General features: G+C 45.0%; 1 protein-coding gene and 2 pseudogenes across 1 annotated transcript; all 3 read left to right on the top strand.

Moving 5' to 3' along the window:
- LOC102176484 lies at positions 917-4267 on the top strand (annotated as a pseudogene).
- On the top strand, positions 22355-235754 carry CDH20 (cadherin 20). The gene is made up of 12 exons (XM_018039785.1): positions 22355-22486; positions 181626-182020; positions 192591-192885; positions 193618-193737; positions 196813-196980; positions 200276-200463; positions 209309-209562; positions 216998-217134; positions 219391-219512; positions 224634-224751; positions 229315-229566; positions 234167-235754. Exons 2-12 carry the CDS (start codon positions 181775-181777, stop codon positions 234670-234672), a joined length of 2406 nt encoding a protein of 801 aa, XP_017895274.1. The 5' UTR covers positions 22355-22486; positions 181626-181774; the 3' UTR covers positions 234673-235754.
- Positions 141141-141922, top strand: LOC108633808 (annotated as a pseudogene).

Here is a 288358-nt window from a genome sequence, read left to right on the forward strand (position 1 = left end):
TGGAAAAGACCTTGATGCTCGGAAAGATTGAAGGCAAAAGGAGAAGAGGGCAGCAAAGGATAAAATGGTTGGATGGCATCATCAATTCAATGGACATGAACTTGGGCAAACTCCAGGAGATAGTGAGGGACAGGGAGGCCTGGCGTGCTGCAGTCCATGGGGTCGCAAAGAGTCGGACATGACTTAGAGGCTGAATAATAACAACAACAGGAAGAGGGAAAGTCATCCATGGTCCTTTTATCCCATTTTGGCAAAACGTTTCCTGTTACTTGGGGTCTGTAGTAATGTGATGAGAATATCTAGCTGGTTGACTACCATCTCTTCAATTGCCCACTATTTCCGTTTTACTCCCAGAACCCCGCCGTCAAGGGAACCCAGAATGGTAGATAAATATGCAGTTACAGGCCTTTCCTCTTTGCTTGCAGTCCCAGGCGCTGACAGGGAGCCTGGCGTCAGGATGGAATGCACGCCCTGGGCTCTTGACAATTGCTGGATCCATGCTCTGTCTCTCTCTTTCACATGCTTCATTCTTTGCTTTCTGTTAAGGATATGTATTGACTTTGCGGAACACTGCAGTGAGCTGTAAATGATGCATTTAATGAAAAATCCTTGCCCAGCACTTTGAAAGAGAACACAACAATGTCGGGCGATCATTGCTGGGCAGTGATGGGTGTTGTAATATCACATTCATCTGTTTCAGCGGCGAGAGAGACACGCTGCTGATTGGCAATATTTCAAGGGTATGTAGTAAGAAAACATCAACTGATATTTTAATCATCTTCATTATTTGCTGTTTCTCCTCTCCCTAGCATGGTAATCTTTGATTCTTTAAAAGATCAGGGACTTTTATTTCCGTCTTAGCTGTGCCAAAGTTGTGTGGGCAGTCTGATTTGACACCAGCATCCACTAACAGACGATGATGCTGGGCACCGAAGGCGGGGAGGGGTTCGTGCCGAAGGTCTGGGACTTGCCTTGGTCTTGCTTGGCAGACGAAATGCAGCAGTTATTTTTCAGACTGCAAAATTCAAAATGGGGCTCAGCGTATTCGTTTCATCTACACCAGAGAAGGCAGACCGAGTGGCAAGGCCTTTGTTGAACTCGAATCAGAAGATGAAGTCAAACTGGCCCTGAAAAAAGACAGAGAAACTATGGGACACAGATATATTGAAGTATTCAAGTCAAACAACGTTGACATGGATTGGGTGTTAAAGCATGCTGGTCCAAATACTCCTGACACGGCCAGTGATGGCTTTGTACGGCTTAGCGGACTCCCCTTTGGATGCAGCAAGGAAGAAATGATTCAGTTCTTCGCAGGGTTGGAAATCGTGCCAACTGGGATAACATTGCCGGTGGACTTCCAGGGGAGGAGTACCGGGGAGGCCTTCGTGTGGTCTGCTTCACGAGAAATAGCTGAAAAGGCTCTAAAGAAACACAAGAACAGGGCGCAGGCACATCGGAATCTTTAAGAGCAGTCGAGCTGAAGTTAGAAGTCACTGTAACCCACCATGAAAACCTACGGCCGTGCTGTGGCCAGGTCCCTGTGACAGACCTGGGGCTGGAGGAGGGCATCACGGCACGGAAGGGAAGCTGGCCTTGGAAGGACGAGGCACGGTGCTTATGGTGGAGGTTATGGAGACTATGATCATTCAGTCAGTTCAGTTCAGCCGCTCGATCGTGTCCGACTCTTTGCGACCCCATGAATCGCAGCACGCCAGGCCTCTTTGTCCATCACCAACTCCCAGAGGTCACTCATACTCACGTCCATCAAGTCAGTGATGCCATCCAGCCATCTCACCCTCTGTCATCCCCTTCTCCTCTGTCCCCAATCCCTCCCAGCATCAGAGTCTTTTCCAATGAGTCAACTCTTCGCATGAGGTGGCCAAAGTACTGGAGTTTCAGCTTTAGCATCACTTCTTCCAAGGAAATCCCAGGGCTGATCTCCTTCAGAATGGACTGGTTGGATCTCCTTGCAGTCCAAGGGACTCTCAAGAGTCTTCTCCAACACCACAGTTCAAAAGCATCAATTCGTCACAGTCCAACTCTCACATTCATACATGACCACTGAAAAACCATCTAGTGCCTTGACTAGATGGACCTTTGTTGGCAAAGTATAATGGCTATGATGATGGCTATAGATTTGGGTCAGATAGATTTGGAAGAGACCTCAATTACTGTTTTTCAGGAACGCCAGATCACAGATACGGGGATGGGACACTCTGCACACATGCGGGGACTACCTCACAGAGCTCCCAAGAATGGCACTTAGAATTCTTCTTCACCACTCAACCCTGTGAGAGTACATACTGAAACTGGTCCTGATGGCAGAGAAACCTGAGAAGCAGATGTCGAGTTTGCAATGCATGAAGATGCTGTGGCAGCTATGTCAAAAGACAAAGCAAATATGCAACACAGATATGCAGCACTCTTCTTGACTTCTAGAGCAGGAGCAAGCGGTGGTGCTTATGCACACCAGTCCAGTTATGGTGGCCCGGCCAGCCAGCAGCTGGGCGGGGGTTATAGAGGCAGCTGTGGTGGCCAGAGCAGCATGAGTGGATATGACCAAGTTTTACAGGAAAATCCAGTGATTTTCAATCAAACATTGGATAGGCACCTACTGCAGTAGTAGAAGCCGAGTATCTGGGGGAGTGAACGGAATGGGAGGGATGTCCGGCACGTCCAGTATGAGTGGTGGATGGGGAACGTAACTGATCCTGATCACTGACCTTGGTCAACATTTTTAAAAGAAAAGCTGAAGTTTTAGCTGTTTTGGAATACAAGCTTGTGATTTATGCTTACTCTAAGTGGAAATCAGGAATGTTTTAAAGACTTAGTTCAGTTCAGTTCAGTCGCTCAGTCGTGTCCGACTCTTTGTGACCCCATGAATCGCAGCACGCCAGGCCTCCCTGTCCATCACCATCTCCCGGAGTTCACTCAGACTCACAAGGTTTGGTATTTTTTAACACATTCATCTAGGATGTAACAACCAGGTTGAGTAAACTATTACTGTTTAACAATTTTCAGCTTTTCTCAAATTAGTTCTATTGTAGGATGTACTTGAGCAGTAAGTGTATTTGGGTTAAAGCTGTTGGATTATGTTAAATGTTGCTCTTACATCATATTACACTGAAGCCTGTCTGGATGCATGTAGAAAGACACGCTTTTCTGTAAAACTCAACATAGGAGTTGTGTCTATAAAAAGTGAAACATTTGGCATGTTTGTTAATTCTAGTTTCATTTAATAACCTCTATAGCACGTAAGCTTAAGCTTTTTTTTAAGTTATTGGGGGAAATTTGACATGCAATACCAATACCTTATCATTTTGGTTTTGGTGTTTGTGTGAAATTCTGAGGCCTTGATTTAAATTTTTCATTGTACTGTGATTTTTCTTTTAGGTGTATTGTACTAAGTAAAACTTGTCAAATAAATCTTCCTTTAAAAAAAAAAAAGATCAGTGACTTTTGTCTGAAAGTCCCAAATCCCATACTTTGAAAAGACGCACTAAAGGATTTTCAGTGACTAACTCTTTTGGAGGAATTATATTAAAATTTTGATTTCCACGGAGCTCTGTCGTTATTGCTACCATCCTTGCATTTCAAAATCAAACTTCAGGTTATTGAAAAGACTTATGTTTCTTCCAGTTTCTCTTTTCTTCTTTCTTTCTATTTCTCTCCTAAAACAGAAACAAAATAAACAGGACTTGCTTCAACAATTCTAGAAAGAACCTTGTGAGTGACAAAGTCCAATTGAAATAGCCACCTGACGGCGCGGGAGAATCTGCCCGGCAGAGCCAGCGCCGAAGGAGCCTGGAGAGGGCCGGCTCCGGCCCGCCCTGCCCCCGGGCCCGGCGCTCACGGCCTTCACCCCGGTGCTGCTGCTGGGCTTCCTATCGAGCGCGATGAGCACACAGTGCCCGGCACACTGGGCACGCTCTTCCCGCGGCAGCCCGACCGGCAGCCACCAGCTGGTGTGTTAAGAGAGGCCTCCCTTCCTGAGCAGGCCTGGGACCAGAGCAACAGGCCGCGCCCCGGGCCTCGGGCGGCGACTCTCCGACCGCATCCTGGAGAGCCGAGCTGCGGCCTTGGGGAGAAGCGCTGGTTCCCGCCGGAGCAGGCGGCCCCCGCGCTCCCCGGAGGGCACCTCGTGCTCGTCCAGCCTGAGGCTCACCGTCCTGGAGGCGGCATCGTCCTGTGCTGTTCCGCTTCCAGCCGCTTCCTCTTCTCATCAACAGTCCGTCCAAACTGCAGCCCATTATCTGTTCTTAATTGATGTTACCGTTCACTCTATTAATTAAGGAACAGGCTTTCTCGTGGGCTTTTTTTTTTTTTTTACATAATCCAACCACTAGAGCACGTTTCCAAGCGAAGACAAAAATATTTTCTACATGGTACATAAAAATTTGGCCAATTTTGAAAGGGGAAGAAAAGTCAGTCAGCTGTGGCCTGGGTGTCGCAGACATGAAATAGCTGCTTGACAGGATTTTGTTGCTGTTTGTTTCCTTGGCTTGACATAGATGGAGTATGAGCTACAGAAACGGTCACTCATTTTTTTCCATTTACGTCTAACTTTGACAGGTTTCCTAGAGTCTCCTGAGTGGTACGCTGCATCTCCAGCCAACCTAGAGCATGGCTGGGTCTTCAGAGAAACCTAATTAAATTTGTGGTTAAAAATATCTTCGTTTTAAGTGTATATAACTGTAGGAATGTTATCATGTAGAGATCCATACAGGATGACTAGGATCCTATTACATTCAAATATTAGAGATTTCCTCATGTTTATAAGGTTTTTTTAAATTTAAATGATTCCCTTTATTTCCTATCACTGGATAAATTATAGAATAATTCATATATAACTTACGCATTTATATTTTTCCAAGAACTGTAGGCTGCATCCGACTCTCACAAACTCAGTAGGCTTATGTTCCATTTTATTGAAGTCATCACTTGTTCTATCTATATTTTTCTATTTGTTTTATCCATCTTACTTTTATCCATTTATTAGAGTACTTTCGGACTCTAATAAATCACACATGGATACTCGTTCAGTCATGTCCAACTTTTTGTGACACTATGAACTGTAGCCCACCAGGCTCCTCTGTCCATGGAATTCTCTAGGCAAGAATCCTGCAGTGGGTAGCCATTTCCTCCTCCAAAATCACACATAGTCTTCCACATTCAAGCTGCACTGGGCTAAAGAGGCCACCTCAGATCTTGTTTTCATGGACTTTCTCTTGAAAGAGAGCCTTCTTTTGCTCACTTCTGCTTGCCTCCTCTTTCCCTGACAGTCCTTCCTGCTTGACTTGAAAAATATGTTGGTGTCTAACGCTGGGGAGATGGGATGTTGTCACTTCCTCCTGACACTTTTCCTGGGTGGATGGGATCTCCTCAGGAGCATGAGGTTGGCTTCCGGTAGAACCTGCTGTATGAAACACTGCCTGCGACTCCGACGCTTTGACCTCGCTTTTCTATTTCCTCAAGCTTTTGAAGGATGATTTGAATGTTCTAACTCTAAATCCCTCAATTTCTATTTTGTAAGTTCAAACATTCTTTGACACGTCTTTATGAAACGTCCCTAGCTTTCCCGGTAAGATGTTCAGCCTTTATCTCCCCGCTCCATTGTCTCCCTCGCCAAGTCCCTCAGGTTGCCCATCTCTTCCAGCTTTCCAGAACATCTATTCTTTTGCAGACATTCCCTTTTTGCGGACAAGTAAAACAAAAAGCGCGTCCCACAGTTATCACATTCCACTGCCTGAACAGAGAATTGTACAGAATCCAGTAACATCTCACCACTAGTTAGAGCCTGCAGCAAAACCTGTCATTAAATTTGCCCAGAGTTCCCACAGAGCTCAACAGAAAATTTTCAACTAATAAAACTAAATATGTGTTTTCTAATAATTGCTTATCAGTGTCCAATATTTATTTTTTTCTACATCTTTATTTTCATTTCTGTTTGGCCTCTTGTATCACTCTAAACTGCATGTCCAAACTCTTACTATCCTTGATCTTGTTGAATGAATTTTCAATACTTTCCATTTTCTTACAATTTTAGGATGTTTGCCTTTGTTTAAGGATCACATTGTCAGCATTTTGGGCATAATTCTTACATTTCATGTATTGACTCTCTTTTTCTTATTATTGCCAGTGGGACGTTGTCTGCATATGTTAATGTGGCATTTAAGCTACCCAATATTTCTTTTCTACCTTAAACGAGATAACTGGTTATCTCCCTGCTTTTTGCCTCTGAAAAAATATCTAAAATCCACATTATGGCAAGGGCTGAGACACACTTCTTACTCCTGTCATTTTTTTTCTCTCTCCACCATTGAGAGTAAAGATGGATGTCTTTCATTTCTGTGTAGACTCTTCATACATTACAGCAACTTGGCTGGCACACAGCTTTGAATCATCTTAAAGAAAAACTGTGTTTGCTAGATCCAAAAGTTGTTCTCAGTCTAAACCTAACAAAATCCCCTCCTTTGGCACCTGCCTTTGTTTTTTTCCCCCCCGCTAAGACCAGCATCAGTCATCTGACTGCCACCACGTAAACAAGATCTGGAGAAGTGCTTAGAAACCTGCTTAAAACTCACTGGTACTGCCAAGCTTTCCAGCAGGCAGAATTCTCCTATAAATTCCATGTAATCAGCATTAGAAATATCAATGAAATCGCATTTTCCTACCTGCCTGCTCCTTCTCCCTACAGATCATCTCACTTTCTTCATTACATGCCATGAAGAGCGTTGAATATTTTGTTCACCTCAGCTTCCAAAATGCAGAAAGAAACCATCTAAGTTAGAAATGCTTGCCTTGCCTAAGAATCTGATCACATTGCTAACTTGGAGCTGAAAGTAACTGATATTTCAAACGATGATATCAATGTTCTTTGCAGAACTATCTCAGTGACAGGAAACTAACTGGCTTCCTTTAAAACACACACACACACACACACACACTTCACGCATCCCGACCCTCTTAGTTCATTCTCCCTCGGTGATTATGCCTATCCTCTCAGCCTGGAGTATCTGAGTTTAACTTTATAAAGTGAGCTGGGTTTACCCAGTGAAAACAGTCAGATGATCATGGAAATCCCCAAGAGCAGGGCCTCTCAAGGAACCTGAGTTGGGACAACGAGGCCCAGTGGACCCTCCCCTCATGGAGACCCTACTTTGTCTCTACTCTCGGAGACCCAACATTTCTTTGCCATGAACTGCTTTACTTCCTTAGTCTTTCTTCCGTCGTTTCCCCACAAGCTTTCATCTCAAAGCGTAGCTCTTCCTGCTCTAAAAACAGTTCTTAAAAGCACTCCATTGTTCACATTACTAACTCTTTCAGCCCCATTTAATCTATTTGTTTTCCTCTCCAGTCGAGCACCCCTTCTCTGCTTACAAATCAGATGGAGTTGCCATTGCTCAACTTCTTTTCTGTATCAGCTTCATCCTATATATAAATCTTCCTTTATTGCTCTTTGATTTCTGTTATTCATGCTCTAATTTCCTCATTGTTTTCCTATACAAATAAATTTCTTCTTTGAAAGCCTTTAATCTCATCCCCCATCTTGCAAACATTCTCTCTCTTGCTGAATGGAGACATTCCCACCCTTCCATGATTTTTTAAATAGAGTTTCAGCTTTTACATATTCTGAGGTGAGCTTATTCCTCCACCACAGATGTTAATTAAATTGTCCTGATTCTTCTAATTAACTTGACTTTTATCTTTAGAAGGACAATGCATTATTCATTCAGAGGTTAGGAAACTTTTTTTCAAAAAACATTTATTTACTATCTCTGTCTAGTAAACACTGTACTAGATATTTGAGCTAGACAGATGATGGAGAGACCTGCCACATTTACTGTGGAGCTAGATGAGCCAAGAAACAGCTGAATCCAATAAAACATGTACCTCTCGGGAGGCTGGCCCAAGAGGTATCCATTGATAAGGAGTGATCAAAGAGTTCCCCAAATAAAAGGAAGTGAGATGTTGAAAACGGAGCTGAACTCTGCCCATTAGCAAACCGCAGAGAGAGCGGTAAAGGGGACAGGAGAGGGCAATCGTTGGCTTTTTAACTCGATTTCCAAATGTAATTCCAAATTCCAGCCCATTCCTGGCCAGACACGTAATCCTCTTGACAAGTGTTTTCAAACCACACGTCTGGTTTCTTACTCTGCAAGAACACGCGCGGTGAACCTGCCCCATTCCACACCTCACCTGGCTCTCCTCCAGCAGACAGCTTCCCGGACTTCCCACCTTGCCGAGTTATTCCTCTTTCAGAAGCCACGAAGGCACGGGTGACTTTTCTTAGTTCCCAGCTTCCTCCCCGCTCCTCCGGCTTCTCTCCTTTATGCTTACCTCAGGGATTGGGGCCCACGCTCTGCCGATTAATCACCGTCACTGCCTTGGGTCTCCCTGTGGGTGACAGCCACAGGTCTCGCCTCTCCTTTCCCCCTCTGCAGACCCATGGTTTCTAGAGCAGTGGATTCTCAGCTGTTTTGTTCAGCAGGAATTCTCCTAGCGGCACTGCCCTGGACAGCTCTTCTGGCTCCTCTCTGTAGTCCTCGCTGCCCTCCCCATGTCTGGCTGCCCTCCCCATGTCTGGCTTCCCTCCCCGTCAACGCCTTGTTCGTTTCCCGTCTTTTCTGTGGCCCCTCATCCTGTCTCGCCTTCCACCTCTAGGTGGCGCAGCTGCATCGGGAAGCGCAGGGGGCAGGAGCTTTAGCCCTTTAAGGTCTCACTCCAGAGGGTCCTCCCAGACGGTCCTCCCAAACAGTCCTCCCAAATGGCCACAGACTCGCCCTTCTTCCTCACACAGACTCTAAGCCTTCCACATAAAGAATCATCACTGGGTCCTTGTTCTCCACACCTGAAAGACTTCTGCTAACAGCATATTTACTGGAATAATTTCTTAAACTGTGCCCATAATCCATTTGTCTTTGGGCTCTGGTAAAATTAGTTAAGCTCGGTAAATCTCACTGTCCTTGTCTATGGGGATAAGAATAGTAGCTACCTTAAACTGTGATGATGCAAGTTAAATATGTATACAAATGTTAGGTACCGTCTCAGTCCCGTAGTAAACAAGCGAAAAATACCACATCGAGATATTATTAGATGGGGAAACAATAGAAACAGTGAGAGACTTCATTTTCTTGGGCTCCAAAATCACTGCAGATGGTGACTGCAGCCATGAAATTAAAAGACACTTGCTCCTTGGAAGAAAAGCTATGACCAACCTAGACAGCATATTAAAAAGCAGAGACAGTACTTTGCCAACAAAGGACCATCTAGTCAAGGCTATGGTTTTTCCAGTGGTCATGTATGGATGTGAAAGTTGGGCCATAAAGAAAGCTGAGCATCGAAGAGTTGATGCTTCTGAACTGTGGTGTTGGAGAAGACTCTTGAGAGTCCCTTGGACTGCAAGGAGATCCAACCCGTCTATCCTAACAAAAATCAGTCCTGAATATTCATCGGAAGGACTAATGTTGAGGCTGAAACTCCAATACTTTGGCCACCTGATGTGAAGAGCTGACTCATTGGAAAAGACCCTGACGCTGGGAAAGATTGAAGGTGGGAGGAGAAGGGGATGACAGAGGATGAGATGGTTGGATGGCATCACCCACTCGATGGACATGAGTTTGAGTAAACTCTGGGAGTTGGTGATGGACAGGGAGGCCTGGCGTGCTGCAGTCCATGGAGCTGCAAAGAGTCAGACGCGACTGAGCGACTGAACTGAACTGAACTGAACTGAGATGTTACTACCATTGACACCATCATCAGTTCTGCCGTGTACCAACTGCAGTCCTTCTTTGTTAAGTGAAAATTCCTGGGATGCCATTCTAACCCCATCTTCCCTGCGTTTTGGTTCCCTGTCCCCAGATACTCTTTTTCTTTTCCAAAAATATCTCCATCCCCAAAGAAGCCCCAATTGCTCCTACTGTTTTATTTCTGGAAAGAATGGTGAGAATTTTTAGTCCTAAACATGCTAAGTAAAATCACAACAAATTTCTCCTGAGTCCTGTCCCTTTTTCTCCTATAAGATCTCCAAAATAAATCTATTTTCTTTATTTATCTAAAGTTCACATTGAATTTCTTATGGGGAAAAATTTGGTTTATTGAAAAATATTTCCCTTGGATCCATCCTAATTGAGCTCATCGGGTACCTAGCCATATAACCTTTCTTTGGACAGCTGTTCCTGCCCCTTGTTAAAAGAATTCTTGCAACAAATGTGCCTTTGATGCCATGTTTATGGTGCTCGCTTCCTCTTTCACAAACTTCCCAGATATTCCTTAGTTGTCTATTCTATTCCTTTCTATCTATATGAGAAGCAAAATAGACAGAGTAACTATTGGGACTACAATCATTCCCTTTTCCTCCTCACCCTTCTTCACCCTCACCCAGCTTTTCAACTTTCTGCTGTCTCCTTCTCGTCAAGCTCCCACTGTAACCGACTCTAACCTGGCTAAAATGTCATACCCAGAAGTGTCTGTTCCAAAATAGGGCATTCACGCACATAACTGACCCCAGGAAGTTGTAAGAATCGGACCCACCCCGAGCTGTAACAGACTATATCTACTTCTTGGGCCTCTTTTTCAATTTTAGTAATGTCTACAACCTCTTTACGGGAGATCTCTCAGCTGAAACTGTTCTGAGCTCCTGACCACACTGGGAGATAGTTTTATCAGATGTTAGACTCATAGATCAGAGGAGGCAATGGCACCCCACTCCAGTACTCTTGCCTGGAAAATCCCACGGATGGAGGAGCCTGGTGGGCTGTAGTCTATGGAGTCGCTAAGAGTCGGACACGACTGAGCGACTTCACTTTCACTTTTCACTTTCACGCATTGGAGAAGGAAATGGCAACCCACTCCAGTGTTCTTGCCTGGAGAATGCCAGGGACGGGGGAGCCTGGTGGGCTGCCATCTATGGGGTCGCACAGAGTCAGACACAACTGAAGCGACTCAGCAGCAGCAGCAGCAGCAAACTCATAGATGAGAAAGTGCAATCAAAAGAAATGAAGACTGTGCCTAAGGTCCACTGAATGATAGAAAAAGCAATAAATTCATGATCCCCCAACTTTTCCTATGAGAAAAAGGGAGCATTTTTCGAGTATTTTCAACAGGACGCCTCAGTGCACATCGGCCTCGTGTGAAAAACCAATTCCATTCTTTTGTCTTTATCTCCTCTGTTATTTCACAATGGCAAAGCTTGCTCCTCCTTCCAAGAGCAAGAATCAGACTGATTGGTTCCATAAAGTTGATTTGGTTCATGAATCCACATGAAAAGGAGAAATACCCGCTATGCACATCGAGAGGAAAGATGGTGTGACTTAGAGCAGGTTCTTTAGATCCTTTGTGTGCATCTGTGCTGAGTCCAGTTATCTGTGACCCCATGGACTGTAGCCCGCCAGGCTCCTCTGTCCATTGGATTCTCCAGGCAAGAAGACTGGAGTGGGTTGCCATTTCTTCCTCCAGGGATTTGACCCTCTACATCTGAGTTTTCTCAATAACAAAATAAGAGTGCTGAGTTTGACTGTTTCTAAGACCCCTCATGTTGAAACATTCTGTGATATTATTCTTTTAGTAATGATTCAAATAATACTGAAGACAATATTTCAGCCTCATTTCTTGACAAACATGATATTTAAAACACAGAGAAACACATGTATAACTCGTTTATTAATAATAATGGATCATCTTTAACATATGCTTATCATGTGCCAATGCTAAATAATTTTTATGGATTATCTCATTTAACCCTTGCTTGCAACATGTTTCAAGCAAGCAAGGGTTTCAAGCTTCTTGATTTATAAGAACGCTATGTAGCTCTATTTATACCCATTTTACAGATGAGGAAATAAAGGCACAAGATTAAATAACTTGCTCAAGCTCACAGGCAAGTAGCTGAGCCAAGATTTAAACTCAGACAGTGAGACTTCAGGGGCAGCCGCCACCACATTCCACTGCCTTCACTTTCTTAATGTTCTTCAGTGAAAGAAAAATAATAATTAGCAGCTATTAATTTTTCGGATACAGCATTAATCCGCTAAATCACTTATAACTTTACCTTTAATAGGTTATCAATAAGCACTTCTAGAGCTGTTTCTGGCCATTATTTGTTGCATAAGGATTTCAGAATAATGTCAAGAATAACAAATAGTTTTTTACTTACAAAAGGGCTGGCAAATTGAGTTTCCTTCATCTGTAAAGCCTCTTCACATAAAATCAGTCATCCTATTCTATACCTTATTTTTAGGCTGCTTTATGTTCTCTTAACATTTGTGCAGTTGAATATCAAAAATCACAGCAGTTTTATCTCTGAGGAGTTACTTACCAGAAGCTCATGTTCAAATATTAATTGACAGTCCATGCTAATTTTAGGAATTAGTGCTTTTATAAATAACATGTACCTTGCCCAGCTTTTAAAGGATTTGTTATGAACAAAGAGTGATCATTCCACATGTGTATTACCCTGAGTGTCCATGTATATCATCCTGAGTGTGCATGTGAGTTGAACAGTTAATGTATTTTCAACATTTTTTCTGCCATTTACTCTCTTCTTTGAAAAAACATCAAAACTAGATGATACGCCAAACCCATATGTTGTTAAAACACAGAAATTCCCACTCAGTTACTGACAACTTACATTTTTTCTATGAAGATACAACATTTAATATTATTACTACTCTCATTTTTGAATTTTAAGTCATTTCACATGACACTTGCAATATGAATAACAATAATGAAAGTAAAAAAAGAAATTAAAGTGCACTTCCCGACGCTATAACACTTGGAAGTGAACTATAAAAATGAAAATTCTTAAATGACTGCTTTGTTTCAGCAAAGCACAATTTGGGTGTCTCAAACAAGGTTATAAACACACATTGTGATCTTTGTGCATTCATGCTGTGTTTCACAAGTGCTCCTTACAGGAGGACTATCCGAGGGACTGAATAGGAAGCTTAATTTAAAACCATCAGCCTCTTCACTGTACATGGAATGACATAATTAGAGGACATACACTCTGCCTTCATACCACTAAAGCTGTCACAGTTTTTATAGCCAGGCCAAGATTGGGATTTGATAGCAAAACAGACTTCTGTGGTTGAATCTAGGACATTATACAAACGATAACTCATGTAGTCTGGGGTACCATGTAGCCTAATATTTAAAAATAAACTATAATTATCACAAAATAATAATAAACAATAATCCATTTACTATTAAAATATTTAAGAATTAAAGATTTTAAAATTAAAAAAATAAAAAACTAAAAAAAAGAAAGTGAAAAAATAATATTTTATAATAATTAATAATATTTAATGAATCATTAAATAATAATGTTTTATTATAATAATAAGTATAATACATAATAATATATTTGACAATAATATATTAATATAAATAATAATAAATTAAAACACATTTACAAGTAGTAAGCATGCTGGTTATCCTTCTGCATTGGTGTTTTATCACCGTTATAACAAATAACACAAGTCTAGTGGTTTAAAACAGCACCAGTTCATTAGCTTGTGGCTCTGGAGATCAGAAGTCTCGCACGTCACTGGGTAAGAATCCAGGTGTCAGAAGAGCGCTGTTCTCCCTGAAGGAGCTCCGGGACAGCGTCTCCTTGTGTCTTTCCGTTTCCTACGTTCGCTCGCATTCCTTGGCCCAGGGCCCCCTCCACCATCTTCAAAGCCAGCATCGGCCAGTGGAGTCAGTGCCGCACGGCACTCTGCCGCCGCCTCTTCCGTCTCCCGTTAAGGACACGTGGCAGCACTGAGCCATCAGGATAGCACGGATAATCCCCCTTCTAGAATGTCGGCAGACAGCACCCTGCGTTCCCCTAGCCGTGCAACCTAACATAGCCACAGTGTCTGGGGAGCAGCACTGAGACAGCTTGGAGGGACCCAGATGATTATTCTGACCACCACACCTTCTAAGGAATTAAAAGGCAACCTTGATAGACTGTCCTGAGTTCACATGAGAAGGTATTTTTCAGACCTCAGAGATGAGATCTATTCTAGCCATGGGGTTTTCCAGCTGAGCCCATCATGAGCTCCAATGGATGCTTGCATCTGCTCAGAATCAGAAGTCATCTTCAGGCCCAGACATGCTCTTTTTTCCAATGGCAACTAATAAGGGACATGGGAGAATTTTTGTAGCTTGCCTACCCAAACCCAGCACTAGCCAGGATCAATATTTTGCAATTCCTCATTTTCTCTGATCCCCCACATCAATTGTTTTTTTTTTTATTCCATTCAGTAAACAGTTATCTAGTGCCAACAAAATGCCTGACACCATGCTAGGTGCTGAAATACAAAGAGAAAAAAACGCAAACCATATTCTTGAGGCACTCACTGTGTGTATGTTACATACGTGCATGTGGGGCCATGTGTGTTGCTGTTTAGTTGCTAAGTGCTAAGTTGTGTCTCACTCTTTGCAACTCCACGGACTGTAACTCACCAGGTTCCTCTGTCCATGGGATTTCCCAGGCAAGAATACTGGAGTAGCTTGCCATTTTGTTTTCCAGGGGATCTTCCTGACCCAGGGATTGAACCTGTGTCTCCTGCATTGACAGGCAGATTCTTTACCACTGAGCGGCCAGGGAAGCCCATGCACACGTGTATGTGTACATGTGTGTGCGTATTTGTATCATGCATACATGTGTGTGCGTATTTGTATCATGTGTACATGTGTGTGCGTATTTGTATCATGTGTACATGTGTGTGCGTATTTGTATCATGCGTACATGTGTTGCGTATTTGTATCATGTACGTGTGTGCATATTTGTATCATGTGTACATGTGTGTGTGCGTATTTGTATCATGTGTACGTGTGTGTGCATATTTGTATCATGTGTACGTGTGTGTGCATATTTGTATCATGTATGTGTGCATATTTGTATCATGCGTGCATGTGTGTGTGCATATTTGTATCATGTACGTGTGTGTGCATATTTGTATCATGTGTACATGTGTGTGTGCGTATTTGTATCATGTGTACATGTGTGTGTGCGTATTTGTATCATGTGTACGTGTGTGTGTGCGTATTTGTATCGTGTACGTGTGTGTGTGCGTATTTGTATCATGTGTACGTGTGTGTGTGCGTGTTTGTATCATGTGTACATGTGTGTGCATGTTTGTATCATGTGTACATGTGTGTGTGCATGTTTGTATCATGTGTACATGTGTGTGCGTATTTGTATCATGTGTACATGTGTGTGCATATTTGTATCATGTGTACGTGTGTGTATATTTGTGTCATGTGTACGTGTGTGTGCATATTTGTATCATGTGTACGTGTGTGTGCATATTTGTATCATGTGTACGTGTGTGTATTTGTATCATGTGTACGTGTGTGTGCATGTTTGTATCATGTGTACGTGTGTGTGCATATTTGTATCATGTGTACATGTGTGTGCGTATTTGTATCATGTGTGCATGTGTGTGCGTATTTGTATCATGTGTATATGTGGTGTGTGCTAGGGTGTGTGGGTATGAGAGAGAGCGGTGTTCAGACAGAGTCTCAGGGACAGACAGAGACACTATTTCTGTGTACTCTTGACACACATGCTATGCCCCTTTTCTCTGTGTTCCCCTTTCCCGGGCCTGCAGCCACATGCCTGGCCCAGACCACTATCACATTTTGCTTCGGCTACTGGGAGTCTCACAGCTGGTCCCCTTTCTCTCAGTCTCCCACGTCTGAAACGTTCCACGCTCAAAATACAAACACAGCTGTAGCTGCATCGCTCCCTGCCTCAGAAGCGACACCTTCTCCACGGCCTATGGAAAAGTAGAGACTACGCCACACGCCCTCCAAAGCCCTCTGGGGCCCTCCTGCCTTTCTCATTTCATGCCCTTTTAATATCACACGTATTTGCGCTGACCACAATCACAGAAATCCCGCAAAATTGCCCTGTGCTTTCCCAGGCCACTCGATCCTTTCGCCAATATCCAAGTAATATCCATTCTTCAGAACACGGCAGGCTACAACCCATGGGGTCACAAACAGCTGGACATGACAGAGTGACTAAGCATGCGTGCATTCATAGCACAGACCAACCATCACTGCTTCCACGGAACAGTCTCTTGTCCCTTCTCCAGTGAAAATAAGCTGTCTCGCCTGGGGTCATACAGCGCGCCATATTTTATTCTTTAATAAAGACTACCCCTTCCTGCCTTAGATCTTTTACTTTGCTAAATATCAAGGCCCCTCTCTCAGATTATAACCTCCTTGAGAGCAGTCACTGGTTTTCTTTCTCTTTGAAACATCTCCAGTAACTAGTCCAGCACCTTGCCTGGTAGCAAGGACACGGTGGTCAAGTTTGTCAGATTCCACTGAGTGGATCAGCACCGGCATCTTCTAGAACATTGTCACAAGCACTGAGTGTTTCTCTGACTAGTTCTTCTTGGAGGTGATGGTCGGTGGGCACAATTTTCTCCATGATATTCACAAACTCAGTGAAACAGACAGGAACTGACAGACATCAACAGTGAGAGAACCAATTTCTTCTGAGAATGAAAGTCACTGATTAACCCACATTCAAGGACCAGAATGAATGTGCACGCTACATAAAAGCAAAAGTGAGGTAACACAGAGCCTCACATGGGCTCAGCACGTCATCAGTCCAGAAGCACCATCTAATTTCTGTATCGGTGCTACAGAAAAATAAGGAGCACATGTATTAACGGGGATTCTCAATGTTGTGAACGTGCATGTGTGTCCAAAACAACTGTTTTATAATGAATATTTATGGTAAGATGTGCTACAAAGCTGCAAAAGTGCTTTTAGTTGTCATTGCCATCAGTTCTACCAAATAATTATCATCTCAACTCCAAAAATATCCTGAATGGGTAATACTGAATAATCTAGATCATGAAATTGCATTAGAAGGGTATTAGCTGACTCAGGAGACTAATTATAACGAGGTATTGAGCTGCTTATCGCTCATCTCAATTGTAAAACCATAAACCACACCGTGCGGGCAGCGGCTGCCAGTCAGGATCAGTGTGGAAGAGTGAAACAGCACTCTTCCTATCGAACAAGGATGGGGAGTTCCAGCTCTGTCAGTAATGCGGCGACCTTGGGAGCTCTTCATAAAGATCATCCCACAGGAGGAAAGCGGATTCCGGCCTTACAGAAATATGGCTATACTAGCAGCTGACGCTGCTCATGCACAGAAAACACTCTTAACGCTGCAGAAAGGTTGCACACTCACTCACCTTTCCCAGGCTAATATCGTCTTGCTTAATGGGCCAGTTTAGTACTACTATTAACCAGATGATTATAATATGAGCAAGTGTTATCCATCCATGTCCTAAATAACAGTAGCTGACAAAATTATCAAACTGTTTTCTCACCCATGGTGTTTATCAGCCAGAGGTTGAGGCTACAATTATTTATATTTATTCCTGAATCTACTTTTTAAGAATAGTAAAAATAATGTCATTCCAGAGTGTTTTTACTGATAAATTTCCAAAGCACCTGCCAGTTATCCATTTAATCCTATTAGCCCAGTAAAGTCAATGGGACGCATTTTGGAAAGCACGCAAAGCTGGTGTTGGAGTGCTTTCTGAGCACCTGCAACTCAGCTGAATTTGAGGATAGGAAAATGATTAAGACAAGGTTCCTGGCTTCAGGTTGCTTTTGGTTAGCGGTGGAGACAAGACATTGTGTTCCAATTACTCCTTATGCATCTTGAAGTCCTAAGGGAACACAAAGGAGGAGATTGTATTTCTACTGGGAAAAAAGTGTGTGTGTGTGTGTGTGTGTGTGTGTGTGTGTGCGCAGCAGCAGCACAGTGAGGAGAGTGTTGGACAGCGGGAGACAGCTTCCCCAAGAAGACGACTTTGTCACCGGATTAAAGTCCCTGTTCTATTTGTTCCTAGGAGAAGCTCTGAGTGTTACTGAATCTCTGTGTGCTTGAGACTCTTCACTGATTAAATATAGATAACATGCTGAATTCACAGGGTTACTAGGAGGATGGAAACACTGAGCATGGTTGTGGTGGTGGTTTAGTCACTAAGTCATGTTTGACTCTTGGGACCCCACAGACTGTATCCCACCAGCTTCCTCTGTCTGTGGGATTTTCCCAGTAAGAATACTGGAGTGGCTTGCCACTTCCTTCTCCAGGGATCTTCTTTAACCAGGGACCGGCTCACATCTCTGGTGTCTCCTGCATTGCAGGCAGACTCCGTACCATTGAGCCGCCAGGGAAGCCCATGATATAGCATATGGGAGAGCAGTTTGTGCGTATCAAAGCACCCAGTCTATATGATATTATTACTTCCACCTTGCAGAGGCACCAGCTAGGTCCACTCCAAAACTGAACTGCTGGGCCAAGATTGCCCCACCCCCTGTGGTGTGCTCAGGCGCTCAGTTGTGCCCAGTGCTTGTGACCCCGTGGACCAGAGCCCACCAGGCTCCTCTGTCCCTGGGATTCTCCAGGCAGGAACACTGGAGTGGGGGCCACGCCCTCCACGTCCCACCCCCTTCCCTGACACCAACATCCCACCGAGGCCTCTGGCGGTCCTTCCACGACAGTGTCCACTTCAAGTTCGGGGCACATGTTGAAAGCACACATCCTCATGCCATTTGATGGGCCCTAAAATCACATTCAAATATTCATATCAGTAAACATTCCAACATCTGAAGACTCCTCTGTGAAATGTTGCCTCCAGCTCCTGAGAGGATACTCTCCGTAAAAGAAGGCTCCAACAGAGATCCTCATAAGGGAGGAATTGCAATGCAGAAAATTCAAATATTTAATACAGGGATAAAGCTGTATATGCTTTTTTTTTAAGACAAAGGGTTTCAAACTACCCAGAGTTTCAGAGAATAAAATATAGCAGATCCTCAACTGTTTTAAGTGATTCAACTGTGAACTTCAATAGAAAATATTTGAATAGAAATGTGACTTGCATTTAATAGATACTCAATGGCTGTTGAATTCAGAGATCTAATCTGATCATTTTTACCCCTAAAATTGGAATAATAAAAATTTCCCCTCAGATAACATCTATCAATCTTGTTTTGAGTCAGTCCATTATGGTCCATTACTTAGTTCCTCAAAGATAAAATTTTATTTAAATCTAATAAAAAGGCTGCAATTCGGAAAAGGAGTACATGAAGGCTGTATATTGCCGCCCTGGTTATTGAACTTATATGCAGAGTACATCATGAGAAATGCTGAACAGGATGAATCACAAGCTGGAATCAAGACTGCCAGGAGAAATATCAACAACCTCAGATATGCAGATGACACCACTCTAATGGCAGAAGAGGAACTAAAAAGCCTCTTGATGAAAGTGAAAGAGGAGAGTGGAATAGCTGGCTTAAAACTCAACATTCAAAAAACAAAGATCATGGCATCGGGTCCCACCATTTCAGGGCAAATAGATGGGGAAACAATGGAAACAGTGACAGACTTTATTTTCTTGAGCTCCAAAATCACTTCAGATGGTGACTCTAGTCATGAAACTAAATTACTCTTGCTCCTTGGAAGCAAAGCTACAACAAACCTAGACAGCATATTAAAAAGCAGAGACATCACTTTACCAACCAACATCCATATAGTCAAAGCTATGGTTTTTCCAGTAGTACAGATGTGAGAGTTAGACGATAAAGAAGGCTGAGCTCCAAAGAACTGATGCTTTCAAATTGTGGTGCTGGAGAAGACTCTTGAGAGTCCCTTGGACTGCATGGAGATCAAACCAGTCAACTGTAAAAGAAGTCAGTCCTGAATATTCATTGGAAGGACTGAGGCTGAAGTTGAAGCTCCAATACTCGGCCATCATATCAATGAAGAGCTGACTCAATGGAAAAGACCCTGATGCTGGACAAGATTGAGGCAGGAGAAGAAGGGGATGACAGAGGATGAGTTGGTTGGATGGCATCACCAACTTGATGGACATGAGTTTGATCAAACTCTGGGAGATGGTGAAGGACAGGGAAGCCTGGTGTGCTGCAGTCCATGGGGTTGCAAAGAGTCGGCTACAACTGAGCAACTGAACAACAACAAATAAATCTCACCCATATATATAATCGTTCCTCCCTTGTTAATAAGCAATCTGGAAAATCTTAAGTAAAAAATGTTTATTTACTGTATACTATGTATCGTATCAGGCAATGTGTTGAGAGATGGAAATATTTAGACATTCATGGGAATTTCGCAAATAATTGTATTTGCTGAATATTATCCATCTGTATTAGTCAGGATTCCCCAGAGACACAGACCAGCAAGCAATAGATAATAAGTAAATGACTCATGCAATTATGGAGGCTGGCAAGGCTAAAATATGCAGAGACGATGTCCCAGCTACAAGCTCATCAAGTGGAAGAATTCTCTCTTACCCAGGTGAAGGTCAGGCATTTTGCTCTATTAAGGCCTTCAACTGATTGAATGAGGCCCACCCCCACTGAGGACGGGAGTCTGCTTTACTTAATCTAAATGTTACTCTCATCCAAGAACATCCTCACAGAAACACCTAGTACATTTGACCAGATCATCAAGCACCCTGTGGCCCAATCAAATTGACACATAAAAATAGCCATACCAAAAAAAACAAAACCCTCTTTTTCCCTCCCCTCGCCTTTAAATTTAAGTAGGAAATTAATCACCAAGGACAAGTCACCTCAACAAAACATCAAGAAACTGGCTGTATTTTTAGATAAGGGGGCAATATGTTCTGCCAATGAACTGAGGGCTCAAACATATTAGACTGCTTGGGATCAGGGTTTGTTTCCACCACTTAAGACCTATGTGATGTGGACGCATGATTTTGCTATCCGAGCCTCACCTTCCTCATCTATTAAAGTAGGAAAATAATAGTGTATATTGAATAGAGTAGCTGGAAATTTTAAATGAGAGGACTTGTCTAATGCACATCACATACTAAGTTCTTCAGAAACATTAGCTGCTCTAACATTAACAATTCCTCCTCTTTTAGTGAGCTCCAACTCCAGGCCTTACTAAACCTATTAAAATGCACACAACCGCCTTAGCCAGGTATTCTTCTCTATTCGCACACACGAGGATGGTATCAGTTACTTACACACATAGTGTTATCCGTTGTTGATACACATAGATCATTGACTAACAATTCAATCAAAATAGCTTTCTGTATTCAAAAACTCTGTGATGCGGGAGGAAACCCTAAAATACCCGAAGATTATAAGGAGAGATTCGGATAAAGTACTGGGCAAAGATACCTTCTCACCCACTGGCTAAACCCAAACTGTCATCAGTAAAGGTGAAGGGCCTGGCATTCCGGGGTAGGAGGCAGGAAGAGAGAGATTGTCCCTCCTGCCCACCTTGTCTGTTTGGCCACCAGATGGAGAAGCTTGGATCATGATTGGGAATTACCTTCTAGAATGGCCCTGCCATAGTCACTGTGTGAGTTGAGAAGCTCTCTTCATCCCAAGGCGGTCTCAGCTTCCTCCTCTGAAACTTGAGACCTTTAGACCCCTCTGTTCCATCTCTCCTTCCCCTAGATGCTTAAAACCCAATGGTTTTGCTATGAAGACAAAGACGATCTGAACGCTTGGAGAAACTCTAAAGTAGATGACTGAGCTCTTCCTCTCCGTCTGCCAAGCCTCCTCACTCCTCCTCCTGAAAACGATTAGCGTCCTCAGCATCCTCAAGGTCAACGTTGAATCCAGGCTGAGACTCATCTCCTTTCCCATCCTGTCTGCCCGTCTTGCTTTTCTCACCAACTGCCTCTTCCAGAATTCACAATGCGGGCAGAGTAAGTGGCTTCAAGTTCAGGGGGAGTCTAGGGCAGAAGCGCCCCCTGCGCCTGTTTACCGGGCCTCTTTCCTCTGCCTCTAACATTTCCTTACTCCGTCAGCCAGTGGAGGAGCAGGAGCATTTAAATGCGGCTCTAAACTGCGTTTAAAGAATTAACCCATTTTGCCCCTCACTGGTCTGAACCACAGGGTGCCAGCCGGACGCTAATTGCTTTCTTCTGGTGGCGTTCCAGACGGCTCCCAAGAAGGCAGGAGCGCATATTCCTGGCACCAATTGGCTCATTCAATTTGCTCGCACTGCATTAGCCTCTGCCGGAATATTCATGAGCAGGGGAATGAGGGCCGGCAGAGGCAGGCGACAGCCACTCGGGCTGGGGAAGGCGCGAGGGAGGGGACGCGGGCCGCGCGCCGCGCTCGGGGGCCGGTGACCGCGCCGGGGGCCTCTGCTCGCGGCCGGGCGCAGCGCCGGGCACCGCGGCGGGCGGGGCGGGGCCTCGGCGGGCTGGGCGCGCCGGGCATCGAGCGCAACTCCTGGCGCCCGCGCGGAGACTTTGCCAAAGAGCCGAAGGGCGAGACGCTGTGCCACTTCTGACGGAGGGGGCCGGGGGGTGGGGGGCCGGGGGCAGCGCCTCCAGCCGGGGCGAAGGGACCAGCGGGACAGCGGCCGCCCGGGGCGCGGGGCCACCATGTGAGCCGGACGCCGGCCCCGAGGAGTCTGGACCGAGCGGCCCCAGAGAGGCGCCGGCCGTGCCAGGTAAGCGGGGAGCTCCTGGGTGGGGGTGCCGCGCGTTTGTCCCGGGCTCGGGGTGCGGGGCTGCTCGGGGCGCCGGGGTCCGCGCTCCCGGGAGCCCCCTCGGGCGCTGCGCGCGCTCCGGCCCCGCGCCGCGCTCTCCCCGCAACTCCCCGCCACCGCGGCCGGCCTGCCAGCCGGTCGGAGTTGCACTTGCTCGGACTTTGGGGGCAGGGGACGCTAGGGCGCTCCCTTCGCGCTGAGGAGCCGCTTTCTGCAAGCGGGAGGGCGGTGGGGCGGGCCGGGGGCTGCGCGCCCGGCCGTGGGGACCCGAGACCCTCGGGGGCGCCGACCCTGGCCGCACCCTAGTTGCCCCCGGGCGGCGGCGCCTCTCCCCGGCAGCCGCTGGCTGGAGAGGGCCGGCCGCGTCCCCGGCTCGAAGACGCGCGCCGGCGGGGGACCCGAGACCTGAGCTCCAGCGAGGCTTGGGCGCCGCGCGGTCGGCCCCCGTCCGCGCCTGGCGCGGCACCCACGCCCGAGTCCGGCCGTGGGAGGCGACCGTGGCGGCAACTCGCTTCCCCGCCACCTGCCGGACACCGCCAGCTCCCCGGGCCCGATGCCCCCGGGGACGCTCTGGATGGCGCGCGGGTTGTTTGGGCTTTGCTCCCTCTAGTTGCTGTGGATGGAAACCGGGGGTGGGGCGGCGGAGGACCAGATGGGGTGAAAGTTGCCGATGTGCAGAGGAAACGCTCTCGCGGAGTTCCAGCGTGCCCTTAGCAACACGGAGAGACTTAGGCTGGACCTGCGACGGAGCATGACTCTGCCTGGCTATCCCCCTCGGGTTGGGCTGGAGGATGGAACCCAGAGGGCAGCTGGGAGGCAGCGCCGAGCTGTTTTTTACGCCCCCCTCCCAAGACAGGCTGAGAGTAACAGGGCTGGCATCAGACCACTGGGGGGTTTCCTATGCCATCATTAGTACTGCTATTAATGCTGTTGTTATTGGCACGGATGCCAGAAAGGATTTTGTCTTCCGATTGTTATCAGTCGCTTGGAAACTGAGCCTGCCCCTCCCCGCTCCCAAATGTCCCTTGATCCCTTGATGCTCCTCCCAATCAAAGAAAATTATCCCTCAGATCTGTGGGGGTGTCAGGGACAACCCCTCCTCCCTGCAAAGGAACTGGAGCTACGTAAGAACACCAGAAACAGCAAAAAGTCGCAACTCCACAACGCGCTGGCACCAGCGCTCTAGGTGAGGGTTATATTTCTATCCGCTCTAGCGTCCTTTGGCTCCAGAACGGTGGAGGCATTGCCAGTCTCTAACCCATACTGGACTCAGCTGTCTCTTTTGGTGTATTCCTACAATTTGGAAATAAATGTTTCTCTTGTTGTGACCCTCGCCGTCCCACTGGGCACGTCACCTGGCCGCGGCAGGCTCCAGCTCCCAACACCAGAGGCTACCCAAGGGCACCTGCGATGGCCTCCCTGGGGCTTGGCCCCTGGTCCGAGCTGCTCCTGGGTGCAGAGCTGGCCAGCTGATGACGCAGAAGGCAGGCCAGGAGGGTGGGAGAACAGCGTGTGAGTCAAGCCAAGAACAGGAGATGAGGTCAAGCCTCCTCGCTGGCCACACCCCTTCCTGCCAGAGAAAAGAGAGAGACAGATGGAGAGCAAAGGGAAAGTCTTAGAAATTGGACCCAAGCTCCAGAGTCTATTTAGGCTGTTGCCATTGACTTTGCTATGACCTTCCCTTGCCAGTGCTTCCGATTTCCCCTGTTTGCCAATGCATGGGTAGCCGTGCCTTTCTAATAGGACAGTCACGGTGAGATGATCTAATTTTGTATCCCCAAAATGCTGCAAGCACCCTGGGAAAAGACAGTCTATGAAATACGCAGTTTTAACGTTTTGTGGGAAAAGTTTGCTACACTGCAGGTTACGGAGCTACATTTTCAGCATGTGTGCCATGTGGCAGTGTGAAATTAAAATGGGAAGGGAAAGTGCAAACATAAAAATGACTTAGCATTCTTGACATTCTTGTAGAAAAATTATCTTTCATTTGGGGAGAGTTGCCCGGGAGTTTAATCAGTGTTTATACTACTGAAACGCCCCCTTCTACCTTTCTCCCCAGTAAAATTTTATGACCCAGTTCTCCCAGGAAAGGCAGTGGGAATGCAGAAAGTGAGCATGGAAGGGTTGCTGGGCAGCCATCGCATAGACTCTGGAGACTGGAACAGGAAGAAAGTTGCCATCCTCCTTGCGGAACAGGGAAATGTTCTTCTGGAAAAAAACAGTTTAACAGTGTAGGGCAGTCGACCCAGTCCTGGCTGTTGTCTATTCACACATTCAGGACCAGAACTCGATGCTCCAAAGAGGGCTAAGCAGGGGGACTTGCTCACCTCCCTTTGGTAAAGACACTGCCCAGCTCCGCTCTTGGGATTGCTGTTAACTTCTCTCTCCCTGCCTGCTCACTGCACTCGTTTCCCTGGCCTCTGCAAAGCGATTGAGATGTACTGTGTCAGTCCCTTATGTATTTGTAAATATCTCCCAAGTTCTGAAGCTTCTCAGAGACGTGCAGCTGTTGGCAAATTCAAGGAAATAGTTGGAAATAATGAAGAGAGTCACTGAAAAGTGGGTATGTTTTTCCCTGGTAGAGAAGTTTTTGAATGCCTTTTGAGCTAGAAAATTAGCAGTTTAGAAAAGCAGAAGGGATTTCCTTGACTTCCCTCTACTCAGAAGCCAGGAGCTGTGTTTTTCTTTCCCTCATAGTAGTGAGCACTGTTTGGTTAAGCATTTTTTTTACAATTTTGGACTTAAAATGGGCTTCGGCCTGATGGTGTTCTATGAAGAGAGGAAAAATGTAAAGAGATACGGAAGGAAGAGCTGCGGTAGCTGGGACATAAATCAGCCAGAATATATGGGGGAGTGATGAGAATAGGTCTTTTCACCCTAAAAAAAGAGTGTCCACTCTGGAAGAAAAAGAAGTCTGATTATTGGCATCCAAGGCTGAAACCAAGGCAGCTGATGCTGAGAGGAGCCAAAGGGCAGTTCTTCTTAGTTTAGAAACAGCAAGACAGTCTCTGCCAAAGGTTGCTGTAAACACGGAATAAAGATTTCATTGTGGGCTGGTGTGACTAGAATAATTAGGCAGCTAATTGTTCATTCTGATCTGGTGGTGGTGTGATCAGCAGTGCAGGGCAGTGAGAATGAGGGTGAGGGAGAAACAGAGCAGTGGCACATCACCTTTATCTCGCTTGCTTTACTCTGAGGGTAACAGGAAAGTCCTGGCTAGCTTTTCTTTCTCTTTTCAAAGTGTGTTCATCTCCCCAGAACCCCGGGAGCGCTGGCAGCCTGAGATCCTCTGCTGCCATTTTCCCCCTTCCAGGTTCCACTCTGGTTATGGACAAAATTTCTCATCCTCTAAAATCAGCACGGGAAGCTACAGTAGGAATGAATGGACTAGGCAGCTCCAGCTTTAATTAATAGGCTTGCTCTATGCAGACCTTAGTATCAGCCCGATCAAAATGTCCACAAACAGCACCACTTTTTTGTGCTTCTCCAACAAATATTTCACAGATATATAAGGTTTAAGAAGTAAATATTCCATTTTTGACATTTAATTATATTTTCTGTTGTGAACCAAATTGCCTAGTGATTAATCTTTCACATTTAATTGAAGAAATGGCCTCTTCAGTATTTTCATACTAATTTAGGATGGGAAAAAAGCAAACGTAAGCAATAAAGGTGATTTTTAAGTGACTGAGCAGCTACAGTTCTTATAGGCAGTGGACTGTGACTTATTGTTATTTACTAAAAGATGGCACTGTCGTAAATCCCTTCTGAAATGACTTCTGCAGTGAAGAAATGAGTAAAGGAATGGAGAGCATTACGTACTTGGCGTCTGGGGTGCAGGAAAGGAAGAACCATGTACTCGTTAGTTCAAACCCTCCCTGAATCTCAATGTTGACCTAGAATATGGAGCAAATTCTCATTATTTGAATTTTAAAAAGGAACATTTTTAAGTGTCAGTGTTAAGTATAATTGTTCTGGGAATAAATACACTATGCTATAAAGAAAGCATAATAAATCACATAAGGTCATAAAGTCTCATAAAGAGAAATACTTGGTTTCTCCAAGATACTCATTCTGTCTCAATTTGTTTAAGAGGTACAGAACTGTCCTTCCTAACCTTCAGTTTCTTTTATCCATCCTGAATCAAAAAGGACTGCAAAGGAAGAATACTTACTGAAGTGTTAAGAAAGCAAAAGTGGTACAAAACTATTGAGCTCTCAGAAGGCAGAATTCTACTTTACAAAACGCACTGTCTACAGCAGTTAAAAATAGAAAATCATATTTCCACATTGAATTATAGAAGCAACCCATTTTAAAGAGAAATTTAGCCTTTTCTCATTGAATTGCTATTCATGGTTTGCTAAATAGTTTTTCAGAGTAATCTGCCAATCTGCTAACCAGGACTGTCTAGTTAAGAATATTCCTAATTACATATGGATTAACTTAATTTTAGAACCCTAAGAATATTCAACTCAAAGCATTACTCAAGTGCAATGCAAAACAGAAATGGTCCAATTTGCCTAAAGGTATATGTAATATTTTTAAGTTTAAAGACTCATAAAAGAGTGAACATTTGGTATGGGAGTACATCAATGAATAACTACAATAAAAGAGTAAGGAAAGCTATAAACTGTTGGATCTTTTAAATATATGCAAAGGAAGGTTATAGCAATACAGCTCATTTCTCCTTCCAAAACAGGAAGGGCCAGCCATGCAAAATACAGCTGTCAAAGACTTGTACAACACTGCCCGAAATGGAAGTATTTTTGCTATTTATAAGAATGCTTGACAATCTAATCAAAAGTTACAAATGTATTCCAACAAATGCCATTATCATGTTAAGAGTAAAGAGGTATCTTGTATGGAAGAGATATTTCTTTATAGTTCTGTGCTCCTAACTGGAATCTTATACATAGTAGATTCTCAATAGCTAGGTATTTATTTCATTTTTATAAGGAAAATAAAATCGAATTAATGGAATTTCCAAGATAGATGAGTTTATAGTAAGTCAAAAACCTGAATGTTCTTTGTTACTTCAAATTCTTTCTCTAAACTGGCAAGATATGCTTGTGACCAATAGTCATAATTATAGGCAATATTCTGGTCTGGGTATGAGGGAAGTTAAAAAAAAAGTAAAGAGGAAAAATGTAAAGACTTTCCTTTTACTTTAGATCTACCTGAGTATTAGGTGTGTTTCCGTATACCCAAGTTGCCAAAATGCACAGCGTCTCTGCATAATAAAGCCGCATGTCTGTGCTCAGCCGCTCCATAATAAAGATGACACTTTACCAAATGGTTATTATTCACAAGAAGTCCTCACACAGAGTCTGTCTTTGAAGTACTGACGTACTGACTGATTATGACTCAAAGGCTGCTATGGCAGCTAATAAAGGGTAATTCATACAATAACTTCATTCCACGGCAGTGGCCCCCTTGGGTGTCACAGACGTTTGTTTGACACACAGCCTGATGGTCAGACCCAACCATGCAGCTGCAGCCAGGTTCAGCACCAGACGGGAGGGCCGAAGCCTGCAGGAGGTCCCCCTGCGCAGCCCACTCCAGCCACCTGTCCTTCCCCGCCGATGACGCAATGAGCTCCGTTGACTGTCCCCAAAATGAAACGCAGGGGCCCTAACGGGCTTCAGTGTCCATACGCGTAGCATCACACTGTTCTTTGTTTGTTTTCCTTTGAGGTCTGACTTTCGTTCAGTGAACAAGATGGTCTCAGAGTTTTCCTGGAGAACAGTACATAGTATAATACGTTGGCATGCTGCTGCTGCTGCTGCTAAGTCGCATCAGTCATGTCCGACTCTGTGCGACCCCATAGACGGCCGCCCACCAGGCTCCCCCGTCCCTGGGATTCTCCAGGCAAGAACACTGGAGTGGGTTGCCATTTCCTTCTCCAATGCATAAACGTGAAAGTGAAGTCGCTCAGTCGTGTCCGACTCTTAGCGACCCCATGGACTGCAGCCTACCAGGCTCCTCCGTCCATGGGATTTCCCAGGCAAGAGTCCTGGAGTGGGGTGCCATTGCCTTCTCTGATACGTTGGCATAATTGGGAGCTAATAGTCAAGAGAAAACCAGGCTAGAATTAACAAGAAGATTCAATTACCTCTGTTCCCAGAGGCAGCCGCTTACCAAGACTGGTGCTAAATTTGTGGCCGAAACAGGACGGGGAGATGGGCAGTGCAGCTTATTTGCTCTCCAGCTGATATCTTTGGATGGAACCAAGCCTTGGTTTCCACTTTTCACCAGTAAACCAAAGCAGAGTTTATTAGATAGCAGCTGATAGAAATTGTTGAATGCACGCTTTAAGAGTACAGCTGGGCATAAGTCTTTTAGATGCGTCTATAAAAATGTGTGGTTAAAGACCTTGTAACTATTTTCCTCTGATGGAATGATGTGCACTTCATACCATATCCATTATCCCTTTTTTTCGGTTTATAAAGCTAGTGACTTGGAACCCCTATCGATTCCTAATGTGGGGTTAATGTACACATATTATGAATAATCAATGAACTTACCATAATCTGTTTGTAAAAACCAACAAGAAGTAATTTTATGTAGCACGTTTAATTAGAAGTTAGCTGAAGGAGTTTCATTTAGATGTAATCTCTGAAGGAAACCAAATATGTGTTTTTGTTTTTAAAATTTGAAAGATCCTCAGCACTCTGATAAGAAAGATTATTATCAATAGCACCCAAAACAGATGGACGTGAACACTCAGTTTTTGCATCTAAGATCCTTTTCCATTCAGATGTTTTGAGTAGACACGTAGAATGCACAGTATCACCTACTTAGTACCTTTTAACTCTGGCGGGGGCGGGGTGTTGGGAGGAAGCCAGCTGAACATGCCAGCCATTTCTGTGCCCACCCTCACACAGACCCAAAGGTTTCCTTCATTTTGCTTGTATTGTTAAGAAACAAGGCAAGTTTCAATATCTCGTTTTCAAATTCCTTGATCCCTTACACCCAAGGCCTCATCGGAAGTATGAATTGCAAAGGCATCATCATTACATCATTGAGAGAAGAAGCCACACTGGAGAGCATGTGTCTTGTAAGCTTTTTTTGGATATTGAATAAGACTCTAAATCTGTGCCATACTTTTTGCACAAACTGGCAAGAACTCCCAAGGATGCTCGTCTTATAAATAAATACGAAATAAGATTTATGCTATCATTAATCTCACTGCTTGGCTTCCCAGGTGGTGCTGTGATAAAGAATGCAGGAGCTACAAGAAACACGGGTTCAATCCCTGCAACCCCTAGAGCAGGAAATGACAACTCGCCCCAGTATTCTTGTCTGGAAAATTCCATGGACAGAGGAGCCTGGTGGGCTACAGTCCATGGGGTTGCAAAACAGTCAGACTCAGCTGAGTGACTGAGCACAATCTCACTACAAATTGTATTTAAAGCAAATGGTATCTAGCAAAGTACTTCTTCGTTAATATTATAGTTTTGAAGTATTATAATGGTATCTACCTTTATCCATAGCCTATGTTCTCCTCTCAATAATATTGGGAACATTTATTCAGTCTAAAAATATGAGGCATACTCGTATTTGGAAATAAAATCCTTGAGTAGTCATTAAAAAAGTAATCCATTTGGCAGCTCAGCACCTTGGTGGAATACTTCAGGCAGCTAAGCACAGAGGTGATCATCGGATTCATGGGGCTGGTGAGTATTTGAGGTCAAACTGCAGAGGCTTCTTTCTTTGAATAAGAAAAACAACAGACTTCTTCATGATATAGAAGTCCTGTCCATTTCTGTAGATACATCTATGCAGAGTGCCTATGTCGACTGAAATGCATTCAGAGAGAACGTAGAAAGGGCCGTGCAAACAGCCACCACTGAGTTAGTCCTTGCCTCTGCGCCAGACACTGTGCTAAGTGTGTGGCTCAGACGGTAAAGAATCTGCCTGCAGTGCAGGAGACCTGGGGTTCAATCCCCGGGTCAGGAAGGTCCCCTGGAGAAGGGAATGGCAACCCACTCCAGTCTTCTTGCCTGGAAAATCCCAGGGACAGAGGAGCCTGGCGGGCTACAGCCCATGGGGTTGCCAAGGGTTGGACACGACTGAGCGACTGACACTCTCACATAGTGCGCTTGTGTCAATTAAAATGCACGGCATTCAGAGAGAACGTAGAAAGGGCCGTGCAAACAGCCACCATTGAGTTAGTCCTTGCCTCTGCGCCAGACACTGTGCTGAGTGCTTCAGATGCGTGACCTCATTAATCCTCTTTGTGAAACCAGTATAGTTAACCATCTTCCTTTTACAGATGCAGAATCCGAGGCACAGGATTATGTGGTCTCCTAGGCAGATTTCAAACCCAGGAGTCTCCAGCTCCCAAGGTTGGGGTTCTAATCATGCAGCTATACTCTCTCCCCTAATGCAGGGTTCTTATCCTTGGTACTAAGGACATGTTGAGCCAGATAATTCTTAATTCTTTATTTGTTGTTCAGCCGCTCAGTCGTATCTGACTCTCTGTGAGAGTCGGAAAAAGCACGCCATGGACTGCAGCATGCCGACCTTCCCTGTCCTCCACTATCTCCAAGAACTTGCTCAGATTCACGTCCATCAAGTCAGTGATGCCATCCAACCTTCTCATCCTCTGTTGTCCCCTTCTCCTCCGGCCTTCCGTCTTTCCCAGCATTAGAGTCTTTTCCAATGAGTCAGTTCTTCGCATCAGTATTGGAGTTTCAGCTTCAGCATCAGTCCTTCCAATGAACACCCACGACTGATCTCCTTTAGGACGGATTGTTTGGATCTCCTTGCAGTCCAAGGGACTCTCAAGAGTCTTTTCCGACACCACAGTTCAAAAGTAATTCTTTATTAGAGGAGTGTAAAGGAGCTGTTTTGTGATTTTTAGGACATTTAGCAACATCTCTGGTCTCTACTTGGGTTGGGAAGATCCCCTGGGGGAGGTCCTCTTGCCTGGAGAATCCCGTGGACAGAGGAGCCTGCTGGGCTGCCGTCCACAGGGTCGCAAAGAGTGGACACGACTGAGCCACTTGGCATGCAGGCAGGTTGTATTTTCTCCAGTTCACATATTCAGAGTCACTGGAGTAAACGGAATGGAACAAGCCAGAGAATTTCACCACATGCCACACAGAGTAAGCATGTCTTCCTGTGTGCCAATCCTATGTTAAGCATATCCCCAGCATTATCCCACTGCTTTCTGACTTGAGCTTCATGAAGCAGGAACTGGTATCATCACCACTTTGTAACTGAGGAAACTGAATCTCAGCGAAGGGCCATAACTTCTCCAGGCTCACACAGCTAGGAATCCCAGCCTTACTACTTTGAACCTGAGTCAGCGCAAACTTACAAAATCTGTCACGCTCCTCACCCTGTCAGCATATGGGAGGACACTATTATGTTTGAAATGATTTTTTTCTAGAATTTAAGTCGTGTGGTTATTTAAATGCAAATACATAAAACACCTTTCAAGAACTAAAATACATCATTTTAAAAATTATTTGTTTTTTCTATTATCTATGATGTTGCTTCCTTCAAAGAGCGTAAATTGCTGTGAGTCAACTTTAAGTAAATAGGGAAAACAGGGTTTTTAGGGTTTTTTAAAATGTCTTTAGAAGAAAGATTGGTATTGAAATTTCAGACACTATTCTCTACGTTAGAGAATTAAAACCTAGGCCTCCAGGCTGAAAGTACTAGTGTGAAAACAGGACTGTGGATTTCCACAAATTTAGGAAATTCTAATGGTCAAGTTATTTTAGCCGATTATATCATTGAAGACTGTGCCTTCTTCTGATCACAAGTATCTTGTTGGGTGATCTTCTGTCTTAATGATTATCTTGTTAGACATTTCATAAAACCAAAACTGATTTTCAGACGACTTTCTCTGCCTTTATTATCTCAATGCCAAAATGACGCCGAAAAGCTTTAAACCACTCTGCCTGAGGGCACTGGACTCAGCCCATCTGTGACTCAGATTTAGTGGAAGATAACTTCCACTTTGCAACTCAAGTCTGGTGACTTCCTATTCTTAGGCAGTACTTCTTCGTGCCCACCTTTCCAGACAACAATCAGCTAAAGACTTGAAACACTCTTTAGCATCTGCTTTCTAAATGTATTGCTACCCTGGTGCTTGCAAGACTTCAGCACTTACTGAAGTCCATACTTCTCTATTTATCATTCTTGCAAAACATCAAGGCAGGTGTCAGAGGTGGTTCAGGCACATATCATTGAACTTAAAGTGGTGTCCTAGGCAGCTGTCTTTGGGGCAACTGTTTTGTCAAAAGGAAGGAAGCTTCACTGGACCCTGAACGTGCCGTTCAGAAGAGGACGTCGGACGTCATCTGCTGATAACGAAATAGTCTGTGTGCAGCGTGCTCACAGCCCACCGAGGCTCGTGTCTAAAATACCAGCCTTGCTGAGTCTCTTGCTGTAACGTATTCTCACCAGGGTTTCATTCTCCCTTGTCAAATTGTGGCTTGCGGAACCTTTGTATGACTTTGTGAAGTAGAGTGGAGATTATCCCACTGATGTTTTATTCACAAGTACACGCCCCTGGGTTTTTACTTTATTCCATAGGGGGAAACTGATACAAAGAGTGCTCTCAATATCCTTCATGGTGGGAAGTACTGTCAGTCAAGAAGCAAGACGTTTCCTCAATGACCACGAGTCATTGGAAGCATCTCTACAGCCTGAAGCAGTGTGGAACCATGAGACTGTGCTTCCCATCATGTGTGGGCCACTCAGAGTGTAGGATCGGACAGGCTATTCAGGGGGTTGGACAGACTGAGTTAGGAACGAACCTGGGAAAGAGGCCTCCTGCAAGCACTGAAGAATGTGCCAAGCAAATGCTACCAGTACCTGCCCCCGGACTTCAGGCTTCTTGGGTCAAAGTGTGTCAAAAGCATTATGGCTTCGATCTCTACCCTCATTCATAGTTCTGAGAAGGGTAGATGGCCTTAAGTCCTGGTACCTTTAGAAGTCACTGGCTAAGGGATATGAATAGCTGGGTTAGGATTAAATGATGTACAGAGGAGAAAACCTTGACCACTAGGCATGGTCTTATAGTGTCACAGACTAGAGAGGAAATGGCATTAGGGGCGTGTTCCATCATAAAATGCGGCCTTCAAGTTAGAGATGTTACCTTCCCTTTCCCATCCCAACCTCACCTCTACTAATGTCCTACAGGAGATACCAAAGACAGTTCTTGCATCTTTAAGATAAAAGGAAAACTTTCCTACATTTGGTGCTAGGTAAAAGAAATACTTAAGCCAAATTGAAGACATCAACAATAAGCAACTGCATTGAAAAGTCACAGCCATATTGAACAATAAACAATTTATGGAAGGAGCCCAGAAAAACTGTTTTTTAAAAAAACTGAAAAGCATAGCTTCTGACAAGTATTCCTTATTTATGAGTATAAGTAGAGTTTTTTAAGAAACACAAAAATGCTAAAATAAAATGCAAGTTGGACAAGTACATTCCCCTCTGAGGCTTGGCATAAGAGGGAAATCTAAGCACATATGAGGTTAATTGCAGAGTGTAATTCAATGATCATTATCTACACTAATTGAGAGAACAGAAGGTCAGGATTACGTGAAATTGTAAATGATTCCAAATCATTTATGGTTGACTGGGGAAGAGCTTTTGGCCTTTGACTTGAGTATTGGTAAGCCTGGGGATCTAGCAACTCAGCTTTTAAAACGAAGGGACTCTCATAAGTGAAGTCTAGATGCCCAGGCGTAGGTACTGCCCTCGTTTAACCCTTGCTTAGTCAGCTGTGTTGGGACTTGTGCACGCGGGGCCTGGTGTGCGAGGCGGCCTCTTCTGTCGTGGGCGCGGACCCTCTGGCTGTGGTCCCAGGGTTTCAGCAGCTGCCGCCCGCGGGCTTAGGTGCTCGGAGGCTTGTGGGACCTCAATTCCCTGACCAGGGATCGGAGCCCTGTTCCCTGGGTTGCAAGGCGGGTTCTTAACCAGTGGGCCCCCAGGGAAGCCCCTAGACACCTCTCGTGTTCCCCCTCCCTTCTTAGCTCAGCTCGCCTCTACTTGTCCTGGGGAGCTCGTGGGCCGCACTCAACAGACCAGCACTGGGCGTACTTTCTGCTGAGAAAGCCAGATAACTGGATGGTTCAGTGGCTGTATTCCTGCTCTGGCTTCCTAGTCCCTTCGAGGACCCGTGATCTTAGAAATGTGTGGCTTGGAGGGCAAGAAATCACAGGAAGTGCTGAGAGTGTTCACCCAGGAAGAGTGTTCCCCAGTGACACCACCCGGGGCTGACAGACCCCAGGCTGTTTACCGCTACCAAAAACACCGACTCTCTCAAATATTTCTCTGCTTCCAAGGCAAGCTGGAATACAAATTGTTTCGAAAGGATCCCGTGCATGCAAAGTGACTAGCTGTCAACAAAGCTATAATTAAGGAGATGAGATGCTGTCAATAAACTTGAAATAATGCTCTTCCTTGGAGCAGTCGCTTTATGCCTTCTCTCTTCTCTACCCTTTCTTCACACAGCCTCCCTCCAGGATAATCTGGAGTTTTCTCAACATCATTTAGGAGGGAAAACTCCCTGCGGAGCTTTTTAGAGACTTGGAGAAATAACACAGACCGTGTTTTTTCTTCCCTTTCAGATGCTTGATGTTGTTGTTTAGACCCTAAGTTGTGCCTGACTCTTTGCGACCCCCTGGACTGTAGCCCACCAGGCTCCTCTGTCCATGGGATTCTCCAGGTGAGAATACCGGCATGGGGTGCCATTTCCTTCTCCAGGGAACCTTCCCCACCCAGAGGCTGAACCAAGTCTCGTGCACTGGCAGACTCTTCACCACTGAGCTACCAGGGGCGCCTCTCGGAGATGGACATGTTGCTAACGTTTCCTTCAAATTCATGGTGTCTTCCTTTTTTAGCCAATTATTAGTACTTATCCTCCTTCCAGCGCATAGTGTCATTAGTTGATGACTAGAGCAATAAGTTACCCTCCTTGGTAAAGAGAGTTTTGTCTGTGAATTAATTTCACATGCGCTAATTCATGTTTTCTGCACCATCTGCCAACAACCCTTCTCTTGGCTACAACTGATTTCATATTCTTTGTTTCGTCCACTGGAACATTTTAGGTCTCAGCAAATGCGTTCAAATGAAAGTCCAGGCTTTCCAAGCCAAAAAAAGTCACTTTCCTTCCTCTTCCACTCTTAGGAACTGTTTCTGCTACAGCCTTGCTCATCACCCTCTCTTCTTGAAGAAACCACAATTCTTTGGACCGAAGATGACTCAAAACTTACCTTCCTGAAAGAGACCACAATTTGCCATAGATTTTCTGCCTCCCAGCAAGATTCTGTCATTGTCCCCTATGCTAAATTTCATTTCTGCAGCATATTTGATGCTGTTTTTGCCAACAATGGTGGCTGTCTCAGGTGGATATTTTCCCTCCCCCAAATGAGTCATAGCTCCCTCAAAGGACAGAAATGGTGTGTTTTCCTTTTCTGCAGCACAGGGTTCCCTGCTCCGAATGGTGGTGGCTCATCAGTACCAATGCTGGCTGCTTTATGATAGCCCTAAAGCATTTTTTTTGTTGTTCTTTCCTACCTTGAAACACTGTGGTGCCAGCTTGATGCTGTGAATGTTCTAAGTCCACACGCCCCTCAGCTCATTGGCTGGCATGGCCACAGAAAGACAGGAACCCCAGATGGTCATTGCTGTTTCAGGAAACGAGGAGCTGCAAAGGTCAATGGTGAGAGGCACAAGAGAACCACCAGCGCTAGAGAAAGGGAAATTATGAAGGGCATTGGAAAGGAGCTGTAAAGCAGAACTGCATGGGGAAAGGAAATTTCTCAGCCTTTAAAAAATGCATATGAATAATTACATTTATGTTTACACCTTGGAATCTAGGTATAGCTTTATGATGTGCTGGTGCAAGTGAATTTTCTCTTTAAACTGCACGGGGGCTGTGCCTTGAAGGCTGAAGACTGCAGAGACTGAAACGTGTGCTCTTTAGAAGTGGCTGTGAGAAGCATTGGAATTACCCAACAGCTAGCCATGGTCTCCATTCCTAAATTCCAGGCACCAGAGGGCATTTTGGCAAATCTGTTCTCTGTGCCCTACCAGCTAAAAAATCTTCTGTTTGACTTCCACCATCTGCCTCCTCCTAGAAAACCCAACCCGAATCCAAAATAAGCAGGTGGATTTAAGTCCTGGAGATAGGCACTTTCAGGGGAAAACTGGAGAAATTTATTAACCATTAGCAGTTTGAAATACTCATTTACAAGTTCAACCTAAAGCATAGTCATTCTCTGAATCTGTCTTCCCAGGATGAGATGCTTGAATCTGAGACATCCAGGAAACAGGCTAATTTAGAAGAAATTTGAGTTCTTAATGAGCATTTCCTACAGATTCTATAATAAATCCATTCTGTTTTTGCCGTGTAAAGAAGTATGCCCTTTTCACGGTTGTTAGCATGTGCTTTTAGAGATCCACTCCTGTACAGTACAGTGACAATTAGTTTTACATGGTTATCTAGAGATTCAGTACCTACAGGTTCTGTATCGAGAATTAGAATCTGTTCATTCAAGCCATCGCTCTCCAAACTAAGACTAAAAACCAAATGTGGCAACGTCCCAAATAAGACCAGAGTGCTAAGCTCCTAAATAGCCATGTGTGTGTGATAAAAGAAAATATCAAAATTGGATGTTTTCATCACTCTCACATTGTAGCTTGTGACGCTGTAGTTTGGTTTATATCTTCACAAACAAATTGGAGTTGATGATTTAAATGGATTCCTGGAGAATAAGGGCCAAGGTCATGTACGAGAGAGCTCGGGCTGCCATATCAAAATAGCACAGGCTGGGCGGCAAAAATGTGAGTCCCAGCTCAGCAGAGTTGGAGTCTAATGAGGGCTTGCCTCCTTGGAGATCTCTTTGTGCATGTATGTAAGGAGAGAGAGAAATAAGGAGAGGTGGGGAGGGAAGGAGAGGAGCGATCTAAGTCTGTTCTTATAAGGACACTAATCCTGTGGGATTGGGGCCCCATCCCTGCGATTTCATGTAACCTAATTACTTCTTTATTCCAAATATAGCCACACTGGGCAGTTAGGGTTTCAACGTATGAATCTGAAGCAGACATATACATTCTATCCATAAAAACAACATTTTAACTTATAAAGTTTATTCATGTTTTGTCCCATTTAGATTGACTCAAGCATTAAGAAATCCCTGAACGTTGTTTGAACTCAGTGAGTTTAAGCGGCTTTCCCAGTGGTCACACAGTAGCTGACTAACCTGAGGCTGGGTTCCGGGAACCCGTGCCATTGTTCCTGCTAGTGGAGGAGCCATGCAGTGCTCCACCACCCCCCTCCCCAACCTCCCACCGCCCCAGCCAATGGGTCTCTGTACTGCTTATGTGGCCTTTGAGTTTTAAGTTACTTAGTAATGTCTGCTGCTGCTGCTGCTGCTAAGTCACTTCAGTCGTGTCCGACTCTGTGTGACCCCATGGACTGCAGCCTACCAGGCTCCTCTGTCCATGGGATTTTCCAGGCAAGAGCACTGGAGTGGGTTGCCATTGCTTTCTCCTAGTAATGTCTATTGCTATCAAGTCTTACAAAGTATCTAAAGAATCTAGATTTTTCTCTCCGTTCTACTGCTTTATGTTGCCTCCCTTGTCATTTTCGTCTAAATTTCTAGCTTAAAATTGTTCTCCATGGTGTTGGTGTTCTCCATGCCTCCATTATCTTTGTAGCAGACCATTGAACTTTCTATCAAGACTGTACTCCCTTCAATAATCCCCTTGGTTATGGACCTGGACTCCTGGGGTCTCAAGTTGACATGTCAAGGTAGCTATGGAGATGATAAGTGAATGACTGGAGCTTGCTGTGCTTTGGGAAAAGAAAGGGTGCACTGTGAGGGCTCAAGACCATTGCTATAAGCAGTATTTAGGGTAATATCTGCTAGCTGCTGTAACAAAAATGCCAGATGTCAGTGGTTTAACACGGTGATTGTCTATCTATTCCTCACATCACAGTTCAATGTCAAGTCAGGTGGACCTTCTGAGTGCTTTTTCTCTAAGCAGTGATTCAGAAATTAAGGCTGCTTCCAGCTTGTGGCCCCACCTTACTTAGGGAACAGAAATTTTTGCACAAAGTCAGTAGAGAAGCAAAGACAGAAAGTGTGAGGGATCTTTCAGAATGTTTTATAGTGAGTAATGAAAACTGCGAGGCCACTTCCAGCTGCCCCTTTGGCCAGAACTCTGCCACATGACCCAAAGCTAACAGCAAGGGAGACTGGGAAATGCACTCTTTTTGAGGATAGTAGGAGGAGACGGGACTCATTGGCCTCTGGTCGGTCTCCTCCACAGCTCACAGCCCTCTCTTTGGTGCTTAGGTGAACCCTCCATCAGCCTCTGGTCGATCTCCGTCACAGCTCACAGCCCTCTCTTTGGTGCTTACGCGAATCCTCGATTCAGCGGCATTTGTTGCTGTCCAGTCGCTCATTCATGTCCGACTCTTTGCAACCTCGTGGGCTACAGCATGCCTGGCTCCTCTGTCCTTCACTCTCTCTCGGAGTTTGCTCAAATTCATGTCCATTGAGTCAGTGATGCTGTCTAACCATCTCATCCTCTGCTGCACCTTTTTCCTCCCGCCTTCAATCTTTCCCAGCACCAGGGTCTTTTTCAATGAGTCAGCTCCTTGCATCAAGTGGCCAAAGTATTGGAGCTTCAGTTTTAGCATCAGTCCTTCCAATGAGTATTCAGGACTGATTTCCTTTAGGATTTGACTGGTTTGATCTCCTTGCTGTCCAAGGGACTCCCAAGAGTCTTCTCCAACACCGCAGTTTAAAAGCATCAATTCTTCAGTGGCATGGGGAATGGGGAATGAGGGTGGGAGAGCAGGAAATGATTGTCAATAATTCTGCATTAGCTGCAACTTGAAATGCAAACTCCTTGGTGAACCTCAGAAGACAGAACGTAACAGTGCTGTGTGATCGTTAAGTGCACTGTCTCAGGACTCACACAATTTAGGGACAACTGACACTGCTGGCTCCAGGATCATATGCCGAGAACCACAGAGCAGAGCCCATCCCACACGCTGGACGTGAGTGTCCCTCTCCCCACCACACAGTAAGCTCTGCAGCATCAGCTGGGAGAGTAGCCAGTGGACGTTGAAATCTGGTTGCTTTAGCTCACTGCTCCTGACCCTCCCTGTAGGCACCCTTCTTAAATTCCTGGACAAGTTATTTCATCTCTCTGAGCAAGTTCACTCATTTGAAAACTGGGAGTGATAATGCCAATCTCAAAGCAATAATATTCAATTATAAAGTGTTTGCACCTTCCCTAATAACAGAGGAAACAATATTAAATACTAACTGCAAATATTATCAGAAGGTAGGGAAATGGAGAGTCCTCTCTCTCTCTCTCTCTCTCTCTCTATATATATATATATATACATATATATATATATCTTTAGGATTTTCTGTGTGTAGTATCATGTCATCTGCAAACACTGAGAGTTTTACTTATTTTCCCGTTTGGATTCTTTCCGTTTCCTTTTCTTCTCCTCTGCCACGGCTAGGACTTCCAACACTGTTGAACCAAAGTGGAGAGAGTGGACACTGCTTGTCCTGTTCCTGGTATCAGAGGAAATGCTTTCAGCTTTTCACCACTGAGCACAATGTCACCTATAGGCTTATCATATATGGCCCTTTTTATCTTGAGGTAGGTTTCCTCTATGCCCACCTTCTGGAGAGTTTTGTCATAGATGAGTGTTGAATTTTGTCAAAAGCTTTTTCTGCATCTGTTGAGATAATCATATGGTTTCTATTCTCCAGTTTGTTGACATAGTGTATCACACTGATTGATTTGCAGATATTGAAAAATTCTTGCATTCCTTGGATAAATCCTGCTTGATCATGGTATAGGATACACTGTTGGATTTGGTTTGCTAGTATTTTGTTGAAAATTTTTGTGTCTATGTTCACTGGTGATATTGGCCTATGATTTTCTTTTCTTGTAGTGTCTTTTTTCTTTTTCTGTTGCCACACCACACAGTATGTAAGATCTTAGTTCCCTGACCAGGGATAGAACCCACACCTCCTGAAATGGAAGCTGGTAGTCCTAACCACCTGCCTCCTGAGAAATGTGTATGCAGGTCAGGAAGCAACAGTTAGAACTGGACATGGAACAACAGACTGGTTCCAAATTCAGAAAGGAGTACGTCAAGGCTGAATATTGTCACCCTGCTTATTTAACTTATATGCAGAGTCCATCATGCAAAATGCCACACTGGATGAAGCACAAGCTGGAATCAAGATTGCCGGGAGAAATATCAGCAACGTCAGATATGCAGATGACACCACCCTTATGGCAGAAAGTGAAGAAGAACTGAAGAGCCTCTTGATGAAAGGGAAAGAGGAGAGTGAAAAAGTTGGCTTAAAACTCAACATTCAGAAAACAAAGATCATGGCATCCGGTTCCATCACTTCATGGCAAATAGATGCAGAAACAGTGGAAACAGTGACAGACTATTTTTTGGGGCTCCAAAATTACTGCAGATGGTGACTGCAGGCATGAAATTAAAAGACACTTGCTCCTTGGAAGGAAAGTTATGCCAACCTAGACAGCATATTGAAAAGCAGAGACATTACCTTGCCAACAAAGGTCCATCTAGTCAAAGCTATGGTTTTTTCCGGTAGTCATGTACGGATATGAGAGTTGGACTATAAAGAAAGCTGAGCCCTGAAGAATTGATGCTTTTGAACTGTGGTGTTGGAGAAGACTCTTGAGAGTCCCTTGGACTGCAAGGAGATCCAACCAGTCCATCCTAACGAAAATCAGTCCTGAGTGTTCTTTGGAAGGACTGATGTAGAGGCTGAAACTCCAATACTTTGGCTACTTGATGCAAAGAACTGACTGATTGGAAAAGACCCTGATGCTGGGCAAGACTGAAGGCAGGAGGAGAAGGGGACGAGGATGAGACGGTTGGATGGCATCACTGACTCAAAGGACATGAGTTTGAGTAAGCTCAGGGAGTTGGTGATGGACACGGAGGCCTGGTGTGCTGCAGTCCACGGGATCACAAAGAGTCGGACACGACTGAACAACTGAACTGAACTGAGTCCTAACCACTGGACTGCCAGGGAAGTCCCTTTTCTCTGGTTTTGAAGGAGCAATATGGTCAAAATGACTCTACTGCCTGAGGCAATCTACAGGTTTAATGCAATTCCTGCAAAATTACTAATGGCATTTTTCACAGAACTAGAACCAAAAAAAATCTTAAAATTTGAATGGAGACACAAAAGACCCCAAAGAGCCATAACGATCTTGAGAAAGAAAATCGAGGCTGGAGGAATCAGGCTCCCTGACTTAATACTTGACTCCAAAGCTGTAGTCATCAAAACAGTGTGGTGTTGGCTCAGAAACGGAACTAGAGATCAGTGGAAGAGGATAGAAAACCTAGGAATAAACCCATGCACCTATGATCAGTAGTCTATGATGAAGGAGGCAAGGCTATAACGGAAGGAAAGGCAGTCTCTTCAGTTAACGGTGCTGGCCTCGATTTATGTCCCTGGATACGCTCCAGTGTCTCCTGGTGTCCAGTCTGTGGGAACCTGAATAGTACTTTTATCCTGCTGTTGTGTGAAAATTATATAAATCTTAATTACATTGAATTGGCTGATACTGATTTTCAGGTCTGCTATATCCTACTATTTTTCTGTCTATTCATTCTATTAATTTTTAAGAGTTTGATATTGAAACAGCAATTAAAAATCTTAATTTATCTATTTAAAAAAATAACTGTACTATACAGTGGAACTATATGTGACTTTGTTCTGTATTTTCCAAGTCTCCTGTAAATGTGTTACCATACTTTCATAATTAAAATAAATAAAACATAAAAGATTAAAAGATAAATGGTGCTGGGAAAACTGGACAGCTACATGTTAAAAAAATGAAATTAGAGCATTCTTTGACCTCATACACAAAAATAAAATCAAAATGGACAAAAATCTAAATGTAAGACTGGACAATATAAAGCAGAGGAAAACAAAGGCGGGACACTCTTTGACATAAATCACAGCAGGATCTTTTCTGAGCCATCTCCTAGAGTAACGGAAATAAAAACAAAAATAAACAAATGGGACCTAATTAAACTTAAAAGCTTTTGCACAGCAAAGAAAACTATAAACAAAAAAGCAACCCACAGGAGGGAAGAAAATATTTGCAAATGATGCAACTGACAGGGGATAGATCTCCAAAGTTTACAAACAGTTCATGAAGCTCAGCACCAAAGAGCAAGCAACCCAGTCAGAAAAATGGGCAGAAGACGTAAATAGATATTTCCCCAAAGACATGCAGATGGCCAAGAGACACGCAGAAAGAGATTCAGTATTGCTGACTGAGATACCACCTCAAAAACTACAATGAGATATCACTTCATACCAATTAGAATGGCCATCATTAAAAAATTCTACAAACAATAAATTTTGGAAACGGTGTGGAGAAAAGGAAACCCTCCTACACGGTTGGTGGGAATGTAATTAGTGCAGCCACTGTGGAGAACAGCGTGGAGGTTCCTTGTTCTTCAGTGAAGTCACTCAGTCGTGTCCGACTCTTTGCGACCCCATGGACTGTAGCCTCCCAGGCTCCTCCATCCATGGTGTCTTCCAGGCAATAGTACTGAAGTGGGTTGCCATTTCCTTCTCCAGGGGATCTTCCCGACCCAGGGATCGAACCCAGGTCTCCCTCGTTGTAGATAGACGCTTTACCATCTGAGCCACCAGGGAAGTCCCAGGAGGTTCCTTAAGGAACTAGAAATAGAGCTACCAGATGACCCAGCAGCCCCGCTCCTGGGCAAATATCCATGAAAAACACAGTTCAAAAGGAGACGTGCACCCAGTGTTCACTGCAGGGCTGTCTACCACAGGCCAGACACGGAAGCCGCCGAAACACCCCTCGGCAGGTGCAGGGTAGCGAAGACGCGGCGCGTATACACAGTGGAGCGTGACTTGGCCGTTAAAAAGACAAGTGGAAATAACGCCACCCGAAGCAACACAGCGGGACCCGGAGACTATCAGACTCAGCGAAGTCAGGCAGGCAGAGAAAGACAAATTTTATATGATATTGCTTATATGCACAATCTAAAAAATGATACAAATGAACTTATTTACACAACATAAATGGACTCACAGACTTAAAAGAATGAACTTGTGGTCACCACAGGGCAAGGGTTGGGGGTGTAGATCGGAGTTTTAGGATTGACATGTACACATTTCCATATTTAAAATAATTACCAACAAGGACCTGCTATATAGCACAGGAACACTGCTCAATATTCTGTAATAACCTAAGTGGGAAAAGAATTTCCAAAATAATAGATACATGTATCTGCATAATGGAATGACTTTGTTGTACGCCTGAAACTAACACAACATTGTTAATTAACTATGCTCCAGATAAAACAATTTTTGAAAGAAACTGCAGATTGAAAGGAGAAGGCAATGGCACCCCACTCCAGTACTCTTGCCTGGAAAATCCCATGGATGGAGGAGCCTGGTGGGCTGCCGTCTATGAGGTCGCACAGAGTTGGACACGACTGAGCGACTTCACTTTCACTTTTCACTTTCATGCACTGGAGAAGGAAATGGCAACCCACTCCAGTGTTCTTGCCTGGAGAATCCCAGGGACAGCAGAGGCTGGTGGGCTGCCATCTATGGGGTCGCACAGAGTTGGACACGACTAAAGCGACTTAGCAGCAGCAGCAGCAGCAAATTGAAATTTTTAAAAATTATTTTTTAGGTGGTATGGGGTAATTTGAAAAAGCAGCAGTTCTGCAATGCCTAAATCTGTGCACAAGTTGTGTGACTTTGGCCAAGTGACTCGCCGTCTTTCTTTACATTTCCTATCACCCATGCCACTAGTTTGAGGTAATAACCTCCTATGTCGTGAGATAGCAAGCAGGAGCTTCTAGCATAGTTCCTGTGACATGGTTTGTGTTCAGTGTAGTTACCAAGTTTCTCTCAAAATGGTTCTACAAGGGAAAGTAATGATTCAAACTATGAGCGTGAGAAAAAGTCATCTTAGGAAGACATATTTTGAGAGAATTAAGTGATTATAGTTTCAACCAGATGCTTATTAGGGTGATTTTTCTGGCTTTGACCTTCATCACATCCCCCCAGTCCCATCTGACAACAGCTTCTCAATGCTTTTATTCAAATGATAATCACTGTGCAAAACATCAACGTCTCCTCATTCAGGAGCTTACAGTACCCATCTTAATAAACCACAATGAACTGCAGACGTGAAGAATAACTGGATAAACCGGCCTCTCTCTCCAGCTGTCAAGTCTGTTTGTGACAGCAACTGGTATTTCATTGTAAAAGATGCTAATTTCGGTCCGAGCTGTGGCAGTGTTGAGAGGAGCATAAAAGGAATTCTTGATTATCTGTATCAAGAACTGCGGTCCCTAGGGATACACGTGTAACCCTCAGACCACAGATGGCAAGAGTGCTGTGATCAAATATGCATCAATGAAGCGTCACGATTTATGATAACTAAGAAATGGATAGTTTTGCCCTCTATTATAACTAATTGTGGCTGGCATGTCTCTCTTTTTACTATTTTGGAGGCTTTATAAGTGATACTTGTTGTACTAATTATGACATCATTCTGTACGTGGACCACCATTTCATTTCTGTAACTGTTCTGTCAAATTCCTGGGGGCCTCATATAAGACTGTTTCAATAATAACGATTTTCCCAATCTAAATTTAAGAAATAGTGATTACCTTAGCTGCTGGACCACATTAGCTGCCTCTCAGAGTTAAACAAACACTAATTACTATTTCAACTTGAATATCATTGCCTACTAGCATTAGCCAGGCTAGAGGAGCAGAGGGAGGCAGACGTTCTCAGAGACACATAGCACCGTGCGAGGAGATGGGTAGGGGGTGAAATCAGGCTGAACGCTGTCTTTTCTTGAGAATGAGACATTGTTTACTTTAAAATTATGTCCTTCCTCTTTGGGGGGGTGTGCAGGAAGTGTTACGATGCCCTTTCTTGCCTTAAATAGTGACAACACTAGATGGTTGGGTCAAGGAAAATGTTTAATATTCTTATTTGGCAAAATTAACACTTAGCAGCTCTAACTCTTCCCTTGATCAGTTTAGACCAGCCCTTGAGACTGCAAAATCTGGAAGCCAACTGAACTCTTCCCTGTAACATCCCAGCACACAATCTTTGTTGGCCAAAGGCTTACTCACCATTTTACCAGTTATCTGTGACAGTCACAAAAAGCTCTCCTTATTAGAAATTTACTCATTTTATTGATCCAAAATCTGCCTTCATACACTGCAACCCTGGTTCAACCCTCTGACACTACCCAGAGTAATTCTCACCACCTGTGTTACAACAGCTCCATAAATATATAAAGAGAGGTCTTCTCCCAGTTGGCCTCCGCTAAGGTAACCCTCATGTGTGCCCATGGTCTTCACTCCACGGCTTTCTCACTTCCAGTCACCTCCACGACGGGTGCCTCAGACAAAGAACGGTCTGATACATCCAACATTCAGTTGTCTAGAGAACAAAGCCCAGCGTGTTCAGAGCAGCTCCAGCTTCTCTGCCATCTGCTTCCAAACCAGCTTTCCCTCCCAGAGCACTCTCTCGTGTGCAGCACACACTGGTACACGCCCTCTCTCCACTCTCACACTGCCCTGACCTGGCCTTTTCCCACCCAAATGCTGAGCTCTGTCTCTCCGGCTCTTTTCAAAGCCCTTCTCTTCCACAAAGCCCCCTCAGATCCGTAGGTTGGCATTCACTGCTCCATCCCTTGGACTCCCTTGAAATGGACTTTGTACTGCAGCACCATCACGAGTGAGTTCTTTCCTTGTGTTCCCGTTGGTTTCAGTAGGACATTACAAGATCTGTAATGGCACAGACAGCCTGACTTGCTTTTCAGTGGGCACACAAACTCTCAAAACCTCTTTGGCCACTAGTTCCCGGTTTTCCATCCCATTGAGATGTCTCTTGATCTTGCTCTATCCTGACCAGTGCAGAAGCCACCGGCCACGCGTAGCTATTCAATTTTAAACTCAGATCAATGAAAGTTAGATAAAATTAAATCTTCAGTTCCTCCGTCTCACTAGCCACAGTTCCAGCGCTCAGGAGCCACACGTGGCTAGAAACTCCCGTGCTGGCCAGCACAGATTTGGAACGCCAGTGCAGACAGCTCGGCTAGGGGATGCAGGTCTGGGCACCTCCCCTGCTGTGTGATCGGCCCCACCACAGCGCTGGCAAGCAGCATGCCAGCCTCTAAGGAAAACCCCAGATCCTTTTCTTTTAATGAACAGCTTTTAAGTTACGATTCCTTCATATTGTACTTAGACAATTACTTTTATGGACCTCAAGGCAATCCCCTTCCCCTCCTTGAGCTCTAATACATTTTATCTCTTCTGTTTTTATCCCATCCATCTAGCTTATCAAGATACTCAGTTTTTTAATTCTGACATCTTTTGAGGTATCCTATCCTAGGTTTGAGTCACCTGCACATTTTAAAAGTACTTCCTGTTTCTTATTAATTGTTGGTTAAAATGTTGTCTATAAATAGAGTGACTATATAATTTGTCCTCTAAACTGGGACACTTTTCAGAGTGAATGGAATGCTGTAAAAATTATGCTAGGGCACCAGCATTAACTGGGACTCAAGTCTCACTCCGGAAGGAGAGAACTCTGCCCGAGAGAGATCACATCCCGGACCCTTGCCCTGTCACTAGAGAACATCCCTCAGATTGACTGGGCTGTTTTCAAAAATCTGTTAATATGTTGACTCAATTTTATGTCATTTCAGACTACATCATTCCACTGAATTCATGAGGCTGTCATGAAAGAAAGTGAAAGTGAAATCACTCAGTCATGTCCGACCCTTTGCAACTCCATGGACTATACAGTCCATGGAATCTTCCAGGCCGGAATACTGGAGTGGGTAGCCATTCCCTTCTCCAGGGGATCTGCCCAACCTAGGGATTGAACCCAGGTCTCCCATATTGCAGGTGGATTCTTTACAAGCTGAGCCACAGGGGAAGCCCAAGAATACTGGAGTGGGTAGCCTTTCCCTTCTCCATAGAATCTTCCCAACCCAGGGATTGAACCAGGGTCTCCTGCATTGCAGGTGGATTCTTTACCAACTGAGCCACAGGGAAGCCCAAATGAGAAACAACCACTTATCTTACTTAAGTTTATCTTACTGCTGTTAGCAGTTCGTTCGCTTGTTTGTTTCAGAAAAAGAAGAAAACACAATACAAATGGAAATAAAATTCGTGGAAACACTGGAAGAATATGAGCAGAATAAACGAGGTTACAAAATTCAGATACAGTATCTTCCTTATTGTTGTAGGGCTCCAGTTGTTCACAAAAGTCTGCCTTGTACAGGAAAGGCTCACCGTGGCCTGAAGCCCCATTTGAAGATTCCAACAAGAGGAAAGACAGTGTGCAGCAATTTTACCTGGGAACGTGTTTCAACACATGTCACTGTCTTTGTGAAAGTGCCAATTCGGAGAAAACCTACAGCTCTAGTGGTCATGCACTATGACCTGCCATCCACCCACGGCAACTGAGCCAACAAAATCCTTGTAACGTGCTAAACCGCAGAACACCAACGCTTATTTTTTAAGAAAGGAAAGACAAAAACAAGTTCAGGAGCTTAAAAAAAAAATGAAGATGACGTAGCACTGCCAAACTCACGTAAATGTAAAATAAAGCAAATAATTATTTGGAAGTCTGTTTCCATGGATTTTTATCTACAGAAATATGAATCAATCTGGACAGAAATTAGACCGAAAGTCCCAAAAGTTAATGTAACTAAAGATCAGATAAGGCTCGTGATATGAGACCGAAAGAAAGAGATGAAGGGACACTGCCAGACTGGAGCCTGGAGAGCGGGGCCGCGTCCACCTCCGCCTCGAAGCGTCCCTGGAGCCTGGGCCCGGGGCTGCCTGGCCGCTGCCCTCGCTCTTCATCCACTCACAAAGTGCTGTTTGCCCCCAGGGGTGACCGGCAGGAATGAGGAGTGAGCTGACCCCTCAGGGTCTACGCAGACTTAGACCCAAGAGTTCTCCAGCGTTAAGATTTCGTGATGCTGGACATCGTTTAGGAGGAAATAGTTAAAGCTTCTCGTATTCCCTGAAAATGTCATAACTATGATTAAAATAAATTCTTTTTGGAATTGTCATCTATTTCTTATGATCTCTACAATGTTCAGCAAGTGTATACCATCTACTTTCCACTTTTTTAAGACATTTTAAACACTATAGAGTACTGTTCTACTTATATCTTCACATTTTTTTTTTCACATTTTTCTCATGTAGGTTATTTTTTCTGAACCTTGAAATCAGATATTTGTAGTTAGGTATTTATAAGTGAAATGTTATTTCAACAAATCTTCTTCTATTGACCTTTGATAATAATATTAAAATGAAGAATATATTACTCTTCAGAAAATACTTATTTTCCTCTTCAGCCTATGAAAAACTTTCTAATCCATAATTTGTGGCATTAATATATGTAATCATTTTATTTTGGTCCTTATATTCATTCCTAAGCAGTTCACAGGCAATTAAGAAACCGGATTTGATCAATTTTCTAAGTTCCTTGTTTTTCATTAGGGTGAACCTGAAGGCGGGTGGCCTTGCATTAGTTTGGCTGACAGCTCTAGCTAATGTTTTAATGATCCCTAGCAAAGGAAACCAAAAAAGAGAGAGAGCGAAAAGGAGGTTTACAATGGTGGGGATAAGCTAGATCAGGCAAGGAGACAGAGTACATAACCACTAATTAATTCTCGTCATTTAAACATCTGCGAGCTGAACAGACGCAAGTGTCCCGGCTCTGCTGACAAGTCCTTGAAGCACGTGCTACAGAGAGGAGCCTGCAGTCCTATATTCCCAGACGCGTAGGAGGCTGTCAAACGGCCCTGCTAATACTACTATTACAGCAACTAACTTGGGGAGGTGGAACTATAGCAAAATACTTGTCATAAAACAAATGGAAGAGGCAACCTCATCTCTTACTATAGCCTTCATTTAAAAAAAAAGAAGTATTTATTTATTCTTGGTTGCACCGGGTCTCCTCTGCATGCGGGATTTCTCAAGTCACAGCAGGTGGGGGCAGCTCACTGCTGCTGTGCGGGGGCTTTAACGCAGTGGCTTCTCTCCCTGCAGAGCACGGGCTCTGGAGCACATGAGCTCCAGCAGCTTCAGCAGCTGTGGCACACAGCTTTAGCTGCCCCGCAGCCTGTGGAAACTTCCTGGACCAGCGATGGAGCCCATGGCCCCTGCACTGGCTGTGTCACCAGGGACAGCCTGCTAACTGCGCCCTCTGCTTCCGTCTTGCCTTGCTGCTGTCTCATTTATACACAGCAGATAAAATATTCTCCAGGAATAAACTAGATTATATGACTCTTTCTCAGTCCTATCTGACTCTTTGTGACCCCATGGATTGCAGCACACCAGGCCTCCCTGTCCATCATCAACTCACCGAGTTCACTCAAACTCATGTCCATTGAGTCAGTGATGCCATCCAATCATCTCATCCTCTGTCGTCCCCTTCTCCCCCTGCCTTCAGTCTTTGCCAGAATCAGGGTCTTTTCCAATGAGTCAGTTCTTCCATCAGGTGGCCAAAGTATTGGAGTTTCATCTTCAGCATCAGTCCTTCCAGTGAATATTCAGGACTGATTTCCTTTAGGATGGACTGGTTGCATCTCCTTGCAGTCCAAGGGACTCTCCAGAGTCTTCTCCAACACCACAGTTCAAAAGCATCAATTCTTCAGTGCTCAGCTTTCTTTATAGTCTAACTCTCACATCCATACATGACCACTGGAAAAACCATAGCTTTGACTAGAAGGACCTTTGTTGGCAAAGAAATGTCTCTGCTTTTCAAGATGCTGTCTAGGTTGGTCATAACTTTTTCTTCCAAGAAGCTAGCATCTTTTAATTTCATGGCTGCAGTCACCATCTGCAGTGATTTTGGAGCCCCCCCAAAATAAAGTCTGTCACTGTTTCCATTGTTTCCCCATCTATTGCCCATGAAGTGATGGGACCAAATGCCATGATCTTAGTTTTCTGAATGTTGAGCTTTAAGCCAACTTTTTCACTCTCACTTTCATCAAGAGGCTCTTTAGTTCCTCTTCACTTTCTGCCATAAGGGTGGTGTCATCTGCATATCTGAGGTTATTGATATTTCTCCCATCAGTCTTGATTCCAGCTTGTGCTTCATCCAGCCCAGCGTTTCTCATGATGTACTCTGCATAGAAGTTAAATAAGCAGGGTGACAATATACAGCCTTGACGTACTCCCTTCCTGATTTGGAACCAGTCTGTTGTTCCATGTCCAGTTCTAACTGTCACTTCCTGACCTGCATACAGGTTTCTCAAGGGGCAAATCAGGTGGTCTGCTATTCCCATCTCTTTCAGAGTTTTCCAGTTTACTGTGATCCACACAGTCAAAGGCTTTGGCATAGTCAATAAAGCAGAAATAGATGTTTTTCTGGAATCTCCTGCTTTTTCCATGATCCAGCAGATGTTAGCAATTTGATCTCTGGCTCCTCTGCCTTCTCTAAAATCAGCTTGAACATCTGGAAGTTCATGGTTCACATATTGCTGAAGCCTGGCTTGGAGAATTTTGAGCATTACTTTACTAGCCTGTGAGATGAGTGCAATTGTGCAGAGGTTTGAGCATTCTTTGGCATTGCCTTTCTTTGAGATTGGAATGAAAACTGACCTTTTCCAGTCCTGTGGCCACTGCTGAGTTTTCCAAATTTGCTGGCATATTGAGTGCAGCACTTTCAAAGCATCATCCTTCAGCATTTGAAATAGCTCCACTGGAATTCCATCACCTCCACTAGGTTGTTCATAGTGATGCTTTCTAGATTATATCACTCTTTTTCTTAAAGCCTTCTAGAAGCTCCCTGGTGCAATGACTATAAAATGCAGAAATATTTACTGTGGCAAATAAACCGAACATGCTCTGGCTCTGACCACTTACACTTTTAGCTGCATGAATTAGAATCCCAAGTAGAATGACTTATGCACTGTGACACTTAAATCAGCAAGAGTTGTAATAAGCAGCTTAACCACGTAAGAGGTGTATTTTTTTTTTTTTTCTGATGTAACAAAAAGTCTAGAGGTTGGCAGTGCCGGGCGATAGAGTGGCTCAACACAGTCCTTAAGGAACCTGCTCTGCCATCTGGCTTCTCCCTCCACCCTCCTTAACATGCGAGTTTGTCCTCATTGTTACAAAACAGCTGCTCCACCTCCAGGCATCGTGTCTGTATTCCAAGCAAGAAGGAAGAGAAACTGCAGAGAATGAAAGTACTGCATGCCAATGGAGTCAGTCACTTTTAATGAGGAAAAGAGTCATTTTTCCAGAACCCCTACCAGTAGGTATCATCTTGTTTAGGACAGTTTCACAAGGCTCCTGCAATACAAGAGAATCAAATGTTTTAGGACTCTTTTCTTCATTTCCTAATCTCTTCACTCCAGTCTCCATGCTCCAGCCATCCTAGCCTCTGTTCCTAAAACTCCTCATTCTTCGCATACAGATGGCTAATAAACACATGAAAAAAATGTTCAACATCACTCATTCTTAGCGAAATGCAAACCAAAACTACAATGAGATATACCTCACACCAGTCAGAATGGCCAAAAAAATCTACAAACAATAAATGCTCGAGAGGGTGTGGAGAAAAGGGAATCCTCTTGCACTGCTGGTGCGAATGTAAATTGATACAGCCACTATGGAAGATGGTATGGAGAGTCCTTAAAAAGCTAGGAATAAAGCCACCATATGACCCAGCCATCCCGTTACTAGGCATATACCCTGAGGAAACCAAAACTGAAAAAACAAACACATGTACCCCAGTGTGCATCGCAGCACTAGTTACCGTAGTCAGAACACGGAAGACACGGAGATGTCCATCAGCAGATGAATGGGTAAAGACGCGGTGGTACATACATACAGTGGGGTATTACTCAGCCATGAAAAGGAGGGCATTTGAGCCAGCTCTAACAAGGTGGGTGAACCTAGAGCTTACTGTACAGAGTGAAGTAAGTCAGAAAAACAAACATCATATATACGGAATCTAGAAAGACGGTGCTGATGAGCCTATCTGCAGGGCAGCAGTGGACACACAGGCATAGAAAACAAACTTAGACACCAGGACGGGGAGGGAGGAGAGGATGGGATGTATGGAGGGAGTAACGTGGAAACGTGCATTACCATATGTGGAACAGAAAGCCAATGAGAATTTGCTGTCTGACTCTGGGAACTCAAACCTGGGCTCTGTAACAGCCTAGAGGGGCAGGATGGGGAGGGAAGTGGGGGAGGTTCAAGGCGGAGGGGACATAGGTACCCCTGTGGCTGACTCATGCTGATGTTTGGCAGAAGCCAACACAATATCGTAAAGCAATTATTCTTCAACTAAAGCAAATAGATTTAATTATAAATAAATCAATCGAATACCCCTTCCTCACGCCTGTCTCTGGATCCTAACACTTGAGGTTCCCTTTGCCCGAACTTCTCTCCAGATGACGGCACGGGTCACACCTTCACGTCATTCAGACCTCGGCACTGAAGTCAACCCCTTCGGGCAGCTTTATCCGATCCCTCTAGCCAACAGTTTTTACCCCATCTGCGATGCTCTCGTTCTCTTTAGTTTTGTTTCTGTTGTTGGTATGATTTTCTTCACAGCGTTTTCGTTATTTGAAATATTTTGTTGTGTTTGTGCTAGTTGTCAACCCCCATTAGCACGTACCCTTATGAGGCTGAGGTTTTGTCCCTGTTTTTCCTGCCTTCTCCCTGCTACACCCAGTGCCTGGAACATTGTCTTGAGCAGGGTAGACGCTGAGTTAATAGTCTGATTCTGATTTAATGAATGGAACAATGGTTCTCCTATCTTGAATTTTCAACCCTTCTTTTCACTGCATTCCTAGACATCCATCTGTAACTCTGAAATGAGTAATAGCATAATGCTGTTTGGTTCTATTCGAATTTTTAAATTACATTTTGTGTTTTCTTAAATTACTGTGTTGTTTAGTCAGCTTGGCTTTTGTAAGCATGATTTTCTTGGTCATAAAATGTATTTGAGAAAATTCTTTCCAATTGTTTTTTATGTGCATTGGAACTTTTTTTTATTTTCCCATCTTTTATAAGTCTGTGCTCTAAATTATTCTAAGTATCTGTGCCATGAGCAATTCTTTCGCATTTTCTGAGTGACTCTGTGTTGTAGGGACTATTATTCAGAACTGATCTCTTTTCTGTTTCAAAGTGCAAGAAAACACATTAAATAATATTTCACAAATATTTCTACATCTCTTACGAAGTAAACAATTAAAGCACATCACTAACCCTTGGAATATAAATATTTTTGACTGATTTTTCTCTCTGATTCAAATTTGGTAGATAGAGTAAATGACTTTAATGTGAATTTTCTATTCTCCTTTTTGCATCCCCGTAATACATTTTGCAGAGCATTATAGAAGGACTCTCTTTTCCTTATCCCAAAGGTTTAACATTTATTATGCTCAAAGCTTCTAAAGATTTGTGTGTGTGTAGATTTTTCATTTATATTCACTTGTCCCACTGCAGGGACAAAAAACTAGGAGAGAGGAAGAAAAGAAAAAGAAAAAACTTGCACCAAGCCTAGAAATCTTTCTCCCTTTCCCTCATAGGCATAAGTGAGAACCTTTTGTAACCAGTCTTCTAAGAACTCATGTTCCTTTTCACTCTGACGTCACTGATTAAGGCTGGGGAGCGTGGGTCCTCAGTAACGTAGAAGTGAAACCAGCGCTAAGCTGACACAGTTGCTTCTTGCCAATGCCGAGGCACGTCCTTTTCCATTTTTTCAATCTTGAATTGTCCTAACCCTGGGGTTTCTTTCTAAAGAGACAAGAGTATTTGGATATACTGAGAAGGGGAATTAAATACGTGTGAAGACAAAGCTGTTCCTTATAAGTGAAGTGAAATTCGCTCAGTCATGTCCGACTCTTTGCGATCCCATGGACTATACAGTCCCTGGCAGTCTCCAGGCCAGAACACTGGAGTGAGTATCGTTCCCTGCTCCAGGGGATCTTCCCAACCCAGGGATCGAACCCAGGTCTCCCGCATTGCAGGCGGATTCTTTACCAGCAGAGCCACAGGCGAAGCCCAAGAATACTGGAGTGGATAGCCTTTCCCTTCTCCAGCTGATCTTCCTGACCCAGGAATCGAATCAGGGTCTCCCGCATTGCGGGTAGATTCTTTACCAGCTGAGCCACAAGGGAAGCCCTTATAGGTGAACCAGAATTGACCTTTCTGGCCGTGGGTTCCAGGCACGGGTCATTAGGCTGCCCGGTTGATGCTCTGAGTTTAGCATCAGGCCTTGGCTCCATTGCTATGCATGGAGGCCACAGACACAGGCAGCTGTCCTCTGAGCAAGGCCCACGCTACCAGGGACCACGGGTCAACGCTTATTAACAATATCCCAAAGAAAGGGGTGCCCGTCAAAGTTTCTGGTGTGCAAGAACCCCTGAAGAGCTCATCGACGATGCAATCATTTGTCTTTCCACCCTCTCACTGAATAAGGTGAGAGGCACAGAAGGGGAAGTGAAGATAATGCTGAAGTAAGATCGGATGTGGGCTTCCCAGGTGGCGCAACGGTCAGGAACCTGCCTGCCGACGCAGGAGACGCAGGTTCAGTCCCTTGATCAGGAAGATCCGCTGGAGTAGGAAATGGCGACCCACTGCCGTATTCTTGCCTGGAAGATTCCATGAACAGGGAAGCTGGTGGGCTGCAGTCCGTGGAGTTGCAAAGAGTCAGACGTGGCTAAGAATAGTGCAGCACGAGGTTGGAATTCGACAGGCCGGGTGAGGAACCTGGGCACTTGGGTTCAACAAGCATGCCAGGCAGTTTTGCTGTAGATGGTCTGTAACTAACACTTTGAGAAAAAGTGCCCCAGACTATTCAAATGGGGGGAAAGGGTGACATGGCTCATGCACGGAAAATCAAACCTGTTCTCCAGTTTGTATATGAGCTTGCTGAACGGGGAGTATGAATAAAAGAATGATGAAATGTTTCATTCAGGAACAGCTATGCAGGGAGTACACAATGGAAGAAACAACCCTCGCCACAGAAGCTCTCGGTCTCTTGAAAGATGCATGAGCAGCCCCCACTCGCTCGGTGAGTGTACGATAGAGACATGCAGAGCAGGGGCCATAGGGAGGGGAGGCTGAGGTCTATTGAGCTGCTAGGCATCGTGGAGACGGGTGCCCTCCATGCTCCGCCTGGTGGAATGGAGCCAGGCCTTGGAAGAGAGATGACATTTGAGGAATGAATAAGGATTTCCCTGGTGGTTAAGGTGAGAACATTCCAGGGAGAAGGATCAAAGAGTACCAATGGACAGCCAGGCAAAAAAAAAAAAAAAAATCCAACATATTTCCAACTCTGCTTGCCCCAGGGCTGGGCACAGGCAGAGAAATGGTGGGAGACTATTTCCTTAAGCTCCCATCAAAACCATGAATGCGTTAATACACCAAAACTCTCCCTTACCTGTCACAGGGTTGACACTGTTACAGTCTGCAGAGTCACTCCATGTTTGCCACCCTCCTGTCTGCAGTGAAGAAGCTGCCACGATTCGTGTCTGTTTCGAGTGTACATGAGCCTCAGTCTGGGTGCTTGGCACTAGGTCATTAAGGTGGACACGCCAGCTGATTTGCCATCCAGACCCTTCCTCAGAACGTCTCTAACAAGCCCTGCAGAGAGGCTGCCAGCGTTTCCATTTGCTTGCTAAAGCCAGTTCCACTCACTTTTCCCCACCGATTCATCGTCACCTTTCTCCTTGGCTGGAAGGAAGCGCAAGAGTAACAGAAGCCTAGAGAAGAGAGTAAACGTGTGTGCGTACGGCACTCCCCAACCATAAGCAACAGAACCCTGCACTGTCGGCGCTGCGCACACGAACGGAAATGTAACCCGAGGAGTAAATTTCCTTTTGAGATTTTACACGTTTGCTTTGTTTTGTTTTCCAATCCATACAGTTTTTCCTTTTTTCTGTTGTTCAATTTACTTGACCTTTGGCTTCCCTGGTGGCTCAAAAGCGTCTGCCTGCAATGCGGGAGACCTGGGTTCGATTCCTGGGTCGGGAAGATCCACTGGAGAAGGAAATGGCAATCCACTCCAGCACTCTTGCCTGGAGAATCCCATGGACAGAGGAGCCTGATAGGCTGCAGTCCATGGGGTCGCAAAGAGTCGGACACGACTGAGCGACTTCGCGTTCACTTCACTTTTTTTAAAATGAATTTTATCATCAAAATAATTAGCCTCTTGAATATATATATATATGCATAAAGGAAAATCTAACAACCATTGAACCAGGAACAGAACACATTATTATATGAAACACACTTCTCTGCTCACATTCATTGGTCACAGTAATAAAACTGAAGACTCCTTAAAGGCCACCTACTTAGCCACCAGCAATGGCCCATGACCAGCTATGCATAGACACTAGGAGTGTTTATACACATTTATAGCAGTTTGAGAAATATTTTCTCTTTTAGTTCTAAAAGCAATTTTAAATTGGGACTTGTATTGTTTTTAAATTTTCCACTGAGTTTTTCTAGCCAAGTCTCTTTGTATTGTATAAAAACATCAGAACGTAATAGATTAGAAAATAAAAGTGGCTGATCCATCACAGATAATTTGAGATGCCCTGATCTAAGATAACTCTCAGACCTATGGCAATAGTAATTACAACATTTTCACAGCTGACAAAGCTTCGTGTTTTGCAGATATTTTCTTGGTCTTGAGTGCAACCTTTCTAATTGTGAGTCTCCATTTTACAGAAGAAGAATCCATCTCCAGAGAGGTCAAGTGAATCAGCCAAAGGTCAGATAGCAGTTTTGAGGCAGACCTAGTATCAAGACCTACAGCCCCTGACTCTGCGAAAGGGTTTCTTCTCTCCTACCAAAACTCAGAACCATCTCTTTAAAAAAAAAAAAAATGAAATTTCAGAAAACTTAAGAAAATACCAACACGAAGAAGGAATGTTTTCTAAAAAAGCTTCAGAGTGTGATTGAGTTGTCGTGTTTAAAAATACTTTTCTGTTTCTACCTGACTTTCATGCCAGCAGAGATATCAGGGATCCATAATGCACATACCTCTCTTCCCACCCATTATACAGATGGGAAAAACAGAGACCTAAAACAGGTATCCCCGGCTTCTTGAAAGTTCTCTTTTAAGCCATTTCACGTTTATGAAAGACCAACATTAGTATCTGTTTGCACTAACCCCAAAAGAATCTAAAGAGGAGTTTCGGTTTTAGGAAAAGAGGTGAAACTCAAAAACAGCAGCCCACATGCGTTCACAGCCAGCCCTTGGAGGCATCTTGCAGCCTCGGCCGTGAGAACGGCGCCACCAGGCCCCTCACCCGGAACTACACTCAGCTGCTCAGCAACTGGCTCTGTAGCTTTGTACCGAGAGAGCCTCTGTGCTTCGTCCCTCTTAAGCATCGGTTGGCAAGATGAGTCTTAAAGTAATTGTTCCTCTGCTTTACTGCCCCTTCAGCTTCAGGAAGTTTTAACAGGCGTACTCTCCTTTGGGATAGTGAGGTGGGAAGAAATCTCTATAAGTATTGCATATCCACAAAGCCGACGTTAGATAAACGCTTTGTCTCCTGAGCCTGTCTCCTTTCCACCACTTGTAAACGCAGCTTCTTTCATTATTTACAGCACATATTTATTATTGATAGTACCAAGGGCTATCCTAGGTTTTAAGGATACAAAAAAACCCAACCCTCCTCTAGTAGCTTACTTTCTCATGGGGAGGGACAAATAATAAATACAAGTGGGGTAAACATATCAGGCAGGATGAAATGCTTGCAGATTAAAAGAGAGGAAAGGGGGGGTGAGGGAGTGAGAGTCACTTGGTCGTGTCCGAGTCCATGGGATTCTCCAGGCCAGAACACTGGAGTGGGTAGCCGTTCCCTTCTCCACGGGATCTTCCCAACCCAGGGATCTAACCGGGGTCTCCTGCATTGCAGGTGGATTATTTACCAGCTGAGCCACGAGGGAAGCCCAGTGAGAGGGAGGGCAACAGCAATTTTAAGGAGTCACCGTGGTAGACATCATTATCTCTGCTCACATAGACGTATTTGCATGATGTGTAAAGTGAAGTCGCTCAGTCGTGTCCGACTCTGCAACCCCATGGACTGTAGCCTACCAGGCTCCTCCATCCATGGGATTTTCCAGGCAAGAATACTGGACTGAGGTGCCATTTCCTTCTCCAGAGGATCTTCCTGACCCAGGGATTGAACCCGGGTCTCCCACATTGTAGGCAGACGCTTTACCATCTGAGCCACCAGAGAAGACCTGCATAATGTGTACATGTGTATATAATTTATTTCTTCAGAGTTTCTCAAAATGTCATCACTCTTGACCAATGAGGGCAGTGCATTAGGTTAACAAAATCCCAGTGTACTATTAATACCTTCACAGAAGACAGGAGACTTGGACGATTTAAGTGCCCTGGAGAAGCTGTGTGCCGTTCTTGCCATCTTCATGCTCCAAGGGGCAGAAATGAAAGAAGACAGAGGCACCTTTTATGATTAGTCAATCCTGCTCCCCTAACATGCCCAGATCTGTCGTGGAATTGTGGCGAAAACGAAAAGAAGATGGTTGGCCCTGTCTTTGGGGAGTTTATAGTCCAGCTGGGGTGATCATAAAGAATGTACTTAAAACAGTCCCAGAGTCCTCTGGGATGAAGGTAAAGCAGTAGTGGCTGAATGACACAGCAGGGCTGCCAGGCACGTCGGAAGGTTTTTACCTGAGCCCGAGGTGGGAATCGCCTTATTAAGTGGAGTGCTTTCCACGGGCTTCCCAGGTGGAGCTAATGGTAACGAACCCGCCTGCCAATACAAAAGACATAACAGGCCTGGGTTCAATCCCTGGGTCGGGAAGACCCCCTGGAGGAGGGCATGGTAGTCCACTCCAGTACTTTGCCTGGAGAATCCCATGGTCAGAGGAGGCTGGCGGGCTACGGTCCACAGCATTGCAAGGAGTCGGACATGACTGAAGTGGCTTATCATACACATGCACGTACTTTCTATGAGATCCCCAAATCCTCCAACTAAGGAATTCTACCCTCCATCAAATAACAGTGTAACAAGGAGGCTGTGGTATCATTCTTTCCACTGTAGCTAATAAATAGGGGGCAGAACATTTTTCAAGGTTAAGAATTTAGATTAGGAAACAATGAGTCATCAGTAAAATAAAAACATAGCATCCCTTTAATATACTGGGTTTCCCTTGGAAACGAACAGAGATCAATCTGTCGTTTTTGAGATTGCATCCAAGTACTGCATTTCAGACTCTTTTGTTGACCATGATGGCTACTCCATTTCTTCTAAGGGATTCCTGCCCACAGTAGTAGATATAATGGTCATCTGAGTTAAATTCACCCATTCCAGTCCATTTTAGTTCGCTGATTCCTAGAATGTCGACGTTCACCCTTGCCATCTCCTGTTTGACCACTTCCAATTTGCCTTGATTCATGGACCTAACATTCCAGGTTCCTATGCAATATTGCTCTTTATAGCATCGGACCTTGCTTCCACCACCAGTCACATCCACAGCTGGATGTGGATGAATTAAAAATGACAGAATGATCTCTATTCGTTTCCCAGGCAAACTATTCAATATCACGGTAATCCAAGTCTATGCCCCAACCAGTAATGCTGAAGGAGCTGAAGAAGCTGAACAATTCTGTGAAGACCTACAAGACCTTTTAGAACCAACACCCAAAAAAGATGTCCTTTTCATTATAAGGGACTGGAATACAAAAGTAGGAAGTCAAGAAACACCTGGGGTAACAGGCAAATTAAGCCTTGGAATACGGAATGAAGCAGGGCAAAGACTAATAGAGCTTTGCCAAGAGAACACACTGGTCATAGCAAACACCCTCTTCCAACAACACAAGAGAAGACTCTACACATGGACATCACCAGATGGTCAACACCAAAATCAGACTGATTATATTCTTTGCAACCAAAGATGGAAAAGCTCTATACAGTCAGCAAAAACAAGACCAGGAGGTGACTGTGGCTCAGATCATGAACTCCTATTGCCAAATTCAGACTTAAAGAAAGTAGGGAAAACCACTAGACCATTCAGATATGACCTAAATCAAGTCCCTTATGATTATACAGTGGAAGTGAGAAATAGATTTAAGGGACTAGATCTGATAGATAGAGTGCCTGATGAACTATGTATGGAGGTTCATGACATTGTACAGGAGACAGGGATGAAGACCATCCCCATGGAAAAGAAATGCAAAAAAGCAAAATAGCTGTGTAAGGAGGCCTTACAAATAGCTGTGAAAAGATGAGAAGCAAAAAGCAAAGGAAAAAAAGAAAGATATTTCCATTTGAATGCAGAGTTCCAAAGAATAGCAAGGAGAGATAAGAAAGCCATCCTCAGAGATCAATGCAAAGAAATAGAGGAAAACAACAGAATGGGGAAGACTAGAGATCTCTTCAAGAAAATTAGAGATACCAAGGGAACATTTCATGCAAAGATGGGCTCGATAAAGGACAGAAATGGTATGGACCTAACAGAAGCAGAAGATATTAAGAAGAGGTGGCAAGAATACACAGAACTGTGCAAAAAAAGATCTTCATGACCCAGATAATCACAATGGTGTGATCACTCACCTAGAGCCAGACACCCTGGAATGTGAAGTCAAGTGGGCCTTAGCAAGCATCACTATGAAGAAAGCTAGTGGAGGTGATGGAATTCCAGTTGAGCTATTTCAAGTCCTGAAAGATGATGCTGTGAAAGTGCTGCACTCAATATGCCAGCAAGTTTGAAAAACTCAGCAGCGGCCACAGGACTGGGAGAGGTCAGTTTTCATTCCAATTTCATTCCTTTCTTTCATTCCAAAGAAAGGCAATGCCAAAGAATGCTCAAACTACCGCACAATTGCACTCATCTCACATGCTAGTAAAGTAATGCTCAAAATTCTCCAAGTCAGGCTTCAGCAATACGTGAACCGTGAACTTCCAGATGTTTAGGCTGGTTTTAAGAAAGGCAGAGGAACCAGAGGTCAAATTGCCAACATCCACTGGATCATGGAAAAAGGAAGAGAGTTCCAGAAAAACATTATTTCTGCTTTATTGACTATGCCAAAGCCTTTGACTATGTGGATCACAATAAACTGTGGAAATTCTGAAAGAGATGTGAATACCAGACCACCTGACCTGCCTTTTGAGAAATCTGTATGCAGGTCAGGAAGCAACAGTTAGAACTGGACATGGAACAACAGACTGGTTCCAAATAGGAAAAGGAGTACGTCAAGGCTGTATATTGTCACCCTGTTTATTTAACTTATATGCAGGAAATGGCAACCCACTCCAGTATTCTTGCCTGGAGAATCCCAGGGACGGGGGAGCCTGGTGGGCTGCCATCTATGGGGTCGCACAGAGTCAGACATGACTGAAGCGACTTAGCAGCAGCAACAGCAGAGTACATCATGAGAAACGCTGGGCTGGAAGAAGCACAAGCTGGAATCAAGATTGCCAGGAGAAATATCAATAACCTCAGATAAACAGACGACACCACCCTTATGTCTGAAAGTGAAGAGGAACTAAAAAGCCTCTTGATGAAAGTGAAAGAGGAGAGTGAAAAAGTTGGCTTAAAGCTCAACATTCAGAAAACTAAGATCGTGGCATCTGGTCCCATCACTTCATGGGCAATAGATGGGGAAACAGTGGAAACTGTGTCAGACTTTATTTTTTAGGGCTCCAAAATCACTGCAGATGGTGATTGCAGCCATAAAATTAAAAGACACTCCTTGGAAGGAAAATTATGACCAACCTAGACAGTATATTCAAAAGCAGAGACATTACTTTGCCGACTAAGTTCCGTCTAGTCAAGGTTATGGTTTTTCCTGTGGTCATGTATGGACGTGAGAGTTGAACTGTGAAGAAAGCTGAGTGCCGAAGAATTGATGCTTTTGAACTGTGGTATTGGAGAAGACTCTTGAGAGTCCCTTGGACTACAAGGAAATCCAACCAGTCCATCCTAAATGAGGCCAGTCCTGGGTGTTCATTGGAAGAACTGATGCTGAGGCTGAAACTCCAATACTTTGGCCACCTGATGCGATGAGTTGACTCATTGGAAAAGACTCTGATGCTGGGAGGGATTGGGGGCAGGAGGAGAAGGGGACAACAGAAGATGAGATGGCTGGATGGCATCACCAACTCGATGCACATGAGTCTGAGTGAACTCCAGGAGTTGGTGATGGACAGGGAGGCCTGGCGTGCTGTGATTCATGGGGTCGCAAAGAGTCAGACACGACTGAGCAACTGAACTGAACTGAACTAAATGTACTGGGTATTATTTTAATTAACAAATGAAAAGGCATGCTTCGATACCTTTCAACTGCTTTTGTTCTTTCAGCTGAAAGGGTGTAAATATTGAATATTCGTGTGACTCAAGGTGATGCTTATTTTCTGGGCTTTCGCTACATGTCGGAGAGAATAATGACTTATTGTGGATTTATGAAGAATGTCTATAAAATTTTATTTTATCTTACTTAAATCAAGAGTCAGGGAATTTGTCCCACTGGATGGTGGTAACAGCCTTTTATCACATCAGAGTTGGTGGTAGAGGAGAAATTGGCCTTCAGTGGTGTGTGACTTCATGACCTAAATAAAGTGAGATGGATATCCCTCCTCTGGGTGATCCTTTATGTTTTTTCTTTTTGTTTAAGACAAGATAGAAAGAAGGAAAAGAAAGTACCAGTGAAACTCATCTTTATTCAGTGCAGTGTTACTGAGATTATTCAGTGCAGTGCCGAAGTGGGATTACATTAGAACCGCTAAGAACTGCACCTGAGTCCAACTCCCAAGGGCTATCTCTATAATCACCTTAAATTAATGAAAATTCTGTATATTGGTAACTTAAATATTAGGCAGAAAACGAAAAAACATGATAAAGCCAGGACTACAGGAATGTTTTGGGAATGAGTCATTCTGAATAGCTAAAGCAGAGCTGAGATTTTTACATCTTTAAGCATCTAATCTATCTTTATTATTTTAAAGAAAGAAAAAAGAGAAAGTGAAGTCCTTCAGTCATGTCCAACTCTTCGGGACCCCATGGACTGTGGCCTAGCAGGCTCCTCCAACCATGGAATATTCCAGGCAAGAGTACTGCAGTGGGTTGCCATCTCCTTCTCCAGGGGATCTTCCCGACCCAGGGATCAAACCTGGGTCTCCCGCTTTGTAGGCAGACAGTTTGCCATCTGAGCCACCAGTGATTTGGACAGAAATCCCATTTTCTTACTAGGAGAAGCCTGTGCCTCCAGGTTTTGTCTCCTCCCTTAGGGCATATAACCTCCTATCTAGAAATTTCCACATCTGCCTGCCTCCCGAGGACGTTGTCCCTACGTCAGCTCCTCGGGTGCAGCCAACGTTGTCTCATCCAGCTTTGCGTCTCCCGCAGGAGGTGATCGGTAAGCTTTGTGGGATGAACCCGCGCTGCCCTTACCGTGACGGCTCGGGCGCCTTCCCGGAGGTTCTCTCACCGAGGAGTCAGACGCCGTTGTGAGCGCCCATTGTTGCAGCGGACTCTGCACGACGGAGATTCCCGCGGCCCCTGCTCAGGGTTGCAGGACTTCGGCCCCTATGAGCTGGTCCCAGATGCTGTGGGTTTTTAGATTCCTCTATCAGGCATTGGAGTTGTTGTTACTTTTAATGTGCTGATAAACGAGACCACTGCACTTTTCAGCTGCTCTGGCACGCTGGGAGATGTCCAGTGATAAGTCCCTTGATTAGAAAGGGCCCAGTGAGTAAAACCGTGAACCTTAATAAAGGAATTTTGTAAACTCTCCTGTCAACTCAGAGTCACACACCTCCACCTCTTGTTTAAGCTTTTTTTTTTTCATTCTCAAATATGCATCACAGAAAGGAGATTATTGATTACATAGTTGGGAGGTCACATTTTCCAAACCTAAAGGCTTTTGTAGTTATAGTCCAGTTTACAGGTTCCTAGAAATCGAGTCTCTTAGTGACAATGTTTTCTTGGAACTCATGGATTCTAGAAACCTGTAAGCTACGAACGTAGTAAAAGTCATACTTCAACCTTTAATATCACGAAGCTTTTTGAAATTAATTATTTTAATTGGAGGAAAATTACAACATCTTGGTGGTTTCTGCCATACATCAACATGGATCGACCACAGGCAGACCTGTGTCCCCGCCATTCTGAGCCCCTCTCCAGCCTCCCTCCCCACCAACACATTTTCAACTCCCTACAAAACGGAGTTGACCTTGGAGGATTTATGTGTTTAGTATTTATAAAGTATTTTAAACTCCTTAGGTAAAACTTTTTGCTAGAGATACTGGAGTTTCACTTTCACATTTATAACTTTTAGGAAGACAACACTACTCAGAACACGGCACACTTTAAACCTCTGGCAGCTTTCATGCCCGTGGTCTAATCTGATCACCATGATGGTCATTCATAAATACAAATGATTGTGAGATCTGTATCCATGAATCTGTAATACTAAATTCTCAAACCTCACTTGGTTCTAAAACTGGCCTCCTGAATTTTCCTGTCCGAGATATTATTCATTTCTTGTGTAAATGCCAGACGCCAGAGAAAAACAAACTCCCATCCTGCCACTTGGTGTGAAGCAAGGACTCTAAACCAATATCATTAGTGTGCTCGGTGCTGGTGGGAAGCACTTCAAATACTGAGCATCTTTTTTAAAGCTAGAAGGAAAGGGCTTCTGCTTCTTTTATGGCCTTCTTTTGACCATTTTAAGTTTCCTTGGACTTTATAAAAAGTACATCAGCTATGTCATTAAGAACATTTAAATTAATGTTCTATATATGAATGTGCATACATTATTTCTCTAAGATATATGTGCAAGAACTGGACATGCCTATAAATTCTCATGCTTTTTAATAACAAATATTTTATATTTTTAAAGAATAGCAAACGTCACTGCTGGGGGCCTAGGTTCGATCACTGGTTGGAGAACTAAGATCCCATAAGCCACACGATATAGCCAAAAAAAATTTTTTTTAAATAGCAACTGCTATAGGTTACAAAAATAATGGGAGTTGTATTTCTTCATTTTTAATGTGAAATTAGTCTATAATGAGTAGTTAGCATCTCTGATTTAGGCATGCCTTAATTATAATTTTAAAGCTTTTGTTATACAGCTTTGTCTAGAAAAATCTGAATACTATTTAGAAATTTATAATGCTGCTGCACACACACACACACACACACACAACTTTCCATAATTTGTTTCTAATTTCATTTCCAGTAGTGAAACAAAGCAGGAAAAGTACAAAAAAAAAAAAAAATCTTTTGTTGCCTGGTTGCATTTTACCTGAAGATTATCTAGTAACTGTTACTTTCAGTTCAGTTCAGTTCAATTCAGTCGCTCAGCGTGTCTGACTCTTTGCAACCCCATGAATCGCAGCACGCCAGGCCTCCCTGTCCATCACCAACTCCCGGAGTTCACTCAGACTCACGTCCATCGAGTCAGTGATGCCATCCAGCCATCTCATCCTCTGTCGTCCCCTTCTCTTCCTGCCCCCAATCCCTCCCAGCATCAGAGTCTTTTCCAATGAGTCAACTCTTTACATGAGGTGGCCAAAGTACTGGAGTTTCAGCTTTAGCATCATTCCTTCCAAAGAAATCCCAGGGCTGATCTCCTTCAGAATGGACTGGTTGGATGTCCTTGCAGTCCAAGGGACTCTCAAGAGTCTTCTCCAACACCACAGTTCAAAAGCATCAATTCTTCGGCGCTCAGCCTTCTTCACAAGATGCTAAACTACTGTGAAGAAACTGGAATTACTGAAGATGCTTGTGAGAAAACAGGATGAATCTATTCCGATTCAAAAAGGCAAAAATCAGTTCCTAATTCTTTGTATACTAAGGGCCGTCTGGGGTGTAATGTAAGAGGTAACTCCCTTCAGGATTGTAAAGTAATTTCAGAGAAAAAGAGGGGAATAAGAAAATGGGTCTATTGTGTGTCTTAGTATAAAGGGCTTCTCTAGCCTTTCTAGAAAAGGTGCGCATTTTAAACGCTTTCCCGTCATGTAGAGCAAGGGAGCACCCTAAAGGAGTTTGCAGTCCGTGAGAAAGTGAGAAGAGGCCTGATGGGTGCCTTTAACAGTGTTTCACCTTCTCTCAAACAGCAGAGCGGGAAGAATGAGCAAGTGCTCCGAAGCTCTGAGCCCAGGGGACAAAGCCAGGACAAGAGGAGGCCAAGCAGGATCCTATGGGAATCAGATTTTACATGTACAGGAAATTACACCTACCTGCTGTATAAGGTTTCTATGGCTGCTGTAACAAATTGCTACTCAGTAGCTTAAAAGAGCGCACATTTATTATCTCACAGGTCTGTAGTTCAGACGTCTGCTGCTGCTCCTGCTGATAAATCGCTTCAGTCGTGTCCGACTCTGTGCGACCCCATAGACAGCAGCCCACCAGGCTCCCCCGTCCCTGGGATTCTCCAGGCAAGAACACTGGGGTGGGTTGCCATTTCCTCCTCCAATGCATGAAAGTGAAAAGTGAAAGGGAAGTCGCTCAGTCGTGTCCAAACGCACCCAAAATAAAGGTGCCAGCAGAGCGGCCTTTTTGGTCTTTCTCTGGTGGCCCAGACGGTAGAGAATCTGTCCACGACACAGGATAATCCAGGATGGCAGCCTTATTTTAAGGCCAGTGGATAAACCACCTTAACTGCATCTGCTTCCTCAACTCCTCCTTTGCTGTGTAACATGACATGTTCTGGGGATGAGGATGTGGACATTTTTGTCTGGGGGGTCAGCAGGGAATTAGTCCATCGATCACACTCACACTTATTTAATAACATGTTTATTAGGAAATCCGATCTATTTTCTATATGTTGATAGTGCAGGTATTTTAGATAACTGACCAATGATGACTAATAGGACTGCTATTGAAGTAAGGAGTGAAGCAACTAGTAACTATAAATAGAGCCAACATATATTTTTAGGGTTAAATAAGTAATTCTAGAAATTATAAAGACAGAGGCAATAGATAATATTTTTAAAACAAATTTTAAATATATGTGGATATAAAAAAAGTCTTAGATGACTACTCTGTTGGGTTAATACCATCACATCTAAAAACCAGATGATGTTAAGAAAAATTATTAGGCTAATATTACATATCACATCTCTTAATAACACATTAGTAACCAATTACATTTAAAGTATAAGTACACTATTTAATAAACTTCCAAAAACCTTCTTGTGGGGAAGAAGGCAAACATTTTTTAAATGTCAACGAGGACGCAAAATTTATAACCAAGACACAGAGTTCACACAAAGCCATCCTGAAAAAGTGTAACAGGGACTAGTGCTTTTCCAGAAGACAAACAAGCTCCAGATTAGCTAAGAATCCTGTATGTTTTCACATTCTATTAGCTCCATGGAAAAGCTGCCCCTAGCATTTAATAATTTATAAGCCTAATTTATAATAAGTAATAATTTTACTGAAAACAAGTTCTAAAATACAGATGGTTCTTAGGACCTGAAAATGTTCTATAGAAACTATAATTTGTGGGTTGAATTCAAAACAAAGAAGCGAGAGGAAAAAGTCAAGCAGCACCGCTTGCTGTGGAGGCCTGCCGCGCGTGAGACCGTGCCTGTATGTCACACAGCAGTGCCACAGGCGCAGGTAGCATCTAAATTCCACAGTTGAAAGTGTGGAAACTGAGGCTCAAAGGAGTTGTACGATTTATCTAAGTTCCAGTAACCTGCAGGGACAGAACTAGAATCTGAACGCAGATTTGCTGACTGCAAAGTCCACGCTCAACTCCAGGCTGCTTCCCTGAATCACAAGAAAATATACTCTACGGATCTCTAATCTCTTTAGTTATATATATCTCTTTAGTTATAATAAACTTCTAATATGAGTACATGACTCTTTGCATAATATATAGTCAAATTAAGTATTCTCTTTCAAATGTACAGCTTAGATATTAGTGGTTATAAGCTAAGTCTAGTAGTTTTAGGTAATATATTTTAAAATGGATATATGTCCTATGTTTAAATTTTCATTTACAAGAATTGTCTCTTAATTGTGAATTTGTGCAACTAAGAATCTCTTACCAACTGTGGTGCTGGAGAGGACTCTTGAGAGTCCCTTGGACAGCAAGGAGATCAAACTAGTCAATCTGAAAGGATATCAGTCTTAAATATTCATTGAAAGGACTGATGCTGAAGCTGAAGCTCCCACACTTTGGCCACCTAAGGGAAAGAGCCGACTCCTTGGGAAAAAATCCTGATGCTGGGAGAAACTGAGGGCAGGAGGAGAAGGGGGCGATAGAGAATGAGATGGTTGGATGGCATCACCGTCTCAGTGGACATGAGTTTAAGCAAACTCTAGGAGACAGTGAAAGACAAGGAAGCTTGGCATGCTACAGTCCATGGGGTCACAAAGAGTCAGACATGACCTAGCGGCTGAACAACAATAACACAGAATGTCTGCTCTCGTCAGGACAGTTAAAACTGAGCAAAGTGCTTGTTCTGTTGTTTTGATATATGAAATCCTTTGTGCTAGAGAAATAAAACGCAACGTTTCTCATCTTGGGTGTAGCGCTTCTTCTCTAAGGACGCCCTAAGATTGATGGGAGGCTTGCTTCCTGGCATGTCTTTCTCCACAAGGCATTTGGAGTGTTATTGATTTAGTAATTTAGGTTGTTTTAAAGTGAACTTGTTTATACTTGAGGCCCAGTTAAGTCTAATACCCTCTGAGTGTAGGACAGTTTTTATAACTGATATTACATGATCACCATATTAATTTTTATTCACAGAATTATCTGGCCCAATAGTTCATCACCATCAAAAGTGTCTTCTTTAAAAAGTACGACTATTCAGTGACAGATCAGTTTTTACCTTGAAAACCATCATCAGGACATTTTTTTAAAATAACAGTGGCATCTTCTCCAATTAGAGAAGTATTAGACGAGGCAGGTAGCTCAGCAGTAATTACTGATGGGTGAAAAAAATCTACTGAACAACAAAGGGGCCCTTTTTAATAAATTCTTTATTGATAGGACTATAATTTCATATCAAATCTCCTGGATTAAGAATGAATTTTAAGAACAAGAAATATTCTTGTTCTCAAGCTTCCCTTGAGTTTGTATTTCCTGGGTTTGGGGGGAAATGGGGATCAGCCACCTGCAGCTAACCTGCCAGGTTTGTGCCCTTGTTGTCAGCCAGCACGACTTCTGTTGCAACGGAAGGGACAGAGCGGCGGGCCAGCATTTCTCCGTTAGTGCTGGCCGGCTTGCTTCGGGTTTTTGTTTCCTACTGGAAAAAAATTAACTGGTGACAATGTGGTTTCTGTCTTGTTATAGGTGTTGTATGGTGACTCACTACAACCTTCTTCGGGATTGCCATCCATATTATTGGAGCATGGCATTTACTGAACCGAGGAGCCTAGACTCAAGGAAATGAGGTCACACAGATTTTGTAATCCATTTGTATGCATGGATATAAAATATACATTTCCTTGCATACAAGGAGGAAAAAAAAAATCTTTCTAATAGAACTAAAAAGAAAAATGAGGTATTTTCTATCCCGAAATACCCATGCCCTGTGTCATTACACAGAAATGACTGACAGCTGCCCAGAGGGCTTAGTTTCAAGAAAGACTAATAATGGTCAAATGCAAAGAGCTCATTAGGCGCTAGAAAGCAATGACTTTCTATGTAACCTACAGATAACCTAGTGACAAATAAGATTACTGGCCTTACGTTTTCCAAATGGTCTCCCTTCCTTCATTACAGGATAGGAATACACACTGCTACAAGTCAGCATGTCTAATAGAGGATTCCAGCAGAGAAATGCCACCTGTAAACAGCTGGGTTATTCAGAAATGCACTGACTTCAAGAACAATATTTCAGTTGCAGTCATTCGCTCCTGATGCTTGAAGGTCGTGTACTTAAAATTCCCTGTGGAAATAAAATTGCAAGTTGAGAAACTATCTCTGTGGAAAACAGGAGTTGCAGGTCAGAGTCAGGAACAAACCTGTAGGAGTCCTTGTGCTTCTCAGTCACTAGCTATTTGTGCATGTGTGACCGTGTGTGTGTGTGTGAGCAGTGCACGCTAGACGTAGTTAACAAAGAAGTTCCATTTGTTTTACAGTTTGAAACAATGAGCTTTATACTATTAATTTTCACTTGTCCTTCCTAGTTCTCTTTTCCCCATAATTTCAAAGTCCTAGATTTTGTTTTACTTAGCTATACACAATATCCATGCTAAAACATTGTGTCCTCTGATCCATTAAAATGTTCAACTCATTTCTAATTTGATAATCCCTTATTAGTAAAAAGGAAAATACTTTTATAATAGAATGTATTTCAATGTGTAAATGTTCAGGGAAGACTTCACTAGAAGACCAAAAATGTCTCCTAAAATTTCCCCAATGGAATGGGTACCCCCAGCAGGTCCCCCTGATTTAGATCTGAGGCCCGCTGCTTGTTGTCATATGCCCAAAATTGATTTTTGCATTGGGGTAGTAACCACTACCCCACCACATTAAAAACTGTATGAAACCCAAATGTCAGTGTCCATAAATAAAGTTTTATTGGAACACAGCTACACTCCCGTGGAGTAGGACATGGCAACCCACTCCAATATTCTCGCCTGAGAATCCCATGGACAGAGGAGCCTGGCGGGCTACAGTCCATGGGGTCACAAAGAGTTGGACATCACTGAGCTACTAACACAGAAACATTAGGTTAGTTGAGAGTGACTGAACCCGTAGTGTGGAATAAATATCGTATAAGTTACTAACAAATATTTATGTGCGTGCATGCATCTAAGTCGCATCTGACTATTTGTGACCCCATGGACCGTAGCCTATGGACTGTGACCCTATGGGCCCCTCTGTCCCTGGGATTCTCCAGGCAAAAATATCAGAGTGGGTGGCCATGCTCTCCTCCAGGGGATCTTCCCGACTCAAAGGCCAAACCCATGTCTCTTATATCTCCTGCATTGGCAGCCAGGTTCTTCACCACTAATGCCACCCAGGAAGCCCATAAATATTTATATATATAAATTGGTCATTAACTAACGAATACTTTCTCTAACTCTATAGTCCCTTTTTTCAAGGGGAAGCAGTCTGGCCTCAAATCACACCCAGAGGAAGTGAAAAGGAGTTACCTATTGACTTAAGCAAAGTATCTGCTGAAAATATGAGGCATTTGATAATAAGGAGTCATATAATCCTTATAAACATATTTTATTTGTTGGCCTGATTACCATGTCACCATTTTAGAATGTTCTTAATATAATAAACTTCTAGGATGCAGCTCTAACTTGCAAATGTTTTAAAAAGAAGCTTCAGAACACAGCACATTGGTGTGTGCCCTCCATCCCTAAAGTACGGCAGGGCCACCAAGCTTGTAGGCCAGTCATGGGGTGTGAAACCGACTCACCTCCGAGTCTATTCCAGCAGATCCTGTCCACACGTCAGCTGAACACATCGATCTGTGCATAGCAGTTTGTTCCTTATCCTGATTTGACTATCAAATGTATAAAAGATATTAATTCGAGACAGCACTACTCAACTCTCTAAAGGCAGCATTTTTAGAAACCAACCAGTCCCTTTCTAAAGAAAAAGAATCAAGGTTATATAGCCATGATGAATTTCCGCATATACACTTTCATGAGTTTTAGTTTACATTTGAATATAAAATATTGTCATCTATCTATTATTTTTTCCCTCAGAAAGTTCCTTTCTTCAAACTGCCAGGAGTATTTTTGGTAATATCTAAGAGATAGTTTTCTAGTATTAAATATGATACACAAATGGATAGCTTCTTAGGTGTTGATTCTCTTGAAAACTGAAGATTTCTAATCTGATCTTTCCCTTAAGAAGAGTTGTCTCTTATTGGATGTGTTATTAGCAGTTCTAATTAATCCTTTATTATTAAAATACATACTCTGTGTGTGTGTTTGAGAGAGAGAGGGAGAAAGGCAGATATAGAAACAAAATGGGAGACAGAGAAAAAGAAGAATAAAAATAATGCTAAAAGCTTTGAACTTTACTGGTAAGAAAAGTTATTCTGCTGACAGCTTCTCTATGGCAAAAAAAAAAAAAATACAAATCTCACATATCTCTTTGGAGGTTTAACTTTAACTTATTCACATGTTTCTTTAAATTACATGTGAGTTATTTCAGGATGTACCATCCCTCAGTCAGAAAGATAATGGTTAGGAATAGGTGTGTGTATGCATAGAGCTGCTTATTTATAGAGAAGCAGCATCAGAGGGGACAATGGCATAAACTAAGAGATTCTGCTAGGGCACCATTAAAAAGGACTCTTAGTTGTATAAGCTGCTCTGGATAAAGACTAAGCTGATACAACAACAATAAAAACACAGAATAGAAGTTTATTTCTCTTTTATAACAATTATAAAGTGAATCAGGACTGCTCTGTGGAGTCATTCAGAGATATGCTTGTTCTTTGCAGCTTGGAACCCTTAGAATATATACGAGGCTGAGTTCACCTCCTCATCTTCTTACCAGTCGACAGTTGTCATCAGCCAAGTAGGAAAAGGAAGTCTGCAAGCAGCAGTTTCACTCTAGGCAATTACTTGTAGAAGTCACACTTGGTCCTTGATTTATGTTTCACTGCAGAGAACTGAGTCTCAGGACCACATCTAGCTGCAAAGGAGTCTGGGAAACGTGGTACCGGGGCAGTCACGTACCCGGATGAAAGCTAGTACAAGGCAACAGGGGAAACGATGCTGGGAGAAACCAGCAGGTGCTTATTGAGCACCTCCTTATGGGTTCCCTGGTAATGCCGTTTGTCTGTGCTTTTGTTTAACTGAAGTGTAGCTGACTTCCATCATTACGTCAGTTTCAGGTGTACAACATAGTGATTTGATCTGTTTATAGATGATACTCCTGGAGGAGGGCATGGCAACCCACTCCAGGATTCTTGCCTGGAGAATTCCAAGGACAGAGGAGCCTGGCAGATTGCAGTCCATGAGATCTCAAAGAGTTGGACGCAACTGCGCGGCTAACACTGCTACGCTGCTGCTAGGTATTATGCTCCACTGAAGGTTACTGTGAGCTGTTAGCTGCGCTCACTGTGCTGGGCCTCATATCCCTGTGTCTTACTTTATACCTAGGGGTTCGTACCCCTTCATTCCCTTCCCCTATCGCGCCCTTCCCCCTGCCTTCCTTGAGGGAAGGAATTGTGCTCTGGCCCTATGTTACTCTTCACCCCAGAGACCTGCACATATTAGGCTACTAACTATCTTTGGATTAGATTGAGTCGAAATCCCAACAAACAATTGGTTATTTAGTTCACAGTTTTTGAGATGTGAGGTATCCCTTTAAGGCAAGTTCTGCCCGGGAAGGAGAAATGTGTACCTTTGTCCAACAGGACACGTCTGTGGGGAGCCTAGTCATCCATTCCACTGATGCCCTTGCCTTCATTGTAGGTGATCACGTCAGTAGAGCTCTGTTCTCTTCAGGAATGACCAAAATGCTAAGTGGAAGATTGCTCACCACAGGTTCATTCTACCAGGGTCAGATTCAATACTATCATAAGCGTTCAAAATGAAAACTTAATGCAGTAGAACTATGGCATAACTTCACTGTCAAAGTTATGTTGACTTTGGTTAGCTGATGTATTAGTCAGGGTTCTCCAGAGAAACAAAACAAATAAGTGTGTGTGTGTGTGTGTGTACATATACAGGCAGGCAAAGACCAATGTCCCAGCTCAAAGACCAATGTCGAAGCTCAGAGGCAGAAAGGAAGCTGCCTCTCACTCAGCCTTCTGTTCTACTCAGGCCTTCAAAAGAGTGGCTGCCGATGCACACTTGGGGGGTGATCTACTTTATGCAGTCCACTGATTCAAATGTTAGTTCATCCAGACACATCCCCATAGGCCCACCCAGAATAATGTCTAACCCATATGCAGGCACCTTTTTAAGTTAGCACATAAAATTAACCAGCACTGCTGATGGCTATCTGCATTCTCTTTACTAAAAGCTCTGAATTAGATCAAATATGACAAAACTTCCAGGGAGACAATGAGGAAAACAGCTGTGCTTTTCTTTCTTTCTTTTTTAATTTCTAAAGGGCTGGCATTTGGCACATCAGCTTAGGTGTGACTTGGAATATATTTTAAGGAAACAACCACACTCCAAGCACAGTTAATGGGAGACACTCAGGGCTGCTTACCAGGAATAGCATATACACCTCACATAGCCAGTCTGAGAGACCGCGTAGCAATTGCAGACAGTCTTGTGATGAATTTGGATGGTGACCTTTTTCTCTCCCTTTCAGCAGTTTTCTCATAATATGAAAGACTTTCTGAAACACCTAGATAAATACGATATAAAATAAAAATTCAAGAGTAACATCCACAGTTAGGTTTTTCTCCCTTATGAGAATCTAATTTGAGAGCTTTTAGGCTGTCTGTATCTCTTGAAATGATGTATAAAAATGATAATGACACAGACTAACACAGACAATCATTTCGGGTAATTATGGCACAAGAGTGGATTTCTTTTATTCCAATTGGCTATTTTAATTGATCAGATAAGCCTAATAACCAAGCAGTTTTTACTTAATTTGTATTAGGCACATATAATTTCAGCAGCCTAGAAGCATCATTATGCTCCTTTAAAAAAAATTGTTAAGGCTCTTAGGGAAACTGTAATATCAAAATTTTAATGACTTTATTGAAGGCACCAAATCTTCAAGTATTAATAGAAAAATCCCTTTATAGTATTGCATTGGTTTCCTTGGTCTGAAGACATAGAACAAACTTAGCAACCTTTTCTTTCTATTCTTTAGGCTCATAGTATAGCTTAATAAGAGTAAGGAAAAAACTACATAGGTATACCTATGGCTGAATCATGTTGAGGTTTGACAGAAAACAGCAAAATTCTGTAAAGCAATTATCCTTCAATAAAAAAATGAATTAATTTTTAAAAACTACCAAATATCTTTTAGGACCAAAGAGAAAGAATGTCTATTATTGGCTAATAGTTTTTGGTACTGTAAGAGAGTTCCCAGTATGAATCCCAAAGCTATCAAAGTTTTCGTGTTCATTAAGTAGCTAAGAAAACATGAGAGGGGAAACTAGCCTGCAAAACTGTGGCCTTGAGATTAATAGTCGTCTCTGTTCCATCACCCAGTCTTTGGACATAAAATGGTTTTTGGGGGGATGTTCTAATGTGAGTGATCAAGTGTTTTGCTTAAAAGAGATGACTGCTACTAGGAAGAAGGTTGCCATGATGGAGAAAGCGGGTAGCTTTACTTTTGCTGATTTCATTTAAATTTCAGTTTCATGTGAACGTCATGAACCAGTTGCAGTCAGACCCCAGGCTTTGCATGTGCTCTCCACCTGCTGCTGGACCCAGGCAATGAACAAAGAACTTCCAAGGACTATTGGCTCACAGTTGTTACAAGCAAAGCATCCTTTTCAGGATCAGTAATGCGGGAAGACAAGTGGATGTTTATTTTAGGTCATTCGTTCTGACAAGACTGTCGATTTGAGGTTGCTGCAACTCTTGGTAGGGGAAGCATTGAAAGTGGCTGCGGGCAGGAACATCCCCTTAAGGGGGCTTCTGGAGAGGAGGGTCAATATCCTGATGAAAAGTCTTCTTAGATTTATCCACAGTTAGCTTTGAGTTTGCAAAATCTAAAGTGAAATCAAAGTGTATTTCCAGGACCTGATGCAATAAAGAAGTAACCATGGCAATTGGCTGAGCTGCGTGGAGACTCAAGAAGGAAGTGCGCTCTCAGACTTTATGTACATAAGAAATACCACCGAAAATTAAGTGGGAAAAGCCTTGGAAAACTTGAAGTATGTGAAGAAGAGATGACAAGATATTTTTAGCTGCTTTTTTTTTTTTTTTTTTTTTTTGGTTCACACAAGTAGAAACTAAAGTTAATTCATTTTTCACTGTTTGGATTTCTGTAATTTCTGTTGTAAGAATTAACAAGAAAAAAGTCAGCACCGAAGTATTTCTTGGTCAGTTAGGGGCACGCATTGCTGAAGTAAGATAAATGGATCCTGATTGTGAAAACCAATTATTCTGCAGAAAGGATACAGCCGTCCCTCCCCTTAGTGTGATGAACAATGTGTTTACTATAAAATGCTAATTAGCCCTTAAAGTTATTAATGTAATTATTGTTCATCTAAGGACATGAATCTGGCAGCCCCTGAGGACAGGGGCATTGCTCATTTTGAAGAAGCTGGCTTAAAGCAGTTTTTGCTTACCTATTTGCTTATTTCAAACTAAATCGCTCTTCAAAATGAGATGAAAATAAAATATCATCAAATTGCCAGTCATTCGAAGAGGACAAAGCTGGTTGGAGCTGAAATTAGAGGTTATGAGACACACTGACATTTGTGTTCACAAGTAAGGCATTATTTTTTAGGTCTAATAAAAACAGATCATGGATTTAAAAGTATGTGCCATGAATGCCTCATTTAATCGCTGATGGGGCACCTTACTTTGAGTGTGGTCTAGAAGAATCATTTGGGCAGGGAAGAAAATGAAAAACAGTACTGCTCTATCCACTCATATAAAAGGTTTTGAAGACAGTCTGTTTATTTATTTTTCCTACAGAACTTCAAAGCTACGTGTCTCCAGGGCAGTATTGTCAGCTTGTCCTCATTGCCTTCTTCAAATAGAGAGGTGTCACTCTAGTTGCCTGGAGTAAATAAAATTTCCTTGCCACAAAGCTAAAAAAGCATATCAGAAATTCACCAATCGTGTTTAATGCTCTTTAGCTGAAAATGAGGTTTGGCCTCCTCATTAGGATGGAAAGGAGTGGGCAGCCTCATTCCCAAATTCCCAGCCCTTTTATTGTAAAAATTCTTCATATTGCATGTAACATCCAGTCTAAAATGGCTTAAGCAAAACAGAACATCCAGTCTAAAATGACTAAAGCAAAGATAGATAATGACTTTTCTTTTATAACTGGACACACTGAGATTAACTGGCTTTGGGGACAGTTTGATCGAGCAGTTAACTGTGTCACGTCTCCTGCCGTTTCTCACTGTTCTCACGGTGGTGCCTGCTCTCTGTGCTGTCTTTGTCCTCAGGGCACTCCCCTCAGCAGCAATGCTGGCTGGGGCAGTTTCAGAAATCAGAGCCACATGTTCAGTTCAGTTCAGTTCAGTCGTTCAGTTCAGCCACCCCATGGACCGCAGCACGCCAGGCCTCACTGTCTGTCACCAACTCCCGGAGTTCACTCAAACTCATGTCCGTAGAGTCGGTGATGCCGTCCAGTCATCTCATCCTCTGTCGTCCCCTTCTCCTCCTGCCCCCAATCCCTCCCAGCATCAGAGTCTTTTCCAATGAGTCAACTCTTTGCATGAGGTAGCCAAACTATTGGAATTTCAGCTTTAGCATCAGTCCTTCCAAAGAACACCCAGGATTGACCTCCTTTAGAATGGACTGGTTGCATCTCCTTGCAGTCCAAGGGACTCTCAAGAGTCTTCGTCAACACCACAGTTCAAAAGCATCAATTCTTTGACACTCAGCTTTCTTCACGGTCCAACTCTCACATCCATACATGACCATAGGAAAAACCACAGCCTTTGTTGGCAAAGTAATGTCTCTGATTTTTTTTTTTATAGTTTTATTATTATTTATTTATTTATTTTTTAAGATTTAAAATGATTTATTTTTTATTTTATTTTTTTTTAAATTTTAAAATCTTTAATTCTTACATGCGTTCCCAAACATGAACCCCCCTCCCACCTCCCTCCCCATAACATCTCTCTGTCTCTGATTTTGAACATGCTATCTAGGTTGGTCATAACTTTCCTTCCAAGGGGTAAGCATCTTTTAATTTCATGGCTGCAATCACCATCTGCAGTGATTTGGGAGCCCCCCCAAAATAAAGTCTGACACTGTTTCCACTGTTTCCCATCTATTTCCCATGAAGTGATGGGACCAGATGTCATGACCTTAGTTTTCTGAATATTGAGGTTTAAGCCAACTTTTTCACTCTCCTCTTTCACTTTCATCAAGAGGCTTTTTAGTTCCTCTTCACTTTCTGCCATAAGGGTGGTGTCATCTGCATATCTGAGGTTATTGATAGTTCTCCTGGCAATCTTGATTCCAGCTTGTGCTTCTTCCAGCCCAGCTTTTCTCACGATGTACTCTGCATCTAGGTTAAATAAGCAGGGTGACAATATACAGCCTTGATGTACTCCTTTTCCTATTTGGAACCAGTCTATTGTTCCATGTCCAGTTCTAAATGTTGCTTCTTGACCTGCATATAGGTTTCTCAAGAGGCAGGTCAGGTGGTCTGATATTCCCATCTCTTTCAGAATTTTCCATAGTTTATTGTGATCCACACAGTCAAAGGCTTTGGCATGGTCAATAAAGCAGAAATAGATGTTTTTCTGGAACTCTCTTCCTTTTTCCATAATCCAGTGGATGTTGGCAATTTAATCTCTGGTTCCTCTGCCTTTCTTAAAACCAGCTTCAAAATCTGCAAGTTCACAGTTCACATACTATTGAAGCCTGGCTTGGAGAATTTTGAGCATTACTTTACTAGACTGTGAGATGAGTGCAATTGTGCAGTAGTTTGAGCATTCTTTGGCATTGCTTTTCTTGGGGGTTGGAATGAAAACTGACCTTTTCCAGTCCTGTGGCCACTGCTGAATTTTCCAAAGTTGCTGGCATATTGAGTGCAGCACTTTCACAGCATCATCTTTCAGGATTTGAAATAGCTCAGCTGGAATTCCATCACCTCCACTAGCTTTGTTCGTACTGATGCTTTCTAAGGCCCACTTGACTTCACATTCCAGGATGTCTGGCTCTAGGTGAGTGATCACACTATCGTGATCATCTGGGTCGTGAAGATCTTTTTTGTACAGTTCTTCTGTATATTCTTGCCACCTCTTCTTAATATCTTCTGCTTCTGTTAGGTCCAGACCATTTCTGTCCTTTATCGAGCCCATTTTTGCATGAAATGTTCCCTTGGTATCTCTAATTTTCTTGAAGAGATCTCTAGTCTTTCCCATTCTGTTGTTTTCCTCTATTTCTTTGCATTGATCACTGAGGAAGGCCTTCTTATCTCTTCTTGCTATTTTTTCGAACTCTGCATTCAGATGCTTATATCTTTCCTTTTCTCCTTTGCTTTTTGCTTCTCTTCTTTTCACAGCTATTTGTAAGGCCTTCTCAGACAGCCATTTTGCTTTTTTGCATTTCTTTTCCATGGGGATGGTCTTAATCCCTGTCTCCTGTACAATGTCATGAAACTCCGTCCACAGTTCATCAGGCACTCTGTCTATCAGATCTAGTCCCTTAAATCTATTTCTCACTTCCACTGTGTAATCGTAAGGGATTTGACCACGTGTTAGGTGTTCCAAAGAAAAAGAATGCTTCTAGGTCCCCTGGAAGAGCAAGGAGGCAACGTGTAAGGAGGAATCCCCTGCAAAGGTCGACTTCTCTTGTTCAGTCGCATGCCCAGTGCAACAGGCGACGCGGCCTACCCAGTGGCTATTAACCACCTTCCCCCTTGGCAGCAGAACCTCAACTTTGTTTAAGAATGGAACAGCAGTGTGCTCGGGAAAGCGGGCCACTTCTTCAGTCCTAAGAGACACACCATAACTGGATGAAGTCAATCACTGATCTAAGAAGTAATGCCGTTACTTTTTCCAGGGACTAGCTTAGGGCGGGAATAGTTCTGGCCAACAGAACTTTTAGAGAAGCCTACTGGAAACCTCTGGAAAAGGTCTTCCTCTCTAATAATAGAGACGTATTAAGGGGGACATCTCTAATCTCTCTACCCTTGTTTGTATGTTATTATGGAAAGAAGTAATAGCTGGAGCTGTGGCAGTCAACTTGCGACTATGAAGATTCTTACTAGAGGCTTACTAACTTTGTTAAGTCACGGAAAAAAGCTTGGAGTCACCTTCTTCTGGAAATCTTTCTGTGGTGAGGGAAGATAACCTCCTTCTTCTTATGATTTTAATTAGATACTCTGTTACTTGCTATCCACAGCATCCTAACTGATAAAATCAACCCTGAGAAGTCAGGAGACAGATGTGATGATGAGCTTAAGTCCTCATGGTTTACCAACCAAGCCCTACTTCCTGACTCTGTGAAGATGAGGAATACAGTTCCCACTTTAGGAGCTGGTGGGGGTTTGAAATGAAGTAACAGAGGTTAATACTTAATGCAGACTGACAGTAGATACTCAGCAAACAACTGTAATTGTTGTTCTTACTACTAAGTAAGCACTTACGAAATATTGGATTTTCTTCCTTATCCAGAACCAAGGCTATTATAGACATTTTTTTTAATCCACAGATACACATACATAAACAAGCATTCTAGATTCCTACTCAGTGACAATGAACAATTCTAATAAGCAATTTTCATTCCAATTTTCCCAAATCTGATGAACAGAAAGGCAGACAGAGTGAAAATGGAGAGACTCGGTAGACGACAGCAGGGGAGTCTGAGAAAATGCCTTGACACACAGACGCAAGGGCTTAACGTGTGCGCCAGCAGGGCAAAGCGGCTTCGCAAGGCTGGAGGGCACCACCACCAGAGGAGTAGAGCTAGAGCATTATGGTCCCCGGTGGCTGAGGCCAGACTCGGGACTCTGCTGCTTTGGTCTGAACCCCAGCTCTAATGTGAGCTAGCTTATGAACTCGAGTTTATCAACCTGTCTGTGAAATGGAGATAATCCTTGCACCTATGCCAGAGGGTTGTGTGTAAGTAAATGCAGAAGTAACTTACTGCTCCCGGTGCTTACCCGTGACAGACCCGTGACAAGTGGCCACAGAACATTCGCTGTTCTCACTATAATGCGATACCATCAGCAGCGCTGATTTGAAAGACTGAACCATCACTTATTACTCCTGTACCTTCCCTTTAAAAAACAAGTGGCGACACCCTTGAGAATTCATGCAATCAAAAATGTTACATTCTTAAAGAGACACAGTGGGAAATGTAGGTATCTGAAATACTTATGCTATCTGCAATTCCACTAAGAGTAACAGAAAAATGAGATGCTACATTTAGATTTAGAATTTTGAAGTGAAGGTTATTTTCAGTATATTAAAAGAAGCCTTTTCTTCCCCTGTGCCTTCAGAATTGAAAACAGAGACAGGGAGAGAGACAGGGTCTTCGGAAGGGAGTTCTGGGCATGGCCGGGGAACAGCTCAGCCTCAGTGGCAGTTCCGGTTTGGGGCAGACTGGGACTCAGTCAGATGTCTCTCAGGGGAAAGACCCAGCCTATAGCCTGTGGGACCACCAGACCGCCTTCCCTACCTTGCACAGAAACCCATCACAGATGTATTTCTTCTCTTTTCTGAAAAGAAACCACGAAACAAATCTACTCATTCCTATGCCTTTCATTGAAACAGGCGGACAGAGATTCTTGAATTTTTATAAAGAATGAGTTAAAAAGTGCTTACGGAAATTTTGTCAGTATATTGTCTCAGGCTAGTAAGTACCTCTGCTTTAGAGACCGTTTTAAATAGTAAATCACTCAGAAAATCCTGTGCTCAATTTTCAGTCTAAAAGAAGAGATGAAAACCATTTATCATCATCATTCATAACTTTTTCATTGTACCTCGTCAGGAGAAAGAAAATAAGAGTTGTACTGATTAATGGTCCTAATTCAGTCTAATTGTGACAATAAGTTAATACAGTTTTCAACATTTCAATCTTTGTGATCCATCTTCTGAAGGCGGAAAGGATGCCAGCCTGTGCCAAGGAGACTTCCGTGCCCTCTCACAGTGCAGCCCCTTCTCTCACTTAATCACTCCCCACGACTCTTAGAGCGTCTAAACAAAAGGACTGCTGAGACTTTGTGGTGAAGAAGATTGCCTGGCATGAACCTTCAACCACAGTTGTGAGCGCTGAAGAAATATCTGGTAGATAAACCAATGAGTTATTTGCTTTCTTACAGGATTCTCTTAGCATTTAGGGCTTAACTCCAAATAATAACCCACTGTTTATTGGTAGCTTCCAGCTGAAGGATGATTAAAAACTCCATGTCAATATTTGCTCTTGAAAAAATAATGAGAAGCAAATCAAATTTTAGAACATATAAAAACAATGTCCTACTGCAGTCAAGTACTTTATCTCATCAATATAAGAATCTATTAGTAGGTGAGATAAATCCAATACGGTTTGTTCAATAGATACTAAAAAGAAATTTCATAAAATTTCTACCTTTCCTAAAAATGGTAAATATGGATTGAACACCTCTTATGTTCCAGCCCGTCTGCTAGAATCATAATTTCTTTTAACCATCTCATCAACCCCATCCAGAAGATATCATCACAAGGCTTAGAGACACGGAATAATTTGTTTAACACCTTATTTCCAAACCTAGGCTTTAATTTATTATAATATAATACTTATACTCTTTGTTTAAAAAGATTATAAAGCAATTGTCTTAATCTGATAAACTCTATTTGCTCTAAACCAACAATCAATAACATATTAATGGCAAACAAGAATTCAGTGCTCAAGAACATTGACTGCATATGAAAACCTAAGTAGATAAATAGAGATATATGTAGAAAAATGATCAGCCTTACTAGCACTTGAAAGAGTATAATTTTTGAAAGTGAGATACCCTTATATTTAAATTTATTTACAAAATTTAATGCTCAAAATAGCAAACATTTCAAATATAATTTTTTAAGGCTACACTGGAATAATTACTTGTAGAAGGGCAAATGTCTCAACTTCTCTAGACAGAAATTTACAATAAATACAGACTCTTAGACATTTCAAAACCTTTGTTAAAAAACATTGGTCAAATTATTATATATTTACCCTAAGGAAATAATTAGAAATTTGAATAGTTTATATAAAAAGCTGGGGCCTCCCAGGTGGTGCAGTGGTAAAGAATCCACCTGCCAATGCAGGAGACGTGGGTTTGATCCCTGGATCAGGAAGATCCCCTGGAGAAGGAAATGGCAACCCGCTCCAGCATTCTTGCCTCAGAAACTCCATGGACAGAGGGGCCTGGTGGGCTACAGTTCACGGGGTCACAAAGAGTCGGCACAACTCAGCAACTGGACAGCTGCTGCTGCTGCTGAGTCGCTTCAGTCGTGTCCGACTCTGCGACCCCGTAGGCGGCAGCCCGCCAGGCTCCCGCGCCCCTGGGATTCTCCAGGCAAGAACACTGGAGGGGGCTGCCATTTCCGTCTCCAGTGCATGCAAGTGAAAAGTGAAGGTGAAGTCGCTCAGTCGTGTCTGACTCTTAGCGACCCCATGGACTGCAGCCCACCAGGCTCCTCTGTCAAACAGCAGCAGCATATAAAAGCTATCCTTTGAAATGTTATATCCAACTTTGAAACATTGGAACCAGACTATTGAACAAGAGGAGTAATGATTATATTTAGTTCATCTTTATGACAGAAACTAAGCTAGTTTCTAAAATGTTTGAATAGTCACACAGCTTAAAAATGATTTCTATCAAAATATAAGTAGCTAAATCTAAATTTAAAAATTTAGAAAAAAGAAAAGCCTTTTAGAAAAAAGGCTAGCATAGTTATATATATTTATATATAATACAATCTCAATCACTTATGTCTACATTAATAGAAAATGACTCAATGCAATTACATCAAAATACTGATACTGGTTATCAACGCGTGATAGGTATATGATTGCTTTTGATCTACACCTTCATATGTTTCTGCATTGTCCAAAGTCCCAACTGGAAACTCATATAAGCATTACAGTCAAAAAATATTATAAAGACAAAGTCATCTCCAATAATGATATCCTACAAGTAAAACGTTCAAGACTGTCTCAGTGTTTATCCGTAAGGAGCTCGCCATTGGTGCCCTGTTTTGCTCCTTGCACTTATTCGACTTCCGCAGACAAAACAGCTCCTATCGCGTGGCTGACGTGCATTCACTAGCGCAAACAAATGCAAGACCATCAGTGTGGCCCCACAGCAAGCGCCCCTCTGCTGCTGTCCTGGTCTGACCTTCCCGACCGCGGCACAAACTGTCGGTCCTGCCAAGGGAAGTAGGGAACAGGGCAGCGGGAAGCCCGAGCCTGCGCTCAAAGTGTAAGCTGCCCTTTCTTCTGTGTAACAGCGACCCTGTCACTGAGCCCCGGTTCCCAGCCCCGGTCACCCTCAGGCCACTAACCGTGAGAACCCACAGGGGCAGACTCCTCCTCACTAGGAGACGTGTCCATTTATTCAAGGCAAAGAAGAAGCAATTCTCACTTGACAAAGAAGTTGGAATTCAGTTCAGTTCAGTCAGTTCAGTCGCTCAGTCGTGTCCGACTCTTTGCGACCCCATGAATCACAGCATGCCAGGCCTCCCTGTCCATCACCAACTCCCAGAGTTCACTCAGACTCACGCCCATCGAGTCCTTGATGCCATCCAGCCATCTCATCCTCTGTCGTCCCCTTCTCCTCCTGTCCCCAATCCCTCCCAGCATCAGAGTCTTTTCCAAAGAGTCAGCTCGTCGCATGAGGTGGCCAAAGTACTGGAGTTTCAGCTTTAGCATCATTCCTTCCAAAGAAATCCCAGGGCTGATCTCCTTCAGGATGGACTAGTTGGATGTCCTTGCAGTCCAAGGGACTCTCAAGAGTCTTCTCCAACACCACAGTTCAAAAGCATCAATTCTTCAGCACTCAGCCTTCTTCACAGTCCAACTCTCACATCCACACATGACCACTGGAAAAAGCATAGCCTTGACTAGACGGACCTTTGTTGGCAAAGTAATGTCTCTGCTTTTCCATATGCTGTCTAGGTTTTCGTAGACTCTGCTAAATTTCTTGATGCGATTTCCAGAGTCGAGTAACTTTATGCAATACTTTCTAGGCAAGCTTGTCCATACTTTGAGCAAACCCCCTCTTTGTTCTAAATTTCCCCAGAATAATATATGTATGTGTAGACATAGACATAAATATATGTGTACCAGCTGCTGTACTGGACATTGTCAGACACGACAGAAACAGACTTATAGTCTTGTCTCAGCTTCCAGCATCTAAAATGCCTACCCAACTAAATTCAACATTTATGTGTCCAGGGGAGGGGGAACACTGGAATGAATTAGTTCAGATTCTAAACACTGATAATACGTCTCAGGGCAAGGGATTGATGAAATGATTCTTTTTCATTAACTTTTGGCAACTTTTCCAAATTTTCTCTCGTGGAGTATATATTACTTTTACTGATATAATAGAGGGAAAAAAACTTTAAAGTGTTTAATATTCTCTGTTCTTGGGGAAATTAAAATCTGGCAAGGAGGACAGAGAGTTTTCAGACTAGGTATGTGACAATATAAAGAGTACCTTCCTCAGAGTACAAACTTTGATAGAGCCTCAAGGAGAGAAAAGATAGATTCTGCCTAAGGAAGGAAAGGAGCCACGAGGTTGAGGGAACTTCACAGGGGAAGCAGCTTCTGAAACAGGGCTTGAAGGGTGAGCAATATTTGTATCTGATGGAGACAAACATTTCAAGGGAGAAGGCAGAACAGAAGACTCAGACCTGAAAGTCCACAGCACGCGAGGGGAAGGGCAGGGAGCTGGGGTCACAGCCCTTCTCTGACGTGGCCGCCCCAACTGTCATCTGGCCCAACCCAGTGTTCCGTCTGGGTTAATTTTTAATTCTGCAGTATACTTTCGGGTTGATTTCTTATTTTAACGTTTCACACCAAATACGTCTGTATGTGTCATCAGTACCAGTGTTAATATTATTTCAAAAATGAAAATGATTTCAAAATTAAACAGATTTAAGTGTTCAGTCAACTCATTTGACTTGCATTTCAGATGCTTCTCTTGAGAAATTATAATGGTTTCCCACAGCTCATTATTTCGTATCAATTTGATTAAAGGTTCTGTAACGTAGGTAACTCAGGTATAGAATGACATTTAGAAAAGCATATTTAAGTGGTTTTATGACATGTGTGAAGATGTGAACTGTAATATAAGTATGCAGTAATAGTTTCTGGCAGAAATCCGTTCAGATACTTTAACCAGAGACTCCCATTAAATCAACATAAAGCCAGTTAGAGGAAGTCATTTCATAGGGACGAAAGGACTGCCCAAAGGACAGAAGACGGGGGCTCTGATCCTCATTCCTCTGTTCATTAGCCATGAGATTATGGCAAGTTTCAAAAGCTGAACTCAGCTTTCTTATTTGTGAGAAACATAGTAATAAATAGTATGTATTCCTCACGTCACACGATTGTTAAAGTCACAACCAAATGCACGTGTCAAAGTAGAGAACCGAGAGGACCCGCTATCCAGGGCGCGCTGCTCAGCATTCTGCAACAGTCTCAATGGGAAAAGAACCTGAAGAGGAATGAACGCCTGTGTGTGTAAAAATAAGCAGATATTATGTTTTTAAAATGCGCATGTTATCAGTTATGCACTTGTCACGGACCTTACGGATAGTCTTAGTTGGCTCCTAGGGGTTATTCCAAGAGCCCCATTCAGGGGCCCTACCAAGATGTAGGAAGGATGGAGACAGGATAAAGGAAATCGTTGCTGAGTGGATAGGGCCCCCTCTCTCGCACACCGTTTTCAGCTAATGAGTCCTAGATTCAAAAAAATCTAGGACTCATTTTTCAGCTAATGAGTCCTTTGCATTTGGGCTGCAGAAAAGCTTCCATCTGAAGAAAACGCCCAATGGTTTCAAAGGACTGAAAACCACTAACCTGTCCAATTGTTCACATAACAATGAAAAAGTAAAGCACAGAGAAGCTAAGTACCCAGCGCCCCTCCCGGCTTGAGGTAACTTTAAGTAAAGTGGCTGAGCAAATGACAAAATCCAAGCCTTGCGTTTCCAAGCCCCGTGCTTTTCGGACATATCCTACAGAAGGGTTAAATAAATACCCGTACTGATACCGAAGTACTAAGAACTGGCACACGTATATATAGCGGATACGACATCACCTGTGCAGTGTGAACATTCTGTTCAGCAACATAGAACTGTAGTTTGTTCGTTAATTTGTATATTTATTCAATAAATATCTAAGCGTCAGGTAAGTGCCAGACACCGTTCCAAGTACTTATTTCAATACGATATGCAATTCAGTTTCAAAGAAGTTCTGACACCCAAGCTTAACTCTGAAATACAGCATTCCATCTTTCTGTGGAACTGATGACTAGTGAGCAGAGTATTATAAATTTATTTACTGCCCATGCAACAGCACCTCTTTAATTACAGTGGTGAAATAAGCGCTGAATTACTTGCATCTGGGTGTACCTCACTGAATTTCCTCTTATTAATTTGTTCCTTCCATCAAAAGCTAACACTCCACCTGTGAAACACCTCTCACCTGCTCTCACCTTCAAGGAGTTGGAACCTTCAGCCACCTCCTGACCCTTCTGTATGTTTCTTTTTCTCTCTTCCTGCTGATCATTCCACAGCATGTAAATACGCTCTAGTGTCTCCCACACCGAAAACAAAACGAAAGCCTTCTTTGCTCCCATGACCAACCACCCAATTTCCTTTGTTCCTTTCAAAGTAACTGTTTTTGGAAAGAGTTGTCTAAAGCCACTGTGTTTTCCCCACTCTTAACCCCACCAGCCTCTGCAGTAGAAGTCAAGCTCCACTGTCTCTTGCCCTCTAGTGTGTGAAAAGAGGGCTCCTGTTTGTTCATCAGCCCCGGCACTTGGAACAGCGCGTGCCATATGCCTAACTTAGTGAATATTTATAAAAATAAGTCATCGAGAACCATATAGTGATTCAGTGAATTATACAGCTTGTGAATTTTTCATACATTTCTGAAGGATGGGTCACAAAATGCAAAATCTTACTTGATTCCAAATGAAATTCCTTCAACCACTATTTGAAAAAAAAGTACAATGACCCACAACGCTAAAGTTAATCTATAAACGCAATTTAATCCCTACCAAAATTACCACAAGGATAGTTTTTGCATAGCTTGGCAAAATAATTCTAAAATCCATTTTAAAGAACAAATATTTTTAAATAACTAGGATGATTCAATGTAGGTAAAACTGCACTACGAGATCCAGACTGTGCTATAAAATTACAGTAATACCACAGCATGAATCTGGTGCAGGATGAGCGCTCAGAAACAGGTTACAGAGCTCAGAACTGAACTCAAGTATCCTTGAGAATTTTGTAAATATAAAAGATAGAATTTCAAACCAAGGAGGGACATAGTGGTTATTCAATAAAAGGTCTGGGGACAACTGCCTATGTACTTGCAAAATAAATAAGTAACCCTCGCTTACTTCTCACACTAAACTCTAAATAAATTCAAAGTAGAAAATAAGGTATTGAAAAGTAATTTTACATGCTTGGAGTGCAGAAGGCCTTTAGAATATATCAACAAAACTAAAAGCACAAAGGAAAACACTGACACAAGACAAACTCAGTGACTGAAAAGTGGAAACATACATACGGGAAAAACAACAGCAACAAACAGCTAGAAAACTCTGTCAGTAAGATTACAAGGCAACAAAAAACTGGCAAACATTTTTGCATCATATACATGATAAAGGATTACAAAAGAGTGATGTTAAATCAACTGGGAAAAGAACATTCCGATAGATAAATGGGCAAAGGAAATAGATAGTTCACTGCAGAATAAATATAAATGGTCCAGTAAACATGCAAAAAGATAACCAGTCTCATTAGTAATCAAAAGAATAAAAGTTAAAATATTAAATGTCCTTTACTTGTTATCTTAGCCAGCTAAATTTAAAAGTATTGGCAATGCACTGGGTTGGCAAGAGGATGGAAAACAGAATTCTCATGCACCTATGAGAGAATAAGCAGATTCAAAGTTCCTGGGAGTTAGTCTGGCATCAAATATAAAGTAGACATTAAGGGAATAACCAGACAATTAATATGTAAAGGGTATTCTTTGCAGAATCATTATTAATTGAATAAAAGTCCATCAGTTGGAGGTTCTTGAATATGTCATTATCGATCCATATGAGAAACTGCTGTGAAGACCTAATTACATGGACTTACATTTTTGAAATGTAGAAAGAGATCCATAATGTGTCAAGTGGAAAAAAAAGATTACAGAACTATTCTGCCTCCTAAATATTTCCTGCATCAGTCCCCCTTTTTCATCTCCATCGCAGCTCTGGTGCAGGCTTCTCTTTCCTGCACCCACTCCGCTCCACCCTCAGTTTCCTCTTGGGCCTTCCTCCTGTGGTTTAGCTTTCTACAAAATTAAATATACTCCTATCATACAATCTAGCAATTGCCTTCCTTGGCATTTACTCCCAGAAGTTGAAAATTCAGGTCCACACAAAAACCTACACAGAGATTTTTATAATAGCTCTATTCATAATAGGCAAAACTTGGAAACAACCACAATATCCTGCAGTAACAGAAGGCTTAAACAGTTGCTCCATCCAGACAATGGGATATTATTCTGTGTTCAAAAGAAATGAGCTGTCAAATCATGACTAGACATGAAGGAAGCATAAATGCATAAATAAAAATGCATATAAAATGTAAATGCATATATATATATATATAAGCCAATATAAAAAGAGTACATATTGTATGATTCCAAACATATGAAGCCTGGAAAAGGCAAAACTATGGAGACACTAAAGAGATGAGTGCTTATCAAGAGCTGGGAGGAGAAAGGGAAGAGCAGGCAGAGCACAGAGGACTCGGCGCAGTGCAACCACTCTGAAACTGTAACTGTGGAGACGTCATTATACATATGCCTGAACAGCAAGCAATGCAAAGAGTAAAGCGTAACATCGATCAGCGTGGACGTTGGAGGGTAATGATGTGTGCATGTAGGCTCATTAATTATAACGAATGCACCACTCTGGTGGGGAATACTGATAAGAGGGGGAGGTGTGCAGTGTGGGGACAGAGGTATATGGGAGATCTCTAGACTTTTTGCTGCAAACTTAAAACTGCCATAAAATACAGTCCCTTTTTTAAAAAATGTAGTGAAGCATTTTTTTCTGCTATTTACTCTTCTCAGATCAGAGGATCAATGAGGCAATGTCTGGTTATACTGTTCCCCACTGCCACAAACAAAATAGAAAATTCATCTCCTGTAGCAGGACCACTGTTTGGGTCAAGGTTCCAGGACCTCAGGAATTCTGATGCCAAGAACCACACTCTTCTCCAACTCAGACCTTTGGATTCCTAAATGCCGTCAATACCAAAGCCAGTTCTATCTTCCATCTGCATATAGTAAAACAAAAAATTCTGCATTGAATGGCTGATTCCAGCTGTCTGTTTCTCAATCCGTCTTGCCATGGCCCTACAATAGTTCCATTCTCTTTCCAATTTCACTATAAACCAAAAAGAGAAAGACCAGTTTCCTCTTCATCCTCTCTTTTCCTAGGCTTTCTACACCGCACACCACAAAGCCCGTCAAATCCACCCCTAACCAGCTGTGGCACTCAGGGCAGACGTTTTGCTCCCCATGATTATCACGTTTCATTCCACAGATCCCAGCTCAACATTCTATCTGTTAAATTTGAAGTTGTGTTGGCCAATAATCAACGATTATCTGTCAACTCAGTGAGGAATCCAAGCCTATTTGTAGAGCCCAGCCCATTTCTCCAAATTAGGTTTTTCTGATCTCACTTGGGAAAACTGAATAACATTGAGAAGACTATAGTGGTTCAAGGTGGCTAACGACTTTATTTTTAAATAATTCAAGAAATTCACTGTGTATTTTGGCATCAGATACATATTATATAAATTGCGTGTAACTGCAGGCAGATTGGCACCTGCGGATAGTGGGCGGTTGAAACTCTATAGTCAATATTCAGTCAACAGTTCAGTCATTTTGCACTGGATACAAGCGTGTGAGACTTCTCTCGTATATTATTTTCCGCTGTGCTCGCAAGCTCATGTAACCTTTTTCTTGACCAGCTATATAACTTTTAAAATAATACATTTCAAAGACATTTGACATAGCAGAAAATAGGCCTGCATGTGTGTTTATATACATAGTGAAGTTGAAAGAGCAGGTTTAAGCTGGTAGATCTCCATCAGATCATTCGGCATCTCTGGAAGTAAGATCCCTTCTTTGTTGGCTTAGTTGCATCCAACTCTTTTGTGACCCCCTGAACGGTAGCCCTGCCAGGCTCCTCTGTCCATGGGATTCCCCAGGCAAGAACACTGGAGCGGGTTGCCATTTCCTTCTCCAGGGGATCTTCCTGACCCAGGGATCGAACCCATGCCTCCTGTAATGGCAGGCCAGTTCTTTACCACTGAACCACCAGGGGAGTCCAGCTGTCTAATAAAAACTAAACAAATGAGCTCCAAGACCTCGTTCCCCTTCTGAAATAATTGTTTACCTTGTATAAGAGTCTGCCGGCGTCTCACTCACCACATGTATCAGATCCTACTGGTGCTTTAGGTTTCTGACCTGTTTTCATACTCTGCGCATTCCCTCGACCTCCTCCAACTCCAGGTTCTTGAAGCCAGGGACTTTGTCTCATTTATCTGTATATTCCCTCCTCCAACTTGTTACATTACCAAAAAAAAAACAAAACAAAACAAAAAAAAATCTCTGATCACAGCTTCAAATCTGTTCTGCTGACTTGTGCCGATACTCTCATTATGAAAATGCTACCCCCGCCCACAGCCTCCGAGCCATAGATGCCCCTCTGGGTCCTCACCCACCTTCCCCGGTCTCCATCTGCCCCCAGCATCCTTCATCTCCATGCTGGTGCTCAACCAAGTCAACAAGGCTAGACCAACTTATAAAGTCATAGAAACTGGTACAGTGGGGTTAACACCTTTAAATGTTTTCCTCCCCTCCATTAGTTACCCATGTAACAGGAAGGTTGTTCTTTTAAAACTTGTTACTAGGCAGGGCTCCGTCGACTGTCACATAACTGGGTGTGTAACTGGTCGTCTGTGGCTATTGGATCCCAGTTCGGCCCCTAGTCATGGTCATAAATCCCCAGGATTTACGTCTGTTTCAAGAGGCAAATGGGTACCTTCCAAGACTTAACCTCCACTCTCAGGTTCTTTCCTGAAACCCCACACATTCTCCAAACACTGATTTTGTCTTCATTGCCAGATGTGGGATCTGTTTATGGGCATACTCTGTGACAAAACGCCCATTTCCTTTCAGAAAAGCAAATCAAAAAGACATAAAGAAGGATGTGTATTTTCCCAGTAATCCTAGAAGGCATGCCCTCTGGGTCCAGGCACCAGCTGCGTGGTGAAGTCTGGTTGCCCACTCTCTGCCCATACGTGGTATCTCCACTCCTGTGTGTGTATTTGTGTATATGTGGAAGGATGCATCACTGGAAAGTTAGGAGCAAGCATCGTTGAAGGGATATTCAATTCACTTTTAACTTTGATAGCCATTTCTTAGACTAAAGAAAAGTAAGCTCACTGATGTTGCTGGTACTGCAAATTGCCCTTTCTTTTCCTGAAATGGTAACTATTAGTTCATTTAGAAAAATTACAGTCCAAATTAGAAGCTATAAAAATCATATGGAGAAACAGGCATATGGGTCAGTGCAACAGAATAGAGCACTCAGAAATAAACTCACACACCTATGGTCAATTAATCTTTGACAAAGGAAGCCAGAATACACAGTGGGGAAAAGACAGTCTTTCAGCAAGTGGTGTTGGGAAAGCTGAACAGACACACATCAATCACTGAAGTTAGAATACACCTTCACGCCACACACAAAAATTAACTCAAAATGGCTTCTAGTCTTAGATATAAGACATGACATCATAAAACTCCTAGGAAAGAACATAGGCAAAACATTCTCTGACATAAACTGTACCAATATTTTCTTAGGTCAGTCTCCCAAGGCAAGAGAAATATGGGCAAAAATAGACAAATAGGACCTAATCAAACTTAAGTTTTTGCACAGCAAAGAAAACCAAACACAGACCCAAAAGACAACTTACTAACATGAAGAAAATATTTGCCAATAATGCAACTGACAAGGGCTTAATTTCCAAAATATACGAACAGTTCATACAATTCAATAACAAAAAAAAAGCCCACTCAAAAAATGGGCAGAAATCCTAAATAGACATTTCTCCAAAGAAGACGTACAGATGGCCAATAGGCACATGAGAAGATGCTAATCATCGCTAATTATGATAGAAATGCAAGTCAAAACTATAATGAGGTGCTACCTCCCACCAGTCAGAATGGCCATTATTAAAAGCCTACAAATAACAAATGCTTGAGAGGATGTGGAGAAAAGGGAGCCTCCTCCACTGTTGACAGGAATGTAGATCGGTGCAGGCTCCATGGAAAACAGTCTGGAGGTTCCTCAAACCCAGAATTAGAGCTGCCGTGTGACCCTGAGCACAAACCCAGGAAAAGCTGCAGTGTGAACAGACACATGCAGCCCAATGACCACAGCAGCACTATTAATAGTCAAGACATGGAAACAAGCTAAATGTCCATTGACGGGTGAGTGGATGAACATGTGAGACACACACATGCACACACACACACACACACAGAGCCAGGAATACTACTCAGACACTTAGGAAAGAATGAAACGATGCCACTGCAGTAAGATGAGCGGACTTTATCCTTCTAAGTGAACCAAAAGGAGAGAGACAGACACCACCTGACGTCACTTAGATGTTGAATCTCAAACATGACACAACGGAACTGAGACAGGCACACTCACAGACACAGGAAAGGGACTTGTGTCAGCCAGGGGGGCTGGGGATGGGGGTGGACTGGGAGTTTGGCCTTAGCAGAGGCAAACTATTGCATTGAGAATATATATGCGTATATATTATAGAGAGAATGTTATAGAGAGAATGGGTAAACAACAAGGTCCTGCTGTAAGGCACGGGGAGCTATACTCAATATCCTGTAATAAACCATAGGAAAAAGAAGATATATATTCATATATATGTATAACTGAGTATACATAACTTACAGACATTAACACAACATTGTAAATCAACTATATTTCAATAAAATAAATTTTTAAAAATGATAGTCAGAACTCACCATTTCTAGGTATTCTTCTAAAACTCAGTAATTTAATTAACTAAAATTTTAAAATAAATTTTTAAAGAAAGGCCTCTAAGGATACATTTACCTACTCATTCTTTCTCCTGAAAACCATGTTTTATTCCTTCCCTGAAAGTTTAAAAAATTACTTTTGTCTTTTTTCAAACTCAGCCTCCTCACAGCCACTGACATTTCCAAAATCAACAGTGACTTCTGAGAGTCAACCTCATTTCCCGTTGTCAGCTCTCCCACAGTTTACACAAATTACCTCCAAATGACTTGGCTTTAATTCTAGGATCTGTGCAAACTCTGAGAGTGAAAGTGTGAGTCGCTAAGTCATGTTCGACTCTTTGTGACCCCATGGACTGTGGCCCACCAGGCTCCTCTCCACGGGATTTCCCAGGCAAGAATACTGGAGTGGGTAGCCATTCCCTTCTCCAGAGGATCTTCCCAACCCAGTGATCAAACCCCAGTCTCTTGCATTGCACAACAAGTCTTTACCACCTGAGCCATCAGGGAAGCCCCTGAACAAACCAGAGTTTGTAATAAAATCCGAGCTGTGAATATTTGCCAGACCCCGAAGGTGCCTCCCCCTGACGCAAGCAGGAGCCTCACTGCACAAATTCAGATGGGCAGCTTTAGTGTCCCGTTACCCCACTTCCTTGCTGAGTCTCCGTTCCATGGGGGTGGTGGGCAGTTAGTTCCCGGCAGTCAGCAATTCCACTTTTCCCGGGGCTGGCCTAGCTTTCTGAGGACAGGGAGCGCTTTCACAGCAGAAAGACACTGCTAAGGGCCTTTGCCATTCTTCTGCATGACGTCTCCCCAGGACGTTCATTTCTGGCTCTCTGCACAATCCCTTCAAAACTGGCCGTCTCTCTGCAGTTTACATTCCTGGGATCAAGGATGCGCTCGGGCGTTGGTGCCAGGCTGGGGCACCAGAATCTCCGTGAAGCGATCCATGAGCCCGTTTGCCTCATATACTGCCGGCTGTTGCTGCTTCCGTGGGCATCTACCCACGCTGCAGGGACCAGGTCGCCCCTGATCTCAGCGCCTTCGAGTTTCTGGGTGCTTGGCTCTGCCCCTAAGACTTTTCCTGGGGCCCGCCTACACTCTGCCCTCCCCCACACACTGTCCCTCCCCCTGCAAACTCCCCATACTCCAGGAAATACTTCTCTCCCCTCTGTCCACAGAATTCTTCAGGCAGGAGAATTCCTAGGTGAAAATGGAGTCTACATAAGCACGTCCTAGTACTCGGCCTTCAAGGAGGGCAGGATGCCCCCTCTGACTCTCTGACGAGAAGAAATATTACTCTTTTCCCAGATTCAAGCTATTATCAGCTCTTCAGGAGAGCAGAGCAGTTAAAAGTGCTTTAATCTGTTGGCTTACATAGCAGGACTGAAATGTAGTCAAGCACGGGGGATCTAAACTTTCATCGCAACTAGCTGAGTAGAGAGTCAGACGGAGGTGCTCTGCAGCGACCCCGCTGTGGGCTCCGGACCCCGCCACGATTCCGTGCTCACCGCTAACTCCCGCCAAGGCCTCAGCCGCACTCAGAGGGCTCCGGCGATGAGTCCACCCTACCTGGTAGAGCATCTGAGCAGCTTTCTCTAACTAAAGCGCCTAACAGCAGCACGTTCTATATTCCACCGCTCATACACGACTTACTCGATAGTCTGACGCTTACCTCTCTTCTGCTTTCTTTGGGTCCCATGTCCCAGTTTTAAAATCTCTATGGCTTTATGGCCGTATATACCAATGCTCTCCCTCTGTTCCACTCGACTTGGTGCCAATACCATGATTCATTTCATATAGGCAGTTCAATCTAGCATTTCCTCTCCCGTCTAAAATCTCATCGTGTTTTGCTTGGCTCACTGGATCAAATATATACTGCCGTATCATTTTCTCCACTGCATTTTTTTCTTTGAAATCAGGCTTTGTCCTTTGCACATTGCTCCACACCTCCCCCACCAATGCCTCTCTCCCGCCTCCCCCAGCCTAAAATTTTTCATCATTCCAATACACTTATATATTGGAATGGGAAAAATTTAGTTTCCGTCTCAGGGATCAATTTATAATGATCTTAAATAAGCCTCTTTTTAATTGATGAGCCTACTGCAAACTGCATACTTCAGTTTACTCTGTAAGAAACACAATTAAACCAAGGCAAAGCTGGTTATGACTCATGCATAATAAAATGAAAACAGTATCATCATTAAACACCAAATAAAGCCATTGATTCCGTGTATTATTCTGTCAGTTTTAATTGAATCGCATTTTCCCCCTTTCAGTTCTTAATTATGCAGCTCATGCTGAATCTTTAGTTTTGCGCAGAGAATGGGATAATGTTCTCTTCCTCCTTACCTTAGTGTCTAAAAATATAAGCCTATTGAGAACAGAAAAGTCTATGTTGGTCTTAATTAAAGCAAAACACCTGCCTTTATCCTGGGAGCCGAATGTGCTGCTGTTCTGAGACTGTTACCAGGTGAGGGGACAACACGGCCGCTTCCTACTGCACGTGCTTCTCCCCGACCTGCGGCTCCAGCTCTCTCCAAACCCTATCGGAGGAGAACCTGACGTCACACCTCCCAGCCGCGAAGATCCAGGAGACCTGCCCAGCCTGCTAACGAGTGTAAACAGCCTAGACCGTACAAAGTCAAGCAGACACCATCTCACAGGGGGTAGACTTGGGGGTGTGCCTGCCTGCTCAGTTGCTTCCGTCGTGGCTGACGCTCTGTGACCCCGTGGACTGTGGCCGCCAGGCTCCTCTGTCCATGGGATTCTCCAGGCAAGAACACTGGAGTGGGCTGCCATGCCCTCCTCCAGGGGATCTTCCTGACCCAGGGATCAAACCCACGTCTCTTATGTCTCCTGCCTGGGCAGGTGGATTCTTTACCACTAGCGCCACCTGGGAAGACCAGACATGGTTAGTGAGAGAATAATCTAAACATTCATCCTTTTCTTCAGTTACCTTGTGAAAGATTCAAAGGCAACAGCGAAACTCTCTTCTCTGATGTGCGCCGTACGACTGCGATCACGTGCAAATGAGGACAACGAAGGGAGATGGACTAGGAGTAGAGACCCAGACTTGAAGGGAAGCCCGAGACTGCAGTGGGGGTCCTCCGATTCAGAAGAGGTGGAGAGAGCACACCTCTACTCTTCTCTCGTCCCATAAGGGCATTGCCTGTTTCTAAAGTGTTTCTGCCCGGTTCAAGTACCCACGTCACTCTATTCAGTTCAGTAGCTCCGATTCTTTGCGACCCCATGAATCGCAGCACGCCAGGCCTCCCTGTCCATCACCACCTCCCGGAGTTCACTCAGACTCACGTCCATCGAGTCAGTGATGCCATCCAGCCATCTCATCCTCTGTCGTCCCCTTCTCCTCCTGCCCCCAATCCCTCCCAGCATCAGAGTCTTTTCCAATGAGTCACCTCTTCGCATGACGTGGCCAAAGTACTGGAGTTTCAGCTTTAGCATCAGTCCTTCCAAAGAACACCCAGGGCTGATCTCCTTCAGAATGGACTGGTTGGATGTCCTTGCAGTCCAAGGGACTCTCAAGAGTCTTCTCCAACACCGCAGTTAAAAAGCATCAATTCTTTGGCGCTCAGCCTTCTTCACAGTCCAACTCTCCCATCCATACATGACCACTGGAAAAACCATAGCCTTAACTAGATGGACATTTGTTGGCAAAGTAATGTCTCTGCTTCTATTACCAATACAATTTTATTTCTAAGACTCAGTTCACAGGGGCCAGATGTTCTTGTGTAGAGACAGCAAGTAATGGGCAAGTTATTTACTGTGGAGCTTAAGATAAAGGCAAAATTACGGATCTGCCGGTATGACACTGTCCCAACAGAACCTAGCTTGGTGAATCAGTCTCAGAACTGAGAACCAAGGGGTGGCGTGGAGTCAGTCTTTGATGCCCAGTGGAGTAAGGGAGTAAAGACTGGAAGACAATTATTGCCGCTTAGAAGCCCATTGACCCAGGCCTAAGTCAGCAACAGGCGGGTGGCTGCCAGTTGGACATACCCTGAGAGCTGAGGAATTGGCTTTCCAGGACTGAGAACATCTGATCATTGCTGAGGAGCTGGTCCCCCTGGACCTTCTCCTAGCTCTGGCATATCAGGTTCTGCCAGTCATGCAGCTGTGTCATCAGTAGCCGTGCTACAGGGGAAAACTATCTTGGAAGGAGAAGAGGCACTAATCATTCTCACACTCGTTTTACCCACGTTGAAACTTGTCTGCCAAAAGTTCCTCGTATCGTGTACGAGCTTGTTCCAATTCCATCTCTTTTATTCTCAATTGGCCCTTTGATGGAAGAGAGGGGAGAAAGAAGAATGCCCCGTAAGTGAATAGGGGGCTGTGATGCAGAGCCCACATACACTGAGTTCCGTCTCTGTTACAGGTACTGTCTGTTTTTTAACATCAGTGACTAGTCTTGTCCATCTGAGGTTTTGTTTTGTTTTACATCAGTGATCAGCTTTTTAAAAATATCAATTAGCATTAAAAGAGAAACAAGGTTATGTTGTATTTGTCTTAGACACTAGACACATAAGGGTTAAATATAAATTCAAAGTCATGGGTCTACACAGTTCGTAGCATTCTTGACTCCGATCCTATAGTAATAGGCAGCTGGTAAGTCTATAAATAATGTCGATTTTTTATATTCATTGTTCCTAAGGTTACAAAGTAATGCTTACACCACATCTATTTCATCTATTTCAAATCTATTTCCTGCAAATGCCTTTCACAACTACATTGTTTTTATTAACAAATTAAAACAGCATATTTGGGAGGTGTATTTTTTTGTTCCACACAAATTTGCAGGGATCAGAAAAGATTATAAAGGAGATAAAATTGTCATATGCAGAGACTCTCCTTCAGAAGGGCTTATGAAATTATTCTTTCACTATTCAAAATGGGAAATCATAAAACAAGGAGATTATTACAAATCCTTGGCATAAATTCACATGAAGACTGCCTGCCAACATTTTAATTAAGGACAACAGCTTGGCTTAAACAAATATAATTGAGAGAATATTGACCAAAGGTCGGTTTGTCTAAGGGGCAGTCGGTGGAAGGCAAGATTGTACACACAAGCTATGTCACATTTCCCCTTGACGTCCTTTGGAAAGGAACACCCTCCTTCCCCGTGCCTGCCCAGAACCGGCACTGTTGAAACACTCGGCTGGATCCGACAGCCGGGTTCTGTGGAAGTATAAAACCCGGTGCTGCAGGAACTTCTGAAGGCAGCAACCCCGTGCCCGTGGGGTCAAGCAGGATTCCCACGGTGGAAGAGCGCTGGCGCTTCCGCCCGGCCATGCCTCGGTCCTCAGCAAGTGTTCTGATAAGATTTGCTGAACTACTTCTGGATGCAGAATGCCACAGATTCACCCTGCCGGCACGCAGGAATAACTTCCCGAGATCAAATATACATATAAATATATATATATATATATATATATATACAAGAAAAAAATGGAAATCAGCTGACAAAAATACCCAAGAAATGCGTCCCTTGATTCCTAATGTCATCTTCTTCATGAGTCACATTTTCTTATGGCATAAGCGGCTCCCTGATGGTAAATTAAACATCGTATGAATAACCTGCTTAACGGTATTCTGGAGATCTAAGGTTAATGTTCAACTATTAACAGGAAATAAGATTTCAGGTGCTATGGCCTGAGAAGAGTACCACTGGGGTACCACGTAGCTCATTCTGTTTAAGTCATATAATAAAGAAGGAATGTTAGACGCTAGAAGAATGTGAGCCAATGAAGAAATTGATGTGAAAAGAATCTGTCCCCTGGGCTGGGGTATTTTATGTTTCAATATTGAAACTTGAACATTTTTTTTTTCATCAGAAAAGTTATTCTTAGTTGTTGGCAGAGTAAATCCATGTTATCCTGCATTCTGAAGCAGTTCAGCTGAATCTAATTAGAACATCTGCAGATTTATGCAGCTTTCTGTATATTAAAGTCCCTACCCTTGTGAAATAAATATTTCTCCTCAATCCTTTATTTGTACCCATCTCAGTGTTAATCAGACTAATATGGTATAAATTTTCACAACCACTTTTATGATCCTAGGATGAACGATCCCGTACAAAGCTAAAGCATCAAGACCCTATGAATAGTGTCAGTGTGCACTAGTTTTCAGTGCCTGCCAACTGGCCATCAGTTTTGGCACAGAGAAAGGGAAACAATTATAAACTCAGTCATTTGCTTCTTGTAACTAGTTTTTTCAGAGATTTTTCAAGCCGATCCATGCATTCTTTGGATATTAAGGAGAACCTCTTCAGCTTGGTGTCTCTTGATAGAGAATTCATTGACTCATGTAGAAAATTATACCAAAAAAAAAATCAATTCGCTTTTGCCACTTAAAGAAATTACACAGATTCATATAAAAAATGAGATTTTTCCAGAGTTAACTTTAAAATATTCCAACTCCCTTGGAAATCTAATCCATTGCCTTTCTTGGGTAATAAGGTACCTAGATGCTATACTTCACACTAGGACTTTTTAAAAATCTTAAACAGCCTCTGTGTCAGAAAAGGTTAATGTCCATGTCACGAGTAATTTCTCCATTAGGTTTATAGCTCCTCAAGGTGTTTCCCATTCGTCTCAGATTAAAATTAATTTGAGGGAATCCCCTGCTGGTCCAGCGGTTAGGACTCGGCGCTTCCACTTGGGGTTCGATCCCTGGTCGGGGGAAAGAATCTATTTTGGGGGAGGATTTCCCTAGCTGTCCAGTGGTTAAGAACTTCCATTGCAAGGGGTATGGGTTTGACCCCTGGTTGGGGAACTAAGATCCCACAAAGCAGTGCATAGTGCAACCAAAAAATAAATTTGACAAAGTTAATTTGAATTTTCCCAAGCTGAGAAGCAGCACAGTGAAAAGAGGCCCAGTCCTGGAGGCAGAGGGCCCTGCTGCCTTCCAGCCGTGTCGCTGGCCAGGGTACGCCGCTGGGCCGTCTACCTGGAAGCTGCCTTGTATCAGGCTACCTTGGAACTCAAAGTTTTCTTCAGTAAAATGGAGATATAACATTGACCTTTGTATGGTGGCTCTAGTGGTAAAGAACCCTCCTGCCAATGCAGGAGAGATAAGAGATACAGGTTCAATCCCTGGGTCGGGAAGATCCCCTGGAGGAGGGCACAGCAACCCCCTCCAGTGTTCTTGCCTGGAGAGTCCCATGGACAGAGGAGCCTAGCGGGCTACGGTCCACAGAGTCACAAAGAGGCAGACGTAACTGAAGCCACTTAGCACGCACGCATGAAGATTCAGTGAAGCAATGTGCATACCTGTTATGAGCTCAATAAGTAAGAATGGAAACAGAGATGGGGACCTGAGAAGGGGAACATGTGAAAAAAAGAGCACTCCTTGGCAATTAAAAAAAAAAAAACTAACATCTGCTTAATTTTAAAAAGAAAGTGTTGTCGACTCCCCGCAGACTGTTCAAATGCATTTCATCCGTGTATCCCACCCATGCTACAGTTTAAAGCAGTGATTCTGCAGGTGCCAGCTGAGGGCAGCAATAGCAGCATCTCCTGGAAAAGGCTTAGAAATGCAGATCCTTCGGTCCCACCCCTGCCTGCCAACTCAGAAACTGAAGATGAGGCCGAGCAACCTGTGTTAAGCAAGCCCTCCAAAGCACGCTCAACGTTGAGCAACACTGTCTTCAGCCTTCCTTCAAATGTCAGCCTAACCCCGAAGCTTCCTCTGTGAGGATATGAAGATTCCTGGTAGATTTGCTAACTGATCTGAATCCTCACTCCCTCCCTCTTGGCATCAGTCTCCTGTCTTTTATTCAGGACTAACTGATGTTCACACTTGCCAGTTAGTCAATGTTACAATTCAAATGGCCACAGCTGTATCCAGAATTAACATGAAAAGTTTTCTGAAATATTTGAGTGGGTTTTTAAAAATACATTGTGGATTTCCTGTTTGGAAAACAAGCATTTGGACCTATTTTTATTCAAGGATGAAGGTATAGTCATGTATCGTAGTCATTGCTTCCCCTGAAGGACTTTCCTGGTGGCTCAGGTGTTAAAAAATCTGCCTGTGATGCAGGGTTTCAACCCCTGGGCTGGGAAGACCCCCTGGAAAAGGGAATGGCTCGTGGCTTCCTCTCCATAATTATTTCACATGTTCATTCAATACAAACTGCTAAAAACTAGTTTGCGAGGACTTCTAGAAATTGAGATTACATCTGAGCTCAGTCCTAAAGATCGGAAGGAATCAAAGAGGTGGCGGAAGGTGGAGAGTTTCTGGTGGAGGTTAGCTACCACAAGCAACAGCTGGGTATTTTTCAAATTGTGAACGTAAGTCAGTGGAGAAGTGCTGGGAAAATATAATTAAAAAGAAATTTCTCCCCCCGATCCAGGAAACCTCTCGACAAAGTAGAAGAGAAAGAAAACAATTTTATTACTGAATTAGCCTTAAGTCAGACGTGACACTCGCTACAGGCAGTCCACTAAGAGATTATAAAGACAGCAAGACGTCCCCCCTTTCACAGAATCCAGCAGATCGACCCTTTCCGTACATGTTCTCAAGATAAACAACAGCTAGGCAAGGAAGAGGACTTGACGGCACCACTTGTCACACATGGTTCTTCCCAAATTTACTCAGTAGTTGGGGTGACCATCTGTGTTAGCTAATTGGCTTTATCCAAAGGAAAAATTAACTTCTCTTTATGACAAGAGGTAGTTTTGGAACTGGGAGCGAGGCACCACTGAAGTGAGGCTCCTTCCCTCCCACAGAAACTAGGCGATGGGGGCCCTCTCTTCCTGGACGTTGACATTTCAAAGAGACAGCAGAAATAATTTAACAATTACAAGTGCTCTAAAATAAATGCTCTAAGAATAGAGAGTAGGAGGAAGTCTCTTCCCTTATTTTCAACAGGGAGAATCAAGCCTGTTATTTTTCATTTGTATTTGTCCTTGCAAAAGGCATGAATTAAAGTCCACAGGAGACTAGGATTTGCAGGGACGTAGGCTCTCAGAGAAATGGAAACCCACAGAAGGTCTGTGACATGGTTTGATTTATATCGCTAATGAGACATTTAGCCCCCTTGATATGATATAATATTGGGAAGGATATGACATCACTCTCTGTCATGATTTTCTTGCCAAAAATGCCCAGCCTGAATCTCATAGAAAACAGACGAATCCAAAATCGAGGGGCATTTTACAAAAGATCTGGCCAGTGCTTTCAGAATGTCAAGGTCATGAAAGACAAAGAAAGGCCGAGGAGCAAGGAGACAGGACAGATAACCATCATGTGGGATCCTGGACGGGACCCAAGACCGGAACCGGTTCGTGGGAAGCCTGCTGAGAGTTGAGTGAGGTCTGTTACCTTAGTAATAGTGTTGCATCGGTGTTAATTTCCTTGTTTCCGTAAACGGTTATGTAAGACATTAACACTGTCTCATGAATCCAGGATCTCACGTTACGGTTCGTTGTCCTGTCTCCTAAGTCCTCAGCCTTTCTTTGTCTTTCATGACCTTGACGTTCTGAAAGCACTGGTCAGATCTTTTGTAGAATGCCTCTCAATTTTGGATTTGTCTGTTTTCTGCAACTATAAAGAAAGCTGAGCACTGAAGAACTGATGCTTTTGAACTGTGCTGTTGGAGAAGACTCTTGAGAGTCCCTTGGACTGCAAGGAGATCCAACTAGTCCATCGTAAAGGAGATCAGTCCTGGGTGTTCATTGGAAGGACTAATGTTGAAGCTGAAACTCCAATACTTTGGCCACCTGATGTGAAGAGCTAACTCATTTGAAAAGACCCTGATGCTGGGAACGATTGAGGGTGGGAGAAGAAGGGGACGACAGAGGATGAGATGGTTGGATGGCATCACTGACTCAATGGACATGAGTTTGAGCAAGCTCTGGAGTTAGTGATGGACAGGGAGGCCTGGCGTGCTGCAGTCCATGGGGTCGCAAAGAGTCAGACATGACTGAGCTACTGAACTGAACTGAGATGAACTGAACTGAACTGAACTGAAGACGTTAACATTAGGGGGAACTGGGTGAAGGATATATGAGAACTCTTGCACTATTTTTGGAACTCTCTAAAGGCCTAAAATGTATTGCCAATTAAAAAATTTTATTGTAATATTTTAAAAATACCATTTAGGCTACTGATATTTTGACTGGGGGAGAAGTAAAACAGTAGCAGCCAAGGTGCAGAAAATTTTTCAGTGTGTGAAGACACGGTGAATGTGAGCAGTGAAGGTCAGGGATCATTTCTAGGAGTTTAGTGCCGGTAACTGCTGAGGCATGCTAGCTCTTCAGACAGAGAGGACTAAGGGAGACACAGGATTCTGGACAAGATGATCAGTCGTCCAGCCTTGCCTCTAAAATGTCATCTCAGGAATCCAACTCCCAGCAAATGAGCAGAGGACACTGATCAATGTTAAAATGATCGATCTGTGATTCTAGTATTATTCCTCATAGCAGTGGCGACAGACGCTTCAAACCGCAGTTTAGACCTGTGTGTGAAGCGAAACTCACATGTGGTAAGACTTGTTTCTTACCAATATTTAGCTTTGGATTCATTTTCATTCTTTCTACTACCCCCAAATTACCCCTAAACCTTAGACAGTAAACTAGTAAGAAATAAAGAGATAACTAGAACCCTAGCTGAACTTTTGGTCCTCTTAATCATGGAAACCAAAAGAAAATCACCATCTGCCTAATATTTAAAGAGTCATATGGCAGCAGCTGGACATGCCTAGCTTTCACGAAACTTTACAAAATTGACAAGATAAAAGATAATACCAATAAGATAAATGACAGGACTGACATTTTTAACTCTGCTATCAGTTTTCACCATGTTAAAACCTAAAAGTAAGCACAACTAAGTTGGATAAAGCAGTAACTCACTGTTCTGCATTAAAAATAATAATAATAACAACCTACAGACTGTAGCCCCCCAGACTCCTCTGTCCATGGGATTCTCCAGGCAAGAATACTGGAGTGGTTGCCATTTCCTTCTCCAGGGGATCTTACTGACCCAGGAATCAAACCCAGGTCTCCTACATTGCAGACAGATTATTTACCCACTGAGCTATGCTGTTACTGAAACATACAGATTCCTAATAGGAGCACATCAAACTGAAAATATTTTTAAAGAATTATGAAACTGAATAACTATATGGGAAATGAGTTCAGCCTTACTAGTAATCAAATATAGGCATGATAGTTTATCAGATACTGTTTGTCTATTAAGTTGGTGATTTAAAATACATATAATCTATGAACTGGTATGGTGTTTCTGGAGCCCTGAAACCATACAAAAATCTGACCAAATAATTTCACTTGAGGAAGTAGGCAATGGATTTTTTCTTCCTTCCAGAATCAAAACATATTTAATTATAAAAATTAAAGCAGTGTATTATCTGAATAAGAAGCAGAATAGACAAATTGAAACAGATTTGACCATTTAGCATCTTAAGTTGGTACTTAAAGGAGTGGCAAAAGATGGAATAAAATAGAAGTGATTTGGAGACAATAGGATATTCTTTGAAAAGGAAAGTTAGACCTCCTTCCTCATACGATTAAGCCAAAACTGATTTCAAATGGATTAAATATTTACACAGGAAAGCCCTAGAAGAAAACACAGAAAACTATTCCATAAATTTTTAGAAAAGAAGGCCTTTCTTAGTCAAGGCATAAAACCTAGAACTCATCAAGCAAACGACTAAAATTTAAACTAGAATGTAAAATGTTTGTATGGAAAAATAAAATACTGCAAGTAAAATTAAAAGTTAAATGATTGATTTAAAGAACATATTTGTCAGATGTACAAAAAACAAAAGGGTAAAAGTTTCTATGAATCAATAAAAGAGATATAGTTTAGTAGAAAATACACAAATGTTTCCAAGAGAAAATGATCCACACAAATAGGAATACAGATACAGTGGCCACTGAAAAGTGCTTACTTTTTTTAATTATTAAGGCACGGAAAATTAAGTTATATGTGAGTTTCTGCCTATAACTTTGGTAAAATGTTATTATTCATGATGTTCAAAGGGGCTTCCCTGGTGGCTCAGGTGGTAAAGCATCTGCCTGCAATGCAGGAGACCCAGGTTCAATTCCTGTGTTGGGAAGGTCCCCTGGAGAAGGAAATGGAAACCCACTCCAGCATTCTTGCCTGGAGAATCCCGTGGATGGGGGACCATCTCAGGCTACAGTCCATGGGGTCACAAAGAGTCAGACACGGCTGAACAACTAACACTTCCATTTCCATGATGTTCAAGAAGGTGTGAAAAAATGGAATCCACACTGTTTGTGGGGAGGGTATAAACTGATACAACTTTTTGAATGACAATTTGACAATATCTGTTAAAATTTAAAAGGCCACACACTGTTCTCAGATATTTCTCTTCCAGGAAGTCATCTTACATAAATACCCAACATGTGCACAAGGATGTGTGTCCAGAGTGATTGTGGCAGTTTTGTCTATAATATGGAAATAAACAGGAATAACCCAACACTGATCAACTGGGGAATATGAATGGGGCAGAGACACAGCAATTCAGCTGAAAGGGGGTGTAGAATGCAAAAATGTAACAGCCATAAGCAAAACGTTAGAACAAGTGTTACAACCATGCAACCATTTTAAAACTTATGGCTCATCTGTGATGAAATACTCTCATTAAAAATGAGGCTTTAGAACATTTGCTTAAATAGGAAAAGGTCCATGGTTTAGAGTGAGGTTACAATTTTCCCATGTTTAGTATGACCTATTTATGCAACATATGTCCTCCAAAAAAGACACACAAACACATTAATGATGGTGTCTCTGAGTGGAGCAGGAAAGGGTGTTCCAAGGTAGTTTATTTTTTCCCCTTTATTTGTATTTCCCGATTTCTTCAATAATCACAACTGACTTCCATAATTAGGGAAATAAAATTTTAACAGGAACAAGATGAAGCATTGGGAGAGGAAGAGGAAGAATTCCTGGAATGAAGGCAAAGTGCTTCATTTTCTCCTTAAGCTTTTCTTTCTTCTCCTTAAGCCCCAACCACCTAAAGGGAAATGCTCTATTCTTATTCTGTACATCTAAATGCAAAATGTTTTGATTTCATCCCCAAAGCATCAATAATGCCATCCACACTCACGTCTGTTTGTCAGTTACATTAGGGGTTTTAGAGTTTGTGCTGTGGGATCTGTGAAGTCTCCATTTTGCTGTGAATCAGCATCAGCACCAGGGATGTTGGAGAGTAGCGCGAATGCAATGTGCTAACCCTAGCCTTGGGATACAATCATTCTATAAAACATGTTTATTTTTTTAAGCAAAGAATGAACACTACATTTCAACTGCTATATATAAAAATATTCACTTTTCAGTTTGAAAGTGCAGCTGCAATAGGAAGAGAATATAATGAACTGTAAGAGAAATTTAAAGCTATAAGCTTGTGTGGCCATGCATAAAAACTCTGAAAACCTGAGACCATCCAAGGGCCCCTCTCTGAATGGATCTTTTATTCCAGCGAGTTGGCACAGTGAAAGATGCCCTGCCTTGTTCTGACATCACTCCAGGGTGAAACCCACAGTTCTGTTGACATCAATACAGTGCCCTACAATATATTTTTTTATAGCCTCTGTAGGTGTTCTGAAAGGACTCCATTGGTAGAAATGTTTCTTTTTTTTTTTTTAATTTGCAGGAAAACCCCTGCAATGAATAGAGCACAAAAGCATTTCAATTTCCTAGGAAAAACTGGAATCTATTTAAAAATGTGACAGTAACATTAAGCATACAAATAGAAATAAATTTCAAAGAAACATATAAAACACTTTTCCTGTGCCACAGTTCATTATGCAGACTCTTCACATCTTAGCATAATGCAGTAAAGAAACTAGTTGATCAGGAAACTTGTGTATAATAAACCTCAGCAGGTCAAGAGAAACTTAATTTTGAAGTAGACATGGTTTGATCGCTCCCTCAGCTCTTTCGTTCTCATGCTTCCTGGTCTTAATCAAATTTATCTTTGTCTGAATTCTTGTGAGTTTTTTTGGAGGACTTCCTGGCTCCTCTATCAAATTCCAGAAACCAAAATATAAAATATTATCAGATGTAGGTGTGAATGGCCATGTGGATAATATGGGACGAAACTGAACCAGTGGGAAACCAGACAAGTAAGGAACAGAGTCTGGGCAAAAGTCTGGGCTCCAGAGGTCTTGGATACTGAGTACTCAAGTGTAAGAAGAGCTCAGAATCTTGTTATATGCAACTTGACTCAGAAGATGAAGAAGCGCAAAAGAAACCACTCACCAAAATCAGTTATCTCAGCCATGCACGTGGCTTCGTTTCCTATGACCTTCACATTGTGCAAAACAATAGTCCCAAAAGAAGGACAGGAAGGTACTTCATTGGGGTGCTAGCTTAATTAGAAGTTAATATAGAAAGATATAGATAGATATTAAATGAAAATAGTATAATATAGTGTGCCCATTGATATGGGCTCTACTGCATATGTGTCAAAATGAAATGATTTAAGACTATATCATACATACTGTATCTGCTCTCCTATATCAGCATATCCATATAGTACAATATCCACTTAACAGTAATTCTGTCCAAAAACACATAGAACACCCAAGAAAAAGGCATTAGTAAGAATGAAAGAGTCATTAATTAAAAATTCTATTGGAAACAATTTGAGTTTTAACATGTCAGAGGAAGTAAGAATTTTTTTAATTTTTTTTACATTGTGGGAAAATATAAATAAACATAAAATTGACTATTTTAGCCATCTATAACTAAATGTACAGTTCAGCAACATTAAGTACATTTACATCACTGGGTTATCACCACCATTCATGTCCAGAATTTTTCATCTTCCCAAAGTTGAAATCCATACTCATTAAACAATAACTATTCATAATAAAAAAAATTTTGAATAGAGGAAGACTATCAATCAATGTATAACATCACTTTAAATGATGTCAAAGTTAGAATGAAGAAAATAGATTTTGATGATAGATGTTTCCCAACCTATAAATGTTAAACCTAATTTATCTTTGGATTCATTCTGTAATTTTGAACTGGATTCCTTGTTTTTTGTTTCCTCTATTTTTTTTCTGAAACAAAAAATACTATTTATTAACTAGCACTTTATTAACTTCATATTTATTATCTGATTAGCTAGCTATTTCCACTTACCCCTAAGAACGCAGGGAAAAATACTCATCATTGTTTATTCTCTAAGTCCAATGGGCCTTTTTTACTTTTTTATATGTTAGATCATTTTACAAGTAAATTACAGAAGAATAAAGATAAAAATTTTAAACTATTTAAAATTTCATAAGAGTTTAAACATAAAAAACCTCATTTGAGCAAGTAAATTTTGATGTACAAGCATCATAAAAGATGAAATAACGCTGTCATACATGCTTTTTTGTGTGTCTTGCCACAAAATATAGGCATATTGAAGTCTTTCTTGGTTGAATGACAAACTGGATAAGAATGTCCTATTTTCTTTTGTGTCCTTAGAAATAAACTGTTCACTCAGCGATTTTTAAATTTGGGGAAATTCATGCTAGATAGCTCCATCTGAAAACTAATAATCTCAAATTTTGCTTATATGAACAGTTTACGATCTGCCTCTTTGGATTTATCCTTTGATTCCTCCTATAATTTTGAACCGGTTTCTTCTCTTCCTTCCTCTTGCCATTTTGAGCAGAAATGTAAAATTCAGAATTCTCAGCCTTTCCAATGGAAACTAAAAGCAGACTGCGAGGATGATGTCTTCAGTCTTAACACGATTCTGCAAATATGATACAATACTCTCAGCAACATGCCACGAAAGCTGAAGGATGGTTTACGCTTATGTCATTTTCAGAGGGCTTCAAATTTAGGGGATTCTATTGTTCTCACGCTTTCTTATCATTTCAGTCTGTTTTGGTCTCATTGTTAATGACTGATGAGTAATGATTAAATAATTCCTAAGATGATAAACTAGTATGATGTTCCAAGATATAAAAAGTAATGATAAGAATAAGATCACTAAGATCTCATATTTTATATTTACAAAATATTTAATGGACCTTATTATAAAAGATTAAACGAGCTTTTTCCTATTTAATAGATAATGGCAAATTTTCTCTTTGTTCTTTGGAAGGCTTTGAAGAAAGAATAACAGTCATAAAGTACCAGTCCTTATCTCTTCATGCTCTTCATGGGGTTCTCAAGGCAAGAGCCCTGAAATGGTTTGCCATGGGATTCTCCAGTGGGCCACGTTTTCTCAGAACTCTCCACCGTGACCCGTCCGTCTTGGGTGGCCCTGCAGGGCATGGCTCATAGTTTCATTGAGTTACACAAGGCGGGGACCCGTGTGATCATTTTGGTTAGATTTCTATGATTGCGGTTTTCGTTCTGGAGGCCACGGGATTGCAGTTTTCGCCTCTTCTGTCTGTCCTCTGACCGAGCTTTCTGAGGGGAGGGGCTGGCTGTGCAGGCCATGGGGCTGCAAAGAGTCAGACACCACGTAGTGTCTGAACAACAAGCCGGTCCTTACCAATAGTTACACTTGTCCAAAAAGTAAACTCCAAAACTAAAATTGAATCCAATGGATCCCAATGAAATAAATTTATTATAGGAGTAAATTTTGTACCACTAATATAATTAGAAAACCAATAATACTTTGTGTATCTGTTAGGATGGTGTTCCTTTATATACTCACTCAAACTAACAACGATTTAAACGGATAAATGTCTCATAAAAAAGTAGTCAAGAGTTGGCTAGGGTAGTGCATTGGTTATTAGGGATCGGCTTCCTTCTTAGCTTTCCGCCTTGCCTTCTCAGCATGAGTCATTTGTTCTCAGGATGTTTCACGGTCTAATTCAATCGCTGTTGCTCTAGCCATCCCATCTATACATGAAGCAGAAAGGAAGAACAGAGCTGTGACAGAAAAGTACACACCTCTCCGATGAATCAGCTCTCCTTAAGCATCCTGCCTAGATGTCACACTTGGCGTTTCTCTCACCTCGCTAGCCAGAGCTAAGACACACGATCACACCCAGTTGTAACGAAGGTTAGACTGGATATATTGCCGCCAATTAACAAAGAGCCTCCTTTAGTAAAGAAGAAGAGAATATGAATATAGAGTAGGTAACCCATATTTTGTGCCACAACTACCAAAAACCAGAAGGTAATTACAACACATCCAAGAAAAAAATAACATTATAGATAGGTAGATATTATTGATAATGGAAGTTCATAGCCCAGAAGTTTTCTTGGTTGGTTAAAAAGGGAAAATATCAAGTACTAGAAAAATGTTAGCAATTTTCTCCTCGACTTTATTCAAAAGTACTATAAAGGACAATAACAATTTAGTTATTTGATTTAGTTATTCAATATTATTAATAGCATGTTTATGTAGCACTTAAAATCACCTCCTGAATGACCAGTGGTATGCCTTGAGGTCAAGGAATTCTAAATTAGAATTTTGGAATTTATAGCTAAACAGGCACTTAGACATTAGCTATCCATAGAATCATAAACTCATAAAATTTAAAATTATTTCAGAAGGAATCTTTCTCATTAAATAGGGTGATTATTTTTAAAAACACCTTAGGAGGCAAGTTATCTAAACTCTGTTTTAACTCTTGGAAGTGTTGAACCATTGAAATGAAGATGGAGTCAGTTATTACTAACCAGTTTCATTTTAAAACCTTTCTAATCCTAGAAAATGCTTCCTTATACAAAATTTAAATATGCTTTCTAATAGAACTTACCCTATTTCACCTCTGTAACTATAAAGAAAAAGAAATTTAATCACTTCTCCACATATAAATCCCCTAAAATCTTATTTATCTACTTTTATTCATTTATAACTTCTACTTATTCATTCTTTATTTGAAAGATATCTTAAAATATTTTACATAAAAAATAAAATTTATACAAACACAAAGCCCCTTGACCTTCCCTGAATCCTACAGAGGAAACCACTATTATAAGCTTGTTATCAGTTACTCCAGGTCTTTATCTCTTCATGCACACAAGGAAATATACTGTTTTGTGGAGTTTTCCCATAAATCATAATACATGCATATTGCATGCAACACGTGCTTTTCACGTAATGGGCCTTGATGGCATTTGCATTGACGTTTGCGGATCCGTCTCTTTAAGTGCTGCTCGGCATCCTGCTGCTGTGTCAAGGATGCAGCCTCTGATAAACCCACAGGGCGTTTCCAATTTGCGGCAACTAACGCAATAGCTTTGTAAATTTATCTGTATATGTACCTTTGTGCATATGTACTTGTGTACAAAATTTCTCTAAATCACCTACAAATGTGCATTTTAAAAATGGTCTATTTTAAACCAGTCAAGTACTAGACACTATTGGGCTTCCCACGTGGCACTAATGGTAAGGAACTCGCCTGCCCGTGCAGGGGAGGCAGGGGATGTGGGTTTGATCCCTGGGTTGGGAAGCTCCCCTGGAAAAGGAAATGGCCCCACTCCAGTAATTCTTGCCTGAAAAATTCCATGGGCAGAGGAGCCTGGCGGGCTACAGTCCATGGGGTCGCAAAGAGTTGGACACGATTGAGCGACTGAGCACAGCACACTAGATACTATCAGTATTTTTGCCTTTTCCTAATCCAAAACAAATATTTTTACGTCATTTGCAACATCTCTAAAATCTTTTCTTTCCAAGCCTAGCCTCCAGTTGCTTCAGTCCTACCTTTACAGGTCATGGTTTTTACACTCTTCACTATCCCAGCTTGCCTCCTGGAGCTGCCTGTTCATCCCTGTAGCTCTCCAAATGTTATTTCCAAGAACGGATTATAACGGTACAACTGTACTTTGACCTGACCTGTGTACAAAATAGGACTGTTACCTATCTTCTTCTAAGCTAGTAGACCTAAGTATTTTGTGAGTCTCTGTTCTCATTAAGAATCTAATAAAAGGTATAAATCCTTTCTCCTAAAAACCAAAATACACATACATGCACTATGCATACAATGTCAGAGGTTTCATGAAGCAGATCCAAAGTTAAGCATTCATTAATGCAACCCCAAATCACATTTGTACTTTAGTAGCCTTATCACATTATTGTTGATTCATAATTGAGTTTTCAATAAACAATATCTCAAGCCTAATTTACATTATATAACTACTGGAGGGTTATAGCTTTGTCAGCCTGCATTTTTTTTTTACACTTTTTGAAGCTAAGCAGTATCCTTTTAATGGTTCATCTTCTCACTTTCAAGCTATTCCATCAGCCCACTGAGCTCTTTGCAAACCGTGTTAAGTCTGCTAACTTACAAATGTGTCCAATCATATCAATGAAAAAAATTTCACGTAGGAGCACAGTATGCCATACTGCTTCTCTCAGGGGCTTTCTTTTTTTTTTTCCCTTTTCCACAAGTATTTTTTAAGTGACCACTGTGGGCCAGACTAACTAAGCTGTGATCTAACACCTACTTGTCTCACCACAAAAGATCCTAGTAAAAATCAATCAATATTATGCTGTAATCCAGGTATATTTTATGCATAGTATCATGTCATCTATCAAATGAGTAACCTGAATATCAAAACAGGAATTGATACTAGCTTGCATTGCCCTGATATGTTCATGTATCCTTTCAAATAATTCTCTGGGCGTATGCTAGGTGAGGGGTACTCTCCGTGGGCTGGGACCACAGTGGTGCACGTGACAAAATGATGCCTCTCCTGCAGAGCTTCTGTCTGAGGATGGAGTGCTACGCTCATGCTGGCTCCAAGTCGTCACCACACCCCTTGCTGAGCGTTCCAAAACTTTTATTCAAAAATCCATTCTAAAAGTATGCCCACTATGAAAAAGAAAGGGGGGGTCAGGAAATTACTTCATCTTTCCAAAATTTAATAGCTAACTAGTTTGGCATTATCTGATCAACACTAAGAATGGTGAGTTACCAAACTGTTGTCTAAAAGTCATATGAGAACTTTTTTATAAGTAAATGAAGCGGAAAAGGACAGCAGATGATAGCAAGGTTACAGCAAACCCAGAACACGAAGAGCGGTGTAATACAATCCACTGAACGCGAAGATAAATTTCACTTAGTGAAATTCATAATATTCTCTCTTCTTATCTTTAAAATTCACTACTATGACCAGAGGCATATCCCCTACTTGCAGGTTCCAAAAGGGAAGTCCGGTCAGACCAAGTCTGCGTCCCTGGCGATTAAGCTTAAAGATTTCACTGTGTAAACATGGAGTTCATAACTCGGACAACGCTCAGCTCTATCGCCAAATTTGTAGGTCTCTCAAAACATAAACTATCCCAAGTGTTGCTTCTTCAGAGGTGCACATGGTAACATGGAATTAACAACTCCACGGGGAAGATTGAATTTGGTTTGTTTAGTATCTGTGAATTTTTTTAAACAGTGGTTTTCATCTGAATAGTTATAAATTCCACTTTCAGTAAAGTCCATATCATAAAACAAGCTCACTTTCTAAGCCACTTTTTAAAAATCTATATAATAGCATGCTTGCTGTGCTTAATTTCTAAGATAACAAAAGAAGCATATTGATTTGGGATTAATATGGTTTTAAGACCATGCCGTCACGACCTGAATCTGGATGTAACATTAAAAAAAAAAAAAAATTCATGAAGTGCAACGTTAAATTAACAGCAGTATTCCTAGAGCTCCATGGAACAGAAGAGTGATTTCCTACATAAGCTTAAAGCCATAATTAAACATATTTCATTTTTCTTTCAAGAATATTCTTTTGAGTACATCTGATAATAGCTGCAGGGTAAGCCATTGGCAATTTCCAGCCAAAAGGAAAACTATTGGTTCTTTTTAAGCTACTTTATGGCTTTTCAAATTCTCTTTTTATCTCTCCACCTCATTTTCCACTGCCTGATACTATTTGTTAAATTAGAAATTAGTGTTTTACTGGAAAAAATAATGTCACTACAAGTGAAAAAAAATTAAATAGTCAAATTAATGAGACTTTCTCTAATTACTTTCTAGTTAGCCAGGCATTTCTGTTGACCTTTGCTCTGTGTCTTTGAGAAAAGCTGCTATTAGAAGAAAACTACATGGTTAGAACTGCAAATTACACTAAAAAAAACCCAAACTATTTCTACATCTCAGAGAAATATTGCTACTCAGCATGGGAGCTAGGATTCTGAAAAAGATCATCACACTGTGAGCTTTTGATTACCAGAGACCTAATAGAAATTATGCATAGAATACATTATAATTATGAATAAAATTTCATATTTGCTAAATGTGAAATGTCAATGAAATATAGTAAATATATAAATGTATGCATGTTTATAAACACATGTCAAATATATGCATATATTTCTAAATATTTTTATAAATACCCATATGTCATAGATGTAACAAGTAAGTGTAAAAGGGGCTATAATTCATAAATAAAACTGTCCATGACTCATCTATTTAACACACACTCTGTGAAATACTAGAGGGAATATGCTCCAGACATATTTTGGTTTTGACTGTTCTTTTGCACAGATAGAGATGTCTCTTTCTACTGTTTTCATTTATTTATTGTCCTCAGTCTATAAACATTAACAATCAGCAAAGGAGGAAATATTTTCTATGAATTTAAACATTTGCGACTCTTCTTCCCCTTCTTCTAGGCAAGTTAACTTTCTGTAAAGCGGCTGGAAAGAAGAGAGGAAAAAATTAAGCTGTTGATTTTGTAGCTAAGGATAAGGCTTGTGAATAAGCGATTGGTTTACCCACGAACTAAAATCACAGCTTTATAATGGCCATTCCGTTTTATTGCTTCCTGCTCTTCCCTTTATCCAGCGTCACAATCAGTGCTAGTCACTACACGTAGCGGTTACCCACAGCATCCACCCTAACCAAACTATGAAACTGACGTGATGTTTCACTTCAGAAAACATGTGAGTGAGCCGAAGCTTGGTAAGCGAGTAGGTGTTGACACCGAATCACGGAGTGTGCAGGGCACACAGTGGCTCCGGCCAGGCAGAGAAGCAGGGACACGCGCTGGCCTTGAGCGGGTCCAGAATCAGGCGCGGCGTGGGCCGCGGGCGCTGCAGCCGGCAGCCTCGGGTCAGCGCCGAGGAAGCGGGGTGAGGCCCTAGGGCGCCGGTGGAGGGGGCTCCCCGCTCCGGTGCCCCTTGTCAGTCCACGAGAGCACAGCGTCGGCTGGCACAGCCTGGATCTGCTTCCGCGCGGAGCGGCTCTCGCGTGTCCGAGGCCTCGTTCCTCGGTGGGGAGCGCCCACCGCTCTGTGGCCGGCGCTGACCGCACAGTCCCCGCCATCGTGCGCCAGTGATCTCCGCTGCGCCCACCGCGGCCTCTCCTCTCTACCCTGACTTCCCTCAAAACGACGTAGCTCGCGATCGGGGGTCTGCGAAAGCCCATGCTGAATCTCGCCGGAATTTGTGTTGTTTTTTCCCTCTAACTTAATAAATCTATGCTGCATCATAACACCTAGCCGGCAAGAGCCACTGTGTCATCATGATCGGTTTCAGGCTCCCCAGCCCCTGCTGCTCCCTACCTGTCTCCCCGCGAAAGTTCCTAAAGTCAAGGCTCTGTGAGCTGTTTCTAGAAATCTGGTGTTCTGTAAAATTCTTTTGCTTATTACACGCTGTCTAAATTTCACTTCTAAATGCTAAACAGTAGTTTGTCTGCGCTTCACTTTCAAAAAGCGAAGACTAAACTCTTCAACCCGACAGAGCTTTATCGTTTCCTAAAGTGCCCAAATTAATTAAAGGACGCTACCTATATTAAGAGGTGACAACTCCCTTTCAAAGATTTTCATCATTTTTTTCCCAATTTTCTTTCCCCTATTATCTGTTAAGCATGCTCTTTTCAGCCTAGTTTTCCTATATTCCAAAAACCAGCATGTGAGACAACCTCGAGAACCGCATCCAGTGCAAAGCCGTACCAGTGTCTCAATGCATGTTCACAAGCACTGTACTGTGGGTGCTGAAAACCCACTCTTCAGCTGTACACTTTTACTAACTGGGAGGTCAACTCAAACCAAAACTTGTGTTTCTCCGGGGCCACTGGGCACCATGGCAATGTAGCACTGATTATTACTTGTATCTAAAGTAGACTGAATTTGCTTTAGCAGAGAGAATCCGCCCTTCCCAGTCGATACAGTATCTGTCACAGTATGGAAGCTTACAAAATAAAGTGTTACTAAGATGTCATCCATCTAGACTTCTGTATATACTCATTTTATTTAATGTCAAATAGCATTGATTTAAAATTAGTCAATGTAGTTTTGAAAAAACATTTCCCAGAATGCATTTTTGACATCTGCTTTGAGGTAATTTTTTTTTAGTATCATTGGAATAATATTGGAGTCCAATCTAAGAACCCACTTAAAAAAACAAAAGGATAAGAATTCACTCTCTGCTTATAGCATTTTAAATCACATAGTTTTTCTTCCTCCTTTAATATTTTTGCTTTCCCACAGTAAAAAGAAATGGTATGAGAATCTGACCCTTGGCCACAAATCATTTTGGGGAATTCCTCAATAGTCTCACTCCAATTTTTTAAACAAGCAATGAACAAGGTAATCAATGACAGGGTTAATCATGAGATTCCAGACCTTCTCAAATATCTCCCATTACTCAGCAGTCCCTTTCTCTTTCTTTCCCTCCTAAAAATGTCTTACTGAAAATGCAAGGGAAAAAACTGAGAATTATGTGTTTGAGAGGAAAGCCAAAAGCCTTGAGATGCGTCCATCAGACTGGAGGGTCTGTATTTAGTTTCCTCACCTTTTTATTCAGACTCAGGCAGAGACAGATGAACAGGAAGTGGTGTAAAGATCCCAGGCAGACCCTGTCACTGCCCAGAGTAGAAAGTGTTCTCAGAGGAGAGACGCTCAGAAGGAAGGAGATGGGAGAAGGGAGGAGAAAGGGACACAGCACAGCTGAGGGCGGCAGGAGGAGGGCTCTCCGGGCCCCCGGCCCCCGCAGGTGGGGCTGAGCAGGTGAGCCCAGCAAGGCCTGTCCGGCCTGCAGCGTGTTCAGCCGGCCACTCCCTGTCCCCCCGAGCTGCGCCCCAGCTTAAAATGGGAGTAAAGAGAAACTACTCCCCAGAGTGCTCGTGAGGACCAAACGGGCTAACAGAGAAAGCTCTCAGAGAAGGGCCCAGCACACAATAAGCCCTCCCCTAACGTTCTGTAAAACACAGCATGGCGTACCAGAGGTCTGAGTTCAGAAAATGTAGAAGGGGCTTGAAAAGGGTTTCTCAAAGCCTAGGGGAAAGAGGAATTATATGAGGAAAATGGCATTCTTTATCTTCTCAAAATACAGAATTTTTTAAAAATAGATCTAGAAAATGGGCAAGGGAGCAGTCTTTGTTCGCTTGCTGATTTGGTTTTGTCTCGTTTGACCAAACATAAGACTCTCTAACTCCAGCCTCATAGTAACCCACAGGCAGAGTGTGAGGAGAGTTAAAACATCTTGTCCACTGTCTCCCCCTGTTCCCTCCGTGACAGGTCAACATTGCTCGGCCAACAAGGACTGGCTTAATGGCCGGCATCAGCCGCATACTGTGTGATTCATTTTCTTCGCAGGAAAGTCAGTCATCATTTTCATAAACATTTGCAGTCACTGCCCGTCTTTGCTGCAGGTGTTCCTGTGGCATGTCCACGCTGTTCTGTTAAGCAGCCTTCTGTGTGCTCTGTCAGGAGTTTGGCCAGCCCTGCTAATATCTGGGATGACTCCAACAGGGAAATAAAAGCCCCGAACACGGGAGAGCAGTGATTCGGTCTGTGGTCAGTTATGCAGGGACCTTAAACGTGTTTAAGAATAAACAGCGTGCAAGGGACACAGAGCAAAGCAGAGGAGAGTGCAGAGTGAGGGCAGGGCATCGAGAGTGGAGAGAACCGCAGGCTTCCCTGCAGCCAGGCGGTGAAGACTTCCCCCCGCCAACGCGGGCGACGCGGGCTCCATCCCCGGTCCAGGGAGATCCCACTAAGGCCATGCATCACAACGGCTGAGCCCGTGTGTCACAGAGAAGCCACCACAATGAGGAGCCCGAGCCACATCGGGAGAGCAGCCCCTCTTTCCCACAACTACAGAAAGCTCGCGGGCAGCAACAGAACCCAGGGCAGCCATAGATGAATGAACGGAACAGCACCGCTCTGGGTGGGGGAGACCTGGGCAAGAGGCGTCTGCTGAGACGTGCAGAAGTCTGCGTCTCGCTTTGAGTCGCCACGTAACCTTGAGCAACTCTCTCCACTTCTCTGAGCCTACTCTTCATCTGTAAACATAATAATAAGTGTGTGATGTGTACTGCGTGGCTGGCCTCATTTCAACTGCTTTATACGTGTCAACTCATTCTGTCATCGCAGCAACCTGATGAGGCAGGTACTAACAGTCTCATCATCATCATAACCCATTTTATAGAAGAGGAAACTGGAGGAGCAAAGATGAAGTAATTTAATCTTTGCTTAAAATTACTTCGTCTCTAAGATCTCCTACCTGGAAAGTGGAGGGCCAGAATTCCCAAATGGGCCCATGTGTCCAACACTACGCTCTGCTGCCCCTGAAGAGGTAGAGACTGGACCACAAACATCTGTCTCACACTTTTCCTTGAAATGGACAAAAAGACAGACTATTTTATTTCTTTCATTTCCAGCCCTTCATACACCAGTATTATTGTGACACTATTACAAATATGAAGTATTAGAAAAATGAGCACAGAGTTGGATGTTCCATGATGTCAAATTACTATAAAGGTTTCTAGATGCTTTCCATGTCCATATTTTTATCAGAGACCAGGAACAAATGGCTCCCAGACCAGCCCCTGTCCTTCAACCCTGCTACATGTAGCACTGAACTGACGATCTCTAAATTCCAGCTCTGTGGCTGCAAAAGACAAATTTTGAAAACCTGCCCATGAGTCCTCCTTCTCTACAAAAACTCAATCCCAACAGAGGCTAAAGTCAAACATAAACAAGGCACCTAAAATAGCATCTGCTACAGGTTCGGGCCTCCCGTCATTTACAGCATTTGCTGAGCATCTGCTTTGCTTCCAGCGTTCTATCTGGTGTCATAGACAGAGAGGCCAGGACACAGCCCCTTCCACAAGTTCTGACTCTAGTTCAATCGCTTAGTCATGTCCGACTCTCTGCGACCCCATGGACTGCAGCACGCCAGGCTTCCCTGTCCCCTTCACCATCTCCCGGAGTCTGCTCAAACTCATGTCCATCAAATCAATGATGCCATCCCACCATCTCATCCTCTGTCGTCCCCTTCTCCTCCTGCCTTCAATCTTTCCCAGCATCAGGGTCTTTTCCAGTGAGTCAGTTCTTTGCATCAGGTGGCCAAAGTATTGCAGCTTCAGCATCAGTCCTTTCAATGAATATTCAGGATTGATTTCCTTTAGGATTAACTAGTTCCATTTCTTTGTACTCCAAGGGACTCTCAAGAGTCTTCTCCACCACCACAGTTCAAAAGCATCAATTCTTCAGTGCTCAGCTTTCTTTATGGTCCAACTCTCACATCCATACATGACCACTGGAAAAATCATAGCCTTGACTAGACGGACCTTTGTTGGCAAAGTGAGGTCTCTGCTTTTTAAAACACTTTCTAGGTCTGTCATAGCTTTTTTTCCCGGAAGGAAGCGTCTTTTAATGGCATGGCTGCTGTCACCATCTGCAGTGATTTGGGAGCTCTAGAAGAGAGGATAAAAGCTACACTAGGTCCTTTAATGCAGGGTTGCCCCCACTGCTAACGACATTCCACGCTGAAGAGCAGAAAGGAAAGATCTTCCTTCCTCTCTCCCTTCAACCCCGTTCAAGAAACAGAAGGCATTTAAACTGTATAAACATTCATTATGTCGAATTGACTCATAATGCTCTTCAGATCTGCTATATTCTTCTCTGTACATTCACTCAATTAATTTCTGAGAGTTTGATATTGAAACGCCAACTAAAAATCTTAATTTATCTACTTAAACAATTGTAATATGTAGTGAAACTACATGTAACTTTCTTCTATATTTTCCAAATGTCCTGTAAATGAGTTACCATATTTTCATAATTTAAAAAATTAAAGAGAAAGAAAAAAAGAAACAGAAGGATTGAGACCTGTGGTTCCTAAGTCACCCTTTCTACCAGCTGAGTGTAGGATGGGGAGCTGGCAAGGCAGCATAAAAATCCCACTAAGCATCTATTGCACTGGATATTGAGCCTGGAAGTTTTAGAGGATACCTCGGTCTGTGCTTAGCCGCTCAGTCATGTCCAACTCTTTGCAACCCCACAGACTGTAGCCCTCCAGGCTCCTCTGTCCGTGGGATTCTCCAGGCAAGAATACCAGAGTGAGTAGCCATGCCCTCCTCCAGGGGATTTCCCCAACCCCGGGATTGAGCCCAGGTCTCCTGCATTGCAGGCAGATTCTTTGCCATCTGAGCCACCAGGGGAGACAGGATACCTCCTACAGCTTGGTTATATTTCCTCTCTCAGTTGTTCTAACTTATATAAAACTTGACTTTTGGATATGATACATTTTTTGTGGGTTTTCCCTTTCAGTTGTTTATAACCTCCAAATAATCACCCTTATTATGCTTGTTCAAATAAACGGCAAGCCAACTCCAGTGACTTCTGCTCTAAAAGGAAATCCTGGTTTTCAAACAGAGCCACAACTTATTAATTTTTTTTAGCTTTCCCCCCCTAAATTTGACTTATCTTCCCCAATCCACCTGGAAGAAGTACAGAGCACTCTTCCTCCTCTCCTCTCCAGCCCAGCTGGGTAGCCTCTCCTCTCTTGATTCTCTGTAGCACAAAAGAGTTAAACCACCACTGGCTGTTCTTTCAGAGTCTTAGCAAGGTGCCTATCGAATCAAGAGCAGAGAGAAGCTCTGGGGAGTTCATTTTGAGAAGTGACTCTTTGCTAATCCCTTCTCAAATAAACAGTGGTGGTTTACAATTATTATTCCTTGCTTCAAATTATAGTTACCCTTCTCTCACTGACTTCAGACTTATGTTCCCTTGTAGCTGATACTTTGAAAACAAAGACTATAGACTCACTAAACTTCAGCCCCTATGTCTTATGTGTAGCTGTGAGGAAGATGTAACTTCACTGGTGACCCACCTTGGCATCTGGACAGCACAAGGCAGCTGGAGGGGCTCAGTAAAGACAGTAGAATAATTGCCCCCTTATCCTGGGTATTCCCCTTTTCTTTCAGGAAAATACCTGAGTTGTTTTACAGGTTGGCCAGACTCACTAAGGGCTTCCCAAGTGGTACTAGTGGTGAAGAATCCACCCACCACTGCAAGAGACATGGGTCGATCCCTGGGTTGGGGAAGATCCCCTGGAGGAGAAAACGGCAACCCACTTCAGTACTCTTGCCTGGACAATCCCTGGACAGAGGAATCCTGGGGGCTATAGTCCAAGGGGCTGCAGAGAGTCTGACATGACTGAGAGTAAGCCCACATGCTTGCAAGCATAAATGTCACAGTATCTAGACTGTGAACTCTCTGAGAATCCCAGTCTATCTTTTTTTTTTTTTTTTTTTTTTTTTTAGGTATAAAATGAGTTCTCAGCAACTACCAACCAGTTGATTTTGGAGGTAAATCATGAACAATTAATTCTCTTGAAAAATGTCAAGAAAACATGTCTGATAAAGAACTGAATTTGTTGCATAGGCCCATCAAATACTTTGTATCCCCACTACCATCAGCTGCAGGTCCCCAGGCAAGCTTTGACCAGAAAAGTTGCCTGTCCTGGGAGAAGGGAAGGAAGCTGAATCTGCGTCTACAGGCTGCCTCCCGGGTCCACTGCGCTCCTCCCTGCTGGAGTAGCTGCTTCTGCTTTTCTTGTCTTTGGCCCCCTTGACTGGAAAGTGAAAGGTTTCAGTCGCTCAATTGTATTTGCATCTTTGTGACCCCATGGACTCTAGCCTGCCGGGCTCCTCTGCCCATGGGATTCTCCAGGCAAGAACACTGGCATGGGTAGTCATGCTCTTCTCCAGGGGGTCTTCCTGACCCAGGGATCAAACCCAGGTCTCCTGTACCATAGGCACATTCTTAACCAAATGATCCATGACTAGACTATCTGACCCTTTGACCAGTTGATACTTTTAAGGCTCTTGACACATTTTACTTAACTGCTTTCCACAAAAGAAGTGTACCAGCACTGCCACCAGTGGCGCAGGAGTGCCCGTCTTTTAGCATTCTCACCAAAACTGAGTATATGCAAACGGATGGCAGGGGTGGAGGTTGGAATGAGAGGTTACAGATAAGTGAAGTGAGACATTAGACTGAATCGTGCAGTACTGGACGACAATCAGAGGCATAGGGATAACTCATACGTAGCTTAATATGGACACAGTGGATACGCTGCTGCTAAGTCGCTTCAGTCGTGTCCGACTCTGTGCGACCCCATAGACGGCAGCCCACCAGGCTCCCCCGTCCCTGGCATTCTCCAGGCAAGAACACTGGAGTGGGTTGCCATTTCCTTCTCCAATGCATGAAAGCGAAAAGTGAAAGTGAAGTAGCTCAGTCGTGTCCGACTCTTAGCGACCCCATGGACTGCAGCCTACCAGGCTCCTCTGTCCGTGGGATTTTCCAGGTGAGAGTACTGGAGTGGGTTGCCATTGCCTTCTCCGACAGTGGATATATACAGAGATATAATTACAGATACATTTATACACATGAATTAACATGTTCACATATATTTCCTGTCTCTGTTCCCTGAGAAGGCCAGAAGTAACAACACCCCAGGAGCATAGAGCACAGCTAGGGCCCATATCTTGGTTTTTAATATCGTTTTCTAACATTCTTCAGGGCTCCTTGAAAAAAATGGCTGATTTTTTTAAGGGGTTAATTAAGGGGTTGGGAAGAAAACACACGAGATGAACCTGGAGCACCTTCAGGTGCCAGCAAGGTAAAAAGTGCGGAGGAAACAGCGGGCGGGGCATGCCAGAGACCCGCAGAGCCGACACGCGGGCCCAGCGTTGAGAGCAGGGACAATCAGAGCAACGAAGCAAATAGCACGGTATTGAACACACCCGTGAGCCCACCCTGATAGAAACTGATGATCAAATAAATCATTGAAAGGGAGGAGAGGGAAGTCTCCAGGCAGGAGAATTCCAAATAACTAATGGGAGTATGCCACCATCAACGAAGTGCAGCCTGACTCCCCATTCCTTAAACGTGCATTGCTCAGTCACTGCCTTTCAAAGAGTGCAGTGGGGCTGTTCTGTTTTGTTTTCATTGGGGAACAGTTGACGTACAATGGTGTGTGAGTTTCAGGTGTAGAGCAAAGTGGATCAGTGACACATACACACATACCCGCTCTTTCTGGGTCTTTTCCCATATAGGCCATTGCAGCGTATAGGGCTGAGCTCCCTGTGTTGCACCATAGGTCCTTATTGGTTATCTGTTTTATATACAGCAGTGTGTAAACGGCAATCCCAGTCTTCCGATTTAGCTGGTCCCTCGCTTGCCCCCAGCCACGAGGGTATTTTCTACGTCTGTGGCCACTGCAGCATCGTAGGTAAGCTCGTTTGTGCCCTTCGCTTTAGATTCCACGTATGATATTTGTCTTCCTCTGTCTGACTTACTTCACTCAGTATGACCAAGAGCTCAGCAGGGAAAGGGGAGAAGAGTCCTTTACAGTGGAGAAGCCTGCCGTCCTGCCTCAGCCAGGCGGCCAGGCGCCAGCAGAGACAGGCTATGTCGGTAGTGCGCAGCCTGAATATGAGGAGGATGACCCTTCACCTCCGTGGGCTGCTTCCCTCCCAACCCGCGAGCCCTGACTAACCGTAAGGAAAGCATCAGACAACCCAAACTGAGGGCACTCTATAAAATACCTGGCCAGCACTTCTCAAAACTGTCAAGGTCTTCAGAAGCAATGAGGTCCGAGAGACTACGGAGGCATGACGATTAAAGGTAATGTCCTAGCCTGGACAGAACAGTAGGACAGAAAAAAGACATTAGGTGAAAACCCAAATGAAATGTGGACTTTAGTTAATAGAAGCGTATCAGTTCAGTTCAGTTCAGTTCAGGCGCTCAGTCGTGTCTGACTCTTTGCGACCCCATGAATCGCAGCACGCCAGGCCTCCCTGTCCATCACCAACTCCCGGAGTTCACTCAGACTCGCTTCCATCGAGTCAGTGATGCCATCCAGCCATCTCATCCTCTGTCGACCCCTTCTCCTCCTGCCCCCAATCCCTCCCAGCCTCAGGGTCTTTTCCGATGAGTCAACTCTTTGCGACAAGCGTACCATCATAATATAGTAAGATACTGAACACAAGGTATATGGTAACTCTCTGTAATACTCTTGTGATTTTTCTGTTAATGCAAAACTATTGTAAAATTAAAAGTTTATTAAACGTTCTTTTCAAAAAGGCCTAGAACTTACCCAGTATATATAGGAATTCAACAAGTGGCAGATTAATTGTTTTTTAAGTGACTTTCCGTCATTTTGAAAAGTAAAGGAAACATTTTTCGGTTTAGTTTGAATTTCTGCGGTTACTCATGAGGCTGGACCTTCTCTTTTAGTTTCTCTTTGCTCCTTACGTTCATGCCCTACGTCTAGTCCTACTGCCTCTTGGTTAGGCTGAGGATCTGGCTTCTCCAGGATGATCACACTTCCCAGTTTATCAGTGACCATCTTCATATATGTCTGTTGTCCCGGTTAATGATGATACGATCCCCTCTCATTTAGAAAGAGACACCGTACGGTCGCCCTGCTGTGTCCCGCCGCCGGCCTCCTGTATCCTGGCTCTCCCACATGACTGGCCCACCCATCCAGCTGCTAATCCTTCCTCTGTCCCTGCCTGGTGCCCACAACATGCCCTGATGATGAAACGGGGCAAACTTTTTGTTGGCTAATAGTCTTCTGCTAAAAATACTCAAAGCATTCTGTTAGATGACTGCATTTTGTAAGAGATATGGTCTTCAAGATCAATTACAACCCAGTTCAGTATCGCGATGCTCAATTTTCCGTAGCTAGAAAGAGCACAGTGTTCTAAAGATGTGAAGTCCCTTCCCCAAATCCTGTGTTCTGCAGGACATTTCCCGCTGCTCTGGTCCTGAGCTGGACTGCATCAAGGCCGCCCCAGAGGCAGGCAGGAGGGCACAGAGCTGCACGCAGCATCTCACAGCCTCCCCGGGAAGACAGCCTTCTTTCTCTCCCCCTCTCCTCCTCCTTCCTCCCTTTTCTTATCAGCCTTTTACTTCTCCTTCTTCCTTCCTTTCTCCCATCACCTCCTTCTGCCTTGATATGAAGGATGCTTACGGTTCAGTTTACCTCCTGACTTCATTTATTAAGCAGATAAACTCATTGAAGAAAACTAAAAATAAAGATAGGCCAAAAGAAAAAAAAATCCACACCCACAGAGAGCAATTACTGACAGTTTTGTGTGTCTCTCTATATCTGTTAGGGGCAGTATACCTGGCTCTCACACATACTGGCTGTGTGAACCTCAACAAGCTGCTTGACCTTTCCAAGTCTCAGTTATCACATGTGTAAAATGGGGACAAATTATATATATATATATATAATTGACTATATATATATATATAGTCAAAGTACACCATATATACCATATATATATATATATGGTTAAAATATACCATATCATTATTTGTGTCAGAATTAAACAAGGTAATATATGAAAATCACTTAGGACAGTGCCAAGAACAGAGCAGATGTGCAAATGGTCAGCATTACTAAGAACATCTGTTTAATCAAACATGAGATCATACCAACATTCCAAATTTGGTACCTGGTGCTTTGTTCAATGAAATACAAAACTCTTTGTGCTTAAATATAGATCTGTATTGTCATTTTTTATATTTATGTCTTTGTTTTGCATTTTTATTTTGAAATATAATGATGGAAAGCATATGTTAAAAAATAATTACTGAACATAATATATTACCGCTACTTTAGATCTCCCAGAGGATTATAATCTCTCTCTGAGTTACCACCATTCTCACACATGAAAACAGGGCCACTCAAAAGTAATGTCTGGGCTAATGATGTGTTTGGTAGCCCCTTGCTCTCATAAACCCCAGATCCTCAAACCTAGATGTATCATCAGAGCCTGGGACTAAGCAAGAGGCTTAATAAGATCCAAAAACAACCCAAGCTAAATATAGATGGTATGGCTCCACCAAGCATGGATTTTAGGCAGTGCTTTGGTCATTTTGTTCGAGCAATCGCCTCTTTGGGGGCTTACTGTTCGACTGGGGCGACTGTCGTTTGTCATTGCTCTTGTTTGTGTTGTTCAAGAACAAGGATTCAACTTGTATTGGGTTTCATAGTTGAAAAATAAGAAATGAGAAAACCGTATAGAAAACAGTATATTTCTGTCTACTCTTAGAAAACAGAACCTTAGAAACAACTTCGGGAGAAGAATCACAACACAAAGAATGAGCACTGAGCTCTTCAGTATTTGACTAGATTTTCCCTGCAGAAAAGAAATCTGGGCGGGCTCGTCTGGAGGACATACACAGGCACGTGTCCTCTTTGAGGGCTCCAGGATAACAGCAGGAATATCCCAGTCCCGCTGTGGCATCTGATGTGTCTCTATGTTTCTGAACACATCTTCATATAGCATTCTGTAAAAATCAAACATAATGCTTATGAGTCAATTAAAGGAGACTTGATATTATGGAAACCTTCCTGTCAGTTAGTAAGCCCACTGTATCTACTATAAGACGCCCCTGACAGGGACGTCCCTGGCCGTCCAGGGGTTAAGACTCCGAGCCTCAAGTGCAGGGGGCACAAGTTCAATCCCTGGTCTGGGAACTAAGATCCCACATGCTGTGCGGCCCCAAGAAACAAGCAAGCAAAACAAAAGCTCAGTAACTAAATAATATTTCCTGGACTATTGAAAAAGAAAACACAGAAATCCATGATGAATAACATATCAAAGTTTAAAAGAAGAAGAAGTCTCTGACGGGGACAATTCGCACAGTTCCCTGACATTTCAGGCAGTGATAAGTGACCTGTTGAACTGACTTGGAGGTAAACTGCTGTAACATGCGGTATGCAACTCTGAATTTGCTTTATTGGTTATGTGGAGAACGTATCTTCAAAGTATCCTTCAGCTTAAAGCACGTTTGTTAAGGGCTTACCAAGCACCAGATGTTGTAAGAGTTTTACTTGCCTGCCTCACTTTTCCCCTCCGACGCCTGCAAGGGAACGGTTAGCATGACTTGACTCTTACAGACACGGAAACCGCGGCCCCGAGAGGTCAGTCACCTGCCGGGGGTGCGCTCACGGCTCCCAGGCGGCGGAGCGAGGCTGACCCGGGCCGCTCCTGACCGCGTCTCCCGCGGCGCGTCCTGCAGCCGTCTGCGACGCCCGCACGTCCAGCCCCGCTGCAGCCCCTCCTGAAGCTCACCGACTGTCAGGCTAGGCGGAAGACAAGAATTAACACAACATAAACGAAGGTCATGAAGTATGGGAGCAGTTTGCTCCATTAAGTGATTAGTAATTGAACTTATTCCAATTTTTGCACAGTTCACAGTTCTTTCAGAGAACTTTCTCTCGGTTCTTTGAGAATACTTTCGGGGGTCTGAGATAAGGAAGGGCTGAGAGAAAACGCCATAAAGTTTCTCCGTCTAGCCCCTGACTGTGACAGCGTCTGAAGACAGGACTCAACGTCAAAATAATAATATAAAAACAAAGCATTTTTCACCATATTACAGTCTTTACGTGCATTCTCATCATATCTTCACAACTCCTAGAAGTAAGTATTCCTATCCTTCTACCGATCAGGAGATTGAGAACCTCGCAGGACAGCCATTCAGCCACTCAGCCGAGTTCACAGCCTGACGGCGTCACGTCCTGTCCCTGCGACCTCGCGCGGAGCTGGAGCTCGACCGTTGCAATAGACCGCCCCTCGCGGTGCCGCTGGAGGCGCGCGGGGCAGCCTCGGGCAGAGCCGTGGCCGGGGCAGGGCGCCCTCCGCGCCTCCCGCTGTCCCTTAACCCCACTCTTTCCCGCCCTTCAGTGCATCCATTTCTCCCAGGTTCCCAGGAGTCTCATCCTGTCCAGGTTGTGCCTAGCAGAGAGGAACACGCTCCTGTCTTCTTGATGATACTCTGCTTTGTAAAATGAACCTGACGCAGGCCAGGCAGGATGCTAGGTACAGGGAGAGGAACATGAATAGGAAGCCGACCACTGCAAGGAGCGCGCAGCTCAGCCAGGGGGAGCAGGAGGGGAGCTGCTGCCCTGGAAAATGGGTGGAACACGCTGTTTTTATTTTTTAATAACTATAACAGCTGATAGGTATAATTTGCAAGTCATATAATTCACCCATTTAAAATAGTCCAATGGTTTTTAACATGTTCAGAGTCATGCAACCATCAACACAAGCAATTTCAGAACAGTTTAAACACCCCCCAAAGAAATCCTGCATACATTAGCCTCTCCACTTCCACATATACCTCCTACACCAGCCCTAAGCAACTACTAATCTACCTTCCGTGTTTACAGACTCGCCTATTCTGGAGATTTAATATAAATGGAATTTTATAACATATGGTCTTTTGTAGCACAGCGTTTTCAAGACTCATCCATCTTGTAGCAATTATCAGTACTTCCTTCTAACGTTCCATTGTATGGATATACCACATTTGGTTTTCCAATCATCCGTTGGCCAACATTTGGATGTTTCCACCATCTGACTATTATGAATAATTCTGTTATGAACATTCAAGTAAAAGTTTTTGTGAGGACATATGTTTTAAGTTCTACTGAGACTAAACTTAGTAGTGGAATTGTTGGGTTTACTCTTGTGAGGACATGACATGCTCTTTCTGAAGAAGCGGCACCATCTTGCATCCCCACCAGCAATGGATGAGGGCTCCACCTTCTCCATGTTCTCATCAGCACTTGTTATTGCCTGTCTTTTTTCCCCAGCCATCCTAGAGAATGTGAAGTGCAATCTATTTCGTTGTGGTTTTGACTTGCATTTCCCAATAACTAGTGAAGTTCAGTTTTAGACACCTCGAATTTGAGATGCCTGTGAAACATGTAGAAAGCTTCTAAAAATCCAGCTTTAAATTTAGTGGAAATTCTGAACTTAGGATAGATGCTGTTACACTTAGAAGCCATCAGTGTAATAATCTAAAAGAAAGCATTTCTATTTGTGGAATTTAGGCACTACAGCATTAAGTAGAAATTATCTGGGACATGGGATTCTCCTAAGAATTACAAAATTACACCACGTGGGTATCTACTCACTCTATTCACACCCAAGACTAGCCTTGGCTAAACTATAATCCGGTCTTTCACGTATTGTGTTGTGTCCAGGGACTTGCTGAATTAGACACCCTGCCTGCGGGTTTAATTCCTGACTTACACCCTACATACTGCTTGACTGGGGACATTTTACTTACCTTCTCTAAGTCTGTTTCCTTTGCTGTAAATGGGGAATAAGCGTGTGTATCCCCATCCTAAGGCTATTGTGAGGAATATAAAAGAAAGAGAAAAGGGCATGGCACACAGGAGGCTTTCAGTTAATGAAGGTTGAATGACCAACTGAGTCGATTCATTAATCAATGGAAATAATTGACGAGGAAGGATCCGGCAGTGTCGGGCGCTCAGTCAGCGGTCGACAGTCACGGCTCATATTCATATATGCAAGCCGTAAAGATGGACACACCACAAGGGCAAACAGTCCTGCTACCACCACCCTTTGACCGGAACAGAATGTAAACGGTAGACGTCTTCATATGTTCTGCCCCATTGGCAGGCGGCTCCCCGTGGGCCTGTGAGACAGGAGGGATTCACGGCCTCGGTCACTCAGCTCTTTCAGCCCAGGAAACGCGATTTGTGAGCCGCCGTGTTCACCATCCTCTTCCATCAGGCCATTTATGGCCCTTACAATTCCCCTCTTGATGAGAACACATAAAATATTATTGGCCCTGTGTGCCTACTGTATAATACACAGAACTTACAATAGACATTCTAAAATATTGTTAAATGAAGGGCTGAACGGGACGGTGTGTAGAAAAGATTCATTAACCCGGCTGATGCCGTAACAGGCTACATTTCCTGATTTCTCCTTGCACAAAAATCACTGCAAGATGGCTCAGAGAGGGCAGGCAGAAAGGAAGTTCTGGGTTAAGAGCGCTGCGCCCAGGGCCAGCCAGGAGTCTGGGCTGACATTGTCGCTGGCCTTCACATCACCTCGAGCGAGGCACTATCCTTCCCTGAACACTGGCTTCACCGATAACATGAGAGCTTGGACAGTATCGTGTCTAGCTTCTTTCCCAACTTTGGCATTCTTTGAATCCATAAAAAGACTCCATGTAGAATTTATTTCTGCCACTCGTTTTCCCCTCAGTGAATTCCCTATTCATTTTATCTGCACTGTGTTTTCAGGTTGGGTGGGATGAAACATTAAACACAAATCATCTCAAGGCAGAACTGCATAAATTGCTTTTATTTGGCACAGATACCTCAACCAAGTGCAGAGGACTTGGGCAGTAGAGTGAACTGACGTGGATGACCAAGAATAAACGTTTTGAAGCTAGAAAGTGGGCTCAGCGGCATCACAACGGGTCCGCCTCCGTTCAGCTGGCGCGTCACCACTATTTCTACATTCAACCACTGATGTGGCCGGTTCCACCTACTTGCTGTGCACTGGTCTCCGCACGTTAGCTCCGCACCTTTCACTGCCTTTCTGCCTGGTTCTCCTGCTTTCTTTCCCTTCAACTCTCCTGCCACTGACTGCTCCCAAGGGACATAACAGATTCCTCCCCTGACATCATATGTGCTCAAGTGCGTGGAGCATGACAGGAAACAGAGAGGGATTGATTCAGAGAAGACAGGGAGGAGGAGAAGGGCTCCGCAGAAGACCCCAACTCTCTGCCAAGGTCACGTGCTCCTGTCACAGGCATTTGACACAGGCAGACAGACAGACAGAACGGACAGATCCTTTGGGCAAACCAGCCAAAAACACGTAGAGTACTTCAATATTTTCAATATGTTATTTCAAATAATTTTTCTGATAAATAGTTGCGGATACTGGGCGCTAGTATATATTTATTTTTAACAAACAAAAATGATTACTGACTGTCCTACTTCCTACACAGTAAAGTGGCAATGTTCAAGGGAAGACCTACCAATGCAAGAAGCAGTGTTAACAGTCAACCACAAAAAAAGCCATGTCTCGATTCTGGAACTCTCAGAGGAGAGTGCAACGTGACACATGTACTAGGGTGTTCAGAGCACTTTTCTGTGTATATACAAGACAGAATCCTGCCTTTCTATAGTGGCATAAACTTATCCTCATTTCACTGTTTCAATTCATTTTACAGTTCAAACTAAAAGGCATTTTAGTAATTAGAATGCATATTAGCCTGAACTCACATATATGACTTTTTTGCTGCCTTCAAGACTTCTTAGAGCAGAAGAAAGATGCCTTCCTATTTTCACAGCACTGTAAACCCAAGGGAACCCTAAAAGGGGAGTAGACCAAATTACAAAACCCAGAGAAGGAGAGCTAGCACACAGCCCCGAACCGTGCTTCCCTGAGATAAAGAGACACTAGCAGGTGAGTTTACCAGGAAAAATGAAAACATGGTTGGCATATTCCTATTCCAGGTAATTTATGTTTCCAAAAACTGTATAATTACATATTCACGCTAGTATATGAACCACCACCTGTCTTCAATAGGCTGTTTTAGCTTTTTCTGTGGCAAACAATTTATTGCATTAATGAGTTTCATCCAGTCTTTCAGAAAACAGTTTCCTGATTATGCCTTCTGAATAATTCTCCCCATGGCTAATTTCTTCCTAATTCTTCATTTCTTTCCTATAATAAGATTAGATAGCATTTCCTTGGACACGTGACTTCACAGAGCCCAACAGTACCAGTGAACTGAGATGCCACGCTGATTTTCAGCTTAACCATGTGACTTCCTCTACCCAACAGAATGTTAGTGGGCATGCTGCGAACAAAGCCTTTCAATTTGTTTCCTAATTTGGCTTGACTCTTGCGCTTCTGTCATCTGTCATGAGAAAATCATGTTCTGGTAGCCCCTAATTCCAGAATGAGAGATACACGGAAGAGCCCTAAACCCTGCCCTCAGCCTGAAGCTGATATGAAGGAAACAAAAAAAGAAAAAGAAATCTTGTAAACCACTAAGATTTGGGAGTTGCTTGTCATATGGCTTTATCACAGCCAAAGCTGATCGATACACTTACCAAGCGCCACAGTCACGCTGGGTAACAAAGCAACAACAACAACAACAAAAAAAACACGTGACTTAATAACCATTCATTGTTACTAATAACAGGAAAATCAGCTGGACAGCGCTGACCTCAGCGGGGTTCAGCGAAACTCACGCATGCGTCTGTAGTCAGCTTCAAGCCAGCTAGGAACATCTTCTGATCTGGGCTAGACTCCGCAGCAGAGCCGGGAACTTGGCTGAGCCGGATGGGCTTACTCAGCTCTGCCTCACGAGGTCTCACCCTCCGGCAGGCGACGCTTACACTGAGCACACAGGTGCCCTAAGGCCGAGGCTGCGAACTGCACCTCGAGGCCGCTGTGGCTTCCGCTGCACGCTCCTGACTGCAGCAGGTCACAGGCCACCCAGATTCAAAGGAGAGGAAGCCAGCTCCACTTCTTAAAGGAAGAGCTGGAGTCACAGTGCAGGGGGCGTAGATACAGGGAGGGCAGAACTTCGGAAAGAGCCAAATTGAAGGCTGGAGCTCATCCGGGAACTGTTCTTTTTATCAGGTGAAGCAGACACGCCGTGAATACAAACGCTGCACACAGAGGCACTCAGTGTAGGGCAGGGAGGAGGGCGGGGCACAGAGACACTGAGAGGGGCTGCCCCGCTGGCCCCGGCGCCGGGAGCCTGCCTTGCCGCGCAGGGGACACCAGTTTAATCCCTGCTCCAGGAAGATCCCACGTGCCCCAGGCAACTGGGCAGGCAGGCCACAACTATGGAGCCCGGGCCCTGGAACCCACGCACCCCAACAGGAGACCCCTCCGCAGTGAGAAGCCCACAGCAGCAACGGAGAGTAGCCCGGCTCTCCACAGCTAGAGACAACTCAAGCAGCAACAAAGACCCAGTGCAGTCATAAATAAACACATTAAAAAGAACACTGAACGATCTTTATGCCCGTAACATGGTCATGCTGACAGCAGGGGCACCTGGTACCTTCACCAAAGCCACCTTCCTTTAAGCATTTAATAGTGTCCAACTTGGACTCCTCATTTATTTTGCGTCCCATCAACATTCCCAAATTCTGTTTGTTCTATAGAATATTTTTCGTTTAATAAGAATGCTTTATTATTCATTTATAGTCTTCTATTCCCAAAAGTATATGATCTAGATTGATTATAATGTGATTTTTAAGTCTTTTGTGTACCCCCCCAATTGTGGTCCCTGTTTTGTGGAATTTACAGACTGTAGTGTCTCTGTATTTTCCCATCCACCATGACATGCTTAAAATTCTAAGCTCAGTGGGTTTTAGATTGAGAAAAACGTGGCTTCTGCACTCAGTTTTCCTCTCTTTCCTCTCACTTTAGGGACCGTTCATCTTATAATATTTTGTACAATATAAATAAAAACCAAGACAATGCAAATAAGGAAGCACCAAGCAGAGTACTGGTCACGGGGATTTGCCAGGTGGAGCATCTGTCTTAGACCATCACAGTGGTTTTTCAGAACTTTACTCACGTCTGGTTAAAGTACTCTTGCCTGGAAAACTCCATGGACTGAGGAGCCTTGTAGGGTACAGTCCATGGGGTCGCAAAGAGTTGGACATGACTGAGCGACTTCACTTTCACTTCACCCAAAGTCCAGTGGTATGTAACACACTCACCCCTTATAATCTTCTATTTTAATTAGTACATCTCACAAGGCACAGCAAAATATACTCAAGGATTTAAGCTGAGAAAAAACAGCATCAAGAAATCTGACTAAAACCGGAGACTACTGTGTGCTTTCAGAGAAGTCAGATCAAACACCATTTTGTAAAATTTGTAAGGATTAGAGGGAGCAGTGAAACAAGAATCTTTGTAACAAGATCGTTGGACCATTAGAAAAGCAAAAGGCACTTTCTAAAGCAGTCCTTTGATAAAGCCTCCTCTCGGGAAGGTCTGCAGTCAGTCATCTCCGAGCGGTCAGCAGTGGGATGCAGGGCTGGTCCTCCGAGGCAGCCTCTTACCCTGCACGGATTACCCTGCCCTCAGGTCTTGCGGATCTAACAGCTCCCCAGATTCCTGGGAAAACGGTGCTTGATGGGCTGGAGCTGTGACTTACTGAGCGTGAACGAACACACGCGTATCACCTTTTCTTTCCCAGCCTCATTGCTGAGCAGGCTCAGGGCAATAAACTCTGAGTAATTTTATGATGGAGAGGGTATGAGAGAAGCCTCCATGAGTGGATGGAAGAATAAAGGAAGAAAGAGGAGAGGCATTCTTTTTATTTTTTCAGTTTTTGAATGCTTGTATTGTGGATTACCACTCTGAGTAATAGGTAGCCTGTTACATCGTCATTTACATTCTGGAGCATCCATAAACCTATTTTTTTTTTATTTTTAATTGGAGGATAATTGCTTTACAATGTTGTGCTGGCTTGTCCCACACATCAACACGTACCAGCCATAGGTGTACACAGGTCTCCTCCCTGGTGCCCTCCCTCCCACCCCTCTAGGTTGAAACAGAGCACGGGCTGAGCTTCCTGCATCACAGGGCGCATTCCCACTAGCTCTCTGCTTTACATATGGTGATATATATGCTTCCATGCTCCTCTCCCAGTCTGTCCCTCCCTTGAGGAGAGGTATTCCCAATCACACGGCAGCCCAGATCTTCTCCCTTCCCTTGAGCTACCATCTCGTTCGTTCACTGACCTGCCTCCACCACCAAGATTCTTAGGAGTTATGAAACCAAATGCCTCTAGGGGGTAGTAGGCAACATAAAGAAACAAAGGAGGGCAAAGGGGCCTGCAAGGCTCCTTGAAGGTCCATGCCCTATCTAGAAGAGTCACTTCTGACTCTTGCCATGTAGGAATGTGGAATCCCAAGACATCCAATGATGAAGGGACACAAAAGAAAGGTGTGATTAAGACGGTTTGGGAAACGGGAGATTTTATGTGAAATCTTTCCATTTCAGAATGCTGAAAACAGTGGCAGGCCAAAGAAACTATATCTGCAGGCTGGATGCAGCAATTTGGATCCTCAATTTGCAATATACATTTTAGAACGGTGCTTCTCAGAGTGTGGCCTACAGATCAGCGCCTGTCCACACACTCTTTGCTCCAATCTGTGGCAAGATCGGAAGCCAACGCTGAACGCTGTTGAGTTCAGCTGGCATCTTTTCCAGAGGGAGATTGTTCCTTATAGAAGACACAGACTATTGATTTACATCCTGGCACAAGCTCCTGACCTCACTGTGGGTGAAATTTGGGGGAGCACTCCTCCAGAAAGCATCATTCAGGGACCCTTCTCATGGCACCGTCTCAGAGAACTGAGAACCAGTACCTTGGCTCCTTGAAGCTCAGTACTCTGTGAAGGATGGGGAAGGGAAAAGGAGAGAGAACTCCAGTAGGATCCAGAAAGTTGCTCACAGGAGGCCCTGGACTGAGTCAGGGCAGTAGGACCTGCCTGGGATCCAGTGGGTCTGAGTGTTCAACACGGGCAGCAGGGGGTCAGCCACCGAGGACAATTCCTCTTCTCCTTCTCCCAACCTACCCAACACCTGTCCTCTCTCAGCCACCTGAGAGTTGGGTCTCATAGTTGGCCCAGATACACTGCATGTCATGGATGTTCTTTAGTAGAACTTACTCATTTGTTTATTGCTCACGTGCTCATCAGTGCCACCCCAGCCCCAGTCCCACCACAGACTACAAGCTCCAGGAGCACAGGTGTCTAGACCAGTGCCTAGTGCACAGCTAATACTCAGCAAAAGTCAGATGAATGAATGGTGTTGCAGCGAGGTTACATGAGACAGGAGCACACATCATGCTTTAGACTGATAAAACATTTTTTTAAAGAATGTTTCCAGAAGCTGACATGTACCTTTCTCAGGAACTGTTGAGTAAAGCCTGTTTGCATTTTTGTCAAACAGGTCAAAAAAGAAATTCAGTGGTCATGGAATATGGTACGGGATATGCTTGAAAACCAAGGTCTTTGTAAAGAAAGACTGAAGTTGGTAGATACGAGAATTCAGAATGAGGGTTCCCAGAAACTGAGCTATTAAGTTATTGATTGATAGCCTTTTAAGAATAGATTCATTTGTCTGCGGAAGTTTAAGAGAGACTCAGCCCAAAGGTGGAAGACCAGGGAATGACCTCAAGCTCTGGGCAAGCCTATGTGTATGGCTAATGTTAGAGCAGAGAATGGAGCTATGCCCATGAGTGCTGAATGACTGAGAGGTTGAAATCTCCCTCTTGTTCACTAAAATCCCTGAAACCAACGCTGCTTATCAGTCATTCCACTTTTCTTGGTCTCTTGGTCTCCCTCGTTCTCTCATAATTTCAGATCCATTATGTTGGAGTTTTGTGGCCTCTTCTAATATTAAGAAACTCATTATTTTTCCAATCTCCTTAACCTATTTCCTCCTATTCTCAATACTAGTAGAAGAAGAGGGTCACTCTAAATGCTTTTTGTAAGTCTTCATTCTATGCTCATCATTCAAAAGGTCCTTCTTTTGAAACATATCAATTATTAATATCATCCTTCCCAAAACTCCACCACCATCTTCTACTAGAATCTTCCTCCAACTGCCTCAAAGGCTTTGATGCTTGGCTCAGGATTTTCTAGTTTGCCCTACTCCTGCCAGTAGCCATATTAATTTCAGGGCTATAACAGTCATTATTATAATAATCATTATGATGCCTTCTATTTATTGAGTGCCTACCATGTGTTCGTCACTATGTTTTTCTTTCTTTCTTTCTTTTTTAAAGTTATTTCATGTTATTTCTGGCCTAGCTGGGTCTTCACTCTGCCGCACTCGGCTTTCTCTAGCTGCAGAGAGCAGGGGCCACCCTTGGTAGTGGCGCGTGGCCTTCTCTTTGCGGCGGCCTCCCTCGTTGCAGAGCACAGGCTTTGGGTGCTGCGTCTCAGCAGTGGTGGCTCGCAGGCTCTCGAGCACAGGCTGAGCAGCTGGGGGGCATGGGCCTAGTTGCCCCACAGCTTGTGCAATCTTCCCAGACCAGGAATCAAGCCCATATCCCTTGCATGGCCGGGCAGATTCTTAGCCTCTCAGCCACCAGGGAAGACCTACAATGTGGTTTCTAATCTATCTTTCAGACACTAGCTCTAATCTCTAACAACCCTACAAGGTAGGTTTCATCCTCCATTTACTTACACAGAAGGATGCATGATTCAGAGAAATTACATACCTTGCCCAAAGTCGCAATTTAATTAGCAACAGAACCAGAAGGTAAACATAAATATTATTTGTGCCAAAGCTCAAGCTCCTTCCAAGCTTCCTTAGTAATAAATAACAAGGATCCTACCATTTTCTGAATGACCACTGTGTAACAGCCATTGGGTTTGTACCAATTATTTATAAATCACACAAAATCCTCCACAGTCTAAATCATTCCAGCTTTAAAGACACGAAAAGTGAGGCTCAGAAATGTTACGTAACCTATTCCAAGTCACACTAATGGTCAAAGATTTAAATTCAGGTCACTCAAAGTGAAACATCTCAGTTGACTGCCTTGCTAAAACTCTACCCCAGTTTTCTGTCACTGCATATAAACCACCCAGATTTAATGGTTTAAACCAGTAATAATCATATATGTTCCTCTCAGATCTTCAAGTTGGGCAGGGCTTAGCTGGGAAAGCTCCTCTCTGCTCCATGTGACATCAGCTGGGGTAGTTCAACAAGGCTTGAAGATCTTCCCAAAGGTTCCCCTTGAGGACTGCCCAGTTGGTGCTGGATTTTGGCTGGTTCTTCAGCCTGGGCTGAGGGTCACAGGCCTCTCCATGTAGATCTCTAAGATAGCCTAAGCTTCCTCAAAGCACAGTAGCGGAGTTACAAAGACAAGCATCCCATGAGAGAGCTAGATAGACGTTGTACACCTTTGATGACCTACTCCCAGAAGCCACACAGCATAATTTCATTGCATTTTATGTTAGAAGTCAATCACAAAGCCTGGCTCATATTTAAGGGGAAGTGAATTAGGCACATAAGGAGGAATATCAAATAATCTGTAGAAATGTTAAAACCTACCACACACACTTCTCCCACAATTTCTCACTGATTTCATCTCCACTCTGCTAACCTACGCATGAAAATAAGAACACTTCAGCTTCTTCAATGTCACTGAAGACAATGTCAAGCACATGATTTTGCCTCTGGTTCCCACCTTCTTTAACTGTTTTCTGCTCTCACCTCTCTCACTACCTTGCTCCTGAACTTGACCTTCTCCTTCAAACACTCTAACCCCTTTCTCCATATTTTCGAGTCCTTCCTCTCCGTTTCGGTTCCACGGCCACGAATTTCACTGCTGCCTTTCCAAGCACCTTCACACTCCCTTCATCATCTGTCCTCTCTTTATCACTTGTAGTCTGTCTTCCCCACAGTTCCTCTCAAATTACTTACTCAGAAATTACCAGTTTCCTCCTAATCATTATCTATTCTCATTTCTCACTCTTGTTCCTATGTGATTAGACACAAGTGCCTGTTCTGACTTCCTTCAAATTTCTTCCTCTTTTTTTATATCCTGGTATATGTTTGTTCACATCTCGGTTCACTTTACCTTAAGACAGTAGCCTGAAATAAACCAACAGGAAGGCTGGTCCTAAAAGCAGAACAGAGCTTAAGCAAGTGTTGAATGATAGCAGAGCAAAGCAGGTTGCCATATATGTAGACCAAATAATTATGGTCTTCTCACAAGGGGCAAGGGATTATGGTGAGAAACCTTGCAATGGCGAACATTTCTTTGCCTGCACACAAGAATCTGCCCTAACCCCTGGGATTGGGATTCACAGGAAAGCACTGGTTCTTAGGAAGAACACACACTAGTTCTGAACTTTTCTTGGCCATGGAACTTTTAGAGCATATGATGAAAGCTCTAGACCCTCCCTTTGAAATAAAATATTTTATTCCAAAAACACCAATGTTCGAATATGGGGGCTAAGTTGCATTATATTAGACTTGTTGCATTTGAGGTGTCCATAGGATTCCAAAACATAGTTTGCTAGAAGATAGTTGAAGATACAGCTATGATGCTCAGAAGAGAAATTTAAAATGAACTAAAGACGGGGGAGGCAATAGTTACAGGATAGTGAATACCACTAGGGCCTGATAGCCTCAATAGTGTAAGTATAGTAGATTTCCATGTACGTTAAGGGTAGATTCTTGAGAAACCCTGGAAGGTCAAGGAGAAAGTAAAGTTCATAAAGAGGCTGAAGAGCAGCCAGTGACTTGGGAGGAAAACCTGCGTGTAGATGTCAGAGAATTTCAAGAGGAAAAGGGTTTGTGACATTCAGCAAATACTCATTAATCGCTTCTGTATTACGGATTGAGGACACAGCAGTTGAAGAAGTGAGCAAAATCGGCCGCCCCAGGCTGCAGGCTAGCGGGTGCGACGCCGCAGCCTGGGCGGCCTGCGTGCACGCGTGCGTCGGGCCGCGTGGGAGCGGCGCCGCCGTTGCCCCGCCCTCCCTTGGCGCGCTCCGGCGTCCGCCCGCTGCGTGTCCGGGTATTTGAATTGCACTTCCGCCATCTTTCCAGCCGTCAGTCAGACGGGCGTGGAGATGCTTCTGCCAGTAACATCGCAATGGCTGCCCAAGGAGAACCCCAAGTTCAGTTCAAACTTGTATCGGTTGGTGATGGTGGTACTGGAAAAACTACATTCGTGAAGCGTCATCTGACTGGTGAATTTGAGAAGAAGTATGTAGCTACCTTGGGTGTTGAGGTCCATCCTCTTGTGTTCCATACCAGCCGAGGACAGATTAAGTTCAATGTGTGGGATACAGCTGGTCAGGAGAAATTTGGTGGACTGAGAGATGGCTATTATATACAAGCTCAGTGTGCCCTTATAATGTTTGACGTAACATTGAGAGTTACTTACAAGAATGTACCCAACTGGCATAGAGATCTGATACGAGCGTGTGAGAATATCTCAGTTGTGCTGTGTGGCAATAAAGTGGATATTAAGCACAGAAAGGTTAAGGCAAAGTCAATTGCCTTCCACCGAAAGAGAATCTTCAGTACCATGACATTTCTGCCAAAAGTAACTATAACTTTGAAAAGCCCTTCCTCTGGCTTGCTAGAAAACTGATTGAGCCCCTAACTTGGAGTTTGTCGCCATGCCTGCCCTTGCCCTGCCAGAGGTGGGCATGGACCCAGCCTTGGCAGCACAGTTTGAGCACGATTTAGAGGTTGCTCAGACAACTGCTCTCCCGGATGAAGATGATGACCTGTGAGAAAGTGAGGCTGGGGCCCAGCGTCAGAAGTCTAGTTTTATAGTCAACTGTCCTGTGATGTCAGTGGTGCAGCGTGTCTGCCGCTTTATTATATAGCTAAGCAGAACATGTGCTTAATCTTTGGATGCTGAAGGAAACGGACGGGCTTTGGAGTGAAAGTGGCAGTTTAAAAAAACTTCAGTGTTTGGACCTGCATAGTTAGGTGTTTTGAAACAGTTGTTTCCTCCTTGAGTTTCAAATAGAAGACTGCTATCTATGGTCACATGACAATATTGAGAGGTGCAGTCTTGTTCCTGTCATTCCCATTCCTTTTTGTTTAGAATCAAAGTTGTATTTCAAATATCTTAAAAAAAAAAAAAGCAAAATCTGTGATCTATGAGGTGAAGAGACAATTAATTAGTCATTATGAGTGTGACAAGTTAAGTCCAAAATTCTCTTTGGGATGAGAAGTTTAGATCTAAGTTCACATCATGACTTCGGTTTACTGTTCTCTGCTCTCCTAGGCAGTCAGTCTGAAGCCATTTTATTGACTCAGGTACACGCTTTTTCAGTCCCTATGTGTTCAGCCTAATAACATTCTACCACTTGTGCTTATGGACTTCCTAGTGGTTCAGTCCCTTAGACTGCAAGGAGATCAAACCAATAAATCCTAAAGGAAGACAGTCCTGAATATTCTTGGAAGAGCTGAAGCTGAAACTCCAATACTTTGGCAACCTGATGCAAAGAAACTGACTCGTTGGAAAAGACCCTGATGCTGGGAAAGACTGAAGGCAGGAGGAGAAGGGAATGAGAGAGGATGAGATGGTTGGATGGCATCACCGACTCAATGGACATGAGTTTGAGCAAGCTCTGGGAGTTGGTGATGGACAGGGTAGCGTGACATGCTGCAGTCCACAGGGTCGCAAAGAGTCAGATGTGACTGAGGTACTAAACAGCTGAACGGAGTGGCTCACTGGTAAAGAATCCATCTACCAATGCATGAGGCTCATGTTCAATCCTTGGGTTGGGAAGGTCCCCTGGAGAAGGAAATGGCAACCCACTCCAGTATTCCTGCTGGAAAATCACATGGACAGATGAGTCTGGTGGGCTATGTCCATGGAGTCACAAAAGAGTTGGACAGGACTTAATGACTAAAGAACAACGACGACGATGACCTGCGCTTAGATTTCACTCCTGCCGCTGCGACATGTGCCCTGAGCAGCTGATTTCTGCTCCCCTCAGCTGTCCTCTGCTATGCTATACTGGACAAGGGCTCAAGGCTCGTTTAAATCCAAGCACCACCACTTAAAGAGCTACCCGCACACTAATGCAGGCTAAGTTGCTTCGACTGAAGCAACAGTTGTCCGACTCTTTGCAATCCTACGGACCTTAGCCAGCCAGTCTCCTCTGCCCATGGCATTCTCCGGGCAAGATTACTGGAGTAAGTTGGCATGCTCTCCTCCAGGGGATCTTCCTGACCCAGGGATTGAACCCATGCCTCCTGCACCTCTTGCATCGGTAGGCGGGTTCTGTACCACTAGCTTCACCTGGGAAGCCCCAAGAAGCTACATAACTCCAGTCAAGTAGCTCACCACTATGAACGTCACTGACTCTTTAATGCTACCTCCCTTCTATTGATATTCGGGGGCATTAAATCAGACAACATTTGTAAAACTACACAGTGCTGACTTAATGCTAGTTAAATATCAAAAGCAAAACGAAAAGACTAGTGATTAGGACCAATCAACCTCCCTTGTTTTAGCAAGGAAGCTTTAGAAAGACCAGCCCTCACCCCATCACACTATTTAACAGAATAACGGGAAACTGCGTATTTCAGAATACTTGTAAGAACCTTCCTCCTCTCTCAAATACAGCAGAGAGGTCAAATAACAGAAGCCTGTGAAGTGTCCGTACACTGGGAAAGAACACCTTGGGTGAGTTTCAAAAACCATTTCAATTGATTAGAGAACGAAAAGTCAGCAATCACTGGGCTGCAGAGTGAATGGGAAGTGAGAAGGTGAAAATGCTATCAAGTTGCCTTTCAGGAAATGTGGGTCTAGCAGGAAGGAGAGTGCGGCACTATTTAATTATAATTAGCTTGTGCTCCTCGACAATCACCTGAACTTGCCCCAAATAGAGCTGAATTGGTCTTCTTGGCCTTATTTGAACAAAACCTCATTTATTTTCTCTCAGATATAGAACGCGTTAAGGTGGTTTTAAATATTCATCCTGTTCTAATCACCAGCTTTCTCTCTTTCCTGCCAATTTGATGACATTTATGTATTGAGAGGAGTGGCGAAATCTCTTTCTGGGAGTGTTTAAGAAATGGAGAGACATGATTCTTGAAAGGATTCAACTTTGGTTTAAACTAGATGACCTCTGAAGTTCCTTTCTCAATAGCACAAGTTAATGCTCTCCGAGCTCCTCTATATAAAATCAATTATAAGTGGCCATATCCATCTCTCCACTGAGAAAGGACCCATCTATTCTTGCATACATCCCCTATCTGATAGCAGATGTATACTCTAACTCCGGGTACTTAGGAAGGCTACTGATAGCTTTCAACTATATGGCCCCATTTAGACTCTGCTTTCACTGCCAAAAAAAGTCAAGAGGACCATATTCACATAGCACTTTTCTCATTAAAGCCAAACATGAGCCTGAACCACCCCCCACCGCCCCCGCCACAGACACATCTTTAGCACTCAAACCAATAACGACCTCATTTAATTCCAGCACAGAACAATGTCTTTCACTTAAAATTAATGTCTTGTCCACATAAAATTGAAATACAGAATGCAGCCTTCCTGATGATGAGTAGAAAGCATAAAGGTGACTTTTAAGGAGATAAATTTATTCTGTCAGGGAGGGAATAAAAACCTTTTGCTATTCACCTGTGACTTGAACACTCCTAAGCAATGAGTTCTTCCCTTCTTTGTAGCTAAATATGATGTGTCACTCAGCCTTCTCTTGCTCTCATGTGTTAAATTAAAATACATCATTAATATATACATCGTTTCTGATCCTCACGTGGTTAATGGCTCCGTACTGAAGGACTAGGCTGTGTGTTGGCATCCAGTAGGCATGCTCACAGAATAATATATACACAAATGGATGGGCAGCAGGGAACATGGCACTTTAAATTATTTAAAATAGCATAATTGCATCGCCTCCATTTACAGAGAATATCAAGTGAGGCAGCACAAATTGTTTTGAGTTAATGGAATAATAAAGAATTATGATGGTCCAATAAAGATTTCTCAAAATAAAATTATATAGAAATATTTGTGCTGTTAAATATGACAGTCCAGATTTTTAAATAGTATATTGGATAATTGAACAGAGAAAGGGTATTTTATTCAATGAGTCAAAATCCAAAGTTTGCATTCAACGTCCTGTTATCTAATTTCGAGATGTAACATGAGATAAATAAATTACATTGGCTATTCTCTTGAAGAAATCTTACTCGGGCTGTGTTTTAATGTAGATGCAACTAGCACTTGGTCTAAATATTAAATATTTAACAAATCTTCCAGGTGTGTTTTAGCATCATTGTTATCACCATCAACCCATTTTGCAGATAGTGAAAATAATCAGAATTTGTTCAATGACAGGCATGAATTTTAATTCGTTTAACACAATGATTCTGTGAAATAGGTACAACTATTACCACCGTTTCCACTGTTACCACACTCCCCAAGTAGAGAAAACGAACAACAGAATGTTTAAGTAATTGACTCAAACTCACCAATGAATAAAGAATGCAGTCCATCCTGCCACAGAAAGAACAGTGAGGCTCAGAGCAGACAGTTATCTCAGTCAAGGCCACATAGCTAAAGCGAAGTGAAACTGAAATTCAAACCTCTTTTTTAACTCTACTATTTATTATGGGGATTTTCAAATAGATACTCAACTAGAGAAAATGGTACTGTGAACTCCAAACAAGCTTTTAGTCCAAAATCTAAAGTCCTTTCTCTAGAACATGATTCATCTATGATGGACATATTTATCACAATAATTTCTAATGGAAAGAGTTTCAGTGTTATTTCTAAGAGGTAAGATGTGTTCATTATAAAACCACTTATGCAGAAGAGAAGGGTGTGCCTCTACTAACAGCTTGTGCCAATCCTTCCCGACTTTCTCTGCGCGTATCTGTCCATGTGTGGTAGTAGCACTGTTAGTTGCTCCGTCACGTCTGGCTGCGACCCCACAGCTGCAGCCCGCCAGGCTTCTCTGTCCATGGGATTCTCCAGGCAAGAATACTGGAGCGGGTTGCCATTTTCTTCTCCAGGAGACCTTCCTGACCCAGGGATCGAACCCAAGCCTCATGCATTGCAGGCAGATTCTTTACTATATGAGCTACAGGGAAGTCCCTGTATGTGCATGTATAGAGATACAACTATTCTTTACAAAATGGAATCATACCATATACACTTTTAAAGCTTGCTGATTTTTGCTTTTAAATGCACCATGGACATATTTCCATTACAATGACCATTGATCTATATCTTCATTCTTAATGGTTACAATCATATCAATGAACCATCATTTACTTAACCAATCCCTTATTGATGAACATTTATATTTTATTAATGCTTTGTTACTATAAAATATTGAGGCAACTCTCCTATCTTATAGGTCTTTATATGCTTGTAAAATTAATTCTTAGACATTCCTGCAACATAATAGGTGCTCAATAAATATGAGGAATTAACGGATGAAGGAAAAGTGGAGCGGTTTGATCAAAGAAATGGTAAATCTTTTATTTTGATATATATTGCTAAATTGCCCACCAGAGAAGTAATTAATCCATTTTCTGATTTTTCATCTTATTTTTTAACTTTCTTTACAGTCTAAATATTTTAGAAAGTTTCCAATGTTTTACTTTGTGGTCCTGTCTTCGAAACAGTGATCTGTAGGGTTAAGAGCTCAGCAACTTCTGAAAGCCAATTGTCAGATTTTCAGGAATTTTGAGGATCAAACATAAAATGTAGCTGTTATTTAAAAATTACATAAACTTACGATTAAATTATATTTAAAACAAAATCAATAAATACTAGTTACTTTACTAGATGCTCCTGTTATCTACACTTTGGAAATCAGTCATGACGGTCACGTGCAGATAGTGGACACAGCAGCACGATATTCCACATCTTTTGCCAGCTCCACATTCAGTGACGTCACTGGTAGCTTAAAATTGGTTGTGAAGGGAGTATTTACACCATGGAAATCAGCTAGTGCTACAAATCAGGGCTTGATTTAGTTCTGAAACTGAGTTCAGTTAATTAATGAGAAGGGGATGAAAAGAAGTTTAACAAGCCACATATCAGATTTAATAATATTTTTATCAGGAAAAGAGTTAGCAGACTGAGATGCAACTCCATGTGTCAAAAAATCATGGCTGAATATTGACTAAGTTCAAAGTCAGAAAAAAATCAAAAAAAGCATTCTGAAAAATTACATTACAAAAAATTGATTACATTAATAACATTTATTGACAGTAAAGACTATTGTGTATTTTTATTTTTAAATTGTATGCTAGGTATCCTCTATTTTAGTAAAAAATGTATAATATTTATGTACGTATATATATTTGCATACAGTTTTTTTCAGGGACCTAGTTGTGAAGCATTTAATGGCACATTACTGTTTAAGTTTTATATTTTGAGGGACATTCTCTTTATAGAAATTGAAATACATGTATTGTTTTCTATTCTAAGTTCCTCTGTGCAGTTGGCTATTTCTGAAATTTGTGTTCTGTTTCATTGACCTTTTTGTCCTTAGTCCTTAGTACCTTATGTCCTTAGTACCATAACGATTGAATTATTATAGTTTTAAAACACATTTAATATCTAGAAGGGCAAAGAGCACTCCTCTTCTCCCACACCACCCAGCTACTCCAGATAAAATAATTTTTCAAACTCCCACCCAGTAGTATTCCAGTGGTACGTCCTCCTTTCATTCAGCTCTTTATATTCATTGTTAGAATCTTATCATTTTCTTCATATTTGCCCTATACATTCTTAGTCTTCATAACTCGATGTATGTTGTATTATTGTTTTTATGTACTTTCTATATGGGATTTTTTTTATCTTTTTAAAAAATTATTATTTACCACAGATATTTTACCACCACTTAGAATTATCCCAAAACTCTTCCACCAGAAACCAAGCTAAAAAGAATAATTGCAAACCATTTCCAACAAGAATGATGGCTAGATCATTTTGTTCAATATCGCAAAAGACTAAGGCTCTGGAAAATGACACAGACTGAAGGAGTCTAAAGAGACATGGCAATTAAAGGCAGTGTGGGATCTTGGATTGAATCCTAGAATAGAAAACGGACATTAATGAAAAAATTGGAGAAATCTAAATAAAGTCTGCAGTTTAGTTAATTAAAAAGTATGATTGATGGGTAAAAGTTTTAATAGGACAGTTTGTAAGATAAAGATTCTGGAGCCATTAATGAAATTATTTTTTGGAAAGGAGGTCAACTCTACTTTTTAAATGTGAATGTGCATAATTAAATCATCTTAAGATGACATCGTTTTTGAGTAATTTATTCCATATTTTGGGTTTCTTCAATATGGCTAATTATAAAACCACTGTAAGTTCATATTATTCTCTTAATAATATTTTTTACAACATTTTATTTCTTCCAAGAGAGTCCCCAAGCATACAATTATTTGCCAAATGTGGGAATGTGAAGATATTATGAGAACATGAGTTAGACAAGCAAACAAAAAAACTATAGGTTACCATGAAAAACAAATGCTATACACTTCTGTGCTAAAGGGCATTGGAAAAAATGATCCTTTAATTTTATCTCAAATTAATATTCGTTATATAAATTGTAACTTAATCTCCATGATGAGCCTCTGTTTTACAAAGAATTTTTAATAAGTTACTGAAAATGTTTAAAGAGAGGCATGTAAGTTTAAATTCTGCACCCAGCTTCACTAAAAATTTCCCCTGAAACTGGAAGTATTAGTAGCTCAGTCGTGTCTGGCTCTTTGCGACCCGATGGACTGTCCCCTGCCAGGCCCCTCTGTCCATGGAATTCTCCAGGCAAGCATACTGGAGTGGGTAGCCATTCCCTTCTCCTGGAGATCTTCCCGACCCAGGGATCAAACCCGGGTCATCTGCATTGCAGGAGACCTTTCCTGTCCAAGCCAAATGGTCTCCAGCTACCACTCTGTAAATTTACAGATCGGAGTGGTCCCATCCCACAGTCAGTTACCAGCCTCAGTCCTCCAGGCTATACTTTGAGTAGCCCATTCCTCTTATTTGCTCCTAGATAGTAATGGGATCCAAGAGGTTGCCAGATAATAAATTTTAGCACAGTTGATGGTAAGTAACACACACAAAATTTTTCTTTCCTTCTTTGAGGCCACCAAATACAAAACATGACCTGGCCTAGGTTTTCTGTGATCTCCACATGGTTTGGTAGACATATGACAAGACCTAGCTGTTTGTGTGGGGATTAAGTGCATTCTGGAGTCAAACACTGTGGAAACACAGGCAGCTGATTCTCCAGCCTCTCGGCCCTCCCCATTTCCTATCCAGTCAGGCCTGGAGCCAACATGGCCACGCCGTCCACCTGCATTTCCTGGTCAGCCTCACGTTGCTGCTGCCCCTCTTCTGTACGATGTATATCCCTCTCAAATGCAGATTCTCCAGTGGACAGCCTGGATCCTGAACTGACTCCTTTTACAAGCAAAGGAACTAAATTCCCTTCAAACACGTGAAGAAGACACACACGGAGCTCATCACAAGTGTTTAAACATGGCAGTATGTCTTTCTGCTCTGCTATTTCCTCTCTCTGCATCTTCTCATCGTCTCTCCGCGACTATTTCTCCTCCCTTCTGTCTGCCTTATTCTTGGTATGAGACCCTCTCCATCTGTGCCTTCTCTCCTCTATAACCTTCATGGGCCTCCATCCTTTTAGTTTACTGTTAACGTTTACGATGTTGAACTAATATTCACTCTTAGAAAAGGATTTTCCTTGGTTAAAGAGAATAGTGGCACATTTGGTAAAGAATCCACTGGCCAATTCAGGAGACACGAGTCCAATCCCTGAGTAAGGAAGAGTCCCTGCAGAAGGAAATGGCATTCACTGCAATACTCTTGCCTGGGAAATCCCATGGACAGAAGAGCCTGGTGGTCCATGGGTTCGCAAAAGAGTCAGACACGACTTAGCAACTAAAACAACACAACTAAATACCCATTTCCAAAAAATACAAAGATGCCATAGTATCTGAAATTGTTCATGGTTTATATAGCCCCGAATCACAATTTATTAGCCCCATTCCTGTAATATTTGGGAAGGGGAGCCAGGAAGATAGCCTGTCCAAGAGACATCTCGGAAAGCATCTCTTCTCACATGAGGCCCATCATATCCCTCTCCTTTCCAGAGCCAGGCATCTGAGTCTGAGCTCTGCCAGACGATAGGCAAGAAATTGTTCTCCACAAACCTCTTCGATTTTGTGTACACCGGAAGAGCCTACCTCAGGGTTCGAGAATCAGGCTGCAAGGCTCATAATGTGTGTGCCCTGTGATTCCTCCAGGATCTGAACAGAAGCTAAAGAGCCCGGATGCAGGAACTTAACTTGAAGGTAGGCTGTGCTTAAGCAGCTGAGAGCAGAAGTCAGCAATGCCGTGTGAATTAATGAAGGCAAATGAGCCTGGGATTTGTGTTTGTTGTGTGGGAAGGTGATGACAGAGTAAATCTTCCGAATTTAAGTATACTTTATGTTAATTGCCTAAAGTAGCATAGATTTGCTGTTTAAATCTCATCCATGGGAAACTAGAATTGGGCTTGTTGATTTCTTGTATTATCCACTAAAATGACTGCAGTCCTTGTGTGTATTTACTTGAGAAGCACAGATCTATTTTCTAAATAGCTTTACAACTTTAACTGTTTTAAGAAACTTCTTTTTAATACCATCCAGTTAATTGTACCATGATAGCTCCTAAGTGGAACATTACATCTATCAGTCTTAAGTGCCGCTGGGGATATAATAGCTTGGGTCATATTATTACAATCTCCTTTATTTAGAGCACTTGGAAAGTTAAAAATTAAATATGCTTCAATCTGCTATCATTCTGACTATTACTTACGTTGATGCTAAGTAAATACTAAAGAAACTATCACCTCTGGTAAAATTAAATTCTGAATTCTTTGATGATGCAATATAGGTTCGATAAATGTAGATACAAATCTTTCCTTGTTTTCCCTCTCTCTACTCAGTTAAAAATGGTTTCTCTGTAATATCAAGCTACTGTGTGCACTGATTTTTGAACTCTCAGAGTATTTAGTGGGGAAAGAACAGGAATATAGAAAAAGGGAAATGGTGAGATTACTTCCATGTGTGGGAGACATTCTACTTGTACTAAGTCACATCAGTCGTTTCTGACTCTTTGCGACCCTATGGACTGTAGCCCACCACACTCCTCTGTCCGTGGGATTCTGCAGGCAAGAACACTGAAGTGGGTTGCTGCCATGCCCTCCTCCAGGGGATGTTCCCAGTCCAGGGATCGAACCCATGTCTCTAATGTCTCCTGCATTGGCAGGCAAATTCTTTACCATTAGCGCCAGCTGCTTTATTGACTATGACAAAGCCTTTGACTGTGCCGATCACAACAAACTGTGAAAAATTTTTCAAGAGATGGGGATACCAGACCACCTGACCTGCCTCCTGAGAAATCTGTATGCAGGTCAAGAAGCAACAGTTAGAACTGAACATGGGACAACAGACTGGTTCCAAATTGGGAAAGGAGTACATCAAGGCTGTATATTGTCACCCTGCTTATTTAACCTAGATGCAGAGTACATCATGAGAAACGCTGGGCTGGATGAAGCACAAGCTGGAATCAAGATTGCCAGGGGAAATATCAATCACCTCAGATATGCAGGTGACACCACCCTTATGGCAGAAAGCGAAGATGAACTAAAGAGCCTCTTGATGAAAGTGAAAGAGGAGAGCGAAAAAGTTGGCTTAAAGCTCAACATTCAGAAAACTAAGATCATGGCATCTGGTCCCATCACTTCATGGGAAATAGATGGGGAAACAGTGGAAACAGTGAGAGACTATTTTGGGGGGCTCCAAAATCACTGCAGATGGTGACTGCAGCCATGAAATTAAAAGACGCTTACTCCTTGGAAGAAAAGTTATGACCAACCTAGACAGCATATTAAAAAGCAGAGACATTACTTTGCCAACAAAGATCCGTCTAGCCAAGGCTATAGTTTTTCCAGTAGTCATGTATGGATGTGAGAGTTGGACTATAAAGAAAGCTGAGTACCGAAGAATTGATGCTTTTGAACTGTGGTGTTGGAGAAGACTCTTGAGAGTCCCTTGGATTGCAAGGAGATCCAACCAGCCCATCCTAAAGGAATCAGTCCTGAATAGTCATTGGAAGGACTGATGCTGAAGCTGAAACTCCAATACTTTGGCCACCTGATGTGAAGAGCTGACTCATTAGAAAAGACTCTGATGCTGGGAAAGATTGAAGGTGGGAGGAGAAGGGGATGACAGAGGATGAGATGGTTGGATTGCATCACCGACTTAATGGACATGAGTTTGAGTAAACTCTGGGAGCTGGTGACAGACAGGGAGGCCTGGTGTACTGCAGTCCATGGGGTCACAAAGAGTCGGACACAACTGAATGACTGACCTGAACTGATCTGAGAGCGCCACCTGGAAAGTCCTACAATGTGGGAGACATTACTCAGTGTAAATCCTATATGTCCTCAATGTATCAAGCCCAGAAATAGCCAGGTGACAAGAGAGAGACTAAGCGAAGAAAGTGAACCTGAAGCTGGATACTCCCAAAGTGGGCCATGCAGTGCCCCTCTAGATGTCTTTTACGAACTAGCAGCTCTTATACCACCTAGGAGTGTTTTAGAAATGCAAAAGCTCAAGCCCCACCCCAGGCTGATCTAATAAAATCTGCACGTTAACAAGACCCTCAGAGGATTCCTATGCACTTTCAAGTCGAAGAAGCCCTGTCTGTACTTCGCCCAGAGCCTCCACTGGGAAGATGGAAAATCTGCCTTGATTAACCTCGGGAACTGAAATACTCTAGCTGATCCCCTTAGCAGAGAATGGTACTATAGAGATGATGGAAACTAAAAGACTGTGAAAGTGAAACTCCCTCAGTTGTGTCTGACTCTTTGCAACCCCATGGACTGTATAGTCTGTGGAACTCTCCAGGCCAGTCTACTGGAGTGGGTAGCCTTTCCCTTCTCCAGGGCATCTTCCCAAACCAGGGACTGAACCCACGTCTCCCACATTGCAGGTGGATTCTTTACCAGCTGAGCCACAAGGGAGGCCCAAGGATACTGGAATGCATAGCCCATTCCTTCTCCAGGATATCTTCCTGACCCAGAAATCGAACTGCATTGCAGGCAGATTCTTTACCAACTGATCTATCAGGGAAGCCTTTAAAAATCCAAATCAACCATTGAGATCTGGTTGTAGGAGAGGCAGAGATAGGGAAGAGAGTGTCACACACTTCACTGCAAACAACTGTTGAAACAAGAACCTCTTGTTGGAAATATTTTACCCTCTTCTCTTGTGATGTTATTGGATTTGATTTCCTTTCTTCTAAAGGAGGACACATTGGGGGAAAAAAATGACCTAAATTCAGTATTCCATCCAGATGCTTTCAATTTGGCAGGCGGGAAGCAAGTTTTGCATAAGACTGAGCTCACTGAAAGGAATTAGAATTTTGAGCTGGAAATTCCAAAGGCATTTTAAAGTCAAGAAACTGTTTAGGAAAAAAATAAATACAAGTGACCTTGATGGTATTCTACAATGACAGTCACCTCTCAGAGGCATGTCTGAGGTTCCTCTGGGTACATTTGTAACCAGTCTTCCTGGCACTGAGTTCAAAACAACAGATTTAGGCAAATGACGAAAAGGGAGAGGTGTAGTCGGATCTAATTTAAGTGGAGGAGCCAGTCACAGAAACCTCACACAGTACAGGGGAAGCCGCAACACAAGTGATCAGCCAGCACCGCAGAGGCCGCACGTACCCAGCTCAGGGTGTCTCAGAATAGGATCGTCGGTGCACTTTAGTGCATTCCCGGGCTTCCCGCTCAGGAAAGCCATCCAGGGAAGGGGCCGGCAACTCGACCTTCCTTTCTCAAAGGTAATTTTCAGGATCAGGCTGACTCTGGTCTCAAAACAAATCTGAGATTTTTGACATCCCTTGACCACATGGCATATCTATTACATAAGCTGTTTTGCAGTTTCCTTTTTCCTTAGCCAATTGTGTTTTCCTTATGTTTTTGCTACTTTTTTTCTCCAAGGTTAGATACCCTAGACATCAGTAGCTACTAATGTCAAACACTGCTTAAATGCTTTTTTTTCATTTAATTTTTAATAATTTACCAATTTAGGGTAAACATATCTTTCAGTATTTTTGAATCAGAATCTTATTTAGGAGTCAGTGCTAAGGGCTTCTCAGGTTGCTCAGTGGGTGAAGAATCCTCCTGCAATGCAGGAAGATGGGGGGTTGACCCCCGGGTCAGGAAGATCTCCCTGGAGAAGGGAATGGCAACCAACTTCAATATTCTTGCCTGGGAAATCCCATGGAGCCTGGCAGGTGACAGTCCATGGGGTCACAGAGTTAGACCCTGGCTGAAGCAACTGAGCACACACGCACACGTGTGTGCATGCGCGCGTGTGCACACGCGTATATACACACACACACACAGTACTAATGAACTGGATGGCATCTTTATTTATATTTTTTACTAAAATAACATAAAAGCAATGTTGGCATTTTATGAAAGATAAATTTGAACCACTGCATATCTAGATTACATAAAAACTACACCTGCAGCCTATTCAAGTAGAGGATTCAAATTTAGTATTAATGCAGAAAATGTTTTAGTTTCTTTAATGAGCATTCCATCTCAAACAGGAGTATACAAAACTAATGAATTCAAAATTGGATCAAAATGATGACTGACTGTAGAAAAATGGCTAAGCATGGTATATTAGTTTCCTAGGCTTCCATTACAGAGTACCATAAACCAGGTAGCTTTGAACAACAGAAACTGTCTCATGGTTCTGGAGGCTGTAAGTCCAGGGTCAGGGTTTCGGCAGGACCATGATCTCTCCAAGCCACTAGGGGAGGCTCCTTCCTTGCCTTTCAGTGTTGGAGGACCCCGGGGGTTCCCCGATCTTCAGGCAGCATCACTCAACCCTCTGTCTTGTAACCACCCTCCCTCTGGGGGTCTGTCTTCCATCTTCTAAGGAGGACATCAGTCACGATGGATCAGGGCCCACCCTCATGGCCTGATCGTAACTCCATTATACCTGCAAAGGCTCTATTTCCAAATAAGGCCATATTCACAGATACCAGAAGCTAGGTATTCAGCATATCTTTTTGGAGTGCATACAGTTCAACCCTTAACACGTATCTAGCATTTTATCAGCACCGAATATAACCTGTGACTTTACCAAGATGACAGTGTTTTTCTCTCTCTGATCCAGAGATTATAATTTATTTTTACTTGCCTCCCTCACAAAACAAAGGAAGTTAGAGATCAAGCAACAGTTACTAATGTAATGTGTCCAACAAGTATTTGATAAAGGTTCTCTTGGAACAGAGTAGAGGGCATCTAAGGCATGACAATGATAGCTGCTAATAACAGGAACTAATAACTCAAGATCCTTGAGACTTTCAAGTAACCCATCTTGAGTGGCTTATGCTTCAAGAAAACAAAATTACAAGTTCAAAAGATTCATCCAAGGGAAGAGATGGAAGCCTGCCTAATGCACTCCATAAATATCATAAGTAATGTAGCATGACAATTCTTTGATACCAGCTGAATGTTTAGAAAACATAGTTCACACCAAGTTATGTACCATTCGTGACTTAACGTAATTGTAGGCTGTGCTCAGTCGCATCAGACTCTCTGCAGCACCATGGACTGTAGCCCACCAGACTCCTCTGCCATGGGAATTCCCAGGCAAGGATACTGGGCTGCAATTTCCTTCTCCAGGGATCTTCCTGACCCGGAAATCAAACCCATGTCTTCCTGTGTCTCCTGCATTGGTGAGCAGATTCTTTACCACTAGCTCCACCTGGGAAACCCCAACATATTGTAGTAAACAACTCATTGTCGCTGCAATTCTGAGCCTGTGTTTAAATACATCCTACTCTTCCCAGACTTACAGCTTTCCCACCTCCCCGGCGGACCCCTTCCACGCCCTTTCCTCTCTTCCCCCCTCCTGTCTGGGCTCCTTTCCTGGCCCTCGTGGGCACTCAGAGGCACCTTCATGGGCATCCTCAGCACCACTCTCCTGTCCTTGCCTTCCTCTGAGCTCAGTCCCAACTCCCAGCTCCTCTCCTTTGGTCCTCAGTTTACACCCACGCTCCTCAAACTTGACGGAGAGAGCTTGTTAAAACGCAGGTTCTGACTCAGTCCATCGGGGGTGGGCTCTGCACTCCTGCATTTCCAGCAAGCCTCTGTGTGGTGCCCATGTGCTGTCCATGGGCCACACCACGAGACCACGTGCCTGAGCACACGCCAAGGCCTTCACTGCCACCCCCGAGACCCCCGGCCTCCCAAGGTCTCCTACTCCAAAACGATCTCTTACACTACCGCCCACCCGTCTTCTCTCATCAGCCCCTGCCACCTTAAGCACAGCTCAGATAAGCAAAAGAACAAGACAATCCTTAGTTCAGTTCAGTTCAGTCACTCAGTCGTGTCCGACTCTTTGCGACCTCATGAATCGCAGCACGCCAGGCCTCCCTGTCTATCACCATCTCCCGGAGTTCACTCAGATTCACGTCCATCAAGTCAGTGATGCCATCCAGCCATCTCATCCTCAGTCATCCCCCTCTCCTCCTGCCCCCAATCCCTCCCAGCATCAGAGTCTTTTCCAATGAGTCAACTCTTTGCATGAGGTGGCCAAAGCATTGGATTTTCAGCTTTAGCATCATTCCTTCCAAGGAATACCCAGGGCTGATCTCCTTTAAAATGGACTGTTTGGATGTCCTTGCAGTCCAAGGGACTCTCAAGAGTCTTCTCCAACACCACAGTTCAAAAGCATCAATTCTTCAGCGCTCAGCTTTCTTCACAGTCCCACTCTCACATCCGTACATGATCACAGGAAAAACCATAGCCTTGACTAGACGGATCTTTGTTGGCAAAGTAATGTCTCTGCTTTCCAATATGCTATCTAGGTTGGTCATAACTTTTCTTCCAAGGAGTAAGTGTCTTTTAATTTCATGGCTGCAGTCACCATCTGCAGTGATTTTGGAGCCCCCAAAAATAAAGTCTGACACTGTTTCCACTGTTTCCCCATCTATTTCCCATGAAGTGATGGGACCAGATGCCAAAATAACCCTACTAAGGAATAAATAGCTGGTAGACTGTCCTTACCCACCCACCCCATGCCCCCAGAGGTTTTCCTGGAGCAGTTTATGCGTATCTCTAAATCAAGCAGTCTTCGCTTCCAATGTAAATATCGGTATATTTTTCTAGGGAGCAGAGTCAAGATTGTTATGACGTTCAAAGAAGCCCCTCACCCCAAAACACTGAAAAGGCACAGTCTACAGAGTGCAGTGCCGGGACTGTTGAGGCGCGTGTTCAGCTGGGCGAGGAAAGGGGAGGGCGGAGGGGCGCGGCTCGAAGCCCAGTGCTACCTCTCGCTCGCCCTGTGTGACTGCCTGGGGGACCGGGAAGCAGGGCTGGGGGCTGCCCTGGTTTGCCCACGCACGTTCCCTCACACTCAAACGAGGGGCTGCTCCGGGTTCTGCTTCCTTGAATTCAAGCAGAATCCTGATCTGGAGGCTGGAGCGCAGTCTGCCGGTTGAGCTCCCAGCCCTTTGTGAGACGTGAAGGTGAGGTCGGTCAGATGTCAGGGGACGGCTGAGTTCTCACTGGGTCTGAGTGTGGCCATGCTTCCAGCACCCAGGGCTCCCAAACTCTGGAACCCTCTGGAGAGAGGGCAACGGTCCTAAAACCGTCACGAAAACATGACCCCTGCCCAAGGAAAGAGAATCCAGAGCAGTAACTGCCTTCTCCTCCCTCATGGGGCCCTGGAAAGGCCTTGTTGCACACCGCACTAAATGAGACGATCTATGTAGTGCGCCCAGCATGGAGCCCAGCAGATAGGAGGAGTTCAATAAATATCAGTTCCCTTCCCCATTAAAAGTAACACCAGCCATCCTGTTTCTGTGGTTCGCTTGCAGTTATTACCATATAGCACAGCAAGAAGTGTGCCTGTAATTAAATATGTACCACTATGGTAATTCTGTTTTTAAATTTTATTGATAACATCATTATACCCTTTATGTAAGTTCAGAGTTTTTCTGCTTATGCAGCATGGTCATTGGTTCCTAACCTTCAAAAAAAATGCAAGAAAACATCTGAGGAAAGAACAGTTTAATGGTTTAACAAGACATTAAAAAAAAAAAACCCTCTAGCCTCCTCTGCAGCATGAGCCATCGTTTTCCTCACTGTTCTTCCTGTCCTGACAGCCCTCAACTCTGAGGCTCCCCACCAACCTCCCCCATCCGCCCTCCACACAACACTCCCTCCCTTCGCCCTCTTTGTGCTGCTAGCAAAGACCAGGCAACCTCCAGGAGTATCCCCTCCATATGTTTTTTCGAGGCTTTGAACCGACACACCGTTCAACCCTAGCAGCCTGGGGACTCCGGCCAGGTCAACATGCGCCACATGAGCTGACAGCTGCCTGTCAAATCTGTCCTCACCAGATAGAATCCCTGAGCCAAACATGGGCTGGGCGTGAATGTGGGCGGCAACTTGATGCCACAGGGGAGCTGAAAGCAACCACATTCCACCGATAAATATCTGGCACTAGGAGGAAACACTGGCATCAGAGGGAGGCATAGCCAGCCCTCTCCAAGCTGAAAGCAGAGATCAGGGATCCAAGCATGGAGGTGAAGTTGAAGCTGAGGTTGCGGCGAAACCAGCTGGAGTCCTCCACCATGTTCCAGGCATGAATTATTCTTAGAGAAAAAAAAAAAAGCTATGGAGCCATCGAACATATTTGGGAAATCCTCAGTGGTACTGATCACTGTATGACAACATCCTTGACTCATCCCTAGATTCAGGAAAAGACAACATCCACACAGGGAATGAAGCATCTCCAAAAAGCCTCGTAACAGCAAACAACTTCCGCTCCTGAGTAAATCCTTGAGAATGTTTCAAACGTGATCATCCCAGAGCTCATTAGAAAAACCCTGGTTGGCCTGGTTTTCCAAGAATATCTCCAGATATTTTTTTAATCGAAATTGAAAATCGGGTCACTGTGAACAGGCCCTGGTACTCTTTACTTTCCGCCTGTGCTTCTACAGCTGCTGAAAAGCAAGGTGTGCAAAGCACAGCACCGCATCTGTCAACTCTAGCCATCCTCGGGCTCCCTGGCCTCTGATTACCATAACACTGCATCCGATAATTACAGCTGCCATTTCGCACAAAGAAATGGTCCCGTTCCCATCTTCTAACTGTACGGGCCTTTTGCTAGTCCCATGCATATTTCCCATCACATTGAGAAAAATAAAACAGAACTGGCAATAAGAATCCTGAAGTTGGTTAGAATCACCAGGTTTGCAAAAATGAATTGACATTTATTAAACTGTCATTTAATAAACCAACATTTGATTTCTAAACCATTTTAAAACTTTCATATTTTGGAATTAAAATGATTCTTAATTTTCAGGAAGAATTAGTGGCCTGGAATTTTGTTATCAAGCCAGGTGGATTTCAATGACTCATTTTAAAAATTTAACACTGAAATGAAACAAGAAGGTTGCACACTTTAGCAGACCAGAGCATCTAGAAAATGGAAGTGGATATTTGTGGAGGCAAAGTTAGTAAGAACTATCCTCATTCTAATTCTACAGAAAACGTTAGGGACAAACTCAGATTCAGGGATCTTCCCTGGGAAGCAGGTGTACTTGTCACCTCAACAGTATAAAGCCACAAGCCATATCCCTGAGGAAGTAACTTCTTTTCAGTATTTGAACAGCAGTCCATCACTTTGGGAAATAAATATTATAGATGAAAGATTTACAATAGACATATGATTCTGAGAGTGATTCTCTACCACCTTACAAAACAAGAAAGAATTCTACCTTAGTTATCTACAAATGTTCAAGTTTATTTTCAAACGTTTATAACAGAAACTTCCTATTTCATTTAAATGCTGCTATCACAGGGAACTTCTTTAGCAATCAGTATTCATAAATCTTCCCACGACTTGATATTCGGGTCACAGAAAGTTACAGAATTTGCAGCTCATGACGTCACTGCCATTTCTCCCAAGGCCATTCTTGTTACGACTCTACTTTCTGCAGTTCGCCTTACTATTCATAATAAAGTTACCTGGAACAATCTCGGGGTCAGGAGAGAGGAAGAAGTCCGAGAAAAATCTTAACACTGTTTTCCCCTGGATCTACAGCTTGAAGCCAGTCTTCCGAGGTTTAGGCATGACTCCTGCCGGTAGAGTTTTGCTCTGAGGGAACCAAAACTCCCTCAAGCTAGTTTTGAGAGAGAGAGAGAAATCCATGCAGTTTCAGTGGTGTGTCATGGAATCCCAGGCAGGAAGCTCAGCTCAGCTTCCCGAGGGACGAGGGACGGGAACCGCGAGGAAGGCTCTCTCGTTCCTGCGCTCTTCCTGAGTCTCAGCTCCCGACTTCCTCTGTGCTGCCTCTGCAGGACAGGGCACCCCAGGCCTCCCTGCCCACCTGGAGTCCACGTGTCCGGACTCAGGAAACATTTCCGGGAAATAGGGCCTGCTCAGCCCAGTCCACCTCAGGTGGCCCCACCTCTATTACGCACAGTTTTGGTTTAAGGGAGGGGCAGAGTCCTCCTTCACAAATAAGGCTGTAGTGAAGAATAGATACACTTTGGACAACAAGGAGATCAAACCAGTCAATCCTAAGGGGAATCAACCCTGAATACTCATTGGAAGGAATGATCTGAAACTGAAGCTCCAATACTTTGGCCACCTGATGCGAAGAGCTGACTTATTAGAAAAGACCCTGATGCTGGGAAAGATTGAAGGCAGAAGAGGACGCCAGAGGCTGAGATGGTTGGATGGCATCACCGACTCAATGGACATGAGTTTGAGTAAACTCCGGAGTTGGTGTTGGACAGGGAGGCCTGGCATGCTGAAGAGTCAGACACGACTGAGCGACTGAGCTGAACTGATGTTTCGTATTTCTTTCTATATTTGAGGATACTTATGCAGCATAATCTTCCTTCCCCTCCTCTTGAGAATCTGCCACTTTCCACATAATCACAAGGAAGAAGCATGTTTGCAGGTTTCCAGCCTGTTTATCCCCCCAGATATGTCAAGAATAGTGTCCTTTTGACAAGCCAGGAGGAACCTTACATCTTTTTACTAACAATCTTCCATTTCCCACCAAACACAGGGTTTGCAACTTCAACATCTTAAGGGAAATCACCAGTGTTGGGAAACAGTTTATGTGAAATACATGTTACAAAGATTCAATCCCCCTCAGAAATGAAGGAAAAGGTCCCAACGATCATAAGAAAGGGGTAACATTATAGTAATAGCTTACACCATGGGTGTGCTGTCTCCTCTCTGGGAAGAATCAAGCTTTGAAAGAGCACTTATGTATTATGCTCAGCACATCATACTTTGCACATTGTACACCCAAGATGATTTCATCCTTGGAGCAAGCCTGAAACTCTGTGGACTGGAAAACACTTGCAGGGCCTCAGAAGGAGTAAATAATTTGCCACCCCCCTAAGAATGGCACTAGTGGTGAAGAACCCGCCTGACAGTGCAGCAAACATAGGAGACACGGGGTCTTCCCTGGGTCGGGAAGAGCCCCTGGAGGAGGGCACGGCAACCCACTCCAGGATTCTCGCCTGGAGAATCCCATGCACAGAGGAGCTTGGCGGGTTAGAGCACGTGGGCTCACGAAGAGTCGGACACAACTTAGAGACTAAACAACAACCACCCCAAGAGAAAGGAGAGAAGCAGAACCTGAAACGGATCCTGCCTGACCCCGAGACCCGTGTGCTCCTCTCACTGCTGTGCAGGCTGTCCCTCTGTGTGACCCTCTGTGACCCCACGGACTGCAGCCCACCAGGCCCCTCTGTCCATGGGACTGTCCGGGCAAGAACGCTGGAGTGGGTAGCCATTCCCTTCTCCAGGGAATCTTCCTGACCCAGGGATCAAACTTGGGTCTCCGGCACTGCAGGCAGATTCTTTACCACTGAGCCCCCAGGGAAGCCCCTCACTAGTGCCAGTAGTTAGTATTTATGGAACACCAACAGGGGGCTGAGGTTCCCAGTTCCCAATCCTTCACATACACTGACTCTGCAGTAAATGTATGAACAAGCTGCCATCAGCTCCATTTCCCAGATGTAAGAGAAGCAGTCAAGTGTAAACCTATAAACCATGGAGCTGGGTCTAGGACCCAGGCAGTCCAGCTACATGGCAGCTCAAGTCGTCTGCCTTCAACTCTGCAGACACGCGGGGCCTCCTTGGTGACATTTACTGTTGACTCAGTGTGCCTCAGCTGTGTCTTTGCAACCAGCCATGACTCCAAAACAAGCTCAGAGTCAAGTCCAGTTACAATTGCACAGCTCCTCTCCTCACTGCATGGGTGGACAAAGGACACGACAGTCTTGGCAGCCAGGATTCTCAAATCCTTATTTCACCCTAAAACAGCTCTTCTCTACATCCCCTGAAGCCTCGAGGCATCGAGATATGCTGAGGATGCGGTGGTGAGGGAAAGCTCTCCATCTCCACGGTCTGAGTGTGTCTGGGTAGAGGGAGGGCTCCGTATGAAAGGATGTCGGTTGCTCTCTTCTAAGAATGTTCCTTCCCTACCTCTGCTTTCAAGCACAAGCATATTTAGTCTCTGCGAGAACTGTAATGGTCTGTGTTCCTCTAGAATCCTTTTTCCCCCCTGCTTGCTCCATTAAAAGTCTTCCAGTTTCAGGCCACTGCTGCACGACTGGCTACAATAATGTAGTATCATCTGTCCCCTATACATCGTGTCCAGGGGACTCGCCTTACAGTAAGCGTCACTTCAATTGCGCTGAGCTGGCCACAGGCCATGACCTGTGAGGGCCCCTGTGGCCATTTATTGTAAACTATAGCTCGTGGGTGATGCTAATGAAGTTCTTCAAGGAGCTCTATTTGCATGACTTCATAGTTTGCTGTCTCCTTTAAAACCGCTAACAAGAGACAAACGTGGTCTTGATTAAGAATCTGTTCCCCCATTCTCTTCATCCCTTTCTGTTCAGAGAAACCATTTCCATTCCTCCCACTACAACACATCCCTTCATGTCCACCAACACCCAAACACCTCCCCGCTGACAAACTGCAAAAAACTAATGTGGCAACTGCCTCCAAATTTGGAGCTTTATATGCAAACTGTTTATGACATTCACAAAACTGGAAAAGAACTGCAGTAGTGCGGTGCTTCTGAAAAGATGAAGCCAATTTCAGAATCCAATTTTCAAAAGGAAATGCCATGTTTGTTTCATGTCAGCCTCTGCTTCAGATCAGAAAAAAAGAGAAAAGCCAAACAAAGCAGAAGCCGTTGGGCTGGCTGGTTATTTCTCAGCAAAGCAAGGGGCAGAGGGAAGGGCGTTCAGCACCCTGCCTCATCTACCTCCAACGGCCTCGGAAACAGCTGAGCAAAGCTCAGCCCCTATTGAATGAGGACCCACAGACACACACACACACACACACACACTTTGAAAGGCTGACTTTAAGTAACATTATGTTAAACACACAGGCTGGGCTGCTGCACGGCCAGGTGGTCTGCCCGCTCCGGCGGCCCTGACAACACACCAGCCGGAGGCGCCGGGGCCGGGGCCGCCTCTCACCCCGCTGCGCTGACCACGCGGCAGCCGGGCACGGCCGGAAGTGACGCCCGGCAGCCTCTCACCGAGAGCGGAGGCCTTCCGGAAGTGAGCCTGCGGCCTTTGCAGAGGTTCAGAGCTGACCTGTGGAGTGGGAACATGTGTGAAAAAAGAGAAACTCGCCTCTACCTTTGCATCAATTCGCCTTTACAGGTGTCGATTACAGCTCCCAGCTACCATCATGCATGAGGAACCAACAGCTGAATAAAACCCGTGGCCACACAGACACCGAGAGGGGTCGAGAAGCTCTGCCGATGTAATGCGTGAAAGGCGTCAAACCACTCATCGAGATTCTGATCCAAAACAAGCATGCAGGGAAAAACATAATTGATTTTTAAATGGCTTTCTTCCCCCTGTATCCAGCTTTCCTCTGAAAGACCATTTTGTCTCATTGCTGGCTGGTGAAACCACCTGAACGCTGCGTCTGCTGGTCGACACCAGGCGAGAAAGACGCAAGTGCCGACCAGCCCCATCTGCGCGGCCTCCCGCTACTGGCTGCTTGCGTGTAAGCTGCACCAAGCCCCCTTCCAACTGCTGGATGGGCAGACAGCGTACGCTGGTCCCCCAGCATGTGGAGGGAATAAGGCTCAGTAGCCTAGTGATGGCAGTGCTGTCGTTCAGTCACTAAGTCACGTCCGACTCTTTGTAACCCCATAGACTGCAGCACGCCAGGCCTCCCTGTCCATCACCAACTCACAGAGCTTGCTCAAACCCATGTCCACTGAGTCAGTGATGCCATCCAACCATCTCAGCCTCTGTCGCCCGCTTCTGCTCCTGCCCTCAATCTTTCCCAGCGTCAGGGTCTTTCCCAATGAGTCAGTTCTTCACATCAGGTGGCCAAAATATTGGAGCTTCAGCTGCAGCATCAGTCCTTTCAATGAACACTCAGCGCTGAGCTCCTTCGGGATTGACGGGTGATCGAGGGGACTCGCCTTCTCGTTCTTGTACAAGGACACCCCGTGATTGCTGTCTGCAACACCACTGGGCACTGGCTGTGTCCAATCTATTTCTACGCTATATTGTCATTGGTCAAAAATGGCCGTGTTCTCCCATTCCCTCCATTTCCCAACTGAAAAAGGAAAGGAACCGATAAGCCTGAGTTCAATTTGCTCTGGCAATTATCGCAAAGTTCCTACTCCGAGGGAGGCCCTGCCCATCGGCGCGGAATGACACTCAGCCATCCACGGTCCAGACAAAGGAGACCCGGCTTTTCTCCGAGTGTATTCAGCCATGTAGGGACATATTGGCCGAGATGCCTGCCCATTCACATCTTAATGGGAAAAAGAGAGAGAAGAACCCGATTTTTTTTTTTTTTAAAAGAGAGAAGAAAGACACCAGACAACAAAACGTGAACTTGGTTAAGAGGGAAGAAAGGAAGCTATTTTGACTGCAGGACAGTAAATCACTGGTATCATGTAGATACATATATTTCACTGCTCTCCAGCTAAATTATGCTTTTACTGCGGATAAAGGTTACTATAGTGATACTGAAATACGGAGCGGAAGGAAGTCATGCTCGGAGGTTGGATTATAAGAGCTTCTCTCCTCTCTCTTCTACTTCCTCTCTTCCTTTCTCTCTCTCTCTCTCCCTTCCCTCAGGTGCAGCTGCACTTTAATCCAACCAAACAAAACTGTTCAGATGAAATCCCAACAAGATGCAGTCTAAAGTGTAATTTTTCTGAAACAAGTATGTAACTTTATTTTTTAAAAAAAGTACAAGTCAAAAGGTGAAAAAAATATATTACACTCTGATGGAAAAGAAGTCATTTAAGGAAAGACTGAATAGAACATTTTTCTTGAAGCAGCATATGGAGACTTTTACAACACTGAAAGAAGTGACTTTTTCTTAATATTTGTCCTATTCTCTGCTCATGAATAGGAGGAAACTGTTTAAAGACAAGGTCACTTTCAATTCTGGGCCACGGCACATGTTCTCTGGGGCCAACTGTCCTCATCTTCCCTTTCCCAACTGGATTTAATGATGAGGGTTCCAACACCCCTGCCCACTAGGAAACACCTGAGAAGCAGCCATGTCAGAGCTGCTCCCATGACAGACCAGAATCATCTCTCCAGCACGACCCTCATTTCAAAGAATAAGTAATGAATAGGGGGAAACTAAGTTAATTTTAAAATCTGTTTTAGTTGCTTCTCTTTAGTCATAATGGAAAAAGGGGCGGGGGGGAATTACAGACTCAATAACAACAGGCACTTCTTCCATTACAGAGAATGGTTAATTCAGTGGACAAATCATTAGCGAATGATCCCTCTGGCCTTTTGCAACTCCAGATACAGAAACACAAAGGAAAAGTTTAAGATATAAAATACACCATGAAAGTGCTGGAAAAGTGAACTACAGTCCCCAGTGAAATTACCTCTTATGGCAATTAAGAGCCCGTTTGTTGGAGCATTAACAGCCTCAGGCAAACTCCACAGACCCATCCCTGGCTGCCGGTAATGACAGATTTCTTAGGGAGTATTATTTAATTAACAATAATTTGAGAGAGCAGCTCAGTGGAGATACTGCATTTACTTACTGGAAACGCTAAGCAATGGTGAGTGGGAAAGGCGCGCCGTTTGTCAGCCTTCCCATTATCTTCTGTTTCTGGAATGCCTAAGCAGCTGATAGGTATTTGCCACCATATATTTTCAGCTGTCTGCTAGGCCAACACGTCTAAAGAACTTCAGCTCTTACTGCCCAAGGCTGCTAACAGTCTTTTGCCGTTTGCTTCTGTTAAGAAATCCCCCAGGCCCTCGCATGCTCAGGGACGGCCTTCTTTGTCCTTCCCCCATCTAGACAAGGGCGACCGCCAGCCCCCTGCCTTGTGTATGCGGGCTCCCTCCCACCCCCACCATCATTTGCCGCTCATCACCGCACACCAGCGAGGCCTTTGTTCTCACTCCCTGCCCAAGTGGCTTCGGGTTGCATCAGCAGTTTGGCGACTGGCTGGTCTCATCTCCCCCCAGAGAAGCACTCCCCATGGCACTGGCAGAGGCGATGAAAAACCCTAGCTGTGGGTAGCCTTCTCCCCTCCAAGTGACCGGACTAAACTCCCCACATTCAACGGCCTCCTTCAGAGCTGATGGTCATTTAGAGACCAGTTTCAAACTGGCAGAGGGAGGACCACTTTTGAGTTGCTCTGACACTCAGTGGGGGCTGGCAGCATGACGTGAACTCCACCTTCAAAGGGACAAGCTCAGAAAAATGCAGAACTAGCACACACCGTGGAAGAAAGGGAAAGTAAGTTAGGAAACTTTTCACGCGCTCTGTTACTTCTGACATGTCTTCAAGAGATTTGGTTTAAAATTGGTCAGTGGCATAGAAAGACTGTCTTGGGAAATGAGTGTGTCGGTTTAGTTGCAGTGGGAGCCAAACAAAGCTCAAAGCTGGCTAAGACGGCAGTTTTAAATGACTGTTGGGGAGTGTACTCGCTTGTGTCCATTAAAATTCTTGCCAACAGAGAATCTTTACTTTGACTTGATTGCTGATAAGCTTAGAAATGAACAGTAAGTGGAACATGGTGATTAAGCAAAACCAATTTCTGTTCATGACTTCTGAAAAGACAAATCTGAAATCACAACCACTTAGCTCACGCTTACGTGTGGGAGTAGGCTGGGATGGGGTATGTGTGGAGCACAAACCTCCACAGTGGATTAAGATGGATTGCAGGAGCTAAAGACTTTTCTCTTTGAGTCTTTTGAATCCAAAGTAGCTTTCACTCAAATAATATCAAAGGCATCTGATTAAACACATCTCCCAGTAGGATTTTATCATGGGGCATGCTTTATTATGTACAGCATAATCAGGCTCATATAATGTGGCATCAGCCAGTGAATGTCTTGTTTTGAAACAACTTGTGGAAATAGATTTTATCCCTTTCTTTAATCCTAATTTGATGCTATTAACCAATTCCATTATTTAAATTGACTATTAAGATTGGAATCAGCTTGATTTATCAGAATGCATTTCCCATTAATAAGGCTTTCATGTTAGTCTCTTTCTTTAGCCTTCATTTACTTTTAGTACTTTGAAGAAAACATTTGCAAAATCTTTTTCCTTAACATGGATGAAAGCATGTGGATTGTTTCCTGTTAAACTATTCTTAGCCTCACAGTGTAGGAACAAAAGCCTATAGGGTTTATATGGGTTTCTTTTAAAGACTCTTTACTGTATAGGAAAGATGAAAGGGGTTACAGGAGAAAGAAAAAATAAATTAAATTTTGCAAAAAGATACATAAGAGCACTTTCCATTCCAGAGAAATCCAATCCCTTTACCAACATAGAAAAAGAATATACAGGGATTTTAACTGCTAATGCAGTTTCCACTAGAACATCTTTGTGATACCCCTATATGGTATTTAAATATCTGAAAGGGGGAAAGTGTCAGCATAAAAGCACGGAGGCATATGGTTTTTCCAGACAGAAGAGCTAACAATCCTATCTCGCCACAGATGTTACCTGAGATCAATCGGCAGGTCATTTTTAAAAATTCCTTCCTTTACAAGTCAAAATAGAAATAGCTAGAATCAAGCATCATCCTCAATTGACTGCTCTCTAGAGGAGAGCACACTAATCCTTTTCCTGTGTGTGTGTATGGTCAGTCACAGTTGTGTCTGACTCTTTGCCACCCCATGGACTGTAGTCCGCCAGGCTCCTCTGTGCATGTGGTTCTCCAGGCAAGAATACTGGACTGGGTGGCCATTTCCTCCTCTAGGGGATCTTCCCGACCCAGGGTTAGAACTCAAGTCTCCTACACTGGCAGGCGGGTTCTTGACCACTGTGCCACCAGGGTGCTTTTAAGTTCAACATTTCTCTTAGGCAAAAGTGAGTTAAATGTTCTTGATATGATGTAAAGTCAGCATTTGAAAATATCACCAATGTAAATTATTTGTAAAAGGCTTTCTGGCCCTTAGATTCCACCCCCTGCTTTCGGCAGACCCAAAGTTCAGTCCGTGGGAAACTTCTTGCCTACAGTCTTGTTCCCCATCTTCTCCCCACTGCCCCCAAAAAAGGCAGGTTCCATAATCTCCAGAGATGCTGCCCCAGTTTATAAACTTCACTGCCAGGAGACCCATTTTTGTTTAAATCTCTTTGTCTACTAAGGCCATGTTCCCTCTTCCAGATTCCTAGGACATGTCCATCTTCAGTAATGAATTTTTTAAATGTGGCTGTCATTATTGAGCTGAACCATGGCTTTCATCCTCCAGCCTTAGAGATTTCTTTCCTTGGACACTGCAAGGCCTTGATGACCCCTCTGTATCTGCTCCAAGCTCCCACCTCACTCCTCAATCCTCTCAGAAACTGGCAAAGCTCTGGTGAGGATTGCAGTCCCACCTGGAGGCTCCTTGGGATCCTACCCTTAATCCTACTTTGAACATCGCCCTCCAGGTGCCAAGTTGCTTTCTGAGTGAGAATGTTACATTGCTGAATTGTTGTTCACATTTTATTAAATTGAGTTCTATTCCACGTATTATTTTATTCCTGTTTGATGCCAACACTGTGCTAATTCTGAAGATACAGAGGTGACAGTCACTAGCTTCTGAGAATTTGCAGGGCTGGGGGGCCAGCTGGTGGAATGGACAGAGTGGCATAAGGGCAGAGAAGGCAGGTCTAATGATTAATCAGTGCTCCCCGGGAGGGAGGCTGCTAAGCAAAGAAGGGCCTGGGAAAGGCACTCACATCTGAGCAAAAGCGTGAGGGTGTTGAAATGTAGAGTCTAGCTTATTTTGATGGACAAGAAAGCAAGGGGAGCAGGGGCAGGAGATGAGTCTAGAATGGTAGGTAGGGGTCCGGTCATGTAGGTCCTTTAAGTGCCTTGTCAAGGAGTTCCGATTGTATCAGCTAAGAAATGAGAAGCTATTAGAGGCCTTTTAGCAGGTGAGCGCCCTGATAAGATCCCTTTGGCTGATTAGAGAATAGAGTAGCGCAGGCCACCAACTCTGAGGCTCTGCGAGGGTGAAGGTACGAAGTTCAGAGCATGAAAACTGTGACAGGGACAGCAGGACTGGGGAGGGAGACGGGATTGGAGAAGGACTCGGAAAGCAGAGATGGCAGAAGCTGACAGTCTAAGAAGCCAGATACAGGGGAGGGGAGGGGGAATGGAAGGAATCTGACTTCTGGATTTCACTTGGATAGCTAGAAGTGCCCATCATGCTCCAGGTTAGAAAAAATAAAAGAAAAATAGACCAAGAGACCCAACAGAGAAAAAAGTCAGGAGTCAAACTGGGAGGCAATGATATCCACCCTGACTCATCAATCTTGTTGTTAACGAGTTCTCATTTCGAGTTGTTACTAGATTTTATCATGTTCATCACCGCTCCGTTTATATTCTAATACCTCTCCAAAGAGCCGTGTGTCGAGGGCTAAGCCTCAAGCTTTATCACCATCATTTTCACTGGCTTCTGCGTTGGTAAAATCTCAGTGCTTAGTGACCATGACTTTAGATATCCTTAAAATTATGAGTGGATATTAAACACTTGATGCAGAACCTGCTCCTATATGATAGTACTTGTCGTTGCACTAAAGCTCAGAATGATCCGCTGATGACAATTCTCCAGTCAGTACTGAACAGTCAGAACGCAGCTTCTCACGGGCGGCCCCTGAGGAAGGCGGAGTCAACGCCGGTGCGTTCTGCCCACACGGAGCTCCCTCCCTGACAGGCACCGTCTCCGCACAGCCTATTCCGTTCCTGAGTGCAGACTAGGTGGTTTGGACAGGATCTGTCCTATGTAAGTTTTTTAAAGCAAAGAATAACCATCACCCCACCCCTACCGCATCAATCCCTTTTAAATACGAAAACCTACCTCTGCTATTTGAGATTACCAACGTTCCTCCACACTGAACTCAACGGCCCTGAACGGCTTGATTGACAATCCAGGTGCGGCAGACTGCATTTCCTAGAAATGGCCACGGTAACAGCTCCCGTCCCACAGGCGCATCCGGCGCTCTGCAGCCCGCCTGCTATGAGGCGGCGCCGGCTCCCCTGCCCCTTGTGTGTGTGGAGTCGCCAGCGGCTCGTAACCAACGGAAGTGGTGCTGAGAGGGTTCCGAGGCCTCGCGGCCTCTGCTTCGAGAACAGGAGCAGCGGCGTCCACACGGGCGCCCTGGCCGTGCCCGCGGCCCGCACGAGCCGCCACGCTGCGAGGAAGCCCGCGCCAGTCCCGCTGGAAACGGCGCAGGAAGGACCAGGCGAAACCTCGAGGCCCCAGGGCCCCCGCGGGCCCCGTCCAGCCCACGCGCCGCAGAGGCCCGAGGAGCGCCGCCAGAACCCCCGGCCCAGCTCCCGACCACGGGAACCACGGAACTAACCAAATGCTGTTTTCGGCCACTGCATGTTGAGGTGATTTCTTTCATAGCTAGCCAGAGATCGGGAATTAGCGCCAAAATCACCCAGGACGAGGTCTAACGATGGAAGACCTGAGGATCCCACCCCGTTTCCTCATTGCGTGAGACGCGCGCGCCTCCCGATCCAGGCCTGAGCCTCGCTGGCGCCCTTGATGCCGAAACCACCCAGGGTTCAGAGGAGCCGGGAAGGACCGAGAAGACCCTAGATTGAGAGCAGCTCTCACTCCTGAGAGGCACCAGGTCACTTCCTGAGGGTCCCACTCCGCTTGGGAGAGTGAGGCCAGTCTGCTTTGTGCCATTTGGGAATTTCCTTTTTCATACGTCACCTATTAACATGGTAGAACTCCTCCGAAAAAGAACACAAACTTAAGTATTAACTATTCCAACAGAGGGCCGACGGGGCTAGACTTCTGGGGAGCAGACGGACTCTGTTTAGAGTCCAAATGAGGACCACCTCGCACTCTTGCTTGAAAGGGGGTGCCAGTTGCTGAGCTAGAGAACAGGCGGGGACACTAGAGAGCCCAGAAAGACGACACTAGAGAGCCCAGAAAGACGGGAGCAGCCAGCCAGTCTCCGCCCACGACGGTGTCACCATGACAATGGGACGCGGCCAGGCTGCAGCCTGCAGGCCCGAGAGCCACGCCCACCGTGCGCATGCGGTGGGCACGGCCTGTTGCGGCGATCCGAGATACGAGTGGTATCAAAGTGGACAAGAGAACACCGGATCTTAGGCTTAAAGACAGCGCTTTCTACAACTACCTTCTCAAAAGGTCACTGAGATCTATGGATAACGGACAACATCAGCCTAGGATCAGCCAGTTCTAATATAACCACTTACTGTATCAGTTCATTTGAGATATTTCTAGAGTACAGTTCTTGATTTCTGATAAAACTGTGAAGTGGCCAAATTTTGTTTCTCCAACTGTAGGTTGTATTGGCAACATGTGTTAAGAAGTTGATAACAAATGGTGTTTTTCAGAACAGCTTTTAAACCAATTCTTGATCTTCTTTCAAAGGCAGAGTTACATAGCATCCCTTTGCATGGGTATATCATAATTTTTAAAATCATCTACTGTTGGAAATCTATTTTAGATCATGTAATGTTTCAAATCCCAATTGCCTTGTAAGGTTTCCAAGCATCTCAAAAAAGATTCTTTGTGATGCCTAACTCTAGAGCGCTTCTGACAGGCAAAGGTTTGTTACATTCGGTATCCTATTTCCTTGATTTTTGTTGCCTTTATACTATTTACACACCACTTAATACTTTGCTGGTAAGAATAGATGGAGAAGGGAATGGCAACCCCCTCCTGTGTTCTTGCCTGGGAAATCCCATGGACAGAGGAGCCTGGCGGGCCTCAATCTATGGGATCGCGAAGAATTGGACATGACTGAGCAACTAACATATTCATTCAAGAATAGATGCTAAAATCAGTATGGCAAAATGTTAATTAACTCTAAATAAAAGTTCAAAGGCCTAGAATAACAATATCAAGCTGTTAAGTACTTTTTATAGCTTAAAAATACACTAGCCACTAGCCACCCAGTTAATATTTATTAAGCACCTAGCATTTACCAAATGCTACACTAGGTATCAAGGACACATGGGTAAAAGATACTGTCTGTATCTTCAAGGAGCTTACAGAATGGGGAAAAGAGAGACAAGTAAACAGTCACAACACTGAACCACAAAACGCAAAGACAGCAAACGCACAAGGTGCTTTGAAAAAAAGACAAAAAGGGAAACACATAGGAAGTAAAACAAATAAACAAAAACAGAATTTAATCTGTAGTATTAGGCATGACGGTCCTTTAAAGATGATTATTATCCTCACGTCTGAGACTCAGAAAGGCTAAGGAGCCACCCAATGTATCACACATTGAAAAGCAGAGATGGAAAAAGTCTCACCACGCTGTCCCCAGCCCCACCGCGCATCACTCCTTCAAAGAGAGGAAAGCACTTGGAAAGTACATAGTAGGAGACAAGTTTCTCTTTACCTTTAACAGGATAGGTGAAAAATATCAATGAGATTTTTGCTTTGTTTTCCAGGGGGGTTTCTTTTCCTTAAACAGATTATCCAGTTGTCTTTGGGTTCATTCTTTACACATTAGAACTATGAAAGATATAACACCCACAATCCCAACATGAGAGTCAGTATTGTGTGAAAAGAACAGCATGTGGGGACTGGTGGGTCAAAACCGTCCCCGGCTAAGGTGAAGTTCAAGGCAGCCCCAGGAAGTCACTGACCAGCAGGCCTGGCCCCAGGTCTCGAGCCTGGATTCAGTGTGCGCATCCGGAGACACTAAGAATTGCTCCAAGGGAGAGAAGGGAGTTCACATTCTTTATGCCCAAAGCTGCTTTGAAGTTTTGGACTAAAAAGAGAAGGAAGGTTCTTGCCTCTTTAAATAATCAGGCATTGAAGAATGAATTTTTTATCCTTAAGTCTAAAATCAAATTTATTCCTCGCCTCTAACTAGCGCCTCCTCTCAACTTCCTGCCCTAACCCAAGCACGCACCTTCTTGCATGCCCCTTGAGAGTGGCGTCCGTATGCAAGTGTTGGAGACCGTCTCCTCAGTACTGAAGAGGTCTCACCACCCGCTCCGCCCTGACCCCTGGTCGAGGGCTCCTCACCAGCTTTCCCTGGACCCTCACTGACCCCCGCCCCTCCCCACCCTCCTCCAGAAACACTGACACACGGAGATCAAACAAGTGCACGTTTACATGCTTAAAAGCCTGTACCTGCTCACTATGGACAATTAAATACATTCCAAACACTCCAGTCGAGCAATTTTCAAAGCTCCTAAGCTACTGGGCTTTGCCTACATGTCCTGTCTTATCTCTCATCGCCCTCCTGAACAGACCTCATTCTCCAGGCAAATTAAATTCTCCCTCTCCCCCAGACAGGCCCTTTGCATCCTGCACCCGCGCCTCTGCAGGCGCACTTTCGTCCACGTCGACGCCTTCCTTCCTTCTGTCCTGCAAGGTCTGGTCCCAATGCCACCTTAAACACCTCCCCGCTGCTAGAAACCATTTCTCCCTCTTCTGAGCGGTGTGCAGCGATGTGTCCTCCGTGGCTCCGTTGTGTCCTACTCTCTGTGACCCCGCGGGCTGCAGCCCGCCAGCCTCCTCTGTCCGTGGGATTTCCCAAGCAAGAACACTGGAGTGGGTTGCCATTTCCTCCTCCAGGGGACCCTCCCCACCCAGGGATCGAACCTGTGTCTCCCGCATCTCCTAAACTGGCAGACAGATCCGTTACCACCGCCACCTGGGAAGCCCCTCCAACCTGGTGTGGCATTTCGTTTCTCCCCATCTTGGGGCCCTTATCACACAGACTGTGCTACAGTCAGTCATGAGCTGCTGAAGAAGCTCACCCATGACTCGCTACGTGGCATCTGGCAATGGCTGTGGTGGAAATATTCACACCATGGTTGATTTCACAGAGTTGGGAAGAGATGTGCGAGTCGGCTTCCATGACCATCGGGAGGAGCCAACCGGAGCACACCGCTGTCCATCTGTTTCTTTGCAGAATGAGAAAAGAGCACCTTTCCATGGAATTCTGGCAAAGACTAAATAAGGAAGAGAATGCACATTACTCAACACAACCTGCCGTGGAGTAAATCATCCATGCTAGCACTTCCGCTGAGACTGCCCCGTAACTCCTGCTGCCGCTCAGACCCCATCGTCACCACTGCTAGGAACGGTGTCAGGCCCGCACCGGCTCCTGCTACTATTCCCGCTGCTCAGAGTACCGGTAGTACCGGCCCCACTAAGGGCGCCCCAGGTGGCGCTCGTGGTAAAGAACCCGCCTGCCAACAGGCAGGGGACAAAAGAGATGTGGGTTCCATCCCTGGGTGGGGAAGATCCCCTGGAGGAGGAAGTGGCACCCAACTCCAGTATTCTTGCCTGGAGAATCCCATGGACAGAGGAGCCCGGCGCTGCGGTCCTTGGGGTCTCAAAGAATCAGACATGACTGAAGCGGCTTAGCACACATACATACACACGCCCGTGCTGCTCCACGAAACAGCAAACATCTTGAAGCCGGGAAGCGCCTACTATTTTTCAAGAGCAAGTCTTTTCCAAACACCAAGCTATGAGCTTCGAACATACTTTCTCCCTTAATTCTGACAGTCACCCCGTGAGAGTCTATAATTATCTCAGATGGCCAACTGAGATGGAAAAAGTTGAAGTCACTTGCTCAAGATCACACGGGCTTCCTGGTAGCTCATCTGGCAAAGAATCTGCCTGCAAGGCAGGAGACCCTGGCTCAATTCCTGGGTCAGAAAGATCTCCTGAAAAAGGGATAGGCTACCCGCCCCAGTACTGATGGGCTTCCCTGATGGCTCAGATGGTAAAGAATCCACCTGCAGTTCGGGAGACCTGGGTTCAGTCCCTGGGTTGGGAAGATCCCCTGGAGGAGGGCATCCCGAGTGTGGAGTCACAACCCCTGGACGGCCAGAGAAGTGCCTACAAACCTTTCTTTGATTAAACCCGTTTGATGCTCAAGTATTTATCAAATTAATAAATTGTCTTAACTTTAGACAGCAGACTTACTTTCTCCCCCAAACTCTTCCTCCTATGGATTAATCTTTATGGTCCAGGGAAGATTTATCAGAATATACCACCTGAACTTCTGTAAGAAATCAAAGCTATACAGAAAAACCTGAGTTGTGATTATCTGTAACTTATCAAAGAAGAACTTTAGCCAAAGAATTACACTTAAAACATATGCTTTTTTTTAATGAACAGGCACAAATGCAATTATAAATGGCACATAAGACTAGAAATTAGTGAGCATGTGAGACGACCTTAAAAAAAATCAAAACTGATCCTTCTTGTCTAACTGCAGTCATGGACTGAACTGTAGTTTCATTAGCTTGATTAAAAGTGAAAACCGGAGGAAGGGTAAAGTAGGTCAAAAACTTCCTGACTCCTTTGGGATTAAAACCTTTACTAGATGCCAAGCATGAGTGAAAGGATCAGTAAGAATCTGTTTGCCATTCTTGGAAGATGGGAAAAGTCAGGACACCCTCAACTGGAAAAATTGATCACAAGAGAATGAAAACCGAAGAACTGGGCGTGAACTCCAGCCAAAAGGATTTCGAAAGCGAAAATGCCTTTATTCATGACCCAAGCTAGGAAATTTATAGCCGGAGGGGCAACCTATACATGGGATATACAAAGTAGGTTTTATTATGGGACTGATCAGGTTTTTCAAAGCCAGCTCTTAATTACATAATTCAAGCTTTCTACCATTTTTTCCTTCTGTTCCTCTCACCCACATGGGGAGACACACATGCACACACTCAAACTCACACGCGCCTTGTCTTACATAAAACCACATCTCGTTCCTAAAACCTTCAGCTAAGCCGCCCTGTACCTCCCCCTCTGCCACAGCAACCCCACAGTTCCATTTCTGAACGTCTTAAAACAGCACTCCCTCGGCCAGACTAATCTGGTTGTGGGAAGGAGAGGAGAGCAAAGAGAGCAAGTGGTGAGAAAGGGAAGCTTTCTGGGGCTGATCACGGCTTGAGTGGCAACTGTAAGAGCTCAGCCTTTAGGCTCAAGTTTTCCACAGGTTTTGAGGGACGTGGAGGAGCAGGAATTCAAAGGAAAACAGATAAGCAAGAGTGATGACTACCTTTCCTAAGAACTCTCCATGGAAATTAAGAATCCCCTTTGATTTTATAAAAAGGTAAAAGCATCATTCTTCAATTCTAGACACACCATCAATTTATTAATAGCTTCTTTGAGGAAGAGATCCAGGGGAGAGGAAATAGGACCACATTACATCTACGTACTGATTTTAAGGTATATCCCATTTCAGACACGTTAACTGAGGACTTGGGGGCAGTGTCATCCATTAGGCAGTAAGGCGCGGAGTGGGGACCGGAAGCGAGCACACGGCCCAGATGCAGAAAGCCTTGTGCCTGGACCACCTCTTCCGGTTCTGTTGCTCTGCTGAGACTCGGTCACCTCCACAGATGGGCAGCTTTGGGGAGGCTGGTGAGTCGATGGTCACAGAAGAGGATCGGAGCCTCTACTCACTTAATGACTGCCCAGCTGAAAAGCAAAATGGCACATCTGTAGGAAAAGGAAAAGACTTTAGGTCAGGGAGCTATGTCACCTTCCAGCATTCACCACTTCCATTTCGTCAGGAGCGCAGACAAGCGCACACAGATCCAGGGAGGCTGAAAGCTCGCTTACAGAAGCGCGGAAAGTATTTTCTTTATGGCCTTCCCCAAGGGGAGCCTTACTGTTTGTGAACTGTACATATTCACAGACACCCTCTTCGTAGGAATTTTTCACTCCAGTTTACACGCGGGACCACCCGTCCTCCACACTGAGGGGCTGCCTCCGCAGTGAAACGTCCGTGTTTCTCAGGAGAGACTCTTGACTGGGAGGTGAGGGGACTCCGCGCGCGGAGATGCGTCTGGTTTCATGCTGACGCTCCTCGTGGCCCACCGTCATATTTCACTCTAATATCCAGGATCCTCGCAAAGCTCTGCCTTTCTTTTGAAGCACATTTTTGAGGTTCTTATTATAAGTAAAAGTGATGGCTTCAGACGTTTAGCTGTTGGAAACCACAGCAACACAGCCTCCATTTACCACTATAAAGCATGAGGTCAGAACAGAAGATTAAAACAACCCTACCCCCGTCCTTAGAGGAAGTCAGCAACAGAGGTGGCTGACTCTTCTGCTTCCGTCGAGATGTCGTTTGAGCTTTACTGAGTAGTATTTCCATTAACCACGAAAAGCTTGGGAAAACTGGAATAATGAAGAGAGAAATCAGAGGGAGACCATAAAAGCCCAGTTCATTTCAAGGAGAAAGCAGTAACCATTCCTTTCCCCTACATTTTAAATATCACAGCAAATTTAAGTAACGAAATAAACAATTCACTGAGAGCACACTTTTATGTACAACTTTAATTTCTTCCTACTGGGTTCATTACCAAGCTGTTTACTTTCTTCAGGCAGGATGGGAGGGGAAAAAAAGACTCTTGAAAGACTCGTTTAACACAGAAGTCAATTTCCACTAATGCTGTCTTCCTTCATGTGGCATACATGGTCTTTCAAAACAGACCTGTATCTACATATAGTAGTCTCCTCCTTTGTAAGAACAACAGCAATTAGCCTACCATCAGACACATCATTGCTATTCTTACCCTGGAGGAAAAAACATGAATATGAGAACCATCTTATTTATAATAATTGCAGACTGGTTAGTACTTCTGACAGAACCGATTTTCTCCTCACTTGCATGAACAACTCTAATTGTGAAAAGAATAACTCTTCTTTAACTATTGGATAACCCAGATTTTGCTTTCTGAAAAGTTAGGCAGGGAGTATTTTTCATGCATTCCATCCTAAGAAAGCAGGAAGAAAGTGCTTGCCAATCAGCTGTAGCCATCGAGTTATTTAACACAGAAGGAGTTCCCAGGCACTGCCGGCTCTGGAATTTTAGGTGCATCACAGGGGACACGAGTGGGACATGTGGGCCACCAGCCCTTTCACGGGGTCACCAGGGGCTCCACAGGCCCCAAACATCCAGAAGCCACTTCTGTGCATTTCTCGTGAAAGGGAAGAACATGAGGGCTTTGCACTGGTGTGTAGGAGGCCAAAGTGGGCAGGAGAGAGAGATGAAAGCAGAAGCAACTGAACAGCCTACAAAATATTCATCACAAAGATTCCACAGAATACCTCCTTTTTTTTCCTGAGCTCTTCAGATCATGCTTATAGGTAAAGATAGGAGGTTTTAATTGGCAAGAATGCATATCTAGTTTGTTAGAGATGGGAGAATAGAAGGGATAGTCTTAAAATTCCTCAAAATCTACTTAAAATTCCCTAACATTCCTCTCGAAATTTCCTCAAAACTCATTCCATTCAGAATATTTAGCAGTGGGAGCAGGAGACGGGACATCTGCATGGCCCACCCCCTCACCCAACGCACAAGCACCTGCTCACTCAGAGCCCAAAAGTGACATGGTTAGAGTAGCTAGAAAAAGTCATCAAAACCACTGAAAGTAATGCTCAGACAAAATGTACACGTATGAGACACAGGCATTAGAGGAAATGCATTAATATACATTTTGAGCTCTATCTTTGATAAGTGTGACCCCAAAAGAAAATTCTCTCTAATCTACAAAGTTTCCAAATAATTCTTCAATGTTTCCTCATATCAAAAAGAAAAAAAAAAGTTTGGCTATTACAGAATTGGTCTGGGCCAGAATTTACTCCCCAATAATGCTTATCACAGACACAGAGATCTGTAAAATAATATATAATATATAATATATAATATATATATATAGGGCCCTTTCAGATATATATAAATTTTGGCCCCAAAAGTGCGCAAGAGATATGTTTCAGGCTCAGCTTCATCACTTCTACACATGACTCAGTAATTTTTCCCTGTGTGGCTGTTCAAATGTCAGTTGGCACCTTAGTCCTTTACAGAACATGTTCACCTACACTGTCCCAGCAAATCCTCACGGGTATCCTGTGAAGTGGACTTCCCTGGCGGCTTAGATGGTAAAGCGTCTGTCTACAATGCGGGAGACCTGGGTTTGATCCCTGGGTTGGGAAGATCCCCTGGAGAAGGCAATGGCAATCCACTCCAGTACCATTGCTTGGAAAATCCCATGGACGGAGGAGCCTGGTAGGCTGCAGTCCATGGGGTCGCAAAGAGTCGGACATGACTGAGCGACTTCACACACACACACACACACACACACACACACACACACACATCCTGTGAAGTAGATGGGAGAACTATTAATAGCATTCCCTGCTCAATAGAGGAATAAAAATTCGTAGACGTCAACAAGCCAGAGGTAATGAAAGCAGAACCAGGGGTCAAACTGACCCTTGGTCTAGCAAACATCCACAAACGTACAGTTAGGTCTGTGTTTCCCAAGGTATGGAATATTCCCACTATGGCTGCCAATCCCAGGATTCATTCTAGCCTTTTTTTTTTTTTTTTTTTTTGGTAATGCCCTTTAGTCCATCTTCTAGCTCCCTACAACAGCATAGCTAATTCTCACCAATCTTCTTCTTTAATTCATGTCTGGGGTTAAGGTTCCTTCTTCCAGAAGGTCTCCCCTTAGACAAGGATCAATCAGTGAGCTGGGTTTCCATAGACCAGTCTAAAGAGAAAAGGAACAACCCATGCTTGCCGACCCCCTTTCTAGCACACCACTGTTCTTAATAGTAACCAACATGTCACTCAGAAGACATAGCTAGCTTGCTTTCACCTGACAGTCAAGCGCCTCTGGAGCCAGAACCGATACGAGGCACGGCCTCCCATTCTGTTATAGAAATCCTATAGTCTCCCCCACCTTATTCCTCTTTATCTGCTCTCATTCAAATGATTTCTTCTACAGCAGTGAAATGGCATATTACATGGAATGATTACAGGATCTCTTTTATAAATTCTCTTGTTCATTTCAATAGTGAGTATTTGAGACAAAGCTAACATGAGTTCTGATGATGACAGGTGGGAGGTGGTAACTGAGTCAGCATCAGCGCATGGATTTCGCCACTTGTAGGAACGGAGCGTTGCCTAGTTGCACGGGTCTGAAATGGCCAGATAAACACATCTGTTCTAAGATGACAGCGGTTCTCCACACTAGCAGTGGAGATATTAAGCCCACAGAAGACATTCTAACTGTTCTGACAGAATGACTTGAGTGCTAGGCCAGCTCATTAAATCCAGCCCAAGTAAAGGAAGAAAAGGTTGATGAGGTCATAGCCCAGGCGTGAGGTCACCAGCCAATCTGACCTCATAGCAACAAAAGAAGTTTGACTGATGAAATGGTGTCCCCAGGGTAGAAGTCAACATCCCTTTGCCTAAATGAGTCTTTCAGCTCAGGGGAAAAATAATGTTGGCGAGAACTCTCTCCTGTGGCCAGGGAAGCATGTGACTGATAGCACTTTAAAGTCTCCTGTGAATGATACAGTGATTAACTGACCTTTCCGATCCTAGAAAGGTTACATTAGCAGCCCCTATCAGTGCTTCAGAGCTGAAGCAGTAGAGTGTGAAACTCAAATTCCACCATGAGCTCAGAGAATGATTAAAACCAGAAGTGATCCATGGCTGTTTACAAATAAAGTCTGACTCTTAATATTATCAATAACGTGGAGCAAGCAAAATATAATTGTGGGTGGCAAAAGAAGATAGTTAGATTTTGCTTTTGGTTTTCTAAGGAACCAAGAAAAGCAGTTGGGTTAATGAAAATATTAACTATTAGTTGTCAATTTTGGAAATGAGTGCAATTTTTAAGAATGTAGGAGGTTGTCTTATCATAAATATTTCAAAGAGCCAATCAATAATACAGCCTATCCCTCTATTACCAATGTGAAGAAATATATTCACTAGTTTTATTTCTGCTGAAATCCATTTTTGAAGGTTTGGGATTGAGTATATCAAGATAAGTTGTCTCATTTTTATCAAAATATTATTTACTAGTTAAACACTTCTAAAGCAGTAACATGTTATGACTCCTTCATTTGTTGACTAGAAAAGCCAAATATTTACTGACATTTCTTGAAAACTTGCTATAAGCCCACAGGAAAGAATCTGACATCATCAGCCTGTGTTTTCCTTCACTTGACAGGAAGTCAACTTCAAGCAGACTGACTTGAATCAGGACCTCACCGGGGAAGCATAAGTGTTCAATAAACTGCATTATTTTTTTATCTGGAAAATACTGAAGTGAGTGGCTTTGTCATCCTGGACTTTACTTTCTGAAAACCTGGCCATCCCATGTGGACCTCTGGTAGAATGAGCAATGCAAAGAGCTGGCTTGGACTTGGCATGTCCTTGTACTTCTGGGGATTGATGGACCTTACAAGCCCTGCTCTCTCGGGCACACCAACACCGCCAGGCAGACTAGAAGCATTCCTGTCAGACAAGGCACAGCCACACCCGCGGACAAAGAGGAGCTGGGTTTGGAACCAGTTTTTTGTTCTGGAAGAATACACTGGAACTGACCCTTTGTATGTCGGCAAGGTAAGAACTGCCAAAGAGAACAATAAGTTATCCAAATACCGGATATTGAAATTGAATAAGAATATGAACTATGAAAGCTCACATAGTCTGAGGCCTGAGGACAATTTTAAACTAGAGGTATGTTAATTGACAGCTGCTGCTGCTGCTGCTGCTGCTGCTAAGTTGCTTCAGTCGTGTCCAACTCTGGGCAACCCCATGGAGTTGAGATCTAGTTTTTGCTTTGTCAGATACTGGTCAGAAAGGAAAGACTTCTCTCCTTGTTCTTGCCTCTGTTCTGAGTGGGAAAGGCTAGGAATTGGGTTTTGGGAGGAAAAGACTTGGGTCCTGCAAGAACTGTTCAAGTCCTCACACAGGCAGCAGCAGCCTCAGGAGTAACAGGATAAGGAAGAAGTAAACTGAGAAATGCAAGGGGAGAAGCTTAGGGTTTGTCTTTTTCAAAGCATTTCCAAAGGTATTGCCTGAGGCCAAAATTCAATGGAAAAAAAAAAAAGAATAAAACATTCTTCATTTTCAGAAGATCCTAGCTTGTGCTTTAGGATCGCTGGAGACAATCAATGAATATATTTATAAACTTTACACTCGAAATCCCTTGATTTATCCAGCATCATTTCATTTTTAATCGGGGCTTTCTCCTGTGTTTACTTTATTTGAATGTTAATCAGAGGCCATTTTGCAAAAGCAACTGAGAGAACACGGGAAACAAGGAACTAATTAGAAAATAAATAATTCATTCAAACAACTTAAACACTTGCTTAGCACACAGGCTAAGAGTGCAGGTTTCAGAGTCAAACACATGTGGGTGCAAAACCCAGCTCTGCCAATTGCTTCCGGAGTGACTCTGGGCAGGTCACTAAGTCCCGTTAACCTGTTTCCTCAAATGTTGAAGAAGGATAAGAGAACTTCTTAAGAGTTGTCTACATAAGCTCTTTCCTCCACTTCCACCCACTTCTCAACCCAGGTGGGCTTCCCTGGTGGCTCAGCCGGTAAAGAATCTGCCTGCCGTGCAGGAGACCCGGGTTAGATCCCTGGGTCAGGAAGATCCCCTGGAGAAGGGAATGGCCCCCCGCTCCAGCATTCTTGCCTGGAGAACACTATGGACAGAGGAGCCTGGAGGGCTACAGCCCACGGGGCCACAAGGGTCGGACACAACTTAGTGCCTAAACCACTGAGCCCAGGTAGCTGCCCTCCGCCCTGTCTCTGCACAGATGCCATGTTTTCGGGGCTCCTCGGGACCTCCCCACCCCCAGAGCTGACGGTCCAGTTTATGGAGCCGCCCCACTGGGGCCTTGGACGCCGCTGCCCAGCCCTTCCCTGACTCACGTTCTTCCCTCAGCTTCACGGCGTTCACAGCCTCGTTCTTACTCCTTCCTTCTCAGCCCCTCACCAGTCCTCCAGCCCACCTGTGGCGTCTTCCCCATCACACCCACCCCCGGGGGGTGGGGGGTTAAACTCACCCCTATGGCTTTAAACCCCTAAAGCAGTGAATTCGAAGCCTCCGTCTCTGGCTCAGACCACTCCTCCAAGCTTCAGAGGAAAAACCCTCCCGCACCGCATTTAGGATTCCTCGGCCTCCATCCCCTGAAGCATCCCCGATCGCCCTCCCAAACCGCGTCTGCCCTCGGTCGTCCCAGTGGCGGCATTGCCACCTCCCAGTTCCTAAGCCTGGGCCCTGCTGGTCAGGCGGCCCCTTCCCTCGGTCTCTGCGCCTGCAGATCCCGTTAGTCCGGAACCAAACCCTCCTCCGTCTCACCCCCGCGCCCACCGTCATCTCAGCCTGCGCAAACACCTGTCCCCCCAGCAGCATCCTTACTTCTGCCCGCACGTCCTTCCAGGCCACGCTCCATACGTGATCTTTTGAAATGTGAGTCAGACAGTAAAGAATCTGCCTGCGATTCAGGAGACCCAGGTTCAATCCCCGGGTCAGGAAGATCCCCTGGAGGAGGGCATGGCACCCCCCTACAGGGTTCTGGCCTGGGGAATCGCATGGACAGAGGAGCCCGAAGAGCTATAGCTCACGGGGCCGCACAGGCAGACACGACCGACACAGACCGCATCACCCTGCTGCCGGCCATCAGGGCCTTCCCGCTGCGCTCTGAGCCACCCGGACCCACCCTCTTCTCACGAGGTCTCCTCCCGCAGCCTCCCCGCCGGCCCCTGGTCACCACTGGGCAGGGCCCCCGCCGGCCCCCACCACGTGGCACGCCGCCCACCGGCCCCTGGTCACCACGGGCACGCCGCCCACCGGCCCCTGCCACGTGTCTCGCTCCCGGCCGGCCCCCGCCATGGGCACGCCCCCCGCCGGCCCCTGGTCACCACTGGGCAGGGCCCCCGCCGGCCCCCACCACGTGGCACGCCGCCCACCGGCCCCTGGTCACCACGGGCACGCCGCCCACCGGCCCCTGCCACGTGTCTCGCTCCCGGCCGGCCCCCGCCATGGGCACGCCCCCCGCCGGCCCCTGGTCACCACTGGCGCGCCCCCCGCCGGGCCCCACCACGGGCGCGCTGCCCTTCCCGCCCTCTCAGCCGGGGCTCTGACCGCCGCCCTCTCTCCGCCCAGACCTGGGGACGCAGCCTCCGGCAGCTCGCAGACTGGCCGGCTCTGCCTTCCTCCCCGCATCGTGAGACGCGCTCGTCCGGGCTCCCCTAGGGGTCGGCTCCCCTTCATCCTCGAGGATTCATTTCACACCGAGCTCTGCCTTGACTGCTCTCTAAGGCACACCCCTGGTGGACCCTCTCACTACCATAAGCTTTCCCCATTCTAATCACAACCTACAGTATCTGCGTTACTCGTTTGTCTGTATCTGTGCTTCGGCAGTGCTGTGTGTGTGCACGCAGCGCATCCGAGTCTGTGCGGCCCCACAGGCTGTACCCCACCAGGCTCCTCTGTCCATGGGGCTTCTCAGACAGGAGTACTGCAGTGGGCTGCCATAGGCTCCGCCAGCGGATCTTCCTGACCCAAGGATGGAACCAGCACCGCTTGCGTCTGCACTGACAGGCAGATTCTTCACCACTGGAGCCGCCTGGGAAGCCTTAGACCAGGCTGTAAGCTCTGTGAGGACAAGGGTATCACTTCCATTTCCTCCACAAGATCTAACACGGTACCTGTCATGCAGACACAACCACCTCGTACAGTAATAAGGATTAAGTGAACTGACTAACACAGGGACAGTGCCTTAGCAGCGTGCCTGGTCCAGACTAAGATCTTAATGATCGTTACCCTCTAGTAGGAGTAGGGTGAGGACCAGTAATAGTGGCCGCAGCGGTAGTACAGTGAGTTCATTACGGGAATTAAGCAGCTCAGGAACGCAGACCTAACGTACCTGCAAACCCCTGAGCCTCGGAACCTGTGACTTTTCTGTGACTTCTCCCTCCCCTCCTCTTCCTTCACTCCCCTGTCAGCACGTCCTGTCAGTATCTCCTTGCCACTTTCTCTGAGTCACTCATCCTCTCCAGAGCTGTCCTCCCTGTGGTCCTCTGGGTTTCCATGATTAGATTAGCTGAGCGGGCGGTGCGGGAGGCTCTCCCGGCCCTCCCCCGGGACTCGGGCCGTTTATCTCCTTCAAGCGCCCTCCCATCAGGTCCCTCGCCCACTGTGGCTCTGCAGGGCTCATCAGAGCTCGCCGCACACAGGGCAAGCACTGCCAGAGAATGAGCCCCCGCTGGGACAGCTCCAGCCTCACCCTGATCTCAGTCAGGCTGGCCTCCTCACCCGCCCGACACAACACACCCTGTCGGTCCCTGCCCCAGAGGCGTTCGCTTGCTGCTGTCGTGCCCGGGACACACGTCCCCTCCTCTCCACTCAGCCATGTTCGAGTTCCTCAGGGTCCCAGCTTAAAAGCATTTTCCATCATGAATACATCTTCCATTCAGAGTTTCAAAGATTTCTAGCAACTCGGTATTTGTAAAACACTTCTTCCAACTAGACACACATTCAGTTCAGTTCAGTCGCTCAGTCGTGTCTGACTCTTTGTGATCCCATGAATCGCAGCACGCCAGGCCTCCCTGTCCATCACCAACTCCCGGAGTTCAGTCAGACTCATGTACATCAAGTCGGTGATGCCATCCAGCCATCTCATCCCCAGTCGTCCCCTTCTCCTCCTGCCCCCAATCTCTGCCAGCATCAGAGTCTTTTCCAATGAGTCAACTCTCCCCGTGAAGTGGCCAGAGTACTGGAGTTTCAGCTTCAGCATCACTCCCTCCAAAGAAATCCCAGGGCTGATCTCCTTCATAGCTCCTGCTAAAATAAGTTTTGGAAAATGCTTTTGTATTCAGTAATTGCTTTGTGTGGTTGTACAATTTCGAGCCCTCCTTCCTTCTCCCAAGGGTAAAACTGAGACCTCCTCCTGGCCTCGCCTACATTTCCCTGACACTCCACACCTAGCACAGAACTGGACACGTGGAAATGCAGAAAGACTAGGGGACCCGACGCCTTCCTGGGGTACCCAGTGCTGTGTGTCAGCCCCACGTGCATAGGGCAGGTGGTTCAGCCATCGCAACAGTGCTAGGAAGTAAGTATAAGTCACCTCTCCTGGATAATTTAAATGAGGGAAGGTTCTGAGAGGTTACGGTCCTTGCCCAAAGTTACACAGAAGCTTAATAGGAAATCTGACACCGAAGCCATGGGCTTTCTTTTTCTTTGGCCTGTATGTGGCCATGACTTTAGACCTCGCCCTGAGAGACACACAGAAGAGTCCACGGTGTCAGTGAGACCAGAAACGTAACCAAGCCTGTTCCCTGAAGGTGGGAGCTCTCAGCCGTGCAGTGCGCTCCAGTGCTCATGATCAGTGTGACCCCGTGGGCCGGAGCCCTCCAGGCTCCCCTCTCCATGGGACTCTCCAGGCAAGAATACTGGAGTGGGCTGCCATGCCCTCCCCCCTCCAGGGGATCTTCCCGACCTGGGGATCAAACCTGTGCCTCTTCCATCCAGCTGCATTGGCAGGCAGGATCTTTACCACCAGCGCCCCCTGGGAAGCCCGAGATCGGGGCTCACCCTGTCCTAATCCACCACCCCGGGACACAGGCCATCCCCCGCACCTCCACAGTCATCCTGGCCGACCAGCTCTCAATGCAAGTCGACGCCCCGGAGTGGGCCTGTCGCCTGCACAGGAAGGGAGGTGTGTTCTCACTCACCCAGGCACCTTCCCCCTTACTTTCTTCTGAAAGAAAACCCATCCCTCTCTCCCAGGGGCATTTCAGCTCGTCACCATGAGCTCTAGAAGACATCTGTTTAGAGAGCCTGCCTGAGTATTTGCTTTTTTCAAAAAGGAGTATGGCAACAATTATCAGCTGTAATTGGTATGGCCTTACAAAATCCACACTGGGCTTCCCAGGGACAAGGCAGCGTCGAGTCAAAGCAAGATCATGTAGACATATGCAAAGAGGTGGAGGCAGCGAGCTCGTGCTCTGCAGGAATCTGTGGTCCCGAGTCACGCTGAGGTTAACAAGGGCGCGGAAGCTGTCTAACCACAAATGTGAGCACTCACTGCCTTCCTGGAACCATACGAGGCACCGTGAAAGACGGCGAAAAGGAGCGCCATCACCCCCGTGTCGAGCTTCATGTACTTCCCGTCACTCGCTACTCCTCTGGCTCAAGATCTTAGAGACGAAAGCAAGGTTAGGCTAAGTAGGATATCCAGCTGTCTTATTCGGTCTAGGATAACAAAGCTGTTTTCCCAGGATGGGGTAACTGTGTGCTGCCAACCCCATCCCCGAAGCTCCGCACCTTCCTCCGGAGAGCTGGTGCTCAGTCAGTGTGAGCTGAATTACGTATGGATACACATAAAGCACATTTTTATCACAGTACCAATTTGCTCAGTGACTGACAGAAAAGCTGTTAATATCACTTCTTTGCAGTTTTTGCAACCAAATGTGCATTCTGTGACTGGAGAACCTAATGTTCAGTTCACATCACTGTGCTGGCTACTAGGCTAGTGTCTCTCAGCTCTATATTCTCCTTCCCATACTCCACGGGGCTGGGACTCTGCACATCACAGCTCCTCCGTTTCCAAGCAGCTCCCGGGTCCTGAGAGAGGAATGTTCTAGGGGGAGAACCAGAGGCGGGAGGAGAGGGACTCGCTCCTTTATCTGTGGGAGCTGCTTCTGGTTTCTGGAACCATTTCCACACCCCAGCCTCACACATCCACTGGAGGGCGCCCCCTTCTCAGCAACTCTAAATGCCTGGAGCCCAACCCAGGGAGATAACACCCCCTCTTCAGAGGTCGGTGTCTCACCTCCGTGCGAGGTGGGCACTAGGGGAGTGGCTCACCTCTAAACTCCTGGAGCCCAGTCCAAGGGTTATGATAACAGCCCCTTCTCAGAGGTCGGAGTCTCAGCTCCATGCGAGGTGGGCACTAGGGGGGTGGCTCACCTCTAAACTCCTGGAGCCCAGCCCAAGGGGATAACACTCCCTTCTCAGAGGGCTCCAGCCCAGCCTCCTCCAAACGTCTAGGTTCCAAGAGCCCCCAACTCCTGTCCTTTGCTCCCCCAGCCAGAGGGGCACAAGCTGTTTCCTCGAGTTACTGGTTATCATCTCCAGTGATACTTCAACATTTTTCGTTTTCAGTCCCTCATGTTAAATTCTCTCTGCTAAAATGACTGGTGTGGGTTTTACTCCCTGACTAGATCCTGAACTGATACAATTTTAGTGGACCCTTGAGTCACGTGGGGGTTAGGGGGACCAACCCTCCACACAGTGGGAAAATCCAGGCGCAGCTCCAGAGTTGGCCTCTGGTCCACATCACGGCTCCTCTGTACTCACAGTTCTCTGAATCTCACAGTTCTGCTCCACAGATGCACACGTAGGACTGTTTGCAGTATTTATAATTGAAAAAAAACCCACGTATGTGTGCACCCTCAAAGTTCACATCCACGTAGGTCAAGGGTCAAATGTATATTCCCTAGAAATAAGTTACATGGAAGTAGACCAGGCACTTTTCACAGCTGGCACTCTTCCTGCTGGACTTCCTGGGTGGCTCAGAGGTAGAGAATCCGCCTGCTGCTGGAGACATGGGTTCAATCCCCGTGTCGGGAAAATCCCCTGGAGAAGGAAATGGCAACCCACTCCAGTGTTCTTGCCTGGGGTAGCCTATGGACAGAGGAGCCTGGCAGCCCACAGTCCACGGGGTCGAGAAGAGTCAGACAGGGCTGAACAACAGCAACAGCAGGTCTTCCTGTTCCTAGGAGGTGGCCCTGCTTCTCTGGGAGGCTCCCCCCACCTTTCCTGTGCACAAAGACGCACAGAAGCTGCCTGAGAGATGCTTGCCAGCTCCTTTAAGACAAAGACAACCTGCGTTCACTAAAAGCTTTAACTCCAGTACTACACCCCACTCGTTCACACAAGCTTACCGAGCATCTGCTGCACGGGAGACTCACACGAAGATGAAAACCACACGGCTCCTGACTTCGAGGAACTCAGTCTAGAAAGGGCCTCAGATTCTTCTCTCAATACAGACAAAACCAAAGATCACAGATCCAGTTTCAGCCCGGACTCCATTGACGTCAGCCAGCCAAGTGACTCCCGAGGAACCAGGACCATCCCCTGAGCAGCAAAGCTCTCTAGCCTCCTGTTACTTACTAAGCACTCTCCGTAGGCAGAGCAGTCAAACTCGGCCAAAGATAATCACAGCCAAAGATGCTTCGCCTTCTTAAGGTTCGCAGGACAAACCTCTTTAGATGACAGCTAGAATATCTCCAAACAACCCTGGGCGTTTGCTCTAATGTCAGCTTCAATTCTTTCTTTCTCCCCTGGATAATCTGCCATGCCCTGGTTCACTCTAAGTAAAAGTCCTATGCTACATGCCTTAAAATTACATGTTTATATTTACATATGTATGTACATATGTATGTAAACATGCAGAAATATATAAGGATTTTTTTTTAATCCTTAGATCTTTATCTTCCTCCTCCCAATTCCATTCTTCTGCCTGGGAGCACAGTTCCAGATGGAATGGATTTTCATTTCTTTGTGGCCAGGTCCAAATAAAATGACTTTCTATTCTACACAATAAGAGCTGGGCACCTTGCTTGTCTTAAACGAAATAAATAGAAGAAGTAGAATGTGAAAAAATGAAAATAATACTGTATAAGGAACGAGGAATGTGAGGACTTCATATTCTAAATAGAATTCTTTAAGTAGGAAAAAATCCACAGCTATTTTTCCAGTCAATTTTGTTCTCTTATGTCCTTCTCTGGATAAGACACAGCTGAATTCCTCTAGGCAGCAAAATCACTGCTTGTGTGATTTGGCCATGAGTCAGTCTGAGATCAGCTCAAAGCCAGCCACAACCTCCAAGCCCATCCTGGTCTCAAGATGCTGTGAACATGCTTTTCTTGGTGCCGTGCCATTTAACACTCAGACTGACGCTGTCCCAGCAGTGCTTCAGGTAGCCTTCCCCAGCTTTACCGCTGGCTGCGCTTAACACAATGGCCAAGAGGCTGGTTTTGTCGTCTCTGCTGCACTCCTGGGGGTTCGAAGGCAGGACGGAAGAGCGGGCGTGTTCACACCCTCCTCCCTCTGCATGTACATCGTCGTCATAACTGCCCCCACTGATAGCTCTCCTATTATGGGAAAGCTAGGTACTCTTGCCTGGAAACTCCCATGGACGGAGGAGCCTGGTGGGCTGCAGTCCATGGGGTCGCGAAGAGTCAGACACGACTGAGCGACTTCACTTTCACTTTTCACTTTCATGCATTGGAGAAGGAAATGGCAACCCACTCCAATGTTCTTGCCTGGAGAGTCCCAGGGGCGGGGGAGCCTGGTGGGCTGCCGTCTATGGGGTCACACAGAGTTGGACACGACTGAAGCGACTTAGCAGCAGCAGCAGGTGCTTTACGTACATTAATTTCTTTTTTTTTTTTTTAGTTTTTTATTTTTTTAATTTTAAAATATTTAATTCTTACATGTGTTCCCAAACATGAACTCCCCTCCCACCTCCCTCCCCATAACATCTCTCTGGGTCATCCCCATGCACCAGCCCCAAGCATGCTGTATCCTGTATCACCATAGACTGGTGATTCAATTCTTACATGATAGTATACATGTTAGAATGCCATTCTCCCAAATCATCCCATCCTCTCCCTCTCCCTCTGAGTCCAAAAGTCCATTATACACAGCTGTGTCTTTTTTCCTGTCTTGCATACAGGGTCGTCATTGCCATCTTTCTAAATTCCATATATATGTGTTAGTATTCTGTATTGGTGTTTTTCTTTCTGGCTTACTTCACTCTGTATAATCGGCTCCAGTTTCATCCATCTCATCAGAACTGATTCAAATGAATTCTTTTTAACGGCTGAGTAATACTCCATTGTGTATATGTACCACAGCTTTCTTATCCATTCATCTGCTGATGGACATCTAGGAAACAACCTAGACGTACATTAATTTCTAATGATCCCAACAAACCTTCAAAGGAAGAATTAACACTGTTCTCTACATTTATAATACGAGGAACTTGAGAGTTATAAGCATTACATAATTTGTCAAGGGCACTCAATTTATAACTGATACAGATAGTGTTCAGATATATTTGCCTCTCTGGCCTAAACTGGTCTATTTTATTAACTGAATCTCACAGGCTTTATCACTGAACTATGCAAGCCCAGCAACAAGAGTTAAGTGGTGACTGACTACACGCAACCACCTCCCGCTGCCCTCTTGGAGAGGAACTGTTATAAGGCAGCGCAGAGCGCCAGGGCTCCTGCCACTTATAGGCAGTGCTTATGCTTAGGGCTGCAGGAGTTTGCTTCTAGGCTTCAAATGAGCGCTGTGCCCCTAGGCTCATTTTGAGAGTCATCACAGAGTAATTTGGGAGGAAATATAGTTGGATGGGCAGATAAAAGCATGTGCCTACCACAACCTTCTACATACAGATTTGAGTGAGTCAATTAGAAGGCCAGAAACGGGTCCCATCAAAATGATAGATACCCTGACACAGAGAATAATAACCAGCTGTAAAACTCCATTCTGACACCGGCAACAGAAGCAAGCAACGTCCTGCTGAGGAAAGCCATGGAATTGAGAGAATTTCAAGGGCCCCCAGAAGTCCTTCAGTATTTACGGTACAGTGGCCACAGACTGTTTTTATTAGCTGCTTCATCAGCTTCTCAGCCACCTTGGGCTGTCCTGAAGTTTTTTAAATTCCAAAATAATTTACATCAACACTTTTACATTTTTAAATGTTTACACTTATCCTTTAAAAAAGATTAAATGGAAAGGCTGAATTCCTCCTTATTAGACTTGCTCCTCTTGTGACGATACAATAGGGGACACAGTACAATACAATATGGGTCCTACACCCAGAACGCCTGTCTTCTGTACTTCTCAGGGAAAGGACCTTTAAAAATAGTACTGAGGATACTGAATGTGAAGCGGAGAAATTTTGCTTATTCATCAACTTATATTTGCTCTTTGATACAGCCATGTTCAAAGCAGGTTAGTTCTTTGTAGACATTTAAAACATTTGAGTGGGAAAAAGTCTTCCTGTTTGAAAAGAAATCATACACTTGTACCATACTGAAAATCTGTTTATTTTCGATACCTGTTGAGAGGTCGGTCGGTGCTTTTCCCCCTCAGCTTCATTCAGACATGGACCGGGGAGATGGCTCCATCAAATACATCCTCTCGGGAGAAGGCGCAGGCGTCGTGTTTACCATCGACGACACCACTGGAGACATCCACGCCATTCAGAGGCTCGACCGAGAGGAGAGGGCCCAGTACACTCTCAGGGCTCAGGCCCTGGACAGGCGCACAGGCAGGCCGATGGAGCCGGAGTCCGAGTTCATCATCAAAATCCAAGACATCAACGACAACGAGCCCAAGTTCCTGGACGGGCCTTACGTCGCCACTGTGCCGGAAATGTCACCCGTGGGTAAGACGGGGGTACACTGATCCCCACAAACAGCAGTCCCCCTCTAGCAGGCCCTCCCGCCTCAAGGGAGAGAGGGAGAGAAACAGTCCCCAAAACACAAAGCTGCACCGAGCTACTCAAACATGAAACCAGCCACGGTACAGACAGCGGCGGTACTGCGCCCAGCACTGTCGCTCAGCTCCGGGTCTCCTGCATTGATTTTTATTCGCGTATTTATCTGACCGCACCAGGTCCTGGTTGTGGCGCCTGGGATCTGGGATCTTCAATCTTTATTGCACCACGTGAGATCTTTAGCTGCAGCATGTGGGATCTAGTTCCCCAACCAGGGACGGAACCTGGGTCCCCTGCATTGGGAGCGTGGAGTCTTAGCCACTGAACTACCAGGGCAATCCCCAGTTCCGGTTCTTAAAAAGCAAAACAAAAGATAGATGATAGATCTGTAGGCAGATAATATTTGATTCATAAGGGAGAAGCATTTTGGTATTACCAAAAGAGGAATGAGGAGCCCAAAGCCTGTGTTGGCCTTACAAGTTATGAAGAATTTAAGACACAAATAACTCCCATCCCCACTAAAGAGGTACTTTTGCACTAAGCGGTTATAGAAGCTTGACCGAGAAACAGGCCCTCCCAAGGAAGCAGACGTAACGTTTGCAGATGCTTTAAAACTGCCCGTCAGGCACCCAGTCATGAGCAGCTCAGCCTGAACGGGCGTCCACCGCCTCTCTTTCTCAGGGACTTCTGTCATCCAGGTGACGGCCACCGACGCAGATGACCCGACCTACGGCAACAGCGCCAGGGTGGTGTACAGCGTCCTGCAGGGCCAGCCGTATTTCTCTGTGGACTCCAAAACAGGTACGTGATGGGGCAGCTGAGCCAGAGGCATTTGTTTATTCTCCAATAATCTGTAACTGCAATTTAGGACAGACCAACTCTCCGTTTCAAGAACTCTCCAGACAGTGCACTAGCTAGGAAGATGGTTATAAGCGTCAGGGTGAAGAGAGCAAGCTAGCGCCGCCCAGGGATTAAGAGCAGCGTGGTGCACAGACAGTGTGCTGGGACTGCTTGGAGACACCCAAAGAACTGCCTCCGCAAAAGGACCTCCTCACTAGCCTTCAAAAAAAATAATAATATCAATAATCCTATGGCTGTATTCACTCCCCAGGAGTAAGGGCTTTCAGAACCCCAAGAGGACCCAGGAGGCCTGGCAGAGTGACCTGGGCTCACATCGCTGCTGCTGCTGCTGAGTCGCTCAGTCGTGTCCGACTCTGTGCAACCCCATAGACAGCAGCCCACCAGGCTCCCCCAGCTCTGGGACTCTCCAGGCAAGAACACTGGAGTGGGCTGCCATTTCCTTCTCCAAGGCATGAAAGTGAAAAGTGAAAGTCAAGTCGCTCAGTCGTGTCTGACTCTTAGCAACCCCATGGACTGCAGCCCACCAGGCTCCTCCGTCCATGGGATTTTCCAGGCAAGAGTACTGGAGTGGGGTGCCATTGCCTTCTCCGGGGCTCACTATAGAACCAGGATAACTGGTTTTGAAACTAGGGAGAGCCTTAGGCAAATCTTCCAGTCCATCGCCACTCGCTTAGTGGATAAGGAAATCATGGATGGAGACCCAGGAAAGTGCTCCCGGTTGTAGACATCTCCCCTGACCTGCAACCCAGCCTTCTTCCCACCAGTCCACCCCGTACGAAGCCGAGAGCAAGGCTGGAGTGAAGGGAGCTCAGAGCACGGGGTGTGGCCCCGAGAAAGGAGGTGCTCAGTGGGATGCTCTGACGGGGGGCCGCCTAGGGAGCTGGGCGGGCACGGGCCACGTCTAGAAAAGGACAAGGCGACAGCCAACAAGTCAATTTGCTTTGGGTGTTCTGCTTTGTTTCCAGTTTTATTCAAGAACTTTGACAACAGAATGTATAGTTTATCTATGAAGAATTCCCTTTAACCGTTTTGAATTGGGCAGAGCAACTCAGATATTATTGCTATTAATATATAATATCATTCCATATTCTTATCTTGCACTTGTGCCAGACTCTCTCCCTTTTAAAATACATTCATAGATCTCACCATATTTGAGAGTCCCAACAATCTTGTAAACTTGTAAAATATATAGAAGCATTATTACTTCATTTTACATATGGGAAAATTAACATATGGACCTAAGAGTAATTAACAAAAAAACTTGAGTAAACTTACAGCCACAGAGACAAAGTCAAGGCCAAAACTCAAAGTCATCTTTTTACATGAAATAGAAAAAACACATTTTATTAGCAACCTGATAGAATTTTTTCCAGAAGTCCTCAGGGGAACCAGGTATTCAGAAAATTATGTCATAAAAGTAGAGAGTATAAATTAGTAGGAGGAAAGAAAAAAAGGTTCCAGTTAGGGATTTCTATAAAATACTTATTTTCACCATTCTATAAATGGAGGGAGGGACCATGAGGGGGTGCCCACAGGGAGGAAAATACAGACAGGAAGAGGGTAATATGTCCTTTACATCGTTAAGAGGAAACTTACATTATTTTGACAGCTCCCAAGGGGCATCTATAGTGTTAAGGTGAAAAATACATAAAAAGATAGTTACTGCCGTGCCCCGGGGGCATTTATAACAAGAAAACACTGCACATTTCACTTTAGACTGTTGCTGCTGTGACGCGACACGTACATTGTAGGAGTGAAGCGAGGACAGGCTTGTGGCTCCCCATTTCTCCCCTTGGCATGCAAAGGTCTGCTGAGCCAAGGGTCATGTAGTCAACGTGCACTAAACAAGCCTTTAATCTTTGCCTAGAGAGCACAGAAGTCAACTTTTCTAAGTGGAAGCATTACAAGGAAGATCAAACATGCCCACACATCCTTGGCAGGATCAAAACGACACATTTCACAGGATTCTGACTTAGACCCCTCTCCCTAAATGGAAGCTCATTATCATACCCTGATGATACACACCATCTGGGCAAGTTCATCTCATATGGATGTTAACAATAAACATCTCAGAGCATCTTCTATGTCTTAAGTCACAGAATGCAGTGAAGCACAGAGGTAGGCAGAGCCTAATAAACCAGACTGAACAGACAGCAAAAAGAAGAGCAAATCTGAATTCCACCCCTGCTTCCAGGCACTGGGGAGGCAGGAGAAAGCAGCCTGGGAATGAGGCTGCTGGAAAAAGAGAACCTCACACTAGTAGGGCTCCAGCGACTGGAGAGAGAGCTGAAGGAGAAGGATCTAAACTCGCAGACTTGCGGACTATGAGGCTTTGTTTTCCCACCTGAAGCCGTTTGTCGGGTGAGAGGGAGCAGCCCTGAAGTCGCTGCAGACCCACAGGTCCCAGGTCTGCTAGAGGGCCTCTGCTGCCACCTCCTGGTCCTTCCCGGGAATGCGCGGTAGGAACCAGCCCGCCAGGCCCGACTCCATGGAGAGGGGTCTCAGCGAGCTCGAGGAGTTGCTGGTGGACAGGGAGGCCTGGCATGCTCTGGTCCATGGGGTCGGGAAGAGTCGGACACGACTGAGCAACTGAACTGAACTGAAGCCCTTCCGGCTGGAACAATCTTTACTCATTAACCCTCTGATTAAGCACAGCGCTGTTTTTTTTTTTTTAAGCTGGGGATTCCCTGATGGCTCACTGATAAAGAATCTGTGTGCAATGCAGGAGGCGCGGGTTCGATCCCTGGGTTGGGAATATCCCTTGGACAGGGAAATGGCAGCCCACTCCAGTATTCTTGCCAGGGAAATCCCATGGACACAGGAAACTGGCCGGGTACAGACCATGGGGTCGCAGAAAGTTGGACACGACTGAGCTAAAACGGCATTCTGACCTCAAGTGTAATGAAACAGGTGCCTTGCATCCCTGGCAAGGCACAGGGAGGAGCCTAGAGCCCAGTCTTTAAAACAGGACGGGTGGCTCTGCTTTTAGAAACAAAGCCCGTTTCCCTCCTGCAGGTGTGATTAGGACCGCGCTCACGAACATGGATCGAGAGGCCAAGGAGTACTATGAGGTGATCATCCAAGCCAAGGACATGGGAGGGCAGCTCGGAGGGCTGGCGGGCACCACGACCGTCAACATCACCCTCTCGGACGTCAACGACAACCCGCCCCGCTTCCCCCAGAGTGAGTACCCAACTGGCGAGAGTGCCGCTGTCAAGGCAGAGCAGCCGCGACGGAGGCGAAAGAGAAAGGCCGCTCTGAGCCCCTCTTGAGTTCAGTTATTCCTGGGTTCCTTTCGGGCATTTATCATGCAATCCTCACATCACCATTTCCCTCCTAGGTCCAACTTCCCAGAGCACTAAACCAGCGTTTCTCTATTTTTCACGATCACCTCCCTCGGGAGCCCTTTTAGACCCTTTTTTTCCTTGAGTGTCATGCCCTGACCGCTCCCCTCATACAGCTAAATATTAAGCAAGAAGATTTTGTTGGGTAGGGATGAACGTTAGATTTGTAATATCTACGTTTTTTTCACCTCTCTCCAACAAGAATCGATTTTTTGTACCTGTTGAGAATGCACACAGGGAGACTAAGCCAAAGCTTGAGGTGAACGTAGTGACCTATTGGATCACTTAACCCCTCGATTCACAGCAGGTACTGAGTGCTTGCTTTGTAAGGACCCTGGGCATGCGGGGCACAAGATTCTTGAAGCGAAGTCCGTGACCTTGTGAAGCTTAAAGTCCACTTGGGAGAACATGTACTTGGTATTCATCAAAATTTAAGCAGGAAGCAGCAATGTGCCAACTGGTTAGCGCAGAATGACGCCTTCACAATAAGCCAAGATGAGTAAAGACTTAATAAAAGGATGAGACTTCAACCAGGTATTAAATAATATAACAGAGTCAAACAGGAGAAAAAAGAAAACACTCCAGAAAGGGGAAGCTGTTCATTCACTTAAAAAATTTTGTTTCAAGCAACATTCTAGATATGGGATATAAAGCCCTGGAAATAAAGCTGCAAATGTAATTTTATGTTCAAAGATCCCGAAAATGAAGACCTGCTCTTTTATTGATTCAAATGTTCAGTTTCTAATGGAAGTCACTGCAAAGTTTTTGAGCAAGTGAGAGACATAAAGAAAGGCTAAGCTGATGGCCACCCAGAGCACTGGTTGGCAGGAATGGAGACTAGAAGCAGGAGAGTGTGGCAGGAGGCTTTCAGCAGGGTCCAGATTTGAACTGATAAGAACGTAGGGAAACAGAAGAAGAAGTGGGACGGGACAAATAAGAAAACTTGGATTTCTGTCTCTGATTTCTTGGCTAAGGGAAGGTGGAGTCAAAGACAACAAGGGTGTTGTAGGTCTGGGCGACAGGGAAAGACTGTCCTAATGGGAGAAACAGAGATACCTGGCGGGACTGGTGGCAGGCAGGCGAGGAGGAAGACAGACTCTGCCTTGAACATGAATGACAGCAGGACGCTCAGGCTGGACTAAGGAAGGCGGAATACAGAGCTATGACTGTGGAAAGGAGACCAGGAATGAAGACGTGAATCTGAGCAGCAGATTCTAAAAGGGAGCAACTGGAGAAGAGAGAGCAGCCGACGCAATCCCAGGTGAAAGACTCAACCAGGATCAACACCACTAAACTAAGACAGAGCCGAACCAGCCCACCTGCTGAAGCGCCACACTGTGGGTAAACCACTCACCTATGTAAAAACAAGAGTAACATTCAAATACTTACATACAACTGGAATCCATAACGTCCCCATGAGGTTTCATGAAACCGGAAGACAAGATACCAGATGAGTGTTCTACAAGTGATGTGAACAAGGAGGTTCCTGAGTTGATTGCTTCTACGCTTCAGAAGACTAGAGCATGATGAAACAGTTTATGAAATGACATATGGACTGGTTTCTTACGTGCTCTGCTGACCCATCTCTACCATTTCATGAATGGCTCACACTGCACACACGAGACTACAGATTCTTGAACATCCCTGGACTGTCCTCTGGCTTTGTAATCTGACACCAGACAGATCTCCGAGAAGGCAGAAAGAGAAGAAGGGCAAAGTTATCACACAGTTCATATAGATTTGGACCTACTGTAGGAAAGTTACAGTGAATCCTGCTTTCCTTCTTTTTCACAAATATTACCATAACTGATTAGGGGTTGCTGACACAATGACACACCTCCTATTTTATACTGAAGAAGCGCAGTCACCTTTAACAAAATATAATGGAATATCAAGACCTCAGGCTACTTATTTCTAACAATGCATTATATGTAGAAATCGTATGGACAAGATGTTTGTTTTGACACAGAACGCTTACCTTTCCGGGAGAAAATTGTTTTTCCCAAACATGTTCTGCAGTAGCAAAGTCTGCTCCATCAACAACTTTGGAAGAGAATGCAGAGAGATGAAATCCAAGCGCCTGCAGTTTAGCGCAGACATTAGCCACTTCCTGGCTCGCGTCGGCAAAGAACAGCCATTGTTTCTCCTCCCGTTCGAGGGAGGCTGCTGAGCGCTGGCTGGGTGCCGTCAGCCCCCAGGTCACTGTGAGAAGGCAGCGCTCACACCCCGACTTCCCGGGGTGACGCCCCACAGCCCGCAATGCGCGCGAGAACCAGAGGCGCCGTGTGCGTACAGAAGGCGGTTGTTAGACTGAGTCTGTAGTCATCCACACCATGACCGACAGAAGAGTGAAGAGCGTCAAAGGGCTGAGCCCAGAGGAGGCAAGTTAATGAAAATGCTGCTCCGCGGAGATGAACATGAACCGAACGAGTGGATTCGGGCTATCAGGTTGAAAAGAACACCACCGGCTCTGAGCTCCCCACGCAGGTGAGAACTCTGGGGGCATCGTCTTCCAGAAAAGAGAACGAGCAGCACCGAGATGTGTCCGCGGAGAAGCCACCAGGGCGCAGCCCCAGTGCAGACACCCCGAGGGACGGCCCGCACAGACGCCGGCAGAGCGGGGCTCCGGGGCCGGGCCGCCTCTGCAGGGCGCCGGTCAGCACCGAACATGGGCAGCCGGTCACAGACGGGTGCTCGGCGTGCCGGCCGGGCCACAGAGGAAGACACGTGCCTCTGAAACACAAATCGTATACGCAGGCATTCTGTGACCACAGCAGAATTAACCCTGGGGGCCAGTGAATCAGGAAGGGCTGAAAGGCTGGAAAGCAGGGCGCTCCCTACCACATTGGAGTCACAGCCACTGAGGTAAGCAGTGTCTTTGCTTTCCTCCTGTCCTCCTAGGATTATGATCGACAGATCTTGGCCCCTCCTCATCCGACATCCAGTGCAGGCTGTAACCCAGTAACGTCTGCTTAGCCCTTTGGATCTGTTTTTTCATCGGTAGAACTCAAGTTTTAACTTTGGATGATGAAAAAGATGTTTTGCACAGCGTGGTGGATGTGATGTGATACGGGGGAGGCGCTTTTTTGTGTAGTGACAGGTTACAAAAACTGCATGTTCTGACTTCTTCACAGAACATTACCAGATGAGTGTGTTGGAATCAGCTCCAGTTAGCTCGACTGTGGGGAGGGTGTTTGCCAAGGACCTGGATGAAGGAATCAACGCGGAGATGAAGTACACGATCGTGGATGGGGATGGGGCGGACGCATTCGACATCAACACGGATCCCAACTTCCAAGTGGGCATCATAACCGTCAAGAAGGTAACCGAGCTCCTTCCAAGTCATTTCAGGGGAGGCTTTGAGCATGTATGCAATATTAGTAAGGACTGTTATATTATTAATAGCATTGCTTTAAATCCTCTGGTAAACACTTTCCTGTCATTAAGAAAGAAAAACCTCTTGGACTTTCCTGGCAATCCAGTGGTTAAGACTCCAGCTTACAAGGCAAGGGCATCTGCCGGCTACGTCGCTCAGTTGTGTCCAACTCTTTGCGACCCCCACAGACTGTAACCCCCCAGGCTCGTCCGTCCATGGGATTAGCTCAGCAAGAATACTTGCCTGGGATGCCATTTCCTTCTCCAGGGGATCTTCCCAACTCAGGGATCGATCTACCCGCATCTCCTGTGTCTCCTGCATTGGCGGGCAGGTTCTTTACCACTAGTGCCACCTAGGAAGCCCCAGGGCAAAGTTCAATCCCTGTTCAGGGAACTAAGATCCTATGTGCTGCACATCAAGGCCAAAAACACAGACAAAACAACAAAGAAAACCCCTTACTCCTTTTGTTCACATGTGAACACTGGCTGTGTCATCATTTTACAGGAAGGGTACCCTTCAGTTCAGTCGCTCAGTCGTGTCCGGCTCTTTGCGACCCCATGGACTGCAGCATGCCAGGCCTCCCTGTTCATCACCCACTCCCAGAGCTTACTCAAACTCATGTCCATCGAGTCGGTGATGTCATCCAAACATCTCATCCTCCACTGTCCCCTTCTCTTCCTGCCCTCAATCTTTCCCAGCATCAGGGTCTTTTCAAATGAGTCAGTTCTTCATCAAGTGGCCAAAATATTGGAATTTCAGCTTCAATATCAGTCCTTCCAGTGAACACCCAGGACTGATCTCCTTTAGGATGGACTGGTTGGATCTCCTTGCAGTCCAAGGGATTCTCAAGAGTCTTCTCCAACACCACAGTTCAAAAGCATCAGTTATTTGGTGCTCATCTTTCTTTATAGTCCAACTCTCACATCTATACAGGACTATTGGAAAAACCATAGGTTTGACTACACGGACCTTTGTTAGCAAAGTAATGTCTCTGCTTTTTAATATGCTGTCTAGGTTTGTCATAGCTTTTCTTCCAAGGAGCAAGTGTCTGATTTCATGGCTTCAGTCACCATCTGACTGCAGTGATTTTGAAGCCCCCCAAAATAGTCTCTCACTGTTTCCATTTTTGCCCCATCTATCTGCCTTGAAGTGATGACATTGGATGCCATGATCTTAGTTTTTGAATGTTGAGTTTAAAGCCAGCTTTTTCACTCTCCTCTTTCACTTTCATCAAGAGGCTCTTTAGTTCACTTTCTGCCATAGGATAGTGTCATCTGTGTATCTGAGGTTATTGATATTTCTCCTGGCAATCTTGATTCCAGCTTGGGCTTCATCCAGCCCAACATTTCGCATATAAGTTAAATAAGCAGGGTGACAATATACAGCCTTGAGGTACTCCTTTCCCAATTTGGAAACAGTCTTTTGTTCCATGTTCAGTTCTAACTGTTGCTTCTTGACCTGCATCCAGATTTCTCGGGAGGCAGGTCAGGTGGTCTGGTATTCCCATCTCTTGAAGAATTTTACACAGTTTGTTGTGATCTGCACAATCAAAGGCTTTGGTGTAATCAATAAAGCAGAAGTAGATGTTTTTCTGGAATTCTCTCACTTTTGCAATGATCCAGTGGATGTTGATAGTGTGATCTCTGGTTCCCCCTATGTGGCATGCCTCAAGTTATAAATTAATAATACATTGCTTACCATGACTAGTAACTATTAACAAGGTAAAAGTTCGAAGTTTTGGATAATTATTGTCTCTTTAAGGTAAAAATTATCTTTAAAAAATTAAGCAATCAAAAAAGGAAATTTTGAGGTTTCAGTATATTTTAAATTTTATTTTATATCTTAAAATAATATTTAATCAACTCTTTGCAATCCCATGGACTATAGCCCACCAGGTTCCTCTGTCCATGGATTTCCTAGGCAAGAATATTGGAGTGGGTTGCAATTTCCTACTCCAGGGGATCTTCCTGACCAAGGGATAGAAGCCACGGCTCCTAAACTGCAGGCACATTCTTTATCATCTTCTGCATTATAGGCAGGGCCACCAGGAGAGCCCCCTTAATAATAACACAATACTATTAGTTTATATCAAATTACTAGAATATATCTTAGACCTTACTGTAAGCCATTAATTTAAAAAATATTAACTATTACAGTTTTGTATATAATGAGATTAGTCACAGTGTTAAGGCTGTATCTGAAAGGAATCTCAAAAATCTCAGCTCCCTTACCTGGAGAAAAGATTAAATTTCGTAAGACAGAATACTGTCTTTCACTGTCATTGCTAAAACTAGATCCATGTTTAATCAAAATATTTATCCGTTTCGCCAAGGTCACTCAGAGAAGGCAATGGCACCCCACTCCAGTACTCTTGCCCAGAAAATCCCATGGATGGAGGAGCCTGGTGGGCTGCAGTCCCTGGAGTCGCTAAGAGTCACACATGACTGAGCGACTTCACTTTCATGCATTGGAGAAGGATATGGCAACCCACTCCAGTGTTCTTGCCTGGAGCATCCCAGGGCTGGGGGAGCCTGGCGGGCTGCCGTCTATGGGGTCACACAGAGTCGGACACGACTGAAGCGACGCAGCAGCAACAGTGGCAGCAAGGTCACTTGGATTTCTCTTCTGACCTTATGAGGTGTCAGAAAATGGAATTAAGAGAGAGGTCAGTAAGTTGAGTAGATGGACAAGTCAAATGTAATAAATACTTTACAGGCTATTGACTAATCAATCTATACTTTTGGAACAACAGTCACTCGGATGCTCAATCCACACCCATCTTTCATTAGTAATGTCATGTAAAATTGAAACAAAAGTTCTGCTTTTGATTTATTTCTCTCGGGCCTATTATTTGTCTAAAATAGCACATACTTTTTCGAAAAGAGAAATTAAGTTGAATTGATAGAATTGGATCCTCATAAAGCCACGCTGATCACTACTCAGCACCTTGGGTCTTTTTGCCTTTCAAGTAATCCATCAATTGACTTTCAGTCTCTTAATTTAAGTGGGTTCCCTGGTGGCTCAGAGGGTAAAGCGTCTGCCTGCAGTGTGGGAGACCTGGGTTCAATCCCTGTCGGGAAGATCCCCTGGAGAAGGAAATGGCAACCCACTCCAGTACTCTAGCCTGGAAAATTCCATGGACAGAGGAGCCTGGTAGGATATAGTCCATGGGGTCGCGAAGAGTCGGACACGACTGAGCGACTTCACTTTCACTCTTAATTTAAATGCTTCAAAGATAACTTGAAATATATAATTTTCAGAATATTCTGTATTCTATGTATGAGCTTGATCTTATGTCTTCAGTGTGTCTACCATCTTCCAGCATTCAGTAAACAATTGTTTCCAGTCCACTCCCCTCTCTGGCCACAAAGCAGAAAGCTTTTGTATTTTATCAAACCTAAGGTGCCATGAATTCTCATCATTGTTTTATATATCACATTAAAAAAAAAACAACACTCTGCTCGTTTTAATGGTGCAGAGCTTTCTTATTCCTCGGTCTGTAGTCACTGGAGAAGCTCCTGCAAACCCAGACGTATCTGCTTCACTGTTATCTGTGCTGTTGCTTCCGTGTCATTCTGCCTACACAGCGACTTTTGTTTCGATGTTGAATCATAAGACAATCTTCTCAAAGACATTTTGGGAGGCAGCAAAATTCAGCACATGTATCACCAACACACGCAGAACTCACATGAAGTGCAGCCCTGATGACTCTGCCCAGGTTTAGCCAGCCTAGACACTGGCAACTGCATCCCGCCTCCCACGGAAGCTCCAGGGTGCCGTCAATTGCAGAAGCAACTCGATCTCCAAAATGTCAAAGCATGAAAACACTGGTATCGTCTGGTCACTGAAATATAGCAATGAAACATCTGTATATATCGCCACTCCACTAGCACACGTTAATACGTTGGCTAGCTTTGCACTACACAAGGTAACAACATTTGGGGGTTTTAAGCGCTCCCTAGGCACTGGGGAATAAAAATCTGACTGAATCTTAGTCTTTGCCCTTTAGTATCGTGAAGGCAGCTAACACAGAAAGAAAGTAGACAAAGTGCTGTGGGAGAAGAGGGAATGATTGATCCTGCTTAGGGGAACTGCGTTGCTATTTTCTGACATAGTTTTCATCACTCAATTTTCAGGGATACGATGGCTTCATTTTTATGTGCTCCAACTCTAGGAAATTCCCTGAATTTAACTAGGGGTCTCAGACATTCTACTCTTTTATTTATCATTTAAATATGTAAAAACATGTACAAAAACTTCTCAAGAGAGAAATGTCAAACTCATATATCAATTATGGGCAATTTAAAGTTTAAGGTATTAAGGCAACGTTTTCTTTCAATCTTAAGCAATAAAATTACTTAAGGGATACAATAACATTAAATAATATAAAAATGACTAAGTAACTTATTTGGGCTTCCCTTGTGGCACAGCTGGTAAAGAATCTGCCTGCAATGGGGGAGACCTGGGTTCGATCCTTGGGATGGTAAGATCCCCTGGAGAAGGGAAAAGCTACCCACTCCAGTATTCTGGCCTGGAGAATTCCACAGACTGTATAGTCCATGGGGTCACAAAGAGTTAGACAGGACTGAGCAACTTTCACTTCAATTCACTTCACTTCAAGTAAGTTATTTAAAAAGAAATTTTAACAATAATTAAAAACTCACTATAGTCTTTCAACAGACTACTAGAAAATTTGGATGTCTGTATCTGAAAAAAAAAAAAATAAAAGAGAACCTTGATTCATACCTATGAAAAGAAATTTAGATGCTCTACCTAAATATAAAAAACTAAAACTATAAAATTTCTAGGAGAAAATTTTGTGACCCTGGTTAGGTGATTTCTTAGATATGACACCAAAACCCCAATCTACAAAATAAAAAGTGATAAATGAGATTTTTATCAAAATTAAGAGTGTCTTCTCATCACTGATAAAAGAGTGAAAAAATAAAACACAGACTGAGAAAAAATATTTGCAAATCTGTCTGATAAAGGACTGTAGTATAAAATCCATAAAGAACTCTTCAAGAAGATATAAAGATGCTCAGCATCATTAGCATTAGGGAAATTCAATCAAAACCACCACGAGATACTGCCTCACATCTGCTAGGATGCTAGCAGCAGGAAACCTGACAAAACCAGATGACGGCAAGGATGTGCAGCAACCAGAACTCTCATACACTCCTGGTGGGAATGCGAAATGAAAACTGGTCTGGAAGTTTCTTGAAAAGTTGGAAATATACTTACCATGCACTCCTGCAACCCCACTCAAAGGTATTTACCCAAGTGAAATGAAAACCTATGCTTCCACAAAAACCTGTCTACGAATGTTCATAGTGGCGTCATTCATAGCTGTCAGAAATTGTGAACAACATCCTCCACTGGAGGATGGATAAACTGTGGTATATCCATATAATGGATCTTCCCAACCTGGGGATCAAACCCAGGACTCTGTGTCTCCTACATTGGTAGGCAGGCTCTTTACCACCAGCACCCCCTGGGAAATCCATATAATGGAATCTACTTGGCAATAAAAGGGACAAACTCCACATTCACAAAGACAGGGATGAATCTCAAATGCATATGATAAGTGAAAGAAACCAGACTCAAAAGACTACATACTGAATGACTGCATATACATGACAATCTTGTAATGGGGACTCAAAACAGATAGTAGGTGCCGGGGTGGGATTTGACCACAAAGAAGCACTGGTCAGGAGGTAACAGGGTGATGGAACTGTTCTGTATCTTAATTATCACAGGAAACACATACATCTGTACATAGATGTATGTACATATGTACATACATGTATACATTTCTCAAAACTTGCAAAACTTTACACTAAAAAAGATTAATTTTAAGGTATATAAATTACATCTTAATTTTTATGAAATTCATGCCAAATTAGAAAAATGGCTTAAAATTACAGAAACAACATATCTTGCCTAGCTCAAACCTAACATAAACAATCAGTGTCCACTTTGGGTTACTTCTACATAGGGATAGAATTCTGAAAGAATTCGTTGTATTAATAAATTACCAGGAAATACAGATGTTTAGACTTAAAAGAGTAGTGTAAATAAAATAAATTGGTAAATCTATTCCATCAGATTTATTGAAACCTGAGTGGCAGACTTTCCTGTTTATGAAAACCCTGTCTTTTGACTAGGAGTTTTGGAGCTAAGGAGGCTGGCAGGAATGGCTCCTTGGTTCAGATGAGAACGATGGACTCTAAGAAACAAAGGGTACAACCTGCGGTGCTAAGTAAATACGGAACAAGTGGTAAAGCAACAACGCAACACAGTAAACAAAAATCTTGGTTAGAATTTGAAAATAATAAATTTAGTTAAAGCAATTTCTCCTGCTGTTTGTTTCTCAAAAGCAAATTAGTTGCTTTAATAGACACTTGCCTCTTTCTAACATGAAATGTGCTGACATGCAGCATATTTTATGAAAAAAAAAAAAATGGCTAAGTCACCACTTAAGCTGGCATGTGACTTTCAACCTTTAGGAACTGCTTTCCTATCCTCTGCAATTATTGTATAAAATTGAGTTTCCCTGATTCTTAAAATTATTAATGATATTTTGAGGTGTTGCTTAAAACTTTTATACATTTTTGTCAGTTTAAAAAAACCATAAATGGATTATTCTTAAAGAGATAGCATTCAAGTCTGCTTTCTGCCTTGAAGTGCTGTATTTCACATAAAGTATTCTGGAGGTAGAGAGAGAGATCCAAAAAAGGAAACGCCAAAAAAGTTATATGCCAGGGTCCAGCCCCGGTGGATCCAGGGAATTCGAAGCGTGGACGGTGTTGGCAAGGAGAAACTTATTTATTAATAAAGAAATATAAAATTAGATTAGGAAGAAATAGTATAGTAGGAAATCTAGGTGGAGAAAAAGAGGCTGAATAACTTGGTTTACGGGGAAAACCAATAAAACCTCGAGACAAGAGGCTTGTACCATCTACATTAGGCCACCAGCGCCCACTTGAATATCGAAGGGTGCCCCGCCTTAGGCTCCCTTTCGCGTGGATCTTAGCAGCCAGGGCAAGTAAGTAGACATGCTAAGCCTCCCCGCTCCAGATGGGAATTTAGCCGAAAAAGGGGACAAAAGAATGACATGGGGAAACCCAGCATCGGTGCAAGACTCCAAAAACTTTATTTTTCAAAATCAGCTTATATACCCCAAGTTATACATAAAGAAATAGTGGAATATGCAGAGTTATGCAGGGGCAGCAGTCCTGACCCTCAATGAGACAAAGCTTTCTTTTTGCATACCCTCCCGTATACAAAAGGTCTCAGGTGGTTTACATTATCTTCTGGCCAAGAGGCCTGTTAACATTTTTACAGCTCTCTTTCTGGATAATTGTCTATCAACCAGAAAACTCCTTTTCCCTAGAAGAGTTTTTTCTTTTCTCTGCATCACCCTCAAAGTACTAAATAAAGTTACATTCCTGTAGAACAAAGGTGTACTGGGTTATAACAAAGAAAGTACTTAACTCAAAGATCTAATGTTGCTAATACCAGGTCTACTACCTGTTTTTCTATATACCAACTATCTCTACAAATAAAAGATATGAAAATTTGGCACCAAGTATTGGCTCAACAAATGAAACCTTTAATCAGTCCTATTCTAATGATTTTGACTCCTCGGCAGCCCCTACATTCCTAGGATGTTTTAAGCTTCCTGTGCCTCCTGCGGTCAGGAGGCCTCAAACAATCACATGCGCAGCTGTACGAGTCCTGCAGGCAGGCTAGAAAGCCATCAGAGGGGTTTCTGGATTGAAACACTCGTATTATGCCCAGGAGATGTATTATCTAAAAGCTCTAATTTTTTCCAGAAAAAGGTGGTGTGGGGACAGCCCCCTGTTAATGACAGAAGAGTAGGTGGAAAGCATAACACAGTAAAGCAGGCAGACTCTGGTCTTGGGGGGTGGATGCTCAGGAAATTCCAGGGGGAACCCCTGAAGCCTGATCACTACCTTGCGTTTTGTCAGGCTTCCTTCCGCATGACCTTGTCACGGGCGGGATTCCTCACACTGGCCCCCGGCAGTTATATGTCATGACATGGGTTTTATGAGACAAAGTTAAACTTCTGTGGATGAGCTCTGAATGAGGAAGCTAAAAGTCCTGAGTAGCTTTCCCACCCTGACACGGACCACATCAGCTTTGGCCAGTCTTCCAGCTCTCTGAGTCTGTTTTGTTAACTGTAAAATGAGGCACTGGATCAGGTTTTTAAAAGAGATTATCTATGATAAACTAAACACACAAATATTGACCTGACACAATGCACTAAGAACCTTCGTGAGGTTTTATTGATAGTTCTTAGAAAAGATCACTATTGCCTCTGTACTTAAGATTTTTTTTTTTAAGGGAAAAAACAGAAAAGCCTAGGCCTCAGTTGCTTGGATATACTGAAGCAGAACTCACACTCGCTCTCGATTATCATGACACCTTTTCGAATGAACAAGCCTTCCTAATGATGACCATGCAGGTCACACAGGAGACAGGCCAGTGGGCCTTGCCCAGGGTGCAGGGGTTTTCTTCATCAGCAGGCTGGCTTTCCTTACTATCTCTGAAACATCTACCATCCTCTTCACTTTCTTTACCCAAATTTTTGAAACTGTAAGAACCATGGAACAAAAGAAAAATTTCCATTTATTTTTCCTCTTGCCTCTTTCCCACCATGTTAATGCATTTGGGAAACTACCTGCCAGCCATCAGTATCATCCATCCCTTAGAACCTTGACATATATGCTCCTAACTAAGCAATCTTCCTGTCCTTACTTTTCAGCCCCTGAGTTTTGAAAGAAAGAAAAGCTACACCTTAAAAGTGGAGGGAGCCAACCCTCACCTCGAGATGCGGTTTCTGAACCTGGGCCCATTTCAAGACACAACCACGGTGCACATCAGTGTGGAAGACGTGGATGAGCCCCCTGTGTTCGACCCTGGCTTTTATTTTGTGGAGGTACCTGAAGATGTGGCGATTGGGACAACCATACAGATCATTTCTGCCAAGGACCCGGATGTGACCAACAACTCAATCAGGTTTTTCCACACATTTCACCTTTGCCTTATATCCGAGAATCTGCCCTTGTATCTAATTCACTTTTTCTTTTTGCTTCTTCCATCTCTGGAAACTCTTTCTTTAAATGCTTTATTTTTCTTTTCATATTATTTAGAAGTGAAATATCATTATGACTACAACTCCCTGTCAATTGCTTCAGCAACACACACACACACCCCCCTCAGTGCTCAGTCATGGCCTTACTGGCATTTAGGGGTAGATAATCTCTTGTTGGGGGGGGGGGGGCGGGTATCATATACATTTTACAATGGTTAGCAGCATCTCTGGCCTCTACCTGCTAAAAAACACGTAGCATCCCCTGAGCTGTAATAATCTATAAAGTCTGCCTCTTTGCACACCCCATAGACAGTAGCCTGCCAGGCTCCTCTGTCCATGGGATTCTCCAGGCAAGAATACTGGAGTGGACTGTCATTCCCTTAGGCTCCAGGGAATCTTCCCAACTTAGGGATCAAACCTACATCTCCTGTGTCTCCTGCACTGCAAGCAGATTCTTTACCCACTGAGCCATCGGGGAGGCCCCCAAAAAGACCCCAGATGTTGCCAAATAGACACATGGACATCAAAGCATTAGAAATTATTGAATCTCAGTGGTGAATATAATGGTGATTATTGTACACTCTCAATTTTTGTGAACCTCTGACATTTTTACTTTAAAAACGGAAAAAAATAACATATATAAAGACATGTTTCCATATACTATAGAAAGAATAGACATAGAAAACTCCCACTGTTGCCAACAGCTTTGAATCCATGTAGACTGACTTTCTACGGTAAACCTACAAACCAGCCTCTCCAAAGTATGTTTTGAACATCAAGATTCCAGCCTAGACACTTCCCCCTCAAAAGCAGGCGGAGAGCTGCTCCTATAGCCATGGGCACTGCCCATCGACCCTCGAACCAAACAGCAAACAGCTGGTGGACAGGCTGACACTTCAACCTTCCCGAGCAACTGCCCAGCCTCTGAAGCTCGACACAAAAGATCAGGGCTCCAGGGCTGTTTGAGGCCATCTGTCACGGTAACTGTCGAAGGCCACACGAATGAATCTCAGGCGTCAGCACAGAGCGCATAGTTTAAACACACCCCAATTTGTCAGAGGCCTTTTCTGTCAGCTGCTACTTCCCTCACCAGCTGCCATTTTGAAGGAAAATGTACTTTTGCCGTTTAATAAAGACGGTTCTCTCCTGAGATTAATCTTAGTAGGGGAAATCTGTTTCCTCTAACCAAGCAGCAAACATTTTACATTTTCAGGCATTAAAATGGCTAAAATTGTTGTTTCAATTCTGATACTTGATTTTTAGTAGGCAATGAATCTTTATAAGTTATGACAATTTTATACAAGTGACAGTTCAATCTTAAGCTTTTTAAGTGTATAAGATGGGAAGAAATTAGTTAAATCATATTGTCCCCCAAAAAACAACGTAAATAAATAAACCAATTCTATTATAAATTTATATTTATAATACAAACATTATTATATCAAAAGCCAAGAATACATATCTATCTTCTGATTGATCTACTCATATCAAGAACTGTGTGGAAAACTTTAGAGAACAAAGCTTTATGGAGGGAAAATGTCTGAAATAAAACAAGAACGATTTGAAAAACTCAGACCCTGTTTCTAAAAGAGTCAATGAGAACATTCAGTGGATAATTCCACATCTTTTTTCTAGATTCTGACTCTACAGACTCCTGAGTGGTAAGCATCGGAAATTTGGTTTTTTCAGGAGTCACTCTACTAAATGACAAGAGACAGAAAACAGTCAGGAATGAAGGAAATTCACACACACACACACACATACACACCCCTAGCATGAACATGCATTATCCAGGACTAAGGTCGTTATCTCCACACGTATCTAGGAAGGGAAGAGAAACACCAGCAGGCCTAGATCCACTGCAGGCATGGAGCAGAGGGAGGAACACAGCATGAGAGAATCCTGTCTGGCCAAGAGAAAATGCTGCTTCAGGTGATAAGCTGTTGAAGCCCATCAGTTGGCCAGCAAGGCAGGACAGCTGGCATAGGGATAATCTGTAGTGGGGCGCCCGTCTAGTCCAGTAGATCCCGGTCAGGAGGAATCCAGGAGTGAACGGGCGGGAGCCTGGAGCAGGGACCACGGGGCTTATTCTAGGGCAAGGCTCCAGGTCTTTATTCTTTCGGGCCGCGCCATGTGGCCTGCGGGAGTCTTAGCTTCCCCGACCGGGGATCGAACCTGTGCTTCCTGTGTGGGAGTGTTAACACTGGATTGCCAAGGAAGTCCTGACTTTAGGCCTTGAGAGAGAGACTGGCAGGAAGGAGGCAACAGCCACAGGTTTGCTGAAGACTAACGTCCCAGCACAGAGGTGAAACAGAATTCCACTCATCAGAACTGGAGACAATCGTCTCTCCGAATTTTGGTTGGAAAGAAGGATCAGAATGCACGTGGCCAGACTCAGGCTCTGTGCTGTCCCACAGGGACAAGGTATGGTCCCCGGGGTCCCCGGGCCCAAGCAGGACCCTGGGGCTCCCGGATTCTCAGAGAGAAGCCCCTGGAGGCCGGATCTCTGGCTATCACTCAATAAACCCATCTGCAGATTACTTTCCTGCTATCTTTCCTCAAATTGCTCATTTTCTCCTTTTTTCCTATAAAAGTTATTTTCTTTAAAATACTTTGAATGTGTTATATGCTGCTTGGCTATCAAATTTATCGTCTGCATTTTAATTACCAATAAATGAGGTTCATATTCCTAAGGATAAAATACATATTAAATCATCCAAAAATTAACACATCACCCAGGTTAAAAATGCTATGGATAAAAGGTCATTGAACTTTTTAAAAAGATTATCAGGACTTTTCTAATATTTATTTTTAATTGAAAGATAATTGCTTTACAGAATTTTGTTAGTTTCTGCCAAACTTCAACATCAATCAGCCATAGGCATATATAGTCATATCAGGACTTTTATAATCTCATTTCTAGAAAGTTTATGGTATGTTCAGGCATATAAGCTGGTCATCATTTACTAATAAAACCTAAAATCAAGTCTCCAGATTTAGTTATATATACATGAAAGATATGTCTGGGTCACCTAAATTTTTAATAAATGCTTGAGGAATCTCTAGCAAGCAGGAACCAGTCAGCAACTGAAACAGGCCTCTGCTGGTGTAGAAACAGCCGGCCCTCTGTTCTTTCCTGGAGTGTGTGTGGATTTTGGGATCCTGTCCATAAAACCCTACTTTCAAATCGCTCCTAAATTCAGAGAATGTCCTCAGCCAAGTAAACAAGCAGGGAGCTCAATGAACACCAGCATTGTTCACGGAAATGAAGTTTTGTGTGAATATGTCACGCCTGTTCGGCCCACAGCAGGTGAGAGTATTCTAGAGAAAGGAAAGCTGCCTACATAATTCACCGGCGTCTCCCAGTTTCCTCATCTTCCATCTGCATCTACACCTTTACATCCGTTCTCCTGGCTCCTGAAAATTGGCCCAGTGTCCCACTCGGAGTAATGAACGCTCTCACCGCCTCCGTGCAGGCCGGGCTCCGCCTGCCGAGGGCGGCCCCTCCGGGAGCCCGCCGCGGCTCTGCACAGCGTCGGCAGGCGGCCCCGCCGGGCGTCCTGTCGGGTGGCTGATTGCATCCCTCCGTCTACCCGGCCGTCTGTGACGCTCGCTGCGTCTCTGTGACGCTCGCTGCGTCGCCCCGGCCGTCTGTGACGCTCGCTGCGGCATCGTAGGTGTGCGTGCGGGCAGCGGGTTCCTCGCAGGCTGCCTCCCCGCTCGGTGCTCCGCCGGCCGCGGGGCGAGCTGCCATCAGGGCCTCCGGCTCCGTGGCCGCATGGCTGGCTTTTCTCATGTTGGGGGAGCTGAAAGAAAAGACCGTCAGGAGCCAACCAGTGCTTTTTTTTCTAAGATAAATTCAAATCTTCAAAGAGCCAGGAGACTTTAAATCACTAACTACACCCAGAAAAAGAAAAAAAAGGCTCCAATTAATTTTAAATGAACTTGGTAGGCATGTGTTTATTCTTTATTAGTCAATTGTTGGCCGTGGCGGCTCCATCTATCTTCAGAAAGAGAGAAGGCTTTGTTTCCTTAAGCCATCCCACACCTTTCATATGCCTAGGTTTGATTCTCAGCTGTGCAACCTTGGACAAACGTCTTAATCTTTCCATGATTCAGCTTCTCACCTGTGAAACAGGGATAATAATACCTGCCTCACAAGATTTTCGAGGAGATTACATGAGCCAATACATGTAAGATGTTTAGAGCAGAGCCAGGCTACAGTAACAGGGTCAGAAGCAAAGAAAAGCATTATGAATTTAAATTTCCCAACGCTTAGAGAGTTTCAACTGAAATGATTCCAGCTTCTCCAGCCTTTAGTGGTCACCTCACCTTTTAATTCCCTGAACAGTCATCCTGAATCTCAACAGGAAAAAAATGCACACTTGAAACAAAATGCTTGACCAAATAATATATAGAGGTACGTGCATGCTGAGTCACTTCAGTCGCGTCCAACTATTTGCGACCCCATGGACTGTACCACACCAGGCTCCTCCGTCCAGGGGCCTCTCCAGTCAAGAATCCTGGAGTGGGTTGCCATGCCCTCCTCCAGGGGATCTTCCCGACCCAGGGATCAACTCATGTCTCCTACGTCTCCTGCGCTGGCAGGCAGATTCTTTACCATGAGTGCCACCTGGGAAGCCCCATATACACAGGGATAATCTATATGTATTTATATATACTGAAACAAACATTTTACCATCAATATTTACCCTTACTGTAAGTGATAGTCTGGCATACCTATACCCATTTCATTTTCTTTCTACAGTAATCATAACCCACCATACTGATTTCAGTTTGAAAAACAATGCACTAAAGAAATTGCTTACTGCCATCAAAAGGGTGGTATTTCCCAGTTTCAACAACTTTAAGATACAGATTGCAATGGCTGGCAACATTTTTGGGGGGCTGTGCACTTGGCTTGTGATTAAACTCAGGCTCTCAGCAGTGAGAGCCTGCAGTCCTTAACCACTGGACTGCCAGGGAATTCTGCTGGCAACTTTTTTTTAATTAATTTTTATTGGATTATAGTTGATCCATAATGTTATATTACTTTCTGCGGTACAGCAAACTGAATCAGTTATACACTATTCGCTGTCTTAGATTCTATCTCATATGGGGCATTGCAGAATGTTGAGCAGAGTCCCCTGTGCTACGCACAGGTCCCTATTAGTTAGCTGTTTTATATGTAGCAATGTGCACATGTCAGTCTCAGTCTCCCAACTCATCCCTCCCCACCTTCCCCCTTGGTAACCATAGTTTGTTTCCTACGTTTGTGACTATCTGTTTGGTAAATAGGTTCGTTTGTACCCGCTGGCAACTTTAAGTGGAATTTTGAACCCAATATATTACAACAGCTTATATCCACATATATGTGTGTTGTGCGGTGTCAGTCACTCAGTCCTGTCTGACTCTTGGTGGCCCCAGGGGCTGTAAGCCCACCACGCTCCTCTGTCCATGGAATTCTCCAAGCAAGAATACTGGAGTGGGTTGCCATTCCCTGTTCCAGTGTTTATACATAATTTACAATCTATAATATATATAATAGTTTATACAAAAACATGTCTATTTCAGATCTTACTATTACCTGAAAATTATTAGCTGTCTAACTGTGGGAAAGTGACTTAACTTCTCTTAGTCTTCGTTTCCTTTTCTCTTGGTTGATATATTTATATATAAATATATTTATATACAAATTTATATATAAATATCTTAGAGATGCTGTAGAATTTAAAAAGAAGCTATAAAATGCCTGGTATTCAACAGATGGCAGCAATCATAACTACTGCCCACTACCAAGGACTACATAAGATTCTAAAGAATGGTTCTCAATCATGGCTACACATCAAAATCCCTTAGAAGGCTTTTAAACATACAGATGCCTACGCTTCCCTCCACACCTACTGAATCTCCCAAGATGGGCACCAGGTAAGACAACTTAGGTAAGAAAACACAAAGGGTCCGGTATCCAACTCAGCTTCAACAGGAATTACAGACCTTACCCAACGTCAGGGTGAATAAGGACTCAAAGGATATAAACAACAGCAAAACATGAGCTACGCACTCTTTCCTCAGGCTTCCCTGCTGTCTCAGTGGTAAATAATCTGCTTGCAAGGATAGAATCGGGTTCTATCCCTGGGTCAGGAAGATGCCCTGGAGGAGGAAACAGCAACCCACTCCAGTATTCTTGCCTGGGAAATCCCATGGACAGAAGAGCCTAGCGGGCTACAGTCCATGGGGTCGCAAAAAATGGGACACGACCATCACTAACACTTTCAATTTTTCTTTCCTTAGAGAGGTCTGGCTTCCCTGGTGGCTCAGAGGGTAAAGTGTCTGCCTGCAATGCAGGAGACCTGGGTTCAATCCCTGTGTCGGGAAGATCCCCTGGAGAAGGAAATGGCAAGCCACTCCAGTACTCTTGCCTGGACAATTCCATGGACAGAGGAGCCTGGTAGGATATAGTCCGTGGGGTCACAAAGAGTCAGACACGACTGAGCAACTTCACTTTAGAGAGGTCTAGAACCATTAGGTGTAGGTGCCTGTAAATATCCTTCTATTTTCTGTATAAGGATGCATGTTGGTTCACACGGAATATGAAAGGTATGAGCAAGGAATGAAGGGCATTGCCTGAAAGCTGTCTTAGTTATGTAACATCTGCTTTTTATACTCCATTAACTACACAGCTCACATGACATTTTCAAGCAAGCTGTGCCCCATAAATTCCAGGCTAATAAACAACCTAGACAGAGCCCAGTCCATCCTGCTAAAAATATTCCCTAGACAAGGACACCCATCTAGCAGATAACATAACTGTGTCTGCCAACAAGTCAGTCATTAGTATGCTTACAAAGGACCTGATTAAGGACCTGATTCAAATTTTTCCTTCTCAATAGGTGATACTACTTGTGGGAACCAGGACCACACAACTCGGTCTTTTCCAGTTCCAATTCAGCATTTCTGGACTTATTTGAATAAAAGTTGTTTTGAACAAAGACAGGGGTTGATATTCAGAGTGTCCCTAATGTCAGAACAGTTTTAAGCTTTAAAAATAGCTGAGACTGATCTTTAGAAAGCATAAAACTGCCCTAAGACTTTGGCACCCCATTTTACTTCATTTTCTGAATGAGGAAATCGAAGCAGTAACCATTTTTTGTTGTTGTCTTGCGTCTGGGGATTTTTTCAGGGGGCAGGCAGTGCTTTTGGACATGATAAAACAGGAATGCAGTCTTCCAAGGGCCTATAATCCAGAACTAGTCCTGTTTCACATAGTGCGCGCTCAGTTCTCTCGTGTAATATGCTGTAAGTATGAATAAATACGCTTATCCAATAAGACGACGCATTTAATCTCCATTTCTACAGATATTCCATTGACAGAAGCAGTGATCCTGGAAGATTCTTCTATGTGGACATTACGACAGGTGCCCTAATGACTGCAAGACCTCTTGACCGGGAAGAGTTTTCTTGGCATAATATCACTGTCCTTGCTATGGAAATGAGTGAGTAAAACAATACCATGGTCTCCATATAGTGACAGAACATAAGCACTGTAGAAAGTGGAGGTTTCCAGAGCCTGTTGGAACAAAAACTGTATTCTTTATGGAAAAAATGGAAATCCTGGTTTACGCAATTGAATGAATGTATTTAGTTCAAATACTTACTGAGGATCTCTATATACCTAGTCCTGCTAGAGAGAAAAACAAGAGTACCACGCAGAAGCAGCACAAGAAACAGCGTCTTTAAACTACGGAGCTGCTTCTGCATGAAGAACAGGGGCCACTCCTGAGACGTCTGAGAGGCTTCCAACCTTGAATAAGATTGGAATGCAAATAGTACATTATTACTGGGTGAAAGGAAGCATTTATAACATATCACCCTTATCATGCACATACATATACACGTACATGCATATGAGAATTTGAAACATCTTACAACAGACTATTAACATAAACCTGAAAATAAAATTGAAAATTAATAAACTAAATTAACATATTATAATCTCAACACAAATTATATACTACTACGTTCCATTTTTTTCTTTCACAACACCCATGGGTTTGGGTGGACTCCGGGAGTTGGTGATGGACAGGGAGGCCTGGCATGCTGCGGTTCATGGGGTCACAGAGTCAGACACGACTGAGCGACTGAACTGAAGTTATGAGGAATGTTAAGGGAAATGGTAAATCCAAACGTATTGACACAAGTATGCGCAGTCAGTCGTGAGGGCAGTTTGGTAAGAAATCTTTTTTCAGAGTCCCCAGTACCTCCATACACCTCTTCTCAAGAATTCTACTTCTAATAATTATCTTAAGGAAACTGTCATAATATTGACAAAGATTTATGAACCAAAACGTCCACTGCATTGTCATCTTAAAAGAGGGGAAACACCTAAATGTCTAATAACAGTAGCTTGACTAAATAAACTATGGTACAGTCATACAGTAAAATGAGAACATCCTGTTTACATTAATACCAATTAGTGTACCAATTAATTAATTTCAAAGTAGATTTCAGTGACTTTCAAGAAAATCTTTCCCTAAAATATTAAAGTTCTAAATCACTTTTTTCTTAATTTCAGTGTGTATGTATGTGTGTGAGAGAGAGTTTAGACACATGTAACATTATACATAATATATAATGGATATCTCTGGTGGTAGGACTATGGATCACATTTATTCTCATTTTTCTGAAATTTTCATCATTGCCTGTATAAACAAACACCAGCACAAGTTACAATGGAAAAATGTAAACACATCAGCACTCTTGCTAACCAAGCAATATAAATATTTAGGGGAAAAACAAAGTATAAATATTCTTGAGGGAAAAAATGAACCAAAAGAATAGGGCATTTTGAGATTTAATAAAATTATTTACTAAGCATACTTTCTATGTCTTATAATTTCTATTTTGTCTTCCTGGGATGGTGGCCAAAACAGAAAAAGACAGGAGGGCCAGCAGTGGGGTTGTGAAATTACTTTGTGTGGCAGTGTCAAGCAGCAGACAGACCAAACGGGTATTTTTCCCCATGAGTGACTGTGAGTAGCTTCCGTCTCAGCCAAAAATGTGGACTTGGTGTGTGTTTGATCCTGTAATATCTCCTGAGTCCAAAAGCAGAAAAAAATGTACGGTGTTGCCTGTAATCCCATGAATAACGTAAAATCTTCTGAAACAGTAATTCAAAGAACTGATTACAGGTTTTCCCCACTATCTGAAAGTATCGGGTTCCTATGGAACCTTTTGTAGGCCAAAGTGGTGTAAAGTGAAGACGCAGTTACCTTAGGACACATCTTGCTAGCAGATGCACAAAATGAAAAGCACAGATACTCTCGTCGTTCAAGGATGTGGCGGCTCGATGCGGAGCTGCCAGGCGCTGTTTCCCAGGCAAAGAGCTTGTTGCTGCCACTCACTGCCGCAGCCTGCCTTCAATTCCAGAACCTGAAGCCTAAGCCAAGTGAGAATCTCAAAAACTCCTTCTGAGATTCATTCGTGATGTCTGCTACCCCACGAGTCCCACCCCGCCCCGCATCCTCCTGACGTCACACGCCCAGCCCAGCACACACCTTGTCCTGCCCACACTCATGCTCCAGCCACACTCTTAACAGGCAACCCCCACAACCTGGTGTTGAGAGTTCCAGGGTCTTTATCCACTCCTTCAAAAACCAGAGTGAGGAGACAAATGCCTGCTCCATCAAAGAGCTGCTTTCCTGCCTCTCTGAACCCTCCTCACCTGTGGTGTTTGTCTGTGCTTCCTTTAGACAATCCGTCCCAGGTCGGAAGTGTTCCTGTCACGATCAAAGTCTTAGATGTCAACGACAATGCTCCGGAGTTCCCCAGATTCTATGAAGCTTTCGTCTGTGAGAACGCCAAGGCAGGGCAGGTAAGCAGCCTGAGCACCGTGGTTAGCCTTCCAACACGGGGAAACGCGTTACAGAGAACCAGACTGGCCATCAGAGGAATTTAGACTCCAGAAGCTGACAGTTTGTAAGAGTCCCCGGCTTCTGTTTATCATGTTGCAACCGCTTATTTGCTAAGACAACTATTCAGAACCTCTGTTACATTTTATGATCGAAACAAGGCTGTGAAGCAAGGTAGTTACCTACCTTGTAACTGAACTGCACAGAACCAACTGGAGTAACATGTGCCTTGCATCCTGGAAAAGAGGGACCATGGAGATCAAGGGGGGAAAGAAAGGAGAGTCTTTTTCTCCGCTTAGCACTAATCCTTGAAAACATCCGCAGTAAGAAAGGTTCATTTTCTGTATCTTCCTCCCTCCCTTTCTCCTGACAGCAAGCATCCTCCTGAGGGGCCATCTGCCCTATTCCTACACTCTCTCCTCCCTCAGCCGAAACACCCATTTTCTCAGTACCCTCATGTCACATCAAGTTTTGAGAGGAAATGCATCTTAAGGAACAAATGTCTACTTATTGGAAACAGCTTTAGCGCCATCATCTTCATATACATCTGCCTGTTTTTTTTTAAGTCTGCTTAAAACCTAAGTGAATGTCTGTTTGACTAAATCCCAGAGGTGCAACTGAAAAGCATCTGAACTGTGCCTGGAACGGCCACGTGATTAATGCATGTCAGGCTGGCGCCCACACCATACCCAACCCGCCACACCTCAGATCACGTGCCCTCTCTCTTCTGTCCTACTTTTGAAGACTCTGTCCTCTCTACCTTTTCCCAACAGACTCCCTTGCTTCCCCCAAGCTTATTTTGTGACCCTGAGGACTCTGGTCCAGGGGCTGGGTGCAGACGGCAAGCACTCGTGGTTTGGTAACGCAGGCTTTTGACTGTGAAGCAGCTTCTGCTTCCACTGCTCTCTCCCTCTCCTGCAACATCTCACGCACAGACTCTGTCTATACAACCAGAAATCACACTAGCTTCCTGAACTCCGCAAAGACTGCCTCAGTGCATCTTTTCCGTTCTTTCCACCCAAAGGAAAAGTGACTCCCTTGTCCCGGGCGGGGGAGCGGGAAATGTGTCCTGTAGCCGTTCGAGTCTAAGTTATCTCATCCATTCCTTCCTGAAACCCAGAGCCGTGCTCTATAGCACGCCTACACTTTTTTCAGCAAGTCAAAGATAAATCCACCTCCGTATCTACTGCATTTCCAGTCTAGAGAAACTTGAAATATTATGCAGCTAATAAAAGTTACAATTAACACTTTCCAGCATAAGGAATGACCCGTGTTATTATGTGTGTAAGGAAAGGAGGCACAGAGGCTACAGGTGCAGGCCTGAAGGCATATCAAGCTGTATCTGCATGTGAGCAGAAACCAGAAGGCAGGAGAGAAAACAGCAACAGCCACCATCCTAAGGCAGCTGAGAGTTGAGTGTGGAGATTTGGGCCTTCATTTTAATAATTTTTATATTGTAAGATTACATATATATTGTAGAAATACAACATAAAAACTTTTGTTTTATACAGGATTATTACTATGACAAACACACAATATTCAATAGGACGAGAAGCCATTTTTATTCTGTAACACAGAGAGTAACAGGGACGCAGCACACGGAACCCCCTCAGGCCCCAGAGAAGCATCTCCCTCCCTGGGAATGGCAGGATGGCAGCACGCCGCGCTGCGCCTGCCTCTGCGGCACACGAGCGCCTCCCCATGCCTGTCTCCGCGTCCATCTTCTACTGGGCTCTCACACAGCCCTCTGACGCGCAGGAACTTTCACGCCCAGCTGCAGGTTCGGGTTGAGAGCCACAGGTCTATCGCAGTCTGTCATACGCGTCATCTTTAGCCCAAGAGATTTAAAACCAACCCTTTGGTTTTGGCTCTGGGACATGTTCTGAAGATTTTCAAAAGCACACAGCTCCGTAGGTACGTCTGGCTTATGAAGACTCAGGCCTCCTTGTGTGAGATTTGTCAGCCACAGTCGTCAGCTCTGCATCTGCCGAGCTGGGACGTGTGCTTTCCTCAGCGAAGCAAGCCCACAGGGAAATCTGAGGACTGAGGGTGGCATGAGGCCTGCCGAGCAGGCTCTGGAATGGCGAGTGAGGCCAGGGAGGGACTCAGACCTGCCAGGAGAGGAGAGGCCCAAGAGAGGGGAGGCCCAGCAGAACAGGCCCAGGAGAGAGGAGACCTGGGAGAGGGGAGGCCCAGCAGAGGAGGGCCGGGAGAGGGGAGGCCCAGCTGAGGAGGACCGGGAGAGGGGAGGCCCAGCTGAGGAGGACCGGGAGAGGGGAGGCCCAGCTGAGGAGGACCGGGAGAGGGGAGGCCCGGGAGAGGGGAGGCCCTGGGGAAGAGGCCCGGGAGAGGCGAGGCCGGGCAGAGGGGAGGCCCGGCAGAGGGGAGGCCCAACAGAGCAGGCCCAGGTGCTCTGAAGCCATGTCTTCACTCACGTTTCTGAGAGCCCTGTAACCAACCAGTCAGATGCCCCAGGTCTCCACCATACATATATACTTCACAGGTCAGATACTCTGAAACGACTATTTGCCAAGTCACACATACTCACACGTTTATAACATTCACAAAGAAACGTGTCTTCATGTGTCTGACCAGACGGAGGGTACAGGATCTGTCTGGGAGGGGATGGGGCACTGGGGTGACCCTTGAATGGGAGCAGCAGGGACCCTGGGCTGGGCGGCTGGGCCACAGTCCTCTTCAGGGCTCTCCTGATCCCTCTCCAGTACTCAGTTCCATCCTCCCAACCTTTAGACTAAAGGACCCAGTGCCAGTTTGGGTTCAGCAGGAGGCATGAGCTGAGCTGGAGTTCTGGTCTAGGATGTTTAGTAATGAATCAGGAATGCCCTTGGGACCAACTCCTGTGCAAGGGAAGAGCTTCTGCACGGCTGGACAAGAGACGTCCAGCAGTGGTGCACACAGCCAGCCGTGGTTGACCCCACCAACGCCAAGAACTAGGGCCTTCCTGAGTTGAGATGGGATGGCCAGGCCTTTATACCATTCTATCAGTCGCTGGACACAGATTGTTCTGGAAGGATGTGGAGACTGTGGGGAGGTGGGTGTCACCAGCTGAGGCCATCCCCAGAGAGACTGACAGGTGAAGGCATCAAGCCCTCCCCCAAAGGGGGTCTGAGCAACACTGTGTTCACAGCGAGCCCCTTGCTGGAAGCTTCCCCTCGGGTTACTCACTCTTTGGGATGCTGTGAGGGTAGCGGTACCCTCCTTCATTTACAGATGGAGAGAGACTCAGCAAGCCCACCTCAGCACCCCGCTGACCTCTAATGTTCCATCTTCTATGCTGTTAACAGCCAGCTTCTGACGTCAGGAGTGGGCGTCTGGAGCCAGGCCCGAGGGGTGGGCGGTCTGTGCTGCTGGCTGGTGGGAGAGCACACACACAGGGAGCCCACCCCTCAGCACCTTGTCTTTACGACCCCTGCCCCCCCCACCCCCCCCACCCCCCCCACTCCCTCCTACCGCCCCGTCTGCCAGCCAGTGTCTCAGCTGCGTACTCCACATTGCTTTCCTACCAACTTTTCCATCCTGGCCATCAAACCTTCATAGCAACTCAGTACTCTGAAGAGCAGGTGGGAACAGCACAACTTTGGCCAGAGCACTCAAGAAGCCTCCGCCCCCGCCTCCGGCCCTCCTCGGCCCCGCCTCCGGCCCTCCTCGGCCCCGCCTCCGGCCCTCCTCGGCCCCGCCTCCGGCCCTCCTCGGCCCCGCCTCCGGCCCTCCTCGGCCCCGCCTCCGGCCCTCCTCGGCCCCGCCTCCGGCCCTCCTCGGCCCCGCCTCCGGCCCTCCTCGGCCCCGCCTCCGGCCCTCCTCGGCCCCGCCTCCGGCCCTCCTCGGCCCCGCCTCCGGCCCTCCTCGGCCCCGCCTCCGGCCCTCCTCGGCCCCGCCTCCGGCCCTCCTCGGCCCCGCCTCCGGCCCTCCTCCGCCCCGCCTCCGGCCCTCCTCCGCCCCGCCTCCGGCCCTCCTCCGCCCCGCCTCCGGCCCTCCTCCGCCCCGCCTCCGGCCCTCCTCCGCCCCGCCTCCGGCCCTCCTCCGCCCCGCCTCCTGCCCTCCTCGGCCCCAAGCTCTGCTTCCGGGTCCGCTTCCTGTCTGTTCTGTAACCCTACCCCTGGGGGGCCTTGTGCTCTTCACTCCATCTAGCTCCCCTTCCTGCCAACAGTGACTGCTCTGCAATCCATTCTCTCACATCTGTTTTCCATTAACTTGAAATAATGAAATGTCTGTTTACTGCCCACTAGGTATTGGTCATTTTTAAACAGAGGCCTCTCAAAGCTTCCCTGGTGGCTCAGATGGTAAAGAATCCACCTGCCAATGCAGGAGACGCAGGTTCGATCCCTGAGCTGGGAAGACTCCCTGGAGAAGGGAATGGCTAGCCACTCCAGCATTCTTGCCTGGAGAATTCCATGGACAAAGGAGCTTGGCAAGTCATACAGTCCATGGGGTTGCAAAGAATCAGACACGACTGAGCGACTAACACTTTCACTCTCAAAGACAGCAATCTGACCGTGAACTATGAACCCAAAGGTGAGGTGAGAGGACAGAACACCAGGGGACAAGCAGGACCCTGTGGCGCCCCCGAGTCCTTCCACTCAGCCTTCGGCTTTGACTGCCTCAGAAGGGCCAGAGGAGCAGTGAGAACAGTGTTATTTCGACATCTAACGTCCGAAGCATTCAGGTGACATCTGCCCTGGGCCTGTTGACGCACGCGTGCACGCCCAGTGGCTCAGTCGTGTCTGACTCTGCAGCTCCACGGACTGCAGCCCGCCAGGCTTCTCTGTCCATGGGATCTCCCAGGCAGGGATACTGGAGTGGGCTGCTGTTTCCTTCTCCAGGGGATCTTCCCAACCCAGGGATCAAACCTGCCTCTCCTGAGTCGTCCCTGTTGGCAGGAGGATTGTTTACCGCTGAGCTACCTGGGAAGCCCCAGCAATAAACTGCACTTCAGTCTGGGCTGTGAGATGACACAGGGCCTGCGAGGGGAGCTTCAGGATGTCCTCCTTAGGTAACGCAACCCGGGGGGTCATCTTCCCTGGAAGCTTTTGACTAACTCACCCGGTTTCACGTTCCCCCCTCAGCTGATCCAGACCGTGAGTGCCGTGGACCAAGACGACCCACGCAACGGCCAGCACTTCTACTACAGCCTGGCTCCTGAGGCTGCGAACAACCCCAATTTCACCGTAAGGGACAACCAAGGTAATCCGCTGGCTGCTGGTGCATCGCCACAGCGTGGGCTGGGCACCGTGGGCTGCTATACCACGCGCACAGTGTCGGAGGTCACCGGCTCCGTAATGTCAGTAGCATGGAAAGCATGCTCATCTGTATGATCCTCTTAAAGTTTTGTTTCCGAACATCAAAGACAAAAAACGTCCCCTGCTTATCCTGAAATGTTTACTCAGTCAGTTCACACACATTTGCGCGCTGGCTCTGGGCCAGACACGCTGGAGGCTCACAGGCTAAGGGCCTCCTTCATCCCCGCCGAGCAGCCTTGTTTGTGCGCTCTTTCACTATGAGAAGGATTTGAGCAAAGAGGCAGAAGCAGCCTAGACGGAGAAACCTGAGGGGACGCTTCTAAGCAAGGATCAAAGGGGGAAACAGAGAAAAGTTCCCAGAACAAAAGGGAGACGGAGGCTGAGCAACAGAGAACAAAGGGCAGATTCAGACACACAGTGAGCAGCTCTGGCGCCAAAACCTCGAGTACTTTGGAGTGATTCAGGAAGAACAGTCAGGCGGGGTTCCCTATGGGAGAAAGTGCTTCCCACTACAGCTCTGCCGGAATAGCCTTCTACACCCCTCTGCTCCAAAAAGCATTCAGATCAGCTACGGAGTTGATAGACCAAGCACACTCTTCACTGGGCACAGATGGGCAGAGGAGCGGCTTTTGTACTGTGGCCAGAGGATTTTCAGGGAAAGGACAGAGCAAGTGAAAAAGTAACTTAAATCTGTCGAGTGAACCCCTTCTGTTGCTAGGTCTGCTACCAACTAGTCTGACCTTGGGGAGGAAGGGCATCACTTCTCTGGGCTGTGTGGCCTCATTTTTTTTCCAATCTAAAGTGTTGTCAATTCTAACAATCTAAATGAAGGGTAACAAAGACCGTGATTTAGGCACACCTACTCTTGCCTGGAAAATCCCATGGACGGAGGAGCCTGGTGGGCTGCAGTCCACAGGGTCGAGAAGAGTCAGACACGACTGAGCGACTTCACTTTCACTTTTCACTTTCATGCCTTGGAGAAGGAAATGGCAACCCACTCCAGTGTTCTTGCCTGGGGAATCCCAGGGATGGGGGAGCCTGGGCTGCCGTCTATGGGGTCGCACAGAGTCGGACACGACTGAAGCGACGCAGCAGCAGCAGCAGCAGCAGCCGCCGCCGCCGCCGCCTTGGCCTCAACTGTCAAAATATGAATTCCATCCCACAAGACGTTCTGCTACTAAAACCTGAGGATATCAAACCTGTTTTATTCTAAATGGAAAGCACCTTTCCAAGTCATCCTTTTAAACTCCTACATAAAAAAAATTATCAAAACATTGCGATAATTCTGAAAGGAACAGTAGTATAAATCACAACAACAGAAATACTATAACTAAATGTCCTGATATTTTTGCTGGGCCAAACTCTGAATTATTCATTTATCTACTTCTTTGGTGTCAGTTGCTCAGTTGTGTCTGACTCTTTGTGACCCCAGGAGCCCACCAGGCTCCTCTGTCATGGGATTTCCCAGGCAAGAATACTGGAGTGGGTTGCCAGCTGCTTCTCCAGAGGAATCTTCCTGACCCAGGGATCGAACCCATCTCCTACAATGCAGGCCGACTCTTTACCATCTGAGCCACTAGGGAAACTTCCTTCCTTTGGAAACCCTTAAAAGGTTGTTTAGCCCCTTCAGGATAGGATTTATAGTAGAAACCCTGGGAGGGAAAACAGCACATGATGCTGTTTCTCCATTTTCCTAAGTGTCACGGTCCCTTCACTGGTGTAAGATCAGTACACAGCCAACACACACCAGCTGCAAATGCTGCAGTTTTCTTAACGAGGACTCTGGACACCAACTCATGGAGTCAATACCATAAACAGACGGGCCACTGGAGCATGGTGACTATGAACACAAATGCGTCCTCTCTTGGAAGGGTTTCCAAAGCGGAAACCTGCATCTTCAGCAGAGAGAATGACCCTTAACCTCCTCGTGACAATTTATCCCTCAAGTATCCTTTACTGAGGCTCATTACAAAACTGTCAAACATCTGACATGGTGGATCTCCTGTCAAGCCCTCCAACTCCCGGCCTGAAACACTATTTTCACGTATGAACACAACACTGTAATGTCTCAAGTAAAGCCTCTGTTACTTTTTTAAATCCCCACAGCACTGTGAAAAGGACTGAGTGCATACTTCATAGTTTTACCTACATTTTCCCATACTTTGCTTTATTTGATATTCACAATAATCCTATAAGGTCTTAAGGAAGTTACTAACACCTCTGATTGGCATGTCTCATTTGATAGATGAGGGAAGAAAGTAAACAGCCCAAGATCAGAGTGAGTAAACATTAAGATTGGGACTGGAAGTTGGGACCTCCTGTTTTAGACACACACACAGAGTTTTGTGTTACTGTGGAAACAAATAATATTTCCAAATAGGTTATTCAAGTTCCAATTATAATATTCAACAAAAAATCTGCTACTATATGCCAGCCCCTTTCTAGGACCAGTCTCAGCAATGTGATACTGATCTTTTTTTCTTTAATCTTAAATAATTCTGAGATCAAGAAATATATGATGCAAGCTCTTCTCCAGCTTTCTAAAACTCTGATGAGCTGTCCTTGATGAAAATGAAAAAGATTTCTGTTTGAGAACAATATGATTTCTGGAAAAAAAATTAAAACTGTGAAGCAAAATTAATAGTTCTTAGCTATTAAATTTACAAAACAGAGATTAGGGAGATTGAGTGGCAGGTGAAAATACAAATATAATCCTCAAGCTGGCAACCAACTTTTCCCACTGAGAAGGAAAGGAAAGAAAGAAGGCCTGTAAAAAGCAGATGGAGATTTCAGTTAGCTAAATGATTTTCAACAGTGTTACAAAACTAACTGGTTACATAACTCAATGTGTTTGGTATGTGTTTGGAGTCAGAGACCAGAGTTCAAATCCCAGCTCTGTTAGTAAACCAGTGGCTTGGACCCCATTACATGACCCCTCCAGGGCTTAACTCTCTCCGTGTGACAGGGTGAGACCACCATTATTTCCCCAAGTGGTGCTAAAGAGAAAGCGAGCTGCTGCATGCGAAGTCTAAATACCGTGCATATAAGCGCTCAAGAACCAACTCCCCTCGCGAGAACACGGCGGGAGGAAGAGGTGGAAAATTAATAAGGAAGAGCGTGTTGGAACAGGCTGGCTAGGCTGTGGAAACAAAAGGCGCCAAAGTCTCAGAGGCTTACCTCAACTAAAGTTAACTTCTGCTCACGCAAGCCGACCGCGGGTCTGGCGATGCAGGACAGGTGTCCATGTGCAGGTGGCCCAGGCTGCCGGGCTCTCCATCTGGCACGCTCGCACACACTACACCGAGGCAAGAGCGCGCCAGAATCACACCGGCTGCTACACGCTGCTGCCCGGAAGTGACGCGGATCACCTTTGCTCATTCCCATCATCAAAAGCAAACCATATACAAATATCCAAAGTCAAGAGCATGGAAAAGTATAATCCTTTATTATGTAAGAAATACTGATACTGATATTAGTAACGTTTCCTTTGATTAGGCTCTCAGAATTTTTTATGACATTCTAGACTCCTCCCTGTAAAATGTGAAATGCATCCAGAGAACCTTCCATATTGCTAATGCTGGCTTTGAGAGTCACTGCTTATATGTCCTTCCAGATCTCAAACTTTTCCTCTGCTGAAAAAGACACCAGCTTTGCAAAAACCCACTCAAGAAAACTTGAGAACAGATTGAAAAATAAAAGATCCTAAAACATTACATTAAGCAAATGTAAATATACACACACACACCAGCTTTGTAAAAACTTACCAAACAAGCTGGCTAATCCTCTTTAAAACTGGGGGGGGAAACCAGTATTGAATTTTCACCAAATTCATATGGACTGCTTAAACTCAGACCACCAAGTAGTGGGAAATAACAGGGTGTGTCATATGATTAGGGGATTTCAAATAAGCTTCTGCTAAATGAGCAAGTTCATCAGAAAGCACAGGAACTGGTGACTGCATTTCAAAGGCATAAAAGCAAATAGCCAAAGACAGGAATCCAGCCACAGTGGCAAAAAGCAGCAGTCTGCCAGAGCCACGCGGGCTCCTCCGCATTCTCTTCCTGGAGGCACAAAAGCAGCAGCGGGGCCTTGGAAAGCTGCTGAGTGGGAACAAACAGGGGCCACAAGTCACCAGCGATTGTTCACTTCCTCCGAGCTTTCCCAGGGACAATTCAGTTAGATCTGAAGCCTGACAGTTCGCCCTGGGCACTTTATGTCACAAAGGCAAAGACAGGCTCTCAAAAAGGGTTTCTCTCCTAGGCCTCAGGGTTTTGCCTAGAAGCAAGCAAAAATCTTTTTTTCTGAACCCAACTGCTGATCCTGACAAATCTGAGGGGCAGCAGCCGACCCCCTCCAGGGAATGCTGTCCCTTCTCCCGCCTTCCCCACCGAGTTCCTGCCCCTTGCTTTCCCCAATCCCCGAAATTAACTCTCTCCGTGGTTCTTCCTTTCCACTCCCTTCTTTTTCCCTCTTCCCTTTCCAATCCTGGAATCCCTGTCTGCTCCAGACAACACCGCCCGCATTCTGACCAGGAGGTCCGGCTTCCGGCAGCAGGAACAGAGTGTCTTCTACCTGCCCATCCTGATCTCGGACGGTGGGCCGCCGGTGCTCAGCAGCACGGGCACGCTGACCATCCAGGTGTGCGGCTGTGACGACGAGGGCCATGTGCTGTCCTGCAGCCCCGAGGCCTACATGCTCCCGGTGAGCCTCAGCCGCGGCGCGCTCATCGCCATCCTGGCCTGCGTCTTCGTCCTGCTGGGTGAGTGAGCGGCTCCTCCCCATGCTGGGGGGGCCTCCTAGGTGAGTGAGCGGCTCCTCCTCACGCTGGGGGGCCCTGCACGTGCTGTCCTAGACAGTATCCTGTCAGCGTCCTAACTCCGCTGGCCAGGACTGGTTTTCCACACCGGGCTGACTGCAAGGGTGGCGGAGCAATGCTGGGAAAAAGGAAAGAGAGGGAAGACTTGTCCCTTCAAGGCCAGATCAAAGCACACGTTTATCAAGCATTTATTAGAGCCAGGCCGCCATTCTAGATCCTGGGATTAGTAAGACAGAAATGTCCCAGCCGTCACAGAGCTTACTTTGAAGCAAAGCAAGTCATTCTGACATCACAGAACCTACATGGTAATTCTGGACAGGATGTGATGATCCCCTTTCCTAACGCCCCCCTCTCAGATATGGAACAGCTATTACAAATCACAAACAGGCAGCAACAGGCCCAAGCCAAACCTCAGGGGCAGAGCCAGGACTGAAAGGCAGGCAGGCCCCACTCTGCACATCCCTGCATCTGAGCAGTGCGGCCCTGCTCCCGAATGTTCACCCCCAGCTCCCGGAGGTGGTAAGTGTTACAGAGAAAGAAGGAGGGACATGGAGTCCCGAGAGCAGAGGAGACAGAGCTGGGCGTCATTTAAGTGGGCAGTCAGGGAAGACCTCACTGGTAAGAGCATCTCTGAGCAGAGAGCTGAAAGAAGTTTCAGACTGAGCCACACGGGTAGCTGGGAGGGTAGGCTGTGTGGGGCCTGAGCACATGGCCCAGGGCCGCGGGCCTCCTGCCAGGGCCGGGGGCCTCCGCTGGTGAAGCAGAGAGGCGTGAGGACAGGCCAGTGGGAGGGCGCTGCTGGGACAGGGGGCCTTGCTCGTCTAGAGCCACACTGCCTGCCAGGCAGCCACCCAGCCCCCTGGTGCCTAAGGCTATTCGTGCCGTCATTCTCAACATCCACACTCAAAAGCAAACAGTGAAACACCTAAACCGATCCCTGAAACCAAGAAATGTCTGTGCACAGCTCCCACCTCTGCTGACTGAGGTGATTCAGAGCATAGATAGTTTGCTTAGAGAAAAGCGGACTTCGTAAACAGTATTATTATTCAACGTGGAAGAAACCCTAGAATTCTACAAGGGAAAAGAGTAAAGCAGTGGGGACAAATCAGAATGTAAGCCCTGATCTGAAGTCTGCCTCCACACCAAGAGACCGAGTCAGACCAAAGAAAGGCCGACTGCAGAGTGCCAGTGCACTTCTCGCAGGCCTGCTGACTACGCTTCTCAAAAAACGTCTTCAAGTACACCACGCGGATCACTACTGTTGTCTCAGCTCAGTGCTAAGGGAAGGGAGGTAACAGTATAAAGAAGTTGCCTTTCTAAGTCCTTGAATCCCTGGATCAGAGAGAACTTAGGTTTCTGGTCCCTTTCTACACTGACAAATAAAACCCTCCTGCAATTCCCTGAGTGTCCAGAAGGTGGCACTGGGGGTCCTTGCGTGCATAACAGGATACCCTGCAAGAGGCCTTTGAAGAAACTTGCTCCTAGGAGAAATTTCCAGTCTGGCTGCCCTTACTTCTGTCTTTGGGAAATGTCTACATGATAGATTCACTCTATCCCACAAACAGTAGAAGGGACCACCATTACAGAGAGACTGACTGAGAGACTGGCACAGAGGCGCCTGGGCCAGAAGTGGTGTGCACGGGGCAATTTATCCTGTGGCTCCCAAACCCATTATGTCTTGTCTTTTGAATTGTATGTGATGAACAGACAGTTTTCAGTACCTCAACTTAGCAAAGCTGTCCTAAAATCCTTACACTCTTAGGCACTTTTTTCTAAAAGTGCACATTTCACATTAAATATAACTCAGAAAACTGAGTAAGACTGAAGTGCAGTTGATTTGTCAAAAACATATTTTGTGGACAAGTATATAAGCATATTAATTTTGACTATGTATTTTTTTCACGTCTCAAATATGTATCTAGCTCCCAGAAAATCTCATAGGCCCTATCTCATAGGCATTGAGCCTACAGAGCCTAAATAATAAGCATCCCTAGAGCCAATTCTCTTCTGTCAGGGAAGCCTTTCAGTGGAATAGGGTCATTTTCCCCAAAATTTGATTTTTTAGGGGGTTATATAATACTTATTACTTAAATCAGTGACAGTGTTAGTCACTCAGTCCTGTCCGACTTTCTGTGTGTAGCCTGCCAAGCTTCTCTGTCCAAGGGATTCTCCAGGTAAGAATTCTGGAGTGGGCTGCCATTCCCGACTCCAGGGGATTTTCCTGACCCAGGGATGAAACCCGGGTCTCCTGCATTACAGGTGCATTCTTTACCTTCTGAGCCATTTAAACCAGATTACCTAAAAAATAAGACATGCAGCAATCTTTATTTTTTTAAGAGCTCTATAAAGTCCCTAATTCTCTACTGGAAATTTCTACTGTCAAAAATTCTGGCAATACCAGAATTCTTCCCAGTAGAAACTTAAAGAGATTTTTCCAGCTTGCTTCCCAGCATTTTCTGAAATCCCACACCCATCACTCCAGCGTCACTGGTGGGGAGGTCTTCCCAGTGCGCCAGGAAGAAGGAACTGGTCCTGCTTCTGTGATTTCTGTGAAACTCTTGTAGCTCTATGATAGTCCTTATCACTGCCTGATTGATATCAATCATTAACGTCTATCATCTCCTTAGATCGCCAGCCTATAAAAAAAGAAATCATGTCATATTCAACTTTGTTTCCCCTTTGCTTCAGATAACTCCCCCAAATACTGCAGTTTAGTAACTATTCCCTGAATCCCACAAACACAGCAAGTTCACCTACAGTCCCACTTTGCAAACCTGCATCCATCCATCCAAATCACACCCCAACCACCACAGCCCACTTCAAGCCACCACTTCCTTTAAGTCCTATTAGCCCACTTCTCCAAAATCCCACGGTTCTGTAGGCTGGGTTACAACACAGAGATAACACACAAGAGTTTATATCTGTTCCTATGCGTGCATGGTGTCACCCAAGCTATACAGGGAAACATCATGTATTAACGTTATTAATTGCAACTCACATTCCACATTCAGGTTTTAAAAACAGCTACTATGATTTCTTTAAGTTAGCCCATAATCTTAACAGGCATATGACTGTACTCCATTTCCCTTCCTTGGATAAATCAGGGTCTTACTGTGCAGGGTTGTCAAGCTGTCACGTTCACCAGCTGTAACAAAGCACACCAGAAAAAAATTTAAAAAATCAATAGCGGTTCTACAGCCAAAACCTCAAGACACTTCCTGGAAAACATTTTCAGTCACAGAGATAAACAGTTCAATGGGCTTATCTCTATCTCTCCTTTAAACCCCACTGAACACATACCCTGGAGGAAAAAAAAAAAAAATTTGTTGGGATAAAATTTTATCCAAACCTGCAAGGGCACATCTAACAGTGTGGCACTTCTTTGATAACATGATGAATTATATAAAATGCCACTGCTCACTCCCTCTCTTCCGTGAACACCCTTGGATCCAGAAAGCCAGGACCATCTCTCTAAAGGAGGCTTTCTTGAGGAATCTGAGTTAACTGGACAATGGCAGTCATTCATGCACTCTTATTTTTTGGAGAAAACATGAAAAGACAAAGACTCTGGCTCATATTTAGCACATGTGTCTGTATGCATTTGCATCACTGCAGGATCGCAGCTGGCCCCTGGACAACGGTGGGGTGGGGTGAGGGGTGCAGCCCTGCCTGTGTACAGCTTAACAGCTGGCCCACAGTATCCACCTTTCAGCATCTGCGGCAAGCAAGCCCAAGTCCTGTACCATGTACTCACCAGAAAAAAAAAAAAAATCCACAATGAAGTGGACTCCAATGAAGTGGACTCCAGTAGTTCAAATCCATGTTGCTCAAGGGTCAACAGTATATTTAGAGTAGAATCCTTTAGAGACACCAATATTAAAAAAAAAAAAGGCAGGATTTCACCTACAGAGTAAGGTTTTCACATTGCAACAAGAGAAATACACATGCATCCTTACCTAGTCAGAAGACATCACCCAATCCTTAAGCATATCCTCCATGGCGGGCCACCGGGCTTTGTGCCTGGTTAATGAGACGTTACACTTGGGTGGTTGGGTGTAGACACTCACACGCATTTCACTGCGATAAAGTAAGGCAGAGACCAGGGGCTGCCGGTGGTAAAGAACCCACCTGCCAACGCAGGAGACGCAGGTTCAATCCCTGGGTGGAGAAGATCCCCTGGAGAAGGGAAGGGCATCCCACTCCAGCATCCTTGGCCTGGAGAATCCCGTGGACAAACGGGGCTGAGGGGCTTCAGTCCACGGGGTCGCGGGGGTCGCACATGACTGAGACTATCACGCTCACGTCTGCTAGAACCAGGAATTACACATCAGGTAAGGCGCAGCAAGCGCTCCGCTTACGCGGCAGGCAGAGTGAGACCGGGGTGCCCGTGAGGTGACGCCCAAACCCCGCCTGGCCCCCGACTCCTGCCCCGAGCGTCCCCCCCACACCTCCCCGCCCTCCCCGCCCCCGGGGCTCGCCCGACTCTCCCCGCTCCCAGGGCCCGCGCGGCCCCCGCGCCCACCCGGCCCCTCTGTGCCCGCAGTGCTGGTGCTGCTCATCCTGTCCCTGCGGAGGCACCGCAAGCAGCCCTACATCCTCGACGACGAGGAGAACATTCACGAGAACATCGTGCGCTACGACGACGAGGGCGGCGGCGAGGAGGACACCGAGGCCTTCGACATCGCGGCCATGTGGAACCCCCGCGAGGCGCAGGCGGCCGGCGCGCCCAAGACGCGGCAGGACATGCTGCCCGAGATCGAGAGCCTCTCGCGCTACGTGCCCCAGGCGTGCGCCGTCGGCAGCACCGTGCACAGCTACGTGCTGGCCAAGCTCTACGAGGCCGACATGGACCTGTGGGCCCCGCCCTTCGACTCCCTGCAGACCTACATGTTCGAGGGCGACGGCTCGCTCGCCGGCTCGCTCAGCTCCCTGCAGTCGGCCACGTCGGACTCGGAGCAGAGCTTCGACTTCCTCACGGACTGGGGGCCCCGCTTCCGGAAGCTGGCGGAGCTCTACGGGGCGTCGGAGGGGCCCGCGCCCCGGTGGTGACGGGGCCGGGAGGCGGGCGCGCGGCCAGCATTGGCCGTTCTGGGCGGCGGCTTCGCGGGAGAGGCGCCCGGTCCACGGGCGCGAGGGCGTGCGGGCGAGCGCGGCCGGGGCGCGCGGAGCTCTCTCTGGATCAGCTTTACTCGGTGAGATTAAGCTACGTCCTCAAAAGGAAACACGGGAAGAGGGGGGCAGAACCGCCAACGACCTTTAGTTTATTTTATTTTATTTTTAAATTTTTGTGATCCTGTATCCCAAGGTGTGCAGTCTGAGGTTACTTAGGCGTGGCGGGCTTGGCTTGTCTCCGCCACTCACGAAGGCGTTCGTCTTCGTTGCCACCTCAGAGAGGCTGAGCTTTTCAGTGCAGAGGTGGCCGTTGAAAACTGTTTTAATCTCCTGTTTGGGGGCTTTTTAAAAAAGTTATATTCTATTCTCTCCATGTATGGATTTGGCAGGCGCATCGCACTGCACAAACCAACCCACACAGAAGAACACGGAATGACTGCTCGGTGAGATTAACCTCGCTTGGTCTGGGCTGGATGGAATCTCTTTCCGTCCTTTTAAGACCAGGTTAAGGCCTAACTGGCATTGCATGGGGGGGATGGGGGGTGGGAGAAGGAAGAGGCATTGACTTTAAGCTCAAGTTGAACGGCTGAACCAAGAGTTGTTGGCATCACAGCCAATCCACCTCCATCGAGTTAGCGCTCTTGTTCCCTCAGCTCTTTAACTGTGCCCCTGAAAAACTGTTGGGAAGGAAACCAGAAAATCTGCCCCTTTTGCACTGTAGATGTCTCTTCCATGTGCCAAATGTGACGATTAGATGCTACGAAATGAAAGCCAAATAAAAAGAAGTATCTGATAAAAGCATGGGTTAGTGGGCTTTCCTAATCTGTGTGAGGTCAATCACAGGGATGTTTACATACTGTAGATAACCTACTTGAACACAAATCAGTATTATAGAGAGGAAATGGATGTAAGAAAATTACATGTATAAGTTTTGTATATTTGTTAATAATTTTGGTAATAAATATGATGTACTGTATCTCAGTACCTTTAGCACTTCTTTTAATAAAAGTTAAATAGAAGGGAAAGTCTGTTGCACATTTAATTGCTGAGCAGGTAAGAGATGGTTTTGTGATCCTGACCTAGTCTGAGGTTCTTGCAGCTGGAGCTGATTCATAAGGCAAAGGCCGAAGCACCGTAGTATGAGGCTGTGCATTCTGTTTTGGTCATTGATCAAATGAATGTATGCTTTAACCTGTGACCCTGTAAAGATGTCCATGAATTGTCTTCATTTCCCCATCTCTTAAAAGACCGAAGGATGGTTTGATAACAGCAACAACACAGTAATGAGTTTAGCCCATATTTTTTCATCTCCTGAGAGGGTATTGCAGGTAGCCACCAGACATGCTATTTTCATCTCTGTTTTGTTGGCAAATCAAATATCTACCAAAAATACACAACAAATACGTACATCTTGTCGATACTGGATGGGCTCAAATACGGCTGGAACCATATTTATATATGTTTCCTAACAAGGGGTACATAGTAAGTGCTTAGTGGGTACATGATGAAAGGGATCTCTTTCTTTGACGTCCTGTCATTCAGGGATATTTTACACAATTATCCTCACCACTGGGAGCAAATTGTGAATGAAAATAGTTTTCTGAGTGTCTTGGTTCTGCATTCTCAACTTTTGATGTGTGTCAGGGTCATTTGGAACATAATCACTTGTTAAACTATAGCTTGTTGGGTCTTTGCCCACAGAGTTTCTCATTCAGTAGATCTGGGGAAATTTGCATTTTTTAAGCTATCTATTTGTGGCCACATGGCATGCAGGATCTTAGTTCCCCTACCAGGGATTGAACCGGTGTCCCCTGCAAAAGAAGCACTGAGTCTTCACCACTGGACCGCCAGGGAAGTCCCACGATTTGCTTTTGTCATACACTCCGCAAGTCACACTGGTGCTGCTGGTCCAGGCAGGGACCCCACTTTGAGAGCATCTGGTGCATGGTCTCTCTTTCTCAAATATACGATGAAGATCCGACTGTCAGTCCACTTGTACCGGGGCCCACACCGTCAGTAGAGCCACGTGGTCCAGGCTGTGCTCCGCTCTTTGCTATGTGGTTCACTAAGACAGTGTTGGCATCACCGACTCAGTAGACGTGAGTCTGAGCAAACTCTGGGCGCTGGTGGAGGACAGAGGATCCTGACATGCCACAGTCCACGGGGCCACAAAGAGGTGGACCTGCCTTGGCACCTGCACACCACCACTAAGGCACATCCTCATGCCAGCCTTCAGCATACTGGCCCTTTCCTCCCTGAAGGGCAGGTCTTACACGTCCTCTCTGAGGGTAAAGTGTGATGTAAAAATAAACAAACTTAGCAAAGAAAAAGCAAGACCTTGAGTCCAAACGAGGCTTTGCAACATACCAGTTATGTGAATATGGGCAAATTAACCCCTATAACATTCTTTTCTATTGCTAGCCCTGAGGATAATTTTTTGACCATCTCACAAGTGTTTTAAAAACTGAGAACAGCTGTCTAACCACAGGGGGTTTTCATGCCCCACATCCTGCAAATGTGGTCCACCATGATACTGGGCACGAAGTGATTCAGCAGAAGCTCCTGGAGCTTCTGGTTCCTGGGAGGATGTTTAATGGTGTGATATAGGAAGTGTCTTGGAGAAGGCCATGGCACCCCACTCCAGTACTCTTGCCTGGAGAATCCCGTGGACGGGGGAGCCTGGTGGGCTGCAGTCCATGGGGTCGCTAGGAGTCGGACATGACTGAGCAAATTCACTTTCACTTTTCACTTTCATGCATTGGAGAAGGAAATGGCAACCCACTCCAGTGTTCTTGCCTGGAGAATCCCAGGGACAGGGGAGCCTGATGGGCTGCCGTCTATGGGGTCACACAGAGTCGGACACGACTGAAGCGACTCGGCAGCAGCGGCACAGGAAGTGCTGGAGGAGCTCAGGACAGGAGGGCCGGTTCAGCTCGCACTCTAAGCTGACAGACGCTTCCCTCCAGATGAGTTTTGGAGCTCCCTTCCCACTGCCGCAGTTCACCGCAAGTGCTGGCTCCTCTCAAAACACCATCACAACTGGCAGCGTGCAGTGTCATCGGCTTAAGCAGGAGAGCTGGAAAGTGATCCAGCCAGTTCTCTGTTAACAGGTAAAGCAGCTGGCCTTTAATTTACATGCTAGAGGGAAAAGGAGCACCTATGGAAGTCAGTTGATAAGACTCTGTCTGGAACTGTATTCTGAACAAGCACACAGCAAAGATCAAATTTAGCAATGAATTTTCTGAATCAGAAAAGCAGAATAGGGATTTCCCTGGTGGTCCATTGGTTAAGAATCCACCTTGCAATGCAGGGGATGCCACGTGGATCCCTGGTTGGAGAACTAAGATCCCACATGTCACAGAGCAACGAAGCCTGCGTGCCGCCACCAGAGAGTCTGTGCACCAGAACAAAAGATCCCATAGGCTGCAACTGAGACTTCGTGCAGCCAAATGAATAAATACGAAAATGAAAAAATATTTCTAAAAAGCAGGATAACAAGGACCCTCTATATAGCACATGGAACGCTGCTCAATATTATATGGAAACCTGGATGGGAGGGGAGTCTAGGGAAGAATAGATACATGTATATGTAATGCTGAGTCCCTTTGCTGTTCAGGTGAAACTCACAGCATGGTTTATCGGCTGTACCCCAATACAAAATAGAAAGTTAGAAAAAGCAGAATATCCCAACACGGCAGATAACAAAGACAAAGAAGGGAGCAGTTTACACAGGAAAGAATCTATGAACCCTGAAAACAAAACTCAGACAAGCAGAAATCGGAATAGGCACACTGACTAAGTGGTTACTAGTCTGCTGGAGATCCAGAACTGGAGCTTGCTGTCAGAGTCTTCAGCATTTCCTCTCTAGTGCCTGAACTACATGAGCCTTGGATACACTACAGGTAGTTCTTTTTGCAGATCTTTCAAGATACTTTTATGTGTAAATACCTCGGGAGACTTCTGCTTGACCCTAAGGGTCAAGGTTTTGGTATAGGGAGTGAACAAAATTAAATCAAGGAATCTTCTTTGTAAAATGATCTACTAATGAGATGTATCTGTCGCTTGTGCCTGTTGTGCAAAAATTGTAAGTACTAATTTATAGTACAACATCAACCAAAACCACAATTTTTCTTAAATCTTTCCTCCTGGGAAAGGAAGCTTGCAAATCCTACCCCATGTGTTTGATCCATACTCTGTTTGTAAGGACTGCCAGATAACTGATGATGAGACTGTTTCTTACACTCCAGGCTTTTAATTGCTGTGGTCACCTTCCTGGTACCTACGATGATAAGGGCTACTTTCCATTCCAAAAAACTTTAGGGCGCTTCACTGAAAGGCCCCACTTTGCAACGCTGTTGAAACTACCTCTGAGTCTTCCCTTGCTTCTCAGGAGGATCGGGTCCTAGCTCTCATTATTCCCGCTTCTCTTCTTCATGCACCTGTTTTCCTGCCATTGCTGCATGAGAAGACACTAGGTGGCATAAAACAGCAATTACTGTGCCCGCAGATTGTGTGGGTCAGTTGGGAATTCTGGAAGGCTATGTTAGTGACACCTCTTCTGCACATCAGGACCGTAGCGGAAGCGACTCCATAGCTAGGACTCAACTCATCCAAACACTCACTGCCCTCCATGTCTGGTGGTTGGTGGGGCTATCAATGAAGACCTTGGATGAAGCTGTCAGCAAGACTTCCTTCGAGCTGCTTGGGCGTCCTCACATCATGGGGGTAGGTTCCAAGAGTGAGCATCACAAGAAAACTAGGCAGAAGCTGAATCCCCTTTTATAATTTCAGAAGTCACATAACACCGCTTCTAGAGTGGTCACAAGCTTCTCCATAATGAGGAAGAGGGAACATAGACTGCACCCCTCAATGGAAAAAGGGTCAAGATACATTGTAAGAAAAAGCAATGTGCCCGTTAACTGGAACATGCAGTCAGCCATGTTGTCTTACCCCCTTTTCCACTTTGCGTCTTTCCTCTATTCCAAGAATCACTTTGGATTTCATTTCACCATTTCTTCTCTCTCTTCCATCCCTCTCCTCTCTATAAAAAAATTTTTGTTATATAGGTATAACATTCTCTGAAATTCAGTTTTATCCCTACCATACACTACTGTCAGAAATAAGTACTTCATGAAAATGCTTAGCAAAATATCTGATTATAGCAGGCATACAGTATATTTTTATCGAGGTATAATTAATATACAGTAAACTACAGGTATACAATTTAACAAGTTTTAAAATATTTACATACCCATGAAGCCATCACCTTGAACAAACAGTAAGTATATGTTACCCTCAAAGATTCCTCATACCCAATTGTAACACCTCTTTCCCATCCCTGCCACCTACCCCTCCCCACATGCAAGCCGACACCGATATGCTTCCTGTCACCATGGACTTGCCTATATTTTCTAGAGTCGGATATAAATGTCATCACACACTGTGCGCTCCTTTTTTCGTGTAGAAGATGGGGGCAGGGGGTCGGCTTCTTTCACTCAGTATTATTATTTTGAGATTCATTAATGTCACTGTGCACCAATAGTTCGTTGCTTTTTGATGATGAGCAGTACACCGTTGTGTAGAAACAACACAGTTTGTTCACTCATGTGTTAGTCTCCTCACGCTGCCAAAATAAAAGGCCATAAATTGGGTGGCTTAAATAACAAATTTATTTTCTGTTATTTCTGGAAGCTTGAGGTCCAAAACCAAGGTGCCAGCATGGTCGGATTCCAGTGAGGACTCTTCCTGGCTCTCAAATGTCCACCTTCTAGTTGGGCACTCACGTGGTGGCAGGGACAAGTGCCTCTGCTGTCTCTTCCTATAAGTGCACTAATCACATCAGATTAGGGCCCCAACCATGTATCCTCATTTAACCTTATTTACCTCCTTCCTCCACATACAGTCACGTTAAAGAGTTTAGGGCCTCAATGTATGAATTTGGGGCACAGAAAGTGAAAGTGTTAGCCGCTCTGTCGTGTCCCAACTCTGTGACCCCATGAACTGTAGCCCACCAGGCTCTTCTGTCCATGGGATTCTCCAGGCAAGAATACTGGAGTGGGTTGCCATTCCCTTCAGGGGGTCTTCCCAACCCAGGGATCGAACCCAGGTCTCCCACATTGCAGGCAGATTCTTTACCGTCTGAGCCCCCAGGGAAGCCTCCGTGGAGGGGACACAATTCAGTCCATAACAATTCATACGTTGATGGACATTTTGATTATTTGCAGTTTTTGGTTGTTACAAGTTAAAAGCTGCTAAGAGCATTTGCATGTGAATCTTTGTATAGACATTTATTTTTGTTTTCTCTTGAGTGAATGATTAGGAGTGGAATGGCTGGAACCATACGATAAGTAGTATGTTTTCAGTTCTAGTTTTGCTTTTTCTAGACTGCTGAACTATTTTCTGAAGTCTTTTTACCATTTCCCATTCCCACCAGCAGTCTGTGAGGGTTCCATTTCCTCCTCATCTTCAACACTTGGTGTGGTCAGTTTTTCATTTTAGTCATTATAATAGGAAGGTTGTATAGTAGTATCTCACTGTGGTTTTAGTTTGCAATACCCTAATGACTAGTAATGTTGAACATCTTTTCATGTGCTTATTTGCTATCCACTTGTCTTCTTTGGTGGAGTACCCAGAGGTATTTTCCCCATTTTAACTGAGTTATTTGTTCCCATGTTGTTGACTTGAGATTTCTTTTTATTTCCTGGTTATGAGTCCTTTATCGGGTATACACTTTGCAAAGATTTTTCTCCCAGTCTGCGGCCTTTTTATTCTCTTAACAATGCCTTCTGAAGGGTAGGAGTTTTTTTTTTTTCTTTTCCCCATGAAATCCAATTAATCTCTTATAGATTGTGTATCATTTCTAAAAAAGTATTTTGTCTTCCCAAGGTCACAGATATTTTCTCTAATTGTTTTTTCTGGAAATTTTGTGGTTTGGGGTTTTACACTGGGTCTATAATTCATTTGGTTTTTATCTTTATAGATCCTAGATATGAGCTGACACTCTCTTTTTTTTGGCACTTGGATGTCCAGTTGTTCCAGTACCATTTATTGAAAAAGGCTATCCATTTTTTACATCATCTTTTTATTTGTTTATCTGGCTGTGTTGGGTCTAGCTGCAGCGTTCAGGATCTTCGTTGCACCACGGGAGATCTTCATTGTGACTGGAGGGCTCAGGAGGTGCACCGCGTGGGCTTAGTTGCTCCAGGGCACGTGGGATCGTAGTTCTCTGACCAGGTATCAAATCTGTGTCCTCTGCATTGCAAGGCAGGGTCTCACCACTGGACCACCAGGAAAGTCCCGCTGCAGCATCTTTGTTGTGAGTTGAATTGTGTCTGCCACAGAGATGTTCAGGTCCTAACTCCCAGTCCCTGTGAAAGTGGCCTCTTTTGGAAATAGAGTCTTTGTTTACAGATATCAAGTGGAGATGAGGTCACACTGGATTAGGGTGAATCCTCGTCCAAGGGTTGGTGTCTTTATAAGAAGAGAGAAATCTGGATGCAGAAACAGTGCAGAGAGGAAAACAGCGCATCATCTACTCTGTGGTGTAGAGACAGACGAGGTAAGAGGTTCATCTACAAGCCACAGAGGGTTAAGCATCGCCAGCGCCCACCAACAGCTAGGAGAGAGGCCGGGACACATCTCCCTCCAGAGGGCGCCAAGCCTGCCCACACCCTCGTTTCAGACTCGTAGCTCCAGAGCCGTGGAAGAATACATTGCTGTTGTTTTAAACCACCCAATTTGTGATCATTTGCCTTGGCTGCCCTAGGAAGCTAATACAGACCTTATATAAATACATTTTTAAATCACCTTATTATTCCTATTTCACTTATTTTTTGGCCGTGCTGCAGCAAACGGCGTCTTAGTTCCTCGACCAGGAATGGAACTCGGGCCCCCTGCCTTGGAGGCACAGTCTTAACCGCTGGACCACCAGGGACAACTATGTTTTTTTAAAGATCTATTTTAACACAAAAAAATAACTCAGCATGACCCCTTACGTGTCCCTGTCACTTTGGCTGGAAACACATCCACACACAGGTAAGGTACTAATTAACGAGTAGTGTGCTCATCTTGTGGGATTTGGTTTCATATCCACTCAGCCTTTGCACATGGCTCCAGCATGTGGAGCGGGCTCTGGAGACGCCCCGCTGTGTGGCAGGTCGCAGGCGGCAGCAGGCGCCCCCGCCGACTTGGCGACCTTCAGGCAGTGCTCAGGGTTCCAGGCACGGGGGCGGAATCACCAGATGGTTGAGAAGAGCCTCCTCCATTCAGGTGACCCCATGCATGTGGGCGGTGCAGAGAGATTACAGACAAAGGGGAGAGGCTGGGGCTGCTGACAACGGCACTCAGTGCCCATTGGCCCTCGGGCAGCGTGGGCCAAAAGCCAGCGTCCAAAGAGGGGCCCCACACGCGCCTGCAAGGTGGAGCACACGGACCGTGCCAGAGAATGCCCCCTTGGCGTGGCGGCAGGTGAAGAGCTGCACTGCAAAGTGAAAGAATTAACCTTCAAAGAGCAGGCTGCGGGGTTTCCTTCTGTCTCCTGTACTTGACATCCCCCTGCTGCCCCAGGAAACGGATGCAGTCCTCTGTGGTTCCCTGCCAGGCCCATATGCGGTGACATTCACTCATCCTAAGCGCCAGTCTTCACTAGCCTCCTGGGGGGCAGTGTCTGTCTGGCCCAGGGCCTACCTCCAGGACTGGCCTCATCAGCCTCAAATTTTTACATTTGCCCATGACTTTGGGACTTCAGCTATTGGACTATATGATGGTCGGTGTGAAATGAGATTCTTAAGTGCAGGGCATTACCTGAGGTTGAATATTAATTACACCCAAGAGGGGACTCAGGGCCTTGTCAGCACGCTCCCAGGGACGCCACTGCTTCTGAGCCAAATCAAAGGGAGGGGGGAAGGAAACGGCCAATTATCGAGCACCTACTGTATGCAAGCAGTGCCTGGTGCTTTCTTGCAAATTATCACATTGAAAACATCAGCAAAGCAGGAATCTAAACCCAGAAAAGGACACAGAGCCATGTGCAAAACTTTCACCCCACGTGTTGATTCCGTTGGCCCCCTTGGGAGCTATGACATGTGAGGAGCCCTGCACACCACGTGTCCTTCACCGTTGATTGTTCACGTCCCGTCTACCTGAAGCCCTGGAGAGCTGAAGGCTGGCCTTCACGGTGGGCAGTAAAACCAGCTGAGGACAGCTGACGAGAGCCACCTGAGAAAGGGAGACGTCGGCCGTTACGTTCAGTCCTACGCTCTGTCCCGGAAGTCTCAGCGCCGTTACGTTCAGTCCTATGCTCTGTCCCGCAAGTCTGAGCGCCATTAAGTCACTGAGCTGTGCCTGACTCTTGTGATCCTGTAAACTGCAGCCTGTCAGGCTCCTCTGTCGATGGGATTTCCCAGGCAAGAATACTCCAGTGGGTTGTCATTTCCTCCTCCAGGGGATCTTCCCAACCTAGAGATCGAACCCAAGTCTCCTGCTTGGCAGGCGATTCCTTACCACTGAGCCACCTGGAAAGCACCAAAAGTGTGTGTTTCACTGTGACATGAAGAGTTTATAAGTGAATGTCTCTGGCGAGGACTCTTCATTATCAGAGACCTTGCACAGCTCAGTGAACTCCCCTCAAAGGAGCAGGAGGCTGTTTCCAGAGGACACGGACCCTGCCACGCTTACAGTGCCTTCCCTACAAGGCGGGCACAGATTCTCTGTCAACTGCAAGCCACTTACCGCACCCACACTCCCACCCGGACCTAAGCATATGCCGTGACACCTCAGGCACGATGGGCGAACAGATTGTTTATGGGACTTGGCAGAGACGTCTTGATCGGGGTTTCTCGTCACTGCCTCCGTGACGGCGCCCACTGTGCCAGTGAGCAGGTGAGGTAATAATAATACATCCGACTGGGAGGTCAGCTCCCGCTCCTGTTTCTCATTATTCCATATGTGATTAGCCAGAGCCTCTCGCAGCTTAGCTCCCCACTGGGAAGGTGGGCTGCTCATGACTCAGACCGGTTCTCCTGTCGCAGAGGTAGGAGAGCAAGAGTGGAAATTGCTCCAGCGCAATCCTTTTATTTTGAAAAGAAAAAAAAAAAAAAGGCACCATTTCTTGACTTACTGAAACAGAGGCTGAAGCCTGTTTCTCCTCTTTTCCATTTCAGTGCCGTCCTCACTGTTTTGAGTTCATCGGTAAACCCTGAGGCTCCATTAAAATATAACTTGATTAGGGATCAAGCTTTAGCATCATCCTAATTGATTTGTTTCCCTCCCGACCGAACACCTTCCTCTGAAGGACAGGAAAATGTTGGAACCCTCCTGTTTTATCTCAAAGAAAAAAAGCAAAAAGACACCAGAAGCTGCAGAAATAGGAATTTATAGCATAGACAAGTCTCTTCTATAGGGTCTCTCTAGCCAAAGTTAGAACTAGACTCAAAAATGCCAACATGGGAGAAATGTGATCATCTAGGTGACGTTCATGTTAACTGTGTTACTTGGCCACCCTTGGCCAAGTTTCTAATAAAGCCTGGATAGATAAACTAGATAAATAGCAAGCTTATGTAAACAGATGATTTTTATAAACTCTGTATTAACTAGCACACTTGGGAGTCTAAATTATTGAATGCTGATCATAAGACTATGACCACACATCCTTTATCTTTCTGTTCTAAGTCTTTGTTCATAAACAGCATTACCCTATAATATACAGGTCATATATATAGATTATATATTATAGAGTAATAAATACATATTGTAGAAAATTATAGAATAATCAATTATAAATGGTCATGTTCTGACGATTTGCTCAGCACTGTATTCAGTGGGTTGGCCCAAGTTCCACCCTGCAGAGGAGAACTCTCCCTCTCCCAAACTGAGAAGAACGGTAATACCAGTGGGTAGTAACTGAGGCTGAAGAAATCCACATCTCAGTGTGGTCGACCCTGGGGCGGATGACAAATAGTCCAACCACCCTCCGTCCAAGCACCGGGGCCTGAACTTCTCCCCCAGGTTCTGGTTCTTTCTGGCCACGTGACTGCGCTGAGCTAAGGAAACACGAACGGGAGGCCAGCGGCCGAGGTTTCACTGGTTTCCAGTCTCCGCTGCGGTCACCTCTGAACTCTGTGCTGCGACGGCACCTCTGTCTGCCTCGCTCTGAGGGACCCTGTTAAGTCCTGTCCTCCTGCTGGCCTGCAGCTGAGGTGCAGTGAGAGCTGTCACAGGACAGACACACCGAATTTCAGTGTTGCGTCACTGGGATTTTGGAGTTATTATTGTTGTTTAGTTGCTCGGTCGTGTCGGACTCTTTCTGACCCCATGGACTATAGGCCACCAGGCTCCTCTGTCCGTGGGATCTCCCAGGCAGGAGCACTGGAGTGGGTTGCCGTCCCTCCACAGGGGACCTTCCTGATCCACGGATGGAACCTGTGACTCCTGCATTGCAGGCAGGCTCTTTACCACTCAGTCTCCAGGGAAGCCCTATAATCTTGCCCACAGTAATACAAGAATGCCAAAAACGGCTAGCTTCCCATAGGGAGAGGAGCTAACCCACTGGTATGACTGACCTTCATGATGACTCCTGATGCTTCATCCAAAATACATGCGCCCCAGTTGTTTTTTCCCATGAGTAAGAGTGGATCTCGGTGACCAGTTCACCTTTTTCCGTTTCTCCTCAAAATTAACAGCATGCATTTTTGAGATTAAAGACTAAAATAGCACTGTGCCCAGAGGTGGACACGCACAGAGGGAGCGTAGACATGTGCCCACGGAGGCAGAGATTAGAGTCGTGCAGCTGCAGCCCTGGGCATGCCAAGGGATGTGGGCAACCCCTGGGAGCTGGGAGAGGAGCAGGGGCGGGTACCGCCTCCGGACCCTGAGAAGGAGCCTCCTCCCGACGCCGTGATTTGGGACTTTGGGCCTCCAGAGCTATAAAAGATGGAGAGCCTGATGTTTTCTGCCACCCCGCTTTTGGTACTTTTTGATGGCAACATTAGGAAATGAATACAGTGACTTTTAGCAATACTTTCTACCACTCCTCAACCTGCCTGGCATTTTTATGATGAGTCTTTACACGATGACCTGCGCATTCCTGCGTTGTTAAACCTCGTTTTCCAAGCCTCTTTTGAGCTGAGTAAAATGGGTATAGGGCGAAACTCTCCTTTAGCCAAATGAACCCCAGCAGGACCAGAAGCAACGTCTTGTTCATTTCTCTCTCTCTTTTACTTTTGTTATATTCATTCATTTATTTATTTTTTAGATTCCACATGTAAGTGAAAACATATGGTATTTGCCCTTCTCTGATTTACTTCACCTAAGCATAATAACCTCCAGGCGGAATCAGGTTGTTTCAAATGGCAAATTTTCATTATTCATTTTTATGGCTGAGTACATTCCATTGTGTGTCTATATACACATCTCTGTGTGTGTGTGTGTATATGTATCAGTTCAGTTCAGTTCAGTTGCTCAGTCGTGTCCAACTCTTTGGGACCCGAAGGATTGCAGTACACCAGGCCTCCCTGTCCATCACCAACTCCTGGAATTTTCTCAAACTCATGTCCGTTGAGTCGGTGACACCATCCAACCATTTCATCCTCTGCCATCCCCTTCTCCTCCTGCCTTCAATCTTTCCCAGCATCAGGGTCTTTTCAAATGAGTCAGTTCTTCCCGTCAGTTGGCCAAAGTATTGGAATTTCAGCTTCAGCATCACTCCTTCCAATGAATATTCAGGACTGATTTCCTTTAGGATGGACTGGTTGGATCGCTTTGCAGTCCAAAGGACTCTCAAGAGTCTCCTCCCACACCACAGTTCAAAAGCATCAATTCTTTGGTGCTCAGCTTTCTTTATTATCCAACTCACATCCATACATGACTACTGGAAAAACCATAGCTTTGACTAGAAGGACCTTTGTTAGCAAAGTAATGTCTCTGCTTTTTAATAAGATATCTAGGTTAGTCATAACTTTTCTTCCAAGAAGCAAACATCTGTTAATTTCATGGCTGCAGTTACCATCTGCAGTGATTTTGGAGCCCCAAAAAATAAAGTCTGTCACTGTTTCCACTGTTTCCCCATCTTATTTGCCATGAAGTGATGGGACCAGATGCCATGATCTTAGTTTTCTGAATGTTGAATTTTAAGCCAACTTTTACACTCTCCTCTTTCAATTTCATCAAGAAGCTCTTTAGTTCTTCGCTTTCTGCCCTAAGGGTGGTGTCATCTGCATATCTGAGGTTATTGATATTTCTCCCAGCAATGTTGATTCCAGCTTGTGCTTCATCCAGCCCAGCATTTCCCATAATGTACTCTGCATATAAGTCAAATAAGCAGAGTGACAATATACAGCCTTGATGTACTCCTTTCCCAATTTGGAGCCAGTCTGTTGTTCTATGTCTGGTTCTACCTGTTGCTTCTTCACCTGCATACAGGTTTCTCAGAAGGCAGATCAGATGGTCTGGTATTCCCATCTCTTGAATAATTTTCCACAGTTTATTGTGATCCACACAGTCAAAGGCTTTGGCATGGTCAATAAAGCAGAAATAAATGTTTTTCTGGAACTCTCTTGCTTTTTCCATGATCCAACGGATGTTGGCAATTTGATCTCTGATTCCTCTGCCTTTTCTAAATCCAACTTGAACATCTGGAATTTCACGGTTCATGTTCTGTTGAAGCCAGATTTGGAAAATTTTGAGCCTTACTTTGCTAGCATGTGAGATGAGTGCATGTGTGCGGTAGTTTGAGCATTCTTTGGCATTGCCTTTCTTTGGGGTTGGAATGAAAACTGACCTTTCCAGTCCTGTGGCCACGGCTGAGTTTTCCAAATTTGCTGGCATATTGAGTGCAGCACTTTCACAGCATCATCTTTTAGGATTTGAAAGAGCTCTGCTGGAATTTCATCACCTCCACTAGCTTTGTTCATAGTGATGCTTCCTAAGGCCCACTTGACTTCATATTCCAGGATGTCTGGCTCTAGGTGAGTGATCACACCATCGTGATTATCTGGGTCATGAAGATCTTTTTTGTATAGTTTTTCTGTGTATTCTTGCCACCTTTTCTTAATATCTTCTGCTTCTGTTAGGTCCATACCATTTCTGTCCTTTATTGTGCCCATCTTTGCGTGAAAATTTCCCTTGGTATCTCTGATTTTCTTGAAGAGACCTCTAGTCTTTCCCATTCTGTTGTTTTCCTCTATTTCTTTGCATTGATCACTGAGGAAGGCTTTCTTATCTCTCTTTGCTATTCTTTAAGAACTCTGCATTTAAATGGGTGTATCTTTCCTTTTCTCCTTTCCCTTTTACTTCTCTTCTTTTCATAGCTGTCTGTAAAGCCTCCTCAGATAACCATTTTGGCCTTTTGCATATCTTTTACTTGAGGATGGTCTTGATCACTGCTTCCATAAAGTTATGAACCTCCATCCATAGTTCTTCAGGCACTCTATCAGATCTAACATATATATGTATTCCACATCTTGTTTATCCATTCATCTGTTGATAGACACTTAGGTTGCTTCCAAGTCCATCCATACATCAGCACCAACTATGTCATGGTCCATTAATGTCTTTGCCATCAATGATGACATCTGAGCAACCAAAGGAACAGTCAATGAATAACTACACCCAGACTTGGGATATTTGAAGTAACTAACCATCATTAATCCATGAGGACGAAACAAGAAACCTAAGACTTAAGAGGCAAAATTAAAAGTTAATCTGCAAACGTGAGACTTCATGTGTGCACAGCCACGTCAGTGACCATGGACACATGCCACATCCCTCAACAGAATTTCTGTTTATTCATTCGTTTTTCATCTTAATGGGTTGGCTCCCAGGTAAGGTATCTGCTGGCTTTCACACATATTGATGCTTTTGAACTGTGGTGTTGGAGAAGACTCTTGAGTGTCCCTTGGACTGCAAGGAGATCCAACCCATCCATCCTAAAGGAGATTGGTCCTAGGTGTTCATTGGAAGGACTGATGTTGAAGCTGAAACTCCAATACTTTGGCCACCTGATGAGAAGAGCTGACTCATTGGAAAAGACCCTGATGCTGGGAAAGATTGAGGGCAGGAGGAGAAGGGGACGACAGAGGATGAGATGGCTGGATGGTATCACCGACTCAATGGACATGGGTTTGGGCTGACTCCGGGAGTTGGTGATGGACAGGGAGGCCTGGTGTGCTGCGTTTCATAGGGTCACAAAGTTGGACACGACTGACCAACTGAACTGAACTGACACAGACTCAGTTTTCTTTCCAGGCATACAACAAAGCCAGTTTACTCATGTTGGCTGGGAAAGAATCCTATTTACCTAAGAATGAGCACATTTCTATCTCACGAGGACCAAGTTTCACTGTATTAAGATGTAACCAAAACACAGATTTCTGTGTCACACACAGAGAAAACCAGTTAAAGGTCTTCTCCCGAAAGGCCTGAGAGCTCCACCAGCCAGCTTTCTCATTTGAAATCAAATCCCTTACAGGCAAACAGATTAATCTTTCGGCATTCATCTCCCCAATTTGCGGTGTTTGGAGGATGTTTTAATTAGCTCAGCTGCTCTATCCCTCCTTTAAGTGTCTGAAAGTATCTGCTAGCTTCCTACAGGTTTCAGTAATGTCCCCTTCCCTAGAGATGGCTGGGAAGTGTGTGTGTGTGTGTGTGTGTGTGTGTGTGTGTGTGTGTGTGTGTGTGCTCAATGCGTCCAACTCTTTGTGACCCCATGGACGCTACTGGAGGGGATTGCCATTCCCTTCTCCAAGGAAGTCTATTTGGTTTCAAGTTCTATGGCTTTCTGAGACTAGGCTTTTCTCTGTTATTTCCAACACTAACCACTGAATGTTGAAAGCTCCAGCTAATTCCGCATGCCCCAATCCACAATAACCCTGAAACAGTGAAAATCACCTGAAAAGTACCCTCTGGTTATTCCTGTCCCTGGAACAGGTCACAAAGGTAGACAGTTGACTGTCCACATTGGGTTCCAGAAAGGGTCTCTAAACTTCTCAGCATTTCCCCTACAGGTCCTGTCTAAAAATGCAAATAACCTGAAGGATTATGAAGATTTGTTCCCCACAGCAGCATTGATCAGGGCACAGAAGTGATGGAAATTTTTGTACAGCCAGGAAGAAAGGGCTCTGATGGTGCCTGGGTGATGTAAGCTCAGAATATGGAGCAAGGAGAATCCAAGGAGGGCAGCGGCAAGACCCCTCGATCTCTGATCAGACAAAACATTGTGGTCCCTGCTGCAGAAACAATTAGACAACCGAGTCCTTTAGAAGTGAGAGCAGTGCCCCACTGAACAGCAAGAGGGCCCGAGGTGTTTGAGAAGCTTCGTGAGGAGAGGACGGAGACCCAAACAGGTCAGCGGGGTCAGTTCTGCCTGGAACCATCTCCGCTCTGTGACGTGTGGGCCGCCTGTGAAGGTGACCCTCTGCATCTCCCCTAGTTGTGACCCTGAAGACCGAGGACGTGAAATAGGGGGGTCCGCACGAGGGCGGGGAGGTCTGGCCCAGAGGCGTCCAGTCGAGCGGGAGCAGCGCCGGGCGCGTGGGGGGCTCTGAATACCTGTCTGAGCAAGAGCCGAGGCAGGGACAAAGGCCACCTCGTCACTCTGGAAGCTGGCTCTTGCCCTGATCTCACTCCTACATTCAGGATAGAGCACCTGGTGAAGAGCTAGGGGAGAGAACGGTCAGAAGGGAGTCATGGCGGGTGGGAAGCCGGCAAAGCCAAAGATTACCAAAACCCAGCGCTCCAAAGCCTCCACCGTAACGTTTCAGAGCCACGAATACCGCCGGGCCTGGCCCGCGTCGTGGTGGACATGGCCACGTGTCCACGAGGAGCCTGTCCCTCAGTGCAATAACAGGAGGCTTAATCCTCACGGCGGCCTAAGGGAAGACTTCTTTCTCTCACGAGCAAGAACTCCCGCGTGGCCTCAGGGACTCAGCGTTGCCAAGGCCAGCATTGCTACAATTCCTAGCTTGCAAGATGGCAGCAGTGGCTCGGACGATCAAATCTGGCTCGCCTTCAAGGGCGGGGCGCAGAGGCCGGGGCTAGGACAGGCTCCCCTGCAGACCTCCCTCTCGGCAGGGAGGAAACCTCTTTCCTGGGAGCGCCCCGCGGACTTCTTCCAGTCTCCTTCCCTAGACAAAGGAGCGTGTCCAGATTCCCTACAGTTCACAGAGGCCCATCTGACGCACAGGCTCCTTCCTACGGGCTCGGAAGATGGGGCAGTGCCTTACGGGCTTCACGTTCTGTTCTGGTGAGGTCCGAGGGCAGACCAAGAGCGGCTGGATCAGAGCAGAGCTGAGCCCTCGGGAGCAGCAGAAGCAGGAGACTGCCGGGCCAGCCCGCAGCGAGAAAAGCACCCAGCCCGCATAGCCATGCCCCCTAAATTTAGAAGCAAGAGCCAGCCTTCCCAGAGGCTCCTTTGAACTGCTCAGAAATTGTCAGCCGACTCTGTGCCCCTGCTAAGCGTCTCATCCCAGGAGCTCAGGGCACCTCCCTGCATGGTCTCATTAATCGCCACACCAACCGAGGCGGTCGGCATCTCTAGTCCTCTTCATTTTCAGGATGAAGGAGCTGAGATGTAGGTACAGGTTAATGACTTGCCCGATGTCATATGCTCAGTGGGTCACCAGCCAGCTGCGGATGGGACAGAAATTGATGGGGGAAGGTAGCTACGCCAGATCACTGAGGACTGGGGGCAAGAGCGTGGCACCCATTTACTTACCCAGATAGCCGGAGCCCTGAAAGGGGGCTGATGAAGACCGAGCTCTGGACAAAGGGACAGGAGGGGCGAATCTGAGCGGGGACGCACGGTCCAGGAACCTGGGGCAAGTCGCCCACACTTCGGGAACATTTTTCTTATTTAAAAGTAAGGAGCTACCCCATCTAATTCACTCAGCTGTTTCAAAGACAAAAGGACTGTTTCACATGAAACCACGTGAGCAGGTTTGAAACCCTTGTGTCAAGTCTAAGTCCACTGAGGAAGCTGGTAGAACCAGCATTTAAAATCTTGGCTCACCATGAGGATCCCAGCCTGCAATCAGACGATGATTTTCCCAGATGACCACGAAAGGCCTTTCTGCCTTTTCAACGTGCTGCGAGCCCGCTTTCTGCACATCCTGCCGGGAACGTGCTGTGACCTGTGTCCTCTAGGAAATCCAGGCTGGCGGAGGAGGCGGACAAGCAAACGCTTACTCCGTGTGATGCAAATGAAATAAGACAGAGGACAGACAAGGAGGGGTGGTCTCCAGAGAAGGTTTGGGCCAGCCAGTGGGCTGGGAGAATGCAGAGAGGGCAGACGGGCCAGTGAGCTTTCACGTTCCCGCCTCAGCGCCCATCATCCTCCCCGCTGAGAAACAGCGAGTCAAGGCGGGCGGGCCGCAGAGGCAGAAGCTTGGGTTTACCCTGTTTACATCAGCAGGAAAGGGAATTTGGAGAGAAAACGCTTTCCTGGGCGCGCCTCTCTCTGCGCGCAGTCTTGCTTTCGGCCACCGGGGGGCGCTTCCCGCCTCCGCCGGTCCCTTGGCCGCGGCCCCGCCGCCCGCCGCCCAGCGGCAGCCCCGAAGCCCTGCGCCAGCAGCGGGGCCCGGGAGGCGGGGTCGCAGCACGCCCGGCCTCCAGCATTTTATCTCTTGGAAATCGAGATGTCAGAAAACAGTGTCTCCCATCCACAGCGTATGCTAACAGGGCAATAATCCCTAGAAAAGTCTCAGGAAATGTTTTCGGAAGATTGTCTATGAAAGACAAGGGATCAGCTTCATCAGGAGGTGGAATCAGTGTCTCTGGTGCTAAATGGGAAATCCTCTCCCATTTCAGGGCTTAAAACCGGGTGACAGCGCGGTCCAGCGGTCAGGGCGCCGGGCTTTCGCTGCAGCGGGCGAGGGTCCACTCCCTGGTGGAGCACTGCCGTAGCAGAACCTTGTCCCTTCCCAGGGGGACATCCCGTGCGTGCTGAGCCGGCCCAATAAAGGAGAGGAAAGGGGCTTCCGGGTCTGATACGCGACCAGAGCGGGGGAACAATCGCTTTTCATTTATTTTTGTTCTGACGAGTAATTGTTAAAATACCTGAAGGAAGGAAATTATTAGGGCTGGCTCTGCACGGCAAGAATTCCTAAATTGCAGGCACTTGGCTGCTGCCCAAATTCCCTTGGTTCCCTTCACACCCTCGGGTAAACATGCCTGTCCACCACCACCCTATAGTATTTGTCTCCAGAGAATTAGCCAGAAAGTTCTAAAATAAGGCCGGATGAAACACTGACGGCCAGCCAGGACCCTTTCACTCAAACCTCCCCACCAGAATTTTGGAAGACTGGTTCTTTTTGTTGGTTTTGTTGCTGTTTGTTTGTTTTCACCTCCGAAATCTACTAACTCACTCCATGATTTCCTGTTAGGCCCCTGGATTGGAATGACTCTTTGGGTAGAAGCAAAGATCCTAAACTTTGAGATGAACAAGAGCTATCACAGCACGTAAAAACAAGAATTACCAGCACGCTAAAATTATCGCCTCAGAAAGGAAGAGATGTCTCTGAGTATTAAAAAAGATTTTTAAAACAATCTAGTAACTATACAGCAACACCCAAAATATATCTTGAATAATCTGAGAGACACCTGGGCTGAAATCCCATAACTTGCTACAGAATGTTTGTCTAGCCACATGCCCACAAAATACTGTATACAGTCACAGGTGCTGTCAGTGGAGTGGGTCACCATCACGACCATCATCACCAATATCATTACCTACAGCTGAGTGCTGTATCAGCCAGAGGCTGGCTCAGACGGAACACTGAGTTAGACGTTTCCAATCCTAATTGTTTCTCCTTTATTTTGCTGAGCCTGGGTCCTGATACTTGGCACACTTGTTAGATCATGGCTTTCGTTAACGTTACTGTAGACTTGAAGGAAAACCTCTTCATTCCCCACCACACGGGAACGCTATGGGAGAAGTCTGAATCTGGGTGTGTGTGAGCGGGACAGCATTTTCATCTGCAACACTGGGCAATGTCCGTCTATGTGGGGGATATATCATGAGAAACGCTGGGCTAGAAGAAGCACAAGCTGGAATCAAGACTGCCGGGAGAAATATCAATAACCTCAGATATGCAGATGGCGCCACCCTTATGGCAGAAAGTGAAGAGGAACTAAAAAGCCTCTTGATGAAAGTGAAAGAGGAGAGTGAAAAAGTTGGCTTAAAGCTCAACATTCAGAAAACGAAGATCATGGCATCCGGTCCCATCACTTCATGGGAAATAGATGGGGAAACAGTGGAAACAGTGTCAGACTTTCTTTTTTTGGGCTCCAAACTCACTACAGATGGTGACTGCAGCCATGAAATTAAAAGACACTTACTCCTTGGAAGAAAAGTTATGACCAACCTAGACAGCATATTCAAAAGCAGAGACATTACTTTACCAACAAAGGTACGTCTAGTCAAGGCTATGGTTTTTCCAGTAGTCATGTATGGATGCAAGAGTTGGACTGTGAAGAAGGCTGAGCACCAAAGAACTGATGCTTTTGAACTATGGTGTTGGAGAAGACTCTTGAGAGTCCCTTGGACCGCAAGGAGATCCAACCAGTCCATTCTAAAGGAGATCAGTCCTGGGTGTTCTTTGGCAGGACTGATGCTAAAGCTGAAACCAGTACTTTGGCCACCTCATGTGAAAAGTTGACTCATTGGAAAAGCCTCTGATGCTGGAGGGATTGGGGGCAGGAGGAGAAGGGGACGACAGAGGATGAGATGGCTAGATGGCATCACTGACTCGATGGACATGAGTCTGAGTGAACTCCGGGAATTGGTGATGGACAGGGAGGCTTGGCGTGCTGCGATTCATGGGGTCGCAAAGAGTCAGACAGGACTGAGCGACTGAACTGAACTGAACTGAGCTGATTTACGCATAGTGTGAATGAAAAGCAATGATTCGTGTCCTTTCTATCCTTGGCCACACCTCTGCTGTAAGGCTTGGTGTCTGAAATCATGCCAACATCACTCACTCCAAGGGGATTTGAAGCTGAAAACACTGAGGAGAACAAGATTGGAGAGTAAGGATTATGCAATAGTTAATTTTATGTATCAGTTTTGCTAAGCTGTGGTATCCTGGAGTTTGGTCAAACACTAGTCTAGATGCTGCTGTGAAGGTATTTTGCAAACATAATTAAAATTACAATCCACTGACTTTGAGTAAAAGGAATTATCCTCAATAATGTGAGTGAGCCTCATCCAGTCCGTTGATGGTCTAAAGAAAAAACTACTGGGGTTTATTGTTGAAAGAATTCTGTCTCAAGACAAGAGCTACCAACCTCTCCCTGTCTCTCCAGCGTGCTGATCGGCCCTAGGGATTTCGGCCTTGCTAGGCTTCCCAGTGGAGCCACATTCTTCAACTTGTGTGTGTGTGGTATACGTGTTTATACACACTTTTGCTTTTGTTTCTCTGGAGAACACTAGCATTCAGATTTCAAGTGAGTGTTATTATTATTTTTGAGTGCTGTCTATAAAGTAAAGCAACGAAGAGACACTCGTAATGCCAGTCTACATCAGATCATGCACAACTTGCCTCCCTGGAGGCTCAGTCGGTAAAGAATCCGCCTGCAATGCAGGAGGCCCTGGTTGAACCCCTGGGTTGAGAAGATCCCCTGGAGAAGGAAATGGCAACCCACTCTAGTGTGTGTGCCTGGACAATCCCTCAGACAGAGGAGCTTGGCGGGCTACAGTCCATGGGGTCACAAGAGTCTGACACGACTGAGCGACTAAACCACCACCGCCACCACGCACAACTTGGTCTCCTGTTTCTGTCTGGGCGCCAGCTCCCCGAGCAGCCCACACACCCCACTGGAAGCTGATCTGACTTTAAGAAAGTAAGGACAGTAACATGGGGTGGTCCCGACTGGTCTGAGGGTGAGCAGTCCCCTTGCCAATGTGTGGTTCCGGTGGGGTCATGTGACTTAGTAAGGGTCAATGAGATATGAGAAGAGATTTGCTGTGGACTTTCAGTAAGGATTGTTCTCATTCTTCTGAGAAGCTTTGCAGAAGGAGCCTTCTCTCTGCTGTTGGAGGAGAGTGAAACAGTAGACGTGGGTGGGTACTGGCCATGGCCCTTTGCGGGAAATAACCTGGGTCCCTGATGGTGTCTTGAGCCGGATGCATCAGTCAGCCCTAGAGCCAACACTGACTCTGCTCTTCCTTTTAAGTGAAGCAATACATTTTCTTGGAGGAGGAAATGGCAACCCACTCCAGTATTCTTGCCTGAGAATTCCATGGACAGAGGACTCTGGAGGGTCCATGGGATCGAAAGGAGTCAGACACAACTGAGCGACTAACACAGTACATTTTCTATTATGCGAGCCAGTTTGAGCCTTCTCAAGGCTTCTTGTTAGTTGCAGCCAAAGGGCCAAGTTTTCGTACCCTTAATTTTTACCTACAAACTGGGAGAGCAGAACTAGATAATCTAAGATCTCCCTGATCACTCAGTATTTGTGAATTGCACGTTGAGGCACTAGCACTAACTGTATCAAATACTGTCTAGAGAATCTGAATGTTATTGCAGGTTTCTAAATACCTTTTCATTTTTAGAAATATGTGTGTTTCCAGATACTTCTTCAGGGACTTCCCTGGCAGTTCAGTGGTTAAGACTCCTTGCTTACGCAACAGGGGGCATGAGTTCAATCCCTGGCCGGGGAACTAAGATCCCACATGCTAGCCAGATGTAGCCAAAAATAAAAAAATAATTTTTAAAGGAAAAAAAAAATTAGTACTTCATTTTAGAAACAGCAAAATGACATGACTTTTAAATTCTTAAAATATAGTTTGACAAATTTTTTTTCCAGCAGCCTTAACCCTAGTCAACCACAGCAATAATAACTTTTACTAACTTTTTAAATATATAAAAAGCTCTAACAAATGAACAGTAACTAAAAAAAAGCCTAGTAAAGAGGGAGAGGATAAGAGTAAACAATTCTCAGCAAAAGAAGTGCAAAGAATCTTAAATTGATAAAGAGATATTCAACCTCTCCTATATAGAAATGCAAAGTAAAATGACTGAGATTTTCTATTTCACCTAAAAGAGTGGCAAGTTATAAAAAGTTTAACAGCACACTATTGGAGAAGCCATAAGAAATTTACAACATTTATACCAATATTGTGAATTATCACCGAGCGTCAGTAATTACAGGTAAGGGGGGCCACAGAACAACTTTCCAAAAAGGCAATTTGGGATTATCTGTCAAAATTACAAACCCTTATACTCTTTGACGTAACCATTTCCCTTCTAGAACTTTATCCTGCATTCATATTTGCCCATATATAAAATGATATTATTTGTAATTGCAATAGTTAGAGACAACTTAAATACATATGACTAAAGAAAAGATTAAACTATCATAGAGGCAGCATAACTTCCAGAATACACAACAGAATAATGTCCAGCTGTTAAAGAAATGAGGTGTGCGATAAATGTACGCAGCAAAATCTCTAAATTTTAGTTTAAATAAAAAGAGCAGGATGAAGAAGAATGAGAATGATATGCTGCCATTTATATTTTTTTAGTTTATTTCTACTTATTTTTTGCTATGCTGCACAATATATGGGATCTTAGTTTTCTGACCAGTAATCAAGCCCATGCTTCCTGCAATGGAAGCACGAATTCTTAACCACTGGCCCACCAGAGCACGCCCTATACTTTTTGATAAGAATTAGCTAAACATGTTCTGGTGTAGGAGTGAACTAGGAGACTGCATGAGAAGCTTGGAATCGTGCTTATATCTAGGGACTGCAACGTGGGAATTAGAACATGAGAGCAAAAGAAAAGTCAGTTCTACCCTGGACATCTTTTCTAAAATGTTCTAACCTATGAATGTATATCAGTTATTTTTAAATTAATGAAGTTGGGGGGAAAGTAAAGTTATTATAAATACATTTCCTGATTTGCTGTTATGACAGTCATTCTGAAGCTAAATTACACCGCTTATGTTTTGGATAAATGATAATTAATGATCGGATATGAAACAATGATTTGGTACCTTTGTTCTCATTTCCCTTTCTGTCTAACTAAGAGCAGTAAGGGGAAAAAAGGATCTCGAATTAGGGAGAGGAAATTAATCTTATCTATATTATTTTAAACTGTGTTACTAGGCATTTACTTTCCATGCATTCTACCCCTAAGTCACCTTACCTAGATTTCTCCCAACCCTGTGTTCAGTCATGCCCACTCATTGGACAAATATTTACTAAATATCGGTGTGCCAGCCACGGGGGCCTCAGATGAGAATCAGACAGACAACTGCGATCCTTAGGAACTCGGTCTTTTCACTGTTGCCATCCTTCCAGACAGGCCTAAGCGCTGGGGCGCAATCCTGACACTGAAAGCTGCAGACCCTGAAACGTGGGGAACCCGCAGCAAGTAAGACCTCCAACTGGGAAAGGAGACAGTGAGGGTTCTCTCCGGACACTGTCAGTCCATAGAAAACCACTCCTGAACGACCATTTCCACTGCGGGCTCTCAATGCCCCAGTAAATGCTTATTTTAGGAAGAAGAGTGAGAAGGAAGGGAGGATGGAAATGACAGAGAGAAGGACAGGGCCTAGTTGACAAAATGATTCCGGAGAAATAGCCTCCAAACCCGGGATTGATACCTTCATTAATTCCGGAGAAACAGCCTCCAAACCTGGGACTGATACCTTCATTAATTCATCCACTTTCTATAAATGTTTCATGAGAGCCTACCCTGTGACCTAAGACTCAGAGAGGAACCCAAAGCCCTCCCACCTTGGGAGCTGACATGCGAGAGAGAGAGAGAAGAAGCCACTGAATGTGGGACTCCCCTAGGGGTCCCGTGGTTAAGACTCTGCCTTCCAATGCTGGGGGCGGGGTGGATCCCTGGTCAGGGAACCAAGATCCCATGTGCTGGGGGTGCAGACAAAACTCTAAATAAATAAAAAGCAAATAAATAAATAAGTCACGCTCAGAGAGCCAATAGAATGATGGTTGCCAGTGGCTGGAAGGTCAGGGAAATAGAGAGCCTATAATAGTCAAAGGGCACGAATTAAAAAAAAAAAATCGCAACGTGTACCGTGCCTGGCATGAGGTGATAAAGGCTGAGTAAAGGGCAGCCCGCGGGGGAGCTGGCGCGACGGGGCCGCCTTGGTGGGTGGCTGGTGAGGGACGTTCCCTGCGAGCAGATGCTCTTTGAGCCGAGAATTGAAGGAAGTCAGGAGCCGTGCGGGGGCCCGGGAGAAGCATTTCTAGGCAGAGAGAGGAAGGCGCCCTGGCACGGAAATGCGCTGAGGAAGTGGGAGACTCAAGAAGCAAGATGAGGGAAGGTCCTCGCAGAGTTCAGAAAAACACAGCTGAGGAACAATGTCAGTGTTTCTTCCAGAAAGCACACCCAACAGTTAGGCGACTCCGCACAGGCAGCCCTGCATCCGTAGAGCACAAACAATCTCATTCAGAGACGGGGTACGAACCTGCTCGCGTGGGACGGGGATGGCCTGACGGAAGAGTCCTGCCCCTCACGCTCACAGATCCTCCTCAAAGAAGCGGGACACCAGACTCCATATCTTGAGGTGAGCTTCAAAGTGCAGAGTGCCTTAGAGAATGCTCAGATTTGAATTCATACCAAAGTCAAAATAACGGTCTCTCATACTTCTGTGAGCAGTATGGGCTTTCTGAATTCAGGGGAAGACAGAGCCTTGAAAATATTAAACACATACAACCGGGAAGCTGGAAGCCCTCAAATCAGGCTTCAGCTGCTGTGCGATTTTCTCTCAGACAATCACTGAACAGAAATATTCTTTCTCCCTAGAGAGAGAGGAAAAAAATATATTTCTCTTAAGCTTCCATAGCTTGTTAGAAATATCCCTTAGGGACACACAACTCCCTTTGAGTCTAATTAAATATTCACCCAGTGGTATTCGGACCTGAATTCAGCTACCTGGGGAATACCCGGGAAGAGAATGCCATCTGCAGACAGTTGCGCTAAAGAACGCCGCATAATGAGTTAATAAATGTATTCTGTTTTATACAGTTCCGAGTCGGGTTGATTGTGCAGATATGATAGAGCCAAAGCCCCAAATCTGAAACAACCTAAGAAATAGATGGAAGGGTCACCGAATTCAAAGCGTCACTGTGAACCCCTCGGTTAGACTTCCTTGTGCTGAAACCTTCCCAGAGCTGATAACTCAGGGGTTTCACTTCCTGGTTATAGACCATAGAAGGAAGCCTCCATTTATGCCACAAGAGGTGCAGATAAGCGGGTACTCTGTGCCAGGTGTCGGACAAGGAAGAGCAGGACCTGCCTCCTCCCAGCTGAGGCCACACACACCCAGCTGTTAAGCAGAGTGCGGCCAAGGCTGAATTCATGCTCACACGGAAGGCCCTCTACTGGCCTGGTTTTATTTTCACAAAGAAACTGTCAGTTAGGGGTTACGGGTCGATTCTGAACTCAGAAGCATCAGAGCTGACCTCTGTGTTATCGAGCTGGAGTGGCCCTGAGTGACTTCAATTTCAAGCTGGAACCACCTCTTCTCTGAGCACAAGGAGTATGGGGCAAAGAGGAAAGACATGGACACCTCTCCCCTTTCTTGTGAAGATTTGAACTGGTGTTTTGCTCTCAGAGTTCTCCAGCTGAGACCGGATGACAGAGAGGAGAAAAAAGGTTCAGGAAGAGAAGCTCTGCAAAAGAAGGGAAGAAGACAGCTCTGGATATGTGGACGGGATCCAAATATCCAGGCCGAGATGTTTATACCGGGAGGCAGGATCTGAATGTGTCTGGCGGGTACTGAGAGCCATGCTGACCCAGCTGATGCTCCTATAAAGTCATGACTTAGTACCCAGAGTGAGCAGCAAATGGGCAGAACAAGAATCCCAAAGGAGCTCTCCACTAGGAACCGTGGGCCCTCAGGCCCCCGACAAGGCAGAACATGGGATGCTCCCTCGAAAGGTGCCCAGAGTCACCCCGGCAAGAATGGCAGCCGTGTGTAGAAAGCGGCATCCAGCCCCGTTCCCCTGCCGCGCTCCTAACGCAGACGCTCGCCGTTCCCGGTGCCCGGCTTCGCTCACCGACACTGCTCCCACTAGGACAGCTCAGGCCACAGCAATCAGCTCAGAGCGACGTCAGGGTTGTTGGAAGGAGGGCAGGTAGCGAGCAGACTTCCCCGAATGACCGAAGCTTGGGGTTCAGGCAACAGGCAGGAACCCTGCCGAGCTCCAGGCCAAGGTATCATGGACTCCGAGCCCCGGAGGGCGTTGTTTCTCAGCTGCCGGCATCTTCCTGTCACCCAGAGACTCAGTCCCAGGCTCGGAGGGTCAGCCTGGCAGAGCCGAAGTCCTGGCCCTCAAGCTGACGGTCCAGGGACAGAGGGAGTGTTAACCAAGCTCAGGGTCTTGGAAAGAAAAGGACCCTGCTTCCCTCTCCTCGCGCCCCGTCTCCCACCCCGCAACACACGACGTGGGAGGAGACCCCAGGGGTAAGAAGTGGGTATGGTTGGGGCAGCCGAAAAATGACAGCTGGGTGACAGCCGATGTTGGAAGTCAGAGAGGCAACGAAGAACAAGAAACGGACTCAGCGGACAGCTCCTCTCACGACCCACACAGTTCATAGTCTGCCCTGAAATATGTAAGGACGCTGCAAAGGAAAGAACAATTCCAGCTTTAAGAACAACCCTGCGGACTTCCCAGGCGGCCCAGGGGTTAAGAATCCTCCTGCCAGTGTGGGAGACGCAGGTCCCACCCCTGGTTCAAGAAGTCCCCACGCGCTGCAGGGCAGCTGAGCCTGTTAGCTGCAACGAGTGCCCACTTGCCTAGAGCCCGCGCTCCGCAGCGAGGGAAGCCACCGCAGCAAGAAGCCCACACACTTCACAGAAACCCAGCGCGGCCAAAAATAAATAGAGTGACCTGAGATTGAGCCCTTCTTGGTTAACTGCAAGGAGATATTTCTATAGAGGAAACAAACAAAAGCAAACAAAAATGACACGTCTACCTGCCTTGCTACTGCTACTGCTAAGTCACTTCAGTTGTGTCCGACTCTGTGCGACCCCATAGACAGCAGCCTACCAGGCTTCCCCGTCCCTGGGATTCTCCAGGCAAGAACACTGGAGTGGGTTGCCGTTTCCTTCTCCAATGCATGAAAGTGAAAAGTCAAAGTGAAGTCGCTCAGTCGTGTCCGACTCTTCATGACCCCATGGACTGCAGCCTGCCAGGCTCCTCCGTCCATGGGATTTTTCCAGGCAAGAGTACTGGAGTGGGGTGCCATCGCCTTCTCCTTCTACCTGCCCTAGACAGTATTATTGAAAGATTCTGAGAAATAAGCTACCCAAAGTACACCTCAAAATTCTAAGTCAGACAGATTTAATGTTAATTATATATTTAGTGGGGCTTCCCCGGTGGGCTTCCCAGGTGGCACTACTGGTAAAGAGCCTGTTTGCCAATGCAGGAGACGCAAGAGACTCGGGTTCTAGCCCGCTGGGAGGATCCCTTGAAGAAGGGCATGGCAGCCCACTCCAGGCTTCTTGCCTGGAGAATCCCATGGAGAGAGGAGCCTGGCAGGCCATAGTCCACAGAGTCACAAAGAGCTGGACACAACCGAAGAGACTTAGCATGCAAGCACTCATATACTTCTTACAGCTAGAAATTAGAAATGAGTCCAATTTATGATATAGTGAAGCTATGTCTTTAATATAACATAGGTATATTCTATAATACATTAGTGCCTATTTAACAACCAATATTCACAGTGCATTTATGTCTATTTTATGACTCAAGCATAATTTTACTATTTATATGATTATAAAGGTTTATAGATGTTGTGGTTTTACATGTATTACATATTCTTGGTCTGGTCCATAATTCTTTGAAAAGAGAATGTAACCTCCAAAGCATTTAAGATTGACCTTGCCTTTTGCAATAATCTGTTTTATAGCATAGTTTCTAGGGACACAGGAAACATTAAGGCCTGACCATTTGCTGTATTTTGTATAAAATTTGATTTATTACTATAATATAATAGTTACGCTTTTTGGCTGGGTTTTCCTTGAACCTATAACTTTACAAAATCACACACATCTATAAATGTTTTTCAAAGTTTTTTTCCAAAATAATATGTTCCATTAATGTCTGGAGACTATGATGACCATTTCTACTGCCAGCAGGAAGGAAGAGGCTGAAGAATGCGGGGAGGGAGGAAAGGCAGATAGACGGAGAGCGTGCCTGCGGCTCCGCTGCTCACCTGGGTTATTAGCCTGCACCAAGGCTGGGGGAGGATTTGGTGATTGGTCTTTTCCCAACACTGCTCACCCGTTGGACTGCCCCTGATCCCTTCCTCTTGAGTGTTCTCTACAAGCTCGATGCTCTGCTCAGCCCATGTTGTGCCTTTGGTGTGAGTTGGCTGATAAATGCGAGTTGAGGATAGAACTTATTGTGAAATATACATCAGATTCATTGATGAAAACCATGACTTGCATTTGCCTGATTGCAACAATCTAAAATCTACATCCTGGTGTTATGGACTGAATGATGTCCACCCAAAATCCATATGTTGAAGACCTAAGCCCCTCAGAAGCAGACTGTGCTTGGAGACAGGATGCTGGCTTGGGCGGGGCGGGTTTGGCTTCGCTGGGTCTTCGTTGCTGCCTGTGGGCCTTCTCTAGCTGCAGTCAGCGGGCAGCTGCTCTCTAGCTGCAGTCAGCGGGCAGCTGCTCTCTAGCTGTGCGACACGGGCTGCTGGCTGCAGTGTCTTCTCTTGTGGCGGAGCACAGGCTCTAGGCATACAGGTTTCGCTTAGTTGCCCCCTGACATCTGGGATCTTAGTTCCTGGACCAGGTATCAAACCTGTGTCCCTTGCATCAGCAGGCAGATTCTTAACCATTGGACCACCAGGAAAGTTCCGAGATAGAGTGTTTAAAGGAAAACAGTCTTGAGACGTTACTTTGCCTACAAAGGTCCGTCTAGTCAAAGCTATGGTTTTTCCAGTAGTCATGTATGGATGTGAGAGTTGGACTATAAACAAAGCTGAGCACCAAAAAATTGATGCTTTTGAACTATAGTGTTGGAGAAGACTTTTGAGAGTTCCTTGGATTGCAACGAGATCAAACCAGTCAGTCCTAAAGGAAATCCTTTAGGATTTTAGTCCTGAATATTCATTCGGAAAGACTGATGCTGAAGCTCCAAAACTTTGGCCACCTGATGAGAAGAACTGATTACTTGGAAAAGACCCTGATGCTGGGAAAGATTGAAGGCGGGAAGAGAAGGGGACAACAGAGGGTGAGACGATTGAATGGCGTTACTGACTCTATGCCATGAATTTGAGTAAGCTCCGGGAGTTGGTGACGGACAAGAAGGCCTGGTGTGCTGCAGTCCATGGGGTCGCAAAAAGTCGGACACAACTGAGTGACTGAACTGAACTGAGTCTTATAGGACTGAACACTTCATCTGTGTGATCTGATGCTATCTCCAAGTCCACAATGTCAGAAGTGAGTCAAGTCACAGGACACCCAACTAGTATCAGAGCATTGCTTCATGGATGTGAGGAATTGTACACATACATTGGAATTGGGTGTCATAAGCCCAACACCAGCTCAATCAGAGCCCCAGCCAATCTTATGGGGACCTCTGGAGCTAATTATCTCATTAGACTTATTCTGACTTGGGCCAAGGTAGCCAGGCCTTATAATTCCTCATGAATCAGGCTGGTCATTGGCTGTTGGCCACCCAGATAAAAGGCATGATCTTGGGTTTTCTTGGATGTGTAACAAATTACCACAAACTTGTCAGCTTAAAACACCACAAATTTATTACCTCACAGTTTCCATAAGTCAGGAGTCCAGGAACAGCCCGACTGGATCCTCTGCTTAGGGTCTCACCAAGCTAATCTCAAGGGGCTTCCCAGGTGGTGCTAGTGGTAAAGAATCCGCCTGCCAGTGTAGGAGACACCGGTTCGATCCCTGGGTTGGGAAGAGTCCCTGGAGTTGGCAATGGCAACCCACTCCTGTATTCTTGCCTGAGAATTCCATGGACAGAGGACTCTGGAGGGTCCATGGGATCGAAAGGAGTCAGACACAACTGAGCGACTAACACAGTACATTTTCTATTATGCGAGCCAGTTTGAGCCTTCTCAAGGCTTCTTGTTAGTTGCAGCCAAAGGGCCAAGTTTTCGTACCCTTAATTTTTACCTACAAACTGGGAGAGCAGAACTAGATAATCTAAGATCTCCCTGATCACTCAGTATTTGTGAATTGCACGTTGAGGCACTAGCACTAACTGTATCAAATACTGTCTAGAGAATCTGAATGTTATTGCAGGTTTCTAAATACCTTTTCATTTTTAGAAATATGTGTGTTTCCAGATACTTCTTCAGGGACTTCCCTGGCAGTTCAGTGGTTAAGACTCCTTGCTTACGCAACAGGGGGCATGAGTTCAATCCCTGGCCGGGGAACTAAGATCCCACATGCTAGCCAGATGTAGCCAAAAATAAAAAAATAATTTTTAAAGGAAAAAAAAAATTAGTACTTCATTTTAGAAACAGCAAAATGACATGACTTTTAAATTCTTAAAATATAGTTTGACAAATTTTTTTTCCAGCAGCCTTAACCCTAGTCAACCACAGCAATAATAACTTTTACTAACTTTTTAAATATATAAAAAGCTCTAACAAATGAACAGTAACTAAAAAAAAGCCTAGTAAAGAGGGAGAGGATAAGAGTAAACAATTCTCAGCAAAAGAAGTGCAAAGAATCTTAAATTGATAAAGAGATATTCAACCTCTCCTATATAGAAATGCAAAGTAAAATGACTGAGATTTTCTATTTCACCTAAAAGAGTGGCAAGTTATAAAAAGTTTAACAGCACACTATTGGAGAAGCCATAAGAAATTTACAACATTTATACCAATATTGTGAATTATCACCGAGCGTCAGTAATTACAGGTAAGGGGGGCCACAGAACAACTTTCCAAAAAGGCAATTTGGGATTATCTGTCAAAATTACAAACCCTTATACTCTTTGACGTAACCATTTCCCTTCTAGAACTTTATCCTGCATTCATATTTGCCCATATATAAAATGATATTATTTGTAATTGCAATAGTTAGAGACAACTTAAATACATATGACTAAAGAAAAGATTAAACTATCATAGAGGCAGCATAACTTCCAGAATACACAACAGAATAATGTCCAGCTGTTAAAGAAATGAGGTGTGCGATAAATGTACGCAGCAAAATCTCTAAATTTTAGTTTAAATAAAAAGAGCAGGATGAAGAAGAATGAGAATGATATGCTGCCATTTATATTTTTTTAGTTTATTTCTACTTATTTTTTGCTATGCTGCACAATATATGGGATCTTAGTTTTCTGACCAGTAATCAAGCCCATGCTTCCTGCAATGGAAGCACGAATTCTTAACCACTGGCCCACCAGAGCACGCCCTATACTTTTTGATAAGAATTAGCTAAACATGTTCTGGTGTAGGAGTGAACTAGGAGACTGCATGAGAAGCTTGGAATCGTGCTTATATCTAGGGACTGCAACGTGGGAATTAGAACATGAGAGCAAAAGAAAAGTCAGTTCTACCCTGGACATCTTTTCTAAAATGTTCTAACCTATGAATGTATATCAGTTATTTTTAAATTAATGAAGTTGGGGGGAAAGTAAAGTTATTATAAATACATTTCCTGATTTGCTGTTATGACAGTCATTCTGAAGCTAAATTACACCGCTTATGTTTTGGATAAATGATAATTAATGATCGGATATGAAACAATGATTTGGTACCTTTGTTCTCATTTCCCTTTCTGTCTAACTAAGAGCAGTAAGGGGAAAAAAGGATCTCGAATTAGGGAGAGGAAATTAATCTTATCTATATTATTTTAAACTGTGTTACTAGGCATTTACTTTCCATGCATTCTACCCCTAAGTCACCTTACCTAGATTTCTCCCAACCCTGTGTTCAGTCATGCCCACTCATTGGACAAATATTTACTAAATATCGGTGTGCCAGCCACGGGGGCCTCAGATGAGAATCAGACAGACAACTGCGATCCTTAGGAACTCGGTCTTTTCACTGTTGCCATCCTTCCAGACAGGCCTAAGCGCTGGGGCGCAATCCTGACACTGAAAGCTGCAGACCCTGAAACGTGGGGAACCCGCAGCAAGTAAGACCTCCAACTGGGAAAGGAGACAGTGAGGGTTCTCTCCGGACACTGTCAGTCCATAGAAAACCACTCCTGAACGACCATTTCCACTGCGGGCTCTCAATGCCCCAGTAAATGCTTATTTTAGGAAGAAGAGTGAGAAGGAAGGGAGGATGGAAATGACAGAGAGAAGGACAGGGCCTAGTTGACAAAATGATTCCGGAGAAATAGCCTCCAAACCCGGGATTGATACCTTCATTAATTCCGGAGAAACAGCCTCCAAACCTGGGACTGATACCTTCATTAATTCATCCACTTTCTATAAATGTTTCATGAGAGCCTACCCTGTGACCTAAGACTCAGAGAGGAACCCAAAGCCCTCCCACCTTGGGAGCTGACATGCGAGAGAGAGAGAGAAGAAGCCACTGAATGTGGGACTCCCCTAGGGGTCCCGTGGTTAAGACTCTGCCTTCCAATGCTGGGGGCGGGGTGGATCCCTGGTCAGGGAACCAAGATCCCATGTGCTGGGGGTGCAGACAAAACTCTAAATAAATAAAAAGCAAATAAATAAATAAGTCACGCTCAGAGAGCCAATAGAATGATGGTTGCCAGTGGCTGGAAGGTCAGGGAAATAGAGAGCCTATAATAGTCAAAGGGCACGAATTAAAAAAAAAAAATCGCAACGTGTACCGTGCCTGGCATGAGGTGATAAAGGCTGAGTAAAGGGCAGCCCGCGGGGGAGCTGGCGCGACGGGGCCGCCTTGGTGGGTGGCTGGTGAGGGACGTTCCCTGCGAGCAGATGCTCTTTGAGCCGAGAATTGAAGGAAGTCAGGAGCCGTGCGGGGGCCCGGGAGAAGCATTTCTAGGCAGAGAGAGGAAGGCGCCCTGGCACGGAAATGCGCTGAGGAAGTGGGAGACTCAAGAAGCAAGATGAGGGAAGGTCCTCGCAGAGTTCAGAAAAACACAGCTGAGGAACAATGTCAGTGTTTCTTCCAGAAAGCACACCCAACAGTTAGGCGACTCCGCACAGGCAGCCCTGCATCCGTAGAGCACAAACAATCTCATTCAGAGACGGGGTACGAACCTGCTCGCGTGGGACGGGGATGGCCTGACGGAAGAGTCCTGCCCCTCACGCTCACAGATCCTCCTCAAAGAAGCGGGACACCAGACTCCATATCTTGAGGTGAGCTTCAAAGTGCAGAGTGCCTTAGAGAATGCTCAGATTTGAATTCATACCAAAGTCAAAATAACGGTCTCTCATACTTCTGTGAGCAGTATGGGCTTTCTGAATTCAGGGGAAGACAGAGCCTTGAAAATATTAAACACATACAACCGGGAAGCTGGAAGCCCTCAAATCAGGCTTCAGCTGCTGTGCGATTTTCTCTCAGACAATCACTGAACAGAAATATTCTTTCTCCCTAGAGAGAGAGGAAAAAAATATATTTCTCTTAAGCTTCCATAGCTTGTTAGAAATATCCCTTAGGGACACACAACTCCCTTTGAGTCTAATTAAATATTCACCCAGTGGTATTCGGACCTGAATTCAGCTACCTGGGGAATACCCGGGAAGAGAATGCCATCTGCAGACAGTTGCGCTAAAGAACGCCGCATAATGAGTTAATAAATGTATTCTGTTTTATACAGTTCCGAGTCGGGTTGATTGTGCAGATATGATAGAGCCAAAGCCCCAAATCTGAAACAACCTAAGAAATAGATGGAAGGGTCACCGAATTCAAAGCGTCACTGTGAACCCCTCGGTTAGACTTCCTTGTGCTGAAACCTTCCCAGAGCTGATAACTCAGGGGTTTCACTTCCTGGTTATAGACCATAGAAGGAAGCCTCCATTTATGCCACAAGAGGTGCAGATAAGCGGGTACTCTGTGCCAGGTGTCGGACAAGGAAGAGCAGGACCTGCCTCCTCCCAGCTGAGGCCACACACACCCAGCTGTTAAGCAGAGTGCGGCCAAGGCTGAATTCATGCTCACACGGAAGGCCCTCTACTGGCCTGGTTTTATTTTCACAAAGAAACTGTCAGTTAGGGGTTACGGGTCGATTCTGAACTCAGAAGCATCAGAGCTGACCTCTGTGTTATCGAGCTGGAGTGGCCCTGAGTGACTTCAATTTCAAGCTGGAACCACCTCTTCTCTGAGCACAAGGAGTATGGGGCAAAGAGGAAAGACATGGACACCTCTCCCCTTTCTTGTGAAGATTTGAACTGGTGTTTTGCTCTCAGAGTTCTCCAGCTGAGACCGGATGACAGAGAGGAGAAAAAAGGTTCAGGAAGAGAAGCTCTGCAAAAGAAGGGAAGAAGACAGCTCTGGATATGTGGACGGGATCCAAATATCCAGGCCGAGATGTTTATACCGGGAGGCAGGATCTGAATGTGTCTGGCGGGTACTGAGAGCCATGCTGACCCAGCTGATGCTCCTATAAAGTCATGACTTAGTACCCAGAGTGAGCAGCAAATGGGCAGAACAAGAATCCCAAAGGAGCTCTCCACTAGGAACCGTGGGCCCTCAGGCCCCCGACAAGGCAGAACATGGGATGCTCCCTCGAAAGGTGCCCAGAGTCACCCCGGCAAGAATGGCAGCCGTGTGTAGAAAGCGGCATCCAGCCCCGTTCCCCTGCCGCGCTCCTAACGCAGACGCTCGCCGTTCCCGGTGCCCGGCTTCGCTCACCGACACTGCTCCCACTAGGACAGCTCAGGCCACAGCAATCAGCTCAGAGCGACGTCAGGGTTGTTGGAAGGAGGGCAGGTAGCGAGCAGACTTCCCCGAATGACCGAAGCTTGGGGTTCAGGCAACAGGCAGGAACCCTGCCGAGCTCCAGGCCAAGGTATCATGGACTCCGAGCCCCGGAGGGCGTTGTTTCTCAGCTGCCGGCATCTTCCTGTCACCCAGAGACTCAGTCCCAGGCTCGGAGGGTCAGCCTGGCAGAGCCGAAGTCCTGGCCCTCAAGCTGACGGTCCAGGGACAGAGGGAGTGTTAACCAAGCTCAGGGTCTTGGAAAGAAAAGGACCCTGCTTCCCTCTCCTCGCGCCCCGTCTCCCACCCCGCAACACACGACGTGGGAGGAGACCCCAGGGGTAAGAAGTGGGTATGGTTGGGGCAGCCGAAAAATGACAGCTGGGTGACAGCCGATGTTGGAAGTCAGAGAGGCAACGAAGAACAAGAAACGGACTCAGCGGACAGCTCCTCTCACGACCCACACAGTTCATAGTCTGCCCTGAAATATGTAAGGACGCTGCAAAGGAAAGAACAATTCCAGCTTTAAGAACAACCCTGCGGACTTCCCAGGCGGCCCAGGGGTTAAGAATCCTCCTGCCAGTGTGGGAGACGCAGGTCCCACCCCTGGTTCAAGAAGTCCCCACGCGCTGCAGGGCAGCTGAGCCTGTTAGCTGCAACGAGTGCCCACTTGCCTAGAGCCCGCGCTCCGCAGCGAGGGAAGCCACCGCAGCAAGAAGCCCACACACTTCACAGAAACCCAGCGCGGCCAAAAATAAATAGAGTGACCTGAGATTGAGCCCTTCTTGGTTAACTGCAAGGAGATATTTCTATAGAGGAAACAAACAAAAGCAAACAAAAATGACACGTCTACCTGCCTTGCTACTGCTACTGCTAAGTCACTTCAGTTGTGTCCGACTCTGTGCGACCCCATAGACAGCAGCCTACCAGGCTTCCCCGTCCCTGGGATTCTCCAGGCAAGAACACTGGAGTGGGTTGCCGTTTCCTTCTCCAATGCATGAAAGTGAAAAGTCAAAGTGAAGTCGCTCAGTCGTGTCCGACTCTTCATGACCCCATGGACTGCAGCCTGCCAGGCTCCTCCGTCCATGGGATTTTTCCAGGCAAGAGTACTGGAGTGGGGTGCCATCGCCTTCTCCTTCTACCTGCCCTAGACAGTATTATTGAAAGATTCTGAGAAATAAGCTACCCAAAGTACACCTCAAAATTCTAAGTCAGACAGATTTAATGTTAATTATATATTTAGTGGGGCTTCCCCGGTGGGCTTCCCAGGTGGCACTACTGGTAAAGAGCCTGTTTGCCAATGCAGGAGACGCAAGAGACTCGGGTTCTAGCCCGCTGGGAGGATCCCTTGAAGAAGGGCATGGCAGCCCACTCCAGGCTTCTTGCCTGGAGAATCCCATGGAGAGAGGAGCCTGGCAGGCCATAGTCCACAGAGTCACAAAGAGCTGGACACAACCGAAGAGACTTAGCATGCAAGCACTCATATACTTCTTACAGCTAGAAATTAGAAATGAGTCCAATTTATGATATAGTGAAGCTATGTCTTTAATATAACATAGGTATATTCTATAATACATTAGTGCCTATTTAACAACCAATATTCACAGTGCATTTATGTCTATTTTATGACTCAAGCATAATTTTACTATTTATATGATTATAAAGGTTTATAGATGTTGTGGTTTTACATGTATTACATATTCTTGGTCTGGTCCATAATTCTTTGAAAAGAGAATGTAACCTCCAAAGCATTTAAGATTGACCTTGCCTTTTGCAATAATCTGTTTTATAGCATAGTTTCTAGGGACACAGGAAACATTAAGGCCTGACCATTTGCTGTATTTTGTATAAAATTTGATTTATTACTATAATATAATAGTTACGCTTTTTGGCTGGGTTTTCCTTGAACCTATAACTTTACAAAATCACACACATCTATAAATGTTTTTCAAAGTTTTTTTCCAAAATAATATGTTCCATTAATGTCTGGAGACTATGATGACCATTTCTACTGCCAGCAGGAAGGAAGAGGCTGAAGAATGCGGGGAGGGAGGAAAGGCAGATAGACGGAGAGCGTGCCTGCGGCTCCGCTGCTCACCTGGGTTATTAGCCTGCACCAAGGCTGGGGGAGGATTTGGTGATTGGTCTTTTCCCAACACTGCTCACCCGTTGGACTGCCCCTGATCCCTTCCTCTTGAGTGTTCTCTACAAGCTCGATGCTCTGCTCAGCCCATGTTGTGCCTTTGGTGTGAGTTGGCTGATAAATGCGAGTTGAGGATAGAACTTATTGTGAAATATACATCAGATTCATTGATGAAAACCATGACTTGCATTTGCCTGATTGCAACAATCTAAAATCTACATCCTGGTGTTATGGACTGAATGATGTCCACCCAAAATCCATATGTTGAAGACCTAAGCCCCTCAGAAGCAGACTGTGCTTGGAGACAGGATGCTGGCTTGGGCGGGGCGGGTTTGGCTTCGCTGGGTCTTCGTTGCTGCCTGTGGGCCTTCTCTAGCTGCAGTCAGCGGGCAGCTGCTCTCTAGCTGCAGTCAGCGGGCAGCTGCTCTCTAGCTGTGCGACACGGGCTGCTGGCTGCAGTGTCTTCTCTTGTGGCGGAGCACAGGCTCTAGGCATACAGGTTTCGCTTAGTTGCCCCCTGACATCTGGGATCTTAGTTCCTGGACCAGGTATCAAACCTGTGTCCCTTGCATCAGCAGGCAGATTCTTAACCATTGGACCACCAGGAAAGTTCCGAGATAGAGTGTTTAAAGGAAAACAGTCTTGAGACGTTACTTTGCCTACAAAGGTCCGTCTAGTCAAAGCTATGGTTTTTCCAGTAGTCATGTATGGATGTGAGAGTTGGACTATAAACAAAGCTGAGCACCAAAAAATTGATGCTTTTGAACTATAGTGTTGGAGAAGACTTTTGAGAGTTCCTTGGATTGCAACGAGATCAAACCAGTCAGTCCTAAAGGAAATCCTTTAGGATTTTAGTCCTGAATATTCATTCGGAAAGACTGATGCTGAAGCTCCAAAACTTTGGCCACCTGATGAGAAGAACTGATTACTTGGAAAAGACCCTGATGCTGGGAAAGATTGAAGGCGGGAAGAGAAGGGGACAACAGAGGGTGAGACGATTGAATGGCGTTACTGACTCTATGCCATGAATTTGAGTAAGCTCCGGGAGTTGGTGACGGACAAGAAGGCCTGGTGTGCTGCAGTCCATGGGGTCGCAAAAAGTCGGACACAACTGAGTGACTGAACTGAACTGAGTCTTATAGGACTGAACACTTCATCTGTGTGATCTGATGCTATCTCCAAGTCCACAATGTCAGAAGTGAGTCAAGTCACAGGACACCCAACTAGTATCAGAGCATTGCTTCATGGATGTGAGGAATTGTACACATACATTGGAATTGGGTGTCATAAGCCCAACACCAGCTCAATCAGAGCCCCAGCCAATCTTATGGGGACCTCTGGAGCTAATTATCTCATTAGACTTATTCTGACTTGGGCCAAGGTAGCCAGGCCTTATAATTCCTCATGAATCAGGCTGGTCATTGGCTGTTGGCCACCCAGATAAAAGGCATGATCTTGGGTTTTCTTGGATGTGTAACAAATTACCACAAACTTGTCAGCTTAAAACACCACAAATTTATTACCTCACAGTTTCCATAAGTCAGGAGTCCAGGAACAGCCCGACTGGATCCTCTGCTTAGGGTCTCACCAAGCTAATCTCAAGGGGCTTCCCAGGTGGTGCTAGTGGTAAAGAATCCGCCTGCCAGTGTAGGAGACACCGGTTCGATCCCTGGGTTGGGAAGAGTCCCTGGAGTTGGCAATGGCAACCCACTCCTGTATTCTTGCCTGGAAAATTCCATGGACAGAGAAGCCAGGAAGGCTATGGCCCATGGGGTTGCAAAAGAGTCGCAACTTAGCAGCTGAGCACAGCAAGCTGATATCAGGGTGTTAGGCGAGGCTGCAGTTCTCATCGGGGCTTGGGGTCTTCCAAGCTCAATCGAGTTAATGGCAGCGGTCACCCCTTCCAGGTGCAGGAGTGTGGTCTCTGGCGACTTGCTGACTGTCAGCCAAGGACTGAGTTCTGTTCCTGGAGGCCCCTCCCGTTTCCCTGCCGTGTGGCGCCCACGTTCAGTTCACACTGGATTTATTTGTTTCTTCCCCACCAACCAGGGCGTGTCTCAATGACTTCCCCTGGGACTCTCGATTCCCCTCCAGACAGCTGCAGCCGCCGTCACCATCTACCCTATAGTGGACCCCGACAGGAGGACCCCGACAGACAGGATAATGAAGGGAGAGAAGGCCCATCATATCCGCAGGTTCTACCCTCCCCAGGGAAGCAGCCTTCTTGAGGGGCATCTTGGAGCTCTGCCCACTGCCTGGGGCAAGGTGGCCCTTGGCCGCTGTGAGGGTCTCTGGAGGGGCTGACAGCTAGAGTCTGGCTACGCAAAGCTGAGAGCGTACTTACTGCCACTGACTTGTACGTTTTACCTGGCTAAAATGACAAGTTGTTCTTTTGTTTTACTACAATTTTTCATAAAAAGATACGGTTGTGTGGAAGAGTATAGGAAAAAGGAAGAGGTTTCTTGACGATCTCTATTTTTAAACATCAAAAATCCAATTAAAGATCAGCTTGGGGGCATCCCTGGCAGTCCAGTGGTTAAGACTACGATTCCACTGCAGGGGTCACAGGTTCAAGTCCTGGGGGGGAAACTAAGATCCCACAACTGCCAGTCAGGGAAAAAAAAACCAGCTTGATCTCTGTCTATAGCCCAGAGTTTTCATTTTCTGCACTTAAAGGGGAAGAATTGAGCATCAGAAATTCACTGGTCAGGAGAATCTACAGGCTAGTTCTGGTGAAACATTGCCCTCCAGTCAGTGGATTAGCCATTTGTGGGAAAAGAAAGTCAGTGTGCTCCAACTATGACTTTCTGTTCAATATTCTATTAGGCAGCAGTCCATTAAATTAGACTTAACCAAAGTTGGATTTGATTGATAGACTGAGATCTCATAGTCTTTCCAAAGGCCACTCAGTTTTGTGTCATTGATCAAAAAAAACAACCCTCACCTTTTGGCAACCTTGTGGCAAAATGATTTATTTCCTTGGTGAAACCAAGCAATATTATTGATCTCAGGAAACATCGCTTCACCGTTCCCGTGTAGTGGAGGTTCTTAACTTATTAAATCAGCCGTCCGTTGGCTGTCACAGCACAAACTGAAACCGCACACACAAATCACACGGCTGGACTTGAAAAGCCAAACTTCTTTTTATTGCACTGTGGAAACTAGAAATGAGATTTCATTCTGCCGAGGTTATCACATGGAAATAAAAAAAAAATGCAAAACATCCTTCCTTTTAAAAATAATAGATGGCATAAATCATCTCGACAGCTGACCATTACACTGTAACATTCCAGTGAGTTTTGCATTAATAGGAAACTGAATTAGATTAATAACTATGCATTCTACTAAACATGTCAAGGAAATTAATTTAGCTTTTCACAAGTCTGACCAAAATGCTTTGGAAATATTAACTACCTGATTCTTATCACCAAAAACATTTCCTTTACACCTATTTACACATGGGGCTTTACTAAGCACTTTTAAGCAACTCAAATTGATGGATTATATCATCTAAAACTGCAGTTTTTCTATTAATAAGACAACCTGGAACTTGTTTATTTAAGTACCAGCAGCACTTTTTTTAAGTTGGATTATTTCTGGTTGTAAAATGTGGGGAGGTCTTATTTCATACAAAAGCTACATCTCACAAGACCTTGTATAATTCAAACTTGCATAATTCAAGGATGATTTTCTCAAGGGAATAAGTATAAAATAAGACAGATGCATTCTCAGAGCACATTTACAAGTTGTAACATATTTTTTGCTTTAAAGCCGCTTTTCCCGTTCCTGGCATTATATCTAATATTTCACAGAGGTTGTCTCCATATTAACTGCACCGTGTTTCACTGTGGCTGTTTGCTCTTCTTCTTGGTGTCTTATCACATATAACTTCCTTTCAAAAGCTATTGATTTGGGGGTGCATTTTTCAGGATGAGCAGTTACACCGTTATTTTACGAATACTTGAACGACATTGTTATAGGTCGTAAAAATAGTTTACATGGTAATAGTGAATGCTAAAATAATGGCTTAATAGAAGAAAAAAAAAAGATCACTTGCAGGAATTGCATTGCATGGAGACAACAGCAGGCTTTAGAGGCTCCTGCAAAACCAGGGTAACGTTTCTGTTTACCAGCTAAAGTGGCAAACCACGTTATAAAACTGTAAACAGGTTTACAATATTCCTCCTTCGGAAATTTACTTTTGTTTTTTTTGGCTTTATTGGGTGTTAGTTGCTGCACACATGCTTTGTTGCTCCGCAGCGTGTGGAATCTCAGTTGGCCGACCAGGGATCGAACCTGTGTACCCTGCATTGCAAGGCAGATTCTTAATCACTGAACCATCAGGAAAGTCCCAAGGAATGTACATTTTAAATCGCCAGCGTATATACAGTCAAGATTCATTGAATTAGACCCTTTAAATAGAAGCAATTTTACTACACAAATTATATCTAAATCAATTAGGAAAAAAACTCAATGATTAAAGCTACAGTTACTTATTATAGTGCTAGCGGTTGAGGAAGCCCAGTTGCTTTAGGCTGCGCTCATCTGATGTCAGCGAGGGTCACTCATTACCTGTCTGCAAGTTACCTGTCTACAGGTAAGCTGGGGACCTGCTCTTGTCCGGCTTGGCTGAGGCCTCTTGGCTGGGATGCTCTGCTCTAAGTCTCTCATCTTCCTCTTGGGACCAGAGGACTAACCTGGCCTAGTACTTCTCATGACAGGGGCAAAGCACGAAACAGAAGTGGAAATGCACGCCCACTCTTGAACGGTAGGCTTGGAGCTTACACACAACGAATTCGGCCTCATTCATCGGGCAAAGCAAGTGACATGGCTAAGCCCAGACTCGGCAGCGGTAGAGGGAAGAGTAGACCTTGCCTCTTAAGTGAGAGAAAATGTAAAGTCACATGGCAAAGGTGTGGATATTAATGCAATCAACCCCAGGATCCATATGGAGATATCAGATGGATATTTGGAAATATTCAGCTCAGTTTAGTTCAGTCTCTCAGTCGTGTCTGACTCTTTGCAACCCCATGGACTGCAGCATGCAAGGCCTCCCTGTCCATCACCAACTCCCAGAGCTTGCTCAAACTTATGTCCATCGAGTTGGTGATGCCATCCTACCATCTCATCCTCTGTCATCCCCTTCCCTTGCCTTCAATCTTTCCCAGCATCAGAGTCTTTCCTAAGGAGTCATTTCTTCCCATCACCTGGTCAAAGTATTGGAGTTTCAGCTTCAGCACCAGTCCTTCCAATGAATATTCAGGACTGATTTCCTTTAGGATGGACTGGTTGGATCTCCTTGCAGTCCAAGGGACTCTCAAGAGTCTTCTCCAACACCACAGTTCAAAAGCATCAATTTTTGGCACTCAGCTTTCTTTATAGTCCAACTCTCATATCCATACATGAACACTGGAAAAACCATAGCTTTAACTAGACAGACCTTTATTGGCAAAATAATGTCACTGCTTTTTAATATGCTATCTAGGTTGGTCATAGCTTTTCTTCCAAGGAGCAACCATCCTTTAATTTCATGGCTGCAGTCACCATCTACAGTGATTTTGGAGCCCAAGAAAATAAAGTCTCTCACTGTTTCCACTGTTTCCCATCTATTTGACATGAAGTGATGGGACCAGATGCCATGATGTTAGTTTTCTGAATGTTGAGTTTTAAGCCAGCTTTTTCACTCTCCTCTCTCACTTTCATCAAGAGGCTTTTCACTTCCTCTCACTTTCTGCCATAAGGGTGGTGTCATCTGCATATCTGAGGTTATTGATATTTCTCCAAGCAATCTTGATTTCAGCTTGTGCTTCATCCAGCCCAGCATTTCACTTGATGTACTCTGCATATAAGTTAAATAAGCAGGGTGATAGTATACAGCCTTGACGCACTCCTTTCCCAATTTGGAACCAGTCTGTTGTTCCATGTCCAGTTCTAACTGTTGCTTCCTAACCTGCATACAGATTTCTCATGAGGCAGGTCAGGTGGTCTGGTATTCCCATCTCTTGAAGAATTTTCCACAGTTTCTTGTGATCCACACAGTCAAAAGCTTTGGCATAGTCAGTGAAGCAGAAGTAGATGTTTTTCTGGAACTCTCTTGCTTTTTCAATGGATGTTGGCAATTTGAACTCTGGTTCTTCTGCCTTTTCTAAATCCAGCTTGAACATCTGGAAATTCATAGTTCACGTACTGTTGAAGCCTGGCTTGGAGAATTTTGAGCCATACTTTGCTAGCATATGAGATGAGTGCAATTGTGTGGTAGTTTGAGCATTCTTTGGTATTGCCTATCTTTGGGATTGGAATGAAAACTGACCTTTTCCAGTCCTGTGGCCACTGCTGAGTTTTCCAAATGTGCTGGCATATTGAGTGCAGCACTTTCACAGCATCATCTTTCAGGATTTGAAATAGGTCAACTGGAATTCCATCACCTCCACTAGCTTTGTTCATAGTGATGCTTCCAAAGGCCCACTTGACTTCACATTCCAGGATGTCTGGAAATGTTGGGGGATTTTTCCTGGTGGTCCAGCGATTACGAATCTGTCTACCAGTGCAGGGGACCTGGGTTCAATCCCTGGTCCAGGAGGATCCCACATGCTGTGGGGCAACTAAGCCTGCACCCCACAGCTGCCACAGCCCGCATGCGCTAGAGCCCAGGGGCTGCAGCGAGAGAAGCCTCCCCAGTGAGACACTCGGGCACCACAGCTAGGGGGCAGCCCCCACGGCCAGAACTAGAGAAAGCAACAAAGACCCATTGCGGTCATAAATAAATACATTTTAACAAAATATTGTGTTGGCCAAAAAGTTTTCAGTATTTTCCATAAGATGGCTCTGACAGCACTCAGCTATCTTTAATTTCATTCAAAACAATTTTGCTAGATTATAACAGCTGTCATAGTGTGCATTTAGAAAAAGCTTATTAAAATTGTTGAATTTTTGTGTAGCCATTTTTATATCGAAGACGGAAGGGAAAGAGCAACATTTTTGGCTTATTATGCTTTATTATTTCAAGAAAGGTGAAAACGTAACTGAAACATTTTGGCCAACCCAATACATGTCAGAATTCAAAGGTCTGGCCTGAATATATAAAATTGAGAGTGTTTGGAATAGGAAAGTGTTTGACGTTATATGCCTAGATAAATAACCTGGAAATGAATGTTGATAAAGATGAGCAGAGACTCAAGGTTTCGGAGAGATGAAGAAAGCCAGCAGAGGTTACTGAGTTAGGTAAAGAGAGACTAGTGTTCCAGAAGACCAGCTCAGAGCGTGTGTTAGTAGGAAGGACTGATGTGTCAGTCATTGCTCCGTGAAATAAAGGAAACATCTTTTACCTGGTGCCAGGTAGGTAAAGACTCACGTCACAGCCGGGTATATCACTGCTAAACTAGGGTGCAGTTAGCATCTAATAAAAACTCTCCTGCCACACCCACTCCACCTGCAGACCTGTAAACAAACCAGTAAGATCAGCGAAGCCCAGCCTGGGCTTCCCGGCGGCTCAGTGGTAAAGAATCTGCCTGCCAATGCAGGAGACCCGAGTCTGATCACTGGATCGGGAAGATCTTCCGGAGAAGGAAACGGTGACCCACTCCAGTGTCCTCGCCGGGAAACCGTGGAGACGGAGGGGCCTGGTGGGCTACAGTCCATGGGGTCACAAGAGAGTTGGCCGTGACCTAGCAACTGCACAGCAAAGCCCGGACTGACCCAGACCCCTTGCTGCGTATGCCCACTGATCGTTGCCAGGATGATTTCCAACTTTTCAGCAAGCTCTGCAGCCCGACTGTCTATGGAACAGACATTTATTGGGGGCCTCGTTTTGTCACACCCTGCTCCAAGCAATCAGGCTACAACGGAAAGTGAGATAAGCAGGGTTGCAGCTGTCACAGAGCTAGCATTTCAGTGGAGGAAGTAAGCAAGAAACACAGATGGGTAAAGCAATTTTAGGTGGTGGGGAGTGTTTTGATGATGGCAAAGCAGGATGATAGCTAAAGGGTGACTGAGGAAATCACTTTTAATCCTATGGTCAGGTAAGGTTTCTCTGGGGAAGTGATGGTCGGCAGAAATCCGAGTTGTTCAGATTAGACAACTCAGTGAGTCTCATCATGACTCTTTGACCTTCCACCACGCCTGAGCTGCTGCGCAGGAAGGGGAACTCCAGCATCATCTTCTGTTCTCCCTCTCGCCTCCCCCACGACTCCCGAGCACTGGGAATAAGAGAGGAGAGCAAGGATGCCGGGGGAGGCGTGTGTGCGCGCAGTCGCGCTGGACTCTGCGACCCCGTGGACTGTAGCTCACCGGGCTCCGCTGTCCTTGGGATTCTCCAGGCAGGAATATTGCAGTGGGTTGCCACTTCCTCCTCCAGAAGACCGAACTCCACGCCTCTCGCATCTCCTGCCTTGACAGGTGGGTTCTTTATCACTGCGCCACCTGGGAAGCCCCTAGAGGAGGAATATCAGACGTCTGCTGGACCATGTGGCCGCAAATCCCGTCTCCTCTGGCCAAAGTAGATCCTCTTTGTGTTTGATTGTTTGTTGGCTGTGCTGGGTCTCTGTTGCTGCACGTGGGCTTTCTCTAGTTGCAGAGCGGGGCTACTCTCCAGCTGCGGCAAGCAGGCTCGGCAGTTGGGACGCCTGGGCTCAGCAGTTGCGGCGTACAGGCTTAGCCACTGCATGGCATGTGAAACCTTCCCAGGCCAGGGATCAAACCCGTGTCCCCTGCATTGGCAGGTGGATTCTTTACCACTGGACCACCAGGGAAGTCCAAAGAGGACTCTGTTTAAGGAGTTGGGCCCAGTCAAAGCTTTCCAAAAAGCAGAAAGGTCTCATTTGACTCAGCTACTGTGGTTCCTTTGTGGCAGGAAAAGAAGAAGGCATTAAGTCTGCAAAAGAGAAAGTCATGATTAACCTAAAGGCCCCTTGACTGCCATATCTCTCCAGCATTCTATCAGAGAAGTAGAAGGTGCTGGATGCTATACACGTATCCCTGAGACCCATCAGCAAACTCAGATAGTAGGAACCATTATTGGAATGAAGACACTGGCTGAGAGGGACTAAAGAACTTACCCAAGGTCATCGAGTTAATAGGAAAGAAAAAAAAAAAAAAACAGAAGATAAACCAAGGGCTGGCTGCTTCCAAAGCCCATGTTCTTTCAACTAAATGACCCTGCCCGGCTGCCAAACTGGACATCAGAAAATATAAACCCCTAAAAGACACAGGGCAGAACCAATCCATTTGCTAAATTCTTCTAAGAGGAAAAAAAAAGGGAGACAGTGAGATCAATAGCGCCACATTGCATTTTTAGTGATGGGCAGTGAGAACAGAGCACAACAGTTTCTAGAGAAGGAGAGGAATTTGTATTCCCTGGGGCTGGAAAGTTGTTGGACATTAATAGCAAGAAAATTGTTAGGAAGCTGACAAGAGGTAGAGGAAATGTCCTTGGTTTCTCCCCTGCAAAAACCTCACTGTAGGAAAAGTGGAAAAGAACACAGGATTGGAAATCGAAGCTGATTTGGCATAGAAACACACACACACACAGGGGAGGGAAATATGAGAACGTTTGAAAGAAAACAATGTGAAATGAGAGAACTCCAGAGTAAAAAGGAAGACAAGCATAGCCCTTACTGAAGAGCAGGACGGTTAATTAACAAGGGGGATAAAAATGGCCTGCAGATAGTGCCTATCATCCTTCCCACTTTCCCCGTGGCTTTATTTGTGCCCATCTGTCAGCTCAGCCTTTTCCAAGTGTCTGCTGCCACATACGCGAGCCATTAATTTATTGAAAATATTACTGAAATTAGATGGCTTCTGGCCTTCCCATTGTTTCATTTTTAACTTTTTAAAAAAATTGTGTTTATCTGTTTGCCTGTTTTGTGTTTTCACTTGGCAAGTGGAGGTTTTACCCAGGCTCAGAAGCATAACCTTTCTAATTCATCACAAGAAAAAACACAGGAAATTTTCCTGTGTTCAGAAGCACACCCATCGAAATACGCAAAACACATTTGCCCGATGTCCCTGCGCACACACTCCCTTTCCCCTGGGGTGAGAAACCTAACCCTGAACATTCTGGCCAAAAAAAAAAAGCAATGACAATATTGTATTTATTTGCTTTAGCAAAAAAACATACATAAATGAGTAGTTCTTATTAGGAACACATCCAGTTTATGTCTAAGGAAAAAAAATCCATTGGACTGATAAACAGATAGGTGGTACATTTAGGTTATACTCATTTTTATTTCAAAAACAGGGACAAAAGCCTTCCTGTTGACTGTGTCATAGACTGATATTGAAGCCACACCCCAGTTGAAGCCATTATCCAAGGGAGGTAACTGTGACATTTTCAATGTTATATAATAGAATTTTTTCATCAGCGTTGGAATGTGTATTACAGGAGTTGTGATTCTTCACAGCAGCCCTGCAAGGGTCTTGACTTGATTCATTCAGCTTCCCGAGGCTGCCCCAGAGGACAGACAGGCCCGCAGATCTCCAGTGAGTCAAAGCAGCATGGCTCCAGGATGGGCTTCTGAGCGCTTCCCTTCAAAGCATGCCACCCAGGCTGGCTGGCTGCAGATGTGAGCTGCCTGTTATTTCTCCTTGATTTCCCAGGAAGTCTGGATGCGAGAGCCACAGGCCTCCTGGGGGTGCTGCGCCCTGCCTTGTCACATGCCCCTCTCACGCTGAGCGAGTTTTTCACTGAAGAATCACAGCTGTTTCCACCCCCGGTTCACTGGCTGGCTGGCTGCTGCCCGTGATGGAAGGGGAGAGATGGAAGAACCAAGCCGCTTCTGGAGGTTTTGTAGGGAAGGGGAAAAAATTTTTTTTCCTCTCTACCCATCTTACGTTCTCTGGTTGGGGCCAAATTGATAAAAGATGAATTAGAAATTCCCTGGTGGTTCAGTGGTTAGGACTTTACACTTTCACTGCTGAGGGCGTGGGTTCAATCCCTACTCGGGGAACTAAGATCCCACAAGCCATGCAGTGCAGCCAAATAACGATACTAATAGTAAAATAAAAGACTGATTAACAAGAGGCTAAAACACACACACACATTTAATGATGTGCATGGGAACGCGAGTTCATGTACCCAGCACACAGTGAGGCCAAGCAAACTGGCACATTGGAGTCTGGAGCAGAGAAAGGTTTACTGCAAGGTCAGGCAAGGGCGTGGGTGAGATCAAGCCCTGACGAGCCTCCAGCTCCCCTGAAGTGTTCTGGCAAAGCATTTTTAAAAGCCAGGTGTGGGCAGGAGGGTCACAGCACACTTCCTGACTGTGATCAGACCGTGCACAGCTCTCTGATTAGCTAACGATGAGGCAGCCGGGTGGCGTCACAGGGGTCGACTTTATCAGTCCTTAGGTTCCAGGAGTCCTGGGACTGTGTGCTCGGGGTCATCAAGAAGCTGTTGTTCATTGTTGTTCAGCGGTGTCCACCTCTTAGAGACCTCACAGAGGGCAGCACGCCTGTCCTTCACTGTCTCCTGGAGCCTGCTCAAACTCAAGTCCATGAGTCAGTGATGCCATCCAACCATCTCATCCTCTGTTGTCCCCTTCTTCTCCTGCCCTCAGTCTTCCCCAGCATCAGGGTCTTTTCCAGCTCTTTGTATCAGGTGGCTGAAGTATTGGAACTTCAGCTTCAGCATCAGCCCTTCCAATGAATATTCAGGGTTGATTTCCTTTAGGATGGACTGGTTGGATCTCCTTGCTGTCCAAGGGACTCTCAAGAGTCTTCTCCAACACCACAGTTCAAAAGCAAGAGGTAGTTAATATCTTCTATTTGATGGGAGGGAGGGGGGCTTTCACATCTACAAAACAACTCGGGAAACGTGCGTCAGATACTATTATCCAGGTACTTCAGAGAGGAGCTAGAGCAGAGGGTGCGGGGGAAGGCCTGTCCCCACCTCCCTAAACCCCCTGAGATCCTGCTTGGTTACAGGTCTACGTTTCCGCGGGGTTTCACAAAGAAAGAGGACAGCCAGATGATTAAAGTGTATATACTATTCCAGGCGAAACAAAAGAAAAGGGATTTGGGACTTCTGGGTGGTGTAGGCCTGTTATGGGAAGATGACAAGGAAAAGCAGAGTAAGCGCAAGGTGTTCATTTGATAGGATGTGTCACACAGACTCATGCGGCACCTTCTCCATCGGAGAGACGTTGAAAGTCCCTCTCCCCTGGTGCAGGCTGCGGAGATATTTTACACACGGAAATCTTCTTTATAAATGTACATTTCCTTTATAAACAGATAACTAACTTCTGCCTGTTTTTAGAGCTTTCCTTGCATCCACTGGTTCTTAACAGCCTTTAACTCAAAATAGTCCATATGTCAAAGAGAGCTATTTGGGGTGCAATACTCCTGAGGGAAGAAAAAGTGCTTTAGAGACTGAAGGACTGAAGTATGTACTTCAGTTACAAAAGTTAAAAGAAAACAAACGAAGTGGCAGAAAGCGCTGCAAGGGGGAAAAAATCATTTTCCCTCTATCCTTTTAGGTGCTTGGCTGAGATGGCAATAAAAAAAGAAAAGATTAACAGAAGACAAATATACATGGCTGTATGCCCAGGAGAACCGAGTGTGTCCCTGAAACGGCCCAGCCCAAAAACTTGAATAGCATCCTTAGCAGATGGCCAGAGAAGGATGCCAAGAGGTGGAGAAAGGCTCGTTAATGGGAGGTGACCAGGGATAGCACGGTAACAAGTAACAGGGTCACGGCTACTATGCAAATCAAAGTCTTTGCTTTCTCCTTTGATGAGCTGCTAGGGGTTAAGTCATCCTTCTCTTCTTGATGCAGAAAGATACCCTTGCAAATGGAGCTTCCCCAAGGTCCGTCTAGTCAAGGCTATGGTTTTTCCTGTGGTCATGTGTGAATGTGAGAGTTGGACTGTGAAGAAGGCTGAGCACCGAAGAATTGATGCTTTGAACTGTGGTGTTGGAGAAGACTTCTGAGAGCCCCTTGGACTGCAAGGAGATCCCACCAGTCCATTCTGAAGGAGATCAGCCCTGGGATTTCTTTGGAGGGAATGATGCCGAAGCTGAAACTCCAGTACTTTGGCCACCTCATGCGAAGAGTTGACTCATTGGAAAAGACCCTGATGCTGGAAGGGATTAGGGGCAGGAGGAGAAGGGGACGACAGAGGATGAGCTGGCTGGATGGCATCACTGACTCAATGGACGTGAGTCTGAGTGAACTCTGGGAGTTGGTGATGGACAGGGAGGCCTGGCGTGCTGCGATTCACGGGGTCGCAAAGAGTCGGACGCGACTGAGCACCTGAACTGACTGACTGACTAATGAATGTAAGTGTTGTTGTTTACTTGTTACATCCTGTCTCACAGTTTTGAAACCCGTGGACTGTAGCCCGACAGGCTCCTCTGTCACTGGGCTCTCCAGGCAAGACTCCTGGAGTGGGTTGCCATTCCAGGAGTCGATATTGGGTCGATATTCTCGACCAAGGGAATGAACCCCAGCGTCCTGTACTGGCAGGAGGATTATTCACCGCTGAGCCACCAGGAAAGCCCAGACAAATGTGAATATCTTTCACAAAAGGATCCTTTATAATTGGGACCATACCGCAGCCTCCAGCATTGCAGGCAGATTCTTGGGTGTCCGAGCCATCGGGGAGGTGGTCTGGGGACTGGTTACCTGAACATACTGGGTATCTGGTCCAGCGGAACATTTACAGGGACACGAAAGCTGCCTAAGTTTCCGCTGATGTGGCACCCCAGGCTGGGGCAGCTTCATCATGGGCCTAGAAATGTATCCCAGAGGTAGAAGGGAGCAAGAAATTGCCCTCTCCTATAGACCTAAAGAAAATAAAAATTAATTTCTAAGGGGTGATATTTCTCCAGGCTCAGTTTTTTCACTGTCTTCATGGAGAAAATCCCCCAGACTTCTTCAGCACGTCAAAAGCCCGCAGTTTATGACAGTTACTGCCTGACTCCTGCCCTGAAGAGGCTTTAGGAATTGACCAGAGGCTACCCAGAGGCTGCGGTCTGCAGGGAAGCCTGGAATCAGCCACAGGTCTGAATTTCAATTTCTGGTGGACTTAGCTAGAGGAAGAATTTTGATTTAAGACTGGAAAGGCATTCATTCAACAGAGAGACCAGGAAGGCTTTCTCAATATCTGGCACCAAGCCTTTTCTTTCTCGTAGAATCTAGGTCTCAACCTGGCTGGACATTAGGGTGCCCTAGGGATTCTTCCTGGTGGCTCAGTGGCAAAGAAGAACCCGCCTGCCAGGGCAGGGGACTTGGGTTTGACCCCTGTTATAACCAAACGCTCCGGGACAGCGTGGGTAGTGGAGGGCAGTTTATTGCACCGGCTGGTCCGAGGCAGAGTTTCCTCTTTAGCCAGGACTCCCGACCGACTTTTGTGAAAACCTTAGATACCTTAAGTGTACTGCTCAAGCCCATATCCCCAAATTCCTTAAACCTAGCCTGGAAAGTGTTAAAGGTGTATACACTCAGGTTACAGCCATGATTCATAATCGGAAGGGTCAGCTGGTTATACATTGTAGCCTACACCAGTGGGGGCCATAAAGATTACAGGGGTGACTGACTGCACAGGGGGTTATTGCGTTCTTTTTGGCGACAGGAAATCTTGGCATGGGATCTGGTGCTTAGAAGTCTAGGAGGCCAGTTCGGCTCTAGGAATTTTACCAGGCACATAGTCCAAAGCTCATTGAAAGTGAGAGATGGAGTTTCCTTCGTTTTCAAGATGGAGCCAGCTCGGCCTGTTCCTTTCCTCCCTCAAGGAAGATTCCCCTCCAGGAAATGGCACTCCACTCTATTATGTTTGCCTGGAGAATTCCATGGACAGAGGAGCCTGGTGGGCTCCATCTATGGGGTCACAGGGAATCAGACACGGCTGAGCACACAAACGTGTGCGGGAGCTTTCATAATCTGTCGACAACCCACCCAAATGAACCAAAACTAATCTGAATATGCTGGGGAAGAGCCCCAGCATGACAATCTTTTTTAACTCCCCGGGGGATCCCAACACAGAGCCAGCCGTAGGAGAGCCCAATGACGTCTAGATCGGCTGTCCCCAAACTCCAGGATCTGATGCCTGATGGTCTGAGGCGGGACCGATGTCATAATAATAGAAATAGAGAGCAAATTCAATGTAATGCGCTTGAATCATCCTGAAACCAACCCCCGCCCTCCCCGCCTCCCCTGTCTGTGGAAAAATGGCCTTCCGGAAAGCCAGTCCTAGTGCCAAAAAGCGTGGGGACCGCTGAGCTAGTTGGCCCCAGGAGGGGGACAGGCCCTTCATCCGAGCCTGAAGCACTCTCCTTCCCAAAGGCTGTTAGAGTGCAGACAGGAGGCGGGGAGCTCCCAGTCTGCAGGTACACTGAAAGCCCGAGGATTCACTGCGATGAGGGGAAGATGACCAAGCGCTCTCTTCAGCGAAACGGACGTAGGCAGCTGCCTCCCCAGCCTCCATTTCAGGATACTTCCTTGAAAAGATAATAGCTCCAGTAATAGGCCTGACCTTTTGATTTTACAGTGCAAGGTCATGGACCCTCTGACCCTTGGACCTGCAAACACATCCCTCTGAATCGAGCTCAGCAGTCTCTCCTGAGGAGGACCAGAGGCTAACACAAGGCCCATTCACGTGTCTCTGGAGGAGATTAGAGAAGCGTTGCCTGTCCTTTCTCCTACTATACT

Source organism: Capra hircus, chromosome 24, assembly GCF_001704415.2.
Source record: "Capra hircus breed San Clemente chromosome 24, ASM170441v1, whole genome shotgun sequence".
In the NCBI taxonomy this organism is placed as follows: Eukaryota; Metazoa; Chordata; class Mammalia; order Artiodactyla; family Bovidae; genus Capra; species Capra hircus.

Coding starts and splice junctions, on each gene's coding strand:
- CDH20 (XM_018039785.1), top strand. CDS start 181,775: ATGTGGACCTCTGGTAGAATGAGCAATGCAAAGAGCTGGCTTGGACTT. Junction 193,738..196,812: donor CTCTGTGGACTCCAAAACAG/GTACGTGATGGG, acceptor TCCCTCCTGCAG/GTGTGATTAGGACCGCGCTC. Junction 229,567..234,166: donor CTGCGTCTTCGTCCTGCTGG/GTGAGTGAGCGG, acceptor CTGTGCCCGCAG/TGCTGGTGCTGCTCATCCTG.